The 288,358-nt window shown below is 44.9% G+C and overlaps 2 protein-coding genes and 3 long non-coding RNA genes across 9 annotated transcripts; 3 read left to right on the forward strand and 2 right to left on the reverse strand.

The window, feature by feature from the left end:
* Positions 1–89,573: 89,573 nt before the first annotated feature.
* LOC138362983 (uncharacterized) lies at positions 89,574–90,924 on the reverse strand. The gene is made up of 4 exons (XR_011227962.1): positions 90,906–90,924; positions 90,497–90,599; positions 90,092–90,213; positions 89,574–89,934 (listed from the first exon to the last, which is right to left on the reverse strand). It is a non-coding gene; the product is annotated as an uncharacterized lncRNA (long non-coding RNA).
* Positions 90,925–90,951: 27 nt separating this feature from the next.
* LOC123773456 (uncharacterized) lies at positions 90,952–93,409 on the forward strand. The gene is made up of 3 exons (XR_006774821.2): positions 90,952–91,087; positions 91,375–91,422; positions 93,009–93,409. It is a non-coding gene; the product is annotated as an uncharacterized lncRNA (long non-coding RNA).
* A 9,243-nt stretch (positions 93,410–102,652) lies between these two features.
* Positions 102,653–104,723, reverse strand: LOC123747327 (uncharacterized). 5 transcript variants are annotated; one of them, XR_011227963.1, is made up of 4 exons: positions 103,887–103,902; positions 103,619–103,666; positions 103,236–103,537; positions 102,653–103,073 (listed from the first exon to the last, which is right to left on the reverse strand). XR_011227963.1 is itself a non-coding variant. In XM_069321552.1 (4 exons), exons 1-4 carry the CDS (start codon positions 104,706–104,708, stop codon positions 102,969–102,971), a joined length of 486 nt encoding a protein of 161 aa, XP_069177653.1. In that variant the 5' UTR covers positions 104,709–104,723; the 3' UTR covers positions 102,653–102,968. The 5 variants fall into 5 exon arrangements, 4 of the variants coding, with proteins under 4 accessions (XP_069177653.1, XP_045585403.1, XP_069177654.1 ...); XM_069321552.1 differs by lacking the exon at positions 103,887–103,902 and adding an exon at positions 104,678–104,723; XM_045729447.2 differs by lacking the exon at positions 103,887–103,902 and adding an exon at positions 103,959–104,058.
* On the forward strand, positions 104,126–105,459 carry LOC123747331 (uncharacterized). Its single transcript, XR_011227964.1, has 5 exons — positions 104,126–104,140; positions 104,279–104,312; positions 104,448–104,550; positions 104,827–104,948; positions 105,103–105,459. It is a non-coding gene; the product is annotated as an uncharacterized lncRNA (long non-coding RNA).
* A 12,386-nt stretch (positions 105,460–117,845) lies between these two features.
* On the forward strand, positions 117,846–232,598 carry LOC138363104 (filaggrin-2-like). The gene is made up of 4 exons (XM_069322091.1): positions 117,846–117,896; positions 165,675–166,031; positions 171,179–171,451; positions 232,269–232,598. The coding sequence occupies exons 1-4, from the start codon at positions 117,846–117,848 to the stop codon at positions 232,596–232,598; spliced, it is 1,011 nt and encodes a 336-aa protein (XP_069178192.1).
* Positions 232,599–288,358: the final 55,760 nt, after the last annotated feature.

Here is a 288,358-nt window from a genome sequence, read left to right on the forward strand (position 1 = left end):
GTCGTAATTTGAAACTTAAAATAGGTGCAGAGAGTCAGAATTCGGATAAAAAATCACGCTCAGGAGTCAAATTTCCGACATTTCAGACATTTTAAAAACTGCAGGGGGGTTTGGGCAAAATATGACCCATCGCCGTTTTCAGTAATTGGCATATTTTCCGTATAAAAAGTCGTAATTTGAAACTGAAAATAGGTGCAGAGAGTCAGAATTCGGCTCAAAAATCTTGCTCAGGAGTCAAATTTCTGACATTCAGACATTTTGAAAACTGCAGGGGGGTTTGGGAAAAATATGACCCATCGCCGTTTTCAGTAATTGGCATATTTTCGGTATGAAACGTCGTAATTTGAAACTGAAAATAGGTGCAGAGAGTCAGAATTCGGCTCAAAAATCATGTTCAGGAGTCACATTACCGACATTTAAGACATTTTGAAAACTGCAGGGGGGTTTGGCCAAAATATGACCCATCGCCGATTACAGTAATTGGCATATTTTTGGTATGAAACTTCGTAATTTGAAACTGAAAATAGGTGCAGAGAGTCAGAATTCGGCTCAAAAATCACGCTCAGGAGTCAAATTTCCGACATTTCAGACATTTTGAAAACTGCAGGGGGGTTTGGGCAAAATATGACCAATCGCCGTTTTCAGTAATTGGCATATTTTCGGTATAAAAATTCGTAATTTGAAACTGAAAATAGGTGCAGAGAGTCAGAATTCGGCTCAAAAATCACGCTCAGGAGTCAAATTTCCGACATTTCAGACATTTTAAAAACTGCAGGGGGGTTTGGGCAAAATATGACCCATCGCCGTTTTCAGTAATTGGCATATTGTTCGTATAAAAAGTCGTAATTTGAAACTGAAAATAGGTGCAGAGAGTCAGAATTCGGCTCAAAAATCTTGCTCAGGAGTCAAATTTCTGACATTTCAGACATTTTGAAAACTGCAGGGGGGTTTGGGCAAAATATGACCCATCGCCGTTTTCAGTAATTGACATATTTTCGGTATGAAACGTCGTAATTTGAAACTTAAAATAGGTGCAGAGAGTCAGAATTCGGATAAAAAATCACGCTCGGGAGTCAAATTTCCGACATTTCAGACATTTTAAAAACTGCAGGGGGGTTTGAGCAAATTATGACCCATCGCTGTTTTCAGTAATTGGCATATTTTCGGTATAAAAAGTCGTAATTTGAAACTGAAAAAAGGTGCAGAGAGTCAGAATTCGGCTCAAAAATCACGCTCAGGAGTCAAATTTCCGACATTTCAGACATTTCGAAAACTGCAGGGGGGTTTGGGCAAAATATGACCCATCGCCGTTTTCAGTAATTGGCATATTTTCCATATAAAAAGTCGTAATTTGAAACTGAAAATAGGTGCAGAGAGTCAGAATTCGGCTCAAAAATCTTGCTCAGGAGTCAAATTTCTGACATTTCAGACATTTTGAAAACTGCAGGGGGGTTTGGTCAAAATATGACCCATCGCCGTTTTCAGTAATTGACATATTTTCGGTATGAAACGTCGTAATTTGAAACTGAAAATAGGTGCAGAGAGTCAGAATTCGGATAAAAAATCACGCTCAGCAGTCAAATTTCCGACATTTCAGACATTTTAAAAACTGCAGGGGGGTTTGGGCAAAATATGACCCATCGCCGTTTTCAGTAATTGGCATATTTTCGGTATGAAACGTCGTAATTTGAAACTGAAAATAGATGCAGAGAGTCAGAATTCGGCTCAAAAATCATGTTCAGGAGTCACATTACCGACATTTAAAACATTTTGAAAACTGCAGGGGGGTTTGGGCAAAATATGACCCATCGCCGATTACAGTAATTGGCATATTTTTGGTATGAAACGTCGTAATTTGAAACTGAAAATAGGTGCAGAGAGTCAGAATTCGGCTCAAAAATCACGCTCAGGAGTCAAATTTCCGACATTTCAGACATTTTGAAAACTGCAGGGGGGTTTGGGCAAAATATGACCCATCGCCGTTTTCAGTAATTGGCATATTTTCGGTATAAAAATTCGTAATTTGAAACTGAAAATAGGTGCAGAGAGTCAGAATTCGGCTCAAAAATCACGCTTAGGAGTCAAATTTCCGACATTTCAGACATTTTAAAAACTGCAGGGGGGTTTGGGCAAAATATGACCCATCGCCGTTTTCAGTAATTGGCATATTTTCCGTATAAAAAGTCGTAATTTGAAACTGAAAATAGGTGCAGAGAGTCAGAATTCGGCTCAAAAATCTTGCTCAGGAGTCAAATTTCTGACATTTCAGACATTTTGAAAACTGCAGGGGGGTTTGGGCAAAATATGTCCCATCGCCGTTTTCAGTAATTGGCATATTTTCCGTATGAAAAGTCGTAATTTGAAACTGAAAATAGGTGCAGAGAGTCAGAATTCGGCTCAAAAATCATTGCTCAGGAGTCACATTACCTGACATTTAAGACATTTTGAAAACTGCAGGGGGGTTTGGCTAAAATATGACCCATCGCCGATTTACAGTAATTGACATATTTTTGGTATGAAACTTCGTAATTTGAAACTGAAAATAGGTGCAGAGAGTCAGAATTCGGCTCAAAAATCACGCTCAGGAGTCAAATTTCCGACATTTCAGACATTTTGAAAACTGCAGGGGGGTTTGGGCAAAATATGACCCATCGCCGTTTTCAGTAATTGGCATATTTTTCGGTATAAAAATTCGTAATTTGAAACTGAAAATAGGTGCAGAGAGTCAGAATTCGGCTCAAAAATCACGCTCAGGAGTCAAATTTCCGACATTTCAGACATTTTAAAAACTGCAGGGGGGTTTGGGCAAAATATGACCCATCGCCGTTTTCAGTAATTGGCATATTTTCGGTATGAAACGTCGTAATTTGAAACTGAAAATAGATGCAGAGAGTCAGAATTCGGCTCCAAAATCATGTTCAGGAGTCACATTACCGACATTTAAAACATTTTGAAAACTGCAGGGGGGTTTGGGCAAAATATGACCCATCGCCGATTACAGTAATTGGCATATTTTTGGTATGAAACGTCGTAATTTGAAACTGAAAACAGGTGCAGAGAGTCAGAATTCGGATAAAAAATCACGCTCAGGAGTCAAATTTCCGACATTTCAGACATTTTGAAAACTGCAGGGGGGTTTGGGCAAAATATGACCCATCGCCGTTTTCAGTAATTAGCATATTTTCGGTATAAAAAGTCGTAATTTGAAACTGAAAATAGGTGCAGAGAGTCAGAATTCGGCTCAAAAATCACGCTCAGGAGTCAAATTTCCGACATTTCAGACATTTTGAAAACTGCAGGGGGGTTTGAGCAAAATATGACCCATCGCCGTTTTCAGTAATTGGCATATTTTCGGTATAAAAAGTCGTAATTTGAAACTGAAAATAGGTGCAGAGTGTCAGAATTCGGCTCAAAAATCACGCTCAGGAGTCAAATTTCCGACATTTCAAACATTTTAAAAACTGCAGGGGGGTTTGGGCAAAATATGACCCATCGCCGTTTTCAGTAATTGGCATATTTTCCGTATAAAAAGTCGTAATTTGAAACTGAAAATAGGTGCAGAGAGTCAGAATTCGGCTCAAAAATCTTGCTCAGGAGTCAAATTTCTGACATTTCAGACATTTTGAAAACTGCAGGGGGGTTTGGTCAAAATATGACCCATCGCCGTTTTCAGTAATTGACATATTTTCGGTATGAAACGTCGTAATTTGAAACTGAAAATAGGTGCAGAGAGTCAGAATTCGGATAAAAAATCACGCTCAGGAGTCAAATTTCCGACATTTCAGACATTTTAAAAACTGCAGGGGGGTTTGGGCAAAATATGACCCATCGCCGTTTTCAGTAATTGGCATATTTTCGGTATGAAACGTCGTAATTTGAAACTGAAAATAGATGCAGAGAGTCAGAATTCGGCTCAAAAATCATGTTCAGGAGTCACATTACCGACATTTAAAACATTTTGAAAACTGCAGGGGGGTTTGGGCAAAATATGACCCATCGCCGATTACAGTAATTGGCATATTTTTGGTATGAAACGTCGTAATTTGAAACAGAAAATAGGTGCAGAGAGTCAGAATTCGGCTCAAAAATCACGCTCAGGAGTCAAATTTCCGACATTTCAGACATTTTAAAAACTGCAGGGGGGTTTGGGCAAAATATGACCCATCGTCGTTTTCAGTAATTGGCATATTTTCGGTATAAAAAGTCGTAATTTGAAACTTAAAATAGGTGCAGAGAGTCAGATTTCGGATAAAAAATCAGGCTCAGGAGTCAAATTTCCGACATTTCAGACTTTTTGAAAACTGCAGGGGGGTTTGGGCAAAATATGACCCATCGCCGTTTTCAGTAATTGACATATTTTCGGTATGAAACGTCGTAATTTAAAACTGAAAATAGGTGCAGAGAGTCAGAAATCGGCTCAAAAATCACGCTCAGGAGTCAAATTTCCGACATTTCATACATTTTAAAAACTGCCGGGGGGTTTGGGCAAAATATGACCCATCGCCGTTTTCAGTAATTGGCATATTTTCGGTATGAAACGTCGTAATTTGAAACTGAAAATAGATGCAGAGAGTCAGAATTCGGCTCCAAAATCATGTTCAGGAGTCACATTACCGACATTTAAAACATTTTGAAAACTGCAGGGGGGTTTGGGCAAAATATGACCCATCGCCGATTACAGTAATTGACATATTTTTGGTATGAAACTTCGTAATTTGAAACTGAAAATAGGTGCAGAGAGTCAGAATTCGGCTCAAAAATCACGCTCAGGAGTCAAATTTCCGACATTTCAGACATTTTGAAAACTGCACGGGGGTTTGGGCAAAATATGACCCATCGCCGTTTTCAGTAATTGGCATATTTTCGGTATAAAAATTCGTAATTTGAAACTGAAAATAGGTGCAGAGAGTCAGAATTCGGCTCAAAAATCACGCTCAGGAGTCAAATTTCCGACATTTCAGACATTTTAAAAACTGCAGGGGGGTTTGGGCAAAATATGACCCATCGCCGTTTTCAGTAATTGGCATATTTTCGGTATGAAACGTCGTAATTTGAAACTGAAAATAGATGCAGAGAGTCAGAATTCGGCTCCAAAATCATGTTCAGGAGTCACATTACCGACATTTAAAACATTTTGAAAACTGCAGGGGGGTTTGGGCAAAATATGACCCATCGCCGATTACAGTAATTGGCATATTTTTGGTATGAAACGTCGTAATTTGAAACTGAAAACAGGTGCAGAGAGTCAGAATTCGGATAAAAAATCACGCTCAGGAGTCAAATTTCCGACATTTCAGACATTTTGAAAACTGCAGGGGGGTTTGGGCAAAATATGACCCATCGCCGTTTTCAGTAATTAGCATATTTTCGGTATAAAAAGTCGTAATTTGAAACTGAAAATAGGTGCAGAGAGTCAGAATTCGGCTCAAAAATCACGCTCAGGAGTCAAATTTCCGACATTTCAGACATTTTGAAAACTGCAGGGGGGTTTGAGCAAAATATGACCCATCGCCGTTTTCAGTAATTGGCATATTTTCGGTATAAAAAGTCGTAATTTGAAACTGAAAATAGGTGCAGAGAGTCAGAATTCGGCTCAAAAATCACGCTCAGGAGTCAAATTTCCGACATTTCAGACATTTTAAAAACTGCAGGGGGGTTTGGGCAAAATATGACCCATCGCCGTTTTCAGTAATTGACATATTTTCGGTATGAAAACGTCGTAATTTGAAACTTAAAATAGGTGCAGAGAGTCAGAATTCGGATAAAAAATCACGCTCGGGAGTCAAATTTCCGACATTTCAGACATTTTAAAAACTGCAGGGGGGTTTGAGCAAATTATGACCCATCGCTGTTTTCAGTAATTGGCATATTTTCGGTATAAAAAGTCGTAATTTGAAACTGAAAAAAGGTGCAGAGAGTCAGAATTCGGCTCAAAAATCACGCTCAGGAGTCAAATTTCCGACATTTCAGACATTTCGAAAACTGCAGGGGGGTTTGGGCAAAATATGACCCATCGCCGTTTTCAGTAATTGGCATATTTTCCATATAAAAAGTCGTAATTTGAAACTGAAAATAGGTGCAGAGAGTCAGAATTCGGCTCAAAAATCTTGCTCAGGAGTCAAATTTCTGACATTTCAGACATTTTGAAAACTGCAGGGGGGTTTGGTCAAAATATGACCCATCGCCGTTTTCAGTAATTGACATATTTTCGGTATGAAACGTCGTAATTTGAAACTGAAAATAGGTGCAGAGAGTCAGAATTCGGATAAAAAATCACGCTCAGCAGTCAAATTTCCGACATTTCAGACATTTTAAAAACTGCAGGGGGGTTTGGGCAAAATATGACCCATCGCCGTTTTCAGTAATTGGCATATTTTCGGTATGAAACGTCGTAATTTGAAACTGAAAATAGATGCAGAGAGTCAGAATTCGGCTCAAAAATCATGTTCAGGAGTCACATTACCGACATTTAAAACATTTTGAAAACTGCAGGGGGGTTTGGGCAAAATATGACCCATCGCCGATTACAGTAATTGGCATATTTTTGGTATGAAACGTCGTAATTTGAAACTGAAAATAGGTGCAGAGAGTCAGAATTCGGCTCAAAAATCACGCTCAGGAGTCAAATTTCCGACATTTCAGACATTTTGAAAACTGCAGGGGGGTTTGGGCAAAATATGACCCATCGCCGTTTTCAGTAATTGGCATATTTTTCGGTATAAAAATTCGTAATTTGAAACTGAAAATAGGTGCAGAGAGTCAGAATTCGGCTCAAAAATCACGCTTAGGAGTCAAATTTCCGACATTTCAGACATTTTAAAAACTGCAGGGGGGTTTGGGCAAAATATGACCCATCGCCGTTTTCAGTAATTGGCATATTTTCCGTATAAAAAGTCGTAATTTGAAACTGAAAATAGGTGCAGAGAGTCAGAATTCGGCTCAAAAATCACGCTCAGGAGTCAAATTTCCGACATTTCAGACATTTTAAAAACTGCAGGGGGGTTTGGGCAAAATATGACCCATCGCCGTTTTCAGTAATTGGCATATTTTCGGTATAAAAAGTCGTAATTTCAAACTGAAAATAAGTGCAGAGAGTCAGAATTCGGATAATAAATCACGTTCAGGTAGTCACAGTTTCCGACATTTCAGACATTTTGAAAACTGCAGGGGGGTTGGGCAAAATAATGACCCGTCGCCGATTTACAGTAATTGGCATATTTTCGGTATGAAACGTCGTAATTTTAAACCTGAAAATAGGTGCAGAGAGTCAGAATTCGGCTCAAAAAGTCACGCTCAGGAGTCAAATTTCCGACATTTCATACATTTTAAAACTGCAGGGGGGTTTGGGCAAAATATGACCCATCGCCGTTTTCAGTAATTGGCATATTTTCGGTATGAAACGTCGTAATTTGAAACTGAAAATAGATGCAGAGAGTCAGAATTCGGCTCCAAAATCATGCTTCAGGAGTCACATTACCGACATTTAAGACATTTTGAAAACTGCAGGGGGGTTTGGGCAAAATATGACCCATCGCCGATTACAGTAATTGGCATATTTTCGGTATGAAAACGTCGTAATTTGAAACTGAAGACTAGGTGCAGAGAGTCAGAATTCGGATAAAAAATCACGCTCAGGAGTCAAATTTCCGACATTTCAGACATTTTGAAAACTGCAGGGGGGTTTGGGCAAAATATGACCCATCGCCGTTTTCAGTAATTAGCATATTTTCGGTATAAAAAGTCGTAATTTGAAACTGAAAATAGGTGCAGAGAGTCAGAATTCGGCTCAAAAATCACGCTCAGGAGTCAAATTTCCGACATTTCAGACATTTTGAAAACTGCAGGGGGGTTTGAGCAAAATATGACCCATCGCCGATTTCAGTAATTGGCATATTTTCGGTATAAAAAGTCGTAATTTGAAACTGAAAATAGGTGCAGAGAGTCAGAATTCGGCTGGAAAATCACGCTCAGGAGTCAAATTTCCGACATTTCAGACATTTTAAAAACTGCAGGGGGGTTTGGGCAAAATATGACCCATCGCCGTTTTCAGTAATTGACATATTTTCGGTATGAAAACGTCGTAATTTGAAACTTAAAATAGGTGCAGAGAGTCAGAATTCGGATAAAAAATCACGCTCAGGAGTCAAATTTCCGACATTTCAGACATTTTAAAAACTGCATGGGGGTTTGAGCAAATATGACCCATCGCTGTTTTCAGTAATTGGCATATTTTCGGTATAAAAGTCGTAATTTGAAACTGAAAAATAGGTGCAGAGAGTCAGAATTCGGCTCAAAAATCACGCTCAGGAGTCAAATTTCCGACATTTCAGACATTTCGAAAACTGCAGGGGGGTTTGGGCAAAATATGACCCATCGCCGTTTTCAGTAATTGGCATATTTTCCATATAAAAAGTCGTAATTTGAAACTGAAAATAGGTGCAGAGAGTCAGAATTCGGCTCAAAAATCTTGCTCAGGAGTCAAATTTCTGACATTTCAGACATTTTGAAAACTGCAGGGGGGTTTGGTCAAAATATGACCCATCGCCGTTTTCAGTAATTGACATATTTTCGGTATGAAACGTCGTAATTTGAAACTGAAAATAGGTGCAGAGAGTCAGAATTCGGATAAAAAATCACGCTCAGCAGTCAAATTTCCGACATTTCAGACATTTTAAAAACTGCAGGGGGGTTTGGGCAAAATATGACCCATCGCCGTTTTCAGTAATTGGCATATTTTCGGTATGAAACGTCGTAATTTGAAACTGAAAATAGATGCAGAGAGTCAGAATTCGGCTCAAAAATCATGTTCAGGAGTCACATTACCGACATTTAAAACATTTTGAAAACTGCAGGGGGGTTTGGGCAAAATATGACCCATCGCCGATTACAGTAATTGGCATATTTTTGGTATGAAACGTCGTAATTTGAAACTGAAAATAGGTGCAGAGAGTCAGAATTCGGCTCAAAAATCACGCTCAGGAGTCAAATTTCCGACATTTCAGACATTTTGAAAACTGCAGGGGGGTTTGGGCAAAATATGACCCATCGCCGTTTTCAGTAATTGGCATATTTTCGGTATAAAAATTCGTAATTTGAAACTGAAAATAGGTGCAGAGAGTCAGAATTCGGCTCAAAAATCACGCTTAGGAGTCAAATTTCCGACATTTCAGACATTTTAAAAACTGCAGGGGGGTTTGGGCAAAATATGACCCATCGCCGTTTTCAGTAATTGGCATATTTTCCGTATAAAAAGTCGTAATTTGAAACTGAAAATAGGTGCAGAGAGTCAGAATTCGGCTCAAAAATCTTGCTCAGGAGTCAAATTTCTGACATTTCAGACATTTTGAAAACTGCAGGGGGGTTTGGGCAAAATATGTCCCATCGCCGTTTTCAGTAATTGGCATATTTTCGGTATGAAACGTCGTAATTTGAAACTGAAAATAGGTGCAGAGAGTCAGAATTCGGCTCAAAAATCATGTTCAGGAGTCACATTACCGACATTTAAAACATTTTGAAAACTGCAGGGGGGTTTGGGCAAAATATGACCCATCGCCGATTACAGTAATTGGCATATTTTTGGTATGAAACGTCGTAATTTGAAACTGAAAACAGGTGCAGAGAGTCAGAATTCGGATAAAAAATCACGCTCAGGAGTCAAATTTCCGACATTTCAGACATTTTGAAAACTGCAGGGGGGTTTGGGCAAAATATGACCCATCGCCGTTTTCAGTAATTAGCATATTTTCGGTATAAAAAGTCGTAATTTGAAACTGAAAATAGGTGCAGAGAGTCAGAATTCGGCTCAAAAATCACGCTCAGGAGTCAAATTTCCGACATTTCAGACATTTTGAAAACTGCAGGGGGGTTTGAGCAAAATATGACCCATCGCCGTTTTCAGTAATTGGCATATTTTCGGTATAAAAAGTCGTAATTTGAAACTGAAAATAGGTGCAGAGAGTCAGAATTCGGCTCAAAAATCACGCTCAGGAGTCAAATTTCCGACATTTCAGACATTTTGAAAACTGCAGGGGGGTTTGGGCAAAATATGACCCATCGCCGTTTTCAGTAATTGGCATATTTTCGGTATGAAACGTCGTAATTTGAAACTGAAAATAGATGCAGAGAGTCAGAATTCGGCTCAAAAATCATGTTCAGGAGTCACATTACCGACATTTAAAACATTTTGAAAACTGCAGGGGGGTTTGGGCAAAATATGACCCATCGCCGATTACAGTAATTGGCATATTTTTGGTATGAAACGTCGTAATTTGAAACAGAAAATAGGTGCAGAGAGTCAGAATTCGGCTCAAAAATCACGCTCAGGAGTCAAATTTCCGACATTTCAGACATTTTAAAAACTGCAGGGGGGTTTGGGCAAAATATGACCCATCGTCGTTTTCAGTAATTGGCATATTTTCGGTATAAAAATTCGTAATTTGAAACTTAAAATAGGTGCAGAGAGTCAGAATTCGGATAAAAAATCACGCTCAGGAGTCAAATTTCCGACATTTCAGACTTTTTGAAAACTGCAGGGGGGTTTGGGCAAAATATGACCCATCGCCGTTTTCAGTAATTGACATATTTTCGGTATGAAACGTCGTAATTTGAAACTGAAAATAGGTGCAGAGAGTCAGAAATCGGCTCAAAAATCACGCTCAGGAGTCAAATTTCCGACATTTCAGACATTTTAAAAACTGCAGGGGGGTTTGGGCAAAATATGACCCATCGCCGTTTTCAGTAATTGGCATATTTTCCGTATAAAAAGTCGTAATTTGAAACTGAAAATAGGTGCAGAGAGTCAGAATTCGGCTCAAAAATCTTGCTCAGGAGTCAAATTTCTGACATTTCAGACATTTTGAAAACTGCAGGGGGGTTTGGGCAAAATATGTCCCATCGCCGTTTTCAGTAATTGACATATTTTCGGTATGAAACGTCGTAATTTGAAACTTAAAATAGGTGCAGAGAGTCAGAATTCGGATAAAAAATCACGCTCAGGAGTCAAATTTCCGACATTTCAGACTTTTTGAAAACTGCAGGGGGGTTTGGCCAAAATATGACCCATCGCCGATTACAGTAATTGACATATTTTTGGTATGAAACTTCGTAATTTGAAACTGAAAATAGGTGCAGAGAGTCAGAATTCGGCTCAAAAATCACGCTCAGGAGTCAAATTTCCGACATTTCAGACATTTTGAAAACTGCAGGGGGGTTTGGGCAAAATATGACCCATCGCCGTTTTCAGTAATTGGCATATTTTCGGTATAAAAATTCGTAATTTGAAACTGAAAATAGATGCAGAGAGTCAGAATTCGGCTCAAAAATCACGCTCAGGAGTCAAATTTCCGACATTTCAGACATTTTAAAAACTGCAGGGGGGTTTGGGCAAAATATGACCCATCGCCGTTTTCAGTAATTGACATATTTTCGGTATGAAACGTCGTAATTTGAAACTTAAAATAGGTGCAGAGAGTCAGAATTCGGATAAAAAATCACGCTCGGGAGTCAAATTTCCGACATTTCAGACATTTTAAAAACTGCAGGGGGGTTTGAGCAAATTATGACCCATCGCTGTTTTCAGTAATTGGCATATTTTCGGTATAAAAAGTCGTAATTTGAAACTGAAAAAAGGTGCAGAGAGTCAGAATTCGGCTCAAAAATCACGCTCAGGAGTCAAATTTCCGACATTTCAGACATTTCGAAAACTGCAGGGGGGTTTGGGCAAAATATGACCCATCGCCGTTTTCAGTAATTGGCATATTTTCCATATAAAAAGTCGTAATTTAAAACTGAAAATAGGTGCAGAGAGTCAGAATTCGGCTCAAAAATCTTGCTCAGGAGTCAAATTTCTGACATTTCAGACATTTTGAAAACTGCAGGGGGGTTTGGTCAAAATATGACCCATCGCCGTTTTCAGTAATTGACATATTTTCGGTATGAAACGTCGTAATTTGAAACTGAAAATAGGTGCAGAGAGTCAGAATTCGGATAAAAAATCACGCTCAGCAGTCAAATTTCCGACATTTCAGACATTTTAAAAACTGCAGGGGGGTTTGGGCAAAATATGACCCATCGCCGTTTTCAGTAATTGGCATATTTTCGGTATGAAACGTCGTAATTTGAAACTGAAAATAGATGCAGAGAGTCAGAATTCGGCTCAAAAATCATGTTCAGGAGTCACATTACCGACATTTAAAACATTTTGAAAACTGCAGGGGGGTTTGGGCAAAATATGACCCATCGCCGATTACAGTAATTGGCATATTTTTGGTATGAAACGTCGTAATTTGAAACTGAAAATAGGTGCAGAGAGTCAGAATTCGGCTCAAAAATCACGCTCAGGAGTCAAATTTCCGACATTTCAGACATTTTGAAAACTGCAGGGGGGTTTGGGCAAAATATGACCCATCGCCGTTTTCAGTAATTGGCATATTTTCGGTATAAAAATTCGTAATTTGAAACTGAAAATAGGTGCAGAGAGTCAGAATTCGGCTCAAAAATCACGCTCAGGAGTCAAATTTCCGACATTTCAGACATTTTAAAAACTGCAGGGGGGTTTGGGCAAAATATGACCCATCGCCGTTTTCAGTAATTGGCATATTTTCCGTATAAAAAGTCGTAATTTGAAACTGAAAATAGGTGCAGAGAGTCAGAATTCGGCTCAAAAATCTTGCTCAGGAGTCAAATTTCTGACATTTTAGACATTTTGAAAACTGCAGGGGGGTTTGGGCAAAATATGTCCCATCGCCGTTTTCAGTAATTGGCATATTTTCGGTATGAAACGTCGTAATTTGAAACTGAAAATAGGTGCAGAGAGTCAGAATTCGGCTCAAAAATCATGTTCAGGAGTCACATTACCGACATTTAAGACATTTTGAAAACTGCAGGGGGGTTTGGCCAAAATATGACCCATCGCCGATTACAGTAATTGACATATTTTTGGTATGAAACTTCGTAATTTGAAACTGAAAATAGGTGCAGAGAGTCAGAATTCGGCTCAAAAATCACGCTCAGGAGTCAAATTTCCGACATTTCAGACATTTTGAAAACTGCAGGGGGGTTTGGGCAAAATATGACCCATCGCTGTTTTCAGTAATTGGCATATTTTCGGTATAAAAATTCGTAATTTGAAACTGAAAATAGGTGCAGAGAGTCAGAATTCGGCTCAAAAATCACGCTCAGGAGTCAAATTTCCGACATTTCAGACATTTTAAAAACTGCAGGGGGGTTTGGGCAAAATATGACCCATCGCCGTTTTCAGTAATTGGCATATTTTCGGTATGAAACGTCGTAATTTGAAACTGAAAATAGATGCAGAGAGTCAGAATTCGGCTCAAAAATCATGTTCAGGAGTCACATTACCGACATTTAAAACATTTTGAAAACTGCAGGGGGGTTTGGGCAAAATATGACCCATCGCCGATTACAGTAATTGGCATATTTTTGGTATGAAACGTCGTAATTTGAAACTGAAAACAGGTGCAGAGAGTCAGAATTCGGATAAAAAATCACGCTCAGGAGTCAAATTTCCGACATTTCAGACATTTTGAAAACTGCAGGGGGGTTTGGGCAAAATATGACCCATCGCCGTTTTCAGTAATTGGCATATTTTCGGTATAAAAAGTCGTAATTTGAAACTGAAAATAGGTGCAGAGAGTCAGAATTCGGCTCAAAAATCACGCTCAGGAGTCAAACTTCCGACATTTCAAACATTTTAAAAACTGCAGGGGGGTTTGGGCAAAATATGACCCATCGCTGTTTTCAGTAATTGGCATATTTTCCGTATAAAAAGTCGTAATTTGAAACTGAAAATAGGTGCAGAGAGTCAGAATTCGGCTCAAAAATCTTGCTCAGGAGTCAAATTTCTGACATTTCAGACATTTTGAAAACTGCAGGGGGGTTTGAGCAAAATATGACCCATCGCTGTTTTCAGTAATTGGCATATTTTCGGTATAAAAAGTCGTAATTTGAAACTGAAAATAAGTGCAGAGAGTCAGAATTCGGATAATAAATCACGTTCAGGTGTCACGTTTCCGACATTTCAGACATTTTGAAAACTGCAGGGGGGTTGGGCAAAATAAGACCCGTCGCCATTTACAGTAATTGGCATATTTTCGGTATGAAACGTCGTAATTTTAAACCGAAAATAGGTGCAGAGAGTCAGAATTCGGCTCAAAAGTCACGCTCAGGAGTCAAATTTCCGACATTTCATACATTTTAAAAACTGCAGGGGGGTTTGGGCAAAATATGACCCATCGCCGTTTTCAGTAATTGGCATATTTTCGGTATGAAACGTCGTAATTTGAAACTGAAAATAGATGCAGAGAGTCAGAATTCGGCTCCAAAATCATGTTCAGGAGTCACATTACCGACATTTAAAACATTTTGAAAACTGCAGGGGGGTTTGGGCAAAATATGACCCATCGCCGATTACAGTAATTGGCATATTTTTGGTATGAAACGTCGTAATTTGAAACTGAAAATAGGTGCAGAGAGTCAGAATTCGGCTCAAAAATCACGCTCAGGAGTCAAATTTCCGACATTTCAGACATTTTGAAAACTGCAGGGGGGTTTGGGCAAAATATGACCCATCGCCGTTTTCAGTAATTAGCATATTTTCGGTATAAAAAGTCGTAATTTGAAACTGAAAATAGGTGCAGAGAGTCAGAATTCGGCTAAAAAATCACGCTCAGGAGTCAAATTTTCGACATTTCTGACATTTTGAAAACTGCAGGGGGGTTTGGGCAAAATATGACCCATCGCCGTACTCAGTAATTGACATATTTTCGGTATGAAACGTCGTAATTTGAAACTTAAAATAGGTGCAGAGAGTCAGAATTCGGATAAAAAATCACGCTCAGGAGTCAAATTTCCGACATTTCAGACATTTTAAAAACTGCAGGGGGGTTTGAGCAAATTATGACCCATCGCTGTTTTCAGTAATTGGCATATTTTCGGTATAAAAAGTCGTAATTTGAAACTGAAAAAAGGTGCAGAGAGTCAGAATTCGGCTCAAAAATCACGCTCAGGAGTCAAATTTCCACCATTTCAGACATTTTGAAAACTGCAGGGGGGTTTGAGCAAAATATGACCCATCGCCGTTTTCAGTAATTGGCATATTTTCGGTATAAAAAGTCGTAATTTGAAACTGAAAATAGGTGCAGAGAGTCAGAATTCGGCTCAAAAATGACGCTCAGGAGTCAAATTTCCGACATTTCAAATATTTTAAAAACTGCAGGGGGGTTTGGGCAAAATATGACCCATCGCCGTTTTCAGTAATTGGCATATTTTCGGTATGAAACGTCGTAATTTGAAACAGAAAATAGGTGCAGAGAGTCCGAATTTGGCTCAAAAATCACGCTCAGGAGTCAAATTTTCGACATTTCAGACATTTTGAAAACTGCAGGGGGGTTTGGGCAAAATATGACCCATCGCCGTTTTCAGTAATTGGCATATTTTCGGTATAAAAAGTCGTAATTTGAAACTGAAAATAGGTGCAGAGAGTCAGAATTCGGATAAAAAATCACGCTCAGGAGTCAAATTTTCGACATTTCTGACATTTTGAAAACTGCAGGGGGGTTTGGGCAAAATATGACCCATCGCCGTACTCAGTAATTGACATATTTTCGGTATGAAACGTCGTAATTTGAAACTTAAAATAGGTGCAGAGAGTCAGAATTCGGATAAAAAATCACGCTCAGGAGTCAAATTTCCGACATTTCAGACATTTTAAAAACTGCAGGGGGGTTTGAGCAAATTATGACCCATCGCTGTTTTCAGTAATTGGCATATTTTCGGTATAAAAAGTCGTAATTTGAAACTGAAAAAAGGTGCAGAGAGTCAGAATTCGGCTCAAAAATCACGCTCAGGAGTCAAATTTCCACCATTTCAGACATTTTGAAAACTGCAGGGGGGTTTGAGCAAAATATGACCCATCGCCGTTTTCAGTAATTGGCATATTTTCGGTATAAAAAGTCGTAATTTGAAACTGAAAATAGGTGCAGAGAGTCAGAATTCGGCTCAAAAATCACGCTCAGGAGTCAAATTTCCGACATTTCAAACATTTTAAAAACTGCAGGGGGGTTTGGGCAAAATATGACCCATCGCCGTTTTCAGTAATTGGCATATTTTCCGTATAAAAAGTCGTAATTTGAAACTGAAAATAGGTGCAGAGAGTCAGAATTCGGCTCAAAAATCTTGCTCAGGAGTCAAATTTCTGACATTTCAGACATTTTGAAAACTGCAGGGGGGTTTTTTCAAAATATGACCCATCGCCGTTTTCAGTAATTGACATATTTTCGGTATGAAACGTCGTAATTTGAAACTGAAAATAGGTGCAGAGAGTCAGAATTCGGATAAAAAATCACGCTCAGGAGTCAAATTTCCGACATTTCAGACATTTTGAAAACTGCAGGGGGGTTTGGGCAAAATATGACCCATCGCCGTTTTCAGTAATTGGCATATTTTCGGTATAAAAATTCGTAATTTGAAACTGAAAATAGATGCAGAGAGTCAGAATTCGGCTCAAAAATCACGCTCAGGAGTCAAATTTCCGACATTTCAGACATTTTAAAAACTGCAGGGGGGTTTGGGCAAAATATGACCCATCGCCGTTTTCAGTAATTGACATATTTTCGGTATGAAACGTCGTAATTTGAAACTTAAAATAGGTGCAGAGAGTCAGAATTCGGATAAAAAATCACGCTCGGGAGTCAAATTTCCGACATTTCAGACATTTTAAAAACTGCAGGGGGGTTTGAGCAAATTATGACCCATCGCTGTTTTCAGTAATTGGCATATTTTCGGTATAAAAAGTCGTAATTTGAAACTGAAAAAAGGTGCAGAGAGTCAGAATTCGGCTCAAAAATCACGCTCAGGAGTCAAATTTCCGACATTTCAGACATTTCGAAAACTGCAGGGGGGGTTTGGGCAAAATATGACCCATCGCCGTTTTCAGTAATTGGCATATTTTCCATATAAAAAGTCGTAATTTAAAACTGAAAATAGGTGCAGAGAGTCAGAATTCGGCTCAAAAATCTTGCTCAGGAGTCAAATTTCTGACATTTCAGACATTTTGAAAACTGCAGGGGGGTTTGGTCAAAATATGACCCATCGCCGTTTTCAGTAATTGACATATTTTCGGTATGAAACGTCGTAATTTGAAACTGAAAATAGGTGCAGAGAGTCAGAATTCGGATAAAAAATCACGCTCAGCAGTCAAATTTCCGACATTTCAGACATTTTAAAAACTGCAGGGGGGTTTGGGCAAAATATGACCCATCGCCGTTTTCAGTAATTGGCATATTTTCGGTATGAAACGTCGTAATTTGAAACTGAAAATAGATGCAGAGAGTCAGAATTCGGCTCAAAAATCATGTTCAGGAGTCACATTACCGACATTTAAAACATTTTGAAAACTGCAGGGGGGTTTGGGCAAAATATGACCCATCGCCGATTACAGTAATTGGCATATTTTTGGTATGAAACGTCGTAATTTGAAACTGAAAATAGGTGCAGAGAGTCAGAATTCGGCTCAAAAATCACGCTCAGGAGTCAAATTTCCGACATTTCAGACATTTTGAAAACTGCAGGGGGGTTTGGGCAAAATATGACCCATCGCCGTTTTCAGTAATTGGCATATTTTCGGTATAAAAATTCGTAATTTGAAACTGAAAATAGGTGCAGAGAGTCAGAATTCGGCTCAAAAATCACGCTCAGGAGTCAAATTTCCGACATTTCAGACATTTTAAAAACTGCAGGGGGGTTTGGGCAAAATATGACCCATCGCCGTTTTCAGTAATTGGCATATTTTCCGTATAAAAAGTCGTAATTTGAAACTGAAAATAGGTGCAGAGAGTCAGAATTCGGCTCAAAAATCTTGCTCAGGAGTCAAATTTCTGACATTTCAGACATTTTGAAAACTGCAGGGGGGTTTGGGCAAAATATGTCCCATCGCCGTTTTCAGTAATTGGCATATTTTCGGTATGAAACGTCGTAATTTGAAACTGAAAATAGGTGCAGAGAGTCAGAATTCGGCTCAAAAATCATGTTCAGGAGTCACATTACCGACATTTAAGACATTTTGAAAACTGCAGGGGGGTTTGGCCAAAATATGACCCATCGCCGATTACAGTAATTGACATATTTTTGGTATGAAACTTCGTAATTTGAAACTGAAAATAGGTGCAGAGAGTCAGAATTCGGCTCAAAAATCACGCTCAGGAGTCAAATTTCCGACATTTCAGACATTTTGAAAACTGCAGGGGGGTTTGGGCAAAATATGACCCATCGCCGTTTTCAGTAATTGGCATATTTTCGGTATAAAAATTCGTAATTTGAAACTGAAAATAGGTGCAGAGAGTCAGAATTCGGCTCAAAAATCACGCTCAGGAGTCAAATTTCCGACATTTCAGACATTTCAAAAACTGCAGGGGGGTTTGGGCAAAATATGACCCATCGCCGTTTTCAGTATTTGGCATATTTTCGGTATGAAACGTCGTAATTTGAAACTGAAAATAGATGCAGAGAGTCAGAATTCGGCTCAAAAATCATGTTCAGGAGTCACATTACCGACATTTAAAACATTTTGAAAACTGCAGGGGGGTTTGGGCAAAATATGACCCATCGCCGATTACAGTAATTGGCATATTTTTGGTATGAAACGTCGTAATTTGAAACTGAAAACAGGTGCAGAGAGTCAGAATTCGGATAAAAAATCACGCTCAGGAGTCAAATTTCCGACATTTCAGACATTTTGAAAACTGCAGGGGGGTTTGGGCAAAATATGACCCATCGCCGTTTTCAGTAATTAGCATATTTTCGGTATAAAAAGTCGTAATTTGAAACTGAAAATAGGTGCAGAGAGTCAGAATTCGGCTCAAAAATCACGCTCAGGAGTCAAATTTCCGACATTTCAGACATTTTGAAAACTGCAGGGGGGTTTGAGCAAAATATGACCCATCGCCGTTTTCAGTAATTGGCATATTTTCGGTATAAAAAGTCGTAATTTGAAACTGAAAATAGGTGCAGAGAGTCAGAATTCGGCTCAAAAATCACGCTCAGGAGTCAAACTTCCGACATTTCAAACATTTTAAAAACTGCAGGGGGGTTTGGGCAAAATATGACCCATCGCCGTTTTCAGTAATTGGCATATTTTCCGTATAAAAAGTCGTAATTTGAAACTGAAAATAGGTGCAGAGAGTCAGAATTCGGCTCAAAAATCTTGCTCAGGAGTCAAATTTCTGACATTTCAGACATTTTGAAAACTGCAGGGGGGTTTGAGCAAAATATGACCCATCGCTGTTTTCAGTAATTTGCATATTTTCGGTATAAAAAGTCGTAATTTGAAACTGAAAATAAGTGCAGAGAGTCAGAATTCGGATAATAAATCACGTTCAGGTGTCACGTTTCCGACATTTCAGACATTTTGAAAACTGCAGGGGGGTTGGGCAAAATAAGACCCGTCGCCATTTACAGTAATTGGCATATTTTCGGTATGAAACGTCGTAATTTTAAACCGAAAATAGGTGCAGAGAGTCAGAATTCGGCTCAAAAGTCACGCTCAGGAGTCAAATTTCCGACATTTCATACATTTTAAAAACTGCAGGGGGGTTTGGGCAAAATATGACCCATCGCCGTTTTCAGTAATTGGCATATTTTCGGTATGAAACGTCGTAATTTGAAACTGAAAATAGATGCAGAGAGTCAGAATTCGGCTCCAAAATCATGTTCAGGAGTCACATTACCGACATTTAAAACATTTTGAAAACTGCAGGGGGGTTTGGGCAAAATATGACCCATCGCCGATTACAGTAATTGGCATATTTTTGGTATGAAACGTCGTAATTTGAAACTGAAAATAGGTGCAGAGAGTCAGAATTCGGCTCAAAAATCACGCTCAGGAGTCAAATTTCCGACATTTCAGACATTTTGAAAACTGCAGGGGGGTTTGGGCAAAATATGACCCATCGCCGTTTTCAGTAATTAGCATATTTTCGGTATAAAAAGTCGTAATTTGAAACTGAAAATAGGTGCAGAGAGTCAGAATTCGGCTAAAAAATCACGCTCAGGAGTCAAATTTTCGACATTTCTGACATTTTGAAAACTGCAGGGGGGTTTGGGCAAAATATGACCCATCGCCGTACTCAGTAATTGACATATTTTCGGTATGAAACGTCGTAATTTGAAACTTAAAATAGGTGCAGAGAGTCAGAATTCGGATAAAAAATCACGCTCAGGAGTCAAATTTCCGACATTTCAGACATTTTAAAAACTGCAGGGGGGTTTGAGCAAATTATGACCCATCGCTGTTTTCAGTAATTGGCATATTTTCGGTATAAAAAGTCGTAATTTGAAACTGAAAAAAGGTGCAGAGAGTCAGAATTCGGCTCAAAAATCACGCTCAGGAGTCAAATTTCCACCATTTCAGACATTTTGAAAACTGCAGGGGGGTTTGAGCAAAATATGACCCATCGCCGTTTTCAGTAATTGGCATATTTTCGGTATAAAAAGTCGTAATTTGAAACTGAAAATAGGTGCAGAGAGTCAGAATTCGGCTCAAAAATCACGCTCAGGAGTCAAATTTCCGACATTTCAAATATTTTAAAAACTGCAGGGGGGTTTGGGCAAAATATGACCCATCGCCGTTTTCAGTAATTGGCATATTTTCGGTATGAAACGTCGTAATTTGAAACAGAAAATAGGTGCAGAGAGTCCGAATTTGGCTCAAAAATCACGCTCAGGAGTCAAATTTTCGACATTTCAGACATTTTGAAAACTGCAGGGGGGTTTGGGCAAAATATGACCCATCGCCGTTTTCAGTAATTGGCATATTTTCGGTATAAAAAGTCGTAATTTGAAACTGAAAATAGGTGCAGAGAGTCAGAATTCGGATAAAAAATCACGCTCAGGAGTCAAATTTTCGACATTTCTGACATTTTGAAAACTGCAGGGGGGTTTGGGCAAAATATGACCCATCGCCGTACTCAGTAATTGACATATTTTCGGTATGAAACGTCGTAATTTGAAACTTAAAATAGGTGCAGAGAGTCAGAATTCGGATAAAAAATCACGCTCAGGAGTCAAATTTCCGACATTTCAGACATTTTAAAAACTGCAGGGGGGTTTGAGCAAATTATGACCCATCGCTGTTTTCAGTAATTGGCATATTTTCGGTATAAAAAGTCGTAATTTGAAACTGAAAAAAGGTGCAGAGAGTCAGAATTCGGCTCAAAAATCACGCTCAGGAGTCAAATTTCCACCATTTCAGACATTTTGAAAACTGCAGGGGGGTTTGAGCAAAATATGACCCATCGCCGTTTTCAGTAATTGGCATATTTTCGGTATAAAAAGTCGTAATTTGAAACTGAAAATAGGTGCAGAGAGTCAGAATTCGGCTCAAAAATCACGCTCAGGAGTCAAATTTCCGACATTTCAAACATTTTAAAAACTGCAGGGGGGTTTGGGCAAAATATGACCCATCGCCGTTTTCAGTAATTGGCATATTTTCCGTATAAAAAGTCGTAATTTGAAACTGAAAATAGGTGCAGAGAGTCAGAATTCGGCTCAAAAATCTTGCTCAGGAGTCAAATTTCTGACATTTCAGACATTTTGAAAACTGCAGGGGGGTTTTTTCAAAATATGACCCATCGCCGTTTTCAGTAATTGACATATTTTCGGTATGAAACGTCGTAATTTGAAACTGAAAATAGGTGCAGAGAGTCAGAATTCGGATAAAAAATCACGCTCAGGAGTCAAATTTCCGACATTTCAGACATTTTAAAAACTGCAGGGGGGTTTGGGCAAAATATGACCCATCGCCGTTTTCAGTAATTGGCATATTTTCGGTATGAAACGTCGTAATTTGAAACTGAAAATAGATGCAGAGAGTCAGAATTCGGCTCAAAAATCATGTTCAGGAGTCACATTACCGACATTTAAAACATTTTGAAAACTGCAGGGGGGTTTGGGCAAAATATGACCCATCGCCGATTACAGTAATTGGCATATTTTTGGTATGAAACGTCGTAATTTGAAACAGAAAATAGGTGCAGAGAGTCAGAATTCGGCTCAAAAATCACGCTCAGGAGTCAAATTTCCGACATTTCAGACATTTTAAAAACTGCAGGGGGGTTTGGGCAAAATATGACCCATCGTCGTTTTCAGTAATTGGCATATTTTCGGTATAAAAAGTCGTAATTTGAAACTTAAAATAGGTGCAGAGAGTCAGAATTCGGATAAAAAATCACGCTCAGGAGTCAAATTTCCGACATTTCAGACTTTTTGAAAACTGCAGGGGGGTTTGGGCAAAATATGACCCATCGCCGTTTTCAGTAATTGACATATTTTCGGTATGAAACGTCGTAATTTGAAACTGAAAATAGGTGCAGAGAGTCAGAAATCGGCTCAAAAATCACGCTCAGGAGTCAAATTTCCGACATTTCAGACATTTTAAAAACTGCAGGGGGGTTTGGGCAAAATATGACCCATCGTCGTTTTCAGTAATTGGCATATTTTCGGTATAAAAAGTCGTAATTTGAAACTTAAAATAGGTGCAGAGAGTCAGAATTCGGATAAAAAATCACGCTCAGGAGTCAAATTTCCGACATTTCAGACATTTTAAAAACTGCAGGGGGGTTTGAGCAAAATATGACCCATCGCTGTTTTCAGTAATTGGCATATTTTCGGTATAAAAAGTCGTAATTTGAAACTGAAAATAAGTGCAGAGAGTCAGAATTCGGATAAAAAATCACGTTCAGGTGTCACGTTTCCGACATTTCAGACATTTTGAAAACTGCAGGGGGGTTTGGGCAAAAAAGGACCCGTCGCCATTTACAGTAATTGGCATATTTTCGGTATGAAACGTCGTAATTTTAAACCGAAAATAGGTGCAGAGAGTCAGAATTCGGCTCAAAAGTCACGCTCAGGAGTCAAATTTCCGACATTTCAGACATTTTAAAAACTGCAGGGGGGTTTGGGCAAAATATGACCCATCGCCGTTTTCAGTAATATGCATATTTTCGGTATGAAACGTCGTAATTTGAAACTGAAAATAGATGCAGAGAGTCAGAATTCGGCTCCAAAATCATGTTCAGGAGTCACATTACCGACATATAAAACATTTTGAAAACTGCAGGGGGGGTTTGGGCAAAATATGACCCATCGCCGATTACAGTAATTGGCATATTTTTGGTATGAAACGTCGTAATTTGAAACTGAAAATAGGTGCAGAGAGTCAGAATTCGGCTCAAAAATCACGCTCAGGAGTCAAATTTCCGACATTTCAGACATTTTGAAAACTGCAGGGGGGTTTGGGCAAAATATGACCCATCGCCGTTTTCAGTAATTAGCATATTTTCGGTATAAAAAGTCGTAATTTGAAACTGAAAATAGGTGCAGAGAGTCAGAATTCGGCTAAAAAATCACGCTCAGGAGTCAAATTTCCGACATTTCAGACATTTTGAAAACTGCAGGGGGGTTTGGGCAAAATATGACCCATCGCCGTTTTCAGTAATTGGCATATTTTCGGTATGAAACGTCGTAATTTGAAACAGAAAATAGGTGCAGAGAGTCCGAATTTGGCTCAAAAATCACGCTCAGGAGTCAAATTTTCGACATTTCAGACATTTTGAAAACTGCAGTGGGGTTTGGGCAAAATATGACCCATCGCCGTTTTCAGTAATTGGCATATTTTCGGTATAAAAAGTCGTAATTTGAAACTGAAAATAGGTGCAGAGAGTCAGAATTCGGATAAAAAATCACGCTCAGGAGTCAAATTTTCGACATTTCTGACATTTTGAAAACTGCAGGGGGGTTTGCGCAATATATGACCCATCGCCCTTTACAGTAATTGGCATATTTTCCGTATGAAACGTCGTAATTTGAAACTGAAAATAGGTGCAGAGTGTCAGAATTCGGTTCATAAATCAAGCTCAGGAGTAAAATTTCCGACCTTTCAGACATTTTGAAAACTGCAGGGGGGTTTGGGCAACATATGACCCATCGCCGTTTTCAGTAATTGGCATATTTTCGGTATAAAAAGTCGTAATTTGAAACTGAAAATAGGTGCAGAGAGTCAGAATTCGGATAAAAAATCACGCTCAGGAGTCAAATTTTCGACATTTCTGACATTTTGAAAACTGCAGGGGGGTTTGCGCAAAATATGACCCATCGCCCTTTACAGTAATTGGCATATTTTCCGTATGAAACGTCGTAATTTGAAACTGAAAATAGGTGCAGAGAGTCAGAATTCGGTTCATAAATCAAGCTCAGGAGTAAAATTTCCGACCTTTCAGACATTTTGAAAACTGCAGGGGGGTTTGGGCAACATATGACCCATCGCCGTTTTCAGTAATTGGCATATTTTCGGTATAAAAAGTCGTAATTTGAAACTGAAAATAGGTGCAGAGAGTCAGAATTCGGCTCAAAAATCATGCTCAGGAGTCAAATTTCCGACATTTCAGACATTTTAAAAACTGCAGGGGGGTTGGGGCAAAATATGACCCATCGTCGTTTTCAGTAATTGGCATATTTTCGGTATAAAAAGTCGTAATTTGAAACTTAAAATAGGTGCAGAGAGTCAGAATTCGGATAAAAAATCACGCTCAGGAGTCAAATTTCCGACATTTCAGACATTATAAAAACTGCAGGGGGGTTTGAGCAAAATATGACCCATCGCTGTTTTCAGTAATTGGCATATTTTCGGTATAAAAAGTCGTAATTTGAAACTGAAAAAAGGTGCAGAGAGTCAGAATTCGGCTCAAAAATCACGCTCAGGAGTCAAATTTCCGACATTTCAGACATTTTGAAAACTGCAGGGGGGTTTGAGCAAAATATGACCCATCGCCGTTTTCAGTAATTGGCATATTTTCGGTATAAAAAGTCGTAATTTGAAACTGAAAATAGGTGCAGAGAGTCAGAATTCGGATAAAAAATCACGCTCAGGAGTCAAATTTCCGACATTTCAGACATTTTAAAAACTGCAGGGGGGTTTGGGCAAAATATGACCCATCGCCGTTTTCAGTAATTGGCATATTGTCCGTATAAAAAGTCGTAATTTGAAACTGAAAATAGGTGCAGAGAGTCAGAATTCGGCTCAAAAATCTTGCTAAGGAGTCAAATTTCTGACATTTCAGACATTTTGAAAACTGCAGGGGGGTGTGGGCAAAATAAGACCCGTCGCCATTTACAGTAATTGGCATATTTTCGGTATGAAACGTCGTAATTTTAAACCGAAAATAGGTGCAGAGAGTCAGAATTCGGCTCAAAAGTCACGCTCAGGAGTAAAATTTCCGACCTTTCAGACATTTTGAAAACTGCAGGGGGGTTTGGGCAACATATGACCCATCGCCGTTTTCAGTAATTGGCATATTTTCGGTATAAAAAGTCGTAATTTGAAACTGAAAATAGGTGCAGAGAGTCAGAATTCGGATAAAAAATCACGCTCAGGAGTCAAATTTTCGACATTTCTGACATTTTGAAAACTGCAGGGGGGTTTGCGCAAAATATGACCCATCGCCCTTTACAGTAATTGGCATATTTTCCGTATGAAACGTCGTAATTTGAAACTGAAAATAGGTGCAGAGAGTCAGAATTCGGTTCATAAATCAAGCTCAGGAGTAAAATTTCCGACCTTTCAGACATTTTGAAAACTGCAGGGGGGTTTGGGCAACATATGACCCATCGCCGTTTTCAGTAATTGGCATATTTTCGGTATAAAAAGTCGTAATTTGAAACTGAAAATAGGTGCAGAGAGTCAGAATTCGGCTCAAAAATCATGCTCAGGAGTCAAATTTCCGACATTTCAGACATTTTAAAAACTGCAGGGGGGTTGGGGCAAAATATGACCCATCGTCGTTTTCAGTAATTGGCATATTTTCGGTATAAAAAGTCGTAATTTGAAACTTAAAATAGGTGCAGAGAGTCAGAATTCGGATAAAAAATCACGCTCAGGAGTCAAATTTCCGACATTTCAGACATTATAAAAACTGCAGGGGGGTTTGAGCAAAATATGACCCATCGCTGTTTTCAGTAATTGGCATATTTTCGGTATAAAAAGTCGTAATTTGAAACTGAAAAAAGGTGCAGAGAGTCAGAATTCGGCTCAAAAATCACGCTCAGGAGTCAAATTTCCGACATTTCAGACATTTTGAAAACTGCAGGGGGGTTTGAGCAAAATATGACCCATCGCCGTTTTCAGTAATTGGCATATTTTCGGTATAAAAAGTCGTAATTTGAAACTGAAAATAGGTGCAGAGAGTCAGAATTCGGCTCAAAAATCACGCTCAGGAGTCAAATTTCCGACATTTCAGACATTTTAAAAACTGCAGGGGGGTTTGGGCAAAATATGACCCATCGCCGTTTTCAGTAATTGGCATATTGTCCGTATAAAAAGTCGTAATTTGAAACTGAAAATAGGTGCAGAGAGTCAGAATTCGGCTCAAAAATCTTGCTCAGGAGTCAAATTTCTGACATTTCAGACATTTTGAAAACTGCAGGGGGGTGTGGGCAAAATAAGACCCGACGCCATTTACAGTAATTGGCATATTTTCGTTATGAAACGTCGTAATTTTAAACCGAAAATAGGTGCAGAGAGTCAGAATTCGGCTCAAAAGTCACGCTCAGGAGTCAAATTTCCGACATTTCAGACATTTTAAAAACTGCAGGGGGGTTTGGGCAAAATATGACCCATCGCCGTTTTCAGTAATTGGCATATTTTCGGTATGAAACGTCGTAATTTGAAACTGAAAATAGATGCAGAGAGTCAGAATTCGGCTCAAAAATCATGTTCAGGAGTCACATTACCGACATTTAAAACATTTTGAAAACTGCAGGGGGGTTTGGGCAAAATATGACCCAACGCCGATTACAGTAATTGGCATATTTTTGGTATGAAACGTCGTAATTTGAAACTGAAAATAGGTGCAGAGAGTCAGAATTCGGCTCAAAAATCTTGCTCAGGAGTCAAATTTCTGACATTTCAGACATTTTGAAAACTGCAGGGGGGTTTGGTCAAAATATGACCCATCGCCGTTTTCAGTAATTGACATATTTTCGGTATGAAACGTCGTAATTTGAAACTGAAAATAGGTGCAGAGAGTCAGAATTCGGATAAAAAATCACGCTCAGGAGTCAAATTTCCGACATTTCAGACATTTTAAAAACTGCAGGGGGGTTTGGGCAAAATATGACCCATCGCCGTTTTCAGTAATTGGCATATTTATTGGTATGAAACGTCGTAATTTGAAACTGAAAATAGGTGCAGAGAGTCAGAATTCGGTTCATAAATCAAGCTCAGGAGTCAAATTTCCGACCTTTCAGACATTTTGAAAACTGCAGGGGGGTTTGGGCAAAATATGACCCATCGTCGTTTTCAGTAATTGGCATATTTTCGGTATAAAAAGTCGTAATTTGAAACTTAAAATAGGTGCAGAGATTCAGAATTCGGATAAAAAATCACGCTCAGGAGTCAAATTTCCGACATTTCAGACTTTTTGAAAACTGCAGGGGGGTTTGGGCAAAATATGACCCATCGCCGTTTTCAGTAATTGACATATTTTCGGTATGAAACGTCGTAATTTGAAACTGAAAATAGGTGCAGAGAGTCAGAAATCGGCTCAAAAATCACGCTCAGGAGTCAAATTTCCGACATTTCAGACATTTTAAAAACTGCAGGGGGGTTTGGGCAAAATATGACCCATCGTCGTTTTCAGTAATTGGCATATTTTCGGTATAAAAAGTCGTAATTTGAAACTTAAATTAGGTGCAGAGAGTCAGAATTCGGATAAAAAATCACGCTCAGGAGTCAAATTTCCGACATTTCAGACATTTTAAAAACTGCAGGGGGGTTTGAGCAAAATATGACCCATCGCTGTTTTCAGTAATTGGCATATTTTCGGTATAAAAATTCGTAATTTGAAACTGAAAATAAGTGCAGAGAGTCAGAATTCGGATAAAAAATCACGTTCAGGTGTCACGTTTCCGACATTTCAGACATTTTGAAAACTGCAGGGGGGTTTGGGCAAAATAAGACCCGTCGTTATTTACAGTAATTGGCATATTTTCGGTATGAAACGTCGTAATTTTAAACCGAAAATAGGTGCAGAGAGTCAGAATTCGGCTCAAAAGTCACGCTCAGGAGTCAAATTTCCGACATTTCAGACATTTTAAAAACTGCAGGGGGGTTTGGGCAAAATATGACCCATCGCCGTTTTCAGTAATTGGCATATTTTCGGTATGAAACGTCGTAATTTGAAACTGAAAATAGATGCAGAGAGTCAGAATTCGGCTCCAAAATCATGTTCAGGAGTCACATTACCGACATTTAAAACATTTTGAAAACTGCAGGGGGGTTATGGCAAAATATGACCCATCGCCGATTACAGTAATTGGCATATTTTTGGTATGAAACGTCGTAATTTGAAACTGAAAACAGGTGCAGAGAGTCAGAATTCGGCTCAAAAATCACGCTCAGGAGTCAAATTTCCGACATTTCAGACATTTTGAAAACTGCAGGGGGGTTTGGGCAAAATATGACCCATCGCCGTTTTCAGTAATTAGCATATTTTCGGTATAAAAAGTCGTAATTTGAAACTGAAAATAGGTGCAGAGAGTCAGAATTCGGCTAAAAAATCACGCTCAGGAGTCAAATTTCCGACATTTCAGACATTTTGAAAACTGCAGGGGGGTTTGAGCAAAATATGACCCATCGCCGTTTTCAGTAATTGGCATATTTTCGGTATAAAAAGTCGTAATTTGAAACTGAAAATAGGTGCAGAGAGTCAGAATTCGGCTCAAAAATCACGCTCAGGAGTCAAATTTCCGACATTTCAAACATTTTAAAAACTGCAGGGGGGTTTGGGCAAAATATGACCCATCGCCGTTTTCAGTAATTGGCATATTTTCCGTATAAAAAGTCGTAATTTGAAACTGAAAATAGGTGCAGAGAGTCAGAATTCGGCTCAAAAGTCTTGCTCAGGAGTCAAATTTCTGACATTTCAGACATTTTGAAACTGCAGGGGGGTTTGGTCAAAATATGACCCATCGCCGTTTTCAGTAATTGACATATTTTCGGTATGAAACGTCGTAATTTGAAACTGAAAATAGGTGCAGAGAGTCAGAATTCGGATAAAAAATCACGCTCAGGAGTCAAATTTCCGACATTTCAGACATTTTAAAAATTGCAGGGGGGTTTGGGCAAAATATGACCCATCGTCGTTTTCAGTAATTGGCATATTTTCGGTATAAAAAGTCGTAATTTGAAACTTAAAATAGGTGCAGAGAGTCAGAATTCGGATAAAAAATCACGCTCAGGAGTCAAATTTCCGACATTTCAGACTTTTTGAAAACTGCAGGGGGGTTTGGGCAAAATATGACCCATCGCCGTTTTCAGTAATTGACATATTTTCGGTATGAAACGTCGTAATTTGAAACTGAAAATAGGTGCAGAGAGTCAGAAATCGGCTCAAAAATCACGCTCAGGAGTCAAATTTCCGACATTTCAGACATTTTAAAAACTGCAGGGGGGTTTGGGCAAAATATGACCCATCGTCGTTTTCAGTAATTGGCATATTTTCGGTATAAAAAGTAGTAATTTGAAACTTAAAATAGGTGCAGAGAGTCAGAATTCGGATAAAAAATCACGCTCAGGAGTCAAATTTCCGACATTTCAGACATTTTAAGAACTGCAGGGGGGTTTGAGCAAAATATGACCCATCGCTGTTTTCAGTAATTGGCATATTTTCGGTATAAAAAGTCGTAATTTGAAACTGAAAATAAGTGCAGAGAGTCAGAATTCGGATAATAAATCACGTTCAGGTGTCACGTTTCCGACATTTCAGACATTTTGAAAACTGCAGGGGGGTTGGGCAAAATAAGACCCGTCGCCATTTACAGTAATTGGCATATTTTCGGTATGAAACGTCGTAATTTTAAACCGAAAATAGGTGCAGAGAGTCAGAATTCGGCTCAAAAGTCACGCTCAGGAGTCAAATTTCCGACATTTCAGACATTTTAAAAACTGCAGGGGGGTTTGGGCAAAATATGACCCATCGCCGTTTTCAGTAATTGGCATATTTTCGGTATGAAACGTCGTAATTTGAAACTGAAAATAGATGCAGAGAGTCAGAATTCGGCTCCAAAATCATGTTCAGGAGTCACATTACCGACATTTGAAACATTTTGAAAACTGCAGGGGGGTTTGGGCAAAATATGACCCATCGCCGATTACAGTAATTGGCATATTTTTGGTATGAAACGTCGTAATTTGAAACTGAAAATAGGTGCAGAGAGTCAGAATTCAGCTCAAAAATCACGCTCAGGAGTCAAATTTCCGACATTTCAGACATTTTGAAAACTGCAGGGGGGTTTGGGCAAAATATGACCCATCGCCGTTTTCAGTAATTAGCATATTTTCGGTATAAAAAGTCGTAATTTGAAACTGAAAATAGGTGCAGAGAGTCAGAATTCGGCTAAAAAATCACGCTCAGGAGTCAAATTTCCGACATTTCAGACATTTTGAAAACTGCAGGGGGGTTTGGGCAAAATATGACCCATCGCCGTTTTCAGTAATTGGCATATTTTCGGTATGAAACGTCGTAATTTGAAACAGAAAATAGGTGCAGAGAGTCCGAATTTGGCTCAAAAATCACGCTCAGGAGTCAAATTTTCGACATTTCAGACATTTTGAAAACTGCAGGGGGGTTTGGGCAAAATATGACCCATCGCCGTTTTCAGTAATTGGCATATTTTCGGTATAAAAAGTAGTAATTTGAAACTGAAAATAGGTGCAGAGAGTCAGAATTCGGATAAAAAATCACGTTCAGGAGTCAAATTTTCGACATTTCTGACATTTTGAAAACTGCAGGGGGTTTGGGCAAAATATGACCCATCGCCGTACTCAGTAATTGACATATTTTCGGTATGAAACGTCGTAATTTGAAACTTAAAATAGGTGTAGAGAGTCAGAATTCGGATAAAAAATCACGCTCAGGAGTCAAATTTCCGACATTTCAGACATTTTAAAAACTGCAGGGGGGTTTGAGCAAATTATGACCCATCGCTGTTTTCAGTAATTGGCATATTTTCGGTATAAAAAGTCGTAATTTGAAACTGAAAAAAGGTGCAGAGAGTCAGAATTCGGCTCAAAAATCACGCTCAGGAGTCAAATTTCCACCATTTCAGACATTTTGAAAACTGCAGGGGGGTTTGAGCAAAATATGACCCATCGCCGTTTTCAGTAATTGGCATATTTTCGGTATAAAAAATCGTAATTTGAAACTGAAAATAGGTGCAGAGAGTCAGAATTCGGCTCAAAAAACACGCTCAGGAGTCAAATTTCCGACATTTCAAACATTTTAAAAACTGCAGGGGGGGTATGGGCAAAATATGACCCATCGCCGTTTTCAGTAATTGGCATATTTTCCGTATAAAAAGTCGTAATTTGAAACTGAAAATAGGTGCAGAGAGTCAGAATTCGGCTCAAAAATCTTGCTCAGGAGTCAAATTTCTGACATTTCAGACATTTTGAAACTGCAGGGGGGTTTGGTCAAAATATGACCCATCGCCGTTTTCAGTAATTGACATATTTTCGGTATGAAACGTCGTAATTTGAAACTGAAAATAGGTGCAGAGAGTCAGAATTCGGATAAAAAATCACGCTCAGGAGTCAAATTTCCGACATTTCAGACATTTTAAAAACTGCAGGGGGGTTTGGGCAAATATGACCCATCGCCGTTTTCAGTAATTGGCATATTTTCGGTATGAAACGTCGTAATTTGAAACTGAAAATAGATGCAGAGAGTCAGAATTCGGCTCAAAAATCATGTTCAGGAGTCACATTACCGACATTTAAAACATTTTGAAAACTGCAGGGGGGTTTGGGCAAAATATGACCCATCGCCGATTACAGTAATTGGCATATTTTTGGTATGAAACGTCGTAATTTGAAACAGAAAATAGGTGCAGAGAGTCAGAATTCGGCTCAAAAATCACGCTCAGGAGTCAAATTTCCGACATTTCAGACATTTTAAAAACTGCAGGGGGGTTTGGGCAAAATATGACCCATCGTCGTTTTCAGTAATTGGCATATTTTCGGTATAAAAAGTCGTAATTTGAAACTTAAAATAGGTGCAGAGAGTCAGAATTCGGATAAAAAATCACGCTCAGGAGTCAAATTTCCGACATTTCAGACTTTTTGAAAACTGCAGGGGGGTTTGGGCAAAATATGACCCATCGCCGTTTTCAGTAATTGACATATTTTCGGTATGAAACGTCGTAATTTGAAACTGAAAATAGGTGCAGAGAGTCAGAAATCGGCTCAAAAATCACGCTCAGGAGTCAAATTTCCGACATTTCAAGACATTTTAAAACTGCAGGGGGGTTTGGGCAAAATATGACCCATCGTCGTTTCAGTAATTGGCATATTTTCGGTATAAAAACGTCGTAATTTGAAACTTAAAATAGGTGCAGAGAGTCAGAATTCGGATAAAAAATCACGCTCAGGAGTCAAATTTCCGACATTTCAGACATTTTAAAACTGCAGGGGGGTTTGAGCAAAATATGACCCATCGCTGTTTTCAGTAATTGGCATATTTTCGGTATAAAAAGGTCGTAATTTGAAACTGAAAATAAGTGCAGAGAGTCAGAATTCGGATAAAAAATCACGTTCAGGGTCACGTTTCCGACATTTCAGACATTTTGAAAACTGCAGGGGGTTTGGGCAAAATATAGACCCGTCGCCATTTACAGTAATTGACATATTTTCGGTATGAAACGTCGTAATTTTAAACCGAAAATAGGTGCAGAGAGTCAGAATTCGGCTCAAAAGTCACGCTCAGGAGTCAAATTTCCGACATTTCAGACATTTTAAAAACTGCAGGGGGGTTTGGGCAAAATATGACCCATCGCCGTTTTCAGTAATTGGCATATTTTCGGTATGAAACGTCGTAATTTGAAACTGAAAATAGATGCAGAGAGTCAGAATTCGGCTCAAAAATCATGTTCAGGAGTCACATTTACCGACATATTAAAACATTTTGAAAACTGCAGGGGGGTTTGGGCAAAATATGACCCATCGCCGATTACAGTAATTGGCATATTTTTGGTATGAAACGTCGTAATTTGAAACTGAAAATAGGTGCAGAGAGTCAGAATTCGGCTAAAAAATCACGCTCAGGAGTCAAATTTCCGACATTTCAGACATTTTGAAAACTGCAGGGGGGTTTGGGCAAAATATGACCCATCGCCGTTTTCAGTAATTGGCATATTTTCGGTATGAAACGTCGTAATTTGAAACAGAAAATAGGTGCAGAGAGTCAGAATTTCGGCTCAAAAATCACGCTCAGGAGTCAAATTTTCGACATTTCAGACATTTTGAAAACTGCAGGGGGGTTTGGGCAAAATATGACCCATCGCCGTTTTCAGTAATTGGCATATTTTCGGTATAAAAAGTCGTAATTTGAAACTGAAAATAGGTGCAGAGAGTCAGAATTCGGATAAAAATCACGCTCAGGAGTCAAATTTTCGACATTTCTGACATTTTGAAAACTGCAGGGGGTTTGGCGCAAAATATGACCCATCGCCCTTTACAGTAATTGGCATATTTTCGTATGAAACGTCGTAATTTGAAACTGAAAATAGGTGCAGAGTGTCAGAATTCGGTTCATAAATCAAGCTCAGGAGTAAAATTTCCGACCTTTCAGACATTTTGAAAACTGCAGGGGGGTTTGGCAACATATGACCCATCGCCGTTTTCAGTAATTGGCATATTTTCGGTATAAAAAGTCGTAATTTGAAACTGAAAATAGGTGCAGAGAGTCAGAATTCGGATAAAAATCACGCTCAGGAGTCAAATTTTCGACATTTCTGACATTTTGAAAACTGCAGGGGGGTTTGCGCAAAATATGACCCATCGCCCTTTACAGTAATTGGCATATTTTCCGTATGAAACGTCGTAATTTGAAACTGAAAATAGGTGCAGAGAGTCAGAATTCGGTTCATAAATCAAGCTCAGGAGTAAAATTTCCGACCTTTCAGACATTTTGAAAACTGCAGGGGTGTTTGGGCAACATATGACCCATCGCCGTTTCAGTAATTGGCATATTTTCGGTATAAAAAGTCGTAATTTGAAACTGAAAATAGGTGCAGAGAGTCAGAATTCGGCTCAAAAATCATGCTCAGGAGTCAAATTTCCGACATTTCAGACATTTTAAAAACTGCAGGGGGGTTTGGGGCAAAATATGACCCATCGTCGTTTTCAGTAATTGGCATATTTTCGGTATAAAAAGTCGTAATTTGAAACTTAAAATAGGTGCAGAGAGTCAGAATTCGGATAAAAAATCACGCTCAGGAGTCAAATTTCCGACATTTCTGACATTTATAAAAACTGCAGGGGGGTTTGAGCAAAATATGACCCATCGCTGTTTTCAGTAATTGGCATATTTTCGGTATAAAAAGTCGTAATTTGAAACTGAAAAAAGGTGCAGAGAGTCAGAATTCGGCTCAAAAATCACGCTCAGGAGTCAAATTTCCGACATTTCAGACATTTTGAAAACTGCAGGGGGGTTTGAGCAAAATATGACCCATCGCCGTTTTCAGTAATTGGCATATTTTCGGTATAAAAAGTCGTAATTTGAAACTGAAAATAGGTGCAGAGAGTCAGAATTCGGCTCAAAAATCACGCTCAGGAGTCAAATTTCCGACATTTCAGACATTTTAAAAACTGCAGGGGGGTTGGGCAAATATGACCCATCGCCGTTTTCAGTAATTGGCATATTGTCCGTATAAAAAGTCGTAATTTGAAACTGAAAATAGGTGCAGAGAGTCAGAATTCGGCTCAAAAATCTTGCTCAGGAGTCAAATTTCTGACATTTCAGACATTTTGAAAACTGCAGGGGGGTGTGGGCAAAATAAGACCCGTCGCCATTTACAGTAATTGGCATATTTTCGGTATGAAACGTCGTAATTTTAAACCGAAAATAGGTGCAGAGAGTCAGAATTCGGCTCAAAAGTCACGCTCAGGAGTCAAATTTCCGACATTTCAGACATTTTAAAAACTGCAGGGGGGTTTGGGCAAAATATGACCATCGCCGTTTTCAGTAATTGGCATATTTTCGGTATGAAACGTCGTAATTTGAAACTGAAAATAGATGCAGAGAGTCAGAATTCGGCTCAAAAATCATGTTCAGGAGTCACATTACCGACATTTAAAACATTTTGAAAACTGCAGGGGGTTTGGGCAAAATATGACCCAACGCCGATTACAGTAATTGGCATATTTTTGGTATGAAACGTCGTAATTTGAAACTGAAAATAGGTGCAGAGAGTCAGAATTCGGCTCAAAAATCTTGCTCAGGAGTCAAATTTCTGACATTTCAGACATTTTGAAAACTGCAGGGGGGTTTGGTCAAAATATGACCCATCGCCGTTTTCAGTAATTGACATATTTTCGGTATGAAACGTCGTAATTTGAAACTGAAAATAGGTGCAGAGAGTCAGAATTCGGATAAAAAATCACGCTCAGGAGTCAAATTTCCGACATTTCAGACATTTTAAAAACTGCAGGGGGGTTTGGGCAAAATATGACCCATCGCCGTTTTCAGTAATTGGCATATTTATTGGTATGAAACGTCGTAATTTGAAACTGAAAATAGGTGCAGAGAGTCAGAATTCGGTTCATAAATCAAGCTCAGGAGTCAAATTTCCGACCTTTCAGACATTTTGAAAACTGCAGGGGGGTTTGGGCAAAATATGACCCATCGTCGTTTTCAGTAATTGGCATATTTTCGGTATAAAAAGTCGTAATTTGAAACTTAAAATAGGTGCCGAGAGTCAGAATTCGGATAAAAATCACGCTCAGGAGTCAAATTTCGACATTTCAGACTTTTTGAAAACTGCAGGGGGGTTTGGGCAAAATATGACCCATCGCCGTTTTCAGTAATTGACATATTTTCGGTATGAAACGTCGTAATTTGAAACTGAAAATAGGTGCAGAGAGTCAGAAATCGGCTCAAAAATCACGCTCAGGAGTCAAATTTCCGACATTTCAGACATTTAAAAACTGCAGGGGGGTTTGGGCAAAATATGACCCATCGTCGTTTCAGTAATTGGCATATTTTCGGTATAAAAAGTCGTAATTTGAAACTTAAAATAGGTGCAGAGAGTCAGAATTCGGATAAAAAATCACGCTCAGGAGTCAAATTCCGACATTTCAGACATTTTAAAAACTGCAGGGGGGTTTGAGCAAAATATGACCCATCGCTGTTTTCAGTAATTGGCATATTTTCGGTATAAAAATTCGTAATTTGAAACTGAAAATAAGTGCAGAGAGTCAGAATTCGGATAAAAATCACGTTCAGGTGTCACGTTTCCGACATTTCAGACATTTTGAAAACTGCAGGGGGGTTTGGGCAAAATAAGACCCGTCGCCATTTACAGTAATTGGCATATTTTCGGTATGAAACGTCGTAATTTTAAACCGAAAATAGGTGCAGAGAGTCAGAATTCGGCTCAAAAGTCACGCTCAGGAGTCAAATTTCCGACATTTCAGACATTTTAAAAACTGCAGGGGGGTTGGGCAAAATATGACCCATCGCTGTTTTCAGTAATTGGCATATTTCGGTATGAAACGTCGTAATTTGAAACTGAAAATAGATGCAGAGAGTCAGAATTCGGCTCCAAAATCATGTTCAGGAGTCACATTACCGACATTTAAAACATTTTGAAAACTGCAGGGGGGTTTGGGCAAAATATGACCCATCGCCGATTACAGTAATTGGCATATTTTTGGTATGAAACGTCGTTATTTGAAACTGAAAACAGGTGCAGAGAGTCAGAATTCGGCTCAAAAATCACGCTCAGGAGTCAAATTTCCGACATTTCAGACATTTTGAAAACTGCAGGGGGGTTTGGGCAAAATATGACCCATCGCCGTTTTCAGTAATTAGCATATTTTCGGTATAAAAAGTCGTAATTTGAAACTGAAAATAGGTGCAGAGAGTCAGAATTCGGCTCAAAAATAACGCTCAGGAGTCAAATTTCCGACATTTCAGACATTTTGAAAACTGCAGGGGGGTTTGAGCAAAATATGACCCATCGCCGTTTTCAGTAATTGGCATATTTTCGGTATAAAAAGTCGTAATTTGAAACTGAAAATAGGTGCAGAGAGTCAGAATTCGGATAAAAAATCACGCTCAGGAGTCAAATTTCCGACATTTCAGACATTTTAAAAACTGCAGGGGGGTTTGGGCAAAATATGACCCATCGCCGTTTCAGTAATTGCATATTTTCGGTATGAAACGTCGTAATTTGAAACTGAAAATAGATGCAGAGAGTCAGAATTCGGCTCAAAAATCATGTTCAGGAGTCACATTACCGACATTTAAAACATTTTGAAAACTGCAGGGGGGTTTGGGCAAAATATGACCCATCGCCGATTACAGTAATTGGCATATTTTTGGTATGAAACGTCGTAATTTGAAACAGAAAATAGGTGCAGAGAGTCAGAATTCGGCTCAAAAATCACGCTCAGGAGTCAAATTTCCGACATTTCAGACATTTTAAAACTGCAGGGGGGTTTGGGCAAATATGACCCATCGTCGTTTTCAGTAATTGGCATATTTTCGGTATAAAAAGTCGTAATTTGAAACTGAAAATAGGTGCAGAGAGTCAGAATTCGGATAAAAAATCACGCTCAGGAGTCAAATTTCCGACATTTCAGACTTTTTGAAAACTGCAGGGGGGTTTGGGCAAAATATGACCCATCGCCGTTTTCAGTAATTGACATATTTTCGGTATGAAACGTCGTAATTTGAAACTGAAAATAGGTGCAGAGAGTCAGAAATCGGCTCAAAAATCACGCTCAGGAGTCAAATTTCCGACATTTCAGACATTTTAAAAACTGCAGGGGGTTTGGGCAAAATATGACCCATCGTCGTTTTCAGTAATTGGCATATTTTCGGTATAAAAAGTCGTAATTTGAAACTTAAAATAGTGCCAGAGAGTCAGAATTCGGATAAAAAATCACGCTCAGGAGTCAAATTTCCGACATTTCAGACATTTTAAAAACTGCAGGGGGGTTTGGCAAAATATGACCCATCGCTGTTTTCAGTAATTGGCATATTTTCGGTATAAAAAGTCGTAATTTGAAACTGAAATAGTGCAGAGAGTCAGAATTCGGATAAAAATCACGTTCAGGAGTCAAATTTCCGACATTTCAGACATTTTGAAAACTGCAGGGGGGTTTGGGCAAAATAGACCCGTCGCCATTTCAGTAATTGGCATATTTTCGGTATGAAACGTCGTAATTTAAACTGAAAATAGGTGCAGAGAGTCAGAATTCGGCTCAAAAATCACGCTCAGGAGTCAAATTCCGACATTCAGACATTTTAAAAACTGCAGGGGGGTTTGGGCAAAATATGACCCATCGCCGTTTTCAGTAATTGGCATATTTTCGGTATGAAACGTCGTAATTTGAAACTGAAAATAGTGCAGAGAGTCAGAATTCGGCTCAAAAATCACGTTCAGGAGTCACATTCCGACATTTCAGACATTTTGAAAACTGCAGGGGGGTTTGGGCAAAATATGACCCATCGCCGATTTACAGTAATTGGCATTTTTCGGTATGAAACGTCGTAATTTGAAACTGAAAATAGGTGCAGAGAGTCAGAATTCGGCTCAAAAATCACGCTCAGGAGTCAAATTTCCGACATTTCAGACATTTTGAAAACTGCAGGGGGGTTTGGGCAAAATATGACCCATCGCCGTTTTCAGTAATTAGCATATTTTCGGTATAAAAACGTCGTAATTTGAAACTGAAAATAGGTGCAGAGAGTCAGAATTCGGCTAAAAAATCACGCTCAGGAGTCAAATTTCCGACATTTCAGACATTTTGAAAACTGCAGGGGGGTTTGGGCAAAATATGACCCATCGCCGTTTTCAGTAATTGGCATATTTTCGGTATGAAAACGTCGTAATTTGAAACTGAAAATAGGTGCAGAGAGTCAGAATTCGGCTCAAAAATCACGCTCAGGAGTCAAATTTTCGACATTTCAGACATTTTGAAACTGCAGGGGGTTTGGGCAAATATGACCCATCGCCGTTTCAGTAATTGGCATATTTTCGGTATAAAAAGTCGTAATTGAAACTGAAAATAGGTGCAGAGTGTCAGAATTCGGTCTCAAAATCACGCTCAGGAGTCAAATTCCGACATTTCAGACATTTTGAAAACTGCAGGGGGGTTTGGGCAAATATGACCCATCGCCGTTTTCAGTAATTGGCATATTTTCGGTATAAAAACGTCGTAATTTGAAACTGAAAATAGGTGCAGAGAGTCAGAATTCGGCTCAAAAATCACGCTCAGGAGTCAAATTTCGACATTTCAGACATTTTGAAAACTGCAGGGGGGTTTGGCAAAATATGACCATCGCCGTTTTCAGTAATTGGCATATTTTCGGTATGAAACGTCGTAATTTGAAACTGAAAATAGGTGCAGAGAGTCAGAATTCGGATAAATCACGCTCAGGAGTCAAATTTCCGACATTTCAGACATTTTGAAAACTGCAGGGGGGTTTGGCAAATATGACCCATCGCCGTTTTCAGTAATTGGCATATTTTCGGTATAAAAGTCGTAATTTGAAACTGAAAATAGGTGCAGAGAGTCAGAATTCGGATAAAAAATCACGCTCAGGAGTCAAATTTCGACATTTCAGACATTTTGAAACTGCAGGGGGTTTGGCAAATATGACCCATCGCCGTTTTCAGTAATTGGCATATTTTCGTATGAAAGTCGTAATTTGAAACTGAAAATAGGTGCAGAGAGTCAGAATTCGGTCAAATCAGCTCAGGAGTCAAATTTCCGACATTTCAGACATTTTGAAAACTGCAGGGGGGTTTGGGCAAATATGACCCATCGCCGTTTTCAGTAATTGGCATATTTTCGGTATAAAAAGTCGTAATTTGAAACTGAAAATAGGTGCAGAGAGTCAGAATTCGGCTCAAAAATCACGCTCAGGAGTCAAATTTCCGACATTTCAGACATTTTAAAACTGCAGGGGGGTTGGGCAAAATATGACCCATCGCCGTTTTCAGTAATTGGCATATTTTCGGTATAAAAAGTCGTAATTTGAAACTGAAAATAGGTGCAGAGAGTCAGAATTCGGCTCAAAAATCACGCTCAGGAGTCAAATTTCCGACATTTCAGACATTTTAAAACTGCAGGGGGGTTGAGCAAAATATGACCATCGCCGTTTCAGTAATTGCATATTTTCGGTATAAAAGTCGTAATTGAACTGAAAATAGGTGCAGAGAGTCAGAATTCGGATAAAAAATCACGCTCAGGAGTCAAATTTCCGACATTTCAGACATTTTGAAAACTGCAGGGGGTTTGGGCAAAATATGACCATCGCCGTTTTCAGTAATTGGCATATTTTCGGTATGAAAGTCGTAATTTGAAACTGAAAAATAGGTGCAGAGAGTCAGAATTCGGCTCAAAAATCACGCTCAGGAGTCAATTTCCGACATTTCAGACATTTTAAAAACTGCAGGGGGGTTTGGGCAAAATATGACCATCGCCGTTTTACAGTAATTGGCATATTTTCGGTATGAAACGTCGTAATTTGAAACTGAAAATAGGTGCAGAGAGTCGAATTCGGATCAAAAATCGCTCAGGAGTCAAATTTCCGACATTTCAGACATTTTGAAAACTGCAGGGGGGTTGGGCAAATATGACCCATCGCCGTTTTCAGTAATTGGCATATTTCGGTATAAAAAGTCGTAATTTGAAACTGAAAATAGGTGCAGAGAGTCAGAATTCGGCTCAAAAATCACGCTCAGGAGTCAAATTTCGACATTTCAGACATTTGAAAACTGCAGGGGGGTTTGGGCAAAATATGACCCATCGCCGTTTTCAGTAATTGGCATATTTTCGGTATGAAACGTCGTAATTTGAAACTGAAAATAGGTGCAGAGAGTCAGAAATTCGGCTCAAAAATCACGTCAGGAGTCAAATTTCCGACATTTCAGACATTTTGAAAACTGCAGGGGGGTTTGGGCAAAATGGACCCATCGCCGTTTTCAGTAATTGGCATATTTTCGGTAAAAGTCGTAATTTGAAACTGAAAATAGGTGCAAGAGAGTCAGAATTCGGCTCAAAAATCATGCTCAGGAGTCAAATTTCCGACCATTTCAACATTTTGAAAACTGCAGGGGGGTTGGGTCAAATATGACCCATCGCCGTTTTCAGTAATTGGCATATTTTCGGTATAAAACGTCGTAATTTGAAAGAAAATAGGTGCAGAGAGTCAGAATTCGGATAAAAATCACGCTCAGGAGTCAAATTTCGACATTTCAGACATTTTAAAAACTGCAGGGGGGTTTGGGCAAAATATGACCCATCGCCGTTTTCAGTAATTGGCATATTTATTGGTATGAAAACGTCGTAATTTGAAACTGAAAATAGGTGCAGAGAGTCAGAATTCGGTTCATAAATCAAGCTCAGGAGTCAAATTTCCGACCTTTCAGACATTTTGAAAACTGCAGGGGGGTTTGGGCAAAATATGACCCATCGTCGTTTTCAGTAATTGGCATATTTTCGGTATAAAAAGTCGTAATTTGAAACTTAAAATAGGTGCAGAGAGTCAGAATTCGGATAAAAAATCACGCTCAGGAGTCAAATTTCCGACATTTCAGACTTTTTTGAAAACTGCAGGGGGGTTTGGGCAAAATATGACCCATCGCCGTTTTCAGTAATTGACATATTTTCGGTATGAAACGTCGTAATTTGAAACTGAAAATAGGTGCAGAGAGTCAGAAATCGGCTCAAAAATCACGCTCAGGAGTCAAATTTCCGACATTTCAGACATTTTAAAAACTGCAGGGGGGTTTGGGCAAAATATGGACCCATCATCGTTTCAGTAATTGGCATATTTTCGGTATAAAAAGTCGTAATTTGAAACTTAAAATAGGTGCAGAGAGTCAGAATTCGGATAAAAAATCACGCTCAGGAGTCAAATTTCCGACATTTCAGACATTTTAAAAACTGCAGGGGGGTTTGAGCAAAATATGACCCATCGCTGTTTTCAGTAATTGGCATATTTTCGGTATAAAAATTCGTAATTTGAAACTGAAAATAAGTGCAGAGAGTCAGAATTCGGATAAAAAATCACGTTCAGGTGTCACGTTTCCGACATTTCAGACATTTTGAAAACTGCAGGGGGGTTTGGGCAAAATAAGACCCGTCGCCATTTACAGTAATTGGCATATTTTCGGTATGAAACGTCGTAATTTTAAACCGAAAATAGGTGCAGAGAGTCAGAATTCGGCTCAAAAGTCACGCTCAGGAGTCAAATTTCCGACATTTCAGACATTTTAAAAACTGCAGGGGGTTTGGGCAAAAACATGACCCATCGCCGTTTTCAGTAATTGGCATATTTTCGGTATGAAACGTCGTAATTTGAAACTGAAAATAGATGCAGAGAGTCAGAATTCGGCTCCAAAATCATGTTCAGGAGTCACATTACCGACATTTAAAACATTTTGAAAACTGCAGGGGGGTTTGGGCAAAATATGACCCATCGCCGATTACAGTAATTGGCATATTTTTGGTATGAAACGTCGTAATTTGAAACTGAAAACAGGTGCAGAGAGTCAGAATTCGGCTCAAAAATCACGCTCAGGAGTCAAATTTCCGACATTTCAGACATTTTGAAAACTGCAGGGGGGTTTGGGCAAAATATGACCCATCGCCGTTTTTCAGTAATTAGCATATTTTCGGTATAAAAAGTCGTAATTTGAAACTGAAAATAGGTGCAGAGAGTCAGAATTCGGCTAAAAAATCACGCTCAGGAGTCAAATTTCCGACATTTCAGACATTTTGAAAACTGCAGGGGGGTTTGGGCAAAATATGACCCATCGCCGTTTTCAGTAATTGGCATATTTTTCGGTATGAAACGTCGTAATTTGAAACAGAAAATAGGTGCAGAGAGTCCGAATTTGGCTCAAAAATCACGCTCAGGAGTCAAATTTTCGACATTTCAGACATTTTGAAACTGCAGGGGGTTTGGGCAAAATATGACCCATCGCCGTTTTCAGTAATTGGCATATTTTCGGTATAAAAAGTCGTAATTTGAAACTGAAAATAGGTGCAGAGTCAGAATTCGGATAAAAAATCACGCTCAGGAGTCAAATTTTCGACATTTCTGACATTTTGAAAACTGCAGGGGGTTTGCGCAAAATATGACCCATCGCCCTTTACAGTAATTGGCATATTTTCCGTATGAAACGTCGTAATTTGAAACTGAAAATAGGTGCAGAGTGTCAGAATTCGGTTCATAAATCAAGCTCAGGAGTAAAATTTCCGACCTTTCAGACATTTGAAAACTGCAGGGGGGTTTGGGCAAATATGAACCATCGCCGTTTTCAGTAATTGGCATATTTTCGGTATAAAAAGTCGTAATTTGAAACTGAAAATAGGTGCAGAGAGTCAGAATTCGGATAAAAAATCACGCTCAGGAGTCAAATTTTCGACATTTCTGACATTTTGAAAACTGCAGGGGGGTTTGCGCAAAATATGACCCATCGCCCTTTACAGTAATTGGCATATTTTCCGTATGAAACGTCGTAATTTGAAACTGAAAAATAGGTGCAGAGAGTCAGAATTCGGTTCATAAATCAAGCTCAGGAATAAAATTTCCGACCTTTCAGACATTTTGAAAACTGCAGGGGGGTTTGGGCAACATATGACCCATCGCCGTTTTCAGTAATTGGTATATTTTCGGTATAAAAAGTCGTAATTTTGAAACTGAAATAGGTGCAGAGAGTCAGAATTCGGCTCAAAAATCATGCTCAGGAGTCAAATTTCCGACATTTCAGACATTTTAAAAACTGCAGGGGGGTTGGGGCAAAATATGACCCATCGTCGTTTTCAGTAATTGGCATATTTTCGGTATAAAAAGTCGTAATTTGAAACTTAAAATAGGTGCAGAGAGTCAGAATTCGGATAAAAAATCACGCTCAGGAGTCAAATTTCCGACATTTCAGACATTATAAAACTGCAGGGGGGTTTGAGCAAAATATGACCCATCGCTGTTTTCAGTAATTGGCATATTTTCGGTATAAAAATTCGTAATTTGAACTGAAAAAAGGTGCAGAGAGTCAGAATTCGGCTCAAAAATCACGCTCAGGAGTCAAATTTCCGACATTTCAGACATTTTGAAAACTGCAGGGGGTTTGAGCAAAATATGACCCATCGCCGTTTTCAGTAATTGGCATATTTTCGGTATAAAAAGTCGTAATTTGAAACTGAAAATAGGTGCAGAGAGTCAGAATTCGGCTCAAAAATCACGCTCAGGAGTCAAATTTCCGACATTTCAGACATTTTAAAACTGCAGGGGGGTTTGGGCAAAATATGAACCCATCGCCGTTTTCAGTAATTGGCATATTGTCCGTATAAAAAGTCGTAATTTGAAACTGAAAATAGGTGTAGAGAGTCAGAATTCGGCTCAAAAATCTTGCTCAGAAGTCAAATTTCTGACATTTCAGACATTTTGACAACTGCAGGGGGTGTGGGCAAAATAAGACCCGTCGCCATTTACAGTAATTGGCATATTTTCGGTATGAAACGTCGTAATTTTAAACCGAAAATAGGTGCAGAGAGTCAGAATTCGGCTCAAAAGTCACGCTCAGGAGTCAAATTTCCGACATTTCAGACATTTTAAAAACTGCAGGGGGGTTTGGGCAAAATATGACCCATCGCCGTTTTCAGTAATTGGCATATTTTCGGTATGAAACGTCGTAATTTGAAACTGAAAATAGATGCAGAGAGTCAGAATTCGGCTCAAAAATCATGTTCAGGAGTCACATTACCGACATTTAAAACATTTTGAAAACTGCAGGGGGTTTGGGCAAAATATGACCCATCGCCGATTACAGTAATTGGCATATTTTTGGTATGAAACGTCGTAATTTGAAACTGAAAATAGGTGCAGAGAGTCAGAATTCGGCTCAAAATCTTGCTCAGGAGTCAAATTTCCGACATTTCAGACATTTTGAAAACTGCAGGGGGGTTTGGGCAAAATATGACCCATCGCCGTTTTCAGTAATTGACATATTTTCGGTATGAAACGTCGTAATTTGAAACTGAAAATAGGTGCAGAGAGTCAGAATTCGGATAAAAAATCACGCTCAGGAGTCAAATTTCCGACATTTCAGACATTTTAAAACTGCAGGGGGGTTTGGGCAAAATATGACCCATCGCCGTTTTCAGTAATTGGCATATTTTCGGTATGAAACGTCGTAATTTGAAACTGAAAATAGGTGCAGAGAGTCAGAATTCGGTCAAAATCAAGCTCAGGAGTCAAATTTCCGACATTTCAGACATTTTGAAAACTGCAGGGGGGTTTGGGCAAAATATGACCCATCGCCGTTTTCAGTAATTGGCATATTTTCGGTATGAAACGTCGTAATTTGAAACTGAAAATAGGTGCAGAGAGTCAGAATTCGGCTCAAAAATCACGCTCAGGAGTCAAATTTCCGACATTTCAGACATTTTAAAAACTGCAGGGGGGTTTGGGCAAAATATGACCCATCGTCGTTTTCAGTAATTGGCATATTTTCGGTATAAAAAGTCGTAATTTGAAACTTAAAATAGGTGCAGAGAGTCAGAATTCGGATAAAAAATCACGCTCAGGAGTCAAATTTCCGACATTTCAGACATTTTAAAAACTGCAGGGGGGTTTGAGCAAAATATGACCCATCGCTGTTTTCCGTAATTGGCATATTTTCGGTATAAAAAGTCGTAATTTGAAACTGAAAATAAGTGCAGAGAGTCAGAATTCGGATAAAAAATCACGTTCAGGTGTCACGTTTCCGACATTTCAGACATTTTGAAAACTGCAGGGGGGTTTGGGCAAAATAAGACCCGTCGCCATTTACAGTAATTGGCATATTTTCGGTATGAAACGTCGTAATTTTAAACCGAAAATAGGTGCAGAGAGTCAGAATTCGGCTCAAAAGTCACGCTCAGGAGTCAAATTTCCGACATTTCAGACATTTTAAAAACTGCAGGGGGGTTTGGGCAAAATATGACCCATCGCCGTTTTCAGTAATTGGCATATTTTCGGTATGAAACGTCGTAATTTGAAACTGAAAATAGATGCAGAGAGTCAGAATTCGGCTCAAAAATCATGTTCAGGAGTCACATTACCGACATTTAAAACATTTTGAAAACTGCAGGGGGGTTTGGGCAAAATATGACCCATCGCCGATTTCAGTAATTGGCATATTTTTGGTATGAAACGTCGTAATTTGAAACTGAAAATAGGTGCAGAGAGTCAGAATTCGGCTCAAAAATCACGCTCAGGAGTCAAATTTCCGACATTTCAGACATTTTGAAAACTGCAGGGGGGTTTGGGCAAAATATGACCCATCGCCGTTTTCAGTAATTGGCATATTTTCGGTATGAAACGTCGTAATTTGAAACAGAAAACAGGTGCAGAGAGTTAGAATTTGGCTCAAAATCACGCTCAGGAGTCAAATTTTCGACATTTCAGACATTTTGAAAACTGCAGGGGGGTTTGGGCAAAATATGACCCATCGCCGTTTTCAGTAATTGGCATATTTTCGGTATAAAAAGTCGTAATTTGAAACTGAAAATAGGTGCAGAGAGTCATAATTCGGATAAAAAATCAAGCTCAGGAGTCAAATTTTCGACATTTCTGACATTTTGAAAACTGCAGGGGGGTTTGCGCAAAATATGACCCATCGCCCTTTACAGTAATTGGCATATTTTCCGTATGAAACGTCGTAATTTGAAACTGAAAATAGGTGCAGAGTGTCAGAATTCGGTTCATAAATCAAGCTCAGGAGTAAAATTTCCGACCTTTCAGACATTTTGAAAACTGCAGGGGGGTTTGGGCAAAATATGACCCATCGCCGTTTTCAGTAATTGGCATATTTTCGGTATAAAAAGTCGTAATTTGAAACTGAAAATAGGTGCAGAGAGTCAGAATTCGGATAAAAAATCACGCTCAGGAGTCAAATTTTCGACATTTCTGACATTTTGAAAACTGCAGGGGGGTTTGCGCAAAATATGACCCATCGCCCTTTACAGTAATTGGCATATTTTTCGTATGAAACGTCGTAATTTGAAACTGAAAATAGGTGCAGAGAGTCAGAATTCGGTTCATAAATCAAGCTCAGGAATAAAATTTCCGACCTTTCAGACATTTTGAAAACTGCAGGGGGGTTTGGGCAACATATGACCCATCGCCGTTTTCAGTAATTGGCATATTTTCGGTATAAAAAGTCGTAATTTGAAACTGAAAATAGGTGCAGAGAGTCAGAATTCGGCTCAAAAATCATGCTCAGGAGTCAAATTTCCGACATTTCAGACATTTTAAAAACTGCAGGGGGGTTGGGGCAAAATATGACCCATCGTCGTTTTCAGTAATTGGCATATTTTCGGTATAAAAAGTCGTAATTTGAAACTTAAAATAGGTGCAGAGAGTCAGAATTCGGATAAAAAATCACGCTCAGGAGTCAAATTTCCGACATTTCAGACATTATAAAAACTGCAGGGGGGTTTGAGCAAAATATGACCCATCGCTGTTTTCAGTAATTGGCATATTTTCGGTATAAAAATTCGTAATTTGAAACTGAAAAAAGGTGCAGAGAGTCAGAATTCGGCTCAAAAATCACGCTCAGGAGTCAAATTTCCGACATTTCAGACATTTTGAAAACTGCAGGGGGGTTTGAGCAAAATATGACCCATCGCCGTTTTCAGTAATTGGCATATTTTCGGTATAAAAAGTCGTAATTTGAAACTGAAAATAGGTGCAGAGAGTCAGAATTCGGCTCAAAAATCACGCTCAGGAGTCAAATTTCCGACATTTCAGACATTTTAAAAACTGCAGGGGGGTTTGGGCAAAATATGACCCATCGCCGTTTTCAGTAATTGGCATATTGTCCGTATAAAAAGTCGTAATTTGAAACTGAAAATAGGTGTAGAGAGTCAGAATTCGGCTCAAAAATCTTGCTCAGAAGTCAAATTTCTGACATTTCAGACATTTTGACAACTGCAGGGGGTGTGGGCAAAATAAGACCCGTCGCCATTTACAGTAATTGGCATATTTTCGGTATGAAACGTCGTAATTTTAAACCGAAAATAGGTGCAGAGAGTCAGAATTCGGCTCAAAAGTCACGCTCAGGAGTCAAATTTCCGACATTTCAGACATTTTAAAAACTGCAGGGGGGTTTGGGCAAAATATGACCCATCGCCGTTTTCAGTAATTGGCATATTTTCGGTATGAAACGTCGTAATTTGAAACTGAAAATAGATGCAGAGAGTCAGAATTCGGCTCAAAAATCATGTTCAGGAGTCACATTACCGACATTTAAAACATTTTGAAAACTGCAGGGGGGTTTGGGCAAAATATGACCCATCGCCGATTACAGTAATTGGCATATTTTTGGTATGAAACGTCGTAATTTGAAACTGAAAATAGGTGCAGAGAGTCAGAATTCGGCTCTAAAATCTTGCTCAGGAGTCAAATTTCTGACATTTCAGACATTTTGAAAACTGCAGGGGGGTTTGGTCAAAATATGACCCATCGCCGTTTTCAGTAATTGACATATTTTCGGTATGAAACGTCGTAATTTGAAACTGAAAATAGGTGCAGAGAGTCAGAATTCGGATAAAAAATCACGCTCAGGAGTCAAATTTCCGACATTTCAGACATTTTAAAAACTGCAGGGGGGTTTGGGCAAAATATGACCCATCGCCGTTTTCAGTAATTGGCATATTTATTGGTATGAAACGTCGTAATTTGAAACTGAAAATAGGTGCAGAGAGTCAGAATTCGGTTCATAAATCAAGCTCAGGAGTCAAATTTCCGACCTTTCAGACATTTTGAAAACTGCAGGGGGGTTTGGGCAAAATATGACCCATCGCCGTTTTCAGTAATTGACATATTTTCGGTATGAAGCGTCGTAATTTGAAACTGAAAATAGGTGCAGAGAGTCAGAATTCGGCTCAAAAATCACGCTCAGGAGTCAAATTTCCGACATTTCAGACATTTTAAAAACTGTAGGGGGGTTTGGGCAAAATATGACCCATCGTCGTTTTCAGTAATTGGCATATTTTCGGTATAAAAAGTCGTAATTTGAAACTTAAAATAGGTGCAGAGAGTCAGAATTCGGATAAAAAATCACGCTCAGGAGTCAAATTTCCGACATTTCAGACATTTTAAAAACTGCAGGGGGGTTTGAGCAAAATATGACCCATCGCTGTTTTCCGTAATTGGCATATTTTCGGTATAAAAAGTCGTAATTTGAAACTGAAAATAAGTGCAGAGAGTCAGAATTCGGATAAAAAATCACGTTCAGGTGTCACGTTTCCGACATTTCAGACATTTTGAAAACTGCAGGGGGGTTTGGGCAAAATAAGACCCGTCGCCATTTACAGTAATTGGCATATTTTCGGTATGAAACGTCGTAATTTTAAACCGAAAATAGGTGCAGAGAGTCAGAATTCGGCTCAAAAGTCACGCTCAGGAGTCAAATTTCCGACATTTCAGACATTTTAAAAACTGCAGGGGGGTTTGGGCAAAATATGACCCATCGCCGTTTTCAGTAATTGGCATATTTTCGGTATGAAACGTCGTAATTTGAAACTGAAAATAGATGCAGAGAGTCAGAATTCGGCTCAAAAATCATGTTCAGGAGTCACATTACCGACATTTAAAACATTTTGAAAACTGCAGGGGGGTTTGGGCAAAATATGACCCATCGCCGATTTCAGTAATTGGCATATTTTTGGTATGAAACGTCGTAATTTGAAACTGAAAATAGGTGCAGAGAGTCAGAATTCGGCTCAAAAATCACGCTCAGGAGTCAAATTTCCGACATTTCAGACATTTTGAAAACTGCAGGGGGGTTTGGGCAAAATATGACCCATCGCCGTTTTCAGTAATTGGCATATTTTCGGTATGAAACGTCGTAATTTGAAACAGAAAACAGGTGCAGAGAGTTAGAATTTGGCTCAAAAATCACGCTCAGGAGTCAAATTTTCGACATTTCAGACATTTTGAAAACTGTAGGGGGGTTTGGGCAAAATATGACCAGTCGCCGTTTTCAGTAATTGGCATATTTTCGGTATAAAAAGTCGTAATTTGAAACTGAAAATAGGTGCAGAGAGTCAGAATTCGGATAAAAAATCACGCTCAGGAGTCAAATTTTCGACATTTCTGACATTTTGAAAACTGCAGGGGGGTTTGCGCAAAATATGACCCATCGCCCTTTACAGTAATTGGCATATTTTCCGTATGAAACGTCGTAATTTGAAACTGAAAATAGGTGCAGAGTGTCAGAATTCGGCTCAAAAATCACGCTCAGGAGTCAAATTTCCGACATTTCAGACATTTTGAAAACTGCAGGGGGGTTTGGGCAAAATATGACCCATCGCCGTTTTCAGTAATTGGCATATTTTCGGTATGAAACGTCGTAATTTGAAACTGAAAATAGGTGCAGAGAGTCAGAATTCGGTTCATAAATCAAGCTCAGGAGTAAAATTTCCGACCTTTCAGACATTTTGAAAACTGCAGGGGGGTTTGGGCAACATATGACCCATCGCCGTTTTCAGTAATTGGCATATTTTCGGTATAAAAAGTCGTAATTTGAAACTGAAAATAGGTGCAGAGAGTCAGAATTCGGCTCAAAAATCATGCTCAGGAGTCAAATTTCCGACATTTCAGACATTTTGAAAACTGCAGGGGGGTTTGGGCAAAATATGACCCATCGCCGTTTTCAGTAATTGGCATATTTTCGGTATGAAACGTCGTAATTTGAAACAGAAAATAGGTGCAGAGAGTTAGAATTTGGCTCAAAAATCACGCTCAGGAGTCAAATTTTCGACATTTCAGACATTTTGAAAACTGTAGGGGGGTTTGGGCAAAATATGACCCATCGCCGTTTTCAGTAATTGGCATATTTTCGGTATAAAAAGTCGTAATTTGAAACTGAAAATAGGTGCAGAGAGTCAGAATTCGGATAAAAAATCACGCTCAGGAGTCAAATTTTCGACATTTCTGACATTTTGAAAACTGCAGGGGGGTTTGTGCAAAATATGACCCATCGCCCTTTACAGTAATTGGCATATTTTCGGTATGAAACGTCGTAATTTGAAACTGAAAATAGGTGCAGAGAGTCAGAATTCGGTTCATAAATCAAGCTCAGGAGTAAAATTTCCGACCTTTCAGACATTTTGAAAACTGCAGGGGGGTTTGGGCAACATATGACCCATCGCCGTTTTCAGTAATTGGCATATTTTCGGTATAAAAAGTCGTAATTTGAAACTGAAAATAGGTGCAGAGAGTCAGAATTCGGCTCAAAAATCATGCTCAGGAGTCAAATTTCCGACATTTCAGACATTTTAAAAACTGCAGGGGGGTTTGGGCAAAATATGACCCATCGTCGTTTAGTAATTGGCATATTTTCGGTATAAAAAGTCGTAATTTGAAACTTAAAATAGGTGCAGAGAGTCAGAATTCGGATAAAAAATCACGCTCAGGAGTCAAATTTCCGACATTTCAGACATTATAAAAACTGCAGGGGGTTTGAGCAAAATATGACCCATCGCTGTTTTCAGTAATTGGCATATTTTCGGTATAAAAAGTCGTAATTTGAAACTGAAAAAAGGTGCAGAGTCAGAATTCGGCTCAAAAATCTTGCTCAGGAGTCAAATTTCTGACATTTCAGACATTTTGAAAACTGCAGGGGGTTTGGGCAAAATAAGACCCGTCGCCATTTACAGTAATTGGCATATTTTCGGTATGAAACGTCGTAATTTTAAACCGAAAATAGGTGCAGAGTCAGAATTCGGCTCAAAAATCACGCTTAGGAGTCAAATTTCCGACATTTCAGACATTTTAAAAACTGCAGGGGGGTTTGGGCAAAATATGACCCATCGCCGTTTTCAGTAATTGGCATATTTTCGGTATGAAACGTCGTAATTTGAAACTGAAAATAGATGTAGAGAGTCAGAATTCGGCTCAAAAATCATGTTCAGGAGTCACATTACCGACATTTTAAACATTTTGAAAACTGCAGGGGGGTTTGGGCAAAATATGACCCATCGCCGATTACAGTAATTGGCATATTTTTGGTATGAAACGTCGTAATTTGAAACTGAAAATAGGTGCAGAGAGTCAGAATTCGGCTCAAAAATCACGCTCAGGAGTCAAATTTTCGACATTTCAGACATTTTGAAAACTGCAGGGGGGTTTGGGCAAAATATGACCCATCGCCGTTTTCAGTAATTAGCATATTTTCGGTATAAAAAGTCGTAATTTGAAACTGAAAATAGGTGCAGAGAGTCAGAATTCGGCTCAAAAATCACGCTCAGGAGTCAAATTTCCGACATTTCAGACATTTTGAAAACTGCAGGGGGGTTTGGGCAAAATATGACCCATCGCCGTTTTCAGTAATTGGCATATTTTCGGTATGAAACGTCGTAATTTGAAACAGAAAATAGGTGCAGAGAGTCAGAATTTGGCTCAAAAATCACGCTCAGGAGTCAAATTTTCGACATTTCAGACATTTTGAAAACTGCAGGGGGGTTTGGGCAAAATATGACCCATCGCCGTTTTCAGTAATTGGCATATTTTCGGTATAAAAAGTCGTAATTTGAAACTGAAAATAGGTGCAGAGAGTCAGAATTCGGATAAAAAATCACGCTCAGGAGTCAAATTTTCGACATTTCTGACATTTTGAAAACTGCAGGGGGGTTTGCGCAAAATATGACCCATCGCCCTTTACAGTAATTGGCATATTTTCCGTATGAAACGTCGTAATTTGAAACTGAAAATAGGTGCAGAGTGTCAGAATTCGGCTCAAAAATCACGCTCAGGAGTCAAATTTCCGACATTTCAGACATTTTGAAAACTGCAGGGGGGTTTGGGCAAAATATGACCCATCGCTGTTTTCAGTAATTGGCATATTTTCGGTATAAAAAGTCGTAATTTGAAACTGAAAAAAGGTGCAGAGAGTCAGAATTCGGCTCAAAAATCACGCTCAGGAGTCAAATTTCCGACATTTCAGACATTTTGAAAACTGCAGGGGGGTTTGAGCAAAATATGACCCATCGCCGTTTTCAGTAATTGGCATATTTTCGGTATAAAAAGTCGTAATTTGAAACTGAAAATAGGTGCAGAGAGTCAGAATTCGGCTCAAAAATCACGCTCAGGAGTCAAATTTCCGACATTTCAGACATTTTAAAAACTGCAGGGGGGTTTGGGCAAAATATGACCCATCGCCGTTTTCAGTAATTGGCATATTGTCCGTATAAAAAGTCGTAATTTGAAACTGAAAATAGGTGCAGAGAGTCAGAATTCGGCTCAAAAATCTTGCTCAGGAGTCAAATTTCTGACATTTCAGACATTTTGAAAACTGCAGGGGGGTGTGGGCAAAATAAGACCCGTCGCCATTTACAGTAATTGGCATATTTTCGGTATGAAACGTCGTAATTTTAAACCGAAAATAGGTGCAGAGAGTCAGAATTCGGCTCAAAAGTCACGCTCAGGAGTCAAATTTCCGACATTTCAGACATTTTAAAAACTGCAGGGGGGTTTGGGCAAAAGATGACCCATCGCCGTTTTCAGTAATTGGCATATTTTCGGTATGAAACGTCGTAATTTGAATCTGAAAATAGATGCAGAGAGTCAGAATTCGGCTCAAAAATCATGTTCAGGAGTCACATTACCGACATTTAAAACATTTTGAAAACTGCAGGGGGGTTTGGGCAAAATATGACCCATCGCCGATTACAGTAATTGGCATATTTTTGGTATGAAACGTCGTAATTTGAAACTGAAAATAGGTGCAGAGAGTCAGAATTCGGCTCAAAAATCTTGCTCAGGAGTCAAATTTCTGACATTTCAGACATTTTGAAAACTGCAGGGGGGTTTGGTCAAAATATGACCCATCGCCGTTTTCAGTAATTGACATATTTTCGGTATGAAACGTCGTAATTTGAAACTGAAAATAGGTGCAGAGAGTCAGAATTCGGATAAAAAATCACGCTCAGGAGTCAAATTTCCGACATTTCAGACATTTTAAAAACTGCAGGGGGGTTTGTGCAAAATATGACCCATCGCCGTTTTCAGTAATTGGCATATTTATTGGTATGAAACGTCGTAATTTGAAACTGAAAATAGGTGCAGAGAGTCAGAATTCGGTTCATAAATCAAGCTCAGGAGTCAAATTTCCGACCTTTCAGACATTTTGAAAACTGCAGGGGGGTTTGGGCAAAATATGACCTATCGCCGTTTTCAGTAATTGACATATTTTCGGTATGAAACGTCGTAATTTGAAACTGAAAATAGGTGCAGAGAGTCAGAATTCGGCTCAAAAATCACGCTCAGGAGTCAAATTTCCGACATTTCAGACATTTTAAAAACTGCAGGGGGGTTTGAGCAAAATATGACCCATCGCTGTTTTCCGTAATTGGCATATTTTCGGTATAAAAAGTCGTAATTTGAAACTGAAAATAAGTGCAGAGAGTCAGAATTCGGATAAAAAATCACGTTCAGGTGTCACGTTTCCGACATTTCAGACATTTTGAAAACTGCAGGGGGGTTTGGGCAAAATAAGACCCGTCGCCATTTACAGTAATTGGCATATTTTCGGTATGAAACGTCGTAATTTGAAACAGAAAATAGGTGCAGAGAGTCAGAATTCGGCTCAAAAGTCACGCTCAGGAGTCAAATTTCCGACATTTCTGACATTTTAAAAACTGCAGGGGGGTTTGGGCAAAATATGACCCATCGCCGTTTTCAGTAATTGGCATATTTTCGGTATGAAACGTCGTAATTTGAAACTGAAAATAGATGCAGAGAGTCAGAATTCGGCTCAAAAATCATGTTCAGGAGTCACATTACCGACATTTAAAACATTTTGAAAACTGCAGGGGGGTTTGGGCAAAATATGACCCATCGCCGATTTCAGTAATTGGCATATTTCTGGTATGAAACGTCGTAATTTGAAATTGAAAATAGGTGCAGAGAGTCAGAATTCGGCTCAAAAATCACGCTCAGGAGTCAAATTTCCGACATTTCAGACATTTTGAAAACTGCAGGGGGGTTTGGGCAAAATATGACCCATCGCCGTTTTCAGTAATTAGCATATTTTCGGTATAAAAAGTCGTAATTTGAAACTGAAAATAGGTGCAGAGAGTCAGAATTCGGCTAAAAAATCACGCTCAGGAGTCAAATTTCCGACATTTCAGACATTTTGAAAACTGCAGGGGGGTTTGGGCAAAATATGACCCATCGCCGTTTTCAGTAATTAGCATATTTTCGGTATAAAAAGTCGTAATTTGAAACTGAAAATAGGTGCAGAGAGTCAGAATTCGGCTAAAAAATCACGCTCAGGAGTCAAATTTCCGACATTTCAGACATTTTGAAAACTGCAGGGGGGTTTGGGCAAAATATGACCCATCGCCGTTTTCAGTAATTGGCATATTTTCGGTATAAAAAGTCGTAATTTGAAACAGATAATAGGTGCAGAGAGTTAGAATTTGGCTCAAAAATCACGCTCAGGAGTCAAATTTTCGACATTTCAGACATTTTGAAAACTGTAGGGGGGTTTGGGCAAAATATGACCCATCGCCGTTTTCAGTAATTGGCATATTTTCGGTATAAAAAGTCGTAATTTGAAACTGAAAATAGGTGCAGAGAGTCAGAATTCGGATAAAAAATCACGCTCAGGAGTCAAATTTTCGACATTTCTGACATTTTGAAAACTGCAGGGGGGTTTGCACAAAATATGACCCATCGCCCTTTACAGTAATTGGCATATTTTCCGTATGAAACGTCGTAATTTGAAACTGAAAATAGGTGCAGAGTGTCAGAATTCGGCTCAAAAATCACGCTCAGGAGTCAAATTTCCGACATTTCAGACATTTTGAAAACTGCAGGGGGGTTTGGGCAAAATATGACCCATCGCCGTTTTCAGTAATTGGCATATTTTCGGTATGAAACGTCGTAATTTGAAACTGAAAATAGGTGCAGAGAGTCAGAATTCGGTTCATAAATCAAGCTCAGGAGTAAAATTTCCGACCTTTCAGACATTTTGAAAACTGCAGGGGGGTTTGGGCAACATATGACCCATCGCCGTTTTCAGTAATTGGCATATTTTCGGTATAAAAAGTCGTAATTTGAAACTGAAAATAGGTGCAGAGAGTCAGAATTCGGCTCAAAAATCATGCTCAGGAGTCAAATTTCCGACATTTCAGACATTTTAAAAACTGCAGGGGGGTTTGGGCAAAATATGACCCATCGTCGTTTAGTAATTGGCATATTTTCGGTATAAAAAGTCGTAATTTGAAACTTAAAATAGGTGCAGAGAGTCAGAATTCGGATAAAAAATCACGCTCAGGAGTCAAATTTCCGACATTTCAGACATTATAAAAACTGCAGGGGGTTTTAGCAAAATATGACCCATCGCTGTTTTCAGTAATTGGCATATTTTCGGTATAAAAAGTCGTAATTTGAAACTGAAAAAAGGTGCAGAGTCAGAATTCGGCTCAAAAATCACGCTCAGGAGTCAAATTTCCGACATTTCAGACATTTTGAAAACTGCAGGGGGGTTTGAGCAAAATATGACCCATCGCCGTTTTCAGTAATTGGCATATTTTCGGTATAAAAAGTCATAATTTGAAACTGAAAATAGGTGCAGAGAGTCAGAATTCGGCTCAAAAATCATGCTCAGGAGTCAAATTTCCGACATTTCAGACATTTTAAAAACTGCAGGGGGGTTTGGGCAAAATATGACCCATCGTCGTTTAGTAATTGGCATATTTTCGGTATAAAAAGTCGTAATTTGAAACTTAAAATAGGTGCAGAGAGTCAGAATTCGGATAAAAAATCACGCTCAGGAGTCAAATTTCCGACATTTCAGACATTATAAAAACTGCAGGGGGTTTGAGCAAAATATGACCCATCGCTGTTTTCAGTAATTGGCATATTTTCGGTATAAAAAGTCGTAATTTGAAACTGAAAAAAGGTGCAGAGTCAGAATTCGGCTCAAAAATCACGCTCAGGAGTTAAATTTCCGACATTTCAGACATTTTGAAAACTGCAGGGGGGTTTGAGCAAAATATGACCCATCGCCGTTTTCAGTAATTGGCATATTTTCGGTATAAAAAGTCGTAATTTGAAACTGAAAATAGGTGCAGAGAGTCAGAATTCGGCTCAAAAATCACGCTCAGGAGTCAAATTTCCGACATTTCAGACATTTTAAAAACTGCAGGGGGGTTTGGGCAAAATATGACCCATCGCCGTTTTCAGTAATTGGCATATTGTCCGTATAAAAAGTCGTAATTTGAAACTGAAAATAGGTGCAGAGAGTCAGAATTCGGCTCAAAAATCTTGCTCAGGAGTCAAATTTCTGACATTTCAGACATTTTGAAAACTGCAGGGGGTTTGGGCAAAATAAGACCCGTCGCCATTTACAGTAATTGGCATATTTTCGGTATGAAACGTCGTAATTTTAAACCGAAAATAGGTGCAGAGTCAGAATTCGGCTCAAAAATCACGCTTAGGAGTCAAATTTCCGACATTTCAGACATTTTAAAAACTGCAGGGGGGTTTGGGCAAAATATGACCCATCGCCGTTTTCAGTAATTGGCATATTTTCGGTATGAAACGTCGTAATTTGAAACTGAAAATAGATGTAGAGAGTCAGAATTCGGCTCAAAAATCATGTTCAGGAGTCACATTACCGACATTTAAAACATTTTGAAAACTGCAGTGGGGCTTGGGCAAAATATGACCCATCGCCGATTACAGTAATTGGCATATTTTTGGTATGAAACGTCGTAATTTGAAACAGAAAATAGGTGCAGAGAGTCAGAATTCGGCTCAAAAATCACGCTCAGGAGTCAAATTTCCGACATTTCAGACATTTTAAAAACTGCAGGGGGGTTTGGGCAAAATATGACCCATCGCCGTTTTCAGTAATTAGCATATTTTCGGTATAAAAAGTCGTAATTTGAAACTGAAAATAGGTGCAGAGAGTCAGAATTCGGATAAAAAATCACGCTCAGGAGTCAAATTTTCGACATTTCTGACATTTTGAAAACTGCAGGGGGGTTTGCGCAAAATATGACCCATCGCCCTTTACAGTAATTGGCATATTTTCCGTATGAAACGTCGTAATTTGAAACTGAAAATAGGTGCAGAGTGTCAGAATTCGGCTCAAAAATCACGCTCAGGAGTCAAATTTCCGACATTTCAGACATTTTGAAAACTGCAGGGGGGTTTGGGCAAAATATGACCCATCGCTGTTTTCAGTAATTGGCATATTTTCGGTATAAAAAGTCGTAATTTGAAACTGAAAAAAGGTGCAGAGAGTCAGAATTCGGCTCAAAAATCACGCTCAGGAGTCAAATTTCCGACATTTCAGACATTTTGAAAACTGCAGGGGGGTTTGAGCAAAATATGACCCATCGCCGTTTTCAGTAATTGGCATATTTTCGGTATAAAAAGTCGTAATTTGAAACTGAAAATAGGTGCAGAGAGTCAGAATTCGGCTCAAAAATCATGCTCAGGAGTCAAATTTCCGACATTTCAGACATTTTAAAAACTGCAGGGGGGTTTGGGCAAAATATGACCCATCGTCGTTTAGTAATTGGCATATTTTCGGTATAAAAAGTCGTAATTTGAAACTTAAAATAGGTGCAGAGAGTCAGAATTCGGATAAAAAATCACGCTCAGGAGTCAAATTTCCGACATTTCAGACATTATAAAAACTGCAGGGGGTTTGAGCAAAATATGACCCATCGCTGTTTTCAGTAATTGGCATATTTTCGGTATAAAAAGTCGTAATTTGAAACTGAAAAAAGGTGCAGAGTCAGAATTCGGCTCAAAAATCACGCTCAGGAGTCAAATTTCCGACATTTCAGACATTTTGAAAACTGCAGGGGGGTTTGAGCAAAATATGACCCATCGCCGTTTTCAGTAATTGGCATATTTTCGGTATAAAAAGTCGTAATTTGAAACTGAAAATAGGTGCAGAGAGTCAGAATTCGGCTCAAAAATCACGCTCAGGAGTCAAATTTCCGACATTTCAGACATTTTAAAAACTGCAGGGGGGTTTGGGCAAAATATGACCCATCGCCGTTTTCAGTAATTGGCATATTGTCCGTATAAAAAGTCGTAATTTGAAACTGAAAATAGGTGCAGAGAGTCAGAATTCGGCTCAAAAATCTTGCTCAGGAGTCAAATTTCTGACATTTCAGACATTTTGAAAACTGCAGGGGGGTTTGGGCAAAATATAACCCATCGCCGATTACAGTAATTGGCATATTTTTGGTATGAAACGTCGTAATTTGAAACTGAAAATAGGTGCAGAGAGTCAGAATTCGGCTCAAAAATCACGCTCAGGAGTCAAATTTCCGACATTTCAGACATTTTGAAAACTGCAGGGGGGTTTGGGCAAAATATGACCCATCGCCGTTTTCAGTAATTAGCATATTTTCGGTATAAAAAGTCGTAATTTGAAACTGAAAATAGGTGCAGAGAGTCAGAATTCGGATAAAAAATCACGCTCAGGAGTCAAATTTCCGACATTTCAGACATTTTGAAAACTGCAGGGGGGTTTGGGCAAAATATGACCCATCGCCGTTTTCAGTAATTGGCATATTTTCGGTATGAAACGTCGTAATTTGAAACAGAAAATAGGTGCAGAGAGTCAGAATTTGGCTCAAAAATCACGCTCAGGAGTCAAATTTTCGACATTTCAGACATTTTGAAAACTGCAGGGGGGTTTGGGCAAAATATGACCCATCGCCGTTTTCAGTAATTGGCATATTTTCGGTATAAAAAGTCGTAATTTGAAACTGAAAATAGGTGCAGAGAGTCAGAATTCGGATAAAAAATCACGCTCAGGAGTCAAATTTTCGACATTTCTGACATTTTGAAAACTGCAGGGGGGTTTGCGCAAAATATGACCCATCGCCCTTTACAGTAATTGGCATATTTTCCGTATGAAACGTCGTAATTTGAAACTGAAAATAGGTGCAGAGTGTCAGAATTCGGCTCAAAAATCACGCTCAGGAGTCAAATTTCCGACATTTCAGACATTTTGAAAACTGCAGGGGGGTTTGGGCAAAATATGACCCATCGCTGTTTTCAGTAATTGGCATATTTTCGGTATAAAAAGTCGTAATTTGAAACTGAAAAAAGGTGCAGAGAGTCAGAATTCGGCTCAAAAATCACGCTCAGGAGTCAAATTTCCGACATTTCAGACATTTTGAAAACTGCAGGGGGGTATGAGCAAAATATGACCCATCGCCGTTTTCAGTAATTGGCATATTTTCGGTATAAAAAGTCGTAATTTGAAACTGAAAATAGGTGCAGAGAGTCAGAATTCGGCTCAAAAATCACGCTCAGGAGTCAAATTTCCGACATTTCAGACATTTTAAAAACTGCAGGGGGGTTTGGGCAAAATATGACCCATCGCCGTTTTCAGTAATTGGCATATTGTCCGTATAAAAAGTCGTAATTTGAAACTGAAAATAGGTGCAGAGAGTCAGAATACAGCTCAAAAATCTTGCTCAGGAGTCAAATTTCTGACATTTCAGACATTTTGAAAACTGCAGGGGGGTGTGGGCAAAATAAGACCCGTCGCCATTTACAGTAATTGGCATATTTTCGGTATGAAACGTCGTAATTTTAAACCGAAAATAGGTGCAGAGAGTCAGAATTCGGCTCAAAAGTCACGCTCAGGAGTCAAATTTCCGACATTTCAGACATTTTAAAAACTGCAGGGGGGTTTGGGCAAAAGATGACCCATCGCCGTTTTCAGTAATTGGCATATTTTCGGTATGAAACGTCGTAATTTGAAACTGAAAATAGGTGCAGAGAGTCAGAATTCGGCTCAAAAATCATGTTCAGGAGTCACATTACCGACATTTAAAACATTTTGAAAACTGCAGGGGGGGTTTGGGCAAAATATGACCCATCGCCGATTACAGTAATTGGCATATTTTTGGTATGAAACGTCGTAATTTGAAACTGAAAATAGGTGCAGAGAGTCAGAATTCGGCTCAAAAATCTTGCTCAGGAGTCAAATTTCTGACATTTCAGACATTTTGAAAACTGCAGGGGGGTTTGGTCAAAATATGACCCATCGCCGGTTTCAGTAATTGACATATTTTCGGTATGAAACGTCGTAATTTGAAACTGAAAATAGGTGCAGAGAGTCAGAATTCGGATAAAAAATCACGCTCAGGAGTCAAATTTCCGACATTTCAGACATTTTAAAAACTGCAGGGGGGTTTGGGCAAAATATGACCCATCGCCGTTTTCAGTAATTGGCATATTTATTGGTATGAAACGTCGTAATTTGAAACTGAAAATAGGTGCAGAGAGTCAGAATTCGGTTCATAAATCAAGCTCAGGAGTCAAATTTCCGACCTTTCAGACATTTTGAAAACTGCAGGGGGGTTTGGGCAAAATATGACCTATCGCCGTTTTCAGTAATTGACATATTTTCGGTATGAAACGTCGTAATTTGAAACTGAAAATAGGTGCAGAGAGTCAGAATTCGGCTCAAAAATCACGCTCAGGAGTCAAATTTCCGACATTTCAGACATTTTAAAAACTGCAGGGGGGTTTGAGCAAAATATGACCCATCGCTGTTTTCCGTAATTGGCATATTTTCGGTATAAAAAGTCGTAATTTGAAACTGAAAATAAGTGCAGAGAGTCAGAATTCGGATAAAAAATCACGTTCAGGTGTCACGTTTCCGACATTTCAGACATTTTGAAAACTGCAGGGGGGTTTGGGCAAAATAAGACCCGTCGCCATTTACAGTAATTGGCATATTTTCGGTATGAAACGTCGTAATTTTAAACCGAAAATAGGTGCAGAGAGTCAGAATTCGGCTCAAAAGTCACGCTCAGGAGTCAAATTTCCGACATTTCTGACATTTTAAAAACTGCAGGGGGGTTTGGGCAAAATATGACCCATCGCCGTTTTCAGTAATTGGCATATTTTCGGTATGAAACGTCGTAATTTGAAACTGAAAATAGATGCAGAGAGTCAGAATTCGGCTCAAAAATCATGTTCAGGAGTCACATTACCGACATTTAAAACATTTTGAAAACTGCAGGGGGGTTTGGGCAAAATATGACCCATCGCCGATTTCAGTAATTGGAATATTTTTGGTATGAAACGTCGTAATTTGAAACTGAAAATAGGTGCAGAGAGTCAGAATTCGGCTCAAAAATCACGCTCAGGAGTCAAATTTCCGACATTTCAGACATTTTGAAAACTGCAGGGGGGTTTGGGCAAAATATGACCCATCGCCGTTTTCAGTAATTAGCATATTTTCGGTATAAAAAGTCGTAATTTGAAACTGAAAATAGGTGCAGAGAGTCAGAATTCGGCTAAAAAATCACGCTCAGGAGTCAAATTTCCGACATTTCAGACATTTTGAAAACTGCAGGGGGGTTTGGGCAAAATATGACCCATCGCCGTTTTCAGTAATTGGCATATTTTCCGTATGAAACGTCGTAATTTGAAACTGAAAATAGGTGCAGAGAGTTAGAATTTGGCTCAAAAATCACGCTCAGGAGTCAAATTTTCGACATTTCAGACATTTTGAAAACTGTAGGGGGGTTTGGGCAAAATATGACCCATCGCCGTTTTCAGTAATTGGCATATTTTCGGTATAAAAAGTCGTAATTTGAAACTGAAAATAGGTGCAGAGAGTCAGAATTCGGATAAAAAATCACGCTCAGGAGTCAAATTTTCGACATTTCTGACATTTTGAAAACTGCAGGGGGGTTTGCACAAAATATGACCCATCGCCCTTTACAGTAATTGGCATATTTTCCGTATGAAACGTCGTAATTTGAAACTGAAAATAGGTGCAGAGTGTCAGAATTCGGCTCAAAAATCACGCTCAGGAGTCAAATTTCCGACATTTCAGACATTTTGAAAACTGCAGGGGGGTTTGGGCAAAATATGACCCATCGCCGTTTTCAGTAATTGGCATATTTTCGGTATGAAACGTCGTAATTTGAAACTGAAAATAGGTGCAGAGAGTCAGAATTCGGTTCATAAATCAAGCTCAGGAGTAAAATTTCCGACCTTTCAGACATTTTGAAAACTGCAGGGGGGTTTGGGCAACATATGACCCATCGCCGTTTTCAGTAATTGGCATATTTTCGGTATAAAAAGTCGTAATTTGAAACTGAAAATAGGTGCAGAGAGTCGGAATTCGGCTCAAAAATCATGCTCAGGAGTCAAATTTCCGACATTTCAGACATTTTAAAAACTGCAGGGGGGTTTGGGCAAAATATGACCCATCGTCGTTTAGTAATTGGCATATTTTCGGTATAAAAAGTCGTAATTTGAAACTTAAAATAGGTGCAGAGAGTCAGAATTCGGATAAAAAATCACGCTCAGGAGTCAAATTTCCGACATTTCAGACATTATAAAAACTGCAGGGGGTTTGAGCAAAATATGACCCATCGCTGTTTTCAGTAATTGGCATATTTTCGGTATAAAAAGTCGTAATTTGAAACTGAAAAAAGGTGCAGAGTCAGAATTCGGCTCAAAAATCACGCTCAGGAGTCAAATTTCCGACATTTCAGACATTTTGAAAACTGCAGGGGGGTTTGAGCAAAATATGACCCATCGCCGTTTTCAGTAATTGGCATATTTTCGGTATAAAAAGTCGTAATTTGAAACTGAAAATAGGTGCAGAGAGTCAGAATTCGGCTCAAAAATCATGCTCAGGAGTCAAATTTCCGACATTTCAGACATTTTAAAAACTGCAGGGGGGTTTGGGCAAAATATGACCCATCGTCGTTTAGTAATTGGCATATTTTCGGTATAAAAAGTCGTAATTTGAAACTTAAAATAGGTGCAGAGAGTCAGAATTCGGATAAAAAATCACGCTCAGGAGTCAAATTTCCGACATTTCAGACATTATAAAAACTGCAGGGGGTTTGAGCAAAATATGACCCATCGCTGTTTTCAGTAATTGGCATATTTTCGGTATAAAAAGTCGTAATTTGAAACTGAAAAAAGGTGCAGAGTCAGAATTCGGCTCAAAAATCACGCTCAGGAGTCAAATTTCCGACATTTCAGACATTTTGAAAACTGCAGGGGGGTTTGAGCAAAATATGACCCATCGCCGTTTTCAGTAATTGGCATATTTTCGGTATAAAAAGTCGTAATTTGAAACTGAAAATAGGTGCAGAGAGTCAGAATTCGGCTCAAAAATCACGCTCAGGAGTCAAATTTCCGACATTTCAGACATTTTAAAAACTGCAGGGGGGTTTGGGCAAAATATGACCCATCGCCGTTTTCAGTAATTGGCATATTGTCCGTATAAAAAGTCGTAATTTGAAACTGAAAATAGATGTAGAGAGTCAGAATTCGGCTCAAAAATCATGTTCAGGAGTCACATTACCGACATTTAAAACATTTTGAAAACTGCAGTGGGGCTTGGGCAAAATATGACCCATCGCCGATTACAGTAATTGGCATATTTTTGGTATGAAACGTCGTAATTTGAAACTGAAAATAGGTGCAGAGAATCAGAATTCGGCTCAAAAATCACGCTCAGGAGTCAAATTTCCGACATTTCAGACATTTTGAAAACTGCAGGGGGGTTTGGGCAAAATATGACCCATCGCCGTTTTCAGTAATTAGCATATTTTCGGTATAAAAAGTCGTAATTTGAAACTGAAAATAGGTGCAGAGAGTCAGAATTCGGATAAAAAATCACGCTCAGGAGTCAAATTTTCGACATTTCTGACATTTTGAAAACTGCAGGGCGGTTTGCGCAAAATATGACCCATCGCCCTTTACAGTAATTGGCATATTTTCCGTATGAAACGTCGTAATTTGAAACTGAAAATAGGTGCAGAGTGTCAGAATTCGGCTCAAAAATCACGCTCAGGAGTCAAATTTCCGACATTTCAGACATTTTGAAAACTGCAGGGGGGTTTGGGCAAAATATGACCCATCGCCGTTTTCAGTAATTGGCATATTGTCCGTATGAAAAGTCGTAATTTGAAACTGAAAATAGGTGCAGAGAGTCAGAATTCGGCTCAAAAATCTTGCTCAGGAGTCAAATTTCTGACATTTCAGACATTTTGAAAACTGCAGGGGGGTGTGGGCAAAATAAGACCCGTCGCCATTTACAGTAATTGGCATATTTTCGGTATGAAACGTCGTAATTTTAAACCGAAAATAGGTGCAGAGAGTCAGAATTCGGCTCAAAAGTCACGCTCAGGAGTCAAATTTCCGACATTTCAGACATTTTAAAAACTGCAGGGGGGTTTGGGCAAAAGATGACCCATCGCCGTTTTCAGTAATTGGCATATTTTCGGTATGAAACGTCGTAATTTGAAACTGAAAATAGATGCAGAGAGTCAGAATTCGGCTCAAAAATCATGTTCAGGAGTCACATTACCGACATTTAAAACATTTTGAAAACTGCAGGGGGGTTTGGGCAAAATATGACCCATCGCCGATTACAGTAATTGGCATATTTTTGGTATGAAACGTCGTAATTTGAAACTGAAAATAGGTGCAGAGAGTCAGAATTCGGCTCAAAAATCTTGCTCAGGAGTCAAATTTCTGACATTTCAGACATTTTGAAAACTGCAGGGGGGTTTGGTCAAAATATGACCCATCGCCGTTTTCAGTAATTGACATATTTTCGGTATGAAACGTCGTAATTTGAAACTGAAAATAGGTGCAGAGAGTCAGAATTCGGATAAAAAATCACGCTCAGGAGTCAAATTTCCGACATTTCAGACATTTTAAAAACTGCGTGGGGGTTTGGGCAAAATATGACCCATCGCCGTTTTCAGTAATTGGCATATTTATTGGTATGAAACGTCGTAATTTGAAACTGAAAATAGGTGCAGAGAGTCAGAATTCGGTTCATAAATCAAGCTCAGGAGTCAAATTTCCGACCTTTCAGACATTTTGAAAACTGCAGGGGGGTTTGGGCAAAATATGACCCATCGCCGTTTTCAGTAATTGACATATTTTCGGTATGAAACGTCGTAATTTGAAACTGAATATAGGTGCAGAGAGTCAGAATTCGGCTCAAAAATCACGCTCAGGAGTCACGTTTCCGACATTTCAGACATTTTGAAAACTGCAGGGGGGTTTGGGCAAAATAAGACCCGTCGCCATTTACAGTAATTGGCATATTTTCGGTATGAAACGTCGTAATTTTAAACCGAAAATAGGTGCAGAGAGTCAGAATTCGGCTCAAAAGTCACGCTCAGGAGTCAAATTTCCGACATTTCAGACATTTTAAAAACTGCAGGGGGGTTTGGGCAAAATATGACCCATCGCCGTTTTCAGTAATTGGCATATTTTCGGTATGAAACGTCGTAATTTGAAACTGAAAATAGATGCAGAGAGTCAGAATTCGGCTCAAAAATCATGTTCAGGAGTCACATTACCGACATTTAAAACATTTTGAAAACTGCAGGGGGGTTTGGGCAAAATATGACCCATCGCCGATTTCAGTAATTGGCATATTTTTGGTATGAAACGTCGTAATTTGAAACTGAAAATAGGTGCAGAGAGTCAGAATTCGGCTCAAAAATCACGCTCAGGAGTCAAATTTCCGACATTTCAGACATTTTGAAAACTGCAGGGGGGTTTGGGCAAAATATGACCCATCGCCGTTTTCAGTAATTAGCATATTTTCGGTATAAAAAGTCGTAATTTGAAACTGAAAATAGGTGCAGAGAGTCAGAATTCGGCTAAAAAATCACGCTCAGGAGTCAAATTTCCGACATTTCAGACATTTTGAAAACTGCAGGGGGGTTTGGGCAAAAGATGACCCATCGCCGTTTTCAGTAATTGGCATATTTTCGGTATGAAACGTCGTAATTTGAAACTGAAAATAGATGCAGAGAGTCAGAATTCGGCTCAAAAATCATGTTCAGGAGTCACATTACCGACATTTAAAACATTTTGAAAACTGCAGGGGGGTTTGGGCAAAATATGACCCATCGCCGATTACAGTAATTGGCATATTTTTGGTATGAAACGTCGTAATTTGAAACTGAAAATAGGTGCAGAGAGTCAGAATTCGGCTCAAAAATCTTGCTCAGGAGTCAAATTTCTGACATTTCAGACATTTTGAAAACTGCAGGGGGGTTTGGTCAAAATATGACCCATCGCCGTTTTCAGTAATTGACATATTTTCGGTATGAAACGTCGTAATTTGAAACTGAAAATAGGTGCAGAGAGTCAGAATTCGGATAAAAAATCACGCTCAGGAGTCAAATTTCCGACATTTCAGACATTTTAAAAACTGCGTGGGGGTTTGGGCAAAATATGACCCATCGCCGTTTTCAGTAATTGGCATATTTATTGGTATGAAACGTCGTAATTTGAAACTGAAAATAGGTGCAGAGAGTCAGAATTCGGTTCATAAATCAAGCTCAGGAGTCAAATTTCCGACCTTTCAGACATTTTGAAAACTGCAGGGGGGTTTGGGCAAAATATGACCCATCGCCGTTTTCAGTAATTGACATATTTTCGGTATGAAACGTCGTAATTTGAAACTGAATATAGGTGCAGAGAGTCAGAATTCGGCTCAAAAATCACGCTCAGGAGTCACGTTTCCGACATTTCAGACATTTTGAAAACTGCAGGGGGGTTTGGGCAAAATAAGACCCGTCGCCATTTACAGTAATTGGCATATTTTCGGTATGAAACGTCGTAATTTTAAACCGAAAATAGGTGCAGAGAGTCAGAATTCGGCTCAAAAGTCACGCTCAGGAGTCAAATTTCCGACATTTCAGACATTTTAAAAACTGCAGGGGGGTTTGGGCAAAATATGACCCATCGCCGTTTTCAGTAATTGGCATATTTTCGGTATGAAACGTCGTAATTTGAAACTGAAAATAGATGCAGAGAGTCAGAATTCGGCTCAAAAATCATGTTCAGGAGTCACATTACCGACATTTAAAACATTTTGAAAACTGCAGGGGTGTTTGGGCAAAATATGACCCATCGCCGATTTCAGTAATTGGCATATTTTTGGTATGAAACGTCGTAATTTGAAACTGAAAATAGGTGCAGAGAGTCAGAATTCGGCTCAAAAATCACGCTCAGGAGTCAAATTTCCGACATTTCAGACATTTTGAAAACTGCAGGGGGGTTTGGGCAAAATATGACCCATCGCCGTTTTCAGTAATTAGCATATTTTCGGTATAAAAAGTCGTAATTTGAAACTGAAAATAGGTGCAGAGAGTCAGAATTCGGCTAAAAAATCACGCTCAGGAGTCAAATTTCCGACATTTCAGACATTTTGAAAACTGCAGGGGGGTTTGGGCAAAATATGACCCATCGCCGTTTTCAGTAATTGGCATATTTTCGGTATGAAACGTCGTAATTTGAAACAGATAATAGGTGCAGAGAGTTAGAATTTGGCTCAAAAATCACGCTCAGGAGTCAAATTTTCGACATTTCAGACATTTTGAAAACTGTAGGGGGGTTTGGGCAAAATATGACCCATCGCCGTTTTCAGTAATTGGCATATTTTCGGTATAAAAAGTCGTAATTTGAAACTGAAAATAGGTGCAGAGAGTCAGAATTCGGATAAAAAATCACGCTCAGGAGTCAAATTTTCGACATTTCTGACATTTTGAAAACTGCAGGGGGGTTTGCGCAAAATATGACCCATCGCCCTTTACAGTAATTGGCATATTTTCCGTATGAAACGTCGTAATTTGAAACAGAAAATAGGTGCAGAGTGTCAGAATTCGGCTCAAAAATCACGCTCAGGAGTCAAATTTCCGACATTTCAGACATTTTGAAAACTGCAGGGGGGTTTGGGCAAAATATGACCCATCGCCGTTTTCAGTAATTGGCATATTTTCGGTATGAAACGTCGTAATTTGAAACTGAAAATAGGTGCAGAGAGTCAGAATTCGGTTCATAAATCAAGCTCAGGAGTAAAATTTCCGACCTTTCAGACATTTTGAAAACTGCAGGGGGGTTTGGGCAACATATGACCCATCGCCGTTTTCAGTAATTGGCATATTTTCGGTATAATAAGTCGTAATTTGAAACTGAAAATAGGTGCAGAGAGTCAGAATTCGGCTCAAAAATCATGCTCAGGAGTCAAATTTCCGACATTTCAGACATTTTAAAAACTGCAGGGGGGTTTGGGCAAAATATGACCCATCGTCGTTTAGTAATTGGCATATTTTCGGTATAAAAAGTCGTAATTTGAAACTTAAAATAGGTGCAGAGAGTCAGAATTCGGATAAAAAATCACGCTCAGGAGTCAAATTTCCGACATTTCAGACATTATAAAAACTGCAGGGGGTTTGAGCAAAATATGACCCATCGCTGTTTTCAGTAATTGGCATATTTTCGGTATAAAAAGTCGTAATTTGAAACTGAAAAAAGGTGCAGAGTCAGAATTCGGCTCAAAAATCACGCTCAGGAGTCAAATTTCCGACATTTCAGACATTTTGAAAACTGCAGGGGGGTTTGAGCAAAATATGACCCATCGCCGTTTTCAGTAATTGGCATATTTTCGGTATAAAAAGTCGTAATTTGAAACTGAAAATAGGTGCAGAGAGTCAGAATTCGGCTCAAAAATCACGCTCAGGAGTCAAATTTCCGACATTTCAGACATTTTAAAAACTGCAGGGGGGTTTGGGCAAAATATGACCCATCGCCGTTTTCAGTAATTGGCATATTGTCCGTATAAAAAGTCGTAATTTGAAACTGAAAATAGGTGCAGAGAGTCAGAATTCGGCTCAAAAATCTTGCTCAGGAGTCAAATTTCTGACATTTCAGACATTTTGAAAACTGCAGGGGGTTTGGGCAAAATAAGACCCGTCGCCATTTACAGTAATTGGCATATTTTCGGTATGAAACGTCGTAATTTTAAACCGAAAATAGGTGCAGAATCAGAATTCGGCTCAAATATCACGCTTAGGAGTCAAATTTCCGACATTTCAGACATTTTAAAAACTGCAGGGGGGTTTGGGCACAATATGACCCATCGCCGTTTTCAGTAATTGGCATATTTTCGGTATGAAACGTCGTAATTTGAAACTGAAAATAGATGTAGAGAGTCAGAATTCGGCTCAAAAATCATGTTCAGGAGTCACATTACCGACATTTAAAACATTTTGAAAACTGCAGGGGGGTTTGGGTAAAATATGACCCATCGCCGATTACAGTAATTGGCATATTTTTGGTATGAAACGTCGTAATTTGAAACTGAAAATAGGTGCAGAGAGTCAGAATTCGGCTCAAAAATCACGCTCAGGAGTCAAATTTCCGACATTTCAGACATTTTGAAAACTGCAGGGGGGTTTGGGCAAAATATGAAACATCGCCGTTTTCAGTAATTAGCATATTTTCGGTATAAAAAGTCGTAATTTGAAACTGAAAATAGGTGCAGAGAGTCAGAATTCGGATAAAAAATCACGCTCAGGAGTCAAATTTCCGACATTTCAGACATTTTGAAAACTGCAGGGGGGTTTGGGCAAAATATGACCCATCGCCGTTTTCAGTAATTGGCATATTTTCGGTATGAAACGTCGTAATTTGAAACAGAAAATAGGTGCAGAGAGTCAGAATTTGGCTCAAAAATCACGCTCAGGAGTCAAATTTTCGACATTTCAGACATTTTGAAAACTGCAGGGGGGTTTGGGCAAAATAAGACCCGTCGCCATTTACAGTAATTGGCATATTTTCTGTATGAAACGTCGTAATTTTAAACCGAAAATAGGTGCAGAGAGTCAGAATTCGGCTCAAAAGTCACGCTCAGGAGTCAAATTTCCGACATTTCAGACATTTTAAAAACTGCAGGGGGGTTTGGGCAAAATATGACCCATCGCCGTTTTCAGTAATTGGCATATTTTCGGTATGAAACGTCGTAATTTGAAACTTAAAATAGGTGCAGAGAGTCAGAATTCGGATAAAAAATCACGCTCAGGAGTCAAATTTCCGACATTTCAGACATTATAAAAACTGCAGGGGGTTTGAGCAAAATATGACCCATCGCTGTTTTCAGTAATTGGCATATTTTCGGTATAAAAAGTCGTAATTTGAAACTGAAAATAGGTGCAGAGAGTCAGAATTCGGCTCAAAAATCACGCTCAGGAGTCAAATTTCCGACATTTCAGACATTTTAAAAACTGCAGGGGGGTTTGGGCAAAATATGACCCATCGCCGTTTTCAGTAATTGGCATATTGTCCGTATAAAAAGTCGTAATTTGAAACTGAAAATAGGTGCAGAGAGTCAGAATTCGGCTCAAAAATCTTGCTCAGGAGTCAAATTTCTGACATTTCAGACATTTTGAAAACTGCAGGGGGTTTGGGCAAAATAAGACCCGTCGCCATTTACAGTAATTGGCATATTTTCGGTATGAAACGTCGTAATTTTAAACCGAAAATAGGTGCAGAGTCAGAATTCGGCTCAAAATCACGCTTAGGAGTCAAATTTCCGACATTTCAGACATTTTAAAAACTGCAGGGGGGTTTGGGCAAAATATGACCCATCGCCGTTTTCAGTAATTGGCATATTTTCGGTATGAAATGTCGTAATTTGAAACTGAAAATAGATGTAGAGAGTCAGAATTCGGCTCAAAAATCATGTTCAGGAGTCACATTACCGACATTTAAAACATTTTGAAAACTGCAGGGGGGCTTGGGCAAAATATGACCCATCGCCGATTACAGTAATTGGCATATTTTTGGTATGAAACGTCGTATTTTGAAACTGAAAATAGGTGCAGAGAATCAGAATTCGGCTCAAAAATCACGCTCAGGAGTCAAATTTCCGACATTTCAGACATTTTGAAAACTGCAGGGGGGTTTGGGCAAAATATGACCCATCGCCGTTTTCAGTAATTAGCATATTTTCGGTATAAAAAGTCGTAATTTGAAACTGAAAATAGGTGCAGAGAGTCAGAATTCGGATAAAAAATCACGCTCAGGAGTCAAATTTCCGACATTTCAGACATTTTGAAAACTGCAGGGGGGTTTGGGCAAAATATGACCCATCGCCGTTTTCAGTAATTGGCATATTTTCGGTATGAAACGTCGTAATTTGAAACAGAAAATAGGTGCAGAGAGTCAGAATTTGGCTCAAAAATCACGCTCAGGAGTCAAATTTTCGACATTTCAACATTTTGAAAACTGCAGGGGGGTTTGGGCAAAATATGACCCATCGCCGTTTTCAGTAATTGGCATATTTTCGGTATAAAAAGTCGTAATTTGAAACTGAAAATAGGTGCAGAGAGTCAGAATTCGGATAAAAAATCACGCTCAGGAGTCAAATTTTCGACATTTTTGACATTTTGAAAACTGCAGGGGGGTTTGCGCAAAATATGACCCATCGCCCTTTACAGTAATTGGCATATTTTCCGTATGAAACGTCGTAATTTGAAACTGAAAATAGGTGCAGAGTGTCAGAATTCGGCTCAAAAATCACGCTCAGGAGTCAAATTTCCGACATTTCAGACATTTTGAAAACTGCAGGGGGGTTTGGGCAAAATATGACCCATCGCTGTTTTCAGTAATTGGCATATTTTCGGTATAAAAAGTCGTAATTTGAAACTGAAAAAAGGTGCAGAGAGTCAGAATTCGGCTCAAAAATCACGCTCAGGAGTCAAATTTCCGACATTTCAGACATTTTGAAAACTGCTGGGGGGTTTGAGCAAAATATGACCCATCGCCGTTTTCAGTAATTGGCATATTTTCGGTATAAAAAGTCGTAATTTGAAACTGAAAATAGGTGCAGAGAGTCAGAAGTCGGCTCAAAAATCACGCTCAGGAGTCAAATTTCCGACATTTCAGACATTTTAAAAACTGCAGGGGGGTTTGGGCAAAATATGACCCATCGCCGTTTTCAGTAATTGGCATATTGTCCGTATAAAAAGTCGTAATTTGAAACTGAAAATAGGTGCAGAGAGTCAGAATTCGGCTCAAAAATCTTGCTCAGGAGTCAAATTTCTGACATTTCAGACATTTTGAAAACTGCAGGGGGGTGTGGGCAAAATAAGACCCGTCGCCATTTACAGTAATTGGCATATATTCGGTATGAAACGTCGTAATTTTAAACCGAAAATAGGTGCAGAGAGTCAGAATTCGGCTCAAAAGTCACGCTCAGGAGTCAAATTTCCGACATTTCAGACATTTTAAAAACTGCAGGGGGGTTTGGGCAAAAGATGACCCATCGCCGTTTTCAGTAATTGGCATATTTTCGGTATGAAACGTCGTAATTTGAAACTGAAAATAGATGCAGAGAGTCAGAATTCGGCTCAAAAATCATGTTCAGGAGTCACATTACCGACATTTAAAACATTTTGAAAACTGCAGGGGGGTTTGGGCAAAATATGACCCATCGCCGATTACAGTAATTGGCATATTTTTGGTATGAAACGTCGTAATTTGAAACTGAAAATAGGTGCAGAGAGTCAGAATTCGGCTCAAAAATCTTGCTCAGGAGTCAAATTTCTGACATTTCAGACATTTTGAAAACTGCAGGGGGGTTTGGTCAAAATATGACCCATCGCCGTTTTCAGTAATTGACATATTTTCGGTATGAAACGTCGTAATTTGAAACTGAAAATAGGTGCAGAGAGTCAGAATTCGGATAAAAAATCACGCTCAGGAGTCAAATTTCCGACATTTCAGACATTTTAAAAACTGCAGGGGGGTTTGGGCAAAATATGACCCATCGCCGTTTTCAGTAATTGGCATATTTATTGGTATGAAACGTCGTAATTTGAAACTGAAAATAGGTGCAGAGAGTCAGAATTCGGTTCATAAATCAAGCTCAGAAGTCAAATTTCCGACCTTTCAGACATTTTGAAAACTGCAGGGGGGTTTGGGCAAAATATGACCCATCGCCGTTTTCAGTAATTGACATATTTTCGGTATGAAACGTCGTAATTTGAAACTGAATATAGGTGCAGAGAGTCAGAATTCGGCTCAAAAATCACGCTCAGGAGTCACGTTTCCGACATTTCAGACATTTTGAAAACTGCAGGGGGGTTTGGGCAAAATAAGACCCGTCGCCATTTACAGTAATTGGCATATTTTCGGTATGAAACGTCGTAATTTTAAACCGAAAATAGGTGCAGAGAGTCAGAATTCGGCTCAAAAGTCACGCTCAGGAGTCAAATTTCCGACATTTCAGACATTTTAAAAACTGCAGGGGGGTTTGGGCAAAATATGACCCATCGCCGTTTTCAGTAATTGGCATATTTTCGGTATGAAACGTCGTAATTTGAAACTGAAAATAGATGCAGAGAGTCAGAATTCGGCTCAAAAATCAAGTTCAGGAGTCACATTACCGACATTTAAAACATTTTGAAAACTGCAGGGGGGTTTGGGCAAAATATGACCCATCGCCGATTTCAGTAATTGGCATATTTTTGGTATGAAACGTCGTAATTTGAAACTGAAAATAGGTGCAGAGAGTCAGAATTCGGCTCAAAAATCACGCTCAGGAGTCAAATTTCCGACATTTCAGACATTTTGAAAACTGCAGGGGGGTTTGGGCAAAATATGACCCATCGCCGTTTTCAGTAATTAGCATATTTTCGGTATAAAAAGTCGTAATTTGAAACTGAAAATAGGTGCAGAGAGTCAGAATTCGGCTAAAAAATCACGCTCAGGAGTCAAATTTCCGACATTTCAGACATTTTGAAAACTGCAGGGGGGTTTGGGCAAAATATGACCCATCGCCGTTTTCAGTAATTGGCATATTTTCGGTATGAAACGTCGTAATTTGAAACAGATAATAGGTGCAGAGAGTTAGAATTTGGCTCAAAAATCACGCTCAGGAGTCAAATTTTCGACATTTCAGACATTTTGAAAACTGTAGGGGGGTTTGGGCAAAATATGACCCATCGCCGTTTTCAGTAATTGGCATATTTTCGGTATAAAAAGTCGTAATTTGAAGCTGAAAATAGGTGCAGAGAGTCAGAATTCGGATAAAAAATCACGCTCAGGAGTCAAATTTTCGACATTTCTGACATTTTGAAAACTGCAGGGGGGTTTGCGCAAAATATGACCCATCGCCCTTTACAGTAATTGGCATATTTTCCGTATGAAACGTCGTAATTTGAAACTGAAAATAGGTGCAGAGTGTCAGAATTCGGCTCAAAAATCACGCTCAGGAGTCAAATTTCCGACATTTCAGACATTTTGAAAACTGCAGGGGGGTTTGGGCAAAATATGACCCATCGCTGTTTTCAGTAATTGGCATATTTTCGGTATGAAACGTCGTAATTTGAAACTGAAAATAGTTGCAGAGAGTCAGAATTCGGTTCATAAATCAAGCTCAGGAGTAAAATTTCCGACCTTTCAGACATTTTGAAAACTGCAGGGGGGTTTGGGCAACATATGACCCATCGCCGTTTTCAGTAATTGGCATATTTTCGGTATAAAAAGTCGTAATTTGAAACTGAAAATAGGTGCAGAGAGTCAGAATTCGGCTCAAAAATCATGCTCAGGAGTCAAATTTCCGACATTTCAGACATTTTAAAAACTGCAGGGGGGTTTGGGCAAAATATGACCCATCGTCGTTTAGTAATTGGCATATTTTCGGTATAAAAAGTCGTAATTTGAAACTTAAAATAGGTGCAGAGAGTCAGAATTCGGATAAAAAATCACGCTCAGGAGTCAAATTTCCGACATTTCAGACATTATAAAAACTGCAGGGGGTTTGAGCAAAATATGACCCATCGCTGTTTTCAGTAATTGGCATATTTTCGGTATAAAAAGTCGTAATTTGAAACTGAAAAAAGGTGCAGAGTCAGAATTCGGCTCAAAAATCACGCTCAGGAGTCAAATTTCCGACATTTCAGACATTTTGAAAACTGCAGGGGGGTTTGAGCAAAATATGACCCATCGCCGTTTTCAGTAATTGGCATATTTTCGGTATAAAAAGTCGTAATTTGAAACTGAAAATAGGTGCAGAGAGTCAGAATTCGGCTCAAAAATCACGCTCAGGAGTCAAATTTCCGACATTTCAGACATTTTGAAAACTGCAGGGGGGTTTGGGCAAAATATGACCCATCGCCGTTTTCAGTAATTGGCATATTGTCCGTATAAAAAGTCGTAATTTGAAACTGAAAATAGGTGCAGAGAGTCAGAATTCGGCTCAAAAATCTTGCTCAGGAGTCAAATTTCTGACATTTCAGACATTTTGAAAACTGCAGGGGGTTTGGGCAAAATAAGACCCGTCGCCATTTACAGTAATTGGCATATTTTCGGTATGAAACGTCGTAATTTTAAACCGAAAATAGGTGCAGAATCAGAATTCGGCTCAAAAATCACGCTTAGGAGTCAAATTTCCGACATTTCAGACATTTTAAAAACTGCAGGGGGGTTTGGGCACAATATGACCCATCGCCGTTTTCAGTAATTGGCATATTTTCGGTATGAAACGTCGTAATTTGAAACTGAAAATAGATGTAGAGAGTCAGAATTCGGCTCAAAAATCATGTTCAGGAGTCACATTACCGACATTTAAAACATTTTGAAAACTGCAGGGGGGTTTGGGCAAAATATGACCCATCGCCGATTACAGTAATTGGCATATTTTTGGTATGAAACGTCGTAATTTGAAACTGAAAATAGGTGCAGAGAGTCAGAATTCGGCTCAAAAATCACGCTCAGGAGTCAAATTTCCGACATTTCAGACATTTTGAAAACTGCAGGGGGGTTTGGGCAAAATATGAAACATCGCCGTTTTCAGTAATTAGCATATTTTCGGTATAAAAAGTCGTAATTTGAAACTGAAAATAGGTGCAGAGAGTCAGAATTCGGATAAAAAATCACGCTCAGGAGTCAAATTTCCGACATTTCAGACATTTTGAAAACTGCAGGGGGGTTTGGGCAAAATATGACCCATCGCCGTTTTCAGTAATTGGCATATTTTCGGTATGAAACGTCGTAATTTGAAACAGAAAATAGGTGCAGAGAGTCAGAATTTGGCTCAAAAATCACGCTCAGGAGTCAAATTTTCGACATTTCAGACATTTTGAAAACTGCAGGGGGGTTTGGGCAAAATAAGACCCGTCGCCATTTACAGTAATTGGCATATTTTCGGTATGAAACGTCGTAATTTTAAACCGAAAATAGGTGCAGAGAGTCAGAATTCGGCTCAAAAGTCACGCTCAGGAGTCAAATTTCCGACATTTCAGACATTTTAAAAACTGCAGGGGGGTTTGGGCAAAATATGACCCATCGCCGTTTTCAGTAATTGGCATATTTTCGGTATGAAACGTCGTAATTTGAAACTGAAAATAGATGCAGAGAGTCAGAATTCGGCTCAAAAATCATGTTCAGGAGTCACATTACCGACATTTAAAACTTTTTGAAAACTGCAGGGGGGTTTGGGCAAAATATGACCCATCGCCGATTTCAGTAATTGGCATATTTTTGGTATGAAACGTCGTAATTTGAAACTGAAAATAGGTGCAGAGAGTCAGAATTCGGCTCAAAAATCACGCTCAGGAGTCAAATTTCCGACATTTCAGACATTTTGAAAACTGCAGGGGGGTTTGGGCAAAATATGACCCATCGCCGTTTTCAGTAATTAGCATATTTTCGGTATAAAAAGTCGTAATTTGAAACTGAAAATAGGTGCAGAGAGTCAGAATTCGGATAAAAAATCACGCTCAGGAGTCAAATTTCCGACATTTCAGACATTTTGAAAACTGCAGGGGGGTTTGGGCAAAATATGACCCATCGCCGTTTTCAGTAATTGGCATATTTTCGGTATGAAACGTCGTAATTTGAAACAGATAATAGGTGCAGAGAGTTAGAATTTGGCTCAAAAATCACGCTCAGGAGTCAAATTTTCGACATTTCAGACATTTTGAAAACTGTAGGGGGGTTTGGGCAAAATATGACCCATCGCCGTTTTCAGTAATTGGCATATTTTCGGTATAAAAAGTCGTAATTTGAAACTGAAAATAGGTGCAGAGAGTCAGAATTCGGATAAAAAATCACGCTCAGGAGTCAAATTTTCGACATTTCTGACATTTTGAAAACTGCAGGGGGGTTTGCGCAAAATATGACCCATCGCCCTTTACAGTAATTGGCATATTTTCCGTATGAAACGTCGTAATTTGAAACTGAAAATAGGTGCAGAGTGTCAGAATTCGGCTCAAAAATCACGCTCAGGAGTCAAATTTCCGACATTTCAGACATTTTAAAAACTGCAGGGGGGTTTGGGCAAAATATGACCCATCGTCGTTTAGTAATTGGCATATTTTCGGTATAAAAAGTCGTAATTTGAAACTTAAAATAGGTGCAGAGAGTCAGAATTCGGATAAAAAATCACGCTCAGGAGTCAAATTTCCGACATTTCAGACATTATAAAAACTGCAGGGGGTTTGAGCAAAATATGACCCATCGCTGTTTTCAGTAATTGGCATATTTTCGGTATAAAAAGTCGTAATTTGAAACTGAAAAAAGGTGCAGAGTCAGAATTCGGCTCAAAAATCACGCTCAGGAGTCAAATTTCCGACATTTCAGACATTTTGAAAACTGCAGGGGGGTTTGAGCAAAATATGACCCATCGCCGTTTTCAGTAATTGGCATATTTTCGGTATAAAAAGTCGTAATTTGAAACTGAAAATAGGTGCAGAGAGTCAGAATTCGGCTCAAAAATCACGCTCAGGAGTCAAATTTCCGACATTTCAGACATTTTAAAAACTGCAGGGGGGTTTGGGCAAAATATGACCCATCGCCGTTTTCAGTAATTGGCATATTGTCCGTATAAAAAGTCGTAATTTGAAACTGAAAATAGGTGCAGAGAGTCAGAATTCGGCTCAAAAATCTTGCTCAGGAGTCAAATTTCTGACATTTCAGACATTTTGAAAACTGCAGGGGGTTTGGGCAAAATAAGACCCGTCGCCATTTACAGTAATTGGCATATTTTCGGTATGAAACGTCGTAATTTTAAACCGAAAATAGGTGCAGAGTCAGAATTCGGCTCAAAAATCACGCTTAGGAGTCAAATTTCCGACATTTCAGACATTTTAAAAACTGCAGGGGAGTTTGGGCAAAATATGACCCATCGCCGTTTTCAGTAATTGGCATATTTTCGGTATGAAACGTCGTAATTTGAAACTGAAAATAGATGTAGAGAGTCAGAATTCGGCTCAAAAACCATGTTCAGGAGTCACATTACCGACATTTAAAACATTTTGAAAACTGCAGGGGGGTTTGGGCAAAATATGACCCATCGCCGATTACAGTAATTGGCATATTTTTGGTATGAAACGTCGTAATTTGAAACTGAAAATAGGTGCAGAGAGTCAGAATTCGGCTCAAAAATCACGCTCAGGAGTCAAATTTCCGACATTTCAGACATTTTGAAAACTGCAGGGGGGGTTTGGGCAAAATATGACCCATCGCCATTTTCAGTAATTAGCATATTTTCGGTATAAAAAGTCGTAATTTGAAACTGAAAATAGGTGCAGAGAGTCAGAATTCGGATAAAAAATCACGCTCAGGAGTCAAATTTCCGACATTTCAGACATTTTGAAAACTGCAGGGGGGTTTGGGCAAAATATGACCCATCGCCGTTTTCAGTAATTGGCATATTTTCGGTATGAAACGTCGTAATTTGAAACAGAAAATAGGTGCAGAGAGTCAGAATTTGGCTCAAAAATCACGCTCAGGAGTCAAATTTTCGACATTTCAGACATTTTGAAAACTGCAGGGGGGTTTGGGCAAAATATGACCCATCGCCGTTTTCAGTAATTGGCATATTTTCGGTATAAAAAGTCGTAATTTGAAACTGAAAATAGGTGCAGAGAGTCAGAATTCGGATAAAAAATCACGCTCAGAAGTCAAATTTTCGACATTTCTGACATTTTGAAAACTGCAGGGGGGTTTGCGCAAAATATGACCCATCGCCCTTTACAGTAATTGGCATATTTTCCGTATGAAACGTCGTAATTTGAAACTGAAAATAGGTGCAGAGTGTCAGAATTCGGCTCAAAAATCACGCTCAGGAGTCAAATTTCCGACATTTCAGACATTTTGAAAACTGCAGGGGGGTTTGGGCAAAATATGACCCATCGCCGTTTTCAGTAATTGGCATATTTTCGGTATGAAACGTCGTAATTTGAAACTGAAAATAGGTGCAGAGAGTCAGAATTCGGTTCATAAATCAAGCTCAGGAGTAAAATTTCCGACCTTTCAGACATTTTGAAAACTGCAGGGGGGTTTGGGCAACATATGACCCATCGCCGTTTTCAGTAATTGGCATATTTTCGGTATAAAAAGTCGTAATTTGAAACTGAAAATAGGTGCAGAGAGTCAGAATTCGGATAAAAAATCACGCTCAGGAGTCAAATTTCCGACATTTCAGACATTATAAAAACTGCAGGGGGTTTGAGCAAAATATGACCCATCGCTGTTTTCAGTAATTGGCATATTTTCGGTATAAAAAGTCGTAATTTGAAACTGAAAAAAGGTGCAGAGTCAGAATTCGGCTCAAAAATCACGCTCAGGAGTCAAATTTCCGACATTTCAGACATTTTGAAAACTGCAGGGGGGTTTGAGCAAAATATGACCCATCGCCGTTTTCAGTAATTGGCATATTTTCGGTATAAAAAGTCGTAATTTGAAACTGAAAATAGGTGCAGAGAGTCAGAATTCGGCTCAAAAATCACGCTCAGGAGTCAAATTTCCGACATTTCAGACATTTTAAAAACTGCAGGGGGGTTTGGGCAAAATATGACCCATCGCCGTTTTCAGTAATTGGCATATTGTCCGTATAAAAAGTCGTAATTTGAAACTGAAAATAGGTGCAGAGAGTCAGAATTCGGCTCAAAAATCTTGCTCAGGAGTCAAATTTCTGACATTTCAGACATTTTGAAAACTGCAGGGGGTTTGGGCAAAATAAGACCCGTCGCCATTTACAGTAATTGGCATATTTTCGGTATGAAACGTCGTAATTTTAAACCGAAAATAGGTGCAGAGTCAGAATTTGGCTCAAAAATCACGCTTAGGAGTCAAATTTCCGACATTTCAGACATTTTAAAAACTGCAGGGGGGTTTGGGCACAATATGACCCATCGCCGTTTTCAGTAATTGGCATATTTTCGGTATGAAACGTCGTAATTTGAAACTGAAAATAGATGTAGAGAGTCAGAATTCGGCTCAAAAATCATGTTCAGGAGTCACATTACCGACATTTAAAACATTTTGAAAACTGCAGGGGGGTTTGGGCAAAATATGACCCATCGCCGATTACAGTAATTGGCATATTTTTGGTATGAAACGTCGTAATTTGAAACTGAAAATAGGTGCAGAGAGTCAGAATTCGGCTCAAAAATCACGCTCAGGAGTCAAATTTCCGACATTTCAGACATTTTGAAAACTGCAGGGGGGTTTGGGCAAAATATGAAACATAGCCGTTTTCAGTAATTAGCATATTTTCGGTATAAAAAGTCGTAATTTGAAACTGAAAATAGGTGCAGAGAGTCAGAATTCGGATAAAAAATCACGCTCAGGAGTCAAATTTCCGACATTTCAGACATTTTGAAAACTGCAGGGGGGTTTGGGCAAAATATGACCCATCGCCGTTTTCAGTAATTGGCATATTTTCGGTATGAAACGTCGTAATTTGAAACAGAAAATAGGTGCAGAGAGTCAGAATTTGGCTCAAAAATCACGCTCAGGAGTCAAATTTTCGACATTTCAGACATTTTGAAAACTGCAGGGGGGTTTGGGCAAAATAAGACCCGTCGCCATTTACAGTAATTGGCATATTTTCGGTATGAAACGTCGTAATTTTAAACCGAAAATAGGTGCAGAGAGTCAGAATTCGGCTCAAAAGTCACGCTCAGGAGTCAAATTTCCGACATTTCAGACATTTTGAAAACTGCAGGGGGGTTTGGGCAAAATATGACCCATCGCCGTTTTCAGTAATTGGCATATTTTCGGTATGAAACGTCGTAATTTGAAACTGAAAATAGATGCAGAGAGTCAGAATTCGGCTCAAAAATCATGTTCAGGAGTCACATTACCGACATTTAAAACTTTTTGAAAACTGCAGGGGGGTTTGGGCAAAATATGACCCATCGCTGATTTCAGTAATTGGCATATTTTTGGTATGAAACGTCGTAATTTGAAACTGAAAATAGGTGCAGAGAGTCAGAATTCGGCTCAAAAATCACGCTCAGGAGTCAAATTTCCGACATTTCAGACATTTTGAAAACTGCAGGGGGGTTTGGGCAAAATATGACCCATCGCCGTTTTCAGTAATTAGCATATTTTCGGTATAAAAAGTCGTAATTTGAAACTGAAAATAGGTGCAGAGAGTCAGAATTCGGATAAAAAATCACGCTCAGGAGTCAAATTTCCGACATTTCAGACATTTTGAAAACTGCAGGGGGGTTTGGGCAAAATATGACCCATCGCCGTTTTCAGTAATTGGCATATTTTCGGTATGAAACGTCGTAATTTGAAACAGATAATAGGTGCAGAGAGTTAGAATTTGGCTCAAAAATCACGCTCAGGAGTCAAATTTTCGACATTTCAGACATTTTGAAAACTGTAGGGGGGTTTGGGCAAAATATGACCCATCGCCGTTTTCAGTAATTGGCATATTTTCGGTATAAAAAGTCGTAATTTGAAACTGAAAATAGGTGCAGAGAGTCAGAATTCGGATAAAAAATTACGCTCAGGAGTCAAATTTTCGACATTTCTGACATTTTGAAAACTGCAGGGGGGTTTGCGCAAAATATGACCCATCGCCCTTTACAGTAATTGGCATATTTTCCGTATGAAACGTCGTAATTTGAAACTGAAAATAGGTGCAGAGTGTCAGAATTCGGCTCAAAAATCACGCTCAGGAGTCAAATTTCCGACATTTCAGACATTTTGAAAACTGCAGGGGGGTTTGGGCAAAATATGACCCATCGCCGTTTTCAGTAATTGGCATATTTTCGGTATGAAACGTCGTAATTTGAAACTGAAAATAGGTGCAGAGAGTCAGAATTCGGTTCATAAATCAAGCTCAGGAGTAAAATTTCCGACCTTTCAGACATTTTGAAAACTGCAGGGGGGTTTGGGCAACATATGACCCATCGCCGTTTTCAGTAATTGGCATATTTTCGGTATAAAAAGTCGTAATTTGAAACTGAAAATAGGTGCAGAGAGTCAGAATTCGGCTAAAAAATCATGCTCAGGAGTCAAATATCCGACATTTCAGACATTTTAAAAACTGCAGGGGGGTTTGGGCAAAATATGACCCATCGTCGTTTAGTAATTGGCATATTTTCGGTATAAAAAGTCGTAATTTGAAACTTAAAATAGGTGCAGAGAGTCAGAATTCGGATAAAAAATCACGCTCAGGAGTCAAATTTCCGACATTTCAGACATTATAAAAACTGCAGGGGGTTTGAGCAAAATATGACCCATCGCTGTTTTCAGTAATTGGCATATTTTCGGTATAAAAAGTCGTAATTTGAAACTGAAAAAAGGTGCAGAGTCAGAATTCGGCTCAAAAATCACGCTCAGGAGTCAAATTTCCGACATTTCAGACATTTTGAAAACTGCAGGGGGGTTTGAGCAAAATATGACCCATCGCCGTTTTCAGTAATTGGCATATTTTCGGTATAATAAGTCGTAATTTGAAACTGAAAATAGGTGCAGAGAGTCAGAATTCGGCTCAAAAATCACGCTCAGGAGTCAAATTTCCGACATTTCAGACATTTTAAAAACTGCAGGGGGGTTTGGGCAAAATATGACCCATCGCCGTTTTCAGTAATTGGCATATTGTCCGTATAAAAAGTCGTAATTTGAAACTGAAAATAGGTGCAGAGAGTCAGAATTCGGCTCAAAAATCTTGCTCAGGAGTCAAATTTCTGACATTTCAGACATTTTGAAAACTGCAGGGGGTTTGGGCAAAATAAGACCCGTCGCCATTTACAGTAATTGGCATATTTTCGGTATGAAACGTCGTAATTTTAAACCGAAAATAGGTGCAGAGTCAGAATTCGGCTCAAAAATCACGCTTAGGAGTCAAATTTCCGACATTTCAGACATTTTAAAAACTGCAGGGGAGTTTGGGCAAAATATGACCCATCGCCGTTTTCAGTAATTGGCATATTTTCGGTATGAAACGTCGTAATTTGAAACTGAAAATAGATGTAGAGAGTCAGAATTCGGCTCAAAAATCATGTTCAGGAGTCACATTACCGACATTTAAAACATTTTGAAAACTGCAGGGGGGTTTGGGCAAAATATGACCCATCGCCGATTACAGTAATTGGCATATTTTTGGTATGAAACGTCGTAATTTGAAACTGAAAATAGGTGCAGAGAGTCAGAATTCGGCTCAAAAATCACGCTCAGGAGTCAAATTTCCGACATTTCAGACATTTTGAAAACTGCAGGGGGGGTTTGGGCAAAATATGAATCGCCGTTTTCAGTAATTAGCATATTTTCGGTATAAAAAGTCGTAATTTGAAACTGAAAATAGGTGCAGAGAGTCAGAATTCGGATAAAAAATCACGCTCAGGAGTCAAATTTCCGACATTTCAGACATTTTGAAAACTGCAGGGGGGTTTGGGCAAAATATGACCCATCGCCGTTTTCAGTAATTGGCATATTTTCGGTATAAAAAGTCGTAATTTGAAACTGAAAATAGGTGCAGAGAGTCAGAATTCGGATAAAAAATCACGCTCAAAAGTCAAATTTTCGACATTTCTGACATTTTGAAAACTGCAGGGGGGTTTGCGCAAAATATGACCCATCGCCCTTTACAGTAATTGGCATATTTTCCGTATGAAACGTCGTAATTTGAAACTGAAAATAGGTGCAGAGTGTCAGAATTCGGCTCAAAAATCACGCTCAGGAGTCAAATTTCCGACATTTCAGACATTTTGAAAACTGCAGGGGGGGTTTGGGCAAAATATGAATCGCCGTTTTCAGTAATTAGCATATTTTCGGTATAAAAAGTCGTAATTTGAAACTGAAAATAGGTGCAGAGAGTCAGAATTCGGATAAAAAATCACGCTCAGGAGTCAAATTTCCGACACTTCAGACATTTTAAAAACTGCAGGGGGGTTTGAGCAAAATATGACCCATCGCTGTTTTCAGTAATTGGCATATTTTCGGTATAAAACGTCGTAATTTGAAACTGAAAAAAGGTGCAGAGAGTCAGAATTCGGCTCAAAAATCACGCTCAGGAGTCAAATTTCCGACATTTCAGACATTTTGAAAACTGCAGGGGGGTTTGAGCAAAATATGACCCATCGCCGTTTTCAGTAATTGGCATATTTTCGGTATAAAAATTCGTAATTTGAAACTGAAAATAGGTGCAGAGAGTCAGAATTCGGCTTAAAAATCACGCTCAGGAGTCAAATTTCCGACATTTCAGACATTTTAAAAACTGCAGGGGGGTTTGGGCAAAATATGACCCATCGCCGTTTTCAGTAATTGGCATATTGTCCGTATAAAAAGTCGTAATTTGAAACTTAAAATAGGTGCAGAGAGTCAGAATTTGGCTCAAAAATCACGCTCAGGAGTCAAATTTCCGACATTTCAGACATTTTAAAAACTGCAGGGGGGTTTGAGCAAAATATGACCCATCGCTGTTTTCAGTAATTGGCATATTTTCGGTATAAAAAGTCGTAATTTGAAACTGAAAATAGGTGCAGAGAGTCAGAATTCGGATAAAAAACCAAGCTCAGGAGTCAAATTTCCGACATTTCTGACATTTTGAAAACTGCAGGGGGGGTTTGCGCAAAATATGACCCATCGCCCTTTACAGTAATTGGCATATTTTCCGTATGAAACGTCGTAATTTGAAACTGAAAATAGGTGCAGAGTGTCAGAATTCGGCTCAAAAATCACTCTCAGGAGTCAAATTTCCGACATTTCAGACATTTTGAAAACTGCAGGGGGGTTTGGGCAAAATATGACCCATCGCCGTTTTCAGTAATTGGCATATTTTCGGTACGAAACGTCGTAATTTGAAACTGAAAACAGGTGCAGAGAGTTAGAATTCGGCTCAAAAGTCATGCTCAGGAGTCTAATTTCCGACATTTCAGACATTTTGAAAACTGTAGGGGGGTTTGGGCAAAATATGACCCATCGCCGTTTTCAGTAATTGGCATATTTTCGGTATAAAAATTCGTAATTTGAAACTGAAAATAGGTGCAGAGAGTCAGAATTCGGCTCAAAAATCACGCTTAGGAGTCAAATTTCCGACATTTCTGACATTTTAAAAACTGCAGGGGGGTTTGGGCAAAATATGACCCATCGCCGTTTTCAGTAATTGGCATATTTTCGGTATGAAACGTCGTAATTTGAAACTGAAAATAGGTGCAGAGAGTCAGAATTCGGTTCATAAATCAAGCTCAGGAGTCAAATTTCCGACCTTTCAGACATTTTAAAAACTGCAGGGGGGTTTGGGCAAAATATAACCCATCGCCGTTTTCAGTAATTGGCATATTTTCGGTATGAAACGTCGTAATTTGAAACTGAAAATAGGTGCAGAGAGTCAGAATTTGGCTAAAAAATCAAGCTCAGGAATCAAATTTCCGACATTTCAGACATTTTAAAAACTGCAGGGGGGTTTGGGCAAAGTATGACCCATCGCCGTTTACAGTAATTGACATATTTTCGGTATGAAACGTCGTAATATGAAACTGTAAATAGGTGCATAGTGTCAGAATTCGGCTCAAAAATCAAGCTCAGGAATCAAATTTCCGACATTTCAGACATTTTAAAAACTGCAGGGGGGTTTGGGCAAAATATGACCCATCGTCGTTTTCAGTAATTGGCATATTTTCGGTATGAAACGTCGTAATTAGTAATTACGTAAACATTAGGGGGTGTTTCCTCAGTATACATTTTTAGGATGGGCTATTTGGACGTTAGGCATTACAAAATTCTGTAAGCCCCCTGTTTAATCCAGTATAACACCATACTAGCAAATTACCAAGGACGGGTTGGCATGGTCATTTAAAGTGATCTTTATTACCATGTTAGTGATCACTTTTTACCGTGACACCTAAGGACCTGAAGTGGTTTTATTGCCCGGCAAACTTAAGATGTCCTGAGCTAAATAATGTTCGCCAAGGATCCGTCACTGTTCACTCAATTGCAAAAAACGAAGTGCCGCGGGGTATGATCGTGGGTGCTTCTTGTTCCCAAGATGCCCCTCCCTCCCCTTGAGAAGGGATAGCTTTCAATGAATATCGATTGATTATTTTTACAGTCTAGACTTATATCTAATTATATTATAATCACATCTTAATCATAAGATTTAAAGATTATAAGTAGTACTTGATAGTACCACCGATTGTTATTAAGGATTCGATTTATAATCCCTGCCGGTAGCGATTAATGTTCCAATAGTTTTTTAATTAACAAATCCTTCTAGAAGCTTCTGGATCCTTGAGAGATCATGCACAAAGCCATGTAGGCATCTATAGGGACCTATGGCGTACGTGATCCAAGTGGCATTGTCATCTAGGTTCAAGCTATATAATGAATCTATAATGATTCGGATTTGATTTTGATACGATTTGATATGATATAGATATGACATTTCTTAGATGAGTATTAGACATGGTGGGTAAAAAATTTTCCACACTAAGATTGCCGGCTAATAAATCCTCTTTTAGGTCCATTGTTACAACTATTACCATATAAGTTACTTAAGTGTCACGGTAAAGACAACTTTAAATAACCATGCCATCCTATCCTTTGTAATTCTTGCGAGTAAGGTGTTACTGGATTAAGCAGGGGGCTTACATTATTTTTTTTTAATGCCTAACGTCCAAGTAGCCGATCCTAAACTGAATGTATACTGAGGAGACACCCCCCCCCTCCCCCTAATATTTACTGTAGCAGGACAGTTTGCAGCATGTCTGCTCCTTAAACTTCAGAACCTGGAAATAATTCCCGACCCAGACTCAACCTCTGCAGTGACTTGTACTGTCCTGGAATAATTACCTCCCAGACAACTTCCCCTTTTCTCTGAGCTCCTCTGGTTACAGGAAAGATGGGGGATGGGCTGAAAGTCTGGACACTGACCATTTAGGCAGTTGTCCACCTTTGCTCTATCTCCATAAGGATGCCATCAAGATTCAAACACTAAGCGAGCGATACAAGGTTCGAATTCAACCACAGGTTAATTTACCATTAGGGACGTAAAGATACAATCGTCCTGAGAAGCCGACTATCGTATCTTGCTTTCGTCAAAGTTCCACAATGCAATTTGGACAAAGTTCATGGCGGGGTTTCGTAAAGTGCCCACAAGTTAAGCTTGTTCAGAGTTTCCCCAGTGTCTTACCATGGGAGGAAGCTAAAAGGATAGGTTACCTTTAAGTGCCGTTACCTTAACCCTGACTGTAGGATGTCATTTCTGACACCGCTGGCATTCAAATTCCTAACCAGCTAACCTGGGGGTCAGGCGGCAGGTGTAGGTATAGTCAGTGAAGACAACACCTGAAAACTTCAACCATCTGAATAGGACAAATTGAGCACGAATAAATTTAATAACAGGATGCAATTTGAAGCTGTTACCATGTGAATAGGCGCTTACAAAACTTTGCAAGTTTGACCCTCTATGGTGACTGTTTGAACAAGAAAACGGCAAGTTGACCTAGAGTGAATCTTTCAAGAGACTTACAGGTAAAGCGACAGCAGGGAACAGGAACTACCCGAGGGGTAATCTTCAAAGCATGACAAGCTATAAGTTTCAGAAATCATGCAAGGTCTGCAAAGGCAGTAACAATCCTGTAGACAGTACGCCAGTATGAACATTACAAGCACTTGGTAGGAGACGAGCGAAGAGGTACTAGATCAGAGGCGAATCCCAGTACGGTACTTTTTAACATGAGAAAGTTGAATTTACCGAGTGGAAAAGTTAAATGATAAATGTAGGCCAAATTAGCCGTTGCTATGGAGCGCTTGCCATCAAATACACGAACTGGGTAAAGTATAGTGTAATTAGTGCAGCTTCACAAGGCAGAACTTCCGCATGACGTCGCACGAGCCTATTACGTTCTTTCAAAAGGATGCACACAAGGTCCCGTGCGATGCCACCTGGAAGGTTGCAATTTGAAAATTACTAGCAACTCCTTAAAAATAATTATCAAGAAGGCACCAAACCGGGAAGGCCATGTAGCACCATCAAATTGCGGAATACTTTGAGGGCGCTAAATATCACCAAGGATAGCAACTCCTTAAAGACTAGTTTTATACGTCGACCCTCCAGCAGGAGGAGTATAGGATTCCTCAGTGCGAGGAGTACTGATCAGTTATTCCCTGCCCAAGCAGTAGTTGAAGGAGCTTCCTTAGAGATCCTCCGTAGATATAGGTTATGAAACCTTGATCAAAGGATTCTTAGGTTGTCAACACTCCATTTGTATTTAAGACCCGAAATCTAGAGAAACTTTGCACTCTAGTTTCAAATAAACTAAAATATATGATAAACATTAAAGCTTTCCGCCTCAAGCTTTATGTGTTCGCATTAGCGTTCGGGAGAATAAAAATGTATGATAAATTTTAATAAAGTATATTAGAAATCCACTTCGACCAAAATAAGTCACTTAAAAAATTTAAAATTTTGTGAAGGGCTGGTAATTTCCAGCATTAAGTCCCGCATTCTAAAATACTGTCAATTAAAATTCATTTTATTTTTTTCGCCCCTCGGGTCCCTATGGGCCCCATGAAGTATATATTACTTCATTTGGGAAGCCACCCTCGGGTCAGTCAAGGTCCACTACTGAACAGGAGCCACGTATTCACATATGGGACAACGTTGCTCCTGGCTGAAGCAGCAGTCTAGCAGGCAGTCCGGCAAGAGCGGAAGAACCGAACACCTGCGCCACAGGTTGTAGTCCCGGGACAAGTCCCCAATCTAAAGAAAATTATTGCAGAGATTATTGCAACAGTATTAAATATCTTTAGGAAGTAGGACTAATATTGTTGGAAACCAGAATGCATATTTAACGGTGTTTCAGTAAAAAAAAAAGTTACAGCCTACCATTTCAGGTACGCATAGTTAAGAACCTCACCTTACAACTAGGACATGTCCCTCTCCTAGGGAGGGAGTAGAGGGGGATGGAGCGCCCCGCCCGTGGAGCCTCACACCTCGGTACATGGCCAGAACCAGCAGCAACTGGAGGGTTGGTGGTGTCTGGTGAAGAAAAAGTTACTTATAAGACATAACTAAAGTCTTTTTGCTACAACCTTAGACAACAAGCGTTAAGTTAATGATATGTTAAGACAATGTCAAATATCCCTGCCAAACTAGTATAACATGAAAATTGTTGAACTTAAAAAACATTTTTGGTAAATAATCAAAAAATATTAGGCACATTCACCCCATAAAACCTTAACACTTAAAATTCAAAGTTATGAAAAAATACAATTTGTAAACTTTAAGCTACCACACATTAGTCAAACCATAAATCACAAACCTCGAACGTCGCTCATGGTTATTACCGAAAACAACGTCTGCGTCAATAAGAAGGTACAGCCTGAGTAAGGAAGTAGAGTGCTCTGCCAACTGCTGGCCGACTCCTGCCCCAAGTAAACTTGTGTGAAGCCTCGAGGCAGCCACCGAACAATTCCCATGTGATTCGTAAAGCAATAAAACAATTTTCGCTTATAATATCTTTATAATTATTGGATGCTTTCATCTGAAAATTATCTTACCTGGCCAGAGTTCATATCACTTAAGATGTTCACCTAATAACACAGACAGTATATACATTTGACGAAATATATAAATGGGTTTTGGTTTTCGGTATGAAACACTCTCAGTGAATCTTTAACCTGTTGTTTAAACCATCAGCAAAACGAAGCAAACTGCTGAAGTGCATTTACTTTTTACGAATCACTTGAGAATCGTTCGACATCTACTTCGAAGCTTCAGACGTTTACTTGGGGAAGAGCCGGTCAGAAGCTGACAGATGACCTGGTTGTGTTCTCGTGAACGTGTTCGTTTTCTGATCCAGACATTGATTCTCTCAGAGTAACACTTGGGACAATGTGGGAGGAACACGAACGTTAGTTGTGCATTTTATTTGTATTTCGTTGGTTATAGTTTCCATGTTTGCTGACGTTCGTTACTTAAGAATGTACGTGGTATTATATATAATTTTCGAAGTCTAGCTTATTTGGACTTTTCAAATCTTAATCTTTTTTGAGTTTTTAAGCGTTAAAGTTAACCTTATTACGTTCACAATAAAGTGTAATTTATCAAAACCTGTTATTAGTGTTATGATGGAAAAATATTTACGCCTGTATATTTATAGAAAGATTTTAATGTTGGTATCCGACCATTATTTTACAGTAGAAGAAATCCCTTCTGTAGCAGAACGCAGAGCTGCATATGGCCGTTGTAAGTATACGTTGCTGGTTTGTCTCTCCACTTTTACTCTACTTTTAACCTGTGAACTAATAAACCTTTTGACTTCCAGCAAAGGACTGCCAGCTTCTTTCTGGCACTTTCCCGGATGCTAAACCCATTCAGCTACAACCTCCAGTAAAGGTTACTAGACCCCTCTATTACCGTCCTATTGGTGATGAACCTGTTAATGAATATGCAGGTGCACTTCTTCCTGATAACTACTCAAATGCTGAAGCCTACGTTTCTGCAAAAAATTTATACTCTGGTCGTCGTAATGCAGCTGGTGGAGCTATCTTGGCTGCTGTTGACTCTGATGCTGCTACTGCTGCCGCCTCCGCAGTCCCTAAGACGGAGACATGCCCTAAGGGGTCATAGCCGGAAAATCCGAAGAAAAATGGAATGTTTACGAAAAATTACGAAAAATACTACAACGTTCTGGCAACACTGGTGCAAACCGTTTTATGTTATCTTGAAAAATAACTTAATTAAGTCAAATTTCCCGCTGCAACTTTCGTGACTCTGGTCCTCGCGGCGTGGGTGCGCCGCGGAGTATTGTATCTTACGTTGTAGAAGTCTAATGTTTCGTAATAGCGTTGAAAATAACATGTTATGCATAAAATGAATATAAACTCGCTCATTGGCAACAGTCTCGTGTGAGAGAGAGGGTGGTTCGTGGCTCAGTCACTGTGTATGTCCCTTAGGAAGTGGATGTATCGCTGACGCGCTCACAATATCTCGCAGAACTCTTGCTATTTTTGCTATTTGTACTGCAATATGACTTGCCAAACGAACAAGAGACAAGCATTGAAAGCTAGATGCATGAGAGCTCTCCATAGAAGGTACGAGCTGGCCGCAATGCGTAAATCGCGCATTGTCACGAGTAAAGATCGTGACCGCGAGTAGAGTAACTTGTCGCGGCGCGCTATGCCACTCCAACTTTTACAACTAGATCTGCCTTCACAGCCTTTATTTATTATTCAATTTACATGAAACTTGCACATTATATGTAGAGTTTACGCCTCTTAAAAACACATGTAGCTTTTTTTTATCTACGTAGATTTATTGATTTTATAAATAATGATAAACTTCATTTTGTTGCATAAGTTTTTGGGAAACTTTTAAAAATCTGTTATTGCACTAAATACATCTGGGATAAAAATCCTTGGTGCAAATCTTTATTATATAGTAAGGTCATAGCTGAGTGTCGTAGAAATGATTTTGGTTCACAATTGTGGGCTGTGAAAGCAATTGAACATTGTTGAAAAATTGTATAATTTTTTTTTTCTCCTTCTCTATTTAGGCTGAGATGCTGAAACTTGGCCTAGTTGCAGCACCTTTCACATGTATCGGGATAATAAATTATGAATACCCTACAACAACTCTCATAGTTCCGGTCAGATACCCCCTAATTGCAAGGCAAGGTTCTTGGCCAAGTTTCAACATTATTAATTCTAATACCTATACTGAAAATCCGTCTTGGTTATCTATTTAAGCAAGTGTTGAAATTAAACAATTAAGTTTTAATTTTGCGAAAACGCTTAATGACTTGGTCTTAATAGCTCTTAATCTTTCTCTAGATAGGTAACGTGTCCCGGAGCTTCAACATGTGCGGGCTGCTGTCCCTGTGCTGGAAGCCTGAGAGATGTCGGGTGTGTGGCCACGTCATCACCAGCGAAGAGTAGCCAGCGCTTAGACTAGCTACCAACCAAAACCCTGCGGAAGATGCCTTGTATACATAGGTATATTTAGGGACCCACGGAGAAAAAACAGAAAATTGCGTAATTTTTTAATGGTGCCGAGGGACGCCTTGATTTGCTTGGCTCTTTTAGCCTAGCGGGTGCAGACGATAACAGCATGTTGGGAATTTTTTTATTAATTTTTTTAATGCTTATCTATAGGTTTTAGGCTATGACTAAGAGTGATTTTTATTCTTTAGGCTGGACAGATTTCTGAAAGTACTATTAAATTTTTACTCTAAGCCTGTCTTTTATTTTTAATGATACCATTGGTTGAAAGGTAACAAGAGTAAACTCCTGAAATGTTTAGGGCAATTTTAATCAATTTAAATGATTTTATCAATAAAATCTCGGCATTGTTTCATGTTGAAACTCTGATAAAAGAGAAGAATGTATAACAGAGCAGACCTTAACAGCCCTATGGGTCTGACTCCACCTGCTGCAGTCGCCTTTGTCTCACAAATGTTCCTTAATCAGCCAGGTGTGAACAGGTTGGAGGAGGATAAAGCTCTTGCCCCAATCTCTTACTTGATGTGATGGTACTGAAGTGCTAAACTAATCTTTCTTGCCACCAATCAATTTATCGTGCATGGAAACTGTGTCTATTCCCCATTATGCATCCATTTAGCCATAGTTGGTGGTGGTGGGGGGGGGGGGGGGTGTGAAAGAGATGTTTAGGGACAATACCTCAATTCCTCCCCCCCCACCAGTGCATAGTTGAAAATTATGGTCGGACTATTTGATGGCTTTAGTCGCGTTAGTGATCCACAATATTTCTGGTTAGTGCAGTATTTTACCTGCCTCGGTGAGGAGAATCTTCCAGTCTTCTCTTCTGGTTGTCGGGCTGTTTGAACCTGACCTTGTTTTCCCCACACCTTAGATTTCTGTACTACTCTTGTATCCTTGACCAGTGGCTGTTGTCCCACTGTGGTAACCAGCGTCCCTGTGCCACTCCTTGCTTACCGAGTCTCAACCTTCTGAGCTTTACCATGTCCTATTTTAGCTTGCTAAAGTGAACCCCCTCCCCGCTCAGCTCGTTGTCGCCGTGTGGGGGCTTGGTGGGCGGCTGCCGGAGTGTGATGCTCCTTGGGACAGTCCTGTCCTTTTCTAGCCTTGTGCTCCTGCTGCCGTCCTCTCCAATTCTGCTGGGCATCTTTTCCTTTTCCTTCTGTTTCGTTTTTCTCCCCCCTCTTCTCCTATCTGCTTGCCGTTTCCTGCCGACCTTTTGCTCGTTCTGGTTCTTCCCTTGGACTTCTTCTATTTTGACGCCCGGGTGCTTGAGGAGGCATACTCTTGCACCCGTAGAACTGCAGTACCCGACGTCGAGAGCGAGGGGAACCTTTTATTGTCAATCCCCACTTCGTCACTGAACCCGATCTCGACGGACTGTCGGTTTCTTAAGGTGGCGTTTGTGGGGCGTATACTCACGACGCACCCCTAGGAGGCCCCGACAAGATCGGCGATAGCTTCTTGTTGGGTGTCCTGCCTCTAATTGTGGCTCCATGGTGGGTGTGGGGGCACATTCGTGAGTGAATTCTTCTTTCGTCAAGATGATTACCCCTGCTTCGGCTTCTTCTGGTTTACCTTCTCAGGCTCGTGGGGTGGGCGACCAAGCCCCCGAGTCGGTCCGTATTGGAAGACCGGGCTCTGTAGCCTCCGCTGCATTGGGCCCCGACCTTGCTCCTCCTTTGGCCTCTCTGACTCCTTCCCCTGGCTCCCCTCCCTCCTCTGTGGTTGGGTCGAGCCCCAAGCCCCCAGTGGTGACTGCCTCGTCCCCTGGCGCGGCTCCTTCTCTCGTTGTTACTACTGCGCCTTTTAACCCCTCTCTCTCTGGGGGTTCTCACCGCCGTTCTCGTCACGGCCGCCCTCGCTCGATTCCTTCCAGTTCTGCTACCTATCAAGCCTTGTTTGGTCCCGCTTCGTGGGCCAAATATTTTGATCTCCTCCCTCTTGATTCTGCGCCTCCTGACGATTTCTCCCTTCATCGACATCTCATTGATTCCGTGGATGCCTCCATTACTTTTAACCCCACTCGTCTCGGTACGCGTGTCGTTGCTGCTCCTTCTCAGGATGCTGCTTCCCGCTTGGCTGCCTTATCCTGCCTTGGCGAGACCCCCGTTCGGGTCTCGAAGAACGTCCAGTTGAATGCCAGTGTTGGCACTATTTTGCTCCCGCCCCATGTTGCGACCGGTGTTCGGGACCTACGCGACTGCCACGACGATATTCGACATATCCTCGCTGCCCAGGGCCATTCTATTCTCCAGGTGGACACGTTTACTCGTCCCCCTCGTGGTAGTCGCCGTCAACCCCTCCGGGTTGTGAAGATTACCTTTGATGGTAGGACCCTTCCACCCTCTGTCATTCTTGCTGGTGCCAGGTGCTCTGTCCAGGAGTACATTCCTTCTCCTCGGCTCTGCAACAAGTGCTGGAGGTTTGGGCATGGTGCCCTCCGCTGCTCCGGGACTGTCTCTCTCTGTCCTTTGTGTGGTGGCGAAGGTCACTCTAAGTCGGAGTGCGCTTCTCCCCAGGCTCGTTGCCTCAACTGCGGTGAGGCCCATCCTACCTTCTCCCGTGCGTGTGTCCATTACAAGCTTGAGGCAGCCGTCCTCAACTTGAAGCACCGGGAGCGTTTATCTTTTCCTGAGGCGAGGCGCCAGGTTCGCCGGCTCCCGCCTTATGCTAATATCTCTTATGCTCGCGTGTTGCGCTCTTCCTCTCCTCGTCCTTCCCGCCTTCCTCAGACTCACAACCGTTTCCAGGCCTTGGACCCTGATGCGCCCACTGCCCCCTCCTCTGTCCCTTTGGGTTCTCTCCCGAAGGATCCTCCTCCTGGTCCTCTGTCTGGGGTTCCCCTTCCTTCTACCCGGTCTGTCGTGTCTTCTGTGTCTCCTTCCTCGTCCCCCTCCGATCCTCCTTCCCATCCTCTTCCTCCATCTATCGGCTCTCCCCGCCGCCTGTCGGTGCGGGCGGATGTCCATCGCTCTCCTAACGGCCGTCGTGTGTGCTCTCGTTCGGCTTCTCCTGTTGAGACACTGGAATCCGTTGCCCGGTACGTAGTTGCTGGGACACCGGTCTCTTTTAAGTCAGAAGCGTAAGCCTGGCTCCTCTCCTTCCTCTTCCCCGGCGGGTAAGAAGGCTTCGCTTTCTTCCTCAGCTCCTCCTTCTGGCTCTGTTGCTCCTTCCACTCCCGTTTCAGTGCTTGCGCCCCCTGTTCCTGCTATGGAGGTTTCTTTGGCCCCTGCTTCCCTTTCGGTTGCTGCTCTTGCTGGGGTGCTCTCCTCTCTTTCTACTCCCCCTCTTCCTGCTGCTGTCCTTGACTGCTCCTCTCCGTTGTCTCCTCCTCCTCCTCCTCCTCCTCCGGACCCTGCCCGCCCACCTCTGATCTGTTCTCCCGTTTCCTTCCCTCCGTCTTTGCTCAGTTTACCCATGCCCCCTAACCCTGACTTTGCTGACCCTGATCCCGACCCTGATATTCTTTAACGTGCTCTGTTGGTCTTTCGCCTTTGTTTCTTCCTTGTTCTCTGTTTTTGTCCTTTCTCTTCTCGTCGTTGTCCATTCTTCAATGGAACGTTCGAGGTTATTACGCCAATTTCCTCGAACTCCAACTTCTGGTTTCGCGGTTTTCGCCCCTTTGTGTCTGTCTCCAGGAGCCGATGCTTGGTGCTCGTCCTGGTCGTTTTCGTGGCTATTCCTTTCTCTCCCCCCCCCCCAGCCATTGCTGGGGCTTCTAATTCTTCTGCTCTCTTGATTCGGGCTGATGTTCCCTTTGTTCCTTTACTTTTTCCTTCGCCTCTCCATTGTTCTGCTGCTCGTATCTCTGTGGGGAAATGGTACACAGTTTGTTCCATTTATCTCCCCCCGAGTGTCCCGCTCTCTCTTCCTGATTTGAAACACCTCCTAGACTCCTTGCCGGAGCCTGTGCTCCTGCTGGGTGACTTCAATTGTCGTCATTCTCTTTGGGGTGACGTTCTGACGAATACCCGGGGTCGCCTCCTTGAGCCGTTTCTCCTCTCTTCTTCCCTGTCTCTTCTGAATTCTGGTGAGCCCACTCATTTGGACTCTCGAACTCGCACCCTTTCTTGTCTTGATCTTTCTCTCTGCTCTTCTTCTCTTTACTTAGATTTCACATGGCAGGTTCTTGATGACCTCCATGGAAGTGATCATTTCCCCATCCTTGTTTCCTTTTTCTCTTTTCGCCCTTCCCTCTCTTTCCCTAGATGGCAGTTTGCTAAGGCGGACTGGACCCTGTTTTCCCTCAGTGCTACTCTCTCTGACCTCTCCCTTCTGCCCCTCTCTCGCGCTCTCCTCCTTTTTCATGACACTGTCTTCGACGCTGCCCTCCGCTCTATTCCTCGCTCTTCCTCTCGGGGTCCACGGAAGTGCGTTCCCTGGTGGAATGCGGACTGTGCTCGGGCTGTCCGCTGTAAGCGTGCAGCCTGGAAGAAGCACCGCCGTAGGCAGACGACCGATTCTTTTCTTTTCTTTCGGAAAGCGAGTGCGGTGGCCCGTAGGGCCATCCGTACGGCTAAACGTGAATGTTGGGCTTCTTATGTCTCGACAATTACGTCCGAAACCCCTCTGGCCCAGATCTGGAAGCGTATCCGCAAGATAGCGGGTAAGTTCGTTCCCGATGTTTCACCGGTCCTTCACCTCCATGATACTCTTGTGGCGGACCCGTTGCAGGTCGCTTCTGAACTGGGTTCCCACTTTTCTTCTGTTAGCTCTGGTCTTCATCTTCCCCAATCTTTCCTTCTTCGTAAACCTGTCCTTGAGTCTCGTCCTTTAGATTTCTGCACTCATCTTCAGCTTCCCTATAATGATCCCTTCTCTCTCTCTGAACTTCGTTCTGCCCTGGCCCTCTGCGGTTCTACGGCGGCGGGCTCCGATGGTATTCATTATGAGATGCTTCGCCATCTCCCTCCGAGCACGTCTCAGTATTTACTGAGTCTGTATAATCGGATCTGGGAGTCGTCGTCAGTCCCTGAGGACTGGCTCGATGCCGTTGTCCTCCCTGTTCGCAAACCAGGGTCTCTGGGTACTTCCCCTAAGGACTTTCGCCCTATTGCTCTCACAAGTTGTGTCTGCAAACTCTTTGAACGTATGGTTAACGTTCGTCTGATGTGGTTCCTGGAACACCATCACCTCCTCTCCCCTTCTCAATTTGGTTTCCGCAAGTGCCGCAGCACGACAGATGTCCTGGTGAACTTGGAGGTCTATATACGTACTGCTTTTGCTGCGAAGACCTCCGTTGTTGCCGTCCTTTTTGACCTAGAAAAGGCTTACGACACCACTTGGCGTTATCATATCCTATCTCAACTTCATTCTTTTGGCCTTCGTGGTCATCTCCCTCTCTTTCTCCGCAGCTTCCTCTCTCGTCGTTCCTTTCGGGTGCGCCTTGGTACCGCTCTCTCTCCCCCTTTTCAGCAATACGAAGGTGTGCCCCAGGGTAGTGTTCTGAGCACTACTCTTTTTCTGGTTGCCCTCAATGGTCTTCTTTCCTCTCTTCCTTCTGGTGTCTTCTCCGCTCTCTATGTCGATGATCTTACCCTTTGTTGTCAGGGTGATGATTCGCCTCTCCTTCAACGCCGGCTTCAACTTGCGATTGATGCCGTGTCGTCTTGGGCCACAGGTCATGGCTTCAAGTTCTCTACTTCTAAGACTTGTGCCATGACTTTTACGCGGAAACGGGTTGTTCTTCGTCCCTCTTTGTCACTTTATGGTCATCCCCTTGAATACAAAGATTCCGCGAAGCTTTTGGGGTTATTCCTTGACACTCATTTGTCTTGGTCTCCCCATATCTCTTACCTCCGTGTTGAGTGCTCTAAGTCCCTTACCCTCCTTCGGGTCTTGTCCCATACTTCTTGGGGGGCAGATAGGCGCACTCTCCTTGCTTTACATTCCTCTCTCGTCCTGTCTAAGCTCGATTATGGTTGCCCTGCTTACTCGTCTGCTTCTCCTTCTACTCTTCGCCGTCTTGATGCTTTGCACCATACTGGGTTGCGCCTCAGTTCTGGTGCCTTTCGTTCGACTCCCGTCCTTAGCTTGTATGTTGACACTGGCTTCCTGTCTCTCCAGGACCGCCGTGATCGCTACTGTCTTCGGTATCTTGCGCGGTCCTTGCAACATCCTTCCTCTCGTCTCTGTCGTGCTTTAACTTTTACCCCTCCTGCGGTTCCTGTTCCTCTTCACCACCTCCCTCTTTCTGTCCGGTTATCTCGCCTGCAGGATTCTCTTTCCGTTCGTATTTCTGATGTTTCTCCTCGTGTTGTTCCTTCTTTGCCCCCGTGGAGGGTCCCTCTTCCGCGGTTTTGTACATCCTTGACTCGCATCACTAAAGCTTTTACCCCTCCTACAGTTCTCAAACGCCTTTTCCTCGAGCACTTTTCTTCTCACTCCCGCTCCGTTTCTGTCTTCACCGATGGGTCTAAGTCAGCGGACGGTGTTGGCTACTCTGTTGTTTTTCCTGATCGCACTTATATGTGTCGCTTGCCTCCGGAGACTAGCATCTTTACAGCGGAACTTTATGCTATTCTCTATGCTCTTCGTCTCCTGCTTTCTCGTTGTCAGTCTTCCTTTGTGGTTGTTGTTGACTCTCGTAGTGCCCTCATGGCTCTCGGGTGCTTTAATCCAGTTCATCCGGTAGTTGTCGAGATCCAGCATTGGCTGTTTCTCGTTCACAGTAAATTTAAGTCGGTTGAGTTTTGTTGGGTTCCCAGCCATATTGGCGTGTCTTTAAATGAGCGTGCGGATGCTGCCGCTAAGGAAGCTGTCCGCTCTTGTCCCATCTCTCGTAAAGGCATTCCGTATTCCGACTTTTACCCGGTTATCCATTCCTCAGTCCTTACCCGTTGGCAGGCTTCTTGGTTGTCTGTTACTGGTAACAAGCTACGTACTCTTAAATGTTGTGTTTCCTCGTGGCCGTCCTCCTTCCACCGTAACCGGCGGTGGGAAACAGCTCTAGCGAAGTTGCGTATTGGCCATACTCGCTTAACCCATGGTCACTTGATGGAGCGCCGCCCTGCTCCTTATTGTCCTAGTTGCATTGTCCCTCTTACGGTCGTGCATGTCCTTCTTGAATGTCCTGACTTCCAGGACGAGCGTGTGTCTTGCTTTCCGACCGCCCCTCGCGGTCACCTGTCCCTCGATAGAATTCTTGGTGACTCGGATACTTTTGATATCGTTCGCCTTATGCGTTTTTGTTCTCGTATTGGCATCCTTGGTGATATTTAGCGCCCTCTGATTATTTTGCGTATTTGATGGTGCTACATAGCCTTCCCGGTTTGGTGCCTTCTTTTGATAATTACTTACTTACTTACTTGCTAAAGTGAAATTTTTCATCGTACCATAAATATTGATCATATGTACTGCAACATTTCTTAGTCAACACATTCAGTCCTAACCAGTCTCTTGTAGATTCCATCGTGTTGGTGAGGCCATGGTTTGGTCCTCCAGACACGTGGAATAATACCAGCATAGTCTCATTGTTCCATCCCATGTTACACCAGGAGACTTTTCTAATTATCTTTATCACCAGTGAATACTCTCTAGAACTGGGGGAGTACCTGGAAAATTTATCTAAAAGGGAAATCCCTAGAACATTTATATCTAAGTGCAGAATGGAGCACAGTGACTCTTGTCTCCACCACTATGCTTTTTATGCAAAGCAGTTAAAGAAAAATCACAGCAACGCTACTAAGTACATCATACAGCAACGCTGTTATAAAATATCATGCCTAAACTCTCAACAAGAGTTATCGAGTCTGGCACACTGTCACAGGCAAGCAAATAAGTATATTGAGGTTATTTTGGTATATAATTGGCCGATTGTATGCTTGTGTGATTTCAATATTCTATAAGTCTGTCTGTCGGTTATAAAGCGAGGCAACGCCTCATATCTCGGCAAGTTTATTAATATAGTAGCGCAGCAGTAGAATCTCCAAGCACTAGACCTTGTGAGTGTCCATTGTGAGAAAATTCAGTTGCAATAAGTAAACACTACCTCATAAGTGTCCATGGTGTTGGAAGAGATTCAGTCAAGCTGACTGTACCTAATATAATTTAATATAAATACATTGAATAATATAAATTAAGTTAACAATTGCTTGCTTAGTTATATTTTATCATACAAGTTCATTTAATTTAATATTTCTTTTACTTAGTAACAATACTTAGACTACATTTAAAATCAATTATAACTTTTACAATTTAAATTTAGTATAAAAATGTACTGGCTGTTAATTGTTATGGTGCTAGGCTAGACTATGTACATGTTTAAATCTGATTTAAACAGAGCCAGTGTTCAGTTATATAACTGAATTTATTAAATCTTATCCTTTTATAAGATACAAGCTGATGCGAGATACCTTTTGGCAGGTGGACTGTGGATCTTCAATCAACCTATCAACTAATTTATTCACCCACCTGACCCTTACAGCCCACAATCTCATTAGGAAAAGAAGAGCTAGGATTTACCACCCTAGCTAGAGATTTTAGTTGAATTAATTTGCAGACTAATTTTCAATTTAGTTCAGTACAAGTCCCTGGTAGTCTCCTCTCATATCAATCCCTGCAGGTTTTTCCCACACTTACTCCCCTGGCATAACATGGGATGGGACAACGAGACTATGCTGGTATTATTCCACCTGTCTGGAGAACCAAATCATGGCCTCGCCAGCACTGAATGTAATTTACAGGAGACTGGTTAGGACGGAATATGTTGACTAAAGGTTGCAGTACATATGGTAAACATTTATGGTACGATAAAAAATTTCACTTTAGCAAGCTAAAATAGAAGGACATGGCTAAGTAGTACAGGTGGTTTTAAGACTCGGTAAATAAGTAAAGTTGCACAGGGACGCTAGTTGCCACAGTGAGACAACAGTCAAACAGTCATTGTCAATGATACAGAAATCAAAGACGTGGCGAAAACGAGGTCAGATTCCAACAGCCTGAGAACCAGAAGATTTCCTCAGTGAGGAGAAAATCTTACAGGTAAAATACTGCACACAAGAATTTTTGTTCACTTCCCTGCAACAGTCTTGAGGGGATCACTAACCCAACCATAATTTTCAACTTCACCCCAATCCCTTCCACCCCACCATCTATGACAAGATGGATGCACAATGGGGAATAGACACTTTCCATGCACGAGAAATTAACTGGTGGCAAGAAAGATTAGCTTAACACTTCTGTACCATCACATCAAGCAAGAGATTGGGGCAAGAGCTTTATCCTCCTCCAACCCCCCGCCCCTGTTCACACCTGGCTGATGAAGGCACATTTGAGAGACTAAGGCGACTGCATCAGGCAGAGTCAAACCAAACGGCTGTTAAGGTCTGCTCTGTTATACACTCTTCCTTTATCAGAGTTTCAACACTTAATGTTAAGTTATTTTATCTAATAAAACCAAGTTCATAAGAATTGCCCTAAAATTCAGGATTTTACTCTCGTTACCTTTAAACCATTGGCATCAGTAAAAAAACAGGTCTAGTAAAAATTTAATAGTACTTTCAGAAATCTGTCCAGCCTAAAGAATAAAAATCAACCAAAGTCTTTGTCATAACCTAATACCTATAGATAGCATTAAAAAAATTAAAAAAAAAAAAAATAAAATCAACATGCTGTTATTGTCTCCACCCGCTAGGCTAAAAGAGCCAAGCAAATCAAGGCGTTCCTCGGCACCATTAAAAAATTACGCAATTTTGTTTTTTCTCCCCGTGGGTCCCCAAGTATACCTACGTATACCTATGTATACAAGGCATCGTCCGCAGGGTTTTGGTTGGTAGCTAGTCTAAGCGCTGGCTACTCTTCGCTGGTGATGACGTGGCCACACACCCGACATCTCTCGGGCTTCCAGCACAGGGACAGCAGCCCGCACATGTTGAAGCTCCGGGACACGTTACCTATCTAGAGAAAGATTAAGAGATATTAAGACCAAGTCATTAAGCGTTATGGCAAAATTAAAACTTAATTTTGTTAAATTTGAACCATCTTAAATAGATAACAAAGAAAGATTTTCCATTATAGGTATTAGAATTAATAATGTTGAAATTTGGCCAAGAACCTTGCCTTGCAATTAGGGCATGTCCCCGTCTTAGGGACTGCGGAGGTGGCAGCAGTAGCAGCATCAGAGTCAACAGCAGCCAAGATAAATCCACCAGCTGTATTACGACGACCTGAGTACAGATCTTTGGCAGAAACGTAGGCTTCAGCATTTGAGTAGTTATCAGGAAGAAGTGCACCTGCATATTCATTAACAGGTTCATTACCAATAGGACGGTAATAGAGGGGTCTGGTAACCTTTACTGGAGGTTTTAGCCGAATGGGTTTAGCATCCGGGAAAGCGCCAGAAAGAAGCTGGCAGTCCTTTGCTGGAAGTCAAAAGGTTTATTAGTTCACAGGTTAAAAGTAAAGAGTTAAAGTGGAGAGACTAACTAGCAACGTATACTTACAACGGCCATATGCAGCTCTGCGTTCTGCTACAGAAGGGATTTCTTCTACTGTAAAATAATGGTCGGATACTAACATTAAAATCTTTCTATAAATATACAGGCGTAAATATTTTTCCATCCTTACACTAATAATAATAGTTTTTGATAAATTACACTTTATTGTGAATGTAATAAGGTTAACCTTAACGCTTAAAAATTCAAAAAAAGATTAAGACTTGAAAAGTCCAAATAAGCTGGACTTTGAAAGTTATACATAATTACCACGTACGTTCTTAAGTAACGAACGTCAGCAAACATGGAAACTATAACCAACGAAATACAAATAATATACACAACTAACGTTCGTGTTCCTCCCACATTGTCCCAAGTGTTACTCTGAGAGAAGCAATGTCTGGATCAGAAAACGAACACGCTCACGAGAACACAACCAGGTCATCTGTCAGCTTCTGACCGGCTCTTCCCCAAGTAAACGTCTGAAGCTTCGAAGTAGATGTCGAACGATTCTCAAGTGATTCGTAAAAAGTAAATGCACTTGAGCAGTTTGCTTCGTTTTGCTGATGGTTTAAACGACAGGTTAAAGATTCACTGAGAGTGTTTCATACCGAAAACCAAAACCCATTTATATATTTCGTCAAATGTATATACTGTCTGTGTTATTAGGTGAACATCTTAAGTGATATGAACTCTTGGCCAGGTAAGATAATTTTCAGGTAAAAGCATCCAATAATTATGAAGATATTATAAGCAAAAATTGTTTTAATGCTTTACGAATCACATGGGAATTGTTCGGTGGCTGCCTCGAGGCTTCACACAAGTTTACTTGGGGCAGGAGTCGGCCAGCAGTTGGCAGAGCACTCTACTTCCTTACTCAGGCTGTACCTTCTTATTGATGCAGACGTTGTTTTCGGTAATAACCATGAGCGACGTTCAAGGTTTGTGATTTATGGTTTGACTAAGTTGTGGTATTTAAGAGTTTACGATTTTTTTTTTCATAACTCTGAATTTTAAGTGATAAGGTTTTTATGGGAAGAATGTGTTTAATCTTTCTCGATTACTTACCAATTTTTTTTTTAAGTTCAACAATTTTCATGTTATACTAGTTTGGCAGAGATATTTGATCTATTAACTTTATCTTGAAAACTGACGCTTGTCTAAGGTTGTAGCAAAAACGGCTTTTATGTTTTGTAAGTGTAATTTCTTCACTACAGAAACTACCAACCCTCCCGTTGCTGCTGGTTCTGACCATGTACCGAGGCGTGAGGCTCCACGGGCGGGGCGCTCAATCCCCCTCTACTCCCTCCCTAGGAGAGGGACATGTCCTAGTTGTAAGGTGAGGTTTTTCACTATGCATACCTGAAATGGTAGGCTGTAATTTTTTTTTCTGAAACACCGTTAAATATGCATTCTGGTTTCCAACAATATTAGTCCTACTTCCTAATGATATTTAATACTGTTGCTAATATCTCTGCAATAATTTTCTTTAGATTGGGGACTTGTCCCGGGACTACAACCTGTGGCGCAGGTGTTCGGTTCTTCCGCTCTTGCCGGACTGCCTGCTAGACTGTTGCTTCAGCCAGGAGCAACGTTGTCCCATATGTGAATACGTGGCTCCTGTTCAGTAGTGGACCTTGACTGACCCGAGGGTGGCTTCCCAAATGAAGTAATATTTACTTCATGGGGCCCATAGGGACCCGAGGGGCGAAAAAAATAAAATTTTAATAGACAGTATTTTAGAATGCGGGACTTAATGCTGGAAATTACCAGCCCTTCATAAAATTTTAAATTTTTTAAGTGACTTATTTTGGTCGAAGTGGATTTCTAATATACTTTATTAAAATTTATCATACATTTTTTCTCCCGAACGCTAATGCGAACACCTAAAGCTTGAGGCGGAAAGCTTTAATGTTGATCATATATTTTAGTTTATTTGAAACTAAAGTGCAAAGTTTCTCTAGATTTCGGGTCTTAAATACAAATAGAGTGTTGACAACCTATGAATCCTTTGATCAAGGTTTCATAACCTATATCTACGGAGGATCTCTTAAGGAAGCTCCTTCAATTACGGCTTAGGCAGGGAATAACTGATCAGTACTCCTCGCACTGAAGAATCCTATACTCCTGCTGGAGGATCGACGTATAAAACTAGTCTTTAAGGAGTTGCTATCCTTGGTGATATTTAGCGCCCTCTAATTATTCGGCACATTTGATGGTGCTACATAGCCTTCCCGGTTTGGTGCCCTCTTAATTACTTTTAAGGAGTTGCTAGTAATTTTAAAATTGCAACCATCCAGGTGGCTTCGTACAGGATCTTGTGTTCTCTTCCTTTTCTTCGAACGTAATAAGCTCGTGCGACGTCATGCGGAAGTTCCGCATTACTAAGCTGCACTAATTACACTATACTTTACCCAGTTCGTGTATTTGATGCCAAGCGCTCCCTAGTAAGGACTAATTCGGCCTACATTTATCATTAACTTTTCCCTTAAACTCTCCACTCGGTAAATTTAACAGTTCAAAAGTACCATACTGGGATACGCCTCTGCTCTAGTGCCTCTTCGCTTGTCTCCTACCAAGTGCTTGTAATGTTGAAACAAGCGTACTGTCTACAGGATTGTTACTGTCTTCGCAGACCTTGCATGGTTTCTGAAACTTTTGGCTTATGCTTTGAAGATTACCCCTCGGGTAGTTCCTGTTCCCTGCTGTCGCTTTACCTGTAAGTCTCTTGAAAAATTCACTCTAGGTCCACTTGCTGTTTTCTTGTTCAAACAGTCACCATAGAGGGTCAAACTTGCAAAGTTTTGTAAGCGCCTATTCACATGGTAACAGCTTCAACTTGCATCCTGTCTTAAATTTTTTTGTGCTCCATTTGTCCTATGCAGATGGGTTTAAGTTTTCAGGTGTTGTCTTCACTGACTAAACCTACATCTGCCACCTGACCCCCGGGCTAGCTGGGTAGGAATCTGAATGCCAGCGGTGTCAGGAATAACATCCTACAGTCAGGGTTAAGGTAACGGCACTCTCAAAGGTAACCTATCCTTTTACCCTTCCTCCTCCCATGGTAAGACACTCGGAACATGCTCAACTTGTGGGCACTTTATGAAACCCTGCCATGAACTTTGTCCAAATTGCGTTGTGGAACTTTGACGAAAGCAAGATACGATAATCGGCTTCTCAGGACGATGGTATCTTTACGTTTCTAATGGTAAATTAACCCTTGATTGAATTCGAACCTTGTATCGCTCGCTTAGTGTTTTTATCTAATGGCATCCTTATGGAGATGGAGCAAAGGTGGACAACTGCCTCAATGGTCAGTGTCCAGACTTTCAGCCCCTCCCCCCCCCAACTTTCCTGTAACCAGGGCCACCGATCATGGCTTCAAGTTCTCTACTTCTAAGACTTGTGCTATGACTTTTACGCGGAAACGGGTTGTTCTTCGTCCCTCTTTGTCACTTTATGGTCATCCCCTTGAATACAAAGATTCCGCGAAGCTTTTGGGGTTATTCCTAGACACTCGTTTGTCTTGGTCTCCCCATATCTCTTACCTCCGTGTTGAGTGCTCTAAGGCCCTTACCCTCCTTCGGGTCTTGTCCCATACTTCTTGGGGTCAGATGGGCGCGCACTCCTTGCTTTACATTCCTCTCTTGTCCTGTCTAAGCTCGATTATGGTTGCCCTGCTTACTCGTCTGCTTCTCCTATTACTCTTCGCCGTCTTGATGCTTTGCACCATAATGGGTTGCGCCTGAGTTCTGGTGCCTTTCGTTCGACTCCCATCCTTAGCTTGTATGTTGACACTGGCTTCCTGTCTCTCCAGGACCGCCGTGATCGCTACTGTCTTCGCTATCTTGCGCGGTCCTTGCAACATCCTTCCTCTCGCCTCTGTCGTGCTTTAACTTTTACCCCTCCTGCGGTTCCTGTTCCTCTTCACCACCTCCCTCTTTGTCCGGTTATCTCGCCTACAGGATTCTCTTTCCGTTCGTATTTCTGATGTTTCTCCTCGTATTGTTCCTTCTTTGCCCCCGTGGAGGGTCCCTCTTCCGCGGTTTTGTACATCCTTGACCCGTATCACTAAAGCTTTTACCCCTCCTACGGTTCTAAAACGCCTTTTCCTCGAGCACTTTTCTTCTCACTCCCGCTCCGTTTCTGTCTTCACCGATGGGTCTAAGTCAGCGGACGGTGTTGGCTACTCTGTTGTTTTTCCTGATCGCACTTATATGTGTCGCTTGCCTCCGGAGACTAGCATCTTTACAGCGGAACTTTATGCTATTCTCTATGCTCTTCGTCTCCTGCTTTCTCGTTGTCAGTCTTCCTTTGTAGTTGTTGTTGACTCGTAGTGCCCTCATGGCTCTCGGGTCCTTTAATCCGGTTCATCCAGTAGTTGTCGAGATCCAGCATTGGCTGTTTCTTGTTCACAGTAAATTTAAGTCGGTTGAGTTTTGTTGGGTTCCCAGCCATATTGGTGTGTCTTTAAATGAGCGTGCGGATGCTGCCGCCAAGGAAGCTGTCCGCTCTTGTCCCATCTCTCGTAAAGGCATTCCGTATTCCGACTTTTACCCGGTTATCCATTCCTCAGTCCTTACCCGTTGGCAGGCTTCTTGGTTGTCTGTTACTGGTAACAAGCTATGTACTCTTAAATGTTGTGTTTCCTCGTGGCCGTCCTCCTTCCACCGTAACCGGCAGTGGGAAACAGCTCAGGCGAGGTTGCGTATTGGCCATACTCGCTTAACCCATGGTCACTTGCTGGAGCGCCGCCCTGCTCCTTATTGTCCTAGTTTCATTGTCTCTCTTACGGTCGTGCATGTCCTTCTTGAATGTCCTGACTTCCAGGACGAGCGTGTCTTGCTTTCCGACCGCCCCTCGCGTTCACCTGTCCCTCGATGGAATTCTTGGCGACTCGGTTACTTTTGATATCGTTCGCCTTTTGCGTTTTTGTTCTCGTATTGGCATCCTTGGTGATATTTAGCGCCCTCTGATTATTTTGCGTATTTGATGGTGCTACATAGCCTTCCCGGTTTGGTGCCTTCTTTTGATAATTACTTACTTTACCGTGACATTTAAGTAACTTATATGGTAATAAAGATATAACAATGGACCTGAAAAAGGGGCTTTATTAGCCGGCAATCTTAGTGAGGGAACCCCCTCCCCGCTCAGCTCGTTGTCGCCGTGTGGGGGCTTAGTGGGCGGCTGCCGGAGTGTGATGCTCCTTGGGACAGTCCTCTGTCCTTTTCTAGCCTTGTGCTCCTGCTGCCGTCCTCTCCAATTCTGCTGGGCATCTTTTCCTTTTCCTTCTGTTTCCTTTTTTCTCCCCCCTCTTCTCCTATCTGCTTGCCGTTTCCTGCCGACCTTTTGCTCGTTCTGGTTCTTCCCTTGGACTTCTTCTATTTTGACGCCCGGGTGCTTGAGGAGGCATACTCTTGCACCCGTAGAACTGCAGTACCCGACGTAGAGAGCGAGGGGAACCTTTTATTGTCAATCCCCACTTCGTCACTGAACCCGATCTCGACGGACTGTCGGTTTCTTAAGGTGGCGTTTGTGGGGCGTATACTCACGACGCACCCCTAGGAGGCCCCGACAAGATCGGCGATAGCTTCTTGTTGGGTGTCCTGCCTCTAATTGTGGCTCCATGGTGGGTGTGGGGGCACATTCGTGAGTGAATTCTTCTTTCGTCAAGATGATAACCCCTGCTTCGGCTTCTTCTGGTTTACCTTCTCAGGCTCGTGGGGTGGGCGACCAAGCCCCCGAGTCGGTCCGTATTGGAAGACCGGGCTCTGTAGCCTCCGCTGCATTGGGCCCCGACCTTGCTCCTCCTTTGGCCTCTCTGACTCCTTCCTCTGGCTCCCCTCCCTCCTCTGTGGTTGGGTCGAGCCCCAAGCCCCTAGTGGTGACTACCTTGTCCCCTGGCGCGGCTCCTTCTCTGGTTATAACTACTGCACCTTTTAACCCCTCTCTCTCTGGGGGTTCTCACCGCCGTCCTCGTCACGGCCGCCCTCGCTCGATTCCTTCCAGTTCTGCTACCTATCAAGCCTCGTTTGGTCCCGCTTCGTGGGACAAATATTTTGATCTCCTCCCTCTTGATTCTGCGCCTCCTGACGATTTCTCCCTCCATCGACATCTCATTGATTCCGTAGATGCCTCCATTACTTTCAACCCCACTCGTCTCGGTACACGTGTCGTTGCTGCTCCTTCTCTGGATGCTGCTTCCCGCTTGGCTGCCTTATCCTGCCTTGGCGAGACCCCCGTTCGGGTCTCGAAGAACGCTCAGTTGAATGCCAGTGTTGGCACTATTTTGCTCCCGCCCCATGTTGCGACCGGTGTTCGGGACCTGCGCGACTGCCACGACGATATTCGACATATCCTCTCTGCCCAGGGCCATTCTATTCTCCAGGTGGACACGTTTACTCGTCCCCCTCGTGGTAGTCGCCGTCAACCCCTCCGGGTTGTGAAGATTACCTTTGATGGTAGGACCCTTCCACCCTCTGTCATTCTTGCTGGTGCTAGATGCTCTGTCCAGGAGTACATTCCTTCTCCTCGGCTCTGCAACAAGTGCTGGAGGTTTGGGCATGGTGCCCTCCGCTGCTCCGGGACTGTCTCTCTCTGTCCTTTGTGTGGTGGCGAAGGTCACTCTAAGTCGGAGTGCGCTTCTCCCCAGGCTCGTTGCCTCAACTGCGGTGAGGCCCATCCTACCTTCTCCCGTGCGTGTGTCCATTACAAGCTTGAGGCAGCTGTCCTCAACTTGAAGCACCGGGAGCGTTTATCTTTTCCTGAGGCGAGGCGCCAGGTTCGCCGGCTCCCGCCTTATGCTATTATCTCTTATGCTCGCGTGTTGCGCTCTTCCTCTCCTCGTCCTTCCCGCCTTCCTCAGACTCACAACCGTTTCCGGGCCTTGGACCCTGATGCGCCCACTGCCCCCTCCTCTGTCCCTTTGGGTTCTCTCCCGAAGGATCCTCCTCCTGGTCCTCTGTCTGGGGTTCCCCTTCCTTCTACCCGGTCTGTCGTGTCTTCTGTGTCTTCTTCCTCGTCCCCCTCCGATCCTCCTTCCCATCCTCTTCCTCCATCTATCGGCTCTCCCCACCGCCTGTCGGTGCGGGCGGATGTCCATCGCTCTCCTAACGGCCGTCGTGTGAGCTCTCGTTCGGCTTCTCCTGTTGAGACACTGGAATCCGTTGCCCGGTACGTAGTTGCTGGGACACCGGTCTCTTTAAGTCAGAAGCGTAAGCCTGGCTCCTCTCCTTCCTCTTCCCCGGCGGGTAAGAAGGCTTCGCTTTCTTCCTCGGCTCCTCCTTCTGGCTCTGTTGCTCCTTCCCCTCCCGTTTCAGTGCTTGCGCCCCCTGTTCCTGCTATGGAGGTTTCTTTGGCCCCTGCTTCCCTTTCGGTTGCTGCTCTTGCTGGGGTGCGCTCCCCTCTTTCTACTCCCCCTCTTCCTGCTGCTGTCCTTGACTGCTCCTCTCCGTTGTCTCCTCCTCTTCCTCCTCCTCCTCCTCCGGACCCTGCCCGCCCACCTCTGATCTGTTCTCCCGTTTCCTTCCCTCCGTCTTTGCTCAGTTTACCCATGCCCCCTAACCCTGACTTTGCTGACCCTGATCCCGACCCCGATATTCTTTAACGTGCTCTGTTGCTCTTTCGCCTTTGTTTCTTCCTTGTTCTCTGTTTTTGTCCTTTCTCTTCTCGTCGTTGTCCATTCTTCAATGGAACGTTCGAGGTTATTACGCCAATTTCCTCGAACTCCAACTTCTGATTTCGCGGTTTTTGCCCCTTTGTGTCTGTCTCCAGGAGCCAATGCTTGGTGCTCGTCCTGGTCGTTTTCGTGGCTATTCCTTTCTCTCCCCCCCCCCCCAGCCATTGCTGGGGCTTCTAATTCTTTTGCTCTCTTGATTCGGGCTGATGTTCCCTTTGTTCCTTTACTTTTTCCTTCGCCTCTCCATTGTTCTGCTGCTCGTATCTTTGTGGGGAAATGGTACACAGTTTGTTCCATTTATCTCCCCCCGAATTTCCCGCTCTCTCTTCCTGATTTGAAACACCTCCTAGACTCCTTGCCGGAGCCTGTGCTCCTGCTGGGTGACTTCAATTGTCGTCATTCTCTTTGGGGTGACGTTCTGACGAATACCCGGGGTCGCCTCCTTGAGCCGTTTCTCCTCTCTTCTTCCCTGTCTCTTCTGAATTCTGGTGAGCCCACTCATTTGGACTCTCGAACTCGCACCCTTTCTTGTCTTGATCTTTCTCTCTGCTCTTCTTCTCTTTACTTAGATTTCACGTGGCAGGTTCTTGATGACCTCCATGGAAGTGATCATTTCCCCATCCTTGTTTCCTTTTTCTCTTTTCGCCCTTCCCTCTCTTTCCCTAGGTGGCAGTTTGCTAAGGCGGACTGGACCCTATTTTCCCTCAGTGCTACTCTCTCTGACTTCTCCCTTCTGCCCCTCTCTCGCGCTCTCCTCCTTTTTCATGACACTGTCTCCGACGCTGCCCTCCGCTCTATTCCTCGCTCTTCCTCTCGGGGTCCACGGAAGTGCGTTCCGTGGTGGAATGCGGACTGTGCTCGGGCTGTCCGCTGTAAGCGTGCAGCCTGGAAGAGGCACCGCCGTAGGCAGACGACCGATTCTTTTCTTTCGGAAAGCGAGTGCGGTGGCCCGTAGGGCCATCCGTACAGCTAAACGTGAATGTTGGGCATCTTATGTCTCAACAATTACGTCCGAAACCCCTCTGGCCCAGATCTGGAAGCGTATCCGCAAGATAGCGGGTAAGTTCGTTCCCGATGTTTCACCGGTCCTTCACCTCCATGATACTCTTCTGGCGGACCCGTTGCAGGTCGCTTCCGAACTGGGTTCCCACTTTTCTTCTGTTAGCTCTGGTCTTCATCTTCCCCAAGCTTTCCTTCTTCGTAAACCTGTCCTTGAGTCTCGTCCTTTAGATTTCTGCACTCATCTTCAGCTTCCCTATAATGATCCCTTCTCTCTCTCTGAACTTCGTTCTGCCCTGGCCCTCTGCGGTACTACGGCGGCGGGCTCCGATGGTATTCATTATGAGATGCTTCGCCATCTCCCTCCGAGAACGTCTCAGTATTTACTGAGTCTGTATAATCGGATCTGGGAGTCGTCGTCAGTCCCTGAGGACTGGCTCGATGCCGTTGTCCTCCCTGTTCGCAAACCGGGGTCTCTGGGTACTTCCCCTAAGGACTTTCGCCCTATTGCTCTCACAAGTTGTGTCTGCAAACTCTTTGAACGTATGGTTAACGTTCGTCTGATGTGGTTCCTGGAACGCCATCGCCTCCTCTCCCCTTCTCAATTTGGTTTCCGCAAGTGCCGCAGCACGACAGATGTCCTGGTGAACTTGGAGGTCTATATTCGTACTGCTTTTGCTGCGAAGACCTCCGTTGTTGCCGTCCTTTTTGACCTAGAAAAGGCTTATGACACCACTTGGCGTTATCATATCCTATCTCAACTTCATTCTTTTGGCCTTCGTGGTCATCTCCCTCTCTTTCTCCGCAGCTTCCTCTCTCGTCGTTCCTTTCGGGTGCGCCTTGGTACCGCTCTCTCTCCCTCTTTTCAGCAATACGAAGGTGTGCCCCAGGGTAGTGTTCTGAGCACTACTCTTTTTCTGGTTGCCCTCAATGGTCTTCTTTCCTCTCTTCCTTCTGGTGTCTTCTCCGCTCTATATGTCGATGATCTTACCCTTTGTTGTCAGGGTGATGATTCGCCTCTCCTTCAACGCCGGCTTCAACTTGCCATTGATGCCGTGTCGTCTTGGGCCACAGGTCATGGCTTCAAGTTCTCTACTTCTAAGACTTGTGCCATGACTTTTACGCGGAAACGGGTTGTTCTTCGTCCCTCTTTGTCACTTTATGGTCATCCCCTTGAATACAAAGATTCCGCGAAGCTTTTGGGGTTATTCCTTGACACTCGTTTGTCTTGGTCTCCCCATATCTCTTACCTCCGTGTTGAGTGCTCTAAGGCCCTTACCCTCCTTCGGGTCTTGTCCCATACTTCTTGGGGGGCAGATAGGCGCACTCTCCTTGCTTTACATTCCTCTCTCGTCCTGTCTAAGCTCGATTATGGTTGCCCTGCTTACTCGTCTGCTTCTCCTTCTACTCTTCGCCGTCTTGATGCTTTGCACCATACTAGGTTGTGTTTCAGTTCTGGTGCCTTTCGTTCGACTCCCATCCTTAGCTTGTATGTTGACACTGGCTTCCTGTCTCTCCAGGACCGCCGTGATCGCTACTGTCTTCGCTATCTTGCGCGGTCCTTGCAACATCCTTCCTCTCGCCTCTGTCGTGCTTTAACTTTTACCCCTCCTGCGGTTCCTGTTCCTCTTCACCACCTCCCTCTTTCTGTCCGGTTATCTCGCCTACAGGATTCTCTTTCCGTTCGTATTGCTGATGTTTCTCCTCGTGTTGTTCCTTCTTTGCCCCCGTGGAGGGTCCCTCTTCCGCGGTTTTGTACATCCTTGACCCGTATCACTAAAGCTTTTACCCCTCCTACGGTTCTCAAACGCCTTTTCCTCGAGCACTTTTCTTCTCACTCCCGCTCCGTTTCTGTCTTCACCGATGGGTCTAAGTCAGCGGACGGTGTTGGCTACTCTGTTGTTTTTCCTGATCGCACTTATATGTGTCGCTTGCCTCCGGAGACTAGCATCTTTACAGCGGAACTTTATGCTATTCTCTATGCTCTTCGTCTCCTGCTTTCTCGTTGTCAGTCTTCCTTTGTGGTTGTTGTTGACTCTCGTAGTGCCCTCATGGCTCTCGGGTCCTTTAATCCGGTTCATCCAGTAGTTGTCGAGATCCAGCATTGGCTGTTTCTCGTTCACAGTAAATTTAAGTCGGTTGCGTTTTGTTGGGTTCCCAGCCATATTGGTGTGTCTTTAAATGAGCGTGCGGATGCTGCTGCCAAGGAAGCTGTCCGCTCTTGTCCCATCTCTCGCAAAGGCATTCCGTATTCCGACTTTTACCCGGTTATCCATTCCTCAGTCCTTACCCGTTGGCAGGCTTCTTGGTTGTCTGTTACTGGTAACAAGCTACGTACTCTTAAATGTTGTGTTTCCTCGTGGCCGTCCTCCTTCCACCGTAACCGGCGGTGGGAAACAGCTCTGGCGAGGTTGCGTATTGGCCATACTCGCTTAACCCATGGTCACTTGATGGAGCGCCGCCCTGCTCCTTATTGTCCTAGTTGCATTGTCCCTCTTACGGTCGTGCATGTCCTTCTTGAATGTCCTGACTTCCAGGACGAGCGTGTGTCTTGCTTTCCGACCGCCCCTCGCAGTCACCTGTCCCTCGATAGAATTCTTGGTGACTCGGATACTTTTGATATCGTTCGCCTTATGCGTTTTTGTTCTCGTATTGGCATCCTTGGTGATATTTAGCGCCCTCTGATTATTTTGCGTACTTGATGGTGCTACATAGCCTTCCCGGTTTGGTGCCTTCTTTTGATAATTACTTACTTACTTAGTGTGGGAAATTTTTACCCACCATATCTAATAATCATCCAAGAAATGTATCATATCAAAATAAAATCCAAATCATTATAGATTCATTATATAGCTTGATCCTAGATGACAATGCTACTTGGATCACGTACGCAATTGGGCCCTATAAATGCCTACATGACTTTGTGCATGATCTCTCAAGGATCCAGAAGCTTCTAGCAGGATTTGTTAATTAAAAAACTATTGGAACATTAATCGCTTCCGGCAGGGATTATAAATCGAATCCTTAATAAGAATCGGTGTTACTATCAAGTACTACTTATAATCTTTATAATTAAGATATAGGATTTAATCACATCTTATCTCAATCATAAGTCTAGACTGTAAAAATAATCAATATTCATTGAAAGCTACCCCTTCTCAAGGGGAGGGAGGGGCATCTTGGGAACAAGAAGCGCCCACGACCATACCCCGCGGCACTCTGCGTTTGTTTACGATTGAGTGAACAGTGACGGATCCTTAGCGAACATTATTTAACTCAGGACATCTTATCTATCTTTATTAGCAGTGAATACTCTCTAGAACTGGGGGAGTACCTGGACAATATATCTACCTGGACAATATATATCTACAATATATCCCTAAAACATTTATAGATATAAGTGTAGAGTGGAGCACACAATGACTTGTCTCCACTTTCAACACTATCATTTTTCTGCAAAGCAGTTAAAGAAAAATAACGTAGCAACGTTACTAGTACATCATACAGCAACGCTGTTGTATAAAATATCATGCCTAAACTCGCGACAAGAGAGTTATCAAGTCTGGCACACTGTCAGACAGGCACCCGGCAAGCAGAGAAGTATATTGAGGTTATTTTGGTATATAATTGGCCAATTGTATGCTTGTATGACTTCAATATTCTACAGGTCTGTCTGTCGGTTATAAAGCGAGGCAACGCCTCATCTCAGCAAGTTTATTAATATAGTAGCGCAGCAGTAGAATCTTATCCAAGCACTAGACCTCGTGAGTGTCCATTGTGAGAAAAGTCGCAATAAATAAACAAGACCTCATAAGTGTCCATGGTGTTGGAAGAGATTGTCAAGCTGACTGCACCTAATCATATAAATTGAATATAAATACATTGCATATATACTTAATTTATATATTCAAGTTACCAATTGCTTGCTAAAATAGAAAGACATGGCTAAGTAGTACAGGTGGTTTTAAGACTAAATAAGTAAAGAGTTGCACAGGGACGCTGGTTACCACAGTGAGACAACAGTCATTGTCAATGATACAGGAGTGGTACAGAAATCCAAGACGTGGCGAAAACAAGGTCAGGTTCCAACAGCCTGAGAACCAGAAGTAAGTAATTATCAAAAGAAGGCACCAAACCGGGAAGGCTAAGTAGCACCATCAAATACGCAAAATAATCAGAGGGCGCTAAATATCACCAAGGATGCCAATACGAGAACAAAAACGCATAAGGCGAACGATATCAAAAGTATCCGAGTCACCAAGAATTCTATCGAGGGACAGGTGAACGCGAGGGGCGGTCGGAAAGCAAGACACACGCTCGTCCTGGAAGTCAGGACATTCAAGAAGGACATGCACGACCATAAGAGGGACAATGCAACAAGGACAATAAGGAGCAGGGCGGCGCTCCATCAAGTGACCATGGGTTAAGCGAGTATGGCCAATACGCAACCTCGCCAGAGTTGTTTCCCACTGCCGGTTACGGTGGAAGGAAGACGGCCACGAGGAAACACAACATTTAAGAGTACGTAGCTTGTTACCAGTAACAGACAACCAAGAAGCCTGCCAACGGGTAAGGACTGAGGAATGGATAACCGGGTAAAAGTCGGAATACGGAATGCCTTTACGAGAGATGGGACAAGAGCGGACAGCTTCCTTGGCGGCAGCATCCGCACGCTCATTTAAAGACACACCAATATGGCTGGGAACCCAACAAAACTCAACCGACTTAAATTTACTGTGAACAAGAAACAGCCAATGCTGGATCTCGACAACTACTGGATGAACCGGTTTAAAGGACCCGAGAGCCATGAGGGCACTACGAGAGTCAACAACAACTACAAAGGAAGACTGACAACGAGAAAGCAGGAGACGAAGAGCATAGAGAATAGCATAAAGTTCCGCTGTAACGATGCTAGTCTCCAGAGGCAAGCGACACATATAAGTGCGATCAGGAAAAACAACAGAGTAGCCAACACCGTCCGCTGACTTAGACCCATCGGTGAAGACAGAAACGGAGCGGGAGTGAGAAGAAAAGTGCTCGAGGAAAAGGCGTTTTAGAACCGTAGGAGGGGTAAAAGCTTTAGTGATACGGGTCAAGGATGTACAAAACCACGGAAGAGGGACCCTCCACGGGGGCAAAGAAGGAACAACACGAGGAGAAACATCAGCAATACGAACGGAAAGAGAATCCTGTAGGCGAGATAACCGGACAGAAAGAGGGAGGTGGTGAAGAGGAACAGGAACCGCAGGAGGGGTAAAAGTTAAAGCACGACAGAGGCGAGAGGAAGGATGTTGCAAGGACCGCGCAAGATAGCGAAGACAGTAGCGATCACGGCGGTCCTGGAGAGACAGGAAGCCAGTGTCAACATACAAGCTAAGGATGGGAGTCGAACGAAAGGCACCAGAACTGAGGCGCAACCCAGTATGGTGCAAAGCATCAAGACGGCGAAGAGTAGAAGGAAAAGCAGACGAGTAAGCAGGGCAACCATAATCGAGCTTAGACAGGACGAGAGAGGAATGTAAAGCAAGGAGTCCGCGCCTATCTGCCCTCCCAAGAAGTATGGGACAAGACCCGAAGGAGGGTAAGGGCCTTAGAGCACTCAACACGGAGGTAAGAGATATGGGGAGACCAAGACAAACGAGTGTCGAGGAATAACCCCAAAAGCTTCGCGGAATCTTTGTATTCAAGGGGATGACCATAAAGTGACAAAGAGGGACGAAGAACAACCCGTTTCCGCGTAAAAGTCATGGCACAAGTCTTAGCAGTAGAGAACTTGAAGCCATGATCTGTGGCCCAAGACGACACGGCATCAATTGCAAGTTGAAGCCGGCGTTGAAGGAGAGGCGAATCATCACCCTGACAAAGATCATCGACATAGCGGAGAAGACACCAGAAGGAAGAGAGGAAAGAAGACCATTGAGGGCAACCAGAAAAAGAGTAGTGCTCAGAACACTACCCTGGGGCACACCTTCGTATTGCTGAAAAGAGGGAGAGAGAGCGGTACCAAGGCGCACCCGAAAGGAACGACGAGAGAGGAAGCTGCGGAGAAAGAGAGGGAGATGACCACGAAGGCCAAAAGAATGAAGATGAGATAGGATATGATAACACCAAGTGGTGTCGTAAGCCTTTTCCAGGTCAAAAAGGACGGCAACAACGGAGGTCTTCGCAGCAAAAGCAGTACGAATATAGACCTCCAAGTTCACCAGGACATCTGTCGTGCTGCGGCACTTGCGGAAATCAAATTCAGAAGGGGCGAGGAGGTGATGGTGTTCCAGGAACCACATCAGACGAACGTTAACCATACGTTCAAAGAGTTTGCAGACACAACTTGTGAGAACAATAGGGCGAAAGTCCTTAGGGGAAGTAACCAGAGACCCTGGTTTGCGAACAGGGAGGACAACGGCATCGAGCCAGTCCTCAGGGACTGACGACGACTCCCAGATCCGATTATACACACTCAGTAAATACTGAGACGTGCTCGGAGGGAGATGGCGAAGCATCTCATAATGAATACCATCGGAGCCCGCCGCCATAGAACCGCAGAGGGCCAGGGCAGAACGAAGTTCAGAGAGAGAAGGGATCATTATAGGGAAGCTGAAGATGAGTGCAGAAATCTAAAGGACGAGACTCAAGGACAGGTTTACGAAGAAGGAAAGATTGGGGAAGATGAAGACCAGAGCTAACAGAAGAAAAGTGGGAACCCAGTTCGGAAGCGACCTGCAACGGGTCCGCCACAAGAGTATCATGGAGGTGAAGGACCGGTGAAACATCGGGAACGAACTTACCCGCTATCTTGCGGATACGCTTCCAGATCTGGGCCAGAGGGGTTTCGGACGTAATTGTTGAGACATAAGATGCCCAACATTCACGTTTAGCCATACGGATGGCCCTACGGGCCACCGCACTCGCTTTCCGAAAGAAAAGAAAAGAATCGGTCGTCTGCCTACGGCGGTGCCTCTTCCAGGCTGCACGCTTACAGCGGACAGCCCGAGCACAGTCCGCATTCCACCACGGAACGCACTTCCGTGGACCCCGGGAGGAAGAGCGAGGGATAGAGCAGAGGGCAGCGTTGAAGACAGTGTCATGAAAAAGGAGGAGAGCGCGAGAGAGAGTCAGAAGGGAGAGGTCAGAGAGAGCAGCACTGAGGGTAAATAGGGTCCAGTCCGCCTTAGCAAACTGCCACCTAGGGAAAGAGAGGGGAGGGCGAAAAGAGAAAAAGGAAACAAGGATGGGGAAATGATCACTTCCATGGAGGTCATCAAGAACCTGCCACGTGAAATCTAAGTAAAGAGAAGAAGAGCAGAGAGAAAGATCAAGACAAGAAAGGGTGCGAGTCCGAGAGTCCAAATGAGTGGACTCACCAGAATTCAGAAGAGACAGGGAAGAAGAGAGGAGAAACGGCTCAAGAAGGCGACCCCGGGTATTCGTCAGAACGTCACCCCAAAGAGAATGACGACAATTGAAGTCACCCAGCAGAGCACAGGCTCCGGCAAGGAGTCTAGGAGGTGTTTCAAATCAGGAAGAGAAAGCGGGACACTCGGGGGGGAGATAAATGGAACAAACTGTGTACCATTTCCCCACAAAGACACGAGCAGCAGAACAATGGAGAGGTGAAGGAAAAAGTAAAGGAACAAAGGGAACATCAGCACGAATCAAAAAAGCAGAAGAATTAGAAGCCCCAGCAACAGCTGGGGGGGGGGGTGGGGGGGGAGAGAGAAAGGAATAGCCACGAAAACGACCAGGACGAGCACCAAGCATTGGCTCCTGGAGACAGACACAAAGGGGCGAAAACCGCGAAATCAGAAGTTGGAGTTCGAGGAAATTAGCGTAATAACCTCGAACGTTCCATTGAAGAATGGACAACGACGAGAAGAGAAATAACAAAAACAGAAAACAAGGAAGAAACAAAGGCGAAAGAGCAACAGAGCACGTTAAAGAATATCAGGGTCAACAAAGTCAGGGTTAGGGGGCATGGGTAAACTGAGCAAAGACGGAGGGAAGGAAACGGGAGAACAGATCAGAGGTGGGCGGGCGGGGTCCGGAGGAGGAGGAAGAGGAGGAGACAACGGAGAGGAGCAGGCAAGGACAGCAGCAGGAAGAGGAGGGGTAGAAAGAGGGGAGCGTACCTCAGCAAGGGCAGCAACTGAGAGGGAAGCGGGGGCTAAAGAAACCTCCATAGCAGGAACAGGGGGCGCAACCACCGAAATGGGAGGGGAAGGAGCGAGAGAGGCAGAAGTAGGGGCCGAGGAAGAAAGCGAAACCTTCTTACCCGCCGGGGAGGAGGAAGGAGAGGAGCCAGGTTTACGCTTCTAACGTAAAGAGACAGGTGTTCCAGCAACCACGTACTGGGCAACGGATTTTAGCGTCTCAACAGGAGAAGCTGAACGAGAGCACACATGACGGCCGTTTGGAGAGCGATGGACATCAGCCCGCACCGACAGGCGGCGGGGAGAGTCAAGAGCCGGAGGGGAAGGATGGGAAGGAGGAACGGAGGGAGACGAGGAAGAAGACACAGAAGACACGACAGACCGGGTAGAATGAAGGGGAACCCCAGACAGAGGACCAGGAGAAGGATCCTTCGGGAGAGAACCCAAAGGAACAGAGGAGGGGGCAGTGGGCGCATCAGGGTCCAAGGCCCGGAAACGGTTGTGAGTCTGAGGAAGGCAGGAAGGACGAGGAGAGGAAGAGCGCAACACGCGAGCATAAGAGATATTAGCATAAGGCGGGAGCCGGCGAACCTGGCGTCTCGCCTCAGGAAAAGATAAACGCTCCCGGTGCTTCAAGTTGAGGACGGCTGCCTCAAGCTTGTAATGGACACACGCACGGGAGAAGGCAGGATGGGCCTCACCGCAGTTGAGGCAACGAGCCTGGGGAGAAGTGCACTCCGACTTAGAGTGACCTTCGCCACCACACTAAGGACAGAGAGAGACAGTCCCGGAACATCGGAGGGCACCATGCCCAAACCTCCAGCACTTGTTGCAGAGCCGAGGAGAAGGAATGTACTCCTGGACAGAGCACCTAGCACCAGCAAGAATGACAGAGGGTGGAAGGGTCCTACCATCAAAGGTAATCTTCACAACCCGGAGGGGTTGACGGCGACTACCACGAGGGGGATGAGTAAACGTGTCCACCTGGAGAATAGAATGGCCCTGGGCAGCAAGGACATGTCGAATATCGTCGTGGCAGTCGCGCAGGTCCCGAACACCGGTCGCAACATGGGGCGGGAGCAAAATAGTGCCAACACTGGCATTCAACTGAGCGTTCTTCGAGACCCGAACAGGGGTCTCGCCAAGGCAGGATAAGGCAGCCAAGCGGGAAGCAGCATCCTGAGAAGGAGCAGCAACGACACGTGTACCGAGACGAGTGGGGTTGAAGGTAATGGAGGCATCCACGGAATCAACGAGATGTCGATGGAGGGAGAAATCGTCAGGAGGCGCAGAATCAAGAGGGAGGAGATCAAAATATTTGGCCCACGAAGCGGGACCAAACAAGGCTTGATAGGTAGCAGAACGGGAAGGAATCGAGCGAGGGCGGCCGTAACGAGGACGGAGGTGAGAACCCCCAGAGAGAGAGGGGTTAAAAGGCGCAGTAGTTACAACTAGAGAAGGAGCCGCGCCAGGGGACGAGGTAGTCACCACTGGGGGCCTGGGGCTCGACCCAACCACAGAGGAGGGAGGGGAGCCAGGGGAAGGAGTCAGAGAGGCCAAAGGAGGAGCAAGGTCGGGGCCCAATGCAGCGGAGGCTACAGAGCCCGGTCTTCCAATACGGACTGACTCGGGGGCTTGGTCGCCCACCCCACGAGCCCGAGAAGGTAAACCAGAAGCAGCCGAAACAGGGGTTATCATCATTACGAAAAGAAGAATTCATTCACGAATGTGCCCCCACACCCACCATGGAGCCACAATTAGAGGCAGGACACCCAACAAGAAGCTATCGCCGATCTTGCCGGGGCCTCCTAGGGGTGCGTCGTGAGTATACGCCCCACAAACGCCACCTTAAGAAACCGACAGTCCGTCGAGATCGGGTTTAGTGACGAAAGGGGGATCGACAATAAAAGGTTCCCCTCGCTCTCGACGTCGGGTACTACAGTTCTACGGGTGCAAGAGTATGCCTCCTCAAGCACCCGGGCGTCAAAATAGAAGAAGTCCAAGGGAAGAACCAGAACGAGCGAAAGGTCGGCAGGAAACGGCAAGCAGATAGGAGAAGAGGGGGAGAAAAACGAAACAGAAGGAAAAGGAAAAGATGCCCAGCAGAATTGGAGAGGACGGCAGCAGGAGCACAAGGCTAGAAAAGGACAGAGGACTGTCCCAAGGATCATCACACTCCGACAGCCGCCCACTAAGCCCCCACACGGCGACAACGAGCTGAGCGGGGAGGGGGCTGAGAACCAGAAGATTTCCTAAGTGAGGAGAAAATCTTACAGGTAAAATACTGCACACTAACAAGATAATTTTTGTTCACTTCCCTGCAACAGTCTACAGGGGATCACTAACCCGACTAAAGCAATCAGATAGTCCGACCATAATTTTCAACTTTACCCCAATCCCTTCCACCCCACCATCTATGACAAGATGGATGCACAATGGGGAATAGACACTTTCCAAGCACGAGAAATTGACTGGTGGCAAGAAAGATTAGCTTAACACTTCTGTACCATCACATCAAGCAAGAGATTGGGGCAAGAGCTTTATCCTCCTCCAACCCCCCGCCCCTGTTCACACCTGGCTGATGAAGGCACATTTGAGAGACTAAGGCGACTGCATCAGGCAGAGTCAAACCAAACGGCTGTTAAGGTCTGCTCTGTTATACACTCTTCACCTTTATCAGAGTTTCAACACTTAATGTTGAGATTATATTCGATAAAATAACTTAAGTTCATAAAAATTGCCCTAAAATTTTCAGGAGTTTACTCTCGTTACCTTTCAACCATTGGCATCAGTAAAAAAAAAAAAACAGGTTAGAGTAAAAATTTAATAGTACTTTCAGAAATCTGTCCAGCCTAAAGAATAAAAATCAACCAAAGTCTTAGTCATAACCTAAAACCTATAGATAGCATTAAGAAAAGTCCCAATATGGCATGACATATGTTGGGTATAAAAAAGTTTTAATTTCAAACTGCGAATACATGCAGAGAGCCAGAATTTGGCTCCAAAATATGGCTCAGGCCTCGAAATTGGGATATTTCGGATATTTTGAAAACTGCAGGGGAGTTTGTGCAAAATGTGACTCACTGCCGTTTTCAGGACTTTGCATATGTTGGGTATAAAAATTTGTAATTTCAAACTGCGAATACGCGCAGAGAGCCAGAATTTGGCTCCAAAATATATCTCAGGCTTCGAAATTCGGAAGTTTGAGATATATTGAAAACTGCAGGGGAGTTTGTGCAAAATGTGACTCACTGCCGCTTTCAGGACTTGGCATATGTTTGGTATAAAAAGAAGTAGTTTTAAAACTGCGAATACGTGCAGAGAGCCAGAATTTGGCTCCAAAATATGGCTCAGGCCTCGAAATTGGTAAGTTTGAGATATTTTGAAAACTGCAAGGGAGTTTGTTAAAAATGTGACTCACTTCCGCTTTTAGGACTTGACATATGTTGGGTATAAAAAGTCGTAATTTCAAACTGCGAATACGTGCATAGAGCCAGAATTTGGCTCAGGCCGCGAAATTGGGATGTTTGGGATATTTTGAAAACTGCAGGGGGGTTTGGGACAAATATGACGAAACGCCGCTTTCAGTACCTGGCATATGTTCCGTATAAAAAGTCTTAACTTCAAACTGCGAATACGTGCAGAGAGCCTGAATTTGGCTCCAAAATATGGCTCAAGCCTCGAAATTAGGGTGTTTGGGATATTTTGAAAACTGCAGGAGAGCTTGTGCAAAATGTGACTCATTGCCACTTTCAGTACTTGGCATATGTTGGGTATAATAAGTTGTAATTTCAAACTGCGAATACGTGCAGAAAGCCTGAATTTGGCTCCAAAATATGACTCAGGTCTCGAAATTGGTATATTTGGCATATTTCGAAAACTGCAGGGAAGTTTGTGCAAAATGTGACTCATTGCTGCTTTTAGAACTTGGCATATGTTTGGTATAATAAGTCGTAATTTCAAACTACGAATACGTGCAGAGAGCCAGAATTTGGCTCCAATATATGGCTCAGGCCTCGATATTAGGATGTTTGGGATATTTTGAAAACTGCAGGGGGGATTGGGGCAAATGTGACCAAACGCTGCTTTCAGTTCTTGGCATATGTTGGGTATAAAAAAGTCGCAATTTCAAACTGCGAATACGTGCAGAAAGCCAGAATTTGGCTCCAAAATATGGCTCAGGCCTCGAAACTGGGATATTTGGGATATTTCGAAAACTGCAGGGGAGTTTGTGCAAAATGTGACTCACTGCCGCTTTCAGGACCTGGACATATGTTGGGTATAAAAAGTCGTAATTTCAAACTGCGAATACGTGCATAGAGCCAGAATTTGGCTCAGGCCTCTAAATTGGGATGTTTGGGATATTTTGAAAACTGCAGGGGGGTTTGGGACAAATATGACCAAACGCCGCTTTCAGTACCTGGCATATGTTCCGTATAAAAAGTCGTAAATTCAAACTGCGAATACGTGCAGAGAGCCTGAATTGGCTCCAAAATATTGCTCATGCCTCGAAATTGGGATGTTTCGGATATTTTGAAAACTGCAGGAGAGTTTGTGCAAAATGTGACTCATTGCCGATTTCAGTACTTGGCATATGTTGGGTATAAAAAGTCGTAATTTCAAACGGCGAATACGTGCAGAGAGCCAGAATTTGGCTCCAAAATATGGCTCAGGTCTCGAAATTGGGATATATGGCATATTTCGAAAACTGCAGGGGAATTTGTGCAAAATGTGACTGACTGCCGCTTTCAAGACTTGACATATGTTGGGTATAAAAAGTCGTAATTTAAAACTGCGAATACGTGCAGAGAGCCAGAATTTGGCTCCAAAATATGGCTCAGGCCTCGAAATTGGTAAGTTTGAGATATTTTGAAAACTGCAAGGGAGTTTGTTAAAAATGTGACTCACTTCCGCTTTTAGGACTTGACATATGTTGGGTATAAAAAGTCGTAATTTCAAACTGCGAATACGTGCATAGAGCCAGAATTTGGCTCAGGCCGCGAAATTGGGATGTTTGGGATATTTTGAAAACTGCAGGGGGGTTTGGGACAAATATGACGAAACGCCGCTTTCAGTACCTGGCATATGTTCCGTATAAAAAGTCTTAACTTCAAACTGCGAATACGTGCAGAGAGCCTGAATTTGGCTCCAAAATATGGCTCAAGCCTCGAAATTAGGGTGTTTGGGATATTTTGAAAACTGCAGGAGAGCTTGTGCAAAATGTGACTCATTGCCACTTTCAGTACTTGGCATATGTTGGGTATAATAAGTTGTAATTTCAAACTGCGAATACGCGCAGAAAGCCTGAATTTGGCTCCAAAATATGACTCAGGTCTCGAAATTGGTATATTTGGCATATTTCGAAAACTGCAGGGAAGTTTGTGCAAAATGTGACTCATTGCTGCTTTTAGAACTTGGCATATGTTTGGTATAATAAGTCGTAATTTCAAACTACGAATACGTGCAGAGAGCCAGAATTTGGCTCCAATATATGGCTCAGGCCTCGATATTAGGATGTTTGGGATATTTTGAAAACTGCAGGGGGGATTGGGGCAAATGTGACCAAACGCTGCTTTCAGTTCTTGGCATATGTTGGGTATAAAAAAGTCGCAATTTCAAACTGCGAATACGTGCAGAAAGCCAGAATTTGGCTCCAAAATATGGCTCAGGCCTCGAAATTGGGATGTTTGGGATATTTTGAAAACTGCAGGGGAGTTTGTGCAAAATGTGACTCATTGCCGCTTTTAGTACTTGGCATGTGTTTGGTATAATAAGTCGTAATTTCAAACTGTGAATACGTGCAGAGAGCCAGAATTTGGCTCCAATATATGGCTCAGGCCTCGATATTGGGATGTTTGGTATATTTTGAAAACTGCAGGGGAGTTTGTTCAAAATGTGACTCATTGCCGCTTTCAGTACTTGGCATATGTTGGGAATAATAAGTCGTAATTTCAAACTGCAAATACGTGCATAGAGCCAGAATTTGGCTCCAAAATATGGCTCAGGCCTCGATATTGGGATGTTTTGGATATTTTGAAAACTGCAGGGAGGTTTCGGGGAAATGTGTCCAAACGCCGCTTTCAGAACTTTCCATATGTTGGGTATAAAAAAGTCGTAATTTCAAACTGCGAATACGTGCAGAGAGCCAGAATTTGGCTCCAAAATATGGCTCAGGCCTCGAAATTGGGATATTTGGAAAACTGCAGGGGGGATTGGGACAAATGTGACCAAACGCTGCTTTCAGTACTTGGCATATGTTGGGTATAAAAATTCGTAATATCAAACTGCGAATACGTGCAGAGAGTCGGAATTGTGCTCCAAAATATTGCTCAGGCCTCGAAATTGGGATATTTGGGATATTTCGAAAACTGCAGGGGAGTTTGTGCATAATGTAACTCACTTCCACTTTCAGGACTTGGCATATGTTGGGTATAAATAGTCGTAATATCAAACTGCGAATACGTGCATAGAGCCAGAATTTGGCTCCAAAATATGGCTCAGTCTTCGAAATTGGTTTGTTTGGGATATTTTGAAAACTGTGGGGGAGTTTGTACAAAATGGGACTCACTGCCGCTATCAGTACTTGGCGTATGTTGGGTATAAAAAGTCATAATTTCAAACTGCGAATACGTGCATAGAGCACGAATTTGGCTCCAAAATATGGCTGAGGCCTCGAAATTGGGATGTTTGGGATATTTTGAAAACTGCGAGGGGGTTTGGGACAAATATGACCAAACGCCGCTTTCAGTACTTGGCATATGTTGGGTATAAAAATTCGTAATTTCAAACTGCGAATACGTGCAGAGAGCCAGAATTTGGCTCCAAAATATGGCTCAGGCCTCTTAATTGGGATGTTTGGGATATTTTGAAAACTGCAGGTGGGATTGGGACAAACGTTTCCTAACGCCGCTCTCAGTACTTGGCATATGTTGGGTATAAAAAAGTCGCAATTTCAAACTGTGAATACATGCAGAGAGCCAGAATTTGGCTCCAAAATATGGCTCATTTCTCGAAATTGGGATATTTGGCATATTTCGAAAACTGCAGGGGAGTTTGTGCAAAATGTGACTCACTGCCGCTTTCAGGACCTGGACATATGTTGGGTATAAAAAGTCGTAATTTCAAACTGCGAATACGTGCATAGAGCCAGAATTTGGCTCAGGCCTCTAAATTGGGATGTTTGGGATATTTTGAAAACTGCAGGGGGGTTTGGGACAAATATGACCAAACGCCGCTTTCAGTACCTGGCATATGTTCCGTATAAAAAGTCGTAAATTCAAACTGCGAATACGTGCAGAGAGCCTGAATTGGCTCCAAAATATTCCTCATGCCTCGAAATTGGGATGTTTCGGATATTTTGAAGACTGCAGGAGAGTTTGTGCAAAATGTGACTCATTGCCGATTTCAGTACTTGGCATATGTTGGGTATAAAAAGTCGTAATTTCAAACGGCGAATACGTGCAGAGAGCCAGAATTTGGCTCCAAAATATGGCTCAGGTCTCGAAATTGGGATATATGGCATATTTCGAAAACTGCAGGGGAATTTGTGCAAAATGTGACTGACTGCCGCTTTCAAGACTTGACATATGTTGGGTATAAAAAGTCGTAATTTAAAACTGCGAATACGTGCAGAGAGCCAGATTTTGGCTCCAAAATATGGCTCTGGCCTCGAAATTGGGATGTTTGGGATATTTTGAAAACTGCAGTTAGGTTTGCGACAAATATGACCAAACTCCGCTTTCAGTACTTCGCATATGTTGGGTATAAAAAGACGTAATTTCAAACTGCGAATACGTGCAGAGAGCCAGAATTTGGCTTCAAAATATAGCTCAGGTCTCGAAATTGGGATGTTTGGGATATTTTGAAAACTGCAGGGGGTATTGGGACAAACGTTTCCAAATGCCGCTTTCACTACTTGGCATATGTTGGGTATAAAAAATTCGCAATTTCAAACTGCGAATACGTGCAGAGAGCCAGAATTTGGCTCCAAAATATGGCACAGGTGTCGAAATTAGGATATATGGCATATATCGAAAACTGCAGGGGAGTTTTTGCAAAATGTGACTTACTGCCGCATTCAGGACTTGACATATGTTGGGTATAAAAAAGTCGTAATTTCAAACTGCGAATTCGTGCATAGAGCCAGAATTTGGCTCAGGCCTCGAAATTGGGATGTTATGGATATTTTGAAAACTGCTGGGGGGGTTTGGGACAAATATGACTAAACGCCGCTTTCAGTACCTGGCATATGTGCTGTATAAAAAGTCGTAATTTCAAACTGCGAATACGTGCAGAGAGCCTGAATTTGGCTCCAAAATATGGCTCTGGCCTCGAAATTGGGATATTTGGGATACTTTGAAAACTGGAGGGGAGTTTGTGCAAAATGTGACTCACTTCCGCTTTCCGGACTTGGCATATGTTTGGTATAAAAAGACGTAATTTAAAACTGCGAATACGTGCAGAGAGCCAGAAGTTAGCTCCAAAATATGGCTCAGGCCTCGAAATTGGTAAGTTTGAGATTTTTAAAAAACTGCAGGGGAGTTTGTTCAAAATGTGACTCACTGCCGCTTTCAGGGACTTGGCATTTGTTGGGTATAAAAAGTCATAATATCAAATTGCGAATACGTGCAAAGAGCCAGAATTTGGCTCCAAAATTTGGCTCAGGCCACGATATTGGGATGTTTGGGATATTTTGAAAACTGCAGGGAGGTTTGGGACAAATGTGACCAAACGCCACTTTCAGTACTTCGCATATGTTGGGTATAAAAAATCGTAATTTCAAACTGCGAATACGTGCAGAGAGCCAGAATTTGGCTCCAAAATATTGCTCAGGCCTCGAAATTGGGAGGTTTGGGATACTTTGAAAACTGCAGGGGAGTTTGTGCAAAATGTGACTCACTGCCACTTTCAGTACTTGGCATATGTTGGGTATAAAAAGTCAGATTTTCAAACTGCGAATACGTGCAGAGAGCCAGAATTTGGCTCCAAAATATGGCTCAGGCTTTGAAATTGGGATGTTTGGGATATTTTCAAAACTGCACGAGAGTTTGTGCAAAATGTGACTCACTGCCACTTTCAGTACTTGGCATATGTTGGGTATAAAAAGACGTAATATCAAACTGCGAATACGTGCAGAGAGCCAGAATTTGGTTCCAAAATATGGCTCAAGGCTCGAAATTGGGATATTTGGGATATTTTGAAAACTGGAGGGGAGTTTGTGCAAAATGTGACTCACTGCCGCTTTCAGGACATGACATATGTTGGGTATAATAAGTCGTAATTTTAAACAGCGAATGCATGCAAAGAGCCAGAATTTGGCTCCAAAATATGGCTCAGGCCTCGATATTGGGATGTTTGGGATATTTTGAAAACTGCAGGGGGGATTGGGACAAATGTGACCAAACACCACTTTTAGTACTTGGCATATGTTTGGTATAAAAAGACGTAATTTAAAACTGCGAATGCGTGCAGAGAGCCAGAATTTGGCTCCAAAATATGGCTCAGGCCTCGAAATTGGGATATTTCGGATATTTTGAAAACTGCAGGGGGGTTTGGGACAAATATGGCCAAACGCCGCTCTCAGTACCTGGCATATGTTCCGTATAAAAAGTAGTAATTTCAAACTGCGAATACGTGCAGAGAGCCTGAATTTGGCTCCAAAATATGGCTCAGGCCTCGAAATTAGGGTGTTTGGGATATTTTCAAAACTGCAGGAGAGTTTGTGCAAAATGTGACTCATTGCCACTTTCAGTACTTGGCATATGTTGGGTATAATAAGTTGTAATTTCAAACTGCGAATACGTGCAGAGAGCATGAATTTGGCTCCAAAATATGGCTCAGGTCTCGAAATTGGTATATTTGGCATATTTCGAAAACTGCAGGGAAGTTTGTGCAAAATGTGACTCACTGCCGCTTTCAGGAATTGACATATGTTGGGTATAAAAAGTCGTAATTTCAAACTGCGAATACGTGCATAGAGCCAGAATTTGGCTCAGGCCTCGAAATTGAGATGTTTGGGATATTTTGAAAACTGCAGGGGAGTTTGTGCAAAATGTGACTCATTGCCGCTTTCAGTACTTTGCATATGTTGGGTATAATAAGTCGTATTTTCAAACTGCGAATACGTGCAGAGAGCCAGAATGTGGCTCCAAAATATGGCTCAGGCCTCGATATTGGGATCTTTCGGATATTTTGAAAACTGCAGGGGCGATTGGGACAAATGTGACCAAACACCGCTTTTAGTACTTGGCATATGTTGGGTATAAAAAGACGTAATTTCAAACTGCGAATACGTGCAGAGAGGCAGAATTTGGCTCTAAAATATGGCTCAGGCCTTTTAATTGGAATGTTTGGGATATTGTAAAAACTGGAGGGAGGTTTGGGACAAATGTGACCAAACGCCGCTTTCAGTACTTGGCATATGTTGGGTATAAAAAGTCGTATATTCAAACAGCGAAGACGTGCAGAGAGCCTGAACTTGGCTCCAAAATATGGCTCAGGCCTCGAAATAGGGTTGTTTGGGATATTTTGAAAACTGCAGGGGAGTGTGTGCAAAATGTGACCAAACGCCGCTTTCAGTACTTGGCATATGTTGAGTATAAAAAAGTCGCAATTTCAAACTGCGAATACGTGCAGAGAGACAGAATTTGGGTCCAAAATATGGCTCGGGCCTCAAAGTTGGGATATTTGGGATATTTCGAAAACTGAAGGGGAGTTTGTGGTAAATGTGACTAACTGCCGATTTCAGTACTTGGCATATGTTGGGTATAAAAAGTCGTAGTATCAAACTGCGAATACGTGCAGAAAGCCAGAATTTGGCTCCAAAATATTGCTCAGGCCTCGAAATTGGGATATTTGGGATATTTTGAAAACTGCAGGGAGGTTTGTGACAAATGTGACCAAACGCCGCTTTCTGTACTTGGCATATGTTGGGTATAAAAAGACGTAATTTCAAACTGCGAATACGTGCAGAGAGCCAGAATTGGGCTCTAAAATATGGCTCAGGGTTTTTAATTGGAATGTTTGGGATATTGTGAAAACTGGAGGGAGGTTCGGGACAAATATGACCAAACGCCGCTTTCAGTACTTGGCATATGTTGAGTATAAAAAATTCGCAATTTCAAACTGCGAATACGTACAGAGAGACAGAATTTGGGTCCAAAATATTGCTCGGACCTCAAAATTGGGATATTTGGGATATTTCGAAAACTGGAGGGGAGTTTGTGCTAAATGTGACTAACTGCCGATTTCAGTACTTGGCATATGTTGGGTATAAAAAGTCGTAATTTCAAACTGCAAATACGTGCAGAGAGCCAGAATTAGACTCCAAAATATGGCTCAGGCCTCGATATTGGGATGCTTGGGATATTTTGAAAACTGCAGGGAGGTTTGGGACAAATGTGACCAAACGCCGCTTTCAGTACTTCGCATATGTTGGGTATAAAAAGACGTAATATCAAACTGCGAATTCGTGCAGAGAGCCAGAATTTGGCTCCAAAATATGGCTCAAGCCTCGAAATTGGGATATTTGGGATATTTTGAAAACTGGAGGGGAGTTTGTTCAAAATGTGACTCACTGCCGCTTTCAGGACTTGGCATATGTTTGGTATAAAAAGACGTAATTTAAAACTGCGAATACGTGCAGAGAACCAGAGTTTGGCTCCAAAATATAGCTCAGGCCTCGAAATTGGGATATTTCGGATATTTTGAAAACTGCAGGGGGGTTTGGGACAAATATGACCAAACGCCGCTTTCAGTACCTGGCATATGTTCCGTATAAAAAGTAGTAATTTCAAACTGCGAATACGTGCAGAGAGCCTGAATTTGGCTCCAAAATATGGCTCAGGCCTCGAAATAAGGGTGTTTGGGATATTTTCAAAACTGCAGGAGAGTTTGTGCAAAATGTGACTCATTGCCACTTTCAGTACTTGGCATATGTTGGGTATAATAAGTTGTAATTTCAAACTGCGAATACATGCAGAGAGCCTGAATTTGGCTCCAAAATATGGCTCAGGTCTCGAAATTGGTATATTTGGCATATTTCGAAAACTGCAGGGAAGTTTGTGCAAAATGTGACTCACTGCCGCTTTCAGGAATTGACATATGTTGGGTATAAAAAGTCGTAATTTCAAACTGCGAAAACGTGCATAGAGCCAGAATTTGGCTCAGGCCTCGAAATTGAGATGTTTGGGATATTTTGAAAACTGCAGGGGAGTTTGTGCAAAATGTGACTCACTGCCGCTTTCAGGACTTGGCATATGTTTGGTATAAAAAGACGTAATTTAAAACTGCGAATACGTGCAGAGAACCAGAGTTTGGCTCCAAAATATAGCTCAGGCCTCGAAATTGGGATATTTCGGATATTTTGAAAACTGCAGGGGGGTTTGGGACAAATATGACCAAACGCCGCTTTCAGTACCTGGCATATGTTCCGTATAAAAAGTAGTAATTTCAAACTGCGAATACGTGCAGAGAGCCTGAATTTGGCTCCAAAATATGGCTCAGGCCTCGAAATAAGGGTGTTTGGGATATTTTCAAAACTGCAGGAGAGTTTGTGCAAAATGTGACTCATTGCCACTTTCAGTACTTGGCATATGTTGAGTATAATAAGTTGTAATTTCAAACTGCGAATACATGCAGAGAGCCTGAATTTGGCTCCAAAATATGGCTCAGGTCTCGAAATTGGTATATTTGGCATATTTCGAAAACTGCAGGGAAGTTTGTGCAAAATGTGACTCACTGCCGCTTTCAGGAATTGACATATGTTGGGTATAAAAAGTCGTAATTTCAAACTGCGAATACGTACATAGAGCAAGAATTTGGCTCAGGCCTCGAAATTGAGATGTTTGGGATATTTTGAAAACGGCAGGGGAGTTTGTGCAAAATGTGACTCATTGCCGCTTTCAGTACTTTGCATATGTTGGGTATAATAAGTCGTAATTTCAAAGTGCGAATACGTGCAGAGAGCCAGAATGTGGCTCCAAAATATTGCTCAGGCCTCGATATTGGGATGTTTCGGATATTTTGAAAACTGCAGGGGCGATTGGGACAATGGTGAATAAACACCGCTTTTAGTACTTGGCCAATGTTGGGTATAAAAAATTCGCAATTTCAAACTGCGAATACGTGCTGAGAGCCAGAATTTGGCTCCAAAATATTACTTAGGCCTCGAAATTGGGATATTTGGGATATTTCGAAAACTGGAGGGGATTTTGTGCAAAATGTGACTCTCTGGGGAGCCGGTCGGCCGCGCGGACAGCACACTGGACTTGTGATCCTGTGGTCCTGAGTTCGATCCCAGGCGCCGGCGAGAAACAATGGGCAGAGTTTCTTTCACCCTATGCCCCTGTTACCTAGCAGTAAAATAGGTACCTGGGTGTTAGTCAGCTGTCATGGGCTGCTTCCTGGGGGTGGAGGCCTGGTCGAGGACCGGGCCGCGGGGACACTAAAGCCCCGAAATCATCTCAGGATAACCTCAAGAAGATAACCTGCCGCTTTCAGTACTTAGCATATGTTGGGTATAAAAAGTCATAGTATCAAACTGCGAATACGTGCAGAAAGCCAGAATTTGGCTCCAAAATATTGCTCTAGCCTCGAAATTGGGATATTTGGGATATTTTGAAAACTGCAGGGAGGTTTGTGACAAATGTGACCAAAGCCGCTTTCTGTACTTGGCATATGTTGGGTATAAAAAGACGTAATTTCAAACTGCGAATACGTGCAGAGAGCCAGAATTTGGCTCTAAAATATGGCCCAGGCCTTTTAATTGGAATGTTTGGGATATTGTGAAAACTGGAGGGAGGTTTGGGACAAATGTGACCAAACGCCGCTTTCAGTATTTGGCATATGTTGGGTATAAAAAGTCGTATATTCAAACAGCGAAGACGTGCAGAGAGCCTGAACTTGGCTCCAAAATATGGCTCAGGCCTCGAAATAGGGATGTTTGGGATATTTTGAAAACTGCAGGGGAGTGTGTGCAAAATGTGACCAAACGCCGCTTTCAGTACTTGGCATATGTTGAGTATAAAAAAGTCGCAATTTCAAACTGCGAATACGTGCAGAGAGACAGAATTTGGGTCCAAAATATGGCTCGGGACTCAAAGTTGGGATATTTGGGATATTTCGAAAACTGGAGGGGAGTTTGTGCTAAATGTGACTAACTGCCGATTTCAGTACTTGGCATATGTTGGTTATAAAAAGTCGTAATTTCAAACTGCGAATACGTGCAGAGAGCCAGAATTTGGCTCCAAAATAAAGCTCAGGCCTCGATATTGGGATGCTTAGGATATTTTGAAAACTGCAGGGAGGTTTGGGACAAATGTGACCAAACGCCGCTTTCAGTACTTCGCATATGTTGGGTATAAAAAAGTCGCAATTTCAAACTGCGAATACTTGCAGAGAGCCAGAATTTGGCTCCAAAAAAAGGCTCAGGCCTTGAAATTGGGATGTTTGGGATATTTTGAAAACTGCAGGGGAGTTTGTGCAAAATGTGACTGCCGCGTCCAGTACTTGGCATATGTTGGTTATAAAAAGTCGTAATATCAAACTGCGAATACGTGCAGAGAGCCAGAATTTGGCTCTAAAATATGGCTCAGGCCTCGAAATTGGGATGTTTTGGATATTTTGAAAACTGAAGGGGAATTTGTTCAAAATGTGACTCATTGCCGCTTTTAGTACTTGGCATATGTTGGGAATAATATTTTGTAATTTCAAACTGCGAATACGTGCAGAGAGCCAGAATTTGGCTCCAAAATATGGCTCTTGCCTCGAAATTGGGATATTTGGGATATTTTGAAAACTCCAGGGGGGATTGGGACCAATGTGACCAAACGCTCCTTTCAGTACTTGGCAAATGTTGGGTATAAAAATTCGTAATATCAAACTGCGAATACGTGCAGAAAGCCGGAATTGTGCTCCAAAATTTTGCTCAGGCCTCGAAATTGGGATGTTTGGAATATTTTGAAAACTGCAGGGAGGTTTGGGACAAATGTGACCAAACGCCGCTTTCAGTACTTGGCATATGTTGGGTGTAAAAATTCGTAACTTCAAACTGCGAATACGTGCAGAGAGCCAGAATTTGGCTCCAAAATATTGCTCAGGCCTCGAAATTGGGAGGTTTGGGATACTTTGAAAACTGCAGGGGAGTTTGTGCAAAATGTGACTCACTGCCACTTTCAGTACTTGGCATATGTTGGGTATAAAAAGTCAGATTTTCAAACTGCGAATACGTGCAGAGAGCCAGAATTTGGCTCCAAAATATGGCTCAGGCTTTGAAATTGGGATGTTTGGGATATTTTCAAAACTGCACGAGAGTTTGTGCAAAATGTGACTCACTGCCACTTTCAGTACTTGGCATATGTTGGGTATAAAAAGACGTAATATCAAACTGCGAATACGTGCAGAGAGCCAGAATTTGGTTCCAAAATATGGCTCAAGGCTCGAAATTGGGATATTTGGGATATTTTGAAAACTGGAGGGGAGTTTGTGCAAAATGTGACTCACTGCCGCTTTCAGGACATGACATATGTTGGGTATAATAAGTCGTAATTTTAAACAGCGAATGCATGCAAAGAGCCAGAATTTGGCTCCAAAATATGGCTCAGGCCTCGATATTGGGATGTTTGGGATATTTTGAAAACTGCAGGGGGGATTGGGACAAATGTGACCAAACGCCGCTTTTAGTACTTGGCATATGTTTGGTATAAAAAGACGTAATTTAAAACTGCGAATGCGTGCAGAGAGCCAGAATTTGGCTCCAAAATATGGCTCAGGCCTCGAAATTGGGATATTTCGGATATTTTGAAAACTGCAGGGGGGTTTGGGACAAATATGGCCAAATGCCGCTCTCAGTACCTGGCATATGTTCCGTATAAAAAGTAGTAATTTCAAACTGCGAATACGTGCAGAGAGCCTGAATTTGGCTCCAAAATATGGCTCAGGCCTCGAAATTAGGGTGTTTGGGATATTTTCAAAACTGCAGGAGAGTTTGTGCAAAATGTGACTCATTGCCACTTTCAGTACTTGGCATATGTTGGGTATAATAAGTTGTAATTTCAAACTGCGAATACGTGCAGAGAGCATGAATTTGGCTCCAAAATATGGCTCAGGTCTCGAAATTGGTATATTTGGCATATTTCGAAAACTGCAGGGAAGTTTGTGCAAAATGTGACTCACTGCCGCTTTCAGGAATTGACATATGTTGGGTATAAAAAGTCGTAATTTCAAACTGCGAATACGTGCATAGAGCCAGAATTTGGCTCAGGCCTCGAAATTGAGATGTTTGGGATATTTTGAAAACTGCAGGGGAGTTTGTGCAAAATGTGACTCATTGCCGCTTTCAGTACTTTGCATATGTTGGGTATAATAAGTCGTATTTTCAAACTGCGAATTCGTGCAGAGAGCCAGAATGTGGCTCCAAAATATGGCTCAGGCCTCGATATTGGGATCTTTCGGATATTTTGAAAACTGCAGGGGCGATTGGGACAAATGTGACCAAACACCGCTTTTAGTACTTGGCATATGTTGGGTATAAAAAGACGTAATTTCAAACTGCGAATACGTGCAGAGAGGCAGAATTTGGCTCTAAAATATGGCTCAGGCCTTTTAATTGGAATGTTTGGGATATTGTAAAAACTGGAGGGAGGTTTGGGACAAATGTGACCAAACGCCGCTTTCAGTACTTGGCATATGTTGGGTATAAAAAGTCGTATATTCAAACAGCGAAGACGTGCAGAGAGCCTGAACTTGGCTCCAAAATATGGCTCAGGCCTCGAAATAGGGTTGTTTGGGATATTTTGAAAACTGCAGGGGAGTGTGTGCAAAATGTGACCAAACGCCGCTTTCAGTACTTGGCATATGTTGAGTATAAAAAAGTCGCAATTTCAAACTGCGAATACGTGCAGAGAGACAGAATTTGGGTCCAAAATATGGCTCGGGCCTCAAAGTTGGGATATTTGGGATATTTCGAAAACTGAAGGGGAGTTTGTGGTAAATGTGACTAACTGCCGATTTCAGTACTTGGCATATGTTGGGTATAAAAAGTCGTAGTATCAAACTGCGAATACGTGCAGAAAGCCAGAATTTGGCTCCAAAATATTGCTCAGGCCTCGAAATTGGGATATTTGGGATATTTTGAAAACTGCAGGGAGGTTTGTGACAAATGTGACCAAACGCCGCTTTCTGTACTTGGCATATGTTGGGTATAAAAAGACGTAATTTCAAACTGCGAATACGTACAGAGAGCCAGAATTGGGCTCTAAAATATGGCTCAGGGTTTTTAATTGGAATGTTTGGGATATTGTGAAAACTGGAGGGAGGTTCGGGACAAATATGACCAAACGCCGCTTTCAGTACTTGGCATATGTTGAGTATAAAAAATTCGCAATTTCAAACTGCGAATACGTACAGAGAGACAGAATTTGGGTCCAAAATATTGCTCGGACCTCAAAATTGGGATATTTGGGATATTTCGAAAACTGGAGGGGAGTTTGTGCTAAATGTGACTAACTGCCGATTTCAGTACTTGGCATATGTTGGGTATAAAAAGTCGTAATTTCAAACTGCAAATACGTGCAGAGAGCCAGAATTAGACTCCAAAATATGGCTCAGGCCTCGATATTGGGATGCTTGGGATATTTTGAAAACTGCAGGGAGGTTTGGGACAAATGTGACCAAACGCCGCTTTCAGTACTTCGCATATGTTGGGTATAAAAAGACGTAATATCAAACTGCGAATTCGTGCAGAGAGCCAGAATTTGGCTCCAAAATATGGCTCAAGCCTCGAAATTGGGATATTTGGGATATTTTGAAAACTGGAGGGGAGTTTGTTCAAAATGTGACTCACTGCCGCTTTCAGGACTTGGCATATGTTTGGTATAAAAAGACGTAATTTAAAACTGCGAATACGTGCAGAGAACCAGAGTTTGGCTCCAAAATATAGCTCAGGCCTCGAAATTGGGATATTTCGGATATTTTGAAAACTGCAGAGGGGTTTGGGACAAATATGACCAAACGCCGCTTTCAGTACCTGGCATATGTTCCGTATAAAAAGTAGTAATTTCAAACTGCGAATACGTGCAGAGAGCCTGAATTTGGCTCCAAAATATGGCTCAGGCCTCGAAATAAGGGTGTTTGGGATATTTTCAAAACTGCAGGAGAGTTTGTGCAAAATGTGACTCATTGCCACTTTCAGTACTTGGCATATGTTGGGTATAATAAGTTGTAATTTCAAACTGCGAATACATGCAGAGAGCCTGAATTTGGCTCCAAAATATGGCTCAGGTCTCGAAATTGGTATATTTGGCATATTTCGAAAACTGCAGGGAAGTTTGTGCAAAATGTGACTCACTGCCGCTTTCAGGAATTGACATATGTTGGGTATAAAAAGTCGTAATTTCAAACTGCGAAAACGTGCATAGAGCCAGAATTTGGCTCAGGCCTCGAAATTGAGATGTTTGGGATATTTTGAAAACTGCAGGGGAGTTTGTGCAAAATGTGACTCACTGCCGCTTTCAGGACTTGGCATATGTTTGGTATAAAAAGACGTAATTTAAAACTGCGAATACGTGCAGAGAACCAGAGTTTGGCTCCAAAATATAGCTCAGGCCTCGAAATTGGGATATTTCGGATATTTTGAAAACTGCAGGGGGGTTTGGGACAAATATGACCAAACGCCGCTTTCAGTACCTGGCATATGTTCCGTATAAAAAGTAGTAATTTCAAACTGCGAATACGTGCAGAGAGCCTGAATTTGGCTCCAAAATATGGCTCAGGCCTCGAAATAAGGGTGTTTGGGATATTTTCAAAACTGCAGGAGAGTTTGTGCAAAATGTGACTCATTGCCACTTTCAGTACTTGGCATATGTTGGGTATAATAAGTTGTAATTTCAAACTGCGAATACATGCAGAGAGCCTGAATTTGGCTCCAAAATATGGCTCAGGTCTCGAAATTGGTATATTTGGCATATTTCGAAAACTGCAGGGAAGTTTGTGCAAAATGTGACTCACTGCCGCTTTCAGGAATTGACATATGTTGGGTATAAAAAGTCGTAATTTCAAACTGCGAATACGTACATAGAGCAAGAATTTGGCTCAGGCCTCGAAATTGAGATGTTTGGGATATTTTGAAAACGGCAGGGGAGTTTGTGCAAAATGTGACTCATTGCCGCTTTCAGTACTTTGCATATGTTGGGTATAATAAGTCGTAATTTCAAAGTGCGAATACGTGCAGAGAGCCAGAATGTGGCTCCAAAATATTGCTCAGGCCTCGATATTGGGATGTTTCGGATATTTTGAAAACTGCAGGGGCGATTGGGACAATGGTGAATAAACACCGCTTTTAGTACTTGGCCAATGTTGGGTATAAAAAATTCGCAATTTCAAACTGCGAATACGTGCAGAGAGCCAGAATTTGGCTCCAAAATATTACTTAGGCCTCGAAATTGGGATATTTGGGATATTTCGAAAACTGGAGGGGATTTTGTGCAAAATGTGACTCTCTGGGGAGCCGGTCGGCCGCGCGGACAGCACACTGGACTTGTGATCCTGTGGTCCTGAGTTCGATCCCAGGCGCCGGCGAGAAACAATGGGCAGAGTTTCTTTCACCCTATGCCCCTGTTACCTAGCAGTAAAATAGGTACCTGGGTGTTAGTCAGCTGTCATGGGCTGCTTCCTGGGGGTGGAGGCCTGGTCGAGGACCGGGCCGCGGGGACACTAAAGCCCCGAAATCATCTCAGGATAACCTCAAGAAGATAACCTGCCGCTTTCAGTACTTAGCATATGTTGGGTATAAAAAGTCATAGTATCAAACTGCGAATACGTGCAGAAAGCCAGAATTTGGCTCCAAAATATTGCTCTAGCCTCGAAATTGGGATATTTGGGATATTTTGAAAACTGCAGGGAGGTTTGTGACAAATGTGACCAAAGCCGCTTTCTGTACTTGGCATATGTTGGGTATAAAAAGACGTAATTTCAAACTGCGAATACGTGCAGAGAGCCAGAATTTGGCTCTAAAATATGGCCCAGGCCTTTTAATTGGAATGTTTGGGATATTGTGAAAACTGGAGGGAGGTTTGGGACAAATGTGACCAAACGCCGCTTTCAGTATTTGGCATATGTTGGGTATAAAAAGTCGTATATTCAAACAGCGAAGACGTGCAGAGAGCCTGAACTTGGCTCCAAAATATGGCTCAGGCCTCGAAATAGGGATGTTTGGGATATTTTGAAAACTGCAGGGGAGTGTGTGCAAAATGTGACCAAACGCCGCTTTCAGTACTTGGCATATGTTGAGTATAAAAAAGTCGCAATTTCAAACTGCGAATACGTGCAGAGAGACAGAATTTGGGTCCAAAATATGGCTCGGGACTCAAAGTTGGGATATTTGGGATATTTCGAAAACTGGAGGGGAGTTTGTGCTAAATGTGACTAACTGCCGATTTCAGTACTTGGCATATGTTGGTTATAAAAAGTCGTAATTTCAAACTGCGAATACGTGCAGAGAGCCAGAATTTGGCTCCAAAATAAAGCTCAGGCCTCGATATTGGGATGCTTAGGATATTTTGAAAACTGCAGGGAGGTTTGGGACAAATGTGACCAAACGCCGCTTTCAGTACTTCGCATATGTTGGGTATAAAAAAGTCGCAATTTCAAACTGCGAATACTTGCAGAGAGCCAGAATTTGGCTCCAAAAAAAGGCTCAGGCCTTGAAATTGGGATGTTTGGGATATTTTGAAAACTGCAGGGGAGTTTGTGCAAAATGTGACTGCCGCGTCCAGTACTTGGCATATGTTGGTTATAAAAAGTCGTAATATCAAACTGCGAATACGTGCAGAGAGCCAGAATTTGGCTCTAAAATATGGCTCAGGCCTCGAAATTGGGATGTTTTGGATATTTTGAAAACTGAAGGGGAATTTGTTCAAAATGTGACTCATTGCCGCTTTTAGTACTTGGCATATGTTGGGAATAATATTTTGTAATTTCAAACTGCGAATACGTGCAGAGAGCCAGAATTTGGCTCCAAAATATGGCTCTTGCCTCGAAATTGGGATATTTGGGATATTTTGAAAACTCCAGGGGGGATTGGGACCAATGTGACCAAACGCTCCTTTCAGTACTTGGCAAATGTTGGGTATAAAAATTCGTAATATCAAACTGCGAATACGTGCAGAAAGCCGGAATTGTGCTCCAAAATTTTGCTCAGGCCTCGAAATTGGGATGTTTGGAATATTTTGAAAACTGCAGGGAGGTTTGGGACAAATGTGACCAAACGCCGCTTTCAGTACTTGGCATATGTTGGGTGTAAAAATTCGTAACTTCAAACTGCGAATACGTGCAGAGACCAGAATTTGGCTCCAAAATATGGCTCAGGCCTCGAAATTGGGATGTTTGGGATATTTTGAAAACTGAAGGGGAATTTGTTCAAAATGTGACTCATTGCCGCTTTCAGTACTTGGCATATGTTGGGAATAATAAGTCGTAATTTTAAACTGCAAATACGTGCATAGAGCCAGAATATGGCTTCAAAATATGACTCAAGCCTCGAAATTGGGATGTTTGGGTTATTTTGAAAACTGCAGGGAGGTTTGGGACAAATGTGACCAAACGCCGCTTTCAGTACTTGGCATATGTTGTGTATAAAAAAGTGGTAATTTCAAACTGCGAATACGTGCAGAGAGCCAGAGTTTGGCTCCAAAATATGGCTCAGGCTTCGGAATTGGTTTGTTTGGGATATTTTGAAAACTGCAGGGGAGTTTGTACAAAATGTGACTCACTGCCGCTATCAGTACTTGGCATATGTTGGGTATAAAAATTCGTAATATCAAACTGTGAATGCATGCATAGAGCCAGAATTTGGCTTCAAAATATTGCTCAGGCCTCGAAATTGGAATATTTGGGATATTTTGATAACTGCGGGGGAGTTTGTACAAAATGTGACTCACTGCCGCTATCAGTACTTGGTGTATGTTGGGTATAAAAAGTCGTAAATTCAAACTGCGAATACGTGCATAGAGCCAGAATTTGGCTCCAAAATATGGCTCAGGCTTCGAAATTGGGATGTTTGGGATATTTTGAAAACTGCGGGGGGGTTTGGGACGAACATGACCAAACGCCGCTTTCAGTACTTGGCATATAATGGGTATAAAAAGTCGTAAAATCAAACTGTGAATACGTGCAGAGAGCCAAAATTAGGCTCCAAAATATGGATCATGCCTCAAAATTGGATGCTTGGGATATTTTGAAAACTGCAGAGGTGTTTGGGACAAATATGACCAAACGCCGATTTTATTACTTGGCACATGTTCCGTATCAAAAATTCGTAAGTTCAAACTGCGAATACGTGCAGAGAGCCAGAATTTGCCTCCAAAATATGGCTCAGACCTCGATATTGGGATGTTTGGGATATTTTGAAAACTGAAGGGAGGGTTGGGACAAATGTGACCAAACGCCGCTTTCAGTACTTGGCATATGTTGGGTATAAAAATTTGTAATTTCAAACTGCGAATACGTGCAGAGAGCCAGAATTTGGCTCCAAAATATTGCTCAGGCCTCGAAATTGGAATATTTGGGATATTTTGAAAACTGCGGGGGAGTTTGTACAAAATGTGACTCACTGCCGCTATCAGTACTTGGTGTATGTTGAGTATAAAAAGTCGTAATTTCAAACTGCGAATACGTGCATAGAGCCAGAATTTGGCTCCAAAATATGGATCAGGCCTCGAAATTGGGATGTTTGGGATATTTTGAAAACTGCGAGGGGGTTTGGGACAAATCTGACCAAACGCCGCTTTCAGTACTTGGCATATGTTTGGTATAAAAATTCGTAATTTCAAACTGCGAATACGTGCAGAGAGCCAGAATTTGGCTCCAAAATATAGCTCAGGCCTCGAAATTGAGATATTTGGGATATTTCGAAAACTGCAGGGGAGTTTGTGCAAAATGTAAATCACTGCCGCTTTCAGGACTTGGCATATGTTGGGTATAATAAGTCATAATATCAAACTGCGAATACGTGCATAGAGCCAGAATTTGGCTCCAAAATATGGCTCAGGCCTCGAAATTGGGATGTTTGGAATATTTTGAAAACTGCAGGGAGGTTTGGGACAAATGTGACCAAACGCCGCTTTCAGTACTTGGCATATGTTGGGTGTAAAAATTCGTAACTTCAAACTGCGAATACGTGCAGAGACCAGAATTTGGCTCCAAAATATGGCTCAGGCCTCGAAATTGGGATGTTTGGGATATTTTGAAAACTGAAGGGGAATTTGTTCAAAATGTGACTCATTGCCGCTTTCAGTACTTGGCATATGTTGGGAATAATAAGTCGTAATTTTAAACTGCAAATACGTGCATGGAGCCAGAATATGGCTTCAAAATATGGCTCAAGCCTCGAAATTGGGATGTTTGGGATATTTTGAAAACTGTAGGGGGGTTTGGGACAAATATGACCAAACGCCGCTTTCATTACTTGGCATATGTTCCATATAAAAAGTCGTAATTTCAAACAGCGAATACGTGCAGAGTGCCAGAATTTGGCTCCAAAATATGGCTCAGGCCTCGATATTGGGATGGTTGGGATATTTTGAAAACTGCAGGGAGGTTTGGGACAAATGTGACCAAACGCCGCTTTCAGAACTTTCCATATGTTAGGTATAAAAAAGACGTAATTTCAAACTGCGAATACGTGCAGAGTGCCAGAATTTGGCTCCAAAATATGGCTCAGGCCTCGAAATTGGGATATTTGGGATATTTTGAAAACTGCAGGGGGGATTGGGACAAATGTGACCAAACGCTGCTTTCAGTACTTGGCATATGTTGGGTATAAAAATTCGTAATATCAAACTGCGAATACGTGCAGAGAGCCGGAATTGTGCTCCAAAATAATGCTCAGGCCTCGAAATTGGGACATTTGGGATACTTCGAAAACTGCAGGGGAGTTTGTGCAAAATATAACTCACTGCCGCTTTCATGACTTGGCATATGTTGGGTATAAAAAGTCGTAATATCAAAATGCGAATACGTGCATAGAGCCAGAATTTGGCTCCAAAATATGGCTCAGACCTCGAAATTGGGATGTTTGGGATATTTTGAAAACTGCAGGGAGGTTTGGGACAAATGTGACCAAACGCCGCTTTCAATACTTGGCATATGTTGGGTATAAAAATCGTAACTTCAAACTGCGAATACTTGCAGAGAGCCTGAATTTGGCTCCAAAATATGGCTCAGGCTTTGAAATTGGGATGTTTCGGAAATTTTGAAAATTATAGGGGAGTTTGTGCAAAATGTGACTCATTGCTGCTTTTAGTACTTGGCATATGTTTGGTATAATAAGTCGTAATTTCAAACTACGAATACATGCAGAGAGCCAGAATTTGGCTCCAATATATGGCTCAGGGCTCGATATTGGGATGTTTGGGATATTTTGAAAACTGCAGGGAGGTTTGGGACAAATGTGACCAAACGCTGCTATGAGTACTTGGCATATGTTGTGTATGAAAAAGTGGTAATTTCAGACTGCGAATACGTGCAGAGAGCCAGAATTTGGCTCCAAAATATGGCTCAGGCTTCGAAATTGGTTTGTTTAGGATATTTTGAAAACTGCAGGGGAGTTTGTACAAAATGTGACTCACTGCCGCTATCAGTACTTGACATATGTTGGGTATAAAAATTCGTAAAATCAAAATGCGAATACGTGCAGAGAGCCAGAATTTGGCTCCAAAATATTGCTCAGGCCTCGAAATTGGGATATTTGTGATTCTTCGAAAACTGTTGGGGAGTTTGTGCAAAATGTGACTCTCTTCCACTTTCAGGACTTGGCATATGTTGGGTATAAAAAGTCGTAATTTCATACTGCGAATATGTGCATAGAGCCAGAAATTGGCTCCAAAATATGGCTCAGGCCTCGAAATTGGGATGTTTGGGATATTTTGAAAACTCCGGGGGGGTTAGGGACAAATATGACTATACGCTGCTTTCAGTACTTGGCATATAATGGGTATAAAAAGTCGTAATTTCAAACTGTGAATACATGCAGAGAGCCAAAATTAGGCTCCAAAATATGGCTCATGCCTCAAAATTGGATGTTTGGGATATTTTGAACTCTGCAGAGGCGTTTGGGACAAATATGACCAAACGCCGCTTTCATTACTTGGCACATGTTCCATATTAAAAATTCGTAATTTAAAACTGCGAATACGTGCAGAGAGCCAGAATTTGGCTACAAAATATGGCTCAGACCTCGATATTAGTATGTTTGGGATATTTTGAAAACTGAAGGGAGGTTTGGGACAAATGTGACCAAACGCCGCTTTCAGTACTTGGCATATGTTGGGTATAAAAATTCGTAATTTCAAACTGCGAATACGTGCAGAGAGCCAGAATTTGGCTCCAAAATATAGCTCAGGCCTCGAAATTGGGATATTTGGGATATTTCGAAAACTGCAGGGGAGTTTGTGCAAAATGTAAATCACTGCCGCTTTCAGGACTTGGCATATGTTGGGTATAATAAGTCGTAATATCAAACTGCGAATACGTGCATAGAGCCAGAATTTGGCTCCAAAATATGGCTCAGTCCTCGAAATTGGAATGTTTAGAATATTTTGAAAACTGCAGGGAGTTTTGAGACAAATGTGACCAAACGCCGCTTTCAGTACTTGGCATATGTTGGGTATAAAAATTCGTAACTTCAAACTGCGAATACGTGCAGAGACCAGAATTTGGCTCCAAAATATGGCTCAGGCCTCGAAATTGGAATGTTTGGGATATTTTGAAAACTGAAGGGGAATTTGTTCAAAATGTGACTCATTGCCACTCTCAGTACTTGGCATATGTTGGGAATAATAAGTCGTAATTTCAAACTGCAAATACGTGCATAGAGCCAGAATTTGGCTCCAAAATATGGCTCAGGCCTCGATATTGGGATGTTTGGGATATTTTGAAAACTGCAGGGAGGTTTGGGGGAAATGTGTCCAAACGCCGCTTTCAGAACTTTCCATATGTTGGGTATAAAAAAGTCGTAATTTCAAACTGCGAATACGTGCAGAGAGCCAGAATTTGGCTCCAAAATATGGCTCAGGCCTCGAAATTGGGATATTTGGGATATTTTGAAAACTGCAGGGGGGATTGGGACAAATGTGACCAAACGCTGGTTTCAGTACTTGCCATATGTTGGGTATAAAAATTCGTAATATCAAACTGCGAATACGTGCAGAGAGCCGGAATTGTGCTCCAAAATATTGCTCAGGCCTCGAAATTGGGATATTTGGGATATTTCGAAAACTGCAGGGGAGTTTGTGCAAAATGTAACTCACTTCAACTTTCAGGACTTGGCATATGTTGGGTATAAAAAGTCGTAATATCTGTGGGAAATTTTTACCCACCATATCTAATAATCATCTAAGAAATGTATAATTTCTATATCATATCTAAATCATATCAAAATCATATCTAAATCGTATCAAAATCATATTAGAATCATTATAGATTCATTATATAGCTTGATCCTGGATGACAATGGCACCATGAACACGTACGCAACAGGGGCCCTTTTGATGCCTACGTGACTTTGTACATGATCTTTCAAGGATCCAGAAGCTTCAAGAAGGATTTGTTAATTAAAAAACTATTGGAACATTGATTCAACATCCGGTAGGATTAAAAATCGAATCCTTAATAAGATTCAGTGGTACTTTCAAATACTACTTATAATCTTTAAATCTTATATCTAATTATATTATAATCACATCTTATTTCAATCATAAGTCTAGACTGTAAAAATAATCAATCAATATTCATAGAAGGCTACCATGCACAGAGAGCATGGCAGGGCGATGGGGGGAGTGAAGCGCCCACCATCAAAGCCCAGCGGCACTCCGCGTTTGTTTACAAATGAGTGAACAAGTGACTGATCCTTAGCGAACATTACCAGCTCAAGGACACCTTATTTAACATTTTTATCACCAGTGAATACTCTCTAGAACTGGGGGAGTACCTGGACAATATCTACAAGGAAAATCCTAGAACATTTATAAAAATAAGAGTGTAGTGGAGATTACAGTGACGCGGTTTCCACCACCTTCATTCCTATTCTTTATCAAATATCATTCTTCTGCAACGCAGTTAAAGAAAAATCCAAGTAGCAACGCTACCAGATCATCATACAGCAACGCTGTAGCAAAATATCGTGCCTAAACTCAACAAGAGAGAGTTAATCAGTCTGGCAAACTCGTCAGACAACGCACCCCGACTGGCAGAGAAGTATATTGAGGGTTATTTGGTGTATGATTGGCAAATTGTATGCTTGTGTAACTTTAATATCCTATAAATCTGTCTGTTGGTTAAAAAGCGAGGCAAAGCCTCATTCATCGGTACGTTTATTAAAATTGTAGTGTAGCTGTGAATATTATCCAGCACTAGACTCGTGAGTGTCCATTCTGTCAGAAAAGAATTCAGCCTCAATAAGTAAAAACCTCACAAGTGTCCACAGTGTTGGAAAAGATTCAGTCAAGCTAACTGTATAAATTGAATATGTCTGCATATATATTTGAATATATAAATTAAGTTATCAATTGCTTGCTTAGTTATTTTTAAGTTATCATATAAGTTCATTTAATTGAATATAATTTCTAGTAGTTACTTAACAGTATTTAGACTACATTTAAGGTCATTTATTATACTTTTACAATTTAATTTGTTGTTTATAGTATAAGAATCTATTGGCTGTAAGTTATGGTGCTAGGTTAGACTATGTATGTTTAAATCCCTGATTTAAACAGAGCCAGTGTTCAGTCAGATAACTGAATTTATTAAATCTTATCCTTGTATAAAATACAAGCTGATGTGAGATCCCTGTCTACAGGTGGATTGGAACTTCTATCAACAAGTCATTCACCCCACCTGTCCTTTACAGCCCACAGTCTGTCATTAGGAAAAGAGGAATTAGGATTTACAACCCTAGCTAGAGATTTTAGTTGAATTAATTTGCAGACAGTAATTTTTTAATTTAGTTCAGTACAAGTCCCTGGTAGTCTCCTCTTATATCAATCCCAGCAGGTTTTTCCCACATTAATGGTCCTTCGAACCTAGATATTATTGGTCCTTTATACCTAGATATTTATGATCATTCGTTTACCGAATATTTCAATGCCAAATACATAAGAAACTTCTTGATTTTGCATTGGAATAATTCTTACATATTCTAGCCTAACCTAGCTATCAGCCAATATTTATCATAGCTATATATCTAAGTAAACAAATAGTTTGCAGTGGCTTAAGCCACCATATCCATTAACTAGTAAGCATTCATAACAAACTGATACTGTTTTGTGTTAAGAAACAACAGTAATTAAGTATATCAGTGTCAAAGACACAACTGCATCTTAATCATAAAATACCATTATCTACCTCATTGTGGTAACATTACATATATATTTAAGTGTATTATCTAGCATTATCTCTAATCTACTGATTTTCAGAGCTGCTCATTACATAATATTCTTTAAAAAAGTGTTATCATCACTGTAAGAGCATTCCTTACAATCTAACCATAATCAACTATATCATACCCTATTCCAGGTAAAACCAGTAGACATTCTACTGTATTTTATCTAACAATTATTATGGTAACAGATTTTGTAATAACTTTGCAAAAATAGTGCCATTTACTATTTTTAGAAAATTATTACAAGATTTACCAACTCGGTGCATTCGTGCATTCGGGTCACAAATCAAATTATTACAGTACTTTTGATAATTGAACACCTGCTACAACCAGATTCCAGGGAGGAAATGAAGGACGATCTTTGGAATCATTACCTAAGTAGACAGGAAAGCTCATTTATCAAAATACATTAACATCATACATATTTATCAGAAAAAAAGAGAAAAATCTCGGAATCTCCGAAACTCGGAAAAGGTCAAAATGACTAACAGTATTCCACCAGCAGCTGAAACAGAAAAGAAAAGGACACAAAGTGTCTAAAAAAAATCACTTGAATCTACAGCCTACAGACCATTTAAATCAGGTGATAGACAAATGTCATCATCACTTGACTACAATAGTCTACAATTGGGGATTAAGACCAATCTTAATCTCGCATCACAATCTGAAAGGCTAACAGCCCATTGACAATGTCAATACAAATATTATCATCCATCTAAGATAACTATCTTAATCCAAGAATAAAGTCTTGATCACCTAATCTCATGCTTTCACTGGAGTGAAAGCAGCCTCAGAAAATCTGAAGTTAATCAAGCATCTCAAAGAGACTTACTTAATAGAAAAGGCAAAGCCGAGAAAAAAGCAAAAGCAAAATGCTTCATCACATCATGAATAATGTAGATACACATTATTACAGATACAATTCATCCTTTAAGGAAATCCTTGGAGGAGTACAAGTGTTACATGCTTGTATAACCTACTTCCATGTAATTGCTTACCTACAAGTGTTACATACTTGTAACAACATCTTATCACAAAGCCAAATCTTTGATGGACTTCGAGCTTACGTACAAAGATTACGAAGCCGAGGAAAACTTAGATCTCAAGAAAAAATCCCCAAAAGTGAATCCACGGACAAAAGCAAAAATGTCCAGAATGGCAGTCAAAAATCAAGGCAACAAAATTCCTCTTCTGCAAAGTGGAAAAAGAATAATGTTGGCTCTTATGCTATATCCCCCACATTTAACAGAACTGTAGGAAACCAAGCTCCTAAGACAGATAAGACAAAAGGAGCTACAAGTGCCCCAAAATGTTTATTCTGTCAAGAAGCACATACCATTTATCAATGCACAGTTTATGAAGGCCGTGCCAGTCGAATCGATCGACTGAAATCTCTGAACAGGTGCATCCGTTGTTTACGGAAGCACAATACAAGTGAGTGTAACACTCCATTGCAAAACTGCCAATATTGTCATAAAAGTGTACATCACACAGCACTCTGTGGTGATATTAACACTCAATCCAGATCACAAACTTCCAATAATCAACCTGCATCTCAGGCAAAGCCCAAAGATGATAATACAACAACAGCCGTACAATTCTGTACAGTAATGAGCAATGTCAACGACTTGGATACAGAAATTGTTACAACAGCCATATTGCCTACTGCACAGCTAGAACTATGCAATCAAGGAATTTGTATTCCAACTAGAGGCTTTTTTGATCAAGGGTCACAGAAAACCTTTATCAGTAAAAAGATGGCAGAAGATTTACAACTTAAATCTTCAAAGCAAGTATCTACATCCATATCAGGGTTTTTTACTAATTCTGGTCGTAGAACCTTTCCAGTAGTAAAACTCAATGTCTGTCTAGGTACATCCCAAAGGACAGTAGAAACCATAGTAGTTGATAAAATTCCTACTGAAATGGAAGTGACTGGTCTGACAGCCACAATTAAATTCCTAAAAGAAAAAGGAATCCAATTAGCAGATCCTCTACTTGATTCTGACTACATAGGAGATATCGGAATCCTGATTGGAGCTGACTACTATCATCGATTCATTCTGGGATCAGAAGAATCTATGGGTATGAATATACTCAAATCAGCAGGAGGCATATTGATGACAGGACCTATACTAGATCTTGAACCTTCAACTCCTGAAAAATCACATCATACAGAAACTGTAATAGTGGCATGACTAGGCAAAGAACAGTCACCACTTAAAATCCCCCACATGATTGATGATGGATTAGAATCTGTACATCAATTGTGGGAACTTGATGCCATAGGAATAATTCCTGAACAACCAAGTCCTGATGATGTCTGTGCATACAATCAGTACTTAGAAACTGTACAGTACCATGATGGACAGTACTGGGTAAGGCTACCATGGAAAATAAACCATAAAACCTTACCTACCAATTATCACATGGCTTATAGTCAATTTAAATCTCAATTAGCAAAGCTAAGAAAAAGGCCTGAGCATTTAAAACTCTATCATGAGATTATTGCTCAACAATTAAAGAATAAATTCATCGAAGTCGTGAAACATGACAATAAGCAAACAGGCCATTTTTTACCACACATGGCTGTAAAGAGAGAATCAAAAACAACTCCTTTATGGATAGTTTTTAATTGTAGCTCTAAATCTGGACCCCAAGGAACCAGTCTAAATGATTGTTTGCAAACAGGTCCAAGTCTAACTCAGAAATTGTATGACATACTGTTGAAGTTTAGACTTAACAAATATGCGTATTCAGCAGATATAAGTAAGGCCTTTCTCAGAGTTGGCTTGCAGGAAGAAGATAGAGACTTCACTAAGTTTCTATGGGTAGAGAACCCAGAAGATGTCAATAGTCCTGTAGTGACTTTCAGATTCTCATCAGTTCTTTTTGGGGCGACAAGCAGTCCATTTCTATTGCAAGCAACTCTAGATACTCATCTGAAGAAATCATCAAGTCCCTGTAAGACTGAAATCAGTCAAAATCTATATGTAGATAATTTTCAAGGGACAGTTAACAGTACTACTGAACTGTTACAATTATATCAAGAGGCCAACAAGGAGCTACAAGGTGCCAACATGCCACTACAATCTTGGGCCTCTAATAATGCAACATTGAATAATCAAATAGCAAGAGATTACCCTGAATATCACGTACCAGAATCACAAAAGGTGTTAGGTATGGATTGGGATTTAATCTCGGACACAATATCGATCAAATCTGTGCCAGTAAATTACAACATCACTACAAAAAGGGATTTGCTTTCACAAGTTCGCAAAGTATTCGACCCACTTGGTCTACTAAATCCTTTGACTATCAAGTGGCGTTTATTGGTGCCAGAAGCATGGAAAGCTAAGGTTGGTTGGGATGATCCACTACCAATCCAGTTACAAAAAGCTTGGATGGAAGTGGCTCAAGAACAAACTTTAGTTGAAAAGATAATCTTTCCGAGACACATAGTCGAGGAAAATGAGGAAGTATCACTACATGTATTCGCAGACTCGTCAGCCAAAGCTTTTGGAGCTTGTGCTTACTTAGTGACTTCTAATCAATCATATCTTATCACCTCTAAGGCCAGAGTCGCTCCATTAAAAAAGAGGACTTTGCCTCAGATGGAACTAACAGCACTGTTAACTGGCACACGCTTAGCAGTGCATATCAAACAAGTCTTGTCTAACATGAACATCAAAGATGTCATTATATGGTCTGACAATGAAGCTGTCTTACAATGGGTACGAAACGACAACTGTCCAACTCCATATGTAAAAAATCGCGTCTCGGAAATTAAAGAAATTTCCGCAGGCTTTCAATTGTTACATGTACCAACAAAGGATAATCCAGCTGATCTCTTATCAAGAGGTATGACATTTAAACAGTTTGCAAAGGCAGATATTTGGTTTCATGGGCCTCGATGGTTAGTGAATGGTAGTTGGCCTGAACAAAAGCCACATGTCATTACGACACAAACCATAACTACCACCAGGCAGCAAGCACAAATATCAGTCTTGGATTGTACTCGTTACTCCTCGCTCATCAAATTAATCAATGTAACACAGAACGTGTTTCATTATCTCAGGAAAAAAGGTATAAAATACACTTTTCCAGATGCACTTATCTATTGGGTAAGACAAGCCCAGAGAGAAACTTATGGGAATAACTATGAAAATCTTCCGCATAAGTTAAAACACAATCTCGGTCTGTGGATAGACCAAGAAAATCACAACATTCTGCGTTGTGGAGGGAGACTTAAACACGCAGATATTAATCTAGATACCGTGCATCCATGGCTTTTACCAAAAAATCATTGGATCACCAGGTTGATTGTGTTGCATACACATCAACAAATCATCAAACATGGAGGAGTGTTAGACACACTCACACAAACCAGACAGCAGTACTGGATTCCTCAGGGAAGACAGTCAGTCAAATCAATCTTAAAGAATTGCATGATATGCCGAAGGTACGATGCAAGAACTTGCTCTTATCCAGGGCCACCACCCCTACCAAAGGAACGAGTGGTCCATCTACAACCTTTCGAAACGACAGGAGTAGATTATACAGGAGCAATATATCTAACAGGGACTGCAGATAAGCAACCTATCAAGGCATACATCTGTCTGTTCACCTGTGCTACCACCAGGGCAGTACATCTAGAGGTAACACCCGATATGACTGCTCAATCATTTATTCAAGCTTTCCGCAGATTCGCAGCACGCCGATCATGCCCTAAGCTGATGATTTCTGATAACGGAGCAAACTTGGTAGCTGGAGAAGCGTGTCTACGGGAAATCTGTTCCCATCCTGCAGTTACTTCCACACTGGAACAGCGTCACTGCAGATGGAAATTTATCCCTCCGAGAGCCCCATGGCACGGAGGATTTTATGAACGGTTAATAGGAACTGTAAAAAGATCCTTGAGAAAATCTCTACACCGTCAGAAAATCAATCTTCAAGAACTCCAGACAGTAATCACGGAAATAGAATCAAGGGTGAATAACCGGCCGTTGACTTACTTGTCTGAGGATCCTACTCAACATGAGCCATTAAGTCCTGCCCACCTAATGTATGGAAGACTTCTGACTCCAGTACCATCTCTAGTGGATGATGAGATCAGAGATCCCTCATATGTGGGTCAGAGCGAGTTGGTTCAGGGGTATAAGCATCTGTCTAGCATAATCCAAAAATGGAATGATGTTTGGACAAAAGAATATCTTACATCTCTACGAGAACATCACTATGGGGCCAATGTCCCACATAATATAGCTAATCTCCAACCTGGCGATATTGTCTTGGTAGACAGTGATGGCCCTAGGGCTGACTGGCCATTAGGTAAAGTTGTCTCAGTCCATCCAGATAGTCAGGGGATTTTGAGAATAGTCAAAATCCTGTCTAAAGGAACAACTTCCCTGAAGACATTGGACAAACTCATCCACATGGAATCAGTGAGCCAGCTGCAGTTAGATCCTGAGAGACCTCAAGACACTCTAACTCCACAAGACCCACAGACTCCTAACAGACACAATCGTCCACAACGGACAGCAGCACAAAAGTGCAAGCAAAATTTGCACTTGTATTATCAATCCAATGGAGAGTAAATAAATACATATGGTTACTATTGTCCTAAGTATTGGACTCTGTGCCAGTTCTCTCCCTCTGGAAGATGTGGGAAATTTTTACCCACCATATCTAATAATCATCTAAGAAATGTATAATTTCTATATCATATCTAAATCATATCAAAATCATATCTAAATCGTATCAAAATCATATTAGAATCATTATAGATTCATTATATAGCTTGATCCTGGATGACAATGGCACCATGAACACGTACGCAACAGGGGCCCTTTTGATGCCTACGTGACTTTGTACATGATCTTTCAAGGATCCAGAAGCTTCAAGAAGGATTTGTTAATTAAAAAACTATTGGAACATTGATTCAACATCCGGTAGGATTAAAAATCGAATCCTTAATAAGATTCAGTGGTACTTTCAAATACTACTTATAATCTTTAAATCTTATATCTAATTATATTATAATCACATCTTATTTCAATCATAAGTCTAGACTGTAAAAATAATCAATCAATATTCATAGAAGGCTACCATGCACAGAGAGCATGGCAGGGCGATGGGGGGAGTGAAGCGCCCACCATCAAAGCCCAGCGGCACTCCGCGTTTGTTTACAAATGAGTGAACAAGTGACTGATCCTTAGCGAACATTACCAGCTCAAGGACACCTTATTTAACATTTTTATCACCAGTGAATACTCTCTAGAACTGGGGGAGTACCTGGACAATATCTACAAGGAAAATCCTAGAACATTTATAAAAATAAGAGTGTAGTGGAGATTACAGTGACGCGGTTTCCACCACCTTCATTCCTATTCTTTATCAAATATCATTCTTCTGCAACGCAGTTAAAGAAAAATCCAAGTAGCAATGCTACCAGATCATCATACAGCAACGCTGTAGCAAAATATCGTGCCTAAACTAACAAGAGAGAGTTAATCAGTCTGGCAAACTCGTCAGACAAGGCACCCCGACTGGCAGAGAAGTATATTGAGGGTTATTTGGTGTATGATTGGCCAATTGCATGCTTGTGTAACTTTAATATCCTATAAATCTGTCTGTTGGTTAAAAAGCGAGGCAAAGCCTCATTCATCGGTACGTTTATTAAAATTGTAGTGTAGCTGTGAATATTATCCAGCACTAGACTCGTGAGTGTCCATTCTGTCAGAAAAGAATTCAGCCTCAATAAGTAAAAACCTCACAAGTGTCCACAGTGTTGGAAAAGATTCAGTCAAGCTAACTGTATAAATTGAATATGTCTGCATATATATTTGAATATATAAATTAAGTTATCAATTGCTTGCTTAGTTATTTTTAAGTTATCATATAAGTTCATTTAATTGAATATAATTTCTAGTAGTTACTTAACAGTATTTAGACTACATTTAAGGTCATTTATTATACTTTTACAATTTAATTTGTTGTTTATAGTATAAGAATCTATTGGCTGTAAGTTATGGTGCTAGGTTAGACTATGTATGTTTAAATCCCTGATTTAAACAGAGCCAGTGTTCAGTCAGATAACTGAATTTATTAAATCTTATCCTTGTATAAAATACAAGCTGATGTGAGATCCCTGTCTACAGGTGGATTGGAACTTCTATCAACAAGTCATTCACCCCACCTGTCCTTTACAGCCCACAGTCTGTCATTAGGAAAAGAGGAATTAGGATTTACAACCCTAGCTAGAGATTTTAGTTGAATTAATTTGCAGACAGTAATTTTTTAATTTAGTTCAGTACAAGTCCCTGGTAGTCTCCTCTTATATCAATCCCAGCAGGTTTTTCCCACAATATCAAACTGCGAATACGTGCATAGAGCCAGAATTTGGCTCCAAAATATGGCTCAGTCCTCGAAATTGGAATGTTTGGAATATTTTGAAAACTGCAGGGAGGTTTGAGACAAATGTGACCAAGCGCCGCTTTCAGTACTTGGCATATGTTGAGTATAAAAATTCGTAACTTCAAACTGCGAATACGTGCAGAGACCAGAATTTGGCTCCAAAATATGGCTCAGGCCTCGAAATTGGAATGTTTGGGATATTTTGAAAACTGAAGGGGAATTTGTTCAAAATGTGACTCATTGCCGCTTTCAGTACTTGGCATATGTTGGGAATAATAAGTCGTAATTTCAAACTGCAAATACGTGCATAGAGCCAGAATTTGGCTCCAAAATATGGCTCAGGCCTCGATATTGGGATGTTTGGGATATTTTGAAAACTGCAGGGAGGTTTGGGGGAAATGTGTCCAAACGCCGCTTTCAGAACTTTCCATATGTTGGGTATAAAAAAGTTGTAATTTCAAACTGCGAATACGTGCATAGAGCCAGAATTTGGCTCCAAAATATGGCTCAGGCCTCGAAATTGGGATATTTGGGATATTTTGAAAACTGCAGGGGGGATTGGGACAAATGTGACCAAACGCTGCTTTCAGTACTTGGCATATGTTGGGTATAAAAATTCGTAATATCAAACTGCGAATACGTGCAGAGAGCCGGAATTGTGCTCCAAAATATTGCTCAGGCCTCGAAATTGGGATATTTGGGATATTTCGAAAACTGCAGGGGAGTTTGTGCAAAATGTAACTCACTTCCACTTTCAGGACTTGGCATATGTTGGGTATAAAAAGTCGTAATATCAAACTGCGAATACGTGCATAGAGCCAGAATTTGGCTCCAAAATATGGCTCAGGCCTCGAAATTGGGATGTTTGCGATATTATGAAAACTGCAGGGAGGTTTGGGACAAATGTGACCAAACGCCGCTTAGTACTTGGCATATGTTGTGTATAAAAAAGTGGTATTTTCAGACTGCGAATACGTGCAGAGAGCCAGAATTTGGCTCCAAAATATGGCTCAGGCTTCGAAATTGGTTTGTTTGGGATATTTTGAAAACTGTGGGGGAGTTTGGTACTAAATGTGACTCACTGCCGCTATCAGTACTTGGCGTATGTTGGGTATAAAAAAAGTCGTAATATCTCACTGCGAATACGTGCATAGAGCAAGAACTTTGCTCCAAAATATGGCTGAGGCCTTGAAATTGGGATGTTTGGGATATTTTGAAAACTGCGAGGGGGTTTGGGACAAATATGACCAAACGCCGCTTTCAGTACTTGGCATATGTTGGTATAAAAATTCTTAATTTCAAACTGCGAATACGTGCAGAGAGCCAGAATTTGGCTCCAAAATATAGCTCAGGCCTCGAAATTGGGATATTTCGAAAACTGCAGGGGAGTTTGTGCAAAATGTAAATCACTGCCGCTTTCAGGACTTGGCATATGTTGGGTATAATAATTCGTAATATCAAACAGCGAATACGTGCAGAGAGCCGGAATTTGGCTCCAAAATATGTCTTAGGCCTCGAAATTGGGATATTTGGGATATTTTGAAAACTGCAGGGGAGTTTGTTCAAAATGTGACTCACTGCTGCTTTCAGTACTTGGCATATGTTGGGTATAAAAATTTGTAATATCAAACTGCGAATACGTGCAGAGAGCCAGAATTTGGCTCCAAAATATGGCTCAGGCCTCGAAATTGGGATGTTTGGGATATTTTGAAATCTGTACGGAGGTTTGGGACAAATGTGACCAAACGCCTCTTTCAGTTCTTCGCATATGTTGGGTATAAAAAAGTCGTAATTTCAAACTACGAATACGTGCAGAGAGCCTGAATATGGCTCCAAAATATGGCTCAGGCCTCGAAATTGGGATGTTTGGGATATTTTGAAAACTGCAGGTGGGATAGGGACAAACGTTTCCAAACGCCGCTCTCAGTACTTGGCATATGTTGGGTATAAAAAAGTCGCAATTTCAAACTGCGAATACGTGCAGAGAGCCAGAATTTGGCTCCAAAATATGGCTCAGGTCTCGAAATTGGGATATTTGGCATATTTCGAAAACTGCAGGGGAGTTTGTGCAAAATGTGACTCACTGCCGCTTTCAGGACCTGGACATATGTTGGGTATAAAAAGTCGTAATTTTAAACTGCGAATACGTGCATAGAGCCAGAATTTGGCTCAGGCCTCTAAATTGGAATGTTTGGGATATTTTGAAAACTGCAGGGGGGTTTGGGACAAATATGACCAAACGCCGCTTTCAGTACCTGGTATATGTTCCGTATAAAAAGTCGTAAATTCAAACTGCGAATACGTGCAGAGAGCCTGAATTTGGCTCCAAAATATTGCTCATGCCTCGAAATTGGGATGTTTCGGATATTTTGAAAACTGCAGGAGAGTTTGTGCAAAATGTGACTCATTGACGATTTCAGTACTTGGCATATGTTGGGTATAAAAAGTCGTAATTTCAAACGGCGAATACGTGCAGAGAGCCAGAATTTGGCTCCAAAATATAGCTCAGGTCTCGAAATTGGGATATATGGCATATTTCGAAAACTGCAGGGGAATTTGTGCAAAATGTGACTCACTGCCGCTTTCAAGACTTGACATATGTTGGGTATAAAAAGTCGTAATTTAAATCTGCGAATACGTGCAGAGAGCCTGAATTTGGCTCCAAAATATGGCTCAGGCCACGATATTGGGATGTTTGAGATATTTTGAAAATTGCAGGGAGGTTTGGGACAAATGTGACCAAACGCCATATTCTGTACTTCGCATATGTTGGGTATAAAAAATCGTAATTTCAAACTGCGAATACGTGCAAAGAGCCAGAATTTGGCTCCAAAATTTGGCTCAGGCCACGAAATTGGGATATTTGAGATATTTTGAAAATTGCAGGGAGGTTTGGGACAAATGTGACCAAACGCCATATTCAGTACTTCGCATATGTTGGGTATAAAAAATCGTAATTTCAAACTGCGAATACGTGCAGAGAGCCAGAATTTGGCTCCAAAATATTGCTCAGGCCTCGAAATTGGGAGGTTTGGGATACTTTGAAAACTGCAGGGGAGTTTGTGCAAAATGTGACTCTCTGCCACTTTCAGTACTTGGCATATTTTGGGTATAAAAAGTCGGATTTTCAAACTGCGAATACGTGCAGAGTGCCAGAATTTGGCTCCAAAATATGGCTCAGGCCTCGAAATTGGGATGTTTTGGATATTTTGAAAACTGCACGAGAGTTTGTGCAAAATGTGACTCACTGCCACTTTCAGTACTTGGCATATGTTGGGTATAAAAAGACGTAATATCAAACAGAGAATACGTGCAGAGAGCCAGAATTTGGTTAAAAAATATGGCTCAAGGCTCGAAATTGGGATATTTGGGATATTTTGAAAACTGGAGGGGAGTTTGTGCAAAATGTGACTCACTGCCGCTTTCAGGACATGACATATGTTGGGTATAATAAGTCGTAATTTCAAACAGCGAATGCGTGCAGAGAGCCAGAATTTGGCTCCAAAATATGGCTCAGGCCTCGATATTGGGATGCTTGGGATATTTTGAAAACTGCAGGGGGGATTGGGACAAATGTGACCAAACGCCACTTTTAGTACTTGGCATATGTTTAGTATAAAAAAGTCGCAATTTCAAACTGCGAATACATGCAGAGAGCCAGAATTTGGCTCCAAAATATGGCTCAGGCCTCGAAATTGGGATATTTGGGATATTTTGAAAACTGCAGGGGAGTTTGTGCAAAATGTGACTCATTGCCGCTTTTAGTACTTGGCATATGTTCCGTATAAAAAGTCGTAATTTCAAACTTCGAATACGTGCAGAGAGCTAGAATTTGGCTCCAAAATATGGCTCAGGCCTCAAAATTGGATGTTAGGGATATTTTGAAAACTGCAGGGAGGTTTGGGACAAATGTGACCAAAGGCTGCTATGAGTACTTGGCATATGTTGTGTATAAAAAAGTGGTAATTTCAGACTGCGAATACGTGCAGAGAGCCAGAATTTGGCTCCAAAATATGGCTCAGGCTTTGAAATTGGTTTGTTTGGGATATTTTGAAAACTGCGGGGGAGTTTGTACAAAATGTGACTCACTGCCGCTATCAGTACTTGGCATATGTTGGGTATAAAAATTCGTAAAATCAAAATGCGAATACGTGCAGAGAGCCAGAATTTGGCTCCAAAATATTGCTCAGGCCTCTAAATTGGGATATTTGTGATTCTTCGAAAACTGTTGGGGAGTTTGTGCAAAATGTGACTCTCTGCCACTTTCAGGACTTGGCATATGTTGGGTATAAAAAGTCGTAATTTCATACTGCGAATATGTGCATAGAGCCAGAAATTGGCTCCAAAATATGGCTCAGGCCTCGAAATTGGGATGTTTGGGATATTTTGAAAACTCCGGGGGGGTTTGGGACAAATATGACTAAACGCTGCTTTCAGTACTTGGCATATAATGCGTATAAAAAGTCGTAATTTCAAACTGCGAATACATGCAGAGAGCCAAAATTAGGCTCCAAAATATGGCTCATGCCTCAAAATTGGATGTTTGGGATATTTTGAAAACTGCAGAGGTGTTTGGGACAAATATGACCAAACGCCGCTTTCATTACTTGGCACATGTTCCGTATTAAAAATTCGTAATTTAAAACTGCGAATACGTGCAGAGAGCCAGAATTTGGCTCTCTGGCTCAAATTTCAAATGGCTCATATTTCAAAATTTCATATTTAGCACAAACTCCCCTCCAGTTTTCGAAATATCCCAAATATCCCAATTTTGAGGCCCGAGCCATATTTTGGACCCAAATTCTGTCTCTCTGCACGTATTCGCAGTTTGAAATTGCGAATTTTTTATACTCAACATATGCCAAGTACTGAAAGCGGCGTTTGGTCATATTTGTCCCAAACCTCCCTCCAGTTTTCACAATATCCCAAACATTCCAATTAAAAAGCCTGAACCATAATTTAGATCCAAATTCTGGCTCTCTGCACGTATTCTCAGTTTGAAATTACGTCTTTTTATACCCAACATATGCCAAGTACAGAAAGCGGCGTTTGGTCACATTTGTCACAAACCTCCCTGCAGTTTTCAAAATATCCCAATTTCGAGGCCTGAGCAATATTTTGGAGCCAAATTCTGGCTTTCTGCACGTATTCGCAGTTTGATACTACGAATTTTTATACCCAACATATGCCAAGTACTGAAAGCGGCAGAGAGTCACATTTTGCACAAACTCCCCTACAGTTTTCGAAATATCCCAAACATCTCAATTTCGAGGCCTGAGCCAAATTTTGGCTCTAGGCACGTATTCGCAGTTTGAAATTACGACTTTTTATACGGAACATATGCCAAGTACTAAAAGCGGCAATGAGTCACATTTTGCACAAACTCCCCTGCAGTTTTCAAAATATCCCAAATATCCCAATTTCGAGGCCTGAGCCATATTTTGGAGCCAAATTCTGGCTCTCTGCATGTATTCGCAGTTTGAAATTGCGACTTTTTTATACTCAACATATGCCAAGTACTAAAAGTGGCGTTTGGTCACATTTGTCCCAATCCCCCCTGCAGTTTTCAAAATATCCCAAGCATCCCAATATCGAGGCCTGAGCCATATTTTGGAGCAAATTCTGGCTCTCTGCACGCATTCGCTGTTTGAAATTACGACTTATTATACCCAACATATGTCATGTTCTGAAAGCGGCAGTGAGTCACATTTTGCACAAACTCCCCTCCAGTTTTCAAAATATCCCAAATATCCCAATTTCGAGCCTTGAGCCATATTTTTTAACCAAATTCTGGCTCTCTGCACGTATTCTCTGTTTGATATTACGTCTTTTTATACCCAACATATGCCAAGTACTGAAAGTGGCAGTGAGTCACATTTTGCACTAACTCTCGTGCAGTTTTCAAAATATCCCAAACATCCCAATTTCGAGGCCTGAGCCATATTTTGGAGCCAAATTCCGGCACTCTGCACGTATTCGCAGTTTGAAAATCCGACTTTTTATACCCAACATATGCCAAGTACTGAAAGTGGCAGAGAGTCACATTTTGCACAAACTCCCCTGCAGTTTTCAAAGTATCCCAAACCTCCCAATTTCGAGGCCTGAGCAATATTTTGGAGCCAAATTCTGGCTCTCTGCACGTATTCGCAGTTTGAAATTACGATTTTTTATACCCAACATATGCGAAGTACTGAATATGGCGTTTGGTCACATTTGTCCCAAACCTCCCTGCAATTTTCAAAATATCCCAAACATCCCAATATCGTGGCCTGAGCCAAATTTTGGAGCCAAATTCTGGCTCTTTGCACGTATTCGCAGTTTGAAATTACGAGTTTTTTATACCCAACATATGCGAAGTACTGAAAGCGGCGTTTGGTCACATTTGTCCCAAACCTCCCTGCAGTTTTCAAAATATCCCAGACATCCCAATTTCCAATGCCAAGGGTAGTGCCAAGGGTAGTGAACACCATGCCAATGGTAGTGAAAACACCATGCCAAGGGTAACACCATGCCAAGGGTAGTGAACACCATGCCAATGGTAGTGAAAACTAAGCGAAGGGTCGTGAACACCAAGCCGAGGGTAGTGAACAAAATGCAAAGGGTAGTGAACATGACGCCAAAGGTAGTGAACACCACGCCAAGGGTAGTAAACACCACGCAATGGGTAGTGAACACCACGTCAAGGGTAGTGAACACCACGCCAAGGGTAGTGAAGACCACGCTAAGGGTAATGAACACCATGCCAAGGTTAGTGAACAATAAGCCAAGGGTAGTGAACACCACGCCAAGGGTAGTGAACACCACGCAAAAGGCAGTGAACACCATGCCAAGGGTAGTGAACACCACGCCAAGGTTAGTGAACACCACGCTACGTTCAGTGAATACCACGCCAAAGGTAGTGAACACCACGCCAGGAGTAGTGAATACCACGCCCAGGGGTAGTGAACACCACGTTAAGGGTAGTAAACACCAAATCAAGGGTAGTGAACACCAAATCAAGGGTAGTGAACACCACGCTAAGGGTAGTGAACACCAGTCGAAGGGTAGTGAACACCATCCCAAGGGTAGTGAACACCACGCCAAGGGTAGTGAACACCATGCAAAGGGAAGTGAACACCATGCCAAGGGTAGTGAACACCACGCCAAGGGTAATGAACACCACACCAAAGGTACTGAACAACACGTCATAGGTAGTGAACACCATGTGAAGGGTAGTGTACACCACGCCAAGGGTAATGAACACCAGGCGAAGATTAGTGAACACCATGCCAATGGTAGTGAACACCACGCCAAGGGTAGTGAACACCACACCAAGGGCAGTGAACACCACGCCAAGGAAAGTGAAGACCACGCCAGGGGTAATGAACACCAGGTGAAGGGTAGTGAACAATATGCCAAGGGTAGTGAACACCACGCCAAGGGTAGTGAACACCACGTTAAAAGTAGTGAACACCAAGTCATGGGTAGTGAACACCAAGCCAAGGGTAGTGAACACCACGCGAAGAGTAGTGAACATTACGCCAAGGGTAGTGAGCACCGCACCAAGGGTAGTGAAAAACATGCTAAGGGTAGTGAACACCACGCTAAGGATAGTGAACACCACGTTAAGGATAGTGAACACCACACCAAGTTCAGTGAACACCAAACCAAGGGTAGTGAACATAACGCCAAGGGTAGTGAACACCACGCCAAGTTCAGTAAAAACCACGCAACGTTCAGTGAATACCACGCCAAGGGTAGTGAACACCACACCAAGGGGTAGTGAACACCACGCCAAGTGTAGTGAACACCTCGCCAAGGGTAGTGAACACCACGCTAAGGGTAGTGAACAACAAGCTAAGGGTAGGGAACACCACGCCAAGGGTAGTGAACACCACGCCAAGGGGAGTGAGCACTATGTCAAGGGTAGTGAACACCATGCCAAGGGTAGTGAACACCACGCCCAGGGTAGTGAACACCACGTGAAAGGTAGTGAACACCACTCCAGGGGTAATGAACACCACGCATAGGGCAGTGAACACCACGCCAAGGGTTGTGAACACCACACTAAGGGAATTGAACACCATGGCAAGGGTAGTGAACACCAAGCCAAGGGTAGTGAACACTAAGCGAAGGGTAGTGAACACCAAGCCAAGGGTAGTGAACACCACGCAAAGTGTAGTGAATATGACGCCAAGGGTAGTGAACACCACGCCAAGGGTAGTAAACACCACGCCATGGGTAGTGAACACCATGCCATGGGTAGTGAACACCACGCCAAGGGTAGTGAACACCACGCCAAGGGTAGTGAACACCACGCTAAGGGTAGTGAACACTACGATAAGGGTAGGGAACACCACACCAAGGGTAGTGAACACCACGCCAAGAGTAGTGAACACCACGCCAAGGGCAGTGAATACTATGCCAGGAGTAGTGAGCACCATGCCAAGGGTAGTGAACACCACGCCCAGGGTAGTGAACACCACGTGAAGGGTAATGAACTCCACTCCAAGAATAGTGAACACCACGCAAAGGGTAGTGAACACCACGCGAAGGGTAGTGAACACCACGCCAAGGGTAGTGAAGACCACGCCATCGATAATGAACACCACGCAAAGTGTAGTGAACACCAGGCCAATGGTAGTGAACACCATGCCAAGGGTAGTGAACACCATGCCAATGGTAGTGAACACTAAGCGAAGGGCAGTGAACACCAAGCCAAGGGTAGTGAACACCATGCAAAGGGTAGTGAACATGACGCCAAGGGAAGTGAACACCACGAAAGGGTAGTAAACACCACGCCATGGGTAGTGAACACCATGCCATGGGTAGTGAACACCAAGTTAAGGGCAGTGAACACCACGCGAAGGGTGGTGAACACCACGCCAAGGTTAGTGAACCCCACGCCAAGGGTAGTGAACATGACGTCATGGGTAGTGAACACCACGTTAAGGGTAGTGAACACCACGCCAAGAGTAGTGAACACCACGTTAAGGGAAGTGAACACCACGCCAAGGGTAGTAAACATGACGGCAAGGGTAGTGAACACCACGTCAAGGGTAGTGAAGAACATCCCAAGGGTAGTGATCACCACGCCAAGGGTAGTGAACACCACGCCATGGGTAGTGAACACCATGCCATGGGTAGTGAACACCACGGCAAGTTCAGTGAACATCACGCCTTGGGTAGTAAACACAACTCAAGGGATAGTGATCACCACGCTAAGGATAGTGAACACCACGCCTAGTTCAGTGAACACTACGCCAAGGATAGTGAACACCACTCCAAGGATAGTGAAAACCACGCCAAATTCAGTGAACACCACGCCAAGGTTAGTGAACACCACGCCAAGGATAGTGAACACCACGCGAAGGATAGTGAACACCACGCCAAGTATAGTGAACACCACACAAGGATAGTGAACACTACGCCACGGATAGTGAACACCACACCAAGGGTAGTGAACACCACGCCAAGCTCAGTGAAAACCACGCAGCGTTCAGTGAATACCACGCCAAGGGTAGTGAACACCACGCCAAGCTCAGTGAAAACCACGCAGCGTTCAGTGAATACCACGCCAAGGGTAGTGAACACCACGCCAAGTGTAGTGAACACCACGTCAAGGGTATTGAACACCACGCTAAGGGTGGTGAACAACACGCTAAGGGTAAGGAACACCACGCCAAGGGTAGTGAACACCACGCCAAGAGGAGTGAACACTATGCCAAGGGTAGTGAACACCATGCCAAGGGTAGTGAACACCGTGCCCAGGTTAATGAACACCACGTGAAGGGTAGTGAACACCACTCCAAGGGTAGTGAACACCACGCATAGGGTAGTGAACACTATGCCAAGGGTAGTGAACACCAAGCCAAGGGTAGTGAACACTAAGCCAAGGGTAGTGAACAACACGCAAAGTGTAGTGAACATGACGCAAAGAGTAGTGAACACCACGCCAAGGGTAGTAAACACCACGCCAAGAGCAGTGAACATTACGCCAAGGGTAGTGAACACCACGCCAAGGGTAGTGAACACCACGCTACGTTCAGTGAATACCACGCCAAAGGTAGTGAACACCACGCCAGGAGTAGTGAATACCACGCCCAGGGGTAGTGAACACCACGTTAAGGGTAGTGAACACCAAATCAAGGGTAGTGAACACCAAATCAAGGGTAGTGAACACCACGCTAAGGGTAGTGAACACCAGTCGAAGGGTAGTGAACACTATCCCAAGGGTAGTGAACACCACGCCAAGGGTAGTGAACACCATGCAAAGGGAAGTGAACACCATGCCAAGGGTAGTGAACACCACGCCAAGGGTAATGAACACCACACCAAAGGTACTGAACAACACGTCATAGGTAGTGAACACCATGTGAAGGTTAGTGTACACCACGCCAGGGGTAATGAACACCAGGCGAAGATTAGTGAACACCATGCCAATGGTAGTGAACACCACGCCAAGGGTAGTGAACACCACACCAAGGGCAGTGAACACCACACCAAGGAAAGTGAAGACCACGCCAGGGGTAATGAACACCAGGCGAAGGGTAGTGAACAATATGCCAAGGGTAGTGAACACCACGCCAAGGGTAGTGAACACCACGTTAAAAGTAGTGAACACCAAGTCATGGGTAGTGAACACCAAGCAAAGGGTAGTGAACACCACGCGAAGAGTAGTGAACATTACGCCAAGGGTAGTGAGCACCGCACCAAGGGTAGTGAAAAACATGCTAAGGGTAGTGAACACCACGCTAAGGATAGTGAACACCACGTTAAGGATAGTGAACACCACGCCAAGTTCAGTGAACACCAAACCAAGGGTAGTGAACATAACGCCAAGGGTAGTGAACACCACGCCAAGTTCAGTAAAAACCACCCAACGTTCAGTGAATACCACGCCAAGGGTAGTGAACACCACACCAAGGGGTAGTGAACACCACGCCAAGTGTAGTGAACACCACGCCAAGGGTAGTGAACACCACGCCAAGGGTAGTGAACACCACGCTAAGGGTAGGCAACGCTACGCCAAGGGTAGTGAACACCACGCCAGGAGTAGTGAACACCACGTGAAGGGCAGTGAACACTATGCCAAGGGTAGTGAGCACCATGCCAAGGGTAGTGAACACCACGCCCAGGGTAGTGAACACTACCTGAAGGGTAGTGAACACCACTCCAAGGGTAGTGAACACCACGCAAAGAGTAGTGAACACCACGCCAAGGGTAGTGAAGACCACGCCAAGGGTAGTGAAGACCACGCCAAGGATAATGAACACCACGCCAAGGGTAGTGAACACCATGCCAATGGTAGTGAACACCATGCCAAGGGTAGTGAACACCATGCCAATGGTAGTGAAAACTAAGCGAAGGGTCGTGAACACCAAGCCGAGGGTAGTGAACAAAATGCAAAGGGTAGTGAACATGACGCCAAAGGTTGTGAACACCACGCCAAGGGTAGTAAACACCACGCAATGGGTAGTGAACACCACGTCAAGGGTAGTGAACACCACGCCAAGGGTAGTGAAGACCACGCTAAGGGTAATGAACACCATGCCAAGGTTAGTGAACAATAAGCCAAGGGTAGTGAACACCACGCCAAGGGTAGTGAACACCACGCAAAAGGCAGTGAACACCATGCCAAGGGTAGTGAACACCACGCCAAGGTTAGTGAACACCACGCTACGTTCAGTGAATACCACGCCAAAGGTAGTGAACACCACGCCAGGAGTAGTGAATACCACGCCCAGGGGTAGTGAACACCACGTTAAGGGTAGTGAACACCAAATCAAGGGTAGTGAACACCAAATCAAGGGTAGTGAACACCACGCTAAGGGTAGTGAACACCAGTCGAAGGGTAGTGAACACCATCCCAAGGGTAGTGAACACCACGCCAAGGGTAGTGAACACCATGCAAAGGGAAGTGAACACCATGCCAAGGGTAGTGAACACCACGCCAAGGGTAATGAACACCACACCAAAGGTACTGAACAACACGTCATAGGTAGTGAACACCATGTGAAGGGTAGTGTACACCACGCCAAGGGTAATGAACACCAGGCGAAGATTAGTGAACACCATGCCAATGGTAGTGAACACCACGCCAAGGGTAGTGAACACTACACCAAGGGCAGTGAACACCACGCCAAGGAAAGTAAAGACCACGCCAGGGGTAATGAACACCAGGTGAAGGGTAGTGAACAATATGCCAAGGGTAGTGAACACCACGCCAAGGGTAGTGAACACCACGTTAAAAGTAGTGAACACCAAGTCATGGGTAGTGAACACCAAGCCAAGGGTAGTGAACACCACGCGAAGAGTAGTGAACATTACGCCAAGGGTAGTGAGCACCGCACCAAGGGTAGTGAAAAACATGCTAAGGGTAGTGAACACCACGCTAAGGATAGTGAACACCACGTTAAGGATAGTGAACACCACGCCAAGTTCAGTGAACACCAAACCAAGGGTAGTGAACATAACGCCAAGGGTAGTGAACACCACGCCAAGTTCAGTAAAAACCACGCAACGTTCAGTGAATACCACGCCAAGGGTAGTGAACACCACACCAAGGGGTAGTGAACACCACGCCAAGTGTAGTGAACACCTCGCCAAGGGTAGTGAACACCACGCTAAGGGTAGTGAACAACAAGCTAAGGGTAGGGAACACCACGCCAAGGGTAGTGAACACCACGCCAAGGGGAGTGAGCACTATGTCAAGGGTAGTGAACACCATGCCAAGGGTAGTGAACACCACGCCCATGGTAGTGAACACCACCTGAAAGGTAGTGAACACCACTCCAGGGGTAATGAACACCACGCATAGGGTAGTGAACACCACGCCAAGGCTTGTGAACACCACACTAAGGGAATTGAACACCATGCCAAGGGTAGTGAACACCAAGCCAAGGGTAGTGAACACTAAGCGAAGGGTAGTGAACACCAAGCCAAGGGTAGTGAACACCACGCAAAGTGTAGTGAATATGACGCCAAGGGTAGTGAACACCACGCCAAGGGTAGTAAACACCACGCCATGGGTAGTGAACACCATGCCATGGGTAGTGAACACCACGCCAAGGGTAGTGAACACCACGCCAAGGGTAGTGAACACCACGCTAAGGGTAGTGAACACTACGCTAAGGGTAGGGAACACCACGCCAAGGGTAGTGAACACCACGCCAAGAGTAGTGAACACCACGCCAAGGGCAGTGAATACTATGCCAGGAGTAGTGAGCACCATGCCAAGGGTAGTGAACACCACGCCCAGGGTAGTGAACACCACGTGAAGGGTAATGAACTCCACTCCAAGAATAGTGAACACCACGCAAAGGGTAGTGAACACCACGCGAAGGGTAGTGAACACCACGCTAAGGGTAGTGAAGACCACGCCATCGATAATGAACACCACGCAAAGTGTAGTGAACACCAGGCCAATGGTAGTGAACACCATGCCAAGGGTAGTGAACACCATGCCAATGGTAGTGAACACTAAGCGAAGGGCAGTGAACACCAAGCCAAGGGTAGTGAACACCATGCAAAGGGTAGTGAACATGACGCCAAGGGAAGTGAACACCACGAAAGGGTAGTAAACACCACGCCATGGGTAGTGAACACCATGCCATGGGTAGTGAACACCAAGTTAAGGGCAGTGAACACCACGCGAAGGGTGGTGAACACCACGCCAAGGTTAGTGAACCCCACGCCAAGGGTAGTGAACATGACGTCATGGGTAGTGAACACCACGTTAAGGGTAGTGAACACCACGCCAAGAGTAGTGAACACCACGTTAAGGGAAGTGAACACCACGCCAAGGGTAGTAAACATGACGGCAAGGGTAGTGAACACCACGTCAAGGGTAGTGAAGAACATCCCAAGGGTAGTGATCACCACGCCAAGGGTAGTGAACACCACGCCATGGGTAGTGAACACCATGCCATGGGTAGTGAACACCACGGCAAGTTCAGTGAACATCACGTCTTGGGTAGTAAACACAACTCAAGGGATAGTGATCACCACGCTAAGGATAGTGAACACCACGCCTAGTTCAGTGAACACTACGCCAAGGATAGTGAACACCACTCCAAGGATAGTGAAAATCACGCCAAGTTCAGTGAACACCACGCCAAGGTTAGTGAACACCACGCCAAGGATAGTGAACACCACGCGAAGGATAGTGAACACCACGCCAAGGATAGTGAACACCACACAAGGATAGTGAACACTACGCCACGGATAGTGAACACCACACCAAGGGTAGTGAACACCACGCCAAGCTCAGTGAAAACCACGCAGCGTTCAGTGAATACCACGCCAAGGGTAGTGAACACCACGCCAAGCTCAGTGAAAACCACGCAGCGTTCAGTGAATACCACGCCAAGGGTAGTGAACACCACGCCAAGTGTAGTGAACACCACGTCAAGGGTATTGAACACCACGCTAAGGGTGGTGAACAACACGCTAAGGGTAAGGAACACCACGCCAAGGGTAGTGAACACCACGCCAAGAGGAGTGAACACTATGCCAAGGGTAGTGAACACCATGCCAAGGGTAGTGAACACCGCGCCCAGGTTAGTGAACACCACGTGAAGGGTAGTGAACACCACTCCAAGGGTAGTGAACACCACGCATAGGGTAGTGAACACTATGCCAAGGGTAGTGAACACCAAGCCAAGGGTAGTGAACACTAAGCCAAGGGTAGTGAACAACACGCAAAGTGTAGTGAACATGACGCAAAGAGTAGTGAACACCACGCCAAGGGTAGTAAACACCACGCCAAGAGCAGTGAACATTACGCCAAGGGTAGTGAGCACCACACCAAGGATTACTGAAAAACATGCTCAGGATAGTGAACACCACGCTAAGGATAGTGAACACAGGTTGAGGATAGTGAACACCACGCTAAGTTCAGTGTACACCAAACCAAGGGTAGTGAACATAACGCCAAGGGTAGTGAACACCACGCCAAGTTCAGTGAAAACCACGCAACGTTCACTGAATACCACGCCAAGGGTAGTGAACACCACTCCAAGGGTAGTGAACACCACGCTAAGTGTAGTGAACAGCACACCAAGGGTAGTGAACACCACGCCAAGTGTAGTGAACACCACGCCAAGGGTAGTGAACACCACGCTAAGGGTAGTGAACAACACGCTAAGGATAGGGAACACCACGCCACGGGAAGTGAACACCACGCCAAGGTGAGTGAACAATATGCAAAGGGTAATGAACACCATGCCAACGGTAGTGAACACCACGCCAAGGGGAGTGAACACCACGTAAAGGGTAGTGAACACCACTCCAAGAGTAGTGAACACCACACATAGGGTAGTGATCACCACGCCAAGGGTAGTGAACACCACGCTAAGGGTATTGAACACCATGCCAAGGGTAGTGAACACCAAGCTAAGGGTAGTGAACACTAAGCGAAGGGTAGTGAACACCAAGCCAAGGGTAGTGAACACCGCGCAAAGTGTGGTGAACATGACGCCAAGCGTAGTGAACACCACGCCAAGGGTAGTAAACACCACGCCATGGGTAGTGAACACCATGCCATAGGAAGTGAACACCACGCCAAGGGTAGTGAACACCACGCCAAGGGTAGTAAACACCACGTATGGGAAGTGAACACCATGCCATGGCTAGTGAACACCACGCCAAGGGTAGTGAACACCACGCCAAGGGTAGTTAACACCACGCCAAGGGTAGTGAACACCACGCCAAGGGTAGTGAACACCACGCTATGGGTAGGGAACGCTACGCCAAGGGTAGTGAACACCACGCCAGGAGTAGTGAACACCACGTCAAGGGCAGTGAACACTATGCCAAGGGTAGTGAGCACCATGCCAAGGGTAGTGAACACCACGCCCAGGGTAGTGAACACTACGTGAAGGGTAGTGAACACCACTCCAAGGGTAGTGACCACCACGCAAAGGGTAGTGAACACCACGCCAAGGGTAGTGAAGACCACGCCAAGGGTAGTGAAGACCACGCCAAGGATAATGAACACCAGGCCAAGGGTAGTGAACACCATGCCAATGGTAGTGAACACCATGCCAAGGGTAGTGAACACCATGCCAATGGTAGTGAAAACTAAGCGAAGGGTAGTGAACACCAAGCCAAGGGTAGTGAACACCATGCAAAGGGTAGTGAACATGACGCCAAGGGTAGTGAACACCACGCCAAGGGTAGTAAACACCACGCCATGGGTGGTGAACACTACGACAAGGGTAGTGAACACCACGCTAAGGGTAGTGAACACCACGCCAAGGGTAGTGAACACCACGCCAAGGGTAGTGAACACCACGCTAAGGGTAGGGAACGCCACGCCAAGGGTAGTGAACACCACGCCAGGAGTAGTGAACACCACGTCAAGGGCAGTGAACACTATGCCAAGGGTAGTGAGCACCATGCCAAGGGTAGTGAACACCACGCCCAGGGTAGTGAACACTACGTGATGGGTAGTGAACACCACTCCAAGGGTAGTGAACACCACGCAAAGGGTAGTGAACACCACGCCAAGGGTAGTGAAGACCACGCCAAGGGTAGTGAAGACCACGCGAAGGATATTGAACACCACGCCAAGGGTATTGAACACCATGCCAATGGTAGTGAACACCATGCCAAGGGTAGTGAACACCATGCCAATGGTAGTGAAAACTAAGCGAAGGGTAGTGAACACTAAGCCGAGGGTAGTGAACACCATGCAAAGGGGAGTGAACGTAACGCCAAAGGTAGTGAACACCACGCCAAGGGTAGTAAACACCACGCAATGGGTAGTGAACACCACGTCAAGGGTAGTGAACACCACGCCAAGGGTAGTGAAGACCACGCTAAGGGTAATGAACACCATGCCAAGGGTAGTGAACAATAAGCCAAGGGTAGTGAACACCACGCCAAGGGTAGTGAACACCACGCAAAGGGCAGTGAACACCATGCCAAGGGTAGTGAACACCACGCCAAGGTTAGTGAACACCACGCTACGTTCAGTGAATACCTCGCCAAAGGTATTGAACACCACGCCAGGAGTAGTGAATACCACGCCCAGGGGTAGTGAACACCACGTTAAGGGTAGTGAACACCAAATCAAGGGTAGTGAACACCAAATCAAGGGTAGTGAACACCACGCTAAGGGTAGTGAACACCAGTCGAAGGGTAGTGAACACCATCCCAAGGGTAGTGAACACCACGCCAAGGGTAGTGAACACCATGCAAAGGGAAGTGAACACCATCCCAAGGGTAGTGTACACCACGCCAAGGGTAATGAACACCAGGCGAAGGGTAGTGAACACCTTGCCAATGGTAGTGAACACCACGCCAAGGGTAGTGAACACCACACCAAGGGCAGTGAACACCACGCCAAAGAAAGTAAAGACCACGCCAAGGGTAATGAACACCAGGCGAAGGGTAGTGAACAATATGCCAAGGGTAGTGAACACCACGCCAAGGGTAGTGAACACCACGTTAAAAGTAGTGAACACCACGTCATGGGTAGTGAACACCAAGCCAAGGGTAGTGAACACCACGCTAAGAGTAGTGAACATTACGCCAAGGGTAGTGAGCACCGCACCAAGGGTAGTGAAAAACATGCTAAGGGTAGTGAACACCACGCTAAGGATAGTGAACACCACGTTAAGGATAGTGAACACCACGCCAAGTTCAGTGAACACCAAACCAAGGGTAGTGAACACAACGCCAAGGGTAGTGAACACCACGCCAAGTTCAGTAGAAACCACGCAACGTTCAGTGAATACCACGCATAGGGTAGTGAACACCAAACCAAGGGTAGTGAACACTAAGCGAAGGGTAGTGAACACCAAGCCAAGGGTAGTCAACACCACGCAAAGTGTAGTGAATATGACGCCAAGGGTAGTGAACACCACGCCATGGGTAGTAAACACCACGCCATGGGTAGTGAACACCATGCCATGGGTAGTGAACACCACGCCAAGGGTAGTGAACTCCACGCCAAGGGTAGTGAACACCACTCTAAGGGTAGTGAACACTAGGCTAAGGGTAGGGAACACCACCCCAAGGGTAGTGAACACCACGCCAAGGGCAGTGAACAGTATGCCAGGAGTAGTGAGCACCATGCCAAGGGTAGTGAACACCACGCCCAGGGTAGTGAACACCACGTGAAGGGTAATGAACACCACTCCAAGAATAGTGAACACCTCGCAAAGGGTAGTGAACACCACGCCAAGGGTAGTGAACACCACGCCAAGGGTAGTGAAGACCACGCCATCGATAATGAACACCACGCAAAGTGTAGTGAACACCAGGCCAATGGTAGTGAACACCATGCCAAGGGTAGTTAACACCATGCCAATGGTAGTGAACACTAAGCGAAGGGCAGTGAACACCAAGCCAAGGGTAGTGAACACCATGCAAAGGGTAGTGAACATGACGCCAAGGGTAGTGAACACCACGAAAGGGTAGTAAACACCACGCGATGGGTAGTGAACACCATGCTATGGGTAGTGAACACCAAGTTAAGGGTAGTGAACACCACGCGAAGGGTGGTGAACATCACGCCAAGGTTAGTGAACCCCACGCCAAGGGTAGTGAACATGACGTCATGGGTAGTGAACACCACGTTAAGGGTAGTGAACACCACGCCAAGAGTAGTGAACACCACGTTAAGGGAAGTGAACACCACGCCAAGGGTAGTAAACATGACAGCAAGGGTAGTGAACACCACGTCAAGGGTAGTTAAGAACATCCCAAGGGTAGTGATCACCACGCCAAGGGTAGTGAACACCACGCCATGGGTAGTGAACACCATGCCATGGGTAGTGAACACCACGGCAAGTTCAGTGAACATCACGCCTTGGGTAGTAAACACAACTCCAGGGATAGTGATCACCACGCTAAGGATAGTGAACACCACGCCTAGTTCAGTGAACACTACGCCAAGGATAGTGAACACCACTCCAAGGATAGTGAACACCACGCCAAGTTCAGTGAACACCACGCCAAGGTTAGTGAACACCACGCCAAGGATAGTGAACACCACGCAAAGGAAAGTGAACACCACGCCAAGGATAGTGAACACCACACAAGGATAGTGAACACTACGCCACGGATAGTGAACACCACACCAAGGGTAGTGAACTCCACGCCAAGCTCAGTGAAAACCACGCAGCGTTCAATGAATACCACGCCAAGTGTAGTGAACACCACGTCAAGGGTAGTGAACACCACGCAAAGGGTGGTGAACAGCACGCTAAGGGTAAGGAACACCACGCCAAGGGTAGTGAACACCACGCCAAGAGGAGTGAACACTATGCCAAGGGTAGTGAACACCATGCCAAGGGTAGTGAACACCACGCATAGGGTAGTGAACACTATGCCAAGGGTAGTGAACACCAAGCCAAGGGTAGTGAACACTAAGCCAAGGGTAGTGAACAACACGCAAAGTGTAGTGAACATGACGCAAAGGGTAGTGAACACCACGCCAAGGGTAGTAAACACCACGCCAAGAGCAGTGAACATTACACCAAGGGGAGTGAACACCACGCCAAGGGTAGTGAGCACCACACCAAGGGTAGTGAAAAACATGCTCAGGATAGTGAACACCACGCTAAGGATAGTGAACACACGTTGAGGATAGTGAACACCACGCCAAGTTCAATGTACACCAAACGAAGGGTAGTGAACACAACGCCAAGGGTAGTGAACACCACGCCAAGTTCAGTGAAAACCACGCAACGTTCACTGAATACCACGCCAAGGGTAGTGAACACCACACCAAGGGTAGTGAACACCACGCCAAGGGGAGTGAACACCACGTAAAGGGTAGTGAACACCACTCCAAGAGTAGTGAACACCACACATAGAGTAGTGAACACCACGCCAAGGGTAGTGAACACCACGCTAAGGGTATTGAACACCATGCCAAGGGTAGTGAACACCAAGCTAAGGGTAGTGAACACTAAGCGAAGGGTAGTGAACACCAAGCCAAGGGTAGTGAACACCGCGCAAAGTGTAGTGAACATAACGCTAAGGGTAGTGAAGACCACGCCAAGGGTAGTGAAGACCACGCGAAGGATAATGAACACCACGCCAAGGTTAGTAAACACCACGCCATGGGTAGTGGACACCATGCCATGGGAAGTGAACACCACGCCAAGGGTAGTGAACACCACGCCAAGGGTAGTAAACACCACGCAATGGGTAGTGAATACCATGCCATGGGTAGTGAACACCACGCTAAGGGTAGTGAACACCATGCCAAGGGTAGTGAACACCACGCCAAGGGTAGTGAACACCACGCTAAGGGTAGGGAACGCCACGCCAAGGGTAGTGAACACCACGCCAGGAGTAGTGAACACCACGTCAAGGGCAGTGAACACTATGCCAAGGGTAGTGAGCACCATGCCAAGGGTAGTGAACACCACGCCCAGGGTAGTGAACACTACGTGATGGGTAGTGAACACCACTCCAAGGGTAGTGAACACCACGCAAAGGGTAGTGAACACCACGCCAAGGGTAGTGAAGACCACGCCAAGGGTAGTAAAGACCACGCGAAGGATAATGAACACCACGCCAAGGGTATTGAACACCATGCCAATGGTAGTGAACACCATGCCAAGGGTAGTGAACACCACGTGAAGGGTAGTGAACACCACTCCAAGGGTAGTGAACACCACGCATAGGGTAGTGAACACTATGCCAAGGGTAGTGAACACCAAGCCAAGGGTAGTGAACACTAAGCCAAGGGTAGTGAACAACACGCAAAGTGTAGTGAACATGACGCAAAGGGTAGTGAACACCACGCCAAGGGTAGTAAACACCACGCCAAGAGCAGTGAACATTACGCCAAGGGTAGTGAACACCACGCCAAGGAGAGTGAGCACCACACCAAGGGTAGTGAAAAACATGCTCAGGATAGTGAACACCACGCTAAGGATAGTGAACACACGTTGAGGATAGTGAACACCACGCCAAGTTCAATGTACACCAAACCAAGGGTAGTGAACACAACGCCAAGGGTAGTGAACACCACGCCAAGTTCAGTGAAAACCACGCAACGTTCACTGAATACCACGCCAAGGGTAGTGAACACCACACCAAGGGTAGTGAACACCACGCTAAGGGTATTGAACACCATGCCAAGGGTAGTGAACACCAAGCTAAGGGTAGTGAACACTAAGTGAAGGGTAGTGAACACCAAGCCAAGGGTAGTGAACACCGCGCAAAGTGTAGTGAACATAACGCCAAGGGTAGTGAAGACCACGCCAAGGGTAGTGAAGACCACGCGAAGGATAATGAACACCACGCCAAGGTTAGTAAACACCACGCCATGGGTAGTGAACACCATGCCATGGGAAGTGAACACCACGCCAAGGGTAGTGAATACCACGCCAAGGGTAGTAAACACCACGCAATGGGTAGTGAACACAATGCCATGGGTAGTGAACACCACGCTAAGGGTAGTGAACACCACGCCAAGGGTAGTGAACACCACTCTAAGGGTAGTGAACACTAGGCTAAGGGTAGGGAACACCACCCCAAGGGTAGTGAACACCACGCCAAGGGCAGTGAACAGTATGCCAGGAGTAGTGAGCACCATGCCAAGGGTAGTGAACACCACGCCCAGGGTAGTGAACACCACGTGAAGGGTAATGAACACCACTCCAAGAATAGTGAACACCTCGCAAAGGGTAGTGAACACCACGCCAAGGGTAGTGAACACCACGCCAAGGGTAGTGAAGACCACGCCATCGATAATGAACACCACGCAAAGTGTAGTGAACACCAGGCCAATGGTAGTGAACACCATGCCAAGGGTAGTTAACACCATGCCAATGGTAGTGAACACTAAGCGAAGGGCAGTGAACACCAAGCCAAGGGTAGTGAACACCATGCAAAGGGTAGTGAACATGACGCCAAGGGTAGTGAACACCACGAAAGGGTAGTAAACACCACGCGATGGGTAGTGAACACCATGCTATGGGTAGTGAACACCAAGTTAAGGGTAGTGAACACCACGCGAAGGGTGGTGAACATCACGCCAAGGTTAGTGAACCCCACGCCAAGGGTAGTGAACATGACGTCATGGGTAGTGAACACCACGTTAAGGGTAGTGAACACCACGCCAAGAGTAGTGAACACCACGTTAAGGGAAGTGAACACCACGCCAAGGGTAGTAAACATGACAGCAAGGGTAGTGAACACCACGTCAAGGGTAGTTAAGAACATCCCAAGGGTAGTGATCACCACGCCAAGGGTAGTGAACACCACGCCATGGGTAGTGAACACCATGCCATGGGTAGTGAACACCACGGCAAGTTCAGTGAACATCACGCCTTGGGTAGTAAACACAACTCCAGGGATAGTGATCACCACGCTAAGGATAGTGAACACCACGCCTAGTTCAGTGAACACTACGCCAAGGATAGTGAACACCACTCCAAGGATAGTGAACACCACGCCAAGTTCAGTGAACACCACGCCAAGGTTAGTGAACACCACGCCAAGGATAGTGAACACCACGCAAAGGAAAGTGAACACCACGCCAAGGATAGTGAACACCACACAAGGATAGTGAACACTACGCCACGGATAGTGAACACCACACCAAGGGTAGTGAACTCCACGCCAAGCTCAGTGAAAACCACGCAGCGTTCAATGAATACCACGCCAAGTGTAGTGAACACCACGTCAAGGGTAGTGAACACCACGCAAAGGGTGGTGAACAGCACGCTAAGGGTAAGGAACACCACGCCAAGGGTAGTGAACACCACGCCAAGAGGAGTGAACACTATGCCAAGGGTAGTGAACACCATGCCAAGGGTAGTGAACACCACGCATAGGGTAGTGAACACTATGCCAAGGGTAGTGAACACCAAGCCAAGGGTAGTGAACACTAAGCCAAGGGTAGTGAACAACACGCAAAGTGTAGTGAACATGACGCAAAGGGTAGTGAACACCACGCCAAGGGTAGTAAACACCACGCCAAGAGCAGTGAACATTACGCCAAGGGGAGTGAACACCACGCCAAGGGTAGTGAGCACCACACCAAGGGTAGTGAAAAACATGCTCAGGATAGTGAACACCACGCTAAGGATAGTGAACACACGTTGAGGATAGTGAACACCACGCCAAGTTCAATGTACACCAAACGAAGGGTAGTGAACACAACGCCAAGGGTAGTGAACACCACGCCAAGTTCAGTGAAAACCACGCAACGTTCACTGAATACCACGCCAAGGGTAGTGAACACCACACCAAGGGTAGTGAACACCACGCCAAGGGGAGTGAACACCACGTAAAGGGTAGTGAACACCACTCCAAGAGTAGTGAACACCACACATAGAGTAGTGAACACCACGCCAAGGGTAGTGAACACCACGCTAAGGGTATTGAACACCATGCCAAGGGTAGTGAACACCAAGCTAAGGGTAGTGAACACTAAGCGAAGGGTAGTGAACACCAAGCCAAGGGTAGTGAACACTGCGCAAAGTGTAGTGAACATAACGCTAAGGGTAGTGAAGACCACGCCAAGGGTAGTGAAGACCACGCGAAGGATAATGAACACCACGCCAAGGTTAGTAAACACCACGCCATGGGTAGTGGACACCATGCCATGGGAAGTGAACACCACGCCAAGGGTAGTGAACACCACGCCAAGGGTAGTAAACACCACGCAATGGGTAGTGAATACCATGCCATGGGTAGTGAACACCACGCTAAGGGTAGTGAACACCATGACAAGGGTAGTGAACACCACGCCAAGGGTAGTGAACACCACGCTAAGGGTAGGGAACGCCACGCCAAGGGTAGTGAACACCACGCCAGGAGTAGTGAACACCACGTCAAGGGCAGTGAACACTATGCCAAGGGTAGTGAGCACCATGCCAAGGGTAGTGAACACCACGCCCAGGGTAGTGAACACTACGTGATGGGTAGTGAACACCACTCCAAGGGTAGTGAACACCACGCAAAGGGTAGTGAACACCACGCCAAGGGTAGTGAAGACCACGCCAAGGGTAGTAAAGACCACGCGAAGGATAATGAACACCACGCCAAGGGTATTGAACACCATGCCAATGGTAGTGAACACCATGCCAAGGGTAGTGAACACCACGTGAAGGGTAGTGAACACCACTCCAAGGGTAGTGAACACCACGCATAGGGTAGTGAACACTATGCCAAGGGTAGTGAACACCAAGCCAAGGGTAGTGAACACTAAGCCAAGGGTAGTGAACAACACGCAAAGTGTAGTGAACATGACGCAAAGGGTAGTGAACACCACGCCAAGGGTAGTAAACACCACGCCAAGAGCAGTGAACATTACGCCAAGGGTAGTGAACACCACGCCAAGGAGAGTGAGCACCACACCAAGGGTAGTGAAAAACATGCTCAGGATAGTGAACACCACGCTAAGGATAGTGAACACACGTTGAGGATAGTGAACACCACGCCAAGTTCAATGTACACCAAACCAAGGGTAGTGAACACAACGCCAAGGGTAGTGAACACCACGCCAAGTTCAGTGAAAACCACGCAACGTTCACTGAATACCACGCCAAGGGTAGTGAACACCACACCAAGGGTAGTGAACACCACGCTAAGGGTATTGAACACCATGCCAAGGGTAGTGAACACCAAGCTAAGGGTAGTGAACACTAAGTGAAGGGTAGTGAACACCAAGCCAAGGGTAGTGAACACCGCGCAAAGTGTAGTGAACATAACGCCAAGGGTAGTGAAGACCACGCCAAGGGTAGTGAAGACCACGCGAAGGATAATGAACACCACGCCAAGGTTAGTAAACACCACGCCATGGGTAGTGAACACCATGCCATGGGAAGTGAACACCACGCCAAGGGTAGTGAATACCACGCCAAGGGTAGTAAACACCACGCAATGGGTAGTGAACACAATGCCATGGGTAGTGAACACCACGCTAAGGGTAGTGAACACCACGCCAAGGGTAGTGAACACCACGCCAAGGGTAGTGAACACCACGCTAAGGGTAGGGAACGCCACGCCAAGGGTAGTGAACACCACGCCAGGAGTAGTGAACACCACGTCAAGGGCAGTGAACACTATGCCAAGAGTTGTGAGCACCATGCCAAGGGTAGTGAACACCACGCCCAGGGTAGTGAACACTACGTGATGGGTAGTGAACACCACTCCAAGGGTAGTGAACACCACGCAAAGGGTAGTGAACACCACGCCAAGGGTAGTGAAGACCACGCCAAGGGTAGTGAAGACCACGCGAAGGATAATGAACACCACACCAAGGGTATTGAACACCATGCCAATGGTAGTGAACACCATGCCAAGGGTAGTGAACACCATGCCAATGGTAGTGAAAACTAAGCGAAGGGTAGTGAACACCAAGCCAAGGGTAGTGAACACCATGCAAAGGGTAGTATACATGACGCCAAGGGTAGTGAACACCACGCCAAGGGTAGTAAACACCACGCAATGGGTAGTGAACACCACGTCAAGGGTAGTGAACACACGCCAATGGTAGTGAACACCACGACAAGAGTAGTGAACACCACGCCAAGGTTAGTGAACACCACGCTAAGGGTAGGGAACACCACGCCAAGGGTAGTGAACACCACGCCAGGAGTAGTGAACACCACGCCAAGGGCAGTGAACACTATGCCAAGGGTTGTGAGCACCATGCCAAGGGTAGTGAAGACCACGCCCAGGGTAGTGAACACCACGTGAAGGGTAGTGAACACCACTCCAAGGGTAGTGAACCCCACGCAAAGGGTAGTGAACACCACGCCAAGGGTAGTGAAGACCACGCCAAGGGTAGTGAACACCACGCCAAGGCTAATGAACATAACGCTAAGGGTAGTGAACACCATGCCAATGGTAGTGAACACCATGCCAAGGGTAGTGAACACCATGCCAATGGTTGTGAAATCTAAGCGAAGGGTAGTGAACACCAAGCCGAGGGTAGTGAACACCATGCATAGGGTAGTGAACATGACGCCAAGGGTAGTGAACACCACGCCAAGGGTAGTAAGCACCACGCCATGGGTAGTGAACACCACGTCAAGGGTAGTGAACACCACGCCAAGGGTAGTGAAGACCACGCTAAGGGTAATGAACACCATGCCAAGGGTAGTGAACAATAAGCCAAGGGTAGTGAACACCACGCCAAGGGTAGTGAACACCACGCAAAGGGCAGTGAACACCACGCCAAGGGTAGTGTACACCACGCCAAGGTTAGTGAACACCACGCTACGTTCAGTGAATACCACGCCAAAGGTAGTGAACACCACGCCAGGAGTAGTGAACTCCACGCCCAGGGTAGTGAACACCACGTTAAGGGTAGTGAACACCAAATCAAGGGTAGTGAACACCAGTCGAAGGGTAGTGAACACCATGCCAAGGGTAGTGAACACCATGCAAAGGGAAGTGAACACCATGCCAAGGGTAGTGAACACCATGCATAGGGTAGTGAACATGACGCCAAGGGTAGTGAACACCACGCCAAGGGTAGTAAGCACCACGCCATGGGTATTGAACACCACGTCAAGGGTAGTGAACACCACGCCAAGGGTAGTGAAGACCACGCTAAGGGTAATGAACACCATGCCAAGGGTAGTGAACAATAAGCCAAAGGTAATGAACACCACACTAAGGGTAGTGAACAACACGTCATAGGTAGTGAACACCATGTTAAGGGCAGTGTACACCACGCCAAGGGTAATAAACACCAGGCGACGGGTAGTGAACACCATGCCAATGGTAGTGAACACCACGCCAAGGGTAGTGAACACCACACCAAGGGCAGTGAACACCACGCTAAGGGTTATCCTGAGAGGTTAACCTGAGATGATTTCGGGCTTTTAGTGTCCCCGCGGCCCGGTCCTCGACCAGGCCTCCACCCCCAGGAAGCAGCCCGTGACAGCTAACTAACACCCAGGTACCTATTTTACTGCTAGGTAACATGGGCATAGGGTGAAAGAAACTCTGCCCATTGTTTCTCGCCGGCGCCTGGGATCGAACCCAGGACCACAGGATCACAAGTCCAGCGTGCTGTCCGCTCGGCCAACCGGCTCCCTTCAGGGTAGTGAAGACCACGCTAAGGGTAGTGAACACCATGCCAAGGGTAGTGAACAATATGCCAAGGGTAGTGAACACCACGCCAAGGATAGTGAACACCACGTTAAAAGTAGTGAACACCACGTCATGGGTAGTGAACACCAAGCCAAGGGTAGTGAACACGACGCTAAGAGTAGTGAACATTACGCCAAGGGTTGTGAACACCACGCCAAGGGTAGTGATTACCGCTCCAAGGGTAGTGAAAAACATGCTAAGGGTAGTGAACACCACGCTATGAATAGTGAACACCACGTTAAGAATAGTGAACACCACGCCAAGTTCAGTGAACACCAAACCAAGGGTAGTGAACACAACGCCAAGGGTAGTGAACACCACGCCAAGTTCAGTGAAAACCACGCAACGTTCAGTGAATACCACGCCAAGGGTAGTGAACACCACACCAAGGGGTAGTGAACACCACGCCAAGTGTAGTGAACAGCACGCCAAGGGTAGTGAACACCTCGCTAAGGGTAGTGAACAACAAGTTAAGGATAGGGAACACCACGCTAAGAGTAGTGAACACCACGCCAAGGGGAGTGAACATTATGTCAAGGGTAGTGAACACCATGCCAAGGGTAGTGAACACCACGCCCAGGATAGTGAACACCACGTGAAGGGGAGTGAACACCACTCCAGGGGTAATGAACACCACGCATAGGGTAGTGAACACCACGCCAAGGGTTGTGAACACCACACAAAGGGAATTGAACACCATGCCAAGGGTAGTGAACACCAAGCCAAGGGTAGTGAACACTAAGCGAAAGGTAGTGAACACCAAGCCAAGGGTAGTGAACACCACACCAAGGGTAGTAAACACCACGCCATGGGTAGTGAACACCATGCCATGGGTAGTGAACACCACGCAAAGGGTAGTGAACACCACGCCAAGGGTAGTGAGCACCACGCTAAGAGTAGTGAACACTACGCTAAGAGTAGGGAACACCACGCCAAGGGTAGTGAACACCACGCCAAGACTAGTGACCACCACGCCAAGGGCAGTGAACACTATGCCAGTAGTGAGCACCATGCCAAGGGTAGTGAACACCACGCCCAGGGTAGTGAACACCACGTGAAGGGTAATGAACACCACTCCAAGAATAGTGAACACCACGCAAAGGGTAGTGAACACCACGCCAAGGGTAGTGAACACCATGCCAAGGGTAGTGAAGACCACGCCATCGATAATGAACACCACGCAAAGTGTAGTGAACACCAGGCCAATGGTAGTGAACACCATGCCAAGGGTAGTGAATACCATGCCAATGGTAGTGAACACTAAGCGAAGGGCAGTGAACACCAAGCCAAGGGTAGTGAACACCATGCAAAGGGTAGTGAACATGACGCCAAGGGTAGTGAACACAACGAAAGGGTAGTAAACACCACGCCATGGGTAGTGAACACCATGCCATGGGTAGTGAACACCACGCCAAGGGCAGTGAACACCACGCGAAGGGTGGTGAACACCACGCCAAGGTTAGTGAACCCCACGCCAAATGTAGTGAACATGACGTCATGGGTAGTGAACACCACGTTAAGGGTAGTGAACACCACGCCAAGAGTAGTGAACACCACGTTAAGGGTAGTGAACACCACGCCAAGGGTCGTAAACATGACGGCAAGGGTAGTGAACACCACGTCAAGGGTAGTGAAGAACATCCCAAGGGTAGTGATCACCACGCCATGGGTAGTGAACACCATGCCATGGGTAGTGAACACCACGGCAAGTTCAGTGAACATCACGCCTTGGGTATTAAACACTACTCCAGGGATAGTGATCACCACGCTAAAGATAGTGAACACCACGCCTAGTTCATTGAACACTACGCCAAGGATAGTGAACACCACTCCAAGGATAGTGAACACCACGCCAAGTTCAGTGAACACCACGCCAAGGTTAGTAAACACCACGCCAATGATAGTGAACACCACGCCAAGGATAGTGAACACCACGCCAAGGATAGTGAACACCACACAAGGATAGTGAACACTACGCAACGGATAGTGAACACCACACCAAGGGTAGTGAACACCACGCCAAGCTCAGTGAAAACCACGCAGCGTTCAGTGAATACCACGCCAAGGGTAGTGAACACCACGCCAAGTGTAGTGAACACCACGTCAAGGGTAGTGAACACCACGCTAAGGGTGGTGAACAACACGCTAAGGGTAAGGAACACCACGCCAAGGGTAGTGAACACCACGCCAAGGGGAGTGAACACTATGCCAAGGGTAGTGAACACCATGCCAAGGGTAGTGAACACCACGCCCAGGTTAGTGAACACCACGTGAAGGGTAGTGAACACCACCCCAAGGGTAGTGAACACCACGCATAGGGTAGTGAACACCACGCCAAGGGTAGTGAATACCACGCTAAGGGTATTGAACACCATGCAAAGAGTAGTGAACACCAAGCCAAGGGTAGTGAACACTAAGTGAAGGATAGTGAACACCAAGCCAAGGGTAGTGAACACCACGCAAAGTGTAGTGAACATGACGCAAAGGGCAGTGAACACCACGCCAAGGGTAGTAAACACCACGCCAAGAGCAGTGTACATAACGCCAAGGTTAGTGAACACCACGCCAAGGGTAGTGAGCACCACACCAAGGGTAGTGAAAAACATGCTAAGGGTAGTGAACACCACGCTAGGGATAGTGAACACCACGTTGAGGATAGTGAACACCACGCCAAGTTCAGTGTACACCAAACCAAGGGTAGTGAACACCACACCAAGGGTAGTGAACACCACGCCAAGTGTAGTGAACACCACGCCAAGGGTAGTGAACACCATGCTAAGGGTAGTGAACAACACGCTAAGGGTAGGGAACACCACGCCAAGGGAAGTGAACACCACGCCAAGGGGAGTGAACAATATGCCAAGGGTAATGAACACCATGCCAACGGTAGTGAACACCACGCCAAGGGGTGTGAACACCACGTGAAGGGTAGTGAACACCACTCCAAGAGTAGTGAACACCACGCATAGGGTAGTGAACACCACGCCAAGGGTAGTGAACACCACACAAAGGGAATTGAACACCATGCCAAGGGTAGTGAACACCAAGCCAAGGGTAGTGAACACTAAGCGAAAGGTAGTGAACACCAAGCCAAGGGTAGTGAACACCACACCAAGGGTAGTAAACACCACGCCATGGGTAGTGAACACCATGCCATGGGTAGTGAACACCACGCAAAGGGTAGTGAACACCACGCCAAGGGTAGTGAGCACCACGCTAAGAGTAGTGAACACTACGCTAAGAGTAGGGAACACCACGCCAAGGGTAGTGAACACCACGCCAAGACTAGTGACCACCACGCCAAGGGCAGTGAACACTATGCCAGTAGTGAGCACCATGCCAAGGGTAGTGAACACCACGCCCAGGGTAGTGAACACCACGTGAAGGGTAATGAACACCACTCCAAGAATAGTGAACACCACGCAAAGGGTAGTGAACACCACGCCAAGGGTAGTGAACACCATGCCAAGGGTAGTGAAGACCACGCCATCGATAATGAACACCACGCAAAGTGTAGTGAACACCAGGCCAATGGTAGTGAACACCATGCCAAGGGTAGTGAATACCATGCCAATGGTAGTGAACACTAAGCGAAGGGCAGTGAACACCAAGCCAAGGGTAGTGAACACCATGCAAAGGGTAGTGAACATGACGCCAAGGGTAGTGAACACAACGAAAGGGTAGTAAACACCACGCCATGGGTAGTGAACACCATGCCATGGGTAGTGAACACCACGCCAAGGGCAGTGAACACCACGCGAAGGGTGGTGAACACCACGCCAAGGTTAGTGAACCCCACGCCAAATGTAGTGAACATGACGTCATGGGTAGTGAACACCACGTTAAGGGTAGTGAACACCACGCCAAGAGTAGTGAACACCACGTTAAGGGTAGTGAACACCACGCCAAGGGTCGTAAACATGACGGCAAGGGTAGTGAACACCACGTCAAGGGTAGTGAAGAACATCCCAAGGGTAGTGATCACCACGCCATGGGTAGTGAACACCATGCCATGGGTAGTGAACACCACGGCAAGTTCAGTGAACATCACGCCTTGGGTATTAAACACTACTCCAGGGATAGTGATCACCACGCTAAAGATAGTGAACACCACGCCTAGTTCATTGAACACTACGCCAAGGATAGTGAACACCACTCCAAGGATAGTGAACACCACGCCAAGTTCAGTGAACACCACGCCAAGGTTAGTAAACACCACGCCAATGATAGTGAACACCACGCCAAGGATAGTGAACACCACGCCAAGGATAGTGAACACCACACAAGGATAGTGAACACTACGCAACGGATAGTGAACACCACACCAAGGGTAGTGAACACCACGCCAAGCTCAGTGAAAACCACGCAGCGTTCAGTGAATACCACGCCAAGGGTAGTGAACACCACGCCAAGTGTAGTGAACACCACGTCAAGGGTAGTGAACACCACGCTAAGGGTGGTGAACAACACGCTAAGGGTAAGGAACACCACGCCAAGGGTAGTGAACACCACGCCAAGGGGAGTGAACACTATGCCAAGGGTAGTGAACACCATGCCAAGGGTAGTGAACACCACGCCCAGGTTAGTGAACACCACGTGAAGGGTAGTGAACACCACCCCAAGGGTAGTGAACACCACGCATAGGGTAGTGAACACCACGCCAAGGGTAGTGAATACCACGCTAAGGGTATTGAACACCATGCAAAGAGTAGTGAACACCAAGCCAAGGGTAGTGAACACTAAGTGAAGGATAGTGAACACCAAGCCAAGGGTAGTGAACACCACGCAAAGTGTAGTGAACATGACGCAAAGGGCAGTGAACACCACGCCAAGGGTAGTAAACACCACGCCAAGAGCAGTGTACATAACGCCAAGGTTAGTGAACACCACGCCAAGGGTAGTGAGCACCACACCAAGGGTAGTGAAAAACATGCTAAGGGTAGTGAACACCACGCTAGGGATAGTGAACACCACGTTGAGGATAGTGAACACCACGCCAAGTTCAGTGTACACCAAACCAAGGGTAGTGAACACCACACCAAGGGTAGTGAACACCACGCCAAGTGTAGTGAACACCACGCCAAGGGTAGTGAACACCATGCTAAGGGTAGTGAACAACACGCTAAGGGTAGGGAACACCACGCCAAGGGAAGTGAACACCACGCCAAGGGGAGTGAACAATATGCCAAGGGTAATGAACACCATGCCAACGGTAGTGAACACCACGCCAAGGGGTGTGAACACCACGTGAAGGGTAGTGAACACCACTCCAAGAGTAGTGAACACCACGCATAGGGTAGTGAACACCACGCCAAGGGTAGTGAACACCACGCTAAGGGTATTGAACACCATGCCAAGGGTAGTGAACACCAAGCTAAGGGTAGTGAACACTAAGCGAAGGGTAGTGAACACCAGCCAAGGGTAGTGAACACTAAGCGAAGGGTAGTGAACACCAGCCAAGGGTAGTGAACACCGCGCAAAGTGTAGTGAACATGACGCCAAGGGTAGTCAACACCACGCTATGGGTAGTGAACACCATGCCATGGGTAGTGAACACCACGCCAAGGGTAGTGAACACCACGCTAAGGGTAGTGAACACCACGCTAAGGGTAGGGAACACCATGCCAATGGTAGTGAACACCATGTCAAGGGTAGTGAACACCATGCCAATGGTAGTGAAAACTAAGCGAAGGGTAGTGAACACCAAGCGAAGTGTAGTGAACCCCACGCAAAGGGTAGTGAACACCACGCTAAGGGTAGTGAAGACCACGCCAAGGGTAGTGAACACTACGCCAAGGATAATGAACACCACGCTAAATGTAGTGAACACCATGCCAATGGTAGTGAACACCATGCCAAGGGTAGTGAACACCATGCCAATGGTTGTGAAAACTAAGTGAAGGTTAGTGAACACCATGCCGAGGGTAGTAAACACCATGCAAAGGGTAGTGAACATGACGCCAAGGGTAGTGAACTCCACGCCAAGGGTAGTAAGCACCACGTCATGGGTAGTGAACACCACGTCAAGGGTAGTGAACACCACGCCAAGGGTAGTGAAGACCACGCTAAGGGTAATGAACACCATGCCAAGGGTAGTGAACAATAAGCCAAGGGTAGTGAACACCACGCCAAGGGTAGTGAACACCACGCAAAGGGCAGTGAACACCACGCCAAGGGTAGTGAACACCACGCCAAGGTTAGTGAACACCACGCTACGTTCAGTGAATACCACGCCAAAGGTAGTGAACACCACGCCAGGAGTAGTGAACTCCAAGCCCAGGGTAGTGAACACCACGTTAAGGGTAGTGAACACCAAATCAAGGGTAGTGAACACCAAATCAAGGGTAGTGAACACCACGCTAAGGGTAGTGAACACCAGTCAAAGGGTAGTGAACACCAGGCCAAGGGTAGTGAACACCACGCCAAGGGTAGTGAACACCATGCAAAGGGAAGTGAACACCATGCCAAGGGTAGTGAACACCACGCCAAGGGTAATGAACACCACACCAAGGGTAGTGAACAACACGTCATAGGTAATGAACACCATGTGAAGGGTAGTGTACACCACGCCAGGGGTAATGAACACCAGGCGACGGGTAGTGAACACCATGCCAATGGTAGTGAACACCTCGCCAAGGGTAGTGAACACCACACCTATGGCAGTGAACACCATGCCAAGGGTAGTGAACAATATGCCAAGGGTAGTGAACACCACGCCAAGGGTAGTGAACACCACGTTAAAAGTAGTGAACACCACGTCATAGGCAGTGAACACCAAGCCAAGGGTAGTGAACACGACGCTAAGAGTAGTGAACATTACGCCAAGGGTAGTGAACACCACGCCAAGGGTAGTGATTACCGCACCAAGGGTAGTGAAAAACATGCTAAGGGTAGTGAACACCACGCTAAGGATAGTGAACACCACGTTAAGAATAGTGAACACCACGCCAAGTTTAGTGAACACCAAACCAAGGGTAGTGAACACAACGCCAAGGGTAGTGAACACCACGCCAAGTTCAATGAAAACCACGCAACGTTCAGTGAATACCACGCCAAGGGTAGTGAACGCCACACCAAGGGGTAGTGAACACCACGCCAAGTGTAGTGAACACCACGCTAAGGGTAGTGAACACCACGCTAAGGGTAGTGAACAACAAGTTAAGGGTAGGGAACACCACGTTAAGGGTAGTGAACACCACGCCAAGGGGAGTGAACACTATGTCAAGGGTAGTGAACACCATGCCAAGGGTAGTGAAAACAACGCCCAGGGTAGTGAACACCACGTGAAGGGTAGTGAACACCACTCCAGGGGTAATGAACACCACGCATAGGGTAGTGAACACCACGCCAAGGGATGTGAACACCACACTAAGGGAATTGAACACCATGCCAAGGGTAGTAACACCAAGCCAAGGGTAGTGAACACTAAGCGAAGGGTAGTAAACCTCAAGCTAAGGGTAGTGAACACCACGCAAAGTGTAGTGAACATGACGCCAAGGGTAGTGAACACCACGCCAAGGGTAGTAAACACCACGCCAAGGGTAGTGAAGACCACGCGAAGGATAATGAACACCACGCCAAGGGTATTGAACACCATGCCAATGGTAGTGAACACCATGCCAAGGGTAGTGAACACCATGCCAATGGTAGTGAAAACTAAGCGAAGGGTAGTGAACACCAAGCCAAGGGTAGTGAACACCATGCAAAGGGTAGTATACATGACGCCAAGGGTAGTGAACACCACGCCAAGGGTAGTAAACACCACGCAATGGGTAGTGAACACCACGTCAAGGGTAGTGAACACACGCCAATGGTAGTGAACACCACGCCAAGAGTAGTGAACACCACGCCAAGGTTAGTGAACACCACGCTAAGGGTAGGGAACACCACGCCAAGGGTAGTGAACACCACGCCAGGAGAAGTGAACACCACGCCAAGGGCAGTGAACACTATGCCAAGGGTTGTGAGCACCATGCCAAGGGTAGTGAAGACCACGCCCAGGGTAGTGAACACCACGTGAAGGGTAGTGAACACCACTCCAAGGGTAGTGAACCCCACGCAAAGGGTAGTAAACACCACGCCAAGGGTAGTGAAGACCACGCCAAGGGTAGTGAACACCACGCCAAGGCTAATGAACATAACGCTAAGGGTAGTGAACACCATGCCAATGGTAGTGAACACCATGCCAAGGGTAGTGAACACCATGCCAATGGTTGTGAAAACTAAGCGAAGGGTAGTGAACACCACTCCAAGGGTAGTGAACCCCACGCAAAGGGTAGTGAACACCACGCCAAGGGTAGTAAGCACCACGCCATGGGTAGTGAACACCACGTCAAGGGTAGTGAACACCACGTTAAGGGTAGTGAAGACCACGCTAAGGGTAATGAACACCATGCCAAGGGTAGTGAACAATAAGCCAAGGGTAGTGAACACCACGCCAAGGGTAGTGAACACCACGCAAAGGGCAGTGAACACCACGCCAAGGGTAGTGTACACCACGCCAAGGTTAGTGAACACCACGCTACGTTCAGTGAATACCACGCCAAAGGTAGTGAACACCACGCCAGGAGTAGTGAACTCCACGCCCAGGGTAGTGAACACCACGTTAAGGGTAGTGAACACCAAATCAAGGGTAGTGAACACCAGTCGAAGGGTAGTGAACACCATGCCAAGGGTAGTGAACACCACGCCAAGGGTAGTGAACACCATGCAAAGGGAAGTGAACACCATGCCAAGGGTAGTGAACACCATGCATAGGGTAGTGAACATGACGCCAAGGGTAGTGAACACCACGCCAAGGGTAGTAAGCACCACGCCATGGGTATTGAACACCACGTCAAGGGTAGTGAACACCACGCCAAGGGTAGTGAAGACCACGCTAAGGGTAATGAACACCATGCCAAGGGTAGTGAACAATAAGCCAAAGGTAATGAACACCACACTAAGGGTAGTGAACAACACGTCATAGGTAGTGAACACCATGTTAAGGGCAGTGTACACCACGCCAAGGGTAATAAACACCAGGCGACGGGTAGTGAACACCATGCCAATGGTAGTGAACACCACGCCAAGGGTAGTGAACACCACACCAAGGGCAGTGAACACCACGCTAAGGGTTATCCTGAGAGGTTAACCTGAGATGATTTCGGGCTTTTAGTGTCCCCGCGGCCCGGTCCTCGACCAGGCCTCCACCCCCAGGAAGCAGCCCGTGACAGCTAACTAACACCCAGGTACCTATTTTACTGCTAGGTAACATGGGCATAGGGTGAAAGAAACTCTGCCCATTGTTTCTCGCCGGCGCCTGGGATCGAACCCAGGACCACAGGATCACAAGTCCAGCGTGCTGTCCGCTCGGCCAACCGGCTCCCTTCAGGGTAGTGAAGACCACGCTAAGGGTAGTGAACACCATGCCAAGGGTAGTGAACAATATGCCAAGGGTAGTGAACACCACGCCAAGGATAGTGAACACCACGTTAAAAGTAGTGAACACCACGTCATGGGTAGTGAACACCAAGCCAAGGGTAGTGAACACGACGCTAAGAGTAGTGAACATTACGCCAAGGGTTGTGAACACCACGCCAAGGGTAGTGATTACCGCTCCAAGGGTAGTGAAAAACATGCTAAGGGTAGTGAACACCACGCTATGAATAGTGAACACCACGTTAAGAATAGTGAACACAACGCCAAGTTCAGTGAACACCAAACCAAGGGTAGTGAACACAACGCCAAGGGTAGTGAACACCACGCCAAGTTCAGTGAAAACCACGCAACGTTCAGTGAATACCACGCCAAGGGTAGTGAACACCACACCAAGGGGTAGTGAACACCACGCCAAGTGTAGTGAACAGCACGCCAAGGGTAGTGAACACCTCGCTAAGGGTAGTGAACAACAAGTTAAGGATAGGGAACACCACGCTAAGAGTAGTGAACACCACGCCAAGGGGAGTGAACATTATGTCAAGGGTAGTGAACACCATGCCAAGGGTAGTGAACACCACGCCCAGGATAGTGAACACCACTCCAGGGGTAATGAACACCACGCATAGGGTAGTGAACACCACGCCAAGGGTTGTGAACACCACACTAAGGGAATTGAACACCATGCCAAGGGTAGTGAACACCAAGCCAAGGGTAGTGAACACTAAGCGAAAGGTAGTGAACACCAAGCCAAGGGTAGTGAACACCACACCAAGGGTAGTAAACACCACGCCATGGGTAGTGAACACCATGCCATGGGTAGTGAACACCACGCAAAGGGTAGTGAACACCACGCCAAGGGTAGTGAGCACCACGCTAAGAGTAGTGAACACTACGCTAAGAGTAGGGAACACCACGCCAAGGGTAGTGAACACCACGCCAAGACTAGTGACCACCACGCCAAGGGCAGTGAACACTATGCCAGTAGTGAGCACCATGCCAAGGGTAGTGAACACCACGCCCAGGGTAGTGAACACCACGTGAAGGGTAATGAACACCACTCCAAGAATAGTGAACACCACGCAAAGGGTAGTGAACACCACGCCAAGGGTAGTGAACACCATGCCAAGGGTAGTGAAGACCACGCCATCGATAATGAACACCACGCAAAGTGTAGTGAACACCAGGCCAATGGTAGTGAACACCATGCCAAGGGTAGTGAATACCATGCCAATGGTAGTGAACACTAAGCGAAGGGCAGTGAACACCAAGCCAAGGGTAGTGAACACCATGCAAAGGGTAGTGAACATGACGCCAAGGGTAGTGAACACAACGAAAGGGTAGTAAACACCACGCCATGGGTAGTGAACACCATGCCATGGGTAGTGAACACCACGCCAAGGGCAGTGAACACCACGCGAAGGGTGGTGAACACCACGCCAAGGTTAGTGAACCCCACGCCAAATGTAGTGAACATGACGTCATGGGTAGTGAACACCACGTTAAGGGTAGTGAACACCACGCCAAGAGTAGTGAACACCACGTTAAGAGTAGTGAACACCACGCCAAGGGTCGTAAACATGACGGCAAGGGTAGTGAACACCACGTCAAGGGTAGTGAAGAACATCCCAAGGGTAGTGATCACCACGCCATGGGTAGTGAACACCATGCCATGGGTAGTGAACACCACGGCAAGTTCAGTGAACATCACGCCTTGGGTATTAAACACTACTCCAGGGATAGTGATCACCACGCTAAGGATAGTGAACACCACGCCTAGTTCATTGAACACTACGCCAAGGATAGTGAACACCACTCCAAGGATAGTGAACACCACGCCAAGTTCAGTGAACACCACGCCAAAGTTAGTAAACACCACGCCAATGATAGTGAACACCACGCCAAGGATAGTGATAACCACGCCAAGGATAGTGAACACCACACAAGGATAGTGAACACTACGCAACGGATAGTGAACACCACACCAAGGGTAGTGAACACCACGCCAAGCTCAGTGAAAACCACGCAGCGTTCAGTGAATACCACGCCAAGGGTAGTGAACACCACGCCAAGTGTAGTGAACACCACGTCAAGGGTAGTGAACACCACGCTAAGGGTGGTGAACAACACGCTAAGGGTAAGGAACACCACGCCAAGGGTAGTGAACACCACTCCAAGGGGAGTGAACACTATGCCAAGGGTAGTGAACACCATGCCAAGGGTAGTGAACACCACGCCCAGGTTAGTGAACACCACGTGAAGGGTAGTGAACACCACCCCAAGGGTAGTGAACACCACGCATAGGGTAGTGAACACCACGCCAAGGGTAGTGAATACCACGCTAAGGGTATTGAACACCATGCCAAGAGTAGTGAACACCAAGCCAAGGGTAGTGAACACTAAGTGAAGGATAGTGAACACCAAGCCAAGGGTAGTGAACACCACGCAAAGTGTAGTGAACATGACGCAAAGGGCAGTGAACACCACGCCAAGGGTAGTAAACACCACGCCAAGAGCAGTGTACATAACGCCAAGGTTAGTGAACACCACGCCAAGGGTAGTGAGCACCACACCAAGGGTAGTGAAAAACATGCTAAGGGTAGTGAACACCACGCTAGGGATAGTGAACACCACGTTGAGGATAGTGAACACCACGCCAAGTTCAGTGTACACCAAACCAAGGGTAGTGAACACCACACCAAGGGTAGTGAACACCACGCCAAGTGTAGTGAACACCACGCCAAGGGTAGTGAACACCATGCTAAGGGTAGTGAACAACACGCTAAGGGTAGGGAACACCACGCCAAGGGAAGTAAACACCACGCCAAGGGGAGTGAACAATATGCCAAGGGTAATGAACACCATGCCAACGGTAGTGAACACCACGTGAAGGGTAGTGAACACCACTCCAAGAGTAGTGAACACCACGCATAGGGTAGTGAACACCACGCCAAGGGTAGTGAACACCACGCTAAGGGTATTGAACACCATGCCAAGGGTAGTGAACACCAAGCTAAGGGTAGTGAACACTAAGCGAAGGGTAGTGAACACCAGCCAAGGGTAGTGAACACCGCGCAAAGTGTAGTGAACATGACGCCATGGGTAGTCAACACCACGCTATGGGTAGTGAACACCATGCCATGGGTAGTGAACACCACGCCAAGGGTAGTGAACACCACGCTAAGGGTAGTGAACACCACGCTAAGGGTAGGGAACACCATGCCAATGGTAGTGAACACCATGTCAAGGGTAGTGAACACCATGCCAATGGTAGTGAAAACTAAGCGAAGGGTAGTGAACACCAAGCGAAGTGTAGTGAACCCCACGCAAAGGGTAGTGAACACCACGCTAAGGGTAGTGAAGACCACGCCAAGGGTAGTGAACACTACGCCAAGGATAATGAACACCACGCTAAATGTAGTGAACACCATGCCAATGGTAGTGAACACCATGCCAAGGGTAGTGAACACCATGCCAATGGTTGTGAAAACTAAGTGAAGGTTAGTGAACACCATGCCGAGGGTAGTGAACACCATGCAAAGGGTAGTGAACATGACGCCAAGGGTAGTGAACTCCACGCCAAGGGTAGTAAGCACCACGTCATGGGTAGTGAACACCACGTCAAGGGTAGTGAACACCACGCCAAGGGTAGTGAAGACCACGCTAAGGGTAATGAACACCATGCCAAGGGTAGTGAACAATAAGCCAAGGGTAGTGAACACCACGCCAAGGGTAGTGAACACCACGCAAAGGGCAGTGAACACCACGCCAAGGGTAGTGAACACCACGCCAAGGTTAGTGAACACCACGCTACGTTCAGTGAATACCACGCCAAAGGTAGTGAACACCACGCCAGGAGTAGTGAACTCCAAGCCCAGGGTAGTGAACACCACGTTAAGGGTAGTGAACACCAAATCAAGGGTAGTGAACACCAAATCAAGGGTAGTGAACACCACGCTAAGGGTAGTGAACACCAGTCAAAGGGTAGTGAACACCAGGCCAAGGGTAGTGAACACCACGCCAAGGGTAGTGAACACCATGCAAAGGGAAGTGAACACCATGCCAAGGGTAGTGAACACCACGCCAAGGGTAATGAACACCACACCAAGGGTAGTGAACAACACGTCATAGGTAATGAACACCATGTGAAGGGTAGTGTACACCACGCCAGGGGTAATGAACACCAGGCGACGGGTAGTGAACACCATGCCAATGGTAGTGAACACCACGCCAAGGGTAGTGAACACCACACCTATGGCAGTGAACACCATGCCAAGGGTAGTGAACAATATGCCAAGGGTAGTGAACACCACGCCAAGGGTAGTGAACACCACGTTAAAAGTAGTGAACACCACGTCATAGGCAGTGAACACCAAGCCAAGGGTAGTGAACACGACGCTAAGAGTAGTGAACATTACGCCAAGGGTAGTGAACACCACGCCAAGGGTAGTGATTACCGCACCAAGGGTAGTGAAAAACATGCTAAGGGTAGTGAACACCACGCTAAGGATAGTGAACACCACGTTAAGAATAGTGAACACCACGCCAAGTTTAGTGAACACCAAACCAAGGGTAGTGAACACAACGCCAAGGGTAGTGAACACCACGCCAAGTTCAATGAAAACCACGCAACGTTCAGTGAATACCACGCCAAGGGTAGTGAACGCCACACCAAGGGGTAGTGAACACCACGCCAAGTGTAGTGAACACCACGCTAAGGGTAGTGAACACCACGCTAAGGGTAGTGAACAACAAGTTAAGGGTAGGGAACACCACGTTAAGGGTAGTGAACACCACGCCAAGGGGAGTGAACACTATGTCAAGGGTAGTGAACACCATGCCAAGGGTAGTGAAAACAACGCCCAGGGTAGTGAACACCACTCCAGGGGTAATGAACACCACGCATAGGGTAGTGAACACCACGCCAAGGGATGTGAACACCACACTAAGGGAATTGAACACCATGCCAAGGGTAGTAACACCAAGCCAAGGGTAGTGAACACTAAGCGAAGGGTAGTAAACCTCAAGCTAAGGGTAGTGAACACCACGCAAAGTGTAGTGAACATGACGCCAAGGGTAGTGAACACCACGCCAAGGGTAGTAAACACCACGCCATAGTTAGTGAACACCATGCCATGGGTAGTGAACACCACGCTAAGGGTAGTGAACACCACGCCAAGGGTAGTGAACACCACGCTAAGGGCAGTGAACACTACGCTAAGGGTAGGGAACACCACGCCAAGGGTAGTGAACACCACGCCAAGAGTAGTGACCACCACGCCAAAAGCAGTGAACACTCTGCCAGGAGTAGTGAGAACCATGCCAAGGGTAGTGAACACCACGCCCAGGGTAGTGAACACCACGTGAAAGGTAATGAACACCACTCCAAGAATAGTGAACACCACGCAAAGGGTAGTGAACACCACGCCAAGGGTAGTGAACACCACGCCAAGGGTAGTGAAGACCATGCCATCGATAATGAACACCACGCAAAGTGTAGTGAACACCAGGCCAAAGGTAGTGAACACCATGCCAAGGGTAGTGAACACCATGCCAATGGTAGTGAACACTAAGCGAAGGGCAGTGAACACCAAGCCAAGGGTAGTGAACACCATGCAAAGGGTAGGGAACATGACGCCAAGGGTAGTGAACACCACGCCAAGGGTAGTAAACACCACGCCATGGGTAGTGAACACCACGTCAAGGGTAGTGAACACCACGCCAAGGGTAGTGAAGACCACGCTAAGGGTAATGAACACCATGCCAAGGGTATTGAACAATAAGCCAAGGTTAGTGAACACCACGCCACGTTCAGTGAATACCACGCCAAGGGTAGTGAACACCACGCCAGGAGTAGTGAACACCACGCCCAGGGTAGTGAACACCACGTTAAGGGTAGTGAACACCAAATCAAGGGTAGTGAACACCAAATCAAGGGTAGTGAACACCACGCTAAGGGTAGTGAACACCAGTCGAAGGGTAGTGAACACCATGCCTAGGGTAGTGAACATCACGCCAAGGGTAGTGAACACCACGCCAAGGGCAGTGAACACTACGCCAAGGGTAGTGAAGACCACGCTAAGGGTAGTGAATACCATGCCAAGGGTAGTAAACAATATGCCAAGAGTAGTGAACACCACGTTAAAAGTAGTGAACACCACGTCATGGGTAGTGAACACCAAGCCAAGGGTAGTGAACACCACGCAAAGAGTAGTGAACATTACGCCAAGGGTAGTGAATACCACGTTAAGGGTAGTGAGCACCACACCAAGGGTAGTGAAAAACATGCTAAGGGTAGTGAACACCACGCTAAGGATAGTGAACACCACGTTAAGGATAGTGAACACCACGCCAAGTTCAGTGGACACCAAACCAAGGGTAGTGAACACAACGCCAAGGGTAGTGAACACCACGCCAAGTTCAGTGAAAACCACGCAACGTTCAGTGAATACCAAGCCAAGGGTAGTGAACACCACACCAAGGGGTAGTGAAAACCACGCCAAGTGTAGTGAACACCACGCCAAGGGTAGTGAACACCACGCTAAGGGTAGTGAACAACAAGCTAAGGGTAGGGAACACCACGCCAAGGGTAGTGAACACCACGCCAAGGGTAGTGAACACAACGCCAAAAGTAGTGAACACCACGCCAAGTTCAGTGAACACCAAACCAAGGGTAGTGAACACAACGCCAAAAGTAGTGAACACCACGCCAAGTTCAGTGAAAATCACGCAACGTTCAGTGAATACCACGCCAAGGGTAGTGAACACCACACCAAGGGGTAGTGAACACCACGCCAAGTGTAGTGAACACCACGCCAAGGGTAGTGAACACCACGCTAAGGGTAGTGAACAACAAGCTAAGGGTAGGGAACACCACGCCAAGGGTAGTGAACACCACGCCAAGGGGTGTGAACACTATGTCAAGGGTAGTGAACACCATGCCAAGGGTAGTGAACACCACGCCCAGGGTAGTGAACACCACGTGAAGGGTAGTGAACACCACTCCAGGGGTAATGAACACCTCTCATAGGGTAGTAAACACCACGCAAAAGGTTGTGAACACCACACTAAGGGAATTGAACACCATGCCAAGGGTAGTGAACACCAAGCCAAGGTTAGTGAACACTAAGCGAAGGGTAGTGAACACAAAGCCAAGGGTAGTGAACACCACGCAAAGTGTAGTGAACATGACGCCAAGGGTAGTGAACACCACGCCAAGGGTAGTAAACACCACATGATGGGTAGTGAACACCATGCCATGGGTAGTGAACACCACGCCAAGGGTATTGAACACCACGCCAAGGGTAGTGAACACCACGCGAAGGGTAGTGAACACCACGCTAAGGGTAGGGAACACCACGCCAAGGGTAGTGAACACCACGCCAAGAGTAGTGAACACCACGCCAAGGGCAGTGAACACTATGCTAGGGGTAGTGAGCACCATGCCAAGGGTAGTGAACACCACGCCCAGGGTAGTGAACACCACGTGAAGGGTATTGAACACCACTCCAAGGGTAGTGAAGACCACGCCCAGGGTAGTGAACACCACGCCAAGGGAAGTCAACACCACGCCAAGGGTAGTGAAGACCACGCTAAGGATAATGAACACCACGCCAAGGGTAGTAAACACCATGCCAATGGTAGTGAACACCACGCAAAGGTTAGTGAACCCCACGCCAAGGGTAGTGAACACCACTCCAAGAGTAGTGAACACCACGTTAAGGGTAGTGAACACCACGCCAAGGGTACTAAACATGACAGCAAGGGTAGTGAACACCACGTCAAGGGTAGTAAAGAACATCCCAAGGGTAGTGATCACCACGCCAAGGGTAGTGAACACCACGCCATGGGTAGTGAACACCACGGCAAGTTCAGTGAACATCACGCCTTGGGTAGTAAACATAACTCCAGGGATAGTGATCACCAGGCTAAGGATAGTGAACACCACGCCTAGTTCAATGAACACTACGCCAAGGATAGTGAACACCACTCCAAGGATAGTGAACACCACGCCAAGTTCAGTGAACACCACGCCAAGGTTAGTGAACACCACGCCAAGGATAGAGAACACCACGCCAAGGATAGTGAAAACCACGCCAAGGATAGTGAACACCACACAAGGATAGTGAACACTACGCCACGGATAGTGAACACCACACCAAGGGTAGTGAACACCACGCCAAGCTCAGTGAAAACCAAGCAGCGTTCAGTGAATACCACGCCAAGGGTAGTGAACACCACGTCAAGGGTAGTGAACACCACGCTAAGGGTGGTGAACAACACGCTAAGGGTAAGGAACACCACGCCAAGGGTAGTGAACACCACGCCAAGGGGAGTGAACACTATGCCAAGGGCAGTGAACACCATGCCAAGGGCAGTGAACACCACGCCCAGGTTAGTGAACACCACGTGAAGGGTAGTGAACACCACTCCAAGGGTAGTGAACACCACGCATAGGGTGGTGAACACCACGACAAGGGTAGTGAACACCTCGCTAAGGGTATTGAACACCATGCCAAGGGTAGTGAACACCAAGCCAAGGGTAGTGAACACTAAGCGAAGGGTAGTGAACACCAAGCCAAGGGTAGTGAACACCACGCAAAGTGTATTGAACATGACGTTAAGGGTAGTGAACACCACGCCAAGAGTAGTAAACACCACGCCAAGAGTAGTGAACATTACGCCAAGGGTAGTGAACACCACGCCAAGGGTAGTGAGCACCACACCAAGAGTAGTGAAAAACATGCTAAGGGTAGTGAACACCACGCTAAGGATAGTGAACACCACGTTGAGGATAGTGAACACCACGCCAAGTTCAGTGTACACCAAACCAAGGGTAGTGAACACAACGCCAAGGGTAGTGAACACCACGCCAAGTTCAGTGAAAACCACGCAACGTTCACTGAATACCACGCGAAGGGTAGCGAACACCACACCAAGGGTAGTGAACACAGCGCCAAGTGTAGTGAACACCACGCAAAGGGTAGTGAACACCACGCAAAGGGTAGTGAACAACACGCTAAGGGTAGGGAACACCACGCCAAGGGAAGTGAACACCACGCCAAGGGGAGTGAACAATATGCCAAGGGTAATGAACACCACGCCAAGTTAAGTGTACACCAAACCAAGGGTAGTGAACACAACGCCAAGGGTAGTGAACACCACGCCAAGTTCAGTGAAAACCACGCAACGTTCAGTGAATACCAAGCCAAGGGTAGTGAACACCACACCAAGGGGTAGTGAACACCACGCCAAGTGTAGTGAACACCACGCCAAGGGTAGTGAACACCACGCTAAGGGTAGTGAACAACAAGCTAAGGGTAGGGAACACCACGCCAAGGGTAGTGAACACAACGCCAAGGGCAGTGAACACTATGTCAAGGGTAGTAAACACCATGCCAAGGGTAGTGAACACCACGCCCAGGGTAATGAACACCACGTGAAGGGTAGTGAACACCACTCCAGGGGTAATGAACACAACGCATAGGGTAGTGAACACCACGCCAAGGGTTGTGAACACCACACTAATGAATTGAACACCATGCCAAGGGTAGTGAACACCAAGCCAAGGGTAGTGAACACTAAGCGAAGGGTAGTGAACACCAAGCAAAGGGTAGTGAACACCACGTAAAGTGTAGTGAACATGACTCCAACGGTAGTGAACACCACGCCAAGGGTAGTAAACACCACGCCATGGGTAGTGAACACCATGCCATGGGTAGTGAACACCACGCCAAGCGTAGTGAACACCACGCTAAGGGTAGTGAACACTACGCTAAGGGTAGGGAACACCACGCCAAGGGTAGTGAACACCACGCCAAGAGTAGTGACCACCACGCCACGGGCAGTGAACACTATGCCAGGAGTAGTGAGCACCATGCCAAGGGTAGTGAACACCACGCCCAGGGTAGTGAACACCACGTGAAGGGTAATGAACAGCACTCCAAGAATAGTGAACATCACGCAAAGGGTAGTGAACACCACGCCAAGGGTAGTGAACACCACGCCAAGCGTAAAGACCACACCATCGATAATGAACACTAAGCGAAGGGCAGTGAACACCAAGCCAAGGGTAGTGAACACCATGCAAAGGGTAGTGAACATGACGCCAAGGGTAGTGAACACAACGAAAGGGTAGTAAACACCACGCCATGGGTAGTGAACACCATGCCATGGGTAGTGAACACCACGCCAAGGGCAGTGAACACCACGCGAAGGGTGGTGAACACCACGCCAAGGTTAGTGAACCCCACGCCAAGGGTAGTGAACATGACGTCATGGGTAGTGAACACCACGTTAAGGGTAGTGAACACCACGCCAAGAGTAGTGAACACCTCGTTAACGGTAGTGAACACCACGCCAAGGGTAGTAAACATGACGGCAAGAGTAGTGAACACCACGTCAAGGGTAGTGAAGAACATCCCAAGGGTAGTGATCACCACGCCAAGGGTAGTGAACACCACGCCATGGGTAGTGAACACCATGCCATGGGTAGTGAACACCACGGGAAGTTCAGTGAACATTACGTATTGGGTATTAAACACAACTTGGAACCTTGGGTATTAAACACAACTCCAGGGATAGTGATCACCACGCTAAGGATAGTGAACACCACGCCTAGTTCAGTGAACACTACGCCAAGGATAGTGAACACCACTCCAAGGATAGTGAACACCACGCCAAGTTCAGTGAACACCACGCCAAGGTTAGTAAACACCACGCCAATGATAGTGAACACCACGCCAAGGATAGTGAACACCACGCCAAGGATAGTGAACACCACACAAGGATAGTGATCACTGCGCTACGGATAGTGAACACCACACCAAGGGTAGTGAACACCACGCCAAGCTCAGTGAAAACCACGCAGCGTTCAGGGAATACCACGCCAAGGGTAGTGAACACCACGCCAAGTGTAGTGAACACCACGTCAAGGGTAGTGAACACCACGCTAAGGGTGGTGAACAACACGCTAAGGGTAAGGAACACCACGCCAAGGGTAGTGAACACCACGCCAAGGGGAGTGAACACTATGCCAAGGGTAGTGAACACCATGCCAAGGGTAGTGAACACCACGCCCAGGTTAGTGAACACCACGTGAAGGGTAGTGAACACCACTCCAAGGGTAGTGAACACCACGCATAGGGTAGTGAACACCACGCCAAAGGTAGTGAATACCACGCTAAGGGTATTGAACACCATGCCAAGGTTAGTGAACACCAAGCCAAGGGTAGTGAACACTAAGTGAAGGGTAGTGAACACCAAGCCAAGGGTAGTGAACACCACGCAAAGTGTAGTGAACATGACGCAAAGGGCAGTGAACACCACGCCAAGGGTAGTAAACACCACGCCAAGAGCAGTGAACGTAACGCCAAGGTTAGTGAACACCACGCCAAGGGTAGTGAGCACCACACCAAGGGTAGTGAAAAACATGCTAAGGGTAGTGAACACCACGCCAAGTTCAGTGTACATCAAACCAAGGGTAGTGAACACAACGCCAAGGGTAGTGAACACCACGCCAAGTTCAGAGAAAACCACGCAACGTTCACTGAATACCACGCCAAGGGAAGTGAACACCACACCAAGGGTAGTGAACACCACGCCAAGTGTAGTGAACACCACGCCTAGGGTAGTGAAGACCATGCTAAGGGTAGTGAACAACACGCTAAGGGTAGGGAACACCACGCCAAGGGAACTGAACACCACGCCAAGAGGAGTGAACAATATGCCAAGGTAATGAACACCATGCCAACGGTAGTGAACACCACGCCAAGGGGTGTGAACACCACGTGAAGGGTAGTGAACACCACGCATAGGGTAGTGAACACCACGCCAAGGGTAGTGAACACCACGCTAAGGGTATTGAACACCATGCCAAGGGTAGTGAACACCAAGCTAAGGGTAGTGAACACTAAGCGAAGGGTAGTGAACACCAGCCAAGGGTAGTGAACACCGCGCAAAGTGTAGTGAACATGACGCCAAGGGTAGTCAACACCACGCCAAGGGTAGTAAACACCACGCTATGGGTAGTGAACACCATGCCATGGGAAGTGAACACCACGCCAAGGGTAGTGAACACCACGCCAAGGGTAGTAAACACCACGCTATGGGTAGTGAACACCATGCCATGGGTAGTGAACACCACGCCAAGGGTAGTGAACACCACTCCAAGGGTAGTGAACACCACGCCAAGGGTAGTGAACACCACGCAAAGGGTATGGAACACCACGCCAAGGGTAGTGAACACCACGCCAGGAGTAGTGAACACCACGTCAAGGGCAGTGAACACTATGCCAAGGGTAGTGAGCACCATGCCAAGGGTCGTGAACACCACGCCCAGGGTAGTGAACACTACGTGAAGGGTAGTGAACACCACACCAAGGGTAGTGAACACCACGCAAAGAGTAGTGAACACCACGCCAAGGGTAGTGAAGACCACGCCAAGGGTAGTGAAGACCACGCCAAGGATAATGAAGACCACGCCAAGGGTAGTGAACACCATGCCAATGGAAGTGAACACCATGCCAAGGGTAGTAATCACCATGCCAATGGTAGTGAAAACTAAGCGAAGGGTAGTGAACACCAAGCCAAGGGTAGTGAACCCCACGCAAAGGGTACTGAACACCACGCCAAGGGTAGTGAAGACCACGCCAAGTGTAGTGAACACCACGCCAAGGATAATGAACACCACGCTAAGGGTAGTGAACACCATGCCAATGGTAGTGAACACCATGCTAAGGGTAGTGAACACCATGCCAATGGTTGTGAAAACTAAGTGAAGGGTAGTGAACACCAAGCCGAGGGTAGTGAACACCATGCAAAGGGTAGTGAACATGACGCCAAGGGTAGTGAACACCACGCCAAGGGTAGTAAGCACCACGCCATGGGTAGTGAACACCACGTCAAGGGTAGTGAACACCACGCCAAGGGTAGTGAAGACCATGCTAAGGGTAATGAACACCATGCCAAGGGTAGTGAACAATAAGCCAAGGGTAGTGAACACCACGCCAAGGGTAGTGAACACCACGCAAAGGGCAGTGAACACCACGCCAAGGGTAGTGAACACCACGCCAAGGTTAGTGAACACCACGCTACGTTCAGTGAATACCACGCCAAAGGTAGTGAACACCACGCCAGGAGTAGTGAACTCCAAGCCCAGGGTAGTGAACACCAAATCAAGGGTAGTGAACACCAAATCAAGGGTAGTGAACACCACGCTAAGGGTAGTGAACACCAGTGGAAGGGTAGTGAACACCATGCCAAGGGTAGTGAACACCATGCCAAGAGTAGTGAACACCACGCCAAGGGTAGTGAACACCATGCAAAGGGAAGTGAACACCATGCCAAGGGTAGTGAACACCACGCCAAGGGTAATAAACACCACACCAAGGGTAGTGAACAACACGTCATAGGTAGTGAACACCATGTGAAGGGTAGTGTACACCACGCCAGGGGTAATGAACACCAGGCGACGGGTAGTGAACACCATGCCAATGGTAGTGAACACCACGCCAAGGGTAGTGAACACCACACCAAGGGCAGTGAACACCACGCCAAGGGTAGTGAAGACCACGCTAAGGGTAGTGAACACCATGCCAAGGGTAGTGAACAATATGCCAAGGGTAGTGAACACCACGCCAAGGGTAGTGAACACCACGTTAAAAGTAGTGAACACCACGTCATGGGTAGTGAACACCAAGCCAAGGGTAGTGAACACGACGCTAAGAGTAGTGAACATTACGCCAAGGGTAGTGAACACCACGCCAAGGGTAGTGATTACCGCACCAAGGGTAGTGAAAAACATCCTAAGGGTAGTGAACACCACGCTAAGGATAGTGAACACCACGTTAAGAATAGTGAACACCACGCCAAGTTTAGTGAACACCAAACCAAGGGTAGTCAACACAACGCCAAGGGTAGTAAACACCACGCCAAGTTCAGTGAAAACCACGCAACGTTCAGTGAATACCACGCCAAGGGTAGTGAACACCACGCTAAGGATAGTGAACACCACGTTGAGGATAGTGAACACCACGCCAAGTTCCGTGTACACCAAACCAAGGGTAGTGAACACAACGCCAAGGGTAGTGAACACCACGCCAAGTTCAGTGAAAACCACGCAACGTTCACGGAATACCACGCGAAGGGTAGCGAACACAGCGCCAAGTGTTGTGAACACCACGCCAAGGGTAGTGAACACCACGCTAAGGGTAGTGAACAACACGCTAAGGGTAGGGAACACCACGCCAAGGAAAGTGAACACCACGCCAAGGGGAGTGAACAATATGCTAAGGGTAATGAACACTACGCCAAGTTCAGTGTACACCAAACCAAGGGTAGTGAACACAATGCCAAGGGTAGTGAACACCACGCCAAGTTCAGTGAAAACCACGCAACGTTCACTGAATACCACGCCAAGGGTAGTGAACACCACACCAAGGGTAGTGAACACCAGGCCAAGTGTAGTGAACACCACGCCAAGGGTAGTGAACACCACGTTAAGGGTAGTGAACAACACGCTAAGGGTAGTGAACAACACGCTAAAGGTAGGGAACACCACGCCAACGGTAGTGAACACCACGCCAAGGAGAGTGAACACCACGTGAAGGGTAGTGAACACCACTCCAAGAGTAGTGAACACCACACATAGGGTAGTGAACACCACGCCAAGGGTAGTGAACACCACGCTAAGGGTATTGAACACCATGCCAAGGGTAGTGAACACCAAGCTAAGGGCAGTGAACACTAAGCAAAGGGTAGTGAACACCAAGCCAAGGGTAGTGAACACCGCGCAAAGTGCAGTGAACATGACGCCAAGGGTAGTGAACAGTACGCCAAGGGTAGTAAACACCACGCCATGGGTAGTGAACACCATGCTATGGGAAGTGAACACCACGCAAAGGGTAGTGAACACCACGCCAAGGGTAGTGAACACCACGCCAGGAGTAGTGAACACCACGCCCAGGGTAGTGAACACCACGTTGAGGGCAGTGAACACCAAATCAAGGGTAGTGAACACCAAATCAAGGGTAGTGAACACCACGCTAAGGGTAGTGAACACCAGTCGAAGGGTAGTGAACACCATGCCAAGGATAGTGAACACCACGCCAAGGGTAGTGAACACCACGCCAAGGGTAGTGAACACCATGCAAAGGGAAGTGAACACCATGCCAAGGGTAGTGAACACCACGCCAAGTTCAGTGTACATCAAACCAAGGGTAGTGAACACAACGCCAAGGGTAGTGAACACCACGCCAAGTTCAGAGAAAACCACGCAACGTTCACTGAATACCACGCCAAGGGTAGTGAACACCACACCAAGGGTAGTGAACACCACGCCAAGTGTAGTGAACACCACGCCTAGGGTAGTGAAGACCATGCTAAGGGTAGTGAACAACACGATAAGGGTAGGGAACACCACGCCAAGGGAACTGAACACCACGCCAAGGGGAGTGAACAATATGCCAAGGTAATGAACACCATGCCAACGGTAGTGAACACCACGCCAAGGGGTGTGAACACCACGTGAAGGGTAGTGAACACCACTCCAAGAGTAGTGAACACCACGCATAGGGTAGTGAACACCACGCCAAGGGTAGTGAACACCACGCTAAGGGTATTGAACACCATGCCAAGGGTAGTGAACACCAAGCTAAGGGTAGTGAACACTAAGCGAAGGGTAGTGAACACCAGCCAAGGGTAGTGAACACCGCGCAAAGTGTAGTGAACATGACGCCAAGGGTAGTCAACACCACGCCAAGGGTAGTAAACACCACGCCATGGGTAGTGAACACCATGCCATGGGAAGTGAACACCACGCCAAGGGTAGTGAACACCACGCTAAGGGTAGTAAACACCACGCTATGGGTAGTGAACACCATGCCATGGGTAGTGAACACCACGCCAAGGGTAGTGAACACCACTCCAAGGGTAGTGAACACCACGCCAAGGGTAGTGAACACCACGCAAAGGGTATGGAACACCACGCCAAGGGTAGTGAACACCACGCCAGGAGTAGTGAACACCACGTCAAGGGCTGTGAACACTATGCCAAGGGTAGTGAGCACCATGCCAAGGGTCGTGAACACCACGCCCAGGGTAGTGAACACTACGTGAAGGGTAGTGAACACCACACCAAGGGTAGTGAACACCACGCAAAGAGTAGTGAACACCACGCCAAGGGTAGTGAACACCACGCCAAGGGTAGTGAAGACCACGCCAAGGATAATGAAGACCACGCCAAGGGTAGTGAACACCATGCCAATGGAAGTGAACACCATGCCAAGGGTAGTGAACACCATGCCAATGGTAGTGAAAACTAAGCGAAGGGTAGTGAACACCAAGCCAAGGGTAGTGAACCCCACGCAAAGGGTACTGAACACCACGCCAAGGGTAGTGAAGACCACGCCAAGTGTACTGAACACCACGCCAAGGGTAGTGAAGACCACGCCAAGTGTAGTGAACACCACGCCAAGGATAATGAACACCACGCTAAGGGTAGTGAACACCATGCCAATGGTAGTGAACACCATGCTAAGGGTAGTGAACACCATGCCAATGGTTGTGAAAACTAAGTGAAGGGTAGTGAACACCAAGCCGAGGGTAGTGAACACCATGCAAAGGGTAGTGAACATGACGCCAAGGGTAGTGAACACCACGCCAAGGGTAGTAAGCACCACGCCATGGGTATTGAACACCACGTCAAGGGTAGTGAACACCACGCCAAGGGTAGTGAAGACCATGCTAAGGGTAATGAACACCATGCCAAGGGTAGTGAACAATAAGCCAAGGGTAGTGAACACCACGCCAAGGGTAGTGAACACCACGCAAAGGGCAGTGAACACCACGCCAAGGGTAGTGAACACCACGCCAAGGTTAGTGAACACCACGCTACGTTCAGTGAATACCACGCCAAAGGTAGAGAACACCACGCCAGGAGTAGTGAACTCCAAGCCCAGGGTAGTGAACACCAAATCAAGGGTAGTGAACACCAAATCAAGGGTAGTGAACACCACGCTAAGGGTAGTGAACACCAGTGGAAGGGTAGTGAACACCATACCAAGGGTAGTGAACACCATGCCAAGGGTAGTGAACACCACGCCAAGGGTAGTGAACACCATGCAAAGGGAAGTGAACACCATGCCAAGGGTAGTGAACACCACGCCAAGGGTAATAAACACCACACCAAGGGTAGTGAACAACACGTCATAGGTAGTGAACACCATGTGAAGGGTAGTGTACACCACGCCAGGGGTAATGAACACCAGGCGACGGGTAGTGAACACCATGCCAATGGTAGTGAACACCACGCCAAGGGTAGTGAACACCACACCAAGGGCAGTGAACACCACGCCAAGGGTAGTGAAGACCACGCTAAGGGTAGTGAACACCATGCCAAGGGTAGTGAACAATATGCCAAGGGTAGTGAACACCACGCCAAGGGTAGTGAACACCACGTTAAAAGTAGTGAACACCACGTCATGGGTAGTGAACACCAAGCCAAGGGTAGTGAACACGACGCTAAGAGTAGTGAACATTACACCAAGGGTAGTGAACACCACGCCAAGGGTAGTGATTACCGCACCAAGGGTAGTGAAAAACATACTAAGGGTAGTGAACACCACGCTAAGGATAGTGAACACCACGTTAAGAATAGTGAACACCACGCCAAGTTTAGTGAACACCAAACCAAGGGTAGTCAACACAACGCCAAGGGTAGTAAACACCACGCCAAGTTCAGTGAAAACCACGCAACGTTCAGTGAATACCACGCCAAGGGTAGTGAACACCACGCTAAGGATAGTGAACACCACGTTGAGGATAGTGAACACCACGCCAAGTTCCGTGTACACCAAACCAAGGGTAGTGAACACAACGCCAAGGGTAGTGAACACCACGCCAAGTTCAGTGAAAACCACGCAACGTTCACTGAATACCACGCGAAGGGTAGCGAACACCACACCAAGGGTAGTGAACACAGCGCCAAGTGTAGTAAACACCACGCCAAGGGTAGTGAACACCACGCTAAGGGTAGTGAACAACACGCTAAGGGTAGGGAACACCACGCCAAAAAAAGTGAACACCACGCCAAGGGGAGTGAACACAATGCCAAGGGTAATGAACACTACGCCAAGTTCAGTGTACACCAAACCAAGGGTAGTGAACACAATGCCAAGGGTAGTGAACACCACGCCAAGTTCAGTTAAACCACGCAACGTTCACTGAATACCACGCCAAGGGTAGTGAACACCACACGAAGGGTAGTGAACACCAGGCCAAGTGTAGTGAACACCACGCCAAGGGTAGTGAACAGCACGTTAAGGGTAGTGAACAACACGCTAAGGGTAGTGAACAACACGCTAAAGGTAGGGAACACCACGCCAACGGTAGTGAACACCACGCCAAGGAGAGTGAACACCACGTGAAGGGTAGTGAACACCACTCCAAGAGTAGTGAACACCACACATATTGTAGTGAACACCACGCCAAGGGTAGTGAACACCACGCTAAGGGTATTGAACACCATGCCAAGGGTAGTGAACACCAAGCTAAGGGCAGTGAACACTAAGCAAAGGGTAGTGAACACCAAGCCTAGGGTAGTGAACACCGCGCAAAGTGCAGTGAACATGACGCCAAGGGTAGTGAACACTACGCCAAGGGTAGTAAACACCACGCCATGGGTAGTGAACACCATGCTATGGGAAGTGAACACCACGCAAAGGGTAGTGAACACCACGCCAAGGGTAGTGAACACCACGCCAGGAGTAGTGAACACCACGCCCAGGGTAGTGAACACCACGTTGAGGGCAGTGAACACCAAATCAAGGGTAGTGAACACCAAATCAAGGGTAGTGAACACCACGCTAAGGGTAGTGAACACCAGTCGAAGGGTAGTGAACACCATGCCAAGGATAGTGAACACCACGCCAAGGGTAGTGAACACCACGCCAAGGGTAGTGAACACCATGCAAAGGGAAGTGAACACCATGCCAAGGGTAATGAACACCACACCAAGGGTAGTGAACAACACGTCATAGGTAGTGAACACCATGCGAAGGGTAGTGTACACCACGCCAAGGGTAATGAACACCAGGCAAAGGGTAGTGAACACCATGCCAATCATAGTGAACACCACGATAAGGGTAGTGAACACCACACCAAGGGCAGTGAACACCACGCCAAGGGTAGTGAAGACCACGCTAAGGGTAGTGAACACTATGCCAAGGGTAGTGAACAATATGCCAAGGGTAGTGAACACCACGCCAAGGGTAGTGAACACCACGTTAAAAGTAGTGAACACCACGTCATGGGTAGTGAACACCAAGCCAAGGGTAGTGAACACCACGCTAAGAGTAGTGAACATTACGCCAAGGGTAGTGAACACCACGCCAAGGGTAGTGAGCACCACACCAAGGGTAGTGAAAAACATGCTAAGGGTAGTGAACACCACGCTAAGGATAGTGAACACCACGTTAAGGATAGTGAACACCACGCCAAGTTCAGTGAACACCAAACCAAGGGTAGTGAACACAACGCCAAAAGTAGTGAACACCACGCTAAGTTCAGTGAAAATCACGCAACGTTCAGTGAATACCACGCCAAGGGTAGTGAACACCACACCAAGGGGTAGTGAACACCACGCCAAGTGTAGTGAACACCACGCCAAGGGTAGTGAACACCACGCTAAGGGTAGTGAACAACAAGCTAAGGGTAGGGAACACCACGCCAAGGGTAGTGAACACCACGCCAAGGGGAGTGAACACTATGTCAAGGGTAGTGAACACCATGCCAAGGGTAGTGAACACCACGCCCAGGGTAGTGAACACCACGTGAAGGGTAGTGAACACCACTCCAGGGGTAATGAACACCTCTCATAGGGTAGTAAACACCACGCAAAGGGTTGTGAACACCACACTAAGGGAATTGAACACCATGCCAAGGGTAGTGAACACCAAGCCAAGGTTAGTGAACACTAAGCGAAGGGTAGTGAACACAAAGCCAAGGGTAGTGAACACCACGCAAAGTGTAGTGAACATGACGCCAAGGGTAGTGAACACCACGCCAAGGGTAGTAAACACCACATGATGGGTAGTGAACACCATGCCATGGGTAGTGAACACCACGCCAAGGGTAGTGAACACCACGCCAAGGGTAGTGAACACCACGCGAAGGGTAGTGAACACCACGCTAAGGGTAGGGAACACCACGCCAAGGGTAGTGAACACCACGCCAAGAGTAGTGAACACCACGCCAAGGGCAGTGAACACTATGCTAGGGGTAGTGAGCACCATGCCAAGGGTAGTGAACACCACGCCCAGGGTAGTGAACACCACGTGAAGGGTAGTGAACACCACTCCAAGGGTAGTGAAGACCACGCCCAGGGTAGTGAACACCACGCCAAGGGAAGTCAACACCACGCCAAGGGTAGTGAAGACCACGCTAAGGATAATGAACTCCACGCCACGGGTAGTAAACACCATGCCAATGGTAGTGAACACCATGCCAAGGGTAGTGAACACCATGTCAATGGTAGTGAACACTAAGCGAAGGGTAGTGAACACCAAGCCAAGGGTAGTAAACACCATGCCAAGGGTAGTGAACACCACGAAAGGGTAGTAAACCCCACGCCATGGGTAGTGAACACCATGCCATGGGTAGTGAACACCACGCCAAGGGCAGTGAACACCACGCGAAGGGTGGTGAACACCACGCAAAGGTTAGTGAACCCCACGCCAAGGGTAGTGAACATGACGTCATGGGTAGTGAACACCACGTTAAGGGTAGTGAACACCACGCCAAGAGTAGTGAACACCACGTTAAGGGTAGTGAACACCACGCCAAGGGTACTAAACATGACAGCAAGGGTAGTGAACACCACGTCAAGGGTAGTAAAGAACATCCCAAGGGTAGTGATCACCACGCCAAGGGTAGTGAACACCACGCCATGGGTAGTGAACACCACGGCAAGTTCAGTGAACATCACGCCATGGGTAGTAAACACAACTCCAGGGATAGTGATCACCAGGCTAAGGATAGTGAACACCACGCCTAGTTCAGTGAACACTACGCCAAGGATAGTGAACACCACTCCAAGGATAGTGAACACCACGCCAAGTTCAGTGAACACCACGCCAAGGTTAGTGAACACCACGCCAAGGATAGAGAACACCACGCCAAGGATAGTGAAAACCACGCCAAGGATAGTGAACACCACACAAGGATAGTGAACACTACGCCACGGATAGTGAACACCACACCAAGGGTAGTGAACACCACGCCAAGCTCAGTGAAAACCAAGCAGCGTTCAGTGAATACCACGCCAAGGGTAGTTAACACCACGTCAAGGGTAGTGAACACCACGCTAAGGGTGGTGAACAACACGCTAAGGGTAAGGAACACCACGCCAAGGGTAGTGAACACCACGCCAAGGGGAGTGAACACTATGCCAAGGGCAGTGAACACCATGCCAAGGGCAGTGAACACCACGCCCAGGTTAGTGAACACCACGTGAAGGGTAGTGAACACCACTCCAAGGGTAGTGAACACCACGCATAGGGTGGTGAACACCACGACAAGGGTAGTGAACACCTCGCTAAGGGTATTGAACACCATGCCAAGGGTAGTGAACACCAAGCCAAGGGTAGTGAACACTAAGCGAAGGGTAGTGAACACCAAGCCAAGGGTAGTGAACACCACGCAAAGTGTAGTGAACATGACGCCAAGGGTAGTGAACACCACGCCAAGGGTAGTAAACACCACGCCAAGAGTAGTGAACATTACGCCAAGGGTAGTGAACACCACGCCAAGGGTAGTGAGCACCACACCAAGAGTAGTGAAAAACATGCTAAGGGTAGTGAACACCACGTTGAGGATAGTGAACACCACGCCAAGTTCAGTGTACACCACACCAAGGGTAGTGAACACAGCGCCAAGTGTAGTGAACACCACGCAAAGGGTAGTGAACACCACGCTAAGGGTAGTGAACAACACGCTAAGGGTAGGGAACACCACGCCAAGGGAAGTGAACACCACGCCAAGGGGAGTGAACAATATGCCAAGGGTAATGAACACCACGCCAAGTTCAGTGTACACCAAACCAAGGGTAGTGAACACAACGCCAAGGGTAGTGAACACCACGCCAAGTTCAGTGAAAATCACGCAACGTTCACTGAATACCACGCCAAGGGTAGTGAACACCACACCAAGGGTAGTGAACACCACGCCAAGTGTAGTGAACACCACGCCAAGGGTAGTGAACACCACGCTAAGGGTAGTGAACAACACGCTAAGGGTAGTGAACAACACGCTAAGGGTAGGGAACACCACGCCAACGGTAGTGAACACCACGCCAAGGGGAGTGAACACCACGTGAAGGGTAGTGAACACCACTCCAAGAGTAGTGAACACCACACATAGGGTAGTGAACACCACGCCAAGGGTTGTGAACACCACGCTAAAGGTATTGAACACCATGCCAAGGGTAGTGAACACCAAGCTAAGGGTAGTGAACACTAAGCAAAGGGTAGTGAACATTAAGCCAAGGGTAGTGAACACCGCGCAAAGTGTAGTGAACATGACGCCAAGGGTAGTGAACAATACGCCAAGGGTAGTAATCACCACGCCATGGGTAGTGAACACCATGCCATGGGAAGTGAACACCACGCAAAGGGTAGTGAACACCACGCCAAGAGTAGTGAACACCACGCTAAGGGTAGTGAACACCACGCTAAGGGTAGGGAACGCCACGCCAAGGGTAGTGAACACATCGCCAAGAGTAGTGAACACCACGCCAAGGGCAGTGAACACTATGCCAAGGGTAGTGAGCACCATGCGAAGGGTAGTGAACACCACGCTCAGGGTAGTGAACACCACGTGAAGGGTAGTGAACACCACTCCAAGGGTAGTGAACACCACGCAAAGGGTAGTGAACACCACGCCATCGATAATGAACACCACGCAAAGTGTAGTGAACACCAGGCCAATTGTAGTGAACACCATGCCAAGGGTAGTGAACACCATGCCAATGGTAGTGAACACTAAGCGAAGGGCAGTGAACACCATGCCAAGGTTAGTGAACACCATGCAAAGGGTAGTGAACATGACGCCAAGGGTAGTGAACACCACGCCAAGGATAGTAAACACCACGTAATGGGTAGTGAACACCATGCCATGGGTAGTGAACACCACGCCAAGGGCAGTGAACACCACGCCAAGGGTGGTGAACACCACGCCAGGGTTAGTGAACCCCACGTCAAGGGTAGTGAACATGAAGTCATGGGTAGTGAACACCACGTTAAGGGTAGTGAACACCACGCCAAGAGTAGTGAACACTACGCCAAGGGTAGTGAACACAACGCCATGGGTAGTGAACACCATGCCATGGGTAGTGAACACCACGGAAAGTTCAGTGAACATCACGCCTTGGGTAGTAAACACAACTCCAAGGATAGTGAACACCACGCTAAGGATAGTGAACACCACGCCTAGTTCAGTGAACACCACGCCAAGGATAGTGAACACCACTCCAAGGATAGTGAACACCACGCCATGTTCAGTGAACACCACGATAAGGTTAGTGAACACCACGCAAAGGATAGTGAACACCACGCCAAGGATAGTGAACACCACGCCAAGGATAGTGAACACCACACAAGGATAGTGAACACTACGCCGAGGATAGTGAACACCACGCCAAGGATAGTGAACTCCACACCAAGGATAGTGAAAACCACGCCAAGGATAGTGAACACCATACCAAGGGTAGTGAACACCACGCCAAGAATATTGAACACCATGCCAAGGATAGTGAACACTACGCTAAGGATAGTGAATACCACACCAATGGTAGAGAACACCACGCCAAGGAGAGTGAACATCACGCCAAGGATAGTGAACACTACGCTAAGGATTCTGATCACCACGCCAAGGGTAGTGAACACTACGCTTGGGATAGTGAACAACACGCCAGAGGGCAGTGAACACCACGTCAAGGATAGTGAAAGATCTCCAGAAGATCACATCTCTAGAAAAAACCGTCTCCAGAACATCACATCTACTGATGATCACATCTCCATAAGATCACATCTCCAGAATATCACATCTCGGGAACATCACATCTCCAGAAGATCACATCACCAGAAGATAACATCTCGAGATGATCACATCTCCAGAAGATCACATCACCAGAAGATCACATCTCGAGAAGAACACATCTCGAGAAGATCACACCTCCAGAAGATCACATCTCCAGAAGATCACATCACCAGAAGATCACATCTCCAGAAGATCACATCATCAGATAATCACATCTCAAGAAGATCACTTCTCCAGATGATCACATAAGCAGAAGATCACATCTCGAGAAGATCACATCTCCAAAAATCACATCTCGAGAAGATCACGTCACCAGAAGATCACATCCCCAGAAGATCACATCCCAGAAGATCACATCCCCAGAAGATCACATCCCCAGAAGATCACATCCATAGAAGATCACATCCCAGAAGATCACATCTCCATAAGATCACATCTACAGAAGATCACATCTCTAGAAGATCACATCTCGAGAAGATCACATATCCAGAAGATCACATCTCCAGATGATCACATCTCCAGAAGATCATATCACCAGAAGATCACATCCCCAGAAGATCACATCTCCAGAAGATCACATTTCGAGAAGATCACATCTCCAGAGGGTCACATCTTCAGAAGATCACATCACCAGAAGATCACATCTCCAGATGATTACATCTCCAGAAGATCACATCACCAGAAGATCACATCTCGAGAAGATCACATCTCCAGAAGATCAAATTTCCAAAAGATCACATCACCAGAAGATCACATCTCCAGAAGATCACATCTCGAGAAGATCAATATGCCAATTACTGAGAGCGGCGATGGAACACATTTTGCCCAAACCCCCCTGCAGTTTTCAAAATATCCCAAACATCCCAAATTCGACGCTTGAGCCATATTTTGGAGCCAAATTCTTGCTCCATGCACGTGTTCGAAGTTTTAAATTACGATTTTTTTCCGAAAATAGGCCAATAACTGGAAGCAGCAATAGGGTCACATTTTGCCCAAACCCCCCTCCAGTTTTCAAAATATCCCAAACATTCTAAATTTGACGCTTAAGCCATATTATGGAGTCAAATTCTGGCCCCCTGCACGTATTCGCAGTTTGAATATAAGAATTAAGCGTCGAATTTGGGATGTTTGGGATATTTTGAAAATTGCAGGGAGGGGTTGGGTCAAAATGTGATCCATCGCCGCTATCAGTAATTGGCATATTTTCGGTATAAAAAGTCGTAATTTCAAACTGCGAATACAACACCACGCCCAGGGTAGTGAACACCACATCAAGGGTAGTGAAAACCACGCCAGAGGTCGTGAACACCACGCCAAGGGGAGAAAATACCATGCCAAGGGTAGTGAACACCTTGCCAATGGTAGTGAAGACCACGCCAAGGGTAGTGAAGACCACGCCAAGGATAGTGAACACCATGCCAAGGGTAGTGAACACTATGCCAAGGGTAGGGAATACCATGCCAATAGTAGTGAACACCAAGCCAAGAGTAGTAAACACCAAGCCAAGGGTAGTGAACACCACGCCAAGAGAAGTGAACACCACGCAATGGGTAGTGAACACCATGCCATGGGAAGTGAACACCACGCCAAGGGAAGTGAACACCACGCCAAGGGTGGTGAACACCACGCCAAGGTTAGTGAACCCCACGCTAAGGGTAGTGAAAACCACGCCAGGGGTAGTGAACGTGACGTCAAGGGTAGTGAACACCATGTTAAGGGTAGTGAACACCACGCCAAGTGTAGTGAACCCCACGCCAAGGGTAGTGAACACCATGCTTAGGGTAGTGAACACCACTTCAAGGGTAGTGAACACCATGTCAAGGGTAGTAAACACCACGCCAAGGGTAGTGAACACCACGCCAAGGGTAGTGAAGACCACGCCAAGGGTAGTGAACACCATGCCAAGGGTAGTGAACACTATGCCAAGGGTAGTGAACACCATGCTAATAGTAGTGAACACCAAGCCAAGAGTAGTAAACACCAAGCCAAGGGTAGTGAACACCACGCCAAGGGATGTGAACACCACGCCATAGGTAGTGAACACCATGCCATAGGAAGTGAACACCACGCCAAGGGAAGTGAACACCACGCCAAGGGTGGTGAACACCACGCCAAGGTTAGTGAACCCCACGCTAAGGGTAGTGAAAACCACGCCAAGGGTAGTGAACACCACGTTAAGGGTAGTGAACACCACGCCAAGTGTAGTGAACCCCACGCCAAGGGTAGTGAACACCACTTCAAGGGTAGTGAACACCATGTCAAGGGTAGTGAACACCACGCCAAGGGTAGTGAACACCACGCAAAGAGTAGTGAACACCACGTCAAGAGTAATGAATACCTCGCCAAGGGTAGTGAACACCACGCTATGGGTAGTGAACACTATGCTAAGGGTAGGGAACACCACGCCAAGGGTAGTGAACAACATGCCAAGGTTAGTGAACCGCACGCATTGGGTAGTGAACACCACGCTAAGGGTAGTGAACACCACGCAAGGGTAATGAACACCACATCAAGGGTAGTGAACACTACGTCAAGTGTAGTGAGCACCACGCCAAGGGTAGTGAACACCACACAAAGGGTAATGAACACCACGCTAAGGGTAGTGAACACAACATCAAGGTTAGTGAAAACCATGCTAAGGGTAGTGAACACTAAGCCAAGGGTAGTGAACACCATGCCAAGGGTGGTGAACACCACGCCAGGGGTAGTGAACACCACGACAAGGGTACTGAACACCAAATCAAGAGTAGTGAACACCACGCTAAGGGTAGTGAATACCAGTCGAAAGGAAGTGAACACCATGCCAGGGTAGTGAACACCACGCCAAGGGTAGTGAACACCACGCCAAGGGTAGTGAACATCATACAAAGGGAAGTGAACACAATGCCAAGGGTAGTGAACACCACGCCAAGGGTAATGAACACCACGCCAGGGGTAGTGAACACCACGTCAAGGGTAGTGAACACCATGCCAAGAGTAGTGAACACCACGCCAAGGGTAATGAACACCACGCCAAGGGTAGTGAACACCATGCCAATGGTAGTGAACACCACGCCAAAGGTAGTGAACACAACGCCAAAGGTAGTGAACACCACGCCAAGTTCAGTGAACACCACGCAACGTTCAGTGAATACCACGCCAAGGGTAGTGAACACCACGCCAAGGGTAGTGAACACCACGCCCAAGGTAGTGAACACCACGCCAAGTTCAGTGAACTCCACTCAACCTTCAGTGAATACCACGCCAAGGGTAGTGAACACCACGCCAAGGGTAGTGAACACCACGCCCAAGGTAGTGAACACCACGCCAGGGGTCGTGAACACCAAGCCAAGGGTAGTGAACACCATGCGAATAGTAGTGAACACCAAGCCAAAGGTAGTGAACACCACGCCAGGAGTGGTGAACACCACGCCAGGTGTAGTGAACACCACGCAAAGGGTAGTGAAGACCACGCCAAGGGTAGTGAACATAACGCCAAGGGTAGTGAACACCACGCCAAGAGTAGTGAACACGACGCCATGGGTAGTGAACACCATGCCAAGGGAAGTGAACACTATGCCAAGGGGAGTGAACACCACACAAAGGGTAGTGAATACCACTTCAAGGGTAGTGAACACCATGCCAAGGGTAGTGAACACCACGCAAAGGGTAGTGAACACCACGCCAAGAATAGTTAGCACCACGCAAAGAGTAGTGAACACCAAGTCAAGAGTAGGGAACACCACGTCAAGGGTTGTGAACACCACGCCATGGGAAGTGAACACTATCCTAAGGGTAGGGAATACCACGCCAAGGGTAGTGAACACCACACAAAGGATAATGAACACCACGTCAAGGGTAGTGAACACCACGCAAAGAGTAGTGAACCCCACGCAATGGGTAGTGAACACCACGCTAAGGGTAGTGAACACCACGCCAAGGGTAATGAACACCACATCAAGGGTGGTGAACACCACGTCAAGCGTAGTGAGCACCACGCCAAGGGTAGTGAACACCACACAAAAGGTAATGAACACCATGCTAAGGGTAGTGAACACAACATCAAGGTTAGTGAAAACCATGCTAAAGGTATTGAACACTATGCCAAGGGTAGTGAACACCATGCCAAGGGTGGTGAACACCACGCCAAAGGTAGTGAACACCACGACAAGGGTAGTGAACACCAAATTAAGGGTAGTGAACACCACGCTAAGGGTAGTGAACAGCAGTCGAAGGGAAGTGAACACCATGCAAGGGTAGTGAACACCACGCCAAGGGTAGTGAACACCACGACAAGGGTAGTGAACACCATACAAAGGGAAGTGAACACCATGCCAAGGGTAGTGAACATCACGCCAAGGGTAGTGAACACCACGTCAAGGGTAGTGAACACCATGCCAAGGGTAGTGAACACCTCGCCAAGGGTAATGAACACCAGGCGAAGGGTAGTGAACACCATGCCAATGGTAGTGAACACCACGCTAAAGGTAGTGAACACCACGCCAAAGGTAGTGAACACCACGCCAAGGGTAGTGAATAATACGCTATAGGTAGAGAACACCACGCCAAGGGTAGTGAACACCTCGCCACGTTCAGTGAATACCACGCCAAGGGTAGTGAACACCACGCTAAGAGTAGTGAATACCACGCCCAGGGTAGTGAACACCACGTTAAGAGTAGTGAACACCACGTCATGGGTAGTGAACACCAAGCCAAGGGTAGTGAGCACCATACAAAGGGAAGTGAACACCATGCCAAGGGTAGTGAACACCACGCCAAGGGTAATGAACACCACGCAAAGGGTAGTGAACACCAGTCGAAGGGTAGTGAACACCATGCCAGGGGTAGTGAACACCACGTCAAGGGTAGTGAACACCACGCCAACGGTAGTGAGCACCATGCAAAGGGAAGTGAACACCATACCAAGGGTAGTGAACACCACGCCAAGGGTAATGAACACCACACCAAGGGTAGTGAAAACCACGTCAAGGGTAGTGAACACCATGCCAAGGGTAGTGAACACCACGTTAAGAGTAGTGAACACCACGTCATGGGTAGTGAACACCAAGCCAAGGGTAGTGAACACTACGCCAAGAGTAGTGAACATTACGCCAAGGGTAGTGAACACCTCGCCAAGTGTAGAGAGCACCACACCAAGGGTAGTGAAAAACATGCTAAGGGTAGTGAACACCACGCTAAGGATAGTGAACACCACGTTAAGGATAGTGAACAACACGCCAAGTTCAGTGAACACCAAACCAAAAGTAGTGAACACAACGCCAAGAGTAGTGAACACCACGCCAAGTTCAGTGAACACCACGCAACGTTCATTGAATACCACGCCAAGGGTAGTAAACCCCACGCCAAGGGTATTGAACACCACGCTAAGGGTAGTGAACAACACGCTAAGGGTAGGGAACACCACGCCAAGGGTAGTGAACACCACGCCAAGGGTACTGAACACCACCCCAAAGGTAGTAAACACTATGCCAAGGGTAGTGAACATCATGCCAAGGGTAGTGAACACCACGCCCAGGGTAGTGAACACGTGAAGGGTAGTGAACACCACTCCAAGAGTAGTGAACACCACAGCAAAGGTAGTGAACACCACGCTAGGAGTAGTGAACACCACGCCAAGGGTAGTGAACGCCACGCTAAGGGTAGGGAACACCACGCCAAGGGTAGTGAACACCACGCCAAGGGTAGTGAACACCACGCCAAGGGCAGTGAACACTATGCCAAGGGTATTGAACACCATGCCAAGGGTAGTGAACACCGCGCCCAGGGTAGTGAACACCACGTGAAGGGTAGTGAACACCACTCCAAGGGTAGTGAACACCACGCAAAGTGTAGTGAACACCACGCCAAAGGTAGTGAACACCACGCCAAGGGTAGTGAACACCACGCCAAGGTTAATGAACACCACGCCAAGGGTAGTGAACACCACGCTAAGGGTAGTGAACACCATGCCAAGATTAGTGAACACCATGCCAATGGTATTGAACACTAAGCGAAGGGTAGTGAACACCACGCCAAGGGAATTGAACACCACGCCAAGGGTAATGAACACCACGCCAAGGGTAGTGAACACCACGCCAGGAGTAGTGAACTCCACGCCAAGGATAGTGAACACCACGCCAAGGGAAGTGAACACCATGCTAAGGGTAGTGAACACCATGCCAATGGTAGTGAACACTAAGCGAAGGGTAGTGAACACCAAGCCAAGGGTAGTGAACACCACGCAAAGTGTAGTGAACATGACACAAAGGGTAGTGAACACCACGCCATAGGTAGTAAACACCACGCAATGGGTAGTGAACACCATGCCATGGGTAGTGAACACCACGCCAAGGGTAGTGAACACCACACTAAGGGTAGTGAACACCACGCTAAGGGTAAGGAACACCACGCCAACGGTAGTGAACACCACGCCAAGGGTAGTGAACACCACGCCAAGGGCAGTGAACACTATGCCAAGGGTAGTGAACACCATGCCAAGGGTAGTGAACACCGCGCCCAGGGTAGTGAACACCACGTGAAGGGTAGTGAACACCACGTGAAGGGTAGTGAACACCACGCAAAGGGTAGTGAACACCACGCCAAAGGTAGTGAACACCACGCCAAGGGTAATGAACACCACGCCAAAGGTAATGAACACCACGCCAAATGTAGTGAACACCACGCTAAGGGTAGTGAACACCATGCCAAGGGTAGTGAACACCATGCCAATGGTATTGAACTCTAAGCGAAGGGTAGTGAACACCACGCCAAGGGTATTGAACACCACGCCAAGGGTAGTGAACACCACGCCAAGGGTAATGAACACCACGCCAAGGGTAGAGAACACCACGCCAAGGGCAGTAAACACCACGCCAAGGGTAGTGAACACCATGCTATGGGTAGTGAACACCACGCCAAGGGCAGTGAACACCACGCCAAGGGTGGTGAACACCACCCCAAGGTTAGTGAACCCCACGTAAAGGGTAGTGAACATGACGTCATGGGTAGTGAACACCACGTCATGGGTAGTGAACACCATGCCATGGGTAGTGAACACCACGCCAAGGGTAGTGAACGCCACGCTAAGGGTAGGGAACACCACGCCAAGGGTAGTGAACACCACGCGAAGGGTAGTGAACACCACGCCAAGGGCAGTGAACACTATGCCAAGGGTAGTGAACACCATGCCAAGGGTAGTGAACACCGCGCCCAGGGTAGTGAACACAACGTGAAGAGTAGTGAACACCACTCCAAGGGTAGTGAACACCACGCAAAGGGTAGTGAACACCACGCCAAAGGTAGTGAACACCACGCCAAGGGTAGTGAACACCACGCCAAGGTTAATGAACACCACGCCAAGGGTAGTGAACACCACGCTAAGGGTAGTGAACACCATGCCAAGATTAGTGAACACCATGCCAATGGTATTGAACAACAAGCGAAGGGTAGTGAACACCAAGCCAAGGGTAGTGAACACCACGCCAAGGGAATTGAACACCACGCCAAGGGTAGTGAACACCACGCCAAGGGTAATGAACATCACGCCAAGGGTAGTGAACACCACTCCAAGTGTAGTGAACACCACAGCAAGGGTAGTGAACACCACGCCAGGAGTAGTGAACACCACGCCAAGGATAGTGAACACCACGCCAAGGGTAGTGAACACCATGCTAAGGGTAGTGAACACCATGCCAATGGTAGTGAACACTAAGCGAAGGGTAGTGAACACCAAGCCAAGGGTAGTGAACACCACGCAAAGTGTAGTGAACATGACGCAAAGGGTATTGAACACCACGCCATAGGTAGTAAACACCACGCCATGGGTAGTGAACACCATGCCATGGGTAGTGAACACCACGCCAAGGGTAGTGAACACCACGCTAAGGGTAGTGAACACCACGCTAAGGGTAAGGAACACCACGCCAACGGTAGTGAACACCACGCCAAGGGTAGTGAACACCACGCCAAGGGCAGTGAACACTATACCAAGGGTAGTGAATACCATGCCAAGGGTAGTGAACACCGCGCCCAGGGTAGTGAACACCACGTGAAGGGTAGTGAACACCACGTGAAGGGTAGTGAACACCACGCAAAGGGTAGTGAACACCACGCCAAAGGTAGTGAACACCACGCCAAGGGTAGTGAACACCACGCCAAGGGTAATGAACACCACGCCAAATGTAGTGAACACCACGCTAAGGGTAGTGAACACCATGCCAAGGGTAGTGAACACCATGCCAATGGTATTGAACACTAAGCGAAGGGTAGTGAACACCACGCATAGGGTATTGAACACCACGCCAAGGGTAGTGAACACCACGCCAAGGGTAATGAACACCACGCCAAGGGTAGAGAACACCACGCCAAGGGCAGTAAACACCACGCCAAGGGTAGTGAACACCATGCCATGGGTAGTGAACACCACGCCAAGGGCAGTGAACACCACGCCAAGGGTGGTGAACACCACCCCAAGGTTAGTGAACCCCACGTAAAGGGTAGTGAACATGACGTCATGGGTAGTGAACACCACGTTAAGGGTAGTGAACACCACGCCAAGAGTATTGAACACCACGTTAAGGGTAGTGAACACCACGCCAAGGGTAGTAAACATGACGGTAAGGGTAGTAAACACCACGTGAAGGGTAGTGAACACCACTCCAAGGGTTGTGAACACCACGGCAAGGCTAGTGAACACCACGCCAAAAGTAGTGAACACCACGCCAATAATAGTGAACACCACGCCAAGGGTATTAAACACCATGCCAAGGGTAGTGAACACCATGCAAATGGTACTGAACACAAAGCGAAGGGTTGTGAACACCAAGCCAAGGGTAAGGAACACCATTCAAAGTGTAGTGAACATGACGCCAAGGGTAGTGAACACCACGCCAAGGGTAGTAAACACCACGCCATGGGTAGTGAACACCATGCCATGGGTAGTGAACACCACGCCAAGGGATGTCAACACCACGCCAAGGTAGGAGACACCACGCTAAGGGTAGTGAACACCACGCTAAGGGTAGGGAACACCACGCCAAGGGTAGTGAACACCACGCCAAGGATAGTGAACACCACGCCAAGGGCAGTGAACACTATGCCAATGGTAGTGAACACCATGCCAAGGGTAGTGAACACCACGCCCAGGGTAGTGAACACCACGTGAAGGGTAGTGAACACCACTTCAAGGGTAGTAAACACCACGCAAAGGGTTGTGAACACCACGCCAAAGGTAGTGAACACGACGCCAAGTGTAGTGAACACCACGCCAAGGGTAATGAACACCACGCCAAGGGTAGTGAACACCACGCTTAGGGTAGTGAACACCATGCCATGGGTAGTGAACACCATGCTAATGGTAGTTAACACTAAGTGACGGGTAGTGAACACCATGCCAAGGGTAGTGAACACCATGCAAAGGGTAGTGAACACCATGCAAAGGGTAGTGAACATGACGCCAAGGGTAGTGAACACCACGCCAAGGGTAGTAAATACCACGCCATGGGTAGTGAACACCATTCCATGGGTAGTGAACACCACGGCAAGTTCAGTGAACATCACGCTAAGGGTAGTGAACACCACGCCAAGGGTAGTGAATACCACGGCAAGGGTTGTGAACACCACACTAAGGATAGTGAACACCACGCTAAGGATAGTGAACACCCTGCCAAGGATAGTGAACACCCCGCCTTGGATAGTAAGCACAACTCCAAGGATAGTGAACACCACGCCTAGTTCAGTGAACACTACGCCAAGGATAGTGAACACCACTCCAAGGATAGTGAACACCACGTCAAGTTCAGTGAACACCACGCCAAGGTTAGTGAACACCACGCCAAGGATAGTGAACACCACGCTAAGGATAGTGAACACCACGCCAAGGATAGTGAACACCACACAAGGATAGTGAACACTACGCCAAGGATAGTGAACACCACACCAAGGGTAGTGAACACCACGCCAAGGATTGTGAACACCACGCCAAGGATAGTAAACACTACGCTAAGGATAGTGAACACCACACAAGGATAGTGAACACTACGCCAAGGATAGTGAACACCACACCAAGGGTAGTGAACACCACGCCAAGGATTGTGAACACCACGCCAAGGATAGTAAACACTACGCTAAGGATAGTGAACACCACACCAAGGATAGTGAACACCACGCCAAGGATAGTGAACACCACGCAAAGGATAGTGAACACCACGCCAAGGATAATAAACACCACGCCAAGGATAGTGAACACTACGCCAAGGATAGTGAACACCACGCCAAGGATAGTGAACACCACGCCAAGGATAGTGAACACCACGCCAAGGATAGTGAACACCACGCCTAGTTCAGTGAACACCACGCTAAGGATAGTGAACACTACTCCAAGGATAGTGAGCACCACGCTAAGTTCAATGAACACCACTCCAAGGATAGTGAACACCACGCAAAGGATAGTGAACATCACGCTAAGGATAGTGAACTCCACACCAAGGATAGTGAACACCACGCGAAGGATAGTGAACACCACACCACAGGTAGTGAACACCACGCCAAGGATAGTGAACACCACGCCAAGGATAGTGAACTCCACACCAAGAATAGTGAAAACCACGCTAAGGATAGTGGACACCACACCAAAGGTAGTGAACACCACGCCAAGGATAATGAACACCACGCCAAGGACAGTGAACACTTCGCTAAGGATAGTGAACACCACACCAAGGGTAGTGAACACCAAGCCAAGGAGAGTGAACACCACGCCAAGGATAGTGCACACTACGCTAAGGATTGTGAACACCACGCCAAGGTTAGTGAACACTACGCTATGGATAGTGAACAACACGCCAGAGGGCAGTGAACACCACGTCAAGGATAGTGAACACCACGCCAAGGATAGTGAACATTATGTTAAGGATAGTGAGCACCACACTAAGGATAGTGAACACCACGCCAAGGATAGTGAACATAACACTAAGGATAGTGAAAACCACGCTAATGATAGTGAACACCACACTAAGGGTTGATGAAAAGAAAACATCAATATTATGGTGCTTTAATTTCAACTTACGAGAAGATCACATCTCCAGAAGATCACATCTCCAGAAGATCACATTCCCAGAAGTTCACATCTCCAGAAGATAACATCTCGAGAAGATCACATCTCGAGATGATCACATCTCCAGAAGATCACATCTCCAGAAGATCACATCACCAGAAGATCACATCTCGAGAAGATCACATCTCGAGAAGAACACATCTCGAGAAGAACACATCTCGAGAAGATCACATCACCAGAAGATCACATCTCCAGAAGAACACATCACCAGAAGATCACATCTCCAGAAGATCACATCTCCAGAATATCACATCTCGAGAAGATCACATCTCGAGATGATCACATCTCCAGAAGATCACATCTCCAGAAGATCTTACCCTCGAGAAAATCACATCACCAGAAGATCAAATCTCCAGAAGATCACATTTCGAGAAGATCACATCTCGAGATGATCACATCTCCAGAAGACCACATCTCGAGAAGATCACATCACCAGAAGATCACATCTCCAGAAGAACACATCACCAGAAGATCACATCTCCAGAAGATCACATCTCGAGATGATCAAATCTCGAGATGATCACATCACAGGAAGATCACATCTCGAGAAGATCACATCTTGAAGAAGATCACATCTCGAGAAGATCACATCTTGAGAAGATCACATCACAGGAATATCACATCTCGAGAAGATCACATCTCGAGAAGATCACATCTCGAGAAGATCACATCTCCAGAAGATCACATCTCGAGAAGATCACATCTCCAGAAGATAACATTTCGAGAAGATCACATCTCGAGATGATCACATCTCCAGAAGATCACATCTCCAGAAGATCACATCACCAGAAGATCACATCTCGAGAAGATCACATCTCGAGAAGAACACATCTCGAGAAGATCACATCTCGAGAAGATCACATCTCGAGAAGATCACATCACCAGAAGATCAAATCTCCAGAAGATCACATCTCGAGAAGATCACATCTCGAGATGATCACATCTCCAGAAGACCACATCTCGAGAAGATTACATCACCAGAAGATCACATCTCGAGAAGATCAAATCTCGAGATGATAACATCACAAGAAGATCACATCTCGAAAAGATTACATCTCGAGATGATCACATCTCCAGAAGACCACATCTCGAGAAGATCACATCTCCAGAAGACCACATCTCGAGAAGATTACATCTCCAGAAGACCACATCACACGAAGATTACATCACCAGAAGATCACATCTCCAGAAGATCACATCTCCAGAAGATCACATCTCCAGAAGATCACATCTCGAGAAGATCACATCGCCAAAAGATCACATCTCCGGAAAATCACATCTCGAGAAGATCACATCTCCAGAAGATCACATCTCCAAAAGATCACATCTCCAGAAAATCAAATCTCCAGAAGATCACATTTCTGAAGATCACATCTTCAGAGGAAGATCACATCTCTAGAAGATCATATCTCCAGAAGATCACAACTCCAGAAGATCACATCTCCAGAAGATCACATCTCTAGAAAATCCCGTCTCCAGAAGATCACATCACCAGAAGATCACATCTCCAGAAGATCACATCACCAGATGATCACATCTCGAGAAGATCACTTGTCCAGATGATCACATCATCAGAAGATCACATCTCGAGAAGATCACATCTCCAAAAATCACATCTCGAGAAGATCACATCTCCAGAAGATCACATCCTTTTTAGATCACATCATCAGAAGATCACATCTCCATAAGATCACATCTACAGAAGATCACATCTCCAGAAGATCACATCTCGAAAACATCACAACACCAGAAGATCACATCTCCAGATGATCTCATCTCCAGAAGATCATATCACCAGAAGATCACATCCCCAGAAGATCACATCTGCAGAAGATCACATCTCGAGAAGATCACATCTCCAGAGGGTCACATCTCCAGAAGATCACATCACCAGAAGATCACATCTCCAGATGATCACATCGCCAGAAGATCACATAGCCAGAAGATCACATCCCCAGAAGATCTCATCCTTAGAAGATCACATCCCCAGAAGATCACATCTCCATAAGATCACATCTACAGAAGATCACATCTCCAGAAGATCACATCACCAGATGATCACATCTCGAGAAGATCACTTCTCCAGATGATCACATCATCAGAAGATCAAATCTCGAGAAGATCACATCTCTAAAAATCACATCTCGAGAAGATCACATCACCAGAAGATCACATCCCTAGAAGATCACATCCCCAGCAGATCACATCCTTAGAAGATCACATTCCCAGAAGATCACATCTCCATAAGATCACATCTACAGAAGATCACATCTCCAGAAGATCACATCACCAGATGATCACATCTCGAGAAGATCACTTCTCCAGATGATCACATCATCAGAAGATCACATCTCGAGAAGATCACATCTCCAAAAATCACATCTCCAAAAATCACATCTCGAGAAGATCACATCACCAGATGATCACATCCCCAGAAGATCACATCCCAGAAGATCACATCCCCAGAAGATCACATCCTTAGAAGATCACATCCCCAGAAGATCACATCCCAGAAGATCACATCCCCAGAAGATCACATCCTTAGAAGATCACATCTCCAGAAGATCACATCTCCAGAAGATCTTACCTCGAGAAGATCACATCACCAGAAGATCAAATCTCCAGAAGATCACATTTCGAGAAGATCACATCTCGAGATGATCACATCTCCAGAAGACCACATCTCGAGAAGATCACATCACCAGAAGATCACATCTCCAGAAGAACACATCACCAGAAGATCACATCTCCAGAAGATCACATCTCGAGATGATCAAATCTCGAGATGATCACATCACAGGAAGATCACATCTCGAGAAGATCACATCTTGAGAAGATCACATCTCGAGAAGATCACATCTTGAGAAGATCACATCACAGGAATATCACATCTCGAGAAGATCACATCTCGAGAAGATCACATCTCGAGAAGATCACATCTCCAGAAGATCACATCTCCAGAAGATCACATCTCCAGAAGATAACATTTCGAGAAGATCACATCTCGAGATGATCACATCTCCAGAAGATCACATCTCCAGAAGATCACATCACCAGAAGATCACATCTCGAGAAGATCACATCTCGAGAAGAACACATCTCGAGAAGATCACATCTCGAGAAGATCACATCTCGAGAAGATCACATCACCAGAAGATCAAATCTCCAGAAGATCACATCTCGAGAAGATCACATCTCGAGATGATCACATCTCCAGAAGACCACATCTCGAGAAGATTACATCACCAGAAGATCACATCTCGAGAAGATCAAATCTCGAGATGATCACATCACAAGAAGATCACATCTCGAGAAGATTACATCTCGAGATGATCACATCTCCAGAAGACCACATCTCGAGAAGATCACATCTCCAGAAGACCACATCTCGAGATGATTACATCTCCAGAAGACCACATCACACGAAGATTACATCACCAGAAGATCACATCTCCAGAAGATCATATCTCCAGAAGATCAAATCTCGAGAAGATCACATCTCGAGAAGATCACATCGCCAAAAGATCACATCTCCGGAAATCACATCTCGAGAAGATCACATCTCCAGAAGATCACATCTCCAAAAGATCACATCTCCAGAAAATCAAATCTCCAGAAGATCACATTTTCTGAAGATCACATCTTCAGAGGAAGATCACATCTCTAAAAGATCATATCTCCAGAAGATCACAACTCCAGAAGATCACATCTCCAGAAGATCACATCTCTAGAAAATCCCGTCTCCAGAAGATCACATCACCAGAAGATCACATCTCCAGAAGATCACATCACCAGATGATCACATCTCGAGAAGATCACTTGTCCAGATGATCACATCATCAGAAGATCACATCTCCATAAGATCACATCTACAGAAGATCACATCTCCAGAAGATCACATCTCGAAAACATCACAACACCAGAAGATCACATCTCCAGATGATCTCATCTCCAGAAGATCATATCACCAGAAGATCACATCCCCAGAAGATCACATCTGCAGAAGATCACATCTCGAGAAGATCACATCTCCAGAGGGTCACATCTCCAGAAGATCACATCACCAGAAGATCACATCTCCAGATGATCACATCGCCAGAAGATCACATCGCCAGAAGATCACATCCCCAGAAGATCTCATCCTTAGAAGATCACATCCCCAGAAGATCACATCTCCATAAGATCACATCTACAGAAGATCACATCTCCAGAAGATCACATCACCAGATGATCACATCTCGAGAAGATCACTTCTCCAGATGATCACATCATCAGAAGATCACATCTCGAGAAGATCACATCTCTAAAAATCACATCTCGAGAAGATCACATCACCAGAAGATCACATCCCTAGAAGATCACATCCCCAGCAGATCACATCCTTAGAAGATCACATTCCCAGAAGATCACATCTCCATAAGATCACATCTACAGAAGATCACATCTCCAGAAGATCACATCACCAGATGATCACATCTCGAGAAGTTCACTTCTCAGATGATCACATCATCAGAAGATCACATCTCGAGAAGATCACATCTCCAAAAAATCACATCTCCAAAAATCACATCTCGAGAAGATCACATCACCAGATGATCACATCCCCAGAAGATCACATCCCAGAAGATCACATCCCCAGAAGATCACATCCTTAGAAGATCTCATCCCCAGAAGATCACATCTCCAGAAGAACACATCACCAGAAGATCACATCTCCAGAAGATCACATCTCGAGATGATCAAATCTCGAGATGATCACATCACAGGAAGATCACATCTCGAGAAGATCACATCTTGAGAAGATCACATCTCGAGAAGATCACATCTTGAGAAGATCACATCACAGGAATATCACATCTCGAGAAGATCACATCTCGAGAAGATCAAATCTCGAGAAGATCACATCTCCAGAAGATCACATCTCGAGAAGATCACATCTCCAGAAGATAACATCTCGAGAAGATCACATCTCGAGATGATCACATCTCCAGAAGATCACATCTCCCGAAGATCACATCACCAGAAGATCACATCTCGAGAAGATCACATCTCGAGAAGAACACATCTCGAGAAGATCACATCTCGAGAAGATCACATCTCGAGAAGATCACATCACCAGAAGATCAAATCTCCAGAAGATCACATCTCGAGAAGATCACATCTCGAGATGATCACATCTCCAGAAGACCACATCTCGAGAAGATTACATCACCAGAAGATCACATCTCCAGAAGATCACATCTCGAGAAGATCAAATCTCGAGATGATCACATCACAAGAAGATCACATCTCGAGAAGATTACATCTCGAGATGATCACATCTCCAGAAGACCACATCTCGAGATGATCACATCTCCAGAAGACCACATCTCGAGATGATTACATCTCCAGAAGACCACATCACACGAAGATTACATCACCATAAGATCACATCTCCAGAAGATTACATCTCCAGAAGATCACATCTCGAGAAGATCACATCTCGAGAAGATCACATCTCGAGAAGATCACATCCCCAAAGGATCACATCTCCAGAAGATCACATCTCGAGAAGATCATATCTCTAGAAAATCACATCGCCAAAAGATCACATCTCCGGAAAATCACATCTCGAGAAGATCACATCTCCAGAAGATCACATCTCCAAAAGATCACATCTCCAGAAATTCAAATCTCCAGAAGATCACATTTTCTGAAGATCACATCTCCAGAGGAAGATCACATCTCTAGAAGATCATATCTCCAGAAGATCACATCTCCAGAGGAAGATCACATCTCCAGAAGATCACATCTCCAGAAGATCACATCTCTAGAAAATCCCGTCTCCAGAAGATCACATCACCAGAAGATCACATCTCCAGAAGATCACATCACCAGATGATCACATCTCGAGAAGATCACTTCTCCAGATGATCACATCATCCGAAGATCACATCTCGAGAAGATCACATCTCCAAAAATCACATCTCGAGAAGATCACATCTCCAGAAGATCACATCCTTTTTTAGATCACATCCCCAGAAGATCACATCTCCATAAGGTCACATCTACAGAAGATCACATCTCCAGAAGATCACATCTCGAAAAGATCACAACACCAGAAGATCACATCTCCAGATGATCTCATCTCCAGAAGATCATATCACCAGAAGATCACATCCCCAGAAGATCACATCTCCAGAAGATCACATCTCGAGAAGATCACATCTCCAGAGGGTCACATCTCCAGAAGATCACATCACCAGAAGATCACATCTCCAGATGATCACATCGCCAGAAGATCACATCGCCAGAAGATCACATCCCCAGAAGATCTCATCCTTAGAAGATCACATCCCCAGAAAGATCACATCTCCATAAGATCACATCTCCAGAAGACCACATCACACGAAGATTACATCACCAGAAGATCACATCTCCAGAAGATCATATCTCCAGAAGATCAAATCTCGAGAAGATCACATCTCGAGAAGATCACATCGCCAAAAGATCACATCTCCGGAAAATCACATCTCGAGAAGATCACATCTCCAGAAGATCACATCTCCAAAAGATCACATCTCCAGAAAATCAAATCTCCAGAAGATCACATTTTCTGAAGATCACATCTTCAGAGGAAGATCACATCTCTAAAAGATCATATCTCCAGAAGATCACAACTCCAGAAGATCACATCTCCAGAAGATCACATCTCTAGAAAATCCCGTCTCCAGAAGATCACATCACCAGAAGATCACATCTCCAGAAGATCACATCACCAGATGATCACATCTCGAGAAGATCACTTGTCCAGATGATCACATCATCAGAAGATCACATCTCCATAAGATCACATCTACAGAAGATCACATCTCCAGAAGATCACATCTCGAAAACATCACAACACCAGAAGATCACATCTCCAGATGATCTCATCTCCAGAAGATCATATCACCAGAAGATCACATCCCCAGAAGATCACATCTGCAGAAGATCACATCTCGAGAAGATCACATCTCCAGAGGGTCACATCTCCAGAAGATCACATCACCAGAAGATCACATCTCCAGATGATCACATCGCCAGAAGATCACATCGCCAGAAGATCACATCCCCAGAAGATCTCATCCTTAGAAGATCACATCCCCAGAAGATCACATCTCCATAAGATCACATCTACAGAAGATCACATCTCCAGAAGATCACATCACCAGATGATCACATCTCGAGAAGATCACTTCTCCAGATGATCACATCATCAGAAGATCACATCTCGAGAAGATCACATCTCTAAAAATCACATCTCGAGAAGATCACATCACCAGAAGATCACATCCCTAGAAGATCACATCCCCAGCAGATCACATCCTTAGAAGATCACATTCCCAGAAGATCACATCTCCATAAGATCACATCTACAGAAGATCACATCTCCAGAAGATCACATCACCAGATGATCACATCTCGAGAAGTTCACTTCTCCAGATGATCACATCATCAGAAGATCACATCTCGAGAAGATCACATCTCCAAAAATCACATCTCCAAAAATCACATCTCGAGAAGATCACATCACCAGATGATCACATCCCCAGAAGATCACATCCCAGAAGATCACATCCCCAGAAGATCACATCCTTAGAAGATCTCATCCCCAGAAGATCACATCTCCAGAAGAACACATCACCAGAAGATCACATCTCCAGAAGATCACATCTCGAGATGATCAAATCTCGAGATGATCACATCACAGGAAGATCACATCTCGAGAAGATCACATCTTGAGAAGATCACATCTCGAGAAGATCACATCTTGAGAAGATCACATCACAGGAATATCACATCTCGAGAAGATCACATCTCGAGAAGATCAAATCTCGAGAAGATCACATCTCCAGAAGATCACATCTCGAGAAGATCACATCTCCAGAAGATAACATCTCGAGAAGATCACATCTCGAGATGATCACATCTCCAGAAGATCACATCTCCCGAAGATCACATCACCAGAAGATCACATCTCGAGAAGATCACATCTCGAGAAGAACACATCTCGAGAAGATCACATCTCGAGAAGATCACATCTCGAGAAGATCACATCACCAGAAGATCAAATCTCCAGAAGATCACATCTCGAGAAGATCACATCTCGAGATGATCACATCTCCAGAAGACCACATCTCGAGAAGATTACATCACCAGAAGATCACATCTCCAGAAGATCACATCTCGAGAAGATCAAATCTCGAGATGATCACATCACAAGAAGATCACATCTCGAGAAGATTACATCTCGAGATGATCACATCTCCAGAAGACCACATCTCGAGATGATCACATCTCCAGAAGACCACATCTCGAGATGATTACATCTCCAGAAGACCACATCACACGAAGATTACATCACCATAAGATCACATCTCCAGAAGATTACATCTCCAGAAGATCACATCTCGAGAAGATCACATCTCGAGAAGATCACATCTCGAGAAGATCACATCCCCAAAGGATCACATCTCCAGAAGATCACATCTCGAGAAGATCATATCTCTAGAAAATCACATCGCCAAAAGATCACATCTCCGGAAAATCACATCTCGAGAAGATCACATCTCCAGAAGATCACATCTCCAAAAGATCACATCTCCAGAAATTCAAATCTCCAGAAGATCACATTTTCTGAAGATCACATCTCCAGAGGAAGATCACATCTCTAGAAGATCATATCTCCAGAAGATCACATCTCCAGAGGAAGATCACATCTCCAGAAGATCACATCTCCAGAAGATCACATCTCTAGAAAATCCCGTCTCCAGAAGATCACATCACCAGAAGATCACATCTCCAGAAGATCACATCACCAGATGATCACATCTCGAGAAGATCACTTCTCCAGATGATCACATCATCCGAAGATCACATCTCGAGAAGATCACATCTCCAAAAATCACATCTCGAGAAGATCACATCTCCAGAAGATCACATCCTTTTTAGATCACATCCCCAGAAGATCACATCTCCATAAGGTCACATCTACAGAAGATCACATCTCCAGAAGATCACATCTCGAAAAGATCACAACACCAGAAGATCACATCTCCAGATGATCTCATCTCCAGAAGATCATATCACCAGAAGATCACATCCCCAGAAGATCACATCTCCAGAAGATCACATCTCGAGAAGATCACATCTCCAGAGGGTCACATCTCCAGAAGATCACATCACCAGAAGATCACATCTCCAGATGATCACATCGCCAGAAGATCACATCGCCAGAAGATCACATCCCCAGAAGATCTCATCCTTAGAAGATCACATCCCCAGAAGATCACATCTCCATAAGATCACATCTACAGAAGATCACATCTCCAGAAGATCACATCACCAGATGATCACATCTCGAGAAGATCACTTCTCCTGATGATCACATCATCAGAAGATCACATCTCGAGAAGATCACATCTCTAAAAATCACATCTCGAGAAGATCACATCACCAGAAGATCACATCCTTAGAAGATCACATCCCCAGCAGATCACATCTTTAGAAGATCACATCCCCAGAAGATCACATCTCCATAAGATCACATCTACAGAAGATCACATCTCCAGAAGATCACATCACCAGATGATCACATCTCGAGAAGATCACTTCTCCAGATGATCACATCATCAGAAGATCACATCTCGAGAAGATCACATCTCCAAAAATCACATCTCCAAAAATCACATCTCGAGAAGATCACATCACCAGATGATCACATCCCCAGAAGATCACATCCCAGAAGATCACATCCCAGAAGATCACATCCTTAGAAGATCACATCCCCAGAAGATCACATCTCCATAAGATCACATCTACAGAAGATCACATCTCCAGAAAATCACATCTCGAGAAGATCACATCACCAGAAGATCACATCTCCAGATGATCACATCTCCAGAAGATCATATCACCAGAAGATCACATCCCAGAAGATCACATCTCCAGAAGATCACATCTCGAGAAGATCACATCTCCAGAGGGTCACATCTCAAGAAGATCACATCATCAGAAGATCACATCTCCAGATGATCACATCTCCAGAAGATCACATCACCAGAAGATCACATCTCGAGAAGATCACATCTCGAGAAGATCACATCTAGAAGATCAAATTTCCAAAAGATCACATCACCAGAAGATCACATCTCCAGAAGATCACATCACCAGAAGATCACATCTCGAGAAGATCAATATGCCAATTACTGAGAGCGGCAATGGAACACATTTTGCCCAAACCCCCCTGCAGTTTTCAAAATATCCCAAACATCCCAAATTCGACGCTTGAGCCATATTTTGAAGCCAAATTCTGGCTCTCTGCACGTATTCGCCGTTTGAAATTACGACTTTTTATACCGAAAATGTGCCAATTTCTTGAATGCAGCGATGGATCACATTTTGCCCTAACCCTCCCTGCTGTTTTCAAAATATCCCAAACATCCCAAATTCTACACTTGAGCCGTATTTTGGATCCAAATTCTGGCTCTCTGCACGTATTCGCAGTTTGAAATTACGACTTTTTATACAGAAAATATGCCAATTTCTGAAGGTCAGGTCAGGTCAGGTTGTGTCAGGTCAGGTTGAGTCCGGTCAGGTAGCGTCAGATCAGGTTGCGTCAGGTCTGGTTGTGTCAGGTCAAGTTGTATCAGGTCAGGTTGCGTCAGGTCAGGTAGCATCAGGTCAGGTTGCGTCAGGTAAGGTTGCGTCAGGTCAGGTTGTGTCAGGTCAGGTTGCGTCAGGTCAGGTTGCGTCAGGTCAGGTTGCGTCAGGTCAGGTTGCGTCAGGTTAGGTTGCGTCAGGTCGGGTTGCGTCAGGTCAGGTAGGGTCAGGTTAAGTTGCGTCAGATCTGGTTCCGTCAGGTCAGGTTGCGTCAGGTCAGGTTGCGTCAGGTCAGGTAGCGTCAGGTCAGGTCAGGTTGCGTCAGGTTAGGTGGCGTCAAGTCAGGTTGCGTCAGGTCAGGTCAGGTTGCGTCAGGTTAGGTGGCGTCAAGTCAGGTTGCGTCAGGTCAGGTAGCGTCAGGTCAGGTTGCGTCAGATCAGGTTGAGTCAGGTCAGGTAGCGTCAGGTCAGGTTGCATCAGGTCAGGTTGCGTCAGGTCAGTAGGTAGTGTCAGGTCAGGTTACATCAGGTCAGGTTCCGTCAGGTCAGGTAGCGTCAGGTCAGGTTGCGTCAGGTCAGGTTCCGTCAGGTCAGGTAGCGTCAGGTCAGGTTGAGTCAGGTCAGGTTGCGTCAGGTTAGGTGGCGTCAATTCAAGTTGCGTCATGTCAGGTAGCGTCAGGTCAGGTTGTATCAGGTCAGGTTGCGTCAGGTCAGGTTGCGTCAGGTCAGGTTGCGTCAGGTTAGATGTCATTACCTAAACCTTGACTGACATATGAAGGTGATAGTATCTGTGTTCCACTAACATGTGTGAGAGAATCCTTGTGAACCACATTTATTCCTGATAGAGTCTGTACGTACCAGAAATATTGAAGTTTAACTGTTTTATGATATATAATGAGATAAAGAGAAAGATATGTATATAGAGAGGAAGACATGGAGACAGAGAGAGTAAGCCACACAAGCACACATATACTCAAACTGAGACATATATGAAAGTTTTACGTGTTCATTGTTGACTCAAATCCGGAATTCTAGGTTCGATTACCAGTGGCTGCAGAAATGGCTTGGGCACATTTCCTCTCACCTAATGCAACTGTTCACCTAACAGTAAATATGAACCCAGTACTTAGTCAGCGTGTTGTGGGGTTGTATCGTGGGGTAGGATAGTAATTGGGACCTACTAAGCCGTTCACGACATAAAATGTTTGGGCACATTTCCTCTCATTAAATGCATCTGTTCACCTAGCAGTAAATTGGTAGCCAGGAGTTAGTCAGCATGTTGTGAACTGGTATCATGGGAGAGCGAGAGAGGCAGAAATACAGAGAAAGAAACAGGCATAACATACAAAGTCAGAAAGAGAACAGAAGAGAGGAAGATCAGAGGAAGATGAGAGAGAGAGAGACAACGAGAGAACGGCAACAGCCTACTTGTATAAATTAGCTGTCCTCACTCCTACTCTGCATATAAGGATAAAAAACTCTTACAATGTTGATTGCCCTTTTTTTCTAACTAATAGCTTACCACAATTCCTACAACTTCTCTCACAAAGTGAAAATAGTCCCTTTAAGTACCATAACAGTTAGTAAATTATTAACCTTCATGAGTCAAAAAAGCACTTGAGTTTCTCTCTTTAAATTTACTTCCATGTATATTAATTTAAATGTCGAAAAATGCCCTCAATATTGTCTAAGTTATCAACGTGTTGGTCTCCTTCTGGGCTTCACACTCCCCCTTCAGCTTCCAGTCAAGACGTCATCCTCCTCCTCCCCCAAATAGCTCAAACAAAAACCCATCCACGCCAGGCAAATTTACGTCGGAGCTTTACCCTGTTTATTAACGCCCAAATACAATAATTACAGATATTATTTACTCAAACGTATCAAAGTTAACTGTTGCAGCCAAATATATATTTTGTTCAGGTGGAATATTGGAGCATTAAACCGCCGACGACATGTTACCAAATTACTCAATATAAATATAAGAACCAGCTTTGGAAAACTTGGCGACCCCAGAATGGCCTAGTCGGATGGGAATATGTTCTCATGAGAACTGACGTGTGTTCGAGTCTGTCAAAACGGTGTAACTACAGGGCACAGATTTGTGTGTGTCCCGTCCTGTAGCTGCGTCCGTCCATCTCGACTGTGAGGTCTCTGGGTAGCTAAAACTTGACCTGACCTGACCTGACCCTGGATGTGGGGAAGGGTGGAAGTCCGGGGGCCCACGGACCCACACCTGGACCCGAGTTAGATTAGGTAAGGCGAGGTCAGGTTGTGTCGGGTCAGGTCGTGTCTATATAATAAAATAAATAATATGTCTATATCTAATGTCTCTAATCTAATATATAATGTAATGTAATTGTAATGTAATATCTAATGTAATCTGTATATCTAATGTAATGTATATCTAATGTAATATATATGTATAATGTCTATATAATAAAATAAATAATATGTCTATATCTAATGTCTGTAATCTAATATGTAATGTAATGTAATGTAATATCTAATGTAATGTAATGTAATATCTAATGTAATGTAATGTAATATCTAATGTAATCTGTATGTGTAATGTATATATATATAATGTAATGTATATATATATAATGTAATGTATATAATGTAATATGTCAGTTATAATGTATAATATGTAATAAGTAATGTAATGTATAATATGTAATATGTAATGTAATGTATATGTAATGTAATGTCTATATAATAAAATAAATAATATGTCTATATCTAATGTGTATCTATAACCTAATATCTAATGTAATGTAATATCTAATGTAATCTGTATGTCTAATATAATGTATATATATATATATATATATATATATATATATATATATATATATATATATATATATATATATATATATATATATATATATGTAATGTATATAATGTAATATGTATATGTAATGTAATGTATATGTAATGTAATGTCTATAAAATAAATAATATGTCTATATCTAATGTCTGTAACCTAATATCTAATATATGTAATGTAATATTAATGTAATCTGTATGTCTAATGTAATGTATATATATATGTATATATAATATATATGTATATATATATATATATATGTATAATATATATATGTATATATATATATATATATATGTAATGTATATAATGTAATATGTATATGTAATGTAATGTAATATCTAATGTAATCTGTATATCTAATGTAATGTTTATAATTTATAATGTCTATAAAAAAAATTAAAAATTAAAAATAAAAATTAAATAAATAAAAATAAATAAATAAAAACAAATAAATAAAAATGAATAAATAAAGCGCCGAATGAATCGCCGAATGAATCGTAAATCGTCGGGTAAATCGTCGGGTAAATCGTCGGGTAAATCGTCGAGTAAATCGTCGGATAAATCATCGGATAAATCGTCGGATAAATCGTCGGATAAATCGCCGGGTAAATCGTCGGGTAAATCGTCGGTAAATCGTCGGGTACATCGTCGGGTAAATGATCGGATAAATCGTCGGGTAAATCGTCGGATAATTTTTACCCGTGTAAAAACAGGTACACCGACAGGTAAACCCGACGGGGTTTACCCGTCGGTTTTCGATATAGACAGTCAAAATCTGTTCTTATGATAACTGACGTGTAAACTGTAAATTAAAACACGTCGGGTAAACTGTGTGTTGCAGGAGACCCCTGCCAGTGTGTTGCTGGAGACCCTTGCCAGTGTGTTGCTGGAGACCTCTGCCAGTGTGTTGCTGGAGACCTCTGCCAGTGTGTTGCTGGAGACCCTTGCCAGTGTGTTGCTGGAGACTCTGCCAGTGTGTTGCTGGATACCCTGCCAGTGTGTTGTGGAGACCCTTGCCAGTGTGTTGCTGGAGACCTCTGCCAGTGTGTGCTGGAGACCTCTGCCAGTGTGTTGCTGGAGACCCTTGCCAGTGTGTTGCTGGAGACCTCTGCCAGTGTGTTGCTGGATACCCTGCCAGTGTGTTGCTGGAGACCTCTGTCAGTGTTGCTGGAGACCCCTGCCAATGTGTTGCTGGAGACACCTGCCAGTGTGTTGCTGGAGACCTCTGCCAGTGTGTTGCTGGAGACCCCTGCCAGTGTGTTGCTGGAGACCTCTGCCAGTATGTTGCTGGAGACCCCTGCCAGTGTGTTGCTGGAGACCTCTGCCAGTGTGTTGCTGGAGACCCTGCCAGTGTGTTGCTGGAGACTTCTGCCAGTGTGTTACTGGAGACCCTTGCCAGTGTGTTACTGGAGACCTCTGCCAGTGTGTGCTGGAGACCCCTGCCAGTGTGTTACTGGAGACCCCTGCCAGTGTATTGCTGGAGACCCTGCCGCCTGTGTTGCTGGAGACCTATGCCAGTGTGTTGCTGGAGACCCCTGCCAGTGTGTTACTGGATACCTCTGCCAGGTGTTGCTGGAGACCTCTGCCAGTGTGTTGCTGGAGACCCCTGCCAGTGTGTTGCTGGAGACCCCTGCCAGTGTGTTGCTGGAGACTTCTGCCAGTGTGTTGCTGGAGACCTCTGCCAGTGTGTTGCTGGAGACCTCGCCAGTGTGTTTCTGGAGACCTCTGCCAGTGTGTTGCTGGAGACCCCTGCCAGTGTGTTGCTGGAAACCGCTACCAGTGTGTTGCTGGAGACCCCTGCCAGTGTGTTGCTGGAGACCCCTGCCAGTGTGTTGCTGGAGACTTCTGACAGTGTGTTGCTGGAGACCTCTGCCAGTGTGTTGCTGAGACCCCTGCCAGAATGTTGCTGGAGACCTCTGCCAGCGTGTTGCTGGAGATCCCTGCCAGTGTGTTGCTGGAGACCCCTGCCAGTGTGGGTTGCTGGAGACCCTTGCCAGTGTGTTGCTGGAGACCCCTGCATGCCATGTGTTGCTGGAGACCCCTGCCAGCGTGTTGCTGGAGACCCTGCCAGTGTGTTGCTGGAGACCTCTGCCAGCGTGATGCTGGAGACTTGTGCCAGTGTTGCTGGAGACCTCTGCCAGTGTGTTGCTGGAGACCCCTGCCAGTGTGTTGCTGGAGACCTCTGCCAGTGTTGCTGGAGACCCCTGCCAATGTGTTGCTGGAGACACATGCCAGTGTGTGCTGGAGACCTCTGCCAGTGTGTTGCTGGAGACCCTGCCAGTGTGTTGCTGGAGACCTCTGCCAGTGTTTTGCTGGAGACCTCTGCCAGTGTGTTGCTGGAGACCCCTGCCAGTGTGTTTGCTGGAGACCTCTGCCAAGTGGTTGCTGGAGACCTCTGCCAGTGTGTTGCTGGAGACCCCTGGCCAGTGTGTTGCTGTAGACCCCTGCCAGTGTGTTGCTGGAGACCTCTGCCAGTGTGTTGCTGTAGACCCCTGCCAGTGTGTTACTGGAGACCCCTGCCAGTGTATTGCTGGAGACCCCTGCCAGTGTGTTGCTGGAGACCTCTGCCAGTGTGTTCCTGGCGACCTCTGCCAGTGTGTTGCTGGAGACCCCTGCCAGTGTGTTGCTGGAGACCTCTGCCAATGTGTGCTGAAGACCACTGCCAGTGTGTTGCTGGAGACCCCTGCCAGTATGGTGCTGGAGACCCCTGCCAGTGTGTTGGCTGGAGACCCCTGCCAGTGTGTTGTTGGAGACCCCTGCCAGCGTGTTGCTGGAGACCTGCCAGTATGTTGCTGGAGCCCCTGCCAGTGTGTGCTGGAGACCCCTGCCAGTGTGTTGCTGGAGACCTGCCAGTGTGTTGCTGGAGACCACTGCCAGTGTGTTGCTGGAGACCTCTGCCAGTGTGTTGCTGGACACCCTGCCAGTTGTTTGCTGGAGACCCCTGCCAGTGTGTTGCTGTAGACCTCTGCCAGTGTGTTGCTGGAGACCCCTGCCAGTGTGTTGCTGGAACCCCTGCCAGTGTGTTGCTGGAGACCCTGCCAATGTGTTGCTGGAGACACCTGCCAGTGGTGTGGAGACCTCTGCTAGTGTGTTGCTGGAGACCCCTGCCAGTGTGTTGCAGGAGACCTCTGCCAGTGTGTTGCTGGAGACCTCTGCCAGTGTGTTGCTGGAGACCCCTGCCAGTGTGTTGCTGGAGACCTCTGCCAATGTGTTGCTGGAGACCTCTGCCAGTGTGTTGCTGGAGACCCCTGCCAGTGTGTTGCTGTAGACCCCTGCCAGTGTTGCTGGAGATCTGCCAGTGTGTTGCTGGAGACCCTGCCAGTATGTTGCTGGGAGACCTCTGCCAATGTGTTGCTGGAGACCTCTGCCAGTGTGTTGCTGGAGACCCCTGCCAGTGTGTTGCTGTAGACCCCTGCCAGTGTGTTGCTGGAGACCTCTGCCAGTGTGTTGCTGGAGACCCCTGCCAGTGTGTTGCTGGAGACCTCTGCCAGTGTGTTGCTGGAGACCTCTGCCAGTGTGTTGCTGGAGACCTCTGCCAGTGTGTTGCTGGAGACCTCTGCCAGTGTGTTGCTGGAGACCTCTGCCAGTGTGTTGCTGGAGACCCCTGCCAGTGTGTTGCTGGAGACCCCTGCCAGTGTGTTGCTGGAGACCCCTGCCTCCAGTAACAAGAGTGGGATGAATAGGCTCAAGAGGGGGATGCAGAGGCTTAAGAGAGGGATGCAGAGGCTAAAGTGAGTGATGCAGAGGCACAAAAGAAAGATGCAGAGGCACTTGAGAGTGATTCAGAGGCTCAAGAGAGTGATGCAGAGGCTTAAGAGAGTGATGCAAAGGCTCAAGAGAGGGATGCAGAGGCTCAAGAGAGTGATGCAGAGGCTCAAGAGAGGGATGCAGAGGCTTAAGAGAGGGATGCAGAGGCTTAAGAGTGTGATGTAGAGGCTCAAGAGAGTGATGCAGAGGCTCAAGAGAGTGATGCAGAGGCTCAAGAGAGGGATGCTGAGGCTCAAGTATGGGATGACGAGGCACAAGAGAGGGATGCAGAGGCTCTTGGGAGTGATGCAGAGGCTCAAGAGAGGGATGCAGAGGCTCAAGAGGCTACAGAGGCTTACGAGAGTGATGCAAAGGCTTAAGAGAGTGATGCAGAGGCTTAAGAAAGTGATGCAGAGGCACAAGAGAAAGATGCAGAGGCAATTGAGAGTGATTCAGAGGCTCAAAAGAGGGATGCAGAGGCTTAAAAGGGCGATGCAGAGGCTCAGGAGAGTGATGCAGAGGCTCAATAGAGGGATGCAGGGGCTCAAGAGAGTGATGCAGAGGCTCAAGAGAGTTATTCAGAGGTTTACGAGTGATGCAGAGGCTTAAGAGAGTGATGCAGATGCTGAAGAGAGTGATGCAGAGGCTCTAGAGAGTGATGCAGAGGCTCATCAGAGTGATGCAGAGGATCAAGAGAGTGATGCAGAGGCTCGAGAGAGTGATTCAGAGGCTTACGAGAGTGATGCAGAGAATCAAGAGAGTGATGCAGAGGCTCGAGAGAGTTATGCAGAGGCCTCAAGAGAGGGATTCAGAGGCTTAAGAGAGTGATGCAGAGGCTGAAGAGAGTGTTGCAGAGGCTCAAGAGAGGAATGAAGAGACTGATGAGAGTGATGCAGAGGCTTAAGAGAGTAAGGCAGATGCTTAGGAGAGGGATGTAGGGGCTCAAGAGAGTAATGCAGAGGCTTAAGAGTGTGATGCAGAGGCTCAAGAGAGTGATGCAGAGGCTTGAGAGAGGGATGCAGGGGCTCAAGAGAGTTTTGCAGTGGTTCATGATAGTGGGTCAGATGCGTAAGTGAATGATGCAGAGGCTTAAGATAGTGATGCAGAGGGTTAAGAGAGAGATGTAGAGGCTCAAGAAAGGGATGCAGAGGCCCAAGAGAGGGATGCAGAGGCTCAAGAGAGGGATGTAAAGGCTCAAGTGAGGGATGCAGAGGCACAAGAGAGGGATGCAGAGGCTCAAGAGAGTGATTCAGAGGCTTACGAGAGTGATGCAGAGGCTTAAAAGAGTGATGCAGAGGATTAAGAGAGGGATGCAGAGCTCAAGAGAGGGATGCAGAGGCTCAAGTGAGGGATGCAGAGGCTTAAGAGAGTGATGCAAAGGCTCAGGAGAGGGATGCAGAGACTCATGAGAGGGATGCAGGAGTTCAAGAGAGTGATGCAGAGGCTCAAGAAAGGGATGCAGAGGCTTACGAAAGTGATGCAGAGGCTCAAAAAAGAATATGCAGAGGCTTAAGAGAGTGATACAGAGGCTGAAGAGAGTGTTGCAGAGGCTTAAGAGAGGGATGCAGAGGCTCAAGGGAGTGCCGCAAAGGCTCAGGAGAGTTATGCAGAGGCTGAAGAGAGTGTTGCAGAGGCTTAAGAGAGGGATGCAGAGGCTCAAGAGAGAGATACAGAGGCTTAAGAAGGTTATGCAGAGGCTGAAGAGAGTGTTACAGAGGCTTAAGAGAGGGATGCAGAGGCTCAAGAGAGTGATGCAAAGGCTCAAGATAGTGATGCACAGGCTTAAAAGAGGGATGCTGAGGCTCAAGAGAGGGATGTAGAGGCTCAAGAGAGTGATTGCAGAGGCTCAAGAGAGTGATGCAGAGGCTGAAGAGAGAGATGCAGAGGCTTTAGAGAGTGATGACGAGGTTCAAGAGAGTGATGCAGAGGCACAAGAGAATGATGTAGAGGCTTAAGAGAGGGATGCAGAGGCTCAAGAGAATGATGTAGGAGCTCAAGAGAATGATGAAGAGGCTTAAAAGAGGGATGCAGAGGATCAAGAGAGTAATGCAGAGGCTTAAGAGAGGAATACAGAGGCTGAAGAGAATGATGCAAAGGCTTAAGAAAGGGATGCAGAGGCTAAAGAGAATAATGCAGAGGCTTAAGAGAGGGATGCAGAGGCTCAAGAGAGTGATGGAGAGGCTCAAGAAAGTGATGCAGAGGCTCAACAGAGTGATTCAGAAGATTACGAGAGTGATGCAGAGGCTTAAGAGAGTGATGCAGAGGCTTAGGAGAGTGATGCAGATGCTCAAGAGAGGGATGCAGAGGCTCAAGAGAGGGATGCAGGGGCTCAAGAGAGGGATGCAGAGGCTAGAGTGAGGGAAGCAGAGGCACAAAAGAGGGATGCAGAGGCTCTTGAGAGTGACGCAGAGGCTCAAGAGAGGGATGCAGAGGCTTAGGAGAGTGATGCCAAGGCTGAAGTGAGGGATGCAGAGGCTAATGAGTGGGATGCTGGAGTTCAAGAGAGTGATACAGAGGCTCAAGAGAGGGATGCAGAGGCTCAAGTGAAGGATGAAGAGGAACAAGAGAGGGATGTAAAGGCTCTTGGGAGAGATGCAGACGCTCAAGAGAGGGATGCAGAGGCTCAAGAGAGTGATTCAGAGGCTTACGAGAGTGATGCAGAGGCTTAACAGAGTGATGCAGAGGCTTAAGAAAGTGATGCAGGGGCTCAAAAGAGGAATGCAGAGCCTTAAAAGGGTGATGCATAGGCTCAAGAGAGTGATGCAGAGGCTCAAGAGAGGGATGCAGAGGCTCAAGTGAAGGATGCAGAGGAACAAGAGAGGGATGCAGAGGCTCTTGAGAGTGATGCAGAGGCCTCAAGAGAGGGATTCAGAGGCTTAGGAGAGTGATGCAGATGCTAAAGAGAGTGTTGCAGAGGCTCAAGAGAGGGATGCAGAGGCTCAAGTGAGGGATGCAGAGGCACAAGAGAGGGATGCAGAGGATTACGAGAGTGATGCAGAAGGCTTAAGAGAGTGATGCAGAGGCTTACGAGAGTGAAGCAGCGGATTTAGAGAGTGGTGCAGAGGCTCAAGAGAGGGATGAAGAGGCTCAAGAGAGGGATGAATAGGCTCAAGAGAGGGATGCAGAGGCTTAAGAGAGGAATGCAGAGGCTAAAGTGAGTGATGCAGAGGCACAAGAGAAAGATGCAGAGGCACTTGAGAGTGATTCAGAGCCTCAAGAGAGTGATGCAGAGGCTCAAGAGAGGGATGCAGAGGATTACGAGAGTGATGCAGAAGGCTTAAGAGAGTGATGCAGAGGCTTACGAGAGTGAAGCAGCGGCTTTAGAGAGTGGTGCAGAGGCTCAAGAGAGGGATGAAGAGGCTCAAGAGAGGGATGAATAGGCTCAAGAGAGGGATGCAGAGGCTTAAGAGAGGGATGCAGAGGCTAAAGTGACTGATGCAGAGGCACAAGAGAAAGATGCAGAGGCACTTGAAAGTGATTCAGAGGCTCAAGAGAGTGATGCAGAGGCTTACGAGAGTGAAGCCGCGGCTTTAGAGAGTGGTGCAGACGCTCAGGAGAAGGATGAAGAGGCTCAAGAGAGGGATGAATAGGCTCAAGAGGGGATGCAGAGGCTTAAGGGAGGGATGCAGAGGCTAAAGTGAGTGATGCAGAGGCACAAGAGAAAGATGCAGAGGCACTTGAGAGTGATTCAGAGGCTCAAGAGAGTAATGCAGAGGCTTAAGAGAGTGATGCAAAGGCTCAAGAGAGGGATGCAGAGGCTCAAGAGAGTGATGCAGAGGCTCAGGAGAGGGATGCAGAGGCTTAAGAGAGGGATGCAGAGGCTTAAGAGTGTGATGTAGAGGCTCAAGAGAGTGATGCTGAGGCTCATGAGAGTGATGCAGAGGCTCAAGAGAGGGATGCAGAGGCTCAAGTAAGGGATGACGAGGCACAAGAGAGGGATGCAGATGCTCTTGGGAGTGATGCAGAGGCTCAAGAGAGGGATGCAGAAGCATCAAGAGAGGGATTCAGAGGCTTAAGAGAGTGATTCAGAGGCTGAAGAGAGTGTTGCAGAGGCTCAAGAGAGGGATGAAGAGACTGACGAAAGTGATGCAGAGGCTTAAGAGAGTGAGGCAGAGGCTTAGGAGAGGGATGTAGAGGCTCAAGAGAGTAATGCAGAGGCTTAAGAGGGTGATGCAGAGGCTCAAGAGAGTGATGCAGAGGCTTGAGAGAGGGATGCAGGGGCTCAAGAGAGTTTTGCAGTGGTTCAAGATGGTGGTTCAGATGCGTAGGTGAATGATGCAGAGGCTTAAGATTGTGATGCAGAGGGTTAAGAGAGAGATGCAGAGGCTCAAGAAAGGGCTGCAGAGGCCCAAGAGAGGGATGCAGAGGCTCAAGGGAGGGATGTAGAGGCTCAAGTGAGGGATGCAGAGGCACAAGAGAGGGATGCAGAGGCTCAAGAGAGTGATTCAGAGGCTTACGAGAGTGATGCAGAGGCTAAAGAGAGTGATGCAGAGGCTTAAGAGAGGGATGCAGAGGCTCAAGAGAGGGATGAATAGGCTCAAGAGAGGGATGCAGAGGCTAAAGTGAGTGATGCAGAGGCACAAGAGAAAGATGCAGAGGCACTTGAGAGTGATTCAGAGGCTCAAGAGAGTGATGCAGACGCTTACGAGAGTGAAGCAGCGGCTTTAGAGAGTGGTGCAGAAGCTCAAGAGAAGGATGAAGAGGCTCAAGAGAGGGATGAATAGGCTCAAGAGGGGGATGCAGAGGCTTAAGAGAGTGATGCAAAGGCTCAAGAGAGGGATGCAGAGGTTCAAGAGAGTGATGCAGAGGCTTAAGAGAGTGATGCAAAGGCTCAAGAGAGGGATGCAGAGGCTCAAGAGAGGGATGCAGAGGCTTAAGAGAGGGATGCAGAGGCTTAAGAGTGTGATGTAGAGGCTCAAGAGAGTGATGCAGAGGCTCAAGAGAGTGATTGAGAGGCTTACGAGAGTGATGCAAAGGCTTAAGAGAGTGATGCAGAGGCTTAAGAAAGTGATGCAGAGGCTCAAAAGAGGGATGCAGAGGCTTAAAAGGGCGATGCAGAGGCTCAGGAGAGTGATGCAGAGGCTCAAGAGAGTTATTCAGAGGTTTACGAGTGATGCAGAGGCTTAAGAGAGTGATGAAGAGGCTAAAGAGAGTGATGCAGAGGATCAAGAGAGGGAAGCAGAGGCTTAAGAGATGATGCAGAGGCTGAAGAGAGTTATGCAGAGGCTCTAGAGAGTGATGCAGAGGCTCGAGAGAGTGATTCAGAGGCTTACGAGAGTGATGCAGAGAACCAAGAGAGTGATGCAGAGGCTCGAGAGAGTTATGCAGAGGCCTCAAGAGAGGGATTCAGAGGCTTAAGAGAGTGATGCAGAGGCTGAGGAGAGTGTTGCAGAGGCTCAAGAGAGGGATGAAGAGACTGATGAGAGTGACGCAGAGGCTTAAGAGAGTGAGGCAGAGGCTTAGGAGAGGGATGTAGAGGCTCAAGAGAGTAATGCAGAGGCTTAAGAAGGTGATGCAGAGGCTCATGAGAGTGACGCAGAGGCTTAAGAGAGGGATGCAGGGGCTCAAGAGAGTTTTGCAGTGGTTCAAGTTGGTGGTTCAGATGCGTAAGTGAATGATGCAGAGGCTTAAGATAGCGATGCAGATGGTTAAGAGAGAGATGCAGAGGCTCACGAAAGGGCTGCAGAGGCCCAAGAGACGGATGCAGAGGCTCAAGGGAGGGATGTAGAGGCGCAAGTGAGGGATGCAGAGGCACAAGAGAGGGATGCAGAGGCTCAAGAGAGTGATTCAGAGGCTTACGAGGGTGATGCAGAGGATCAAGAGAGGGATACAGAGGCTTATGAAGGTTATGCAGAGGCTGAAGAGAGTGTTACAGAGGCTTAAGAGAGTGATGCAGAGGCTTAAGAGAGGGATGCAGAGGCTCAAGCGAGGGATGCAGAGGATAAAGAGAGGGATGCAGGGGCTCAAGAGAGGGATGCAGAGGCTCAAGTGAGGGATGCAGAGGCTTAAGAGAGTGATGCAAAGGCTCAGGAGAGGGATGCAGAGGCTCATGAGAGGGATGCAGGAGTTCAAGAGAGAGTGATGCAGAGGCTCAAGAAAGGGATGCAGAGGCTTAAGAAAGTGATGCAGAGGCTCAAAAAAGGTTTGCAAAGGCTTAAGAGAGTGATGCAGAGGCTGAAGAGAGTGCTGCATAGGCTTAAGAGAGGGATGCAGAGGCTCAAGAGAGTGATGCAAAGGCTCAAGAGAGTGATGCAGAGGCTGAAGAGAGTGTTGCAGAGGCTTAAGAGAGGGATGCAGAGGATCAAGAGAGGGATACAGAGGCTTAAGAAGGTTATGCAGAGGCTGAAGAGAGTGTTACAGAGGCTTAAGAGAGGGATGCAGAGGCTCAAGAGAGTGATGCAAAGGCTCAAGATAGTGATGCAGAGGCTTAAGAGATGGATGCTGAGGCTCAAGAGAGGGATGTAGAGGCTCAAGAGAGTGATTGCAGAGGCTCAAGAGAGTGATGCAGAGGCTGAAGAGAGATGCAGAGGCTTTAGAGAGTGATGCCGAGGTTCAAGAGAGTGATGCAGAGGCACAAGAGAATGATGCAGAGGCTTAAGAGAGGGATGCAGAGGATCAAGAGAGTGATGCAGAGGCTTAAGAGAGGAATACAGAGGCTGAAGAGAATGATGCAAAGGCTTAAGAAAGGGATGCAGAGGCTAAAGAGAATAATGCAGAGGCTTAAGAGAGGGATGCAGAGGCTCAAGAGAGTGATGGAGAGGCTCAAGAAAGTGATGCAGAGGCTACACAGAGTGATTCAGAAGCTTACGAGAGTGATGCAGAGGCTTAAGAGAGTTATGCAGAGGCTAATGAGTGGGATGCTGGAGTTCAAGAGAGTGATACAGAGGCTCAAGAGAGGGATGCAGAGGCTCAAGTGAAGGATGAAGAGGAACAAGAGAGGATGCAAAGGCTCTTGGGAGAGATGCAGACGCTCAAGAGAGGGATGCAGAGGCTCAAGAGAGTGATTCAGAGGCTTACTAGAGTGATGCAGAGGCTTAAGAAAGTGATGCAGAGGCTCAAAAGAGGAATGCAGAGGCTTAAAAGGGTGATGCATAGGCTCAAGAGAGTGATGCAGAGGCTCAAGAGAAGGATGCAGAGGCTCAAGTGAAGGATGCAGAGGCACAAGAGAGGGATGCAGAGGCTCTTGAGAGTGATGCAGAGGCCTCAGGAGAGGGATTCAGAGGCTTAAGAGAGTGATGGAGATGCTGAAGAGAGTGTTGCAGAGGCTTAAGAGAGGGATGCAGAGGCTCTAGAGAGGGATACAGAGGCTTAAGAAGGTTATGCAGAGGCTGAAGAGAGTGTTACAGAGGCTTAAGAGAGGGATGCAGAGGCTCAAGAGAGTGATGCAAAGGCTCAAGATAGTGATGCAGAGGCTTAAGAGAGGGATGCTGAGGCTCAAGAGAGGGATGTAGAGGCTCAAGAGAGTGATTGCAGAGGCTCAAGAGAGTGATGCAGAGGCTGAAGAGAGAGATGCAGAGGCTTTAGAGAGTGATGCCGAGGTTCAGGAGAGTGATGCAGATGCACAAGAGAATGATGTAGAGGCTTAAGAGAGGGATGCAGAGGCTCAAGAGAATGAAGTAGGAGCTCAAGAGAATGATGCAGAGGCTTAAGAGAGGGATGCAGAGGATCAAGAGAGTGATGCAGAGGCTTAAGAAAGGGATGCAGAGGCTAAAGGGAATAACGCTGAGGCTTAAGAGAGGGATGCAGAGGCTTAAGAGAGTGATGTAGAGGCTGAAGAGAGTGTTGCAGAGGCTCAAGAGAGGGATGAAGAGACTGATGAGAGTGGTGCAGAGGCTTAAGAGAGTGAGGGAGAGGCTTAGGAGAGGGATGTAGAGGCTCAAGAGAGTAATGCAGAGGCTTAAGAGGGTGATGCAGAGGCTCAAGAGAGTGATGCAGAGGCTTGAGAGAGGGATGCAGGGGCTCAAGAGAGTTTTGCAGTGGTTCAAGATAGTGGTTCAGATGCGTAAGTGAATGATGCAGAGGCTTAAGATAGTGATGCAGAGGGTTAAGAGAGAGATGCAGAGGCTCAAGAAAGGGATGCAGAGGCCCAAGAGAGGGATGCAGAGGCTCAAGGGAGGGATGTAGAGGCTCAAGTGAGGGATGCAGAGGCACAAGAGAGTGATTCAGAGGCTTACGAGAGTGATGCAGAGGCTAAAGAGAGTGACGCAGAGGCTTAAGAGGGATGCAGAGGCTCAAGCGAGGGATGCAGAGGCTAAAGAGAGGGATGCAGGGGCTCAAGAGAGTGATGCAGAGGCTCAAGTGAGGGATGCAGAGGCTTAAGAGACTGATGCAAAGGCTCAGGAGAGGGATGCAGAGGCTAAAGAGAGGGATGCAGGAGTTAAAGAGAGAGTGATGCAGAGGCTCAAGAAAGGGATGCAGAGGCTTAAGAAAGTGATGCAGAGGCTCAAAAAAGGTATGCAAAGGCTTAAAAGAGTGATGCAGAGGCTGAGGAGAGTGTTGCAGAGGCTTAAGAGGGATGCAGAGGCTCAAGAGAGTGATGCAAAGGCTCAAGAGAGTGATGCAGAGGCTGAAGAGAGTGTTGCAGAGGCTTAAGAGAGGGATGCAGAGGCTCAAGCGAGGGATGCAGAGTCTAAAGAGAGTGATGCAGGGGCTCAAGAGAGTGATGCAGAGGCTCAAGTGAGGGATGCAGAGGCTTAGGAGAGTGTTGCAAAGGCTCAGGAGAGGGATGAAGAGGCTCATGAGAGGGATGAAGGAGTTCAAGAGAGAGTGATGCAGAGGCTCAAGAAAGGGATGCAGAGGCTTAAGAAAGTGATGCAGAGGCTCGAAAAAGGTATGCAAAGGCTTAAGAGAGTGATGCAGAGGCTGAAGAGAGTGTTGCAGAGGCTTAAGAGAGGGATGCAGAGGCTCAAGAGAGTGATGCAGAGGCTTAAGAAAGTGATGCAGAGGCTCAAAAGAGGAATGCAGAGGCTTAAAAGGGTGATGCATAGGCTCAAGAGAGTGATGCAGAGGCTCAAGAGAAGGATGCAGAGGCTCAAGTGAAGGATGCAGAGGCACAAGAGAGGGATGCAGAGGCTCTTGAGAGTGATGCAGAGGCCTCAAGAGAGGGATTCAGAGGCTTAAGAGAGTGATGCAGATGCTGAACAGAGTGTTGCAGAGGCTCAAGAAAGGGATGCAGAGGCTCAAGAGAATGATGCAGAGGCTTACGAGAGGGATGCAGAGGCTCAAGTGAGGGATGCAGAGGCACAAGAGAGGGATGCAGAGGATTACGAGAGTGATGCAGAAGGCATAAGAGAGTGATGCAGAGGCTTACGAGAGTGAAGCAGCGGCTATAGAGAGTGGTGCAGAGGCTCAAGAGAGGGATGAAGAGGCTCAAGAGAGGGATGAATAGGCTCAAGAGAGGGATGCAGAGGCTTAAGAGAGGAATGCAGAGGCTAAGGTGAGTGATGCAGAGGCACAAGAGAAAGATGCAGAGGCACTTGAGAGTGATTCAGAGGCTCAAGAGAGTGATGCAGAGGCTCAAGAGAGGGATGCAGAGGATTAGGAGAGTGATGCAGAAGGCTTAAGAGAGTGATGCAGAGGCTTACGAGAGTGAAGCAGCGGCTTTAGAGAGTGGTGCAGAGGCTCAAGAGAGGGATGAAGAGGCTCAAGAGAGGGATGAATAGGCTCAAGAGAGGGATGCAGAGGCTTAAGAGAGGAATGCAGAGGCTAAGGTGAGTGATGCAGAGGCACAAGAGAAAGATGCAGAGGCAATTGAGAGTGATTCAGAGGCTCAAGAGAGTGATGCAGAGGCTTACGAGAGTGAAGCAGCGGCTTTTGAGAGTGGTGCAGAGGCTCAAGAGAAGGATGAAGAGGCTCAAGAGAGGGATGAATAGGCTCAAGAGGGGGAAGCAGAGGCTTAAGAGAGGGATGCAGAGGCTAAAGTGAGTGATGCAGAGGCACAAGAGAAAGATGCAGAGGCACTTGCGAGTGAATCAGAGACTCAAGAGAGTGATGCAGAGGCATAAGAGAGTGATGCAAAGGCTCAAGAGAGGGCCGCAGAGGCTCAAGAGAGTGATGCAGAGGCTCAGGAGAGGGATGCAGAGGCTTAAGAGAGTTTTGCAGTGGTTCAAGATAGTGGTTCAGATGCGTAAGTGAATGATGCAGAGGCTTAAGATAGTGATGCAGAGGGTTAAGAGAGAGATGCAGAGGCTCAAGAAAGGATGCAGAGGCCCAAGAGAGGGATGCAGAGGCTCAAGGGAGGGATGTAGAGGCTCAAGTGAGGATGCAGAGGCACAAGAGAGGGATGCAGAGGCTCAAGAGAGTGATTCAGAGGCTTACGAGAGTGATGCAGAGGCTAAAGAGAGTGATGCAGAGGCTTAAGAGAGGGATGCAGAGGCTCAAGCGAGGGATGCAGAGGCTTAAGAGAGTGATGCAAAGGCTCAAGAGAGGGACGCAGAGGCTCAAGAGAGTGATGCAGAGGCTCAGGAGGGATGCAGAGGCTTAAGAGAGGGATGCAGAGGCTTAAGAGTGTGATGTAGAGGCTCAAGAGAGTGATGCAGAGGCTCAAGAGAGTGATGCAGAGGCTCAAGAGAGGGATGCAGAGGCTCAAGTAAGGGATGACGAGGCACAAGAGAGTGGTGCAGAGGCTCAAGAGAAGGATGAAGAGGCTCAAGAGAGGGATGAATAGGCTCAAGAGGGGGATGCAGAGGCTTAAGAGAGGGATGCAGAGGCTAAAGTGAGTGATGCAGAGGCACAAGAGAAGATGCAGAGGCACTTGCGAGTGAATCAGAGGCTCAAGAGAGTGATGCAGAGGCTTAAGAGAGTGATGCAAAGGCTCAAGAGAGGGACGCAGAGGCTCAAGAGACTAATGCAGAGGCTCAGGAGAGGGATGCAGAGGCTTAAGAGAGGGATGCAGAGGCTTAAGAGTGTGATGTAGAGGCTCAAGAGAGTGATGCAGAGGCTCAAGAGAGTGATGCAGAGGCTCAAGTAAGGGATGACGAGGCACAAGAGAGGGATGCAGAGGCTCTTGGGAGTGATGCAGAGGCTCAAGAGAGGGATGCAGAGGCTCAAGAGAGTGATTCAGAGGCTTACGAGAGTGATGCAAAGGCTTAAGAGAGTGATGCAGAGGCTTAAGAAAGTGATGCAGAGGCTCAAAAGAGGGATGCAGAGGATTAAAAGGGCGATGCAGAGGCTCAGGAGAGGGATGCAGAGGCTTAATAGAGGGATGCAGGGCTCAAGAGAGTGATGCAGAGGCTCAATAGAGTTATTCAGAGGTTTACGAGTGATGCAGAGGCTTAGAGAGTGATGAAGAGGCTAAAGAGAGTGATGCAGAGGATCATGAGAGGGAAGCAGAGGCTTAAGAGAGTGATGCAGAGGCTGAAGAGAGTTATGCAGAGGCTCTAGAGAGTGATGCAGATGATCAAGAGAGTGATTCAGAGGCTCGAGAGAGTGATTCAGAGGCTTACGAGAGTGATGCAGAGAATCAAGAGAGTGATGCAGAGGCTCGAGAGAGTTATGCAGAGGCCTCAAGAGAGGGATTCAGAGGCTTACGAGAGTGATGTAGAGGCTGAAGAGAGTGTTGCAGAGGCTCAAGAGAGGGATGAAGAGACTGATGAGAGTGATGCAGAGGCTTAAGAGAGTGAGGCAGAGGCTTAGGAGAGGGATGTAGAGGCTCAAGAGAGCAATGCAGAGGCTTAAGAGGGTGATGCAGAGGCTCAAGAGAGTGATGCAGAGGCTTGAGAGAGGGATGCAGGGGCTCAAGAGAGTTTTGCAGTGGTTCAAGATAGTGGTTCAGATGCGTAAGTGAATGATGCAGAGGCTTAAGATAGTGATGCAGAGGGTTAAGAGAGAAATGCAGAGGCTCAAGAATGGGATGCAGAGGCCCAATAGAGGGATGCAGAGGCTCAAGGGAGGGATGTAGAGGCTCAAGTGAGGGATGCAGAGGCACAAGAGAGGGATGCAGAGGCTCAAGAGAGTGATTCAGAGGCTTACGAGAGTGATGCAGAGGCTAAAGAGAGTGATGCAGAGGCTTAAGAGAGGGATGGAGAGGCTCAAGCGAGGGATGCAGAGGCTAAAGAGAGGGATGCAGGGGCTCAAGAGAGTGATGCAGAGGCTCAAGTGAGGGATGCAGAGGCTTAAGAGAGTGATGCAAAGGCTCAGGAGAGGGATGCAGAGGCTCATGAGAGGGATGCAGGAGTTCAAGAGAGAGTGATGCAGAGGCTCAAGAAAGGGATGCAGAGGCTTAAGAAAGTGATGCAGAGGCTCAAAAAAGGTATGCAAAGGGTTAAGAGAGTGATGCAGAGGCTGAAGAGAGTGTTGCAGAGGCTCAAGAGAGTGATGCAAAGGCTCAAGAGAGGCTCAGAGTGGGATGAATAGGCTCAAGTGGGGGATGCAGAGGCTTAAGAGAGGGATGCAGAGGCTAGAGTGATGCAGAGGCCAAGAGAAAGATGCAGAGGCACTTGAGAGTGATCCAGAGGCTCAAGAGAGTGATGCAGAGGCTTAAGAGAGTGATGCAAAGGCTCAAGAGAGGGATGCAGAGGCTCAAGAGAGTGATGCAGATGCTCAAGAGAGGGATGCAGAGGCTTAAGAGAGGGATGCAGAAGCTTAAGAGTGTGATGTAGAGGCTCAGGAGAGTGATGCAGAGGCTCAAGAGAGTGATGCAGAGGCTCAAGAGAGGGATGCAGAGGCTCAATAAGGGATGACGAGGCACAAGAGAGGGATGCAGAGGCTCAAGAGAGGGATGCGGGGCTCAAGAGAGGGATGCAGAGGCTAAAGTGAGGAAGCAGAGGCACAAAGAGGGATGCAGAGGCTCTTGAGAGTGACGCAGAGGCTCAAGAGAGGGATGCAGAGGCTTAGGAGAGTGATGCAAAGGCTGAAGTGAGGGATGCAGAGGCTAATGAGTGGGATGCTGGAGTTCAAGAGAGTGATACAGAGGCTCAAGGAGGGATGCAGAGGCTCAAGTGAAGGATGAAGAGGAACAAGAGAGGGATGCAGAGGCTCTTGGGAGAGATGCAGACGCTCAAGAGAGGGATGCAGAGGCTCAAGAGAGTGATTCAGAGGCTTACGAGAGTGATGCAGAGGCTTAAGAGACTGATGCAGAGGCTTAAGAAAGTGATGCAGAGGCTCAAAAGAGGAATGCAGAGGCTTAAAAGGGTGATGCATAGGCTCAGGAGTGATGCAGAGGCTCAAGAGAGGGATGCAAGGGCTCTTGAGAGTGATGCAGAGGCCTCAAGAGAGGGATTCAGAGGCTTAGGAGAGTGATGCAGATGCTGAAGAGAGTGTTGCAGAGGCTCAAGAGAGGGATGCAGAGGCTCAAGAGAATGATGCAAAGGCTTAAGAGAGGGATGCAGAGGCTCAAGTGAGGGATGCAGAGGCACAAGAGAGGGATGCAGCGGATTACGAGAGTGATGCAGAAGGCTAAAGAGAGTGATGCAGAGGCTTACGAGAGTAAAGCAGCGGCTTTAGAGAGTGGTGCAGAGGCTCAAGAGAGGGATGAATAGGCTCAAGAGAGGGATGCAGAGGCTTAAGAGAGGAATGCAGAGGCTAAAGTGAGTGATGCAGAGGCACAAGAGAAAGATGCAGAGGCACTTGAGAGTGATTCGGAGGCTCAAGAGAGTGATGCAGAGGCTCAAGAGAGGGATGCAGAGGATTACGAGAGTGATGCAGAAGGCTTAAGAGAGTGATGCAGAGGCTTACGAGAGTGAAGCAGCGGCTTTAGAGAGGGATGCAGGGGCTCAAGAGAATTTTGCAGTGGTTCAAGATGGTGGTTCAGATGCGTAAGTGAATGATGCAGAGGCTTAAGATAGTGATGCAGAGGGTTAAGAGAGAGATGCAGAGGCTCAAGAAAGGGCTGCAGAGGCCCAAGAGAGGGATGCAGAGGCTCAAGGGAGGGATGTAGAGGCGCAAGTGAGGGATGCAGAGGCACAAGAGAGGGATGCAGAGGCTCAAGAGAGTGATTCAGAGGCTTACGAGAGTGATGCAGAGGCTAAAGAGAGTGATGCAGAGGCTTAAGAGAGGGATGCAGAGGCTCAAGCGAGGGATGCAGAGACTAAAGACAGGGATGCAGGGCCTCAAGAGAGGGATGCAGAGGCTCAAGTGAGGGATGCAGAGGCTTCAGAGAGTGATGCAAAGGCTCAGGAGAGGGATGCAGAGGCTCATGAGAGGGGTGCAGGAGTTCAAGAGAGAGTGATGCAGAGGCTCAAGAAAGGATGCAGAGGCTTAAGAAAGTGATGCAGAGGCTCAAAAAAGGTATGCAAAGGCTTAAGAGTGATGCAGAGGCTGAAGAGAGTGTTGCAGAGGCTTAAGAGAGGGATGCAGAGGCTCAAGAGAGTGATGCAAAGGCTCAAGAGAGTGATGCAGAGGCTGAAGAGAGTGTTGCAGAGGCTTTAGAGAGGGATGCAGAGGCTCAAGAGAGGGATACAGAGGCTTAAGAAGGTTATGCAGAAGCTGAAGAGAGTGTTACAGAGGCTTAAGAGAGGGATGCAGAGGCTCAAGAGAGTGATGCAAAGGCTCAAGATAGTGATGCAGAGGCTTAAGAGAGGGATGCTGAGGCTCAAGAGAGGGATGTAGAGGGTTAAAAGGGTGCATGATGCATAGGATCAAGAGAGTGATGCAGAGGCTCAAGAGAAGGATGCAGAGGCTCAAGTGAAGGATGCAGAGGCACAAGAGTGGGATGCAGAGGCTCTTGATGTGATGCAGAGGCCTCAGAGAGAGAGATGCAGAAGAGAGGGATTCAGAGGCTTAAAAGAGTGATGCAGATGCTGAAGAGAGTGTTTCAGAGGCTCAAGAGAGGGATGCAGAGGCTCAAGAGAATGATGCAGAGGCTTAAGAGAGGGATGCAGAGGCTCAAGTGAGGGATGCAGAGGCACAAGAGAGGGATGCAGAGGATTACGAGAGTGATGCAGAAGGCTTAAGAGAGTGATGCAGAGGCTTACGAGAGTGAAGCAGCGGCTTTAGAGAGTGGTGCAGAGGCTCAAGAGAGGGATGAAGAGGCTCAAGAGAGGGATGAATAGGCTCAAGAAAGGGATGCAGAGGCTTAAGAGAGGAATGCAGAGGCTAAGGTGAGTGATGCAGAGGCTCAAGAGAGGGATGCAGAGGCTCAAGAGAATGATGCAGAGGCTCAAGAGAGTGATGCAGAGGCTCAAGAGAGGGATGCAGAGGATTAGGAGAGTGATGCAGAAGGCTAAAGAGAGTGATGCAGAGGCTTACGAGAGTGAAGCAGCGGCTTTAGAGAGTGGTGCAGAGGCTCAAGAGAGGGATGAATAGGCTCAAGAGAGGGATGCAGAGGCTTAAGAGAGGGATGCAGAGGCTAAAGTGAGTGATGTGATGCAGAGGCACAAGAGAAAGATGCAGAGGCACTTGAGAGTGATTCAGAGGCTCAAGAGAGTGATGCAGAGGCTTACGAGAGTGAAGCAGCGGCTTTTGAGAGTGGTGCAGAGGCTCAAGAGAAGGATGAAGAGGCTCAAGAGAGGGATGAATAGGCTCAAGAGGGGGATGCAGAGGCTTAAGAGAGGGATGCAGAGGCTAAAGTGAGTGATGCAGAGGCACAAGAGAAAGATGCAGAGGCACTTGCGAGTGAACCAGAGGCTCAAGAGAGTGATGCAGAGGCTTAAGAGAGTGATGCAAAGGCTCAAGAAGGGACGCAGAGGCTCAAGAGAGTAATGCAGAGGCTCAGGAGAGGGATGCAGAGGCTCAGGAGAGGGATGCAGAGGTTTAAGAGAGGGATGCAGAGGCTTAAGAGTGTGATGTAGAGGCTCAGGAGAGTGATGCAGAGGCTCAAGAGAGTGATGCAGAGGCTCAAGTAAGGGATGACGAGGCACAAGAGAGGGATGCAGAGGCTCTTGGGAGTGATGCAGAGGCTCAAGAGAGGGATGCAGAGGCTCAAGAGAGTGATTCAGAGGCTTACGAGAGTGATGCAAAGGCTTAAGAGAGTGATGCAGAGGCTTAAGAAAGTGATGCAGAGGCTCAAAGAGGGATGCAGAGGCTTAAAAGGGCGATGCAGAGGCTCAGGAGAGGGATGCAGAGGCTCAATAAAGGGATGCAGGGGCTCAAGAGAGTGATGCAGAGGCTCAATAGAGTTATTCAGAGGTTTACGAGTGATGCAGAGGCTTAAGAGAGTGATGAAGAGGCTAAAGAGAGTGATGCAGAGGATCAAGAGAGGGAAGCAGAGGCTTAAGAGAGTGATGCAGAGGCTGAAGAGAGTTATGCATTGGCTCTAGAGAGTGATGCAGATGATCAAGAGAGTGATTCAGAGGCTCGAGAGAGTGATTCAGAGGCTTACGAGAGTGATGCAGAGAATCAAGAGAGTGATGCAGAGGCTCGAGAGAGTTATGCAGAGGCCTCAAGAGAGGGATTCAGAGGCTTAAGAGAGTGATGTAGAGGCTGAAGAGAGTGTTGCAGAGGCTCAAGAGAGGGATGAAGAGACTGATGAGAGTGATGCAGAGGCTTAAGAGAGTGAGGCAGAGGCTTAGGAGAGGGATGTAGAGGCTCAAGAGAGTAATGCAGAGGCTTAAGAGGGTGATGCAGATGCTCAAGAGAGTGATGCAGAGGCTTGAGAGAGGGATGCTGGGGCTCAAGAGAGTTTTGCAGTGGTTCAAGATAGTGGTTCAGATGCGTAAGTGAATGATGCAGAGGCTTAAGATAGTGATGCAGAGGGTTAAGAGAGAAATGCAGAGGCTCAAGAATGGGATGCAGAAGCCCAAGAGAGGGATGCAGAGGCTCAAGGAAGGGATGTAGAGGCTCAGGGTGAGGGATGCAGAGGCACAAGAGAGGGATGCAGAGGCTCAAGAGACTGATTCAGAGGCTTACGAGAGTGATGCAGAGGCTAAAGAGAGTGATGCAGAGGCTTAAGAGAGGGATGCAGAGGCTCAAGCGAGGGATGCAGAGGCTAAAGAGAGGGATGCAGGGGCTCAAGAGAGTGATGCAGAGGCTCAAGTGAGGGATGCAGAGGCTTAAAAGAGTGATGCAAAGGCTCAGGAGAGGGATGCAGAGGCTCATGAGAGGGATGCAGGAGTTCAAGAGAGAGTGATGCAGAGGCTCAAGAAAGGGATGCAGAGGCTTAAGAAAGTGATGCAGAGGCTCAAAAAAGGTATGCAAAGGCTTAAGAGAGTGATGCAGAGGCTGAAGAGAGTGTTGCAGAGGCTTAAGAGAGGGATGCAGAAGCTCAAGAGAGGGATACAGAGGCTTAAGAAGGTTATGCAGAGGCTGAAGAGAGTGTTACAGAGGCTTAAGAGAGGGATGCAGAGGCTCAAGAGAGTGATGCAGAGGCTCAAGTGAGGAATGCAGAGGCTTAAGAGTGTGATGCAAAGGCTCAGGAGAGGGATGCAGAGGCTCATGCGAGGGATGAAGGACTTCAAGAGAGAGTGATGCAGAGGCTCAAGAAAGGGATGCAGAGGCTTAAGAAAGTGATGCAGAGGCTCAAAAAAGGTATGCAAAGGCTTAAGAGAGTGATGCAGAGGCTGAAGAGAGTGTTGCAGAGGCTTAAGAGAGGGATGCAGAGGCTCAAGAGAGTGATGCAAAGGCTCAAGAGAGCTCAGAGTGGGATGAATAGGCTCAAGAGGGGGATGCAGAGGCTTAAGAGAGGGATGCAGAGGCTAAAGTGAGTGATGCAGAGGCACAAGAGAAAGATGCAGAGGCACTTGAGAGTGATCCAGAGGCTCAAGAGAGTGATGTAGAGGCTTAAGAGAGTGATGCAAAGGCTCAAGAGAGGGATGCAGAGGCTCAAGAGAGTGATGCAGAGGCTCAAGAGAGGGATGCAGAGGCTTAAGAGAGGGATGCAGAGGCTTAAGAGTGTGATGTAGAGGCTCAAGAGAGTGATGCAGAGGCTCAAGAGAGTGATGCAGAGGCTCAAGAGAGGGATGCAGAGGCTCAAGTAAGGGATGACGAGGCACAAGAGAGGGATGCAGAGGCTCAAGAGAGGGATGCGGGGGCTCAAGAGAGGGATGCAGAGGCTAGTGTGAGGGAAGCAGAGGCACAAAAGAGGGATGTAGAGGCTCTTTTGAGTGACGCAGAGGCTCAAGAGAGGGATGCAGAGGCATAGGAGAGTGATGCAAAGGCTGAAGTGAGGGATGCAGAGGCTAATGAGTGGGATGCTGGAGTTCAAGAGAGTGATACAGAGGCTCAAGGGAGGGATGCAGAGGCTCAAGTGAAGGATGAAGAGGAACAAGAGAGGGATGCAGAGGCTCTTGGGAGAGATGCAGACGCTCAAGAGAGGGATGCAGAGGCTCAAGAGAGTGATTCAGAGGCTTACGAGAGTGATGCAGAGGCTTAAGAGAGTGATGCAGAGGCTTAAGAAAGTGATGCAGAGGCTCAAAAGAGGATTGCAGAGGCTTAAAAGGGTGATGCATAGGCTCAAGAGTGATGCAGAGGCTCAAGAGAGGGATGCAGAGGCTCAAGTGAAGGATGCAGAGGCACAAGAGAGGGATGCAAGTGATGCAGAGGCCTCAAGAGAGGGATTCAGAGGCTTGGGAGAGTGATGGAGATGCTGAAGAGAGTGTTGCAGAGGCTCAAGAGAGGGATGCAGAGGCTCAAGAGAATGATGCAAAGGCTTAAGAGAGGGATGCAGAGGCTCAAGTGAGGGATGCAGAGGCACAAGAGAGGATGCAGAGGATTAAGAGAGTGATGCAGAAGGCTTAAGAGAGTGAGGCAGAGGCTTACGAGAGTGAAGCAGCGGCTTTAGAGAGTGGTGCAGAGGCTCAAGAGAGGGATGAAGAGGCTCAAGAGAGGGATGAATAGGCTCAAGAGAGGGATGCAGAGGCTTAAGAGAGGAATGCAGAGGCTAAAGTGAGTGATGCAGAAGCACAAGAGAAAGATGCAGAGGCACTTAAGAGTGATTCAGAGGCTCAAGAGAGTGATGCAGAGGCTCAAGAGAGGGATGCAGACGATTACGAGAGTGATGCAGAAGGCTTAAGAGAGTGATGCAGAGGCTTACGAGAGTGAAGCAGCGGCTTTAGAGAGTGGTGCAGAGGCTCAAGAGAGGGATGAAGAGGCTCAAGAGAGTGATGAATAGGCTCAAGAGAGGGATGCAGAGGCTTAAGAGAGGGATGCAGAGGCTAAAGTGAGTGATGCAGAGGCACAAGAGAAAGATGCAGAGGCACTTGAGAGTGATTCAGAGGCTCAAGAGAGTGAAGCAGAGACTTAAGAGAGTGATGCAAAGGCTCAAGAGAGGGATGCAGAGGCTTAAGAGAGTGATGCAGAGGCTCAGGAGAGGGATGCAGAGGCTTAAGAGAGGGATGCAGAGGCTTAAGAGTGTGATGTAGAGGCTCAAGAGAGTGATGCAGAGGCTCAAGAGAGTGATGCAGAGGCTCAAGAGAGGGATGCAGAGGCTCAAGTAAGGGATGACGAGGCACAAGAGAGGGATGCAGAGGCTCTTGGGAGTGATGCAGAGGCTCAAGAGAGGGATGCAGAGGCTCAAGAGAGTGATTCAGAGGCTTACGAGAGTGATGCAAAGGCTTAAGAGAGTGATGCAGAGGCTTAAGAAAGTGATGCAGAGGCTCAAAAGAGGGATGCAGAGGCTTAAAAGAGCGATGCAGAGGCTCAGGAGAGTGATGCAGAGGCTCAAGAGAGTTATTCAGAGGTTTACGAGTGATGCACTTGCACGCCAAGGGTGGTGAACCACTTGCACGATGCACGCCAAGGGTGGTGAACACCACGCCATGGTTAGTGAACCCCACGCTAAGGGTGTGAAAACCACGCCTAGGGTAGTGAACGTGACGTCAAGGGTAGTGAACACCACGTTAAGGGTAGTGAACACCACGCCAAGTGTAGTGAACCCCACGCCAAGGGTAGTGAACACCATGCTGGGTAGTGAACACCACTTCAAGGGTAGTGAACACCATGTCAAGGGTAGTAAACACCACGCCAAGGGTAGTGAACACCACGCCAAGGGTAATGAAGACCACGCCAAGGGTAGTGAACACCATGCCAAGGGTAGTGAACACTGTGCCAAGGGTAGTGAACACCATGCTAATAGTAGTGAACACCAAGCCAAGAGTAGTAAACACCAAGCCAAGGGTAGTGAACACCACGCCAAGGGAAGTGAACACCACGCCATGGGTAGTGAACACCATGCCATGGGAAGTGAACACCACGCCAAGGGAAGTGAACACCACGCCAAGGGTGGTGAACACCACGCCAAGGTTAGTGAACCCCACGCTAAGGGTAGTGAAAACCACGCCAAGGGTAGTGAACGTGACGTCAAGGGTAGTGAACACCACGTTAAGGGTAGTGAACACCACGCCAAGTGTAGTGAACCCCACGCCAAGGGTAGTGAACACCACTTCAAGGGTAGTGAACACCATGTCAAGGGTAGTGAACACCACGCCAAGGGTAGTGAACACCACGCAAAGAGTAGTGAACACCACGTCAAGAGTAATGAATACCTCGCCAAGGGTACTGAACACAACGCCATGGGTAGTGAACACTATGGTAAGGGAGGGAACACCACGCCAAGGGTAGTGAACAACATGCCAAGTTTAGTGAACCGCACGCATTGGGTAGTGAACACCACGCTAAGGGTAGTGAACACCACGCAAGGGTAATGAACACCACATCAAGGGTAGTGAACACTACGTCAAGTGTAGTGAGCACCACGCCAAGGGTAGTGAACAACACACAAAGGGTAATGAACACCACGCTAGGGTAGTGAACACAACATCAAGGTTAGTGAAAACCATGCTAAGGGTAGTGAACACTATGCCAAGGGTAGTGAACACCATCCCAAGGGTGGTGAACACCACGCTAGGGTAGTGAACACCACGACAAGGGTAGTGAACACCAAATCAAGGGTAGTGAACACCACGTTAAGGGTAGTGAACACCAGTCGAAAGGAAGTGAACACCATGCCAAGGGTAGTGAACACCACGCCAAGGGTAGTGAACATCATACAAAGGGAAGTGAACACAATGCCAAGGGTAGTGAACACCACGCCAAGGGTAATGAACACCACTCCAGGGGTAGTGAACACCACGTCAAGGGTAGTGAACACCATGCCAAGGGTAGTGAACACCACGCCAAGGGTAATGAACACCACGCCAAGGGTAGTGAACACCATGCCAATGGTAGTGAACACCACGCCAAGGGTAGTGAACACCACGCCAAAGGTAGTGAACACCACGCCAAGTTCAGTGAACACCACGCAACGTTCAGTGAATACCACGCCAAGGGTAGTGAACACCACGCCAAGGGTAGTGAACACCACGCCCAAGGTAGTGAACACCACGCCAGGGGTCGCGAACACCAAGCCAAGGGTAGTGAACACCATGCGAATAGTAGTGAACACCAAGCCAAAGGTAGTGAACACCACGCCAAGAGTGGTGAACACCACGCCAGGGGTAGTGAACACCACGCAAAGGGTAGTGAAGACCACGCCAAGGGTAGTGAACATCACGCCAAGGGTTGTGAACATCAAGCCAATGGTTGTGAACACCAACCCAAAGGTAGTGAACACCACGCCAAGGGTAGTGAACATAACGCCAAGGGTAGTGAACACCACGCCAAGAGTAGTGAACACGACGCCATGGGTAGTGAACACCATGCCAAGGGAAGTGAACACTATGCCAAAGGGAGTGAACACCACACAAAGGGTAGTGAATACCACTTCAAGGGTAGTGAACACCATGTCAAGGTAGTGAACACCACGCCAAGGGTAGTGAACACCACGCCAAGAATAGTGAGCACCACGCAAAGAGTACTGAACACCACGTCAAGAGCAGGGAACACCACGCCAAGGGTTGTGAACAACACGCCATGGGTAGTGAACACTATGCTAAGGGTAGGGAACACCACGCCAAGGGTAGTGAATACCACACAAAGGGTAATGAACACCACGTCAAGGGTAGTGAACACCACGCAAAGAATAGTGAACACTACGTCAAGAGTAGGGAACACCAGCCAAGGGTAGTGAACCCCACGCAATGGGTAGTGAACACCACGCTAAGGGTAGTGAACACCACGCCAAGGGTAATGAACACCACATCAAGGGTAGTGAACACCACGTCAAGCGTAGTGAGCACCACGCCAAGGGTAGTGAACACCACACAAAGGGTAATGAACACCACGCTAAGGGTAGTGAACACAACATCAAGGTTAGTGAAAACCATGCTAAAGGTATTGAACACTATGCCAAGGGTAGTGAACACCATGCCAAGGGTGGTGAACACCACGCCAGGGGTAGTGAACACCACGACAAGGGCAGTGAACACCAAATTAAGGGTAGTGAACACCACGCTAAGGGTAGTGAACACCAGTCGAAGGGAAGTGAACACCATGCCAAGGGTAGTGAACACCACGCCAAGGGTAGTGAACACCACGACAAGGGTAGTGAACACCATACAAAGGGAAGTGAACACCATGCCAAGGGTAGTGAACACCACGCCAAGGGTAATGAACACCACGCCAAGGGTAGTGAACACTATGCCAAGGGTAGTGAACACCACGTTCAGAGTAGTGAACACTATGCCAAGGGTAGTGAACACCACGCCAAGAGTAGTGAACTGAACACTATGCCAAGGGTAGTGAACACCACGCCAAGGGTAATGAACACCAGGCGAAGGGTAGTGAATAATACGCTAAGGGTAGAGAACACCATGCCAAGGGTAGTGAACAATATGCCAAGGGTAGTGAACAACACGCCAAGGATAGTGAACTCCACGCATAGGGTAGTGAACACCTCGCCACGTTCAGTGAATACCACGACAAGGGTAGTGAACACCACGTTAAGAGTAGTGAACACCACGTCATGGGTAGTGAACACCAAGCCAAGGGTAGTGAGCACCATGCAAAGGGAAGTGAACACCATGCCAAGGGTAGTGAACACCACGCAAAGGGTAGTGAACACCAGTCGAAGGGTAGTGAACACCATGCCAAGGGTAGTGAACACCACGTCAAGGGTAGTGAACACCACGCCAACGGTAGTGAGCACCATGCAAAGGGAAGTGAACACCATACCAAGGGTAGTGAACACCACGCCAAGGGTAATGAACACCACACCAAGGGTAGTGAAAACCACGTCAAGGGTAGTGAACACTATGCCAAGGGTAATGAACACCACGTTAAGAGTAGTGAACACCACGTCATGGGTAGTGAACACCAAGCAAGGGTAGTGAATACCACGCCAAGAGTAGTGAACATTACGCCAAGGGTAGTGAACACCTCGCCAAGTGTAGTGAGCACCACACCAAGGGTAGTGAAAAACATGCTAAGGGTAGTGAACACCACGCTAAGGATAGTGAACACCACGTTAAGGATAGTGAACACCACGGCAAGTTCAGTGAACACCAAACCAAAAGTTGTGAACACAACGCCAAGGGTAGTGAACACCACGCAAGTTCAGTGAACACCACGCAACGTTCATTGAATACCACGCCAAGGGGAGTAAACCCCACGCCAAGGGTATTGAACACCACGCTAAGGGTAGTGAACAACACGCTAAGGGTAGGGAACACCACGCCAAGGGTAGTGAACACCACGCCAAGGGTACTGAACACCACCCCAAGGGTAGTGAACACTATGCCAAGGGTAGTGAACACCACGCCAAGGATTGTGAACACCACGCCAAGGATAGTACACACTACGCTAAGGATAGTGAACACCACACCAAGGGTAGTGAACACCACGCTAAGGATAGTGAACACAACGCCAAGGATAGTGAACACCACGCCAAGGATAGTGAACAAAACGCAAAGGATAGTGAACACCACGCTAGGATAATAAACACCACGCCAAGGATAGTGAACACCACGCAAAGGATAGTGAACACCACGCCTAGTTCAGTGAACACCACGCTAAGGATAGTGAACACTACTCCAAGGATAGTGAGCAACACGCTAAGTTCAATGAACACCACTCCAAGGATAGTGAACACCACGCCAAGGATAGTGAACATCACGCTAAGGATAGTGAACTCCACACCAAGGATAGTGAACACCACGCAAAGGATAGTGAACACCACACCACAGGTAGTGAACACCACGCCAAGGATAGTGAACACGACGCCAAGGATAGTGAACTCCGCACCAAGGATAGTGAAAACCACGCTAAGGATAGTGAACACCACACCAAGGGTAGTGAACACCACGCCAAGGATAATGAACACCACGCCAAGGACAGTGAACACTTCGCTAAGGATAGTGAACACCACACCAAGGGTAGTGAACACCAAGCCAAGGAGAGTGAACATCACGCCAAGGATAGTGCACACTACGCTAAGGATTGTGAACACCACGCCAAGGATAGTGAACACTACGCTATGGATAGTGAACAACACGCCAGAGGGCAGTGAACACCACGTCAAGGATAGTGAACACCACGCCAAGGATAGTGAACATTATGCTAAGGATAGTGAGCACCACACTAAGGATAGTGAACACCACGCCAAGGATAGTGAACATAACACTAAGGATAGTGAAAACTACGCTAATGATAGTGAACACCACACCAAGGGTTGATGAAAAGAAAACATCAATATTATGGTGCTTTAATTTTAACTTACGAGAAGATCACATCTCCAGAAGATCACATCTCCAGAAGATCACATTCCCAGAAGTTCACATCTCGAGAAGATAACATCTCGAGAAGATCACATCTCGAGATGATCACATCTCCAGAAGATCACATCTCCAGAAGATCACATCACCAGAAGATCACATCTCGAGAAGATCACATCTCGAGAAGAACACATCTCGAGAAGATCACATCTCGAGAAGATCGCATCTCGAGAAGGTCACATCTCCAGAAGATCACATCACCAGAAGATCACATCTCCAGAATATCACATCTCGAGAAGATCACATCTCGAGATGATCACATCTCCAGAAGATCACATCTCCAGAAGATCTTACCTCGAGAAGATCACATCACCAGAAGATCAAATCTCCAGAAGATCACATCTCGAGAAGATCACATCTCGAGATGATCACATCTCCAGAAGACCACATCTCGAGAAGATCACATCACCAGAAGATCACATCTCCAGAAGAACACATCACCAGAAGATCACATCTCCAGAAGATCACATCTCGAGATGATCAATTCTCGAGATGATCACATCACAGGAAGATCACATCTCGAGAAGATCACATCTTGAGAAGATCACATCACAGGAATTTCACATCTCGAGAAGATCACATCTCCAGAAGATCACATCTCGAGAAGATCACATCTCCAGAAGATCACATCTCGAGAAGATCACATCTCCAGAAGATAACATCTCGAGAAGATCACATCTCGAGATGATCACATCTCCAGAAGATCACATCTCCAGAAGATCACATCACCAGAAGATCACATCTCGAGAAGATCACATCTCGAGAAGAACACATCTCGAGAAGATCACATCTCGAGAAGATCACATCTCGAGAAGATCACATCACCAGAAGATCAAATCTCCAGAAGATCACATCTCGAGAAGATCACATCTCGAGATGATCACATCTCCAGAAGACCACATCTCGAGAAGATCACATCACCAGAAGATCACATCTCCAGAAGATCACATCTCCAGAAGATCAAATCTCGAGATGATCACATCACAAGAAGATCACATCTCGAGAAGATTACATCTCGAGATGATCACATCTCCAGAAGACCACATCTCGAGAAGATCACATCTCCAGAAGACCACATCTCGAGATGATTACATCTCCAGAAGACCACATCACACGAAGATTACATCACCAGAAGATCACATCTCCAGAAGATCACATCTCCAGAAGATCACATCTCCAGAAGATCACATCTCCAGAAGATCACATCCCCAAAGGAACAAATCTCCAGAAGATCACATCTCGAGAAGATCATATCTCTAGAAGATCTTATCGCCAAAAGATCACATCTCCGGAAAATCACATCTCGAGAAGATCACATCTCCAGAAGATCACATCTCCAAAAGATCACATCTCCAGAAAATCAAATCTCCAGAAGATCACATTTTCTGAAGATCACATCTCCAGAGGAAGATCACATCTCTAGAAGATCAATCTCCAGAAGATCACATCTCCAGAGGAAGATCACATCTCCAGAAGATCACATCTCCATAAGATCACATCTCTAGAAAATCCCGTCTCCAGAAGATCACATCACCAGAAGATCACCTCTCCAGAAGATCACATCACAGATGATCACATCTCGAGAAGATCACTTCTCCAGATCACATCAGAAGATCACATCTCGAGAAGATCAAATCTCCAAAAATCACATCTCGAGATCACATCTCCAGAAGATCACATCCTTTTTAGATCACATTCCCAGAAGATCACATCTCCATATGATCACATCTACAGAAGATCACATCTCCAGAAGATCACATCTCGAAAAGATCACAACACCAGAAGATCACATCTCCAGATGATCACATCTCCAGAAGATCATATCACCAGAAGATCACATCCCCAGAAGATCACATCTCCAGAAGATCACATCTCGAGAAGATCACATCTCCAGAGGGTCACATCTCCAGAAGATCACATCACCAGAAGATCACATCTCCAGATAATCACATCGCCAGAAGATCACATCACCAGAAGATCACATCCCCAGAAGATCACATCCCCAGAAGATCTCATCCTTAGAAGATCACATCCCCAGAAGATCACATCTCCATAAGATCACATCTACAGAAGATCACATCTCCAGAAGATCACATCACCAGATGATCACATCTCGAGATGATCACTTCTCCAGATATCACATCATCAGAAGATCACATCTCGAGAAGATCACATCTCTAAAAATCCCATCTCGAGAAGATCACATCACCAGAAGATCACATCCATAGAAGATCACATCCCCAGAAGATCACATCCTTAGAAGATCACATCCCCAGAAGATCACATCTCCATAAGATCACATCTACAGAAGATCACATCTCCAGAAAATCACATCACCAGATGATCACATCTCGAGAAGATTACTTCTCCAGATGATCACATCATCAGAAGATCACATCTCGAGAAGATCACATCTCCAAAAATCACATCTCGAGAAGATCACATCACCAGATGATCACATCCCCAGAAGATCACATCCCAGAAGATCACATCCCCAGAAGATCACATCCTTAGAAGACCACATCCCCAGAAGATCACATCTCCATAAGATCACATCCCCAGAAGATCACATCTCCATAAGATCACATCTACAGAAGATCACATCTCCAGAAAATCACATCTCGAGAAGATCATATCACCAGAAGATCACATCTCCAGATGATCACATCTCCAGAAGATCATATCACCAGAAGATCACATCCCCAGAAGATCACATCTCCAGAAGATCACATCTCGAGAAGATCACATCTCCAGAGGGTCACATCTCAAGAAGATCACATCACCAGAAGATCACATCTCCAGATGATCACATCTCCAGAAGATCACATCACCAGAAGATCACATCTCGAGAAGATCAATATGCCAATTACTGAGAGCGGCGATGGAACACATTTTGCCCAAATCCCCCTGCAGTTTTCAAAATATCCCAAACATCCCAAATTCGACGCTTGCGCAATATTTTGGAGCCAAATTCTGGCTCTCTGCACGTGTTAGTAGTTTTAATTTACGATATTTTATACCGAAAATATGACAATTACTGAGAGCGGCAATGGATCACATTTTGCCCAGACCCTCCCTTTAGTTCTCAAAATTTCCCAAACATCCCAAATTCGACGCTTGAGCCCTATTTTGCAGCCAAATTCTGGCCCTCTGCACGTATTCGCAGTTTGAATATACGAATTTTTTTTACCAAAAATATGCCAATTACTGAGAGAGGCGATGGGTCACATTTTGCCCAAACCCCCCTGCAGCTTTCAATATATTATAAACATCCCAAATTCGACGCTTGAGCCATATTTTGAAGCCAAATTCTGGCTCTCTGCACGTATTCGCCGTTTGAAATTACGACTTTTTATACCGAAAATGTGCCAATTTCTTGAATGCAGCGATGGATCACATTTTGCCCTAACCCTCCCTGCTGTTTTCAAAATATCCCAAACATCCCAAATTCTACACTTGAGCCGTATTTTGGATCCAAATTCTGGCTCTCTGCACGTATTCGCAGTTTGAAATTACGAGTTTTTTTCAGAAAATATGCCAATTTCTGAAGGTCAGGTCAGGTCAGGTTGTGTCAGGTCAGGTTGAGTCCGGTCAGGTAGCGTCAGATCAGGTTGTGTCAGGTCAGGTTGTGTCAGGTCAAGTTGTATCAGGTCAGGTTGCGTCAGGTCAGGTAGCATCAGGTCAGGTTGCGTCAGGTAAGGTTGCGTCAGGTCAGGTTGTGTCAGGTCAGGTTGCGTCAGGTCAGGTTGCGTCAGGTCAGGTTGCGTCAGGTCAGGTTGCGTCAGGTTAGGTTGCGTCAGGTCAGGTTGCGTCAGGTCAGGTAGGGTCAGGTTAAGTTGCGTCAGGTCTGGTTGCGTCAGGTCAGGTTGCGTCAGGTCAGGTTGCGTCAGGTCAGGTAGCGTCAGGTCAGGTAGCGTCAGGTCAGGTCAGGTTGCGTCAGGTTAGGTGGCGTCAAGTCAGGTCACGTCAGGTTGCGTCAGGTTAGATGGCGTCAAGTCAGGTTGCGTCAGGTCAGGTAGCGTCAGGTCAGGTTGCGTCAGATCAGGTTGAGTCAGGTCAGGTAGCGTCAGGTCAGGTTGCATCAGGTCAGGTTGCGTCAGGTCAGGTAGTGTCAGGTCAGGTTACATCCGGTCAGGTTCCGTCAGGTCAGGTAGCGTTAGGTCAGGTTGCGTCAGGTCAGGTTGCGTCAGGTTAGGTGGCGTCAAGTCAAGTTGCGTCAGGTCAGGTAGCGTCTGGTCAGGTTGTATCAGGTCAGGTTGCGTCAGGTCAGGTTGCGTCAGGTCAGGTTGCGTCAGGTTAGATGTCATTACCTAAATCATGACTGACATATGAAGGTGATAGTATCTGTGTTCCAGTAACATGTGTGAGAGAATCCTTGTGAACCACATTTATTCCTGATAGAGTCTGTACGTACCAGAAATATCGAAGTTTAACTGTTTTATGATATATAATGAGATAAAGAGAAAGATATGTATAGAGAGAGGAAGACATGGAGACAGAGAGAGTAAGCCACACAAGCACACATATACTCAAACTGAGACATATATGAAAGTTTTACGTGTTCATTGTTGACTCAAAATCCGGAATTCTAGGTTCGATTACCAGTGGCTGCAGAAATGGCTTGGGCACATTTCCTCTCACCTAATGCAACTGTTCACCTAACAGTAAATATGAACCCAGTACTTAGTCAGCGTGTTGTGGGGTTGTATCGTGGGGTAGGATAGTAATTGGACCTACTAAGCCGTTCACGACATAAAATGTTTGGGCACATTTCCTCTCATTAAATGCATCTGTTCACCTAGCAGTAAATTGGTAGCCAGGAGTTAGTCAGCATGTTGTGAACTGGTATCATGGGAGAGCGAGAGAGGCAGAAATACACTACCCTTGATCTACCCTTCACTACCCTTGGCATGGTGTTCACTACCTTGGCGTGGTCTTCACTACCCTTGGCGTGGTGTTCACTACCCTTGGCGTGGTGTTTACTACCCTTGACATGGTGTTCACTACCCTTGAAGTGGTGTTCACTACCCTAAGCATGGTGTTCACTACCCTTGGCGTGGGGTTCACTACACTTGGCGTGGTGTTCACTACCCTTAACGTGGTGTTCACTACCCTTGACGTCACGTTCACTACCCTTGGCGTGGTTTTCACTACCCTTAGCGTGGGGTTCACTAACCTTGGCGTGGTGTTCACCACCCTTGGCGTGGTGTTCACTTCCCTTGGCGTGGTGTTCACTTCCCATGGCATGGTGTTCACTACCCATTGCGTGGTGTTCACTTCCCTTGGCGTGGTGTTCACTACCCTTGGCTTGGTGTTTACTACTCTTGGCTTGGTGTTCACTACTATTGGCATGGTATTCCCTACCCTTGGCATAGTGTTCACTACCCTTGGCATGGTGTTCACTACCCTTGGCGTGGTCTTCACTACCCTTGGCGTGGTCTTCACTACCATTGGCAAGGTGTTCACTACCCTTGGCATGGTATTCCCTACCCTTCGCGTGGTGTTCACGACCCCTGGCGTGGTGTTCACTACCCTTGATGTGGTGTTCACTACCCTGGGCGTGGTGTTGTATTCACAGTTTGAAATTACGACTTTTATACCGAAAATATGCCAATTACTGATAGCGGCGATGGATCACATTTTGACCCAACCCCCCCTGTAATTTTCAAAATATCCCAAACATCCCAAATTCGACGCTTAATTCTTATATTCAAACTGCGAATACGTGCAGAGGGCCAGAATTTGACTCCATAATATGGCTTAAGCGTCAAATTTAGAATGTTTGGGATATTTTGAAAACTGGAGGGGGGTTTGGGCAAAATGTGACCCTATTCCTGCTTCCAGTTATTGGCCTATTTTCGGAAAAAAATCGTAATTTAAAACTTCGAACACGTGCATAGAGCAAGAATTTGGCTCCAAAATATGGCTCAAGCGTCGAATTTGGGATGTTTGGGATATTTTGAACACTGCAGGGGGATTTGGGCAAAATGTGTTCCATCGCCGCTCTCAGTAATTGGCATATTGATCTTCTCGAGATGTGATCTTCTGGAGATGTCATCTTCTGGTGATGTAATCTTTTGGAAATTTGATCTTCTGGAGATGTGATCTTCTCGAGATGTGATCTTCTCGAGATGTGATCTTCTGGTGATGTGATCTTCTGGAGATGTAATCATCTGGAGATGTGATCTTCTGGTGATGTGATCTTCTGGAGATGTGACCCTCTGGAGATGTGATCTTCTCGAAATGTGATCTTCTCGAAATGTGATCTTCTGGAGATGTGATCTTCTGGGGATGTGATCTTCTGGTGATATGATCTTCTGGAGATGTGATCATCTGGAGATGTGATCTTCTGGATATGTGATCTTCTCGAGATGTGATCTTCTAGAGATGTGATCTTCTGTAGATGTGATCTTATGGAAATGTGATCTTCTGGGGATGTGATCTTCTGGGGATGTGATCTTCTGGGATGTGATCTTCTGGGGATGTGATCTTCTGGTGATGTGATCTTCTCGAGATGTGATTTTTGGAGATGTGATCTTCTCGAGATGTGATCTTCTGCTTATGTGATCATCTGGAGAAGTGATCTTCTTGAGATGTGATCATCTGATGATGTGATCTTCTGGAGATGTGATCTTCTGGTGATGTGATCTTCTGGAGATGTGATCTTCTGGAGGTGTGATCTTCTCGAGATGTGATCTTCTCGAGATGTGATCTTCTGGTGATGTGATCTTCTGGAGATGTGATCATCTCGAGTTGCTATCATCTGGTGATGTGATCTTCTGGAGATGTGATGTTCCCGAGATGTGATATTCTGGAGATGTGATCTTATGGAGATGTGATCATCAGTAGATGTGATGTTCTGGAGACGGTTTTTTCTAGAGATGTGATCTTCTGGAGATCCTTCACTATCCTTGACGTGGTGTTCACTGCCCTCTGGCGTGTTGTTCACTATCCCTAGCGTAGTGTTCACTACCCTTGGCGTGGTGATCAGAATCCTTAGCGTAGTGTTCACTATCCTTGGCGTGATGTTCACTCTCCTTGGCGTGGTGTTCACTACCATTGGTGTGGTATTCACTATCCTTAGCGTAGTGTTCACTATCCTTGGCGTGGTGTTCAATATTCTTGGCGTGGTGTTCACTACCCTTGGTATGGTGTTCACTATCCTTGGCGTGGTTTTCACTATCCTTGGTGTGGAGTTCACTATCCTTGGCGTGGTGTTCACTATCCTTGGCGTGGTGTTCGCTACCTTTGGTGTGGTGTTCACTATCCTTAGTGTGATGTTCACTATCTTTGGCGTGGTGTTCATTATCTTTGGAGTGGTGTTCATTGAACACTGCGTGGTGTTCACTATCCTTGGAGTGGTGTTCACTATCCTTCGCGTGGTGTTCACTGAACTAGGCGTGGTGTTCACTATCCTAGGCGTGGTGTTCACTATCCTTGGCGTGGTGTTTATTATCCTTATCGTGGTGTTCACTATCCTTTGCGTGGTGTTCACTATCCTTGGCGTGTGTGTTCACTATCCTTGGCGTGGTGTTCACTATCCTTAGCGTGGTGTTCACTACCCTTGGTGTGGTGTTCACTATCCATAGCGTAGTGTTTACTATCCTTGGCGTGGTGTTCACTATCCTTGGCGTGGTGTTCACTACCCTTGGTGTGGTGTTCACTATCCTTGGCGTAGTGTTCACAATCCTTGTGTGGTGTTCACTATCCTTGGCGTGGTGTTCACTATCCTTGGCGTGGTGTTCACTATCCTTGGCGTGGTGTTCACTAACCTTGGCGTGGTGTTCACTGAACTTGGCGTGGTGTTCACTATCCTTGGAGTGGTGTTCACTATCCTTGGCGTGGTGTTCACTGAACTAGGCGTGGTGTTCACTATCCTTAGCGGTGTGTTCACTATCCTTGGAGTTTTGTTTACTACCCAAGGCGTGATGTTCACTGAACTTGCCGTGGTGTTCACTACCCATGGCATGGTGTTCACTACCCATGGCGTGGTGTTCACTACCCTTGGCGTGGTGATCACTACCCTTGGGATGTTCTTCACTACCCTTGACGTGGTGTTCACTACCCTTGCCGTCATGTTTACTACCCTTGGCGTGGTGTTCACTACCCTTAACGTGGTGTTCACTACTCTTGGCGGGGTGTGCACTACCCTTAACGTGGTCTTCACTACCCATAACGTCATTTTCACTACCCTTGGCGTGGTGTTCACTAACCTTAGCGTGGTGTTCACCACCCTTGGCGTGGTGTTCATTATCCTTCGCGTGATCTTCACTACCCTTGGCGTGGTATTCACTACCCTTGGCATGGTGTTCACTACCCTTGGCGTGGTGTTCCCTACCCTTAGCGTGTTGTTCACTTCCCAAGCGTGGTGTTCACTACCCTTCGCGTGGTGTTCACTACACTTGGCGTGGTGTTCACTGCCCTTGGTGTGGTGTTCACTACCCTTGGCGTGGTATTCACTGAACGTTGCGTGGTTTTCATTGAACTTGGCGTGGTGTTCACTACCCTGGGTGTGGTGTTCACTATCCTTAGCGTAGTGTTCACTATCCTTCTGTGTGTTCACTATCCTTGGCGTGGTGTTCACTATCCTTGGCGTGGTGATCACTATCCTTTGCGGGGTGTTCACTAACCTTAGCGTGGTGTTCACTGAACTTGGCGTGGTGTTCACTATCCTTGGAGTGGTGTTCACTATCCTTGGCGTGGTGTTCACTGAACTAGGCGTGGTGTTCACTATCCTTAGCGTGGTGTTCACTATCCTTGGAGTTGTGTTTACTACCCAAGGCGTGATGTTCACTGAACTTTCCGTGGTGTTCACTACCCATGGCATGGTGTTCACTACCCATGGCGTTGTGTTCACTACCCTTAACGTGGTGTTCACTACCCATGACTTCATGTTCACTACCCTTGCCGTGGGGTTCACTAACCTTGGCGTGGTGTTCACCACCCTTGGCGTGGTGTTCACTGCCCTTGGCGTGGTGTTCACTACCCATGGTATGGTGTTCACTACCCATGGCGTGGTGTTTACTGTCCTTGGCGTGGTGTTCACTACCCTTGGCGTCATGTTCACTACCCTTTGCATGGTGTTCACTACCTTTGGCTTGGTGTTCACTGCCCTTCGCTTAGTGTTCACTACCCTTGGCGTCATGTTCACTACCCTTTGCATGGTGTTCACTACCCTTGGCTTGGTGTTCACTGCCCTTCGCTTAGTGTTCACTACCATTGGCATGGTGTTCACTACCCTTGGCATGGTGTTCACTACCATTGGCCTGGTGTTCACTACACTTTGCGTGGTGTTCATTATCGATGGCGTAGTCTTCACTACCCTTGGCGTGGTGTTCATTACCCTTTGCGTGGTGTTCACTACCCTTGGAGTGGTGTTCACTACCCTGAGCCTGGTGTTCACTACCCTTCGCATGGTGCTCACTACCCTTGGCATAGTGTTCACTGCCCTTGGCGTGGTGTTCACTACTCTTGGCGATGTGTTCACTACTCTTGGCGTGGTGTTCCCTACCCTTAGCGTGGTGTTCACTACCCTTAGCGTGGTGTTCACTACCCTTGGCGTGGTGTTCACTACCCTTTGCGTCGTGTTCACTTCCCATGGCATGGTGTTCACTACCCATGGCGTGGTGATTACTACCCTTGGCGTAGTGTTCACTACCCTTGGCGTCATGTTCACTACACTTTGCGCGGTGTTCACTACCCTTGGCTTGGTGTTCACTACCCTTTGCTTAGTGTTCACTACCCTTAGCTTGGTGTTCACTACCCTTGGCATGGTGTTCAATACCTTAGCTTAGCGTGGTGTTCACTACCCTTGGCGTGGTGTTCACTACCCTATGTGTGGTGTCACTACTCTTGGAGTGGTGTTCACTACCCTTCACGTGGTGTTCACTCCCCTTGGCGTGGTGTTCACTACCGTTGGCGTGGTGTTCCCTACCCTTAGCGTGTTGTTCACTACCCTTAGCATGTTGTTTACTACCCTTAGTGTGGTGTTCACTACCCTTGGCGTGGTGTTCACTACACTTGGCGTGGTGTTCACTACCCTTGGTGTGGTGTTCACTACCCTTGGCGAGGAATTCAGTGAACGTTGCGTGGTTTTCACTGAACTTGGCGTAGTGTTCACTACCCTTGGCGTTGTGTTCACTACCCTTGGTTTGGTGTACACTGAACTTGGCGTGGTGTTCATTACCCTTGGCATATTGTTCACTCCCCTTGGCGTTGTGTTCACTTCCCTTGGCGTGGTGTTCCCTACACTTAGCGTGTTGTTCACTACCCTTAGCGTGGTGTTCACTACCCTTGGCGTGGTGTTCACTACACTTGGCGCTGTGTTCACTACCCTTGGTGTGGTGTTCGCTACCCTTCGCGTGGTATTCAGTGAACGTTGCGTGGTTTTCACTGAACTTGGCGTGGTGTTCACTACCCTTGGCGTTGTGTTCACTACCCTTGGTTTGGTGTACACTAAACTTGGCGTGGTGTTCACTATCCTCAACGTGGTGTTCACTATCCTTAGCGTGGTGTTCACTACCCTTAGCATGTTTTTCACTACTCTTGGTGTGGTGCTCACTACCCTTGGCGTGGTGTTCACTACCCTTGGCGTCATGTTACTACACTTTGCGTGGTGTTCACTACCCTTGGCTTGGTGTTCACTACCTTTCGCTTAGTGTTCACTACCCTTGGCATGGTGTTCAATACCCTTAGCGTGGTGTTCACTACCTTGTCGTGGTGTTCACTACCCTATGCGAAATGTTCACTACCCTGGGAGTGGTGTTCACTACCCTTCACGTGGTGTTCACTAACCTGGGCGTGGTGTTTATTGCCCTTGGCATGGTGTTCACTGCCCTTGGCATAGTGTTCACTCCCCTTGGCGTGGTGTTCACTACCCTTGGCGTGGTGTTCCTTACCCTTAGCGTGTTGTTCACCACCCTTTGCGTGGTGTTCACTACCCTTGACGTGGTGTTCACTACCCTTGGCGTGGTATTCACTGAACGCTGCGTGGTTTTCACTGAGCTTGGCATGGTGTTCACTACCCTTGGTGTGGTGTTCACTATCCGTGGCGTAGTGTTCACTATCCTTGTGTGGTGTTCACTATCCTTGGCGTGGTGTTCACTATCCTTGGCGTGGTGTTCTCTATCCTTGGCGTGGTGTTCACTAACCTTGGCGTGGTGTTCACTGAACTTGGCGTGGTGTTCACTATCCTTGGAGTGGTGTTCACTATCCTTGGCGTAGTGTTCACTGAACTAGGCGTGGTGTTCACTATCCTTAGCCTGGTGATCACTATCCCTGGAGATGTGTTTACTACCCAAGGCGTGATGTTCACTGAACTTGCCGTGGTGTTCACTACCCATGGCATGGTGTTCTCTACCCATGGCGTGGTGTTCACTACCCTTATCGTGGTGATCACTACCCTTGGGATGTTCTTTACTACCCTTGACGTGGTGTTCACTACCCTTGCTGTCATGTTTAGTACCCTTAGCGTGGTGTTCACTACCCTTAACGCGGTGTTCACTACTCTTGGCGTGGTGTTCACTACCCTTAACGTGGTGTTCACTACCCATGACGTCATGTTCACTTCCCTTGGCGTGGGGTTCACTAACCTTGGCGTGGGGTTCACTAACCTTGGCGTGGTGTTCACCACCCTTCGCGTGGTGTTCACTGCCCTTGGCGTGGTGTTCACTACCCATGGCATGGTGTTCACTACCCATGGCGTGGGGTTTACTACCCTTTCGTGGTGTTCACTACCCTTGGCATGGTGTTCACTACCCTTGGCTTGGTGTTCACTACCCTTCGCTTAGTGTTCACTACCATTGACATAGTGTTCACTACCCTTGGCATGGTGTTCACTACCATTGGCATGGTGTTTACTACCCTTGGCGTGGTGTTCATTATCCTTAGCGTGGTCTTCACTACCCTTGGCGTGGTGTTCACTACCCTTGGCGTGGTGTTCACTACCCTTTGCGTGGTGTACACTACCCTTGGAGTGGTGTTCACTACCCTACACGTGGTGTTCACTACCCTGGGCGTGGTGTTCACTACCCTTGGCATAGTGCTCACTACCCCTAGCATAGTGTTCACTGCCCTTGGCGTGGTGTTCACTACTCTTGGCGTGGTGTCACTACCCTTGGCGTGGTGTTCCCTACCCTTAGCGTGGTGTTCACTACCCTTAGCGTGTTCACTACCCTTGGCGTGGTGTTCACTACCCTTGGCGTGGTGTTCACTACCCATTGCATGGTGTTCACTACCCATCATGTGGTGTTTACTACCTTGGCGTGGTGTTCACTACCCTTGGCGTCATGTTCACTACACTTTGCGTTGTGTTCACTACCCTTGGCTTTGTGTTCACTACCCTTCGCTTAGTGTTCACTAACCTTGGCTTGGTGTTCACTACCCTTGGCATGGTGTTCAATTCCCTTAGTATGGTGTTCACAACCCTTGGCGTGGTGTTTACTACCCTATGCGTGGTGTTCATTACCCCTGGAGTGGTGTTCACTACCCTTCACGTGGTATTCACTACCCTGGGCGTGGTGTTCACTACCCTTGGCATGGTGTTCACTACCCTTGACATAGTGTTCACTCCCCTTGGCGTGGTGTTCACTACCCTTGGCATGGTGTTCCCTACCCTTAGCTTGTTGTTCACTACCCTTAGCGTGGTGTTCACTACCCTTGGCGTGGTGTTCACTACACTTGGCGTGGTGTTCACTACCCCTTGGTGTGGTGTTCACTACCCTTAGCGTGGTATTCACTGAACGTTGCGTGGTTTTCACTGAACTTGGCGTGGTGTTCACTACCCTTGGCGTTGTGTTCACTACGCTTGGTTTGGTGTTCACTGAACTTGGCGTGGTGTTCACTATCCTTAACGTGGTGTTCACTATCCTTAGCGTGGTGTTCACTACCCTTAGCATGTTTTTCACTACCCTTGGTGTGGTGCTCACTACCCTTGGCGTGGTGTTCACTACCCTTGGCGTGGTGTTCACTACTCCTAGCGTGGTGTTCACTACTCCTAGCGTGGTGTTCACTACCCTTGCTGTGGTGTTCACTACTCTTGGAGTGGTGTTCACTACCCTTCACGTGGTGTTCACTACCCTAGGCGTGGTGTTCACTACCCTTGGCATGGTGTTCACTACCCTTGGCATAGTGTTCACTACCCTTGGGGTGGTGTTCAGTACCCTTGGCGTGGTGTTCCCTACCCTTAGCGTGTTGTTCACTACCCTTAGCGTGGTGTTCAATACCCTTGGCGTGGGGTTTACTACCCTTGGCGTGGTATTCAATGAACGTTGCGTGGTGTTCACTGAACTTGGCGTGGTGTTCACTACCCTTTGCGTTGTGTTCATACTTTTGGTTTGGTGTTCACTGAACTTGGCGTGGTGTTCACTATCCTTAACGTGGTGTTCACTATCCTTAGCGTGGTGTTCACTACCCTTAGCATGTTTTTCACTACCCTTGATGTGGTGCTCACTACACTTGGCGAGGTGTTCACTACCCTTGGCGTAATGTTCACTACTCTTGGCGTAGTGTTCACTACCCTTGGCTTGGTGTTCACTACCCATGACGTGGTGTTCACTACTCTTAACGTGGTGTTCACTACCCTTGGCATGGTGTTCACTACCCTTGACGTGGTTTTCACTGAACTTGGCGTGGTGTTCACTACCCTTGGCGTTGTGTTCACTTCCCTTGGTTTGGTGTTCACTGAACTTGCGTGGTGTTCACTATCCTTAACGTGGTGTTCACTATCCTTAGCGTGGTGTTCACTACCCTTTGCATGTTTTTCACTACCCTTGGTGTGGTGCTCACTACCCTTGGCGTGGTGTCACTACCCTTGGCGTAATGTTCACTCTCTTAGCGTGGTGTTCACTACCCTTGGCTTGGTGTTCACTACCCATGACGTGGTGTTCACTACTTTTAACGTGGTGTTCACTACCCTTGGCGTGGTGTTCACTACCCTTGGCATGTTGTTCACTACCCTTGGCATAGTGTTCACTACCCTTAGCGTGGTCTTCACTACCCTTGGCGTGGTGTTCACTGCCCTTGGTGTGGTGTTCACTACCCTTATCGTGGTGTTCACTATGATTGGCATGGTGTTCACTACCCTTCGCCTGGTGTTCATTATCCTTGGCGTGGTGTACACTACCCTTCGCATGGTGTTCACTACCCATGACGTGTTGTTCACTACACTTGGTGTGGTGTTCATTACCTTTGGCATGGTGTTCACTTCCCTTTGCATGGTGTTCACTACCCTTGGCGTGTGTTCACTACCCTTGGCGTGGTGTTCACTACCCTTGGCATGGTGTTCACTACCCTTCGACTGGTGTTCACTACCCTTAGCGTGGTGTTCACTACCCTTGATTTGGTGTTCACTACCCTTGATTTGGTGTTCACTGACCTTAACGTGGTGTTCACTACAATAGGCGTGGTGTTCACTACTCCTGGTGTGGTGTTCACTACCCTTGGCGTGGTGTTCACTACCCTTTGCGTGGTGTTCACTTCCCATGGCATGGTGTTCACTACCCATGGCGTGGTGTTTACTACCCTTGGAGTAGTGTTCACTACCCTTGGCGTCATGTTCACTACACTTTGCGCGGTGTTCACTACCCTTGGCTTGGTGTTCACTACCCTTTGCTTAGTGTTCACTACCCTTAGCTTTGTGTTCACTACCCTTGCATGGTGTTCAATACCCTTAGCGTGGTGTTCACTACCCTTGGCGTGGTGTTCAATACCCTATGTGTGGTGTTCACTACTCTTAGAGTGGTGTTCACTACCCTTCACGTGGTGTTCACTCCCCTTGGCGTGGTGTTCACTACCGTTGGCGTGGTGTTCCCTACCCTTAGCGTGTTGTTCACTACCCTTAGCGTGTTGTTTACTAACCTTAGCGTGGTGTTCACTACCCTTGGCGTGGTGTTCACTACACTTGGCGTGGTGTTCACTACCCTTGGTGTGGTGTTCACTACCCTTGGCGTGGTATTCAGTGAACGTTGCGTGGTTTTCACTGAACTTGGCGTGGTGTTCACTACCCTTGGCGTTGTGTTCACTACCCTTGGTTTGGTGTACACTGAACTTGGCGTGGTGTTCATTACCCTTGGCATATTGTTCACTCCCCTTGGCGTGGTGTTCACTTCCCTTGGCGTGGTGTTCCCTACCCTTAGCGTGTTGTTCACTACCCTTAGCGTGGTGTTCACTACCCTTGGCGTGGTATTCACTACACTTGGAGCTGTGTTCACTACCCTTGGTGTGGTGTTCGCTACCCTTTGCGTGGTATTCAGTGAACGTTGCGTGGTTTTCACTGAACTTGGCGTGGTGTTCACTACCCTTGGCGTTGTGTTCACTACCCTTGGTTTGGTGTACACTGAACTTGGCGTGGTGTTCACTATCCTCAACGTGGTGTTCACTATCCTTAGCATGGTGTTCACTACCCTTAGCATGTTTTTCACTACTCTTGGTGTGGTGCTCACTACCCTTGGCGTGGTGTTCACTACCCTTGGCGTAATGTTCACTACTCTTGGCGTGGTGTTTACTACCCTTGGCGTGGTGTTCACTACCCTTGGCGTCATGTTCACTACACTTTGCGTGGTGTTCACTACCCTTGGCTTGGTGTTCACTACCCTTCGCTTAGTGTTCACTACCCTTGGCTTGGTGTTCACTACCCTTGGCATGGTGTTCAATACCCTTAGCGTGGTGTTCACTACCCTTGTCGTGGTGTTCACTACCGTATTCGTGGTGTTCACTACCCTTGGAGTGGTGTTCACTACCCTTCACGTGGTGTTCACTAACCTGGGCGTGGTGTTCACTGCCCTTGGCATGGTGTTCACTGCCCTTGGCATAGTGTTCACTCCCCTTGGCGTGGTGTTCACTATCCTTGGCGTGGTGTTCACTATCCTTGGCGTGGTGTTCTCTATCCTTGGCGTGGTGTTCACTAACCTTGGCGTGGTGTTCACTGAACTTGGCGTGGTGTTCACTATCCTTGGAGTGGTGTTCACTATCCTTGGCGTAGTGTTCACTGAACTAGGCGTGGTGTTCACTATCCTTATCCTGGTGATCACTATCCCTGGAGTTGTGTTTACTACCCAAGGCGTGATGTTCACTGAACTTGCCGTGGTGTTCACTACCCATGGCATGGTGTTCACTACCCATGGCGTGGTGTTCACTACCCTTGGCGTGGTGATCACTACCCTTGGGATGTTCTTTACTACCCTTGACGTGGTGTTCACTACCCTTGCTGTCATGTTTAGTACCCTTGGCGTGGTGTTCACTACCCTTAACGTGGTGTTCACTACCCTTGGCGTGGTGATCACTACCCTTGGGATGTTCTTTACTACCCTTGACGTGGTGTTCACTACCCTTGCTGTCATGTTTAGTACCCTTGCGTGGTGTTCACTACCCTAAACGTGGTGTTCACTACCCATGACGTCATGTTCACTACCCTTTTCGTGGGGTTCACTAACCTTGGCGTGGTGTTCACCACCCTTCGCGTGGTGTTCACTGCCCTTGGCGTGGTGTTCACTACCCATGGCATGGTGTTCACTACCCATGGCGTGGGGTTTACTACCCTTTAGTGGTGTTCACTAACCTTGGCATGGTGTTCACTACCCTTGGCTTGGTGTTCACTACCCTTCGCTTAGTGTTCACTACCATTGACATGGTGTTCACTACCCTTGGCATGGTGTTCACTACCATTGGCATGGTGTTTACTACCCTTGGCGTGGTGTTCATTATCCTTAGCGTGGTCTTCACTACCCTTGGCGTGGTGTTGACTACCCTTGGCGTGGTGTTCACTACCCTTTGCGTGGTGTTCACTACCCTTGGAGTGGTGTTCACTACCCTTGGAGTGGTGTTCACTACCCTTCACGTGGTGTTCACTACCCTGGGCGTGGTGTTCACTACCCTTGGCATGGTGCTCACTACCCCTAGCATAGTGTTCACTGCCCTTGGCGTGGTGTTCACTACTCTTGGCGTGGTGTTCACTACCCTTGGCGTGGTGTTCCCTACCCTTAGCGTGGTGTTCACTAACCTTAGCGTGGTGTTCACTACCCTTGGCGTGGTGTTCACTACCCTTGGCGTGGTGTTCACTTCCCATGGCATGGTGTTCACTACCCATCATGTGGTGTTTACTACCCTTGGCGTGGTGTTCACTACCCTTGGCGTCATGTTCACTACACTTTGCGTGGTGTTCACTACCCTTGGCTTTGTGTTCACTACCCTTCGCTTATTGTTCACTACCCTTAGCTTGGTGTTCACTACCCTTGGCATGGTGTTCAATTCCCTTAGTGTGGTGTTCACAACCCTTGGCGTGGTGTTTACTACCCTATGCGTGGTGTTCATTACCCCTGAGTGGTGTTCACTACCCTTCACGTGGTGTTCACTACCCTGGGCGTGGTGTTCACTACCCTTGGCATGGTGTTCACTACCCTTGACATAGTGTTCACTTTTGGCGTGGTGTTCACTACCCTTGGCGTGGTGTTCCCTACCCTTAGCTTGTTGTTCACTACCCTTAGCGTGGTGTTCACTACCCTTGGCGTGGTGTTCACTACACTTGACGTGGTGTTCACTACCCCTTGGTGTGGTGTTCACTACCCTTGGCGTGATATTCACTGAACGTTGCGTGGTTTTCACTGAACTTGGCGTGGTGTTCACTACCCTTGGCGTTGTGTTCACTACCCTTGGTTTGGTGTTCACTGAACTTGGCGTGGTGTTCACTATCCTTAACGTGGTGTTCACTATCCTTAGCGTGGTGTTCACTACCCTTAGCATGTTTTTCACTACCCTTGGTGTGGTGCTCACTACCCTTGGCGTGGTGTTCACTACCCTTGGCGTAATGTTCACTACTCTTAGCGTGGTGTTCACTACCATTGGCTTGGTGTTCACTACCCATGACGTGGTGTTCACTACTTTTAACGTGGTGTTCACTACCCTTGGCGTGGTGTTCACTGCCCTTGGCATATTGTTCACTACCCTTGGCATAGTGTTCACTACCCTTAGCGTGGTCTTCACTACCCTTGGCGTGGTGTTCACTGCCCTTGGTGTGGTGTTCACTACCATTATCGTGGTGTTCACTATGATTGGCATGGTGTTCACTACCCTTAAGCCTGGTGTTCATTACCCTTGGCGTGGTGTACACTACCCTTCGCATGGTGTTCACTACCCATGACGTGTTGTTCACTACCCTTGGTGTGGTGTTCATTACCCTTGGCATGGTGTTCACTTCCCTTTGCATGGTGTTCACTACCTTTGGCGTGGTGTTCACTACCCTTGGCGTGGTGTTCACTAACCTTGGCATGGTGTTCACTACCCTTCGACTGGTGTTCACTACCCTTAGCGTGGTGTTCACTACCCTTGATTTGGTGTTCACTACCCTTGATTTGGTGTTCACTGCCCTTAACGTGGTGTTCACTACCCTGGGCGTGGTGTTCACTACTCCTGGCGTGGTGTTCACTACCCTTGGCGTGGTATTCACTGAACGTGGCGTGGTGTTCACTAACCTTGGCGTGGTGTTCACCACCCTTGGCGTGGTGTTCACTGCCCTTTCCGTGGTGTTCACTACCCTTGGCGTCGTGTTCACTACCCTTGGCTTATTGTTCACAACCCATGGCATGGTGTTCACTACCCATGGCGTGGTGTTTACTACCCTTGTCGTGGTGTTCACTATCCTTGGCGTCATGTTCACTACCCTTTGCATGGTGTTCACTACCCTCGGCTTGGTGTTCACT

The sequence above is a fragment of the Procambarus clarkii genome, chromosome 10 (genome assembly GCF_040958095.1).
Source record: "Procambarus clarkii isolate CNS0578487 chromosome 10, FALCON_Pclarkii_2.0, whole genome shotgun sequence".
In the NCBI taxonomy this organism is placed as follows: Eukaryota; Metazoa; Arthropoda; class Malacostraca; order Decapoda; family Cambaridae; genus Procambarus; species Procambarus clarkii.

Coding starts and splice junctions, on each gene's coding strand:
- LOC138363104 (XM_069322091.1), top strand. CDS start 117,846: ATGGGACAAGACCCGAAGGAGGGTAAGGGCCTTAGAGCACTCAACACG. Junction 117,897..165,674: donor TTAGAGCACTCAACACGGAG/GTAAGAGATATG, acceptor ACACCACACAAG/GATAGTGAACACTACGCCAC. Junction 171,452..232,268: donor GAAGTGAACACCACGCCAAG/GTGAGTGAACAA, acceptor CATCTCGAGAAG/ATCACATCACCAGAAGATCA.
- LOC123747327 (XM_069321552.1), bottom strand. CDS start 104,708: ATGAAAATTGTTGAACTTAAAAAAAAAATTG. Junction 103,667..104,677: donor TGAACTTAAAAAAAAAATTG/GTAAGTAATCGA, acceptor ATTATTTTACAG/TAGAAGAAATCCCTTCTGTA. Junction 103,074..103,235: donor GGACATGCCCTAATTGCAAG/GCAAGGTTCTTG, acceptor ATCTTTCTCTAG/ATAGGTAACGTGTCCCGGAG.